This window comes from Natrix helvetica (genome assembly GCF_964273705.1).
Source record: "Natrix helvetica genome assembly, chromosome: 8".
NCBI lineage: Eukaryota > Metazoa > Chordata > Lepidosauria > Squamata > Natricidae > Natrix > Natrix helvetica.
Genome location: NC_138559.1, coordinates 2,490,917 through 2,735,399, shown reverse-complemented (window position 1 = coordinate 2,735,399; position 244,483 = coordinate 2,490,917). Strand labels below are relative to the sequence as shown.

The 244,483-nt window shown below is 45.2% G+C and overlaps 1 protein-coding gene across 5 annotated transcripts; it reads left to right on the top strand.

The window, feature by feature from the left end:
* The first annotated feature begins 102,182 nt into the window (after positions 1 to 102,182).
* On the top strand, positions 102,183 to 241,548 carry GPAT2 (glycerol-3-phosphate acyltransferase 2, mitochondrial). 5 transcript variants are annotated; one of them, XM_081960973.1, is made up of 22 exons: positions 176,650 to 177,058; positions 180,924 to 180,955; positions 189,503 to 189,616; positions 191,291 to 191,364; positions 194,750 to 194,860; positions 197,439 to 197,570; positions 199,289 to 199,388; positions 200,501 to 200,637; positions 209,047 to 209,140; positions 211,269 to 211,478; positions 212,162 to 212,272; positions 213,306 to 213,391; positions 215,088 to 215,209; positions 220,159 to 220,229; positions 222,315 to 222,576; positions 223,229 to 223,377; positions 230,082 to 230,159; positions 230,893 to 231,018; positions 234,527 to 234,647; positions 236,433 to 236,498; positions 240,096 to 240,151; positions 241,239 to 241,548. In XM_081960973.1, the coding sequence occupies exons 3-22, from the start codon at positions 189,518 to 189,520 to the stop codon at positions 241,350 to 241,352; spliced, it is 2,319 nt and encodes a 772-aa protein (XP_081817099.1). In that variant the 5' UTR covers positions 176,650 to 177,058; positions 180,924 to 180,955; positions 189,503 to 189,517; the 3' UTR covers positions 241,353 to 241,548. The 5 variants fall into 5 exon arrangements, with proteins under 5 accessions (XP_081817097.1, XP_081817100.1, XP_081817096.1 ...); XM_081960971.1 differs by lacking the exons at positions 176,650 to 177,058; positions 180,924 to 180,955 and adding an exon at positions 102,183 to 102,368 and having other exon boundaries at positions 230,893 to 230,979; XM_081960970.1 differs by lacking the exons at positions 176,650 to 177,058; positions 180,924 to 180,955 and adding an exon at positions 102,185 to 102,368.
* Positions 241,549 to 244,483: the final 2,935 nt, after the last annotated feature.

The following is a 244,483-nucleotide window of genomic DNA, read 5'->3' as shown; positions in this document are numbered from 1 at the left end:
ATTTCTGCTATTAGTTTTTTTTTCCAGCTTCCCACACACTTGGGTAAGGTTTCCAGTGTCTTCCTGTGCATGCTGTCTCTTGTCTCCCAGAGAAGATTCAGGTTCCCACAGATGTTTAAAGAGTCCCTTCTGCAGTTATCCGTTCCTTTACACCAACTACTCCTGCATCTGAAAGAGGCTACAGCCTCAAAGACTATTTACTAAACCAGAGGTTTGCTGGCTGGGGAATTCTTGGAGTTGAAGTCCTCCAGGCTTAAAGTGGCCAAGGTTGGAGACCCCTGGTCTAAGGTAAAGGTAAAGGTTCCCCTTGCACATCTGTGCTAGTCATTCCTGACTTTAGGGGGTGGTGCTGATCTCCTTTTCAAAGCCGAAGAGCCAGCGCTGTCCAAAGACGTGTCCGTGGTCATGTGGCCGGCATGACTCAATGCCAAAGGCGCACGCAACGCTATTACCTTCCCACCAAAGGTGGTCCCTATTATTCTACTTGCATTTTTTTACATGCCTTCGAACTGCTAGTTTGGCAGAAGCTGGAACAAGTCACGGGAGTTCACTCCGTTATGCGGCACTGGGGATTCGAACCATCGAACTGCCAATCTTTTGATTGTCTTAGCCAGTGAGCCAACCGTGGTCTAGACAACCATTGAACTGCACAACGAGGGCCTCTAATTCAAATGTGGCAATTTATCGTAAGTTCAGAGGCTTCTTCCGTTCACCAAGATATAACAACTCAAAATGTCCATTAATCTACTGCCACCCTTTGATTAAACCACCCACAGAAGCTGGGAAAATCCCAGGAAAATGTTAAAGGAAGGGTAGTCACTTCGAGACATGATTTCAAAATTGATTAGGGTGAAAAATCAGCCGTATCAGGAGTTTGCAAGTGTTTAATATCACATACATCACTCGAGTGTATGTTCTTGGGTAGGAGTTTTCAAAACAAGATTTCATGCACTAGCCTGCTTTCCATATAGCAGTGACAGTTAAACTTTTTGTTGTCACATGCCTAAAACATGCGCAACAGCAGGCACGCACCCATAGTGCAATGCCCATGCAACATTCCCTCACATGCCTCACCTGTGCCCCTCACACATGTGCATGAAACCCTCCGTGCTCACCCTCCCTCGCGCATGTGCAAGCAACCCCCCCCATCTCCTGGACATGCGCCGTATCTTCCACATGAGCTACGCACCTTGCACATGCATGGCAGAGACCCAAAAAAACAGCTGGCCGGCAGGCGGCACGTGCGCATGCACGGTGGTGCTGAGCTGGGGCAACGGCTGACATGTCCGCAGTGGGAGCTCTGCATGCCATAAGTTTGCCATCACAGCCACAAAGCAATAAACTTGAAATAGGCACTCACACACCCCATGTCTCCTCAAAATCACCAGAGGAATAGCTAGTGGCCAAAATCCACTAGCGTGGCTTCTTTTTTTTCACTCTGAGTAAAGGGACAGTTGGAAGACATGACCAGAACTTCTGGGCTGGGCAAAAGAGTCAAGATGGCACCCTTGCATGACCTGTTGAAGCTCCGCCCTCTTTGACACGCATCACCTACGCTTGGTGCAGATATTGACCTTTGAGACCCTCTCTCCATTTTTTGTGGTGCTGTGATGGCCAACCCAAGTTGAGTACAGATCGCTGCAGATATGAAGCTCAAGAGACCGATTCCACCACGCCTCTTCCCCTGGAAGGTGGCCACAAGTTTGAATGATGTTCTTTTATTGTGTGGTAAACACACTTTGTTGTGTTTGCTTCTGCTTAAAAGCAGGCCTAGCTTTCTGTCCCGCCCTGCTCACGGGACAATGCCACCACATCCTGAGGAACTCCAAGGTCCTCTTCTCAGTCAAGTGTTTTTCCAAAGCCTATAAATATCCGTGCCTCTCTTGTTTCTAGGAATAGCATTTGGAACATCTACTTGATGAACTTCAGGAAGTCTGAAGTGATTTGAGGGCTGTTGAGGGGCTGACATGAACAGCACAGCAAAGGAAACGGAACAGTTCAAATTTCCTCTGAACTCTCTTTTCTTGTTATCTCGACTCATTTTACCTCTGGAGTTTATTTGTTTCCACTTCTTGGCTGCCAGGAGACCTAACAACCTCACATGTGTACAACACACAGAGTTTTGGATGAGCTCCTGAACGTTAATGTTTTAATCAATGTGGACGTCTGCCAGTGACATGCATAAAACCATAGACTCACAGGGCTGGAAGGGACCTTGGAGATCTTCTAGTCCAGGGGTCCCCAAACTTGGGGGAGCTGGCTGGAGAATTCTGGTAGTCAAAGACTACAAGTCTTAAAGTTGCCAGGTTTGAAGACCTCTGATCTGATCCCTTCCTGTAGAGGAAGGAATTTCAAGAGAGTAAGTTATGCTGGCTGGGAGATTCTGGGAGTTGAGGTCCACCAGTCTTCAAGTGGCCAAGTTTAAAGACCTCTGATCTAAGTGGAGAGATCGCAGAGGGAGGGATTACAAGAGGGTAAATTATGCTGGCTGGGGAATTCTGGGAGTTGAAGTCCACAAGTCTTCAAGTTGCCAACTTTGAAGACCTCTGTTCTAGTCCAACCTCGTGCCCAGAGCAGGAGACCCCATACCATCCCAGACAAATGACTGCCCAACCTTTTCTTGAAAACCTCCAGTGATGGAGCACCCAGAACTCTAGGAGACAAGTTGTTCCATGGATTGTCGTCACTGTCAAGGAAGTTATCCTTAGTTCTAGATTGGATCTATCTTTAAGGAGTTTCCATCCATTGCTTCTTGTCTTGCCTTAGAGCAGGGGTCCCCAACCTTTCAGCCTCAAGGAGAAAGAAGAAACTCTCCAAATAATTTTGAAGGACAAGAATCTTTATGAACAGCGAGAATAATGACCCAAGTGGGAGGATTCCTCTCCTCAGCTCATTAATTTTTCCCACTTCTTTCCATTAAAAATAATAATAATCAAGGGAAGCTGGCAAGCTACACAGTGACAGCCTCACCTACGGTGTGGTTTTTTTTAAATTTCCAAAGAATCTCTATGATCCACTCACATCAGAGGCATCCATGGAAACGCAGCATGGCGGTTGATCTCATCCCGTGACTTTGCTTGGAAATGGGGATCTCCCTTCCCCCTCCCCTCCAATAAAGGAAATTTATCCACTTTACCAGGTGGGCTCTTGATAATTTTTTTATAAATCAGTGTCTGTCTGATTAAGGGACAATTAGGACTAGATTGTCTTGGAGTGGCCTCTCCCACCTTCCAGATCCATCCACCAAAGCTCTTGATTTACTGAGAGACTCAACGATCTTCAGGTCTCACTAGTAATTCAGCCCAAGATGACTCAGTTTACAGACAAGAGTGAGAAAGTTAGAAAGGAAGAGGAGGAGGAGGAGGAGGAGGAGGAGGAGGAGGAGGAGGAGGAGGAGGAGGAGTAAAAGGAGAAGGGAAAGGAGGAGGAGGGTGAGAAAGAGGAGGAGAAGGAAACAGAGAAGGAGGAGGAGAAAGAAGGGAAAGGGGAAGGAAAAGGAGGAGGAGAAGGAGAAAGGAGAAAGGAGGAGGGTGAGAAGGAGAAAGGTGGAGGAGGAGGGGAAGGAGAAGGAGGAGAAGGAGCGTGAGAAGGAGAAAAGAGAAAGGAGGAGGAGAAGGAAGAGAAAAGAGAAAGGAGAAGGGGAAGGAGGAGGCGGGTGAGAAAGAGGAGAAGGAGACAGAGAAGGAGAAAGGAGGAAAGGGAAGGAGGAAGAGGGTGAGAAGGAGAAAGGAAAAAGGAGAAAGGAGAAAGGAGGAGTAGGGAAAGAGGAAGGAGGAGAAGAAGAAGAAAGGAGAGAAAATAATTCATATCTTCATTGCATTAAAAATGTCATCAAGGACGTCTTGAAAAAAAAAGATGCTGGAGAAGAAACGTGAGCAGAATCTATATCTACTGCCTGGCTCCAGTGTCCATATTCATTGATATAATCTTCATCGCATTAATTATGAGTAGCCGCTGTGGCTTGTTTGAGAAAACTAATCTGCATCCCATGGAGACAGGGGCTCCCTTGATCTGCAGATAAGGACCTGTCCTGACCAGTTTAGGAGGAAGGGGGCTGTTGGGCCAACTCCTAGGATCAGTAGGATCTACTCCAGGAGATTTCTTCGGGCTCTCTGCTTCTTGCTGCAACTGTCTGCAGAAGCTGCTTGCTTCCTATTTTCCCTTGTATTCAGGAGCCCCTCTCTATAGCAGGCACGGCAAACCCAGCAGCAATTATGGGGGGAAATTTGCCACCAGTGTTGCATCTCCTGAAGACCACACAACTGCCATTTTTAAGGCAACTCCTTCTCTTTTAGGGGAAGAGAGTTGCTAAGACCGTGATCGCAAACCTGTGGCACATGGAGCCATATTTGCCCGCATGGAACCCTCTGCTCCGGTGCGCATGTCAGCTGATTTCCGGCCTTTCGGAGGGCTGGGGAGGCCGTTTTTGCCCTCCCTGGGCTTCAGGAAAGACTCCGGAGCCTGGGGAGGGCAAAAACTCCCCTCTCCATGTGAGAGGGGGCATGCGCATGTGCGAGGGGGTCGCATGTGCAGGTGGGTGGGCATGCATGCACGTGCGATAGCACACGCACACAGAGTTTCGGGACACTTTAGAAAAAAGTTAGCCATCACAGTGCTAAGAGCATCTGAAGCAGGGTTGACATTCAGCCGGTTCTGACAGGTTCTGGAGAACCGGTAGCAGAAATTTTTAGTAGTTCAGAGAACCGGCAAATGCCACCTCTAGCTGGCCCCAGAATGGGGTGGGAATGGGGATTTTGCAGTATCCTTCCCCTGCCAGGCCCACCAAGCCACGCCCACAAAACAGGTAGTAAAAAAAATTGAATTTCACCACTGATCTTGAAGGGAAGAAGTTCTACAACCATTTGCGTTTTAGTAGTTCCAGGCTGGGTTACCAGAAGAAGCAACTACCTCCTCTTAGATTCATTTTCCCACCTGGTCAGTTGGGAGAAAGTCCTCTCCCTCCAGGTCCTCACTTTATGACAATGCTATATGACATTCCAAGCAGGCATTTTCGGTTGCCATCCAATAAATTCCCTCCATAATCTTTTGGACTTCTCCAGAGCAGTGAAGATCTGCCTATTCCATCAAGACAAGGAGGAGGATAGTGAGGAGGTTGGGGAGGAGCATGGGCCAGTCCTGGATTCTGGGGAAGGCTCTGATGAGGGCTCTGTGTCGGAAGCAGAGAGGGGGCCAGAGCCGTCTGACAGTTATCAGCTGCCTTCAGAGCCGGATATCAGTGAGGCAGAAGACCGAGGCTTCCCAAGAGCCTGAAGCCACTCCTGGTCCCAACAAAAACCTTTTTATTAATTGACTGTGAATTCTGCTCATTCACACCCAGCAAAGTCTTTCAAGGGAGGATTTACAGTCACAGCCCTTCTCTGGCTTGGAGAGCTGCCAGGCCCATATCTGCAGAACTTGGCAAGGAGCCTGGGGGAGTCAAGAACCAATGAAGCGAAGTAATTGTCTCCTGCAAACTCCACTCCCCTTTCGCTCCTCTTTTATTTCCTCTGGGAGGGGCCATTCATCGTCCACCTGTGGCCTTACTCCCAAGTCGACCCCTGTTCTTTAGCTCTTCCCTTCGTCTGGCAACTCTGTGCATGCGCACACTGGGAACATGCTCCAGCTGTTCGTCTGCCTCACTGATGTCTGACTCTGAAGGCAGCTGAGAACTGTCAGATGGCCCTGGCCCGCTTTCTGCCTCTGACACAGAGTCCTCATCCGAGCCTTCGCAGACTCCAGGACTGGCCCAGTTTCCTCCCCAGCCTCCTCACTGTCCAAATCTGCTACCAGCTCCGCTGGCAGGCCACAAGAGGTCCCGGGAGAAGGGTGGGTGGACTAACTCATTCTCCTCTAGAATTCAAGAATTGCAAATCCCACCACCACTACCACCGTTGCAGTCCTCCTTTCTTCTATGAATTCCAATCTAAGGCTACCCACTTGTCAAAAGCAACACAGTCTGCCTCTTTCTCAGAGAGAAGGTTAAAATATCTCCAAATGGTTAAAATAACTCCCATGCAGCCGGTTCCCCCCCCCCCAAGTGCAGGAGGGGGGCAAGGCATTCCTCAGAGTTGGAATGGTTCCTTAAGCATTTGCAAGATTGGAGTTTGCAGCTTGTCCAGTGGCATCTGCGGGCAGGGGAGGCACACAAACAAAGCCCACAGCAGGGCAGACGGAGTGTCGACATGTGTCGAAGTGCGTTCCAAAGGGCAGGGCACGATTGCCAATTCTGAAGGCTCTACTCAAACTTTGGCCCTCACTACTTCTAGTGGTGGTGGAGGAGGAGGTTGTATGAATTGCACAGCACACAAGATGTTTTGCCTACGTGGTGTTAAGCACCTTCCCTATAGGTCCTTGCTATCTCCTTCGATGGCCCATCTCTGTTTTATATCAGATTAACAGAGTTGGAAGGGACCTTGAAGGTCATTTAGTCCAACCCACCAGCCCAAGCAGGAGACGCTACACCATTTCTGACAGATGGCAGTCCAGTCTCTTCTTGAAAGCTTCCAGGGATGAAGCTCCCACAACTTCCAAAGGCAACTTCCAAAGGCTGCTTTTTAATTTTTATTATTGTACGGCTTTATATTTAATCTGTTTTTAAGGGGTATTTAATATTGTCTATTGTGTATATGGTTTTTTTTAGCTGCTGTCTGTACACCGCCCCGAGTCCCTTCGGGGAGAGGGGGTGGTCTATAAATACAATTAATAATAATAATAATAATAATAATAATAATAATAATAATAATTATATATATATATATATTAATAATATATAATATTGGGGACCGACTAGTAATCAATGCCAAATCCAGCGAATCAACTGGCCGCTGTGATACAATCGTATAGTAGTAGTAGTAGTAATAATAATAATAATAACAAAATAATAAAATAATAACAAAAATTACAATATTAAAACAACAACAAACTGGTGGGAACATAAGCCTGAAAAAGTCACCGAAAATCAGATGGTCAAGATCCTGTGGGATTTTCGTATACAAACAGACAAAATACTAGCACATAACACACCAGACACCACACTGGTTGAGAAAAATAAGGTTACAATCATAGACATCGCAATACCAGGTGATAGCAGGGTCGAGGAGAAGGAACATGAAAAAGTTGCGAAATGCCAGGACTTAAAAATTGAAATCCAACGATTATGGCACAAACCAGCAGTGGTAATTCCAGTGGTAATCGGCACACTGGGTGCTATTCCAAAAGCACTGGAATTACATTTAAAACAGTTAAAACTTGACAAAATCACCATCAGTCAAATGCAAAAAGCTGCACTGCTTGGATCTGCACGTATATTACGAAAATACGTTACGACATCCTAGGCCCCTGGGTGGGGCCCGACTAGTAATCAATGCCAAATCCGGCGAAACAACTGGCCGCTGTGATACAATCGTATAATAATAATAATAATAACTGCTGTTCCATGGTGTGATTGTTCTCACTGTCAGAAAGTTCCTCCTTATTTCTAGGTTAAGTCTCTCTTTGATCTGTTTCCACCCATTATTCCTTGTCTGGCCTTTGGGTGCTTTGGACCCCTTACTCTCTGTGGCAGCCCCTCAAATATTGGAAGACTGCTATCCTGTCTCCCCTGGTCCTTCTATTCACTAGACTAGCCATGCCCAGTTCCTGTAACCATTCTTCATATGCTAACAGATAACAGAGTTGGAAGGGAACCTTGTAGGTCTTCTAGTCCAGCCCCCTGCCCAAGCAGGAGACCCATCACCATTTCTGACAGATGGCAGTCCAGTCTCCCCTTCAAAGCCTCCAGTGATGAAACTCCCACAACTTCCGGAGGCAACATCTGTTTCATGGGTTGATTGTTCTCACTGTCAGAAAATTCCTCCTTATTTCCAGGTTGAACCTCTCCTTGTCCAGTTCCCATCCATTATTGCTGGTCTGGCCTTCAGGGTTTGTTTGTTTGTTTCAAAATCTGCACAATCTTTGGTGTTTTCCCCCTTAGTCATTAAAAATGCAAGTTGCCTCTTGCAGCCGTCTTCCAGGCCAGATGACGGTTTCCCCTACTGTGACCCCAGGCCTGTGTTTCTTCACCCCTCCCCAAGGAATGTGCTTATGCAGTGCGGTCAGCGAACTTTGGAGAAATGGACTCCCTGTCCTGCTGCCCCGTGATTGCTTGGTGTCTCCTCCGAGGACTGTCTCAATCCGCCTGTCCTTTCTGGAGATGCCACAGGCAGAAGACTTCGACCTAGAACCCAGACCTTGGCACGGCTCCATTTTTGAAGAATATCTGTGCCATCGAGGGCATAGGCACCAATGTGCCCCATGACTGTTGCCCCCAAGGATTTGAACATTTCTTTTAAATTCCTAAACCTTTCGAATGTCAGGGCACATCATGTGCAAAAAAAGAAAGAACAAAAAGAAATAATAGCACATATACTAATAATGATAATAATAGTGTAACAGAATAGTTTTAACTAGGTTTCTCTTTATATTAGCTTATTTGTAAATCTGTTAATTACATTAGCATATTTATAATTATGGAATAGAATAAAATAGAATAACAGAGTCGGAAGGGACCTTGGAGGTCTTCTAGTCCAACCCCCTGCTTAGGCAGGAAACCCTACACCACTTGGACAAATGGTTATCCAACATCTTCTTAAAGACTTCCAGTGTTGGGGCATTCACAACTTCTGAAGGCAACTTCTGTTCCACTGATTAATTGTTCTAACTGTCAGGAAATTTCTCCTCAGTTCTAAGTTGCTCCACTCCTTGATTTGTTTCCATCCATTGCTTCTTGTTCTACCCTCAGGTGCCTTGGAGAATAGTTTGACTCCCTCTTCTTTGCGGCAACCCCTGAGATATTGGAAGGCTGCTATCATGTCTCCCTTAGTCCTTCTTTTCATTAAACTAGACAAAACCCAGTTCCTGCAACCGTTCTTCATATGTTTTAGCCTTCAGTCTCCTAATCGTCTTGGTTGTTTTTCTCTGCACTCAGAATAGAATAGAATAGAATAGAATAGAATAGAATAGAATAGAGCTGGAAGGGACCCTGGAGGCCTTCCAGTCCAGCCCCCTGCTCAAGCAGGAGAACCTATAATATTTCAGACAAGTGGCTGTCTAGTTTCTTCTTAAAAACCTCCCATGATGGAGCAACCACAACTTCTGGTGGCAAGCTGTTCCCCTGGTTCATTGTCCTCACTGTTTGGAAATTTCTCCTTAATTCCAAGTTGCTTCTCTCTTTGGTTAGTTTCCATCCATTGTTTCTTGTATTCCCCTCTAGTGCTTTGGAGATTAATTTGTCCCCCCCTAATTTGTGGCAGCTGCCAAGCATCTGAATTTTGATCATGTGATCACAGGGATGCTGCAACTATCATAAGCATGAAAAACTAATCTTGTCACTGTTTTCAATGCCATTGTAGCTTTGAACAATCATTCAATGAGCTGTTGTAGAAAGCAAATCATTGTAATGGATGGCTTAGCCCAGGGATGTCCAAACCTGGGATCTGTAAGACTTGTGGACTTTAAGACTTGTTGAAGTCCACAAGTCTTAAAGTTCCCAAGTTTGGACACCCCTGGCTTAGCCAGTTTACCCCTTCCCTTGGGATCTCCAGCTTTCAAAACTGGGCACTTCTTTTGTGTCAAGATCTCCGATAGCTTCCCAGAGGGTTACTGGTTTGTTTGCACAGACCGGCATGTGGCATTCCCTGGCACCTCGCATCATCGCAGAGTTAGCGGGATCCAATTCCCACCCACCCCCACCTCCCTCCAAGTCTTTTGCGAGCAGCTCATGTCCCTCACAATTCGGCACAGATGGCTCGCCGATGGAGTGTCATTTCCTTGATAACTTCACCATAGTGCAGGCGGTGTTTAGTGTGTCAAATGCTTGATAACAGTGAAGGTGAGCTTCGCTTTGATACATCTCAGTGAATTGTGACGGAGAAAAGATATCGGTCTCCTCTTGCACAAGACCCTTGAAATAACGTGATTATTTCCCCATTCTTCTCCTTCAAGATTCCTGCACAAGGGAAAAGGGGGAGGGGGGAATGTCCATAGTGCTTAACTCAGAAGAACATGGAGTCCCTTGCTTTGCACTGGGAAGCGGTCCAGGGTTACAGTGTCTATTGCAGAGGGCATGTGAAAAGGAAGCATGTGACCAGGAACGACACTGATGGGTGGGCTGATAGAAACCCTCCAGCGGGATGTGGGGGGAGAGAAGAACACCACAAACAGAGGTTTATCAAAGCAGCACAACCACAAAGTGGGTGTTGGCCTTGCTTCATAGAAAATTTGCTTGCAAGTTGTTTTCTAACTCATCCTGTTGGCAGCCAACAGAGAACTTGTGGACAGCTGCTGCTGTGTGCTTCGGACAACGTGAGCCAAGTCAGTCCAACTCGGTGGTCACTCACATCAGCTGAAAAAAGGTCTCTTGGGTTGCTGCCCTCAATGATGGCCAAGAGTTGCCGTTTTGGGCCCCAATAGGGCTGCCATTTACTGTAAGGCCTGATTTTGGGTGCTCTGGCGTTAAGATCAATTAAAGCAGAGGTCTCCAACCTTGGCAACTTTAAGACTTGTGGACTTCAACTCCCAGAGTTCCTCCACCAGCTGCTGGTTGGAGAATTCTGGGATTTGAAGTCCACAAGTCTTAAAGTGGCCAAGTTTGAAGACCTCTGATCTAAATGGAGAGATTGCAAAGAAAGGGATTACAAGAGAGCAAATTATGCTGGCTGGAAAATTATGGGAGTTGAAGTCCACAAGTCTTAAAGTGGCCAAGTTTGAAGACCTCTGATCTAAGTGGAGAGATTGCAGAGGAAGGGGTTACAAGAGAGCAAATTATGCTGGCTGGGGAATTCTGGGAGTTGGAGTCCACAACTCTTCAAGTTGCCAAGTTTGAAGACTTCTGTTCTAATCCAATCTCATGCCCAGAGCAGGAGACCCCATACCATCCCAGACAAATGACTGTACAATCTTTTCTTGAAAACCTCCAGTGATGGAGCACCCAGAACTCTAGGAGACAAGTCATTCCATGGATTGTCGTCACTGTTGATGAATTTCTCCTTCATTCTGAATTGGATCTTTCTTTAAGAAGTTTCCATCCATTGCTTCTTCTCCTCAGCTTTGCTGACTAAGGAATTCTGAATTTAAAGCATGTTATTTTCAGGACAGGGAAAGGGAGGTGTGTTTTTTTTTTCTTGCCCTATGAAACATCCTTCCTCCCAAGATTAGACAGTCTCCAACTTTGCTGTCTTTGCACAAACTCTAAAGACCTGAATATATTCCAGATGTGAGGGTCGAGGGTTAACTGAGCCCCTGTGATGTATTTTTAGTTTATTCAATTGGTTCCCCCCCCGCCCCCACTTGATGGCAACTATGGGCTGTATCATAGCTATTGGGTTTTGTTGTTATTTTGTATACTGTCTTGACCAGTGATTGGCCACCCAGAGTCGCTACAGCAAGAATTGGGCAGCAGTAAAAATCTATTCTATTCTATTCTACTCTATTCTACTCTTAATTCCAATATCTATTCTATTCTATTCTTCATTCCAATATATATATATTCTATTCTATTCTATTCTTCTTATTCCAATTATTTCATATTCTATTATTCCAATTATTTCCTATCCCATCCCATCCCATCCCCGTTCCCATTCTATTCTATGTACTGCCGTCTCAGGAATTTCTCATGGAAACCTAAATCAAAATAGCCCCAAAGGGGCAGAGGCCATAAGCTCCAGCCAAAACCACAAGAGGGACTCCAAGTTGTATAACTTTCTATAAGAAGGAGAGAGATAACCTAGAGACAGAGAGGAAACAAGGCGCTCGGGAGAGTTGGGCAATTCTAAGATGCATCAGGGAACCAAGGCCAAAGCAAGAACCGCCCCGAGGTTACCTGGAGGTGGATTAATAGGGCCTCATGAGAGACATCATCATCGCATTCATCACAACGTGGAGCCTAATCCGAAGCTACAAGTCAAAAAGCTTCCACCACACAGACTTCTTCGCTAAGGTCAATGGGAGATGCTATTTTTTATCAGAGAGGGTTTCCGTCTGAAGAATTGCCCGGAGTTGGCAGAGGAGACTGGCAGGCCTGAAGGCCCCATGTAAAAGATGGCTTCCAGCTCTAGAATGGGTTTCCCCAGTGGTGCATTAACCCTTGAGCAGACTAAGCACATGCTTAGGGCACCAGGCCCAAAGGGACCACCACTAAGTTGAGAAAGAAAGAAAGAAAGAAGCCCAATGAAGTATTTTGCCTTTAACCCCCTGTGTTACTCTCGTTACAGGACACAATCTCCTGATGAAGCGGGAGGGGGGGGGGGGCTGTCAGGCCTGTTACATTTAATGCTGTGGGAAAATGGGAAGATAATGACCTTGTTCCAAAGTTGAGCCTGACTTTCAGAATTCAAAGTGTCCAGAGAGGATAAGAGTGCCATTTGTCTCAACCTTGAAACAAAATCAGGGAGACCTTTGGCTCCGGATGGCTTCAGTTGTTTTGAGCTTCTCATCCCGTTTCAATATGCTGACAAAAAAAACCCCAAGCTATTTAATTCAGAAAGTGCTTTAGCTGTGAATAACAAATGTCTCTCTGGCCTTTTATCTCTCCTTCCTGGTTGTTTTGTTATTCACCAATAATTACTTTAAATGGTACATCTGTTGTCATGACAACAGATTAAAAACCCTTTGTGAAAGTTCTGAAAGTAAGAGGAATCTTCTCTTCCCTCCCTCCCAATACAGGTAGATACCTATCTACCCTCATTGTAATCTCATCAGGGGCTTCATCTTTAAGGTAAAGGTAAAGGTTCCCCTCGCACATATGTATTAGTTGTTCCCGCCTCTAGGGGGTGGTGCTCATCTCCGTTTCAAAGCCAAAGAGCCAGCACTGTCCGAAGACGTCTCCATGGTCATGTGGCTGGCATGACTCAACACCAAAGGCCACGGAACACAGTTACCTTCCCACCAAAGGTGGTTCCTATTTTTCTACTTGCATTTTTTACGTGCTTTCGAACTGCTAGGTTGGCAGAAGCTGGGACAAGGAACGGGAGCTCACTCAGTTATGCAGCGCTAGGGATTTGAACCGCCGAACTGCCAATCTTTCTGATCCACAAGCTCAACATCTTAGCCACTGCATCCCCATGCTTCATCTTTACCAAGAGATTAATATCCCCAATCATGGATTTTGAGTTTTATTACAGGAAGGAAGGAACAACATCTCAATCAGTTTGGACTTTCTAGGATCCTCATTTTTACAAATACCTTAAATTTATTTTCCCCTCAATTTCTCATCCTATCCCAAGTGAGATTCATGCTATAGTTTAGGAAACATTTTCCCAAACACATGCATTTTTACTTGTGATATTGCTGATAGCACTATATAATTTAGAAACCTAAAGTCTCTTAAACACTATGCATTTCTCTTCCATTTTTTCCTTTCCTTCTTCATCCCTCCCTTCCTTCCATGCCTTTCATACATGTTGGACTACAACTCCCACACCACGTGCAGGTTTAGAGTTCAACGGGTCTCGGGGATATCTGCCTGTGGAATGCGGAGTCCCTTCATATTCTCCATTCTCCTTTTTAATGAGAGGCAAGAGTTAAGAGAAAGTCATGGGGAAATGAAGCAGATGCTGTTTTCCTTCTGACAAAGGCTGGGCCGAGCTGCAAGAATGTGAAACTTCCAAGGCCAAGCAGAAGCAACCCTATAATTAGTGATGCCCGACATTCCAAATAATCTTGGGACAAAATCTTCCTCCTGAGGAAGAGTGGATGTTACCTTGTTCTCCGAATGGAGATGCCAGGGGTGTCCGAAAAGGGGTGTTTCTTACAACTTGGCTACTTCTGGGGAGAAGTTACACTTTAGATCATTAAGATTGATGTCTTTATTCATCCACTTAGGAGCACTTTCTTTGGAAGACAGTGAAACCTGCTAGCAAATAAGCAAATAATGCAGAACATAGACTGATGTTCATTCTTCATGGCCATTTTCACTCAACGGTGGTCTGAAGGCTTCCAAAATTCTTAAAAAGTATAGCTGGGAATTATGGAAACACAAGTCCCATGGGGTTGCTCCTTTGATAAGGAGCATCTTTAATAAGAAATAAACTTATGTCTTCATTAATGGAAGCCTTTTCTTGAGATGTTCAAGACACCAAGAATAACAGAGTAGGAAGGGACCTTGGGGTTCTTCTAGTCCCATCCTTTACTCCAACAGGAGAGCCTATATCATTCTGGACAAATGGTTGTCTAACCTCTTCTTAAAAACCTCCAATGTTGGAGCACCCACAACCTCTGGAGGGAAGGCACACCACTGATTTAACTGTCTGGAAAGTTAAGCTAAGTTCCTCAGTTCTAAGTTGCTTCTCTCCTTGATTAGTTTCCAGCCATTGCTTCTTGTCCTGCCTTCAGGTGCTTTGGAGAATAGGTTGATCCCCCCTCTTTTTTGTGGCAAACCCTCAAATATTGAAAAACTGCTATCATGTCACCCCTAGTCCTTCTCTTCATTAAACTAGACATGCCCAATTTCTGCAATCATTCTTAACAGAATAACAGAGTTGGAAGGGACCTTGGAGGTCTTCTAGTCCAACCCTAGGCAGGAAACACTACACAACTTCAGACAAATGGTTATCCAACATCTTCTTAAAAACTTCCAGTATGGAGCATTAACAACTTCTGGAGGCAGGTTGTTCCACTGATTGATTGTTTTAACTGTCAGGAAATTCCTCCTTAGTTCCAGGTTGCTTCTCTCCTTGATTGGTTTCCACCCATTGCTTCCTGTCCCACCCTTAGGGGCTTTGGAGAATAGCTTGACCCTCTCTGTATATAGGTTCTCCTGCTTGCGCAGGGGGCTGGACTAGAAGACCTCCAAGGTCCTTTCCAACTCTATTCTATTCTATCCTATTCTATCCTATCCTATTCTTCATTGTGGCAGCCCCTGAGATATTGGAAGACTGCTATCACGTCACCCTTAGTCCTTCTTTTCATTAAGCTAGACATTCTGATCCCTGTGAGGAAGTGAGACTAGGCTGCGTATTCTTGAGAGCCTGTTTTCCCCAAAGCAGTCTTATTTATTAGGATCCTTGGTGTTATAAAAGGACTCTGCGCAGGCCCAGAAGAATTGGGGATGGGTTCAGATTTCTAAATGAGAACGATGGACAGAGGCCAAGATTGCATGCTTAAGCACCAATAAAAAACATTTTGATTTGCCTGAAGAGTTTCCATCTGCTGAGATGCTTGCGGTTGGGTGAGCCACCCTCTTTCCCCAATCTAAATTTATGGACAAATGGTTTAGTCTGGTTTGTGCGTGTTTCTTTAACTTCCCACGGTGCTCTGAAAGGCCCCGCCCCCTTGCTAATTCTCCATTCTTGACCAGTAATTGGTTTAAAATAAATCAATAAATAACATGCCATTCTCTGCATAATTTTGCATTCCTGAGGCTACTGGAAGGAAGTTGTTGCAATGAACAGGATGGAAAGCAATTAAAGAGACATGCTTGCTGAGGTCTAAATTTAAATTCAGAAATTTAAAATTATGGGATCTCCAGTTTGAGCAGGGAGTGGAACTAGAAGACCTAGCAAGGTCCCTTCCAGCTCATTCTTGGGGATTGTTGGAGGCAATAGGCTAGCATCATAGACAATAGACTGGAGGATAAAACATAGGAAGAACGGTTGCAGGAACGGGCTATGTCTAGTTTAGTGAGAAGAAGGACCAGGGGAGACATGATAGCAGCGTTCCAATATCTCAGGGACTGCCCCAAAGAAGAGGGGGTCAAGCTATTCTCCAAAACACCTGAAGGCAGGAGAAGAAGCAATGGGTGGAAACTAATCAAGGAGAGAAGCAACTTAAAACTAAGGAGAAATTTCCTGACAGTGAGAACAATGAATCAGTGGAACAACTTGACTCCAGAAGTTATGAATGCTACAACACTTCTTAAAAGTTTTTAAGAAGATGTTGGATAGCCATTTGTCTGAAACGGTATAGGGTTTCCTGCCTAAGCAGGGGGTTGGACTAGAAGACCTCCAAAACCCCTTCCAACTCTGTTATTCTATTCTATTCTATTCTATTCTATTCTAATTCTATTTTCTTTTCTATTCTAATTTTTTTTCTTTTCTAATTCTTTTTTCTTTTCTTTTCTAATTCTTTTTTTTCTTTTCTTTTCTAATTCTTTTTTCTTTTCTTTTCTTTTCTATTCCATTCCATTCCATTCCCTGCCCCCCTTAGTTCTTTGGTGCACGGAGAAGCTATAATATTTGCTGCAGCAAAAGTGCTTGTATAGCTTGACAACGTCTCTAGTTTCCTGACTGAGGGAGGGGTGAGGGATTTGGGATGAATTGCAGAGGCAGTTATTACCTTAATAACCCTGGAGTGGACTAGAGTGGAGGACGACGAGGGAAAGCGATAAGGGCTTGTTGTAGGGACGTCCATTAGCAGCATTTAAAGAGAGGCAGGGAATGTCCCTTACAATCAGGGGAAATTATGAGTCTGAAAGCCTGTGCCGGGTCAGTGTGGTTTTGTGACAGGGATGTTGGCTGTGCAAAAGCTTTAGGCTGAAACTCACAGGGTGATTTTTATCTTTACTTATTTATTTTTATTTATTTCCTCAAGTATTTTATTAGATATCACATATAAGTATAGACATGATTATGAATACATGAAATGAATATGAATACAACGGAATATTAGGACAGGGATGGTAGAGCACTTATGCACCTCTTAGGAAAGGGGTGAGGTCGACAGTAGACAGCCTAAGGCAGGGGTCTCCAAACGTGGGCACTTGAAGACTTGTGGACTTCAGCTCCCAGAATTCTCCAGCCAGCGTAATTTACTCTCTTGTAATCCCTTCCTCTGCAATCTCTCCATTTAGATCAGAAGTCTTCAAACTTGGGAACTTTAAGACTTGTGGACTTCAATTCCCAGAATTCTCCAGCCAGCAGAGCTGGCTGGAGAATTCTGAGAGTTGAAGTCCACAAGTCTTAAAGTTCCCAAGTTTGGACACCCCTGGTCTAAGGTTAAAGTTTTGGGGGTTTGAGGAAGAAGTCACAGAGTCAGATAGAGCATTCCAGGCGTTCACTACTCTGTTGCTGAAGTTGTATTTTCTGCCATCGAGTTTAGAGCAGTTTACCTTGAGTTTGTATCTATTGTGTGCTCGTGTGTTGTTGCAGTTGAAGCTGAAGTAGTTGTTGACAGGTAGGACGTTGTAGTAGATAATTGTATGTGCTACGCTTAGGTCAGACCAAAGGCAGCAGAGTTCTAAATTGTCTAAGCCCAAAATTTTGAGCCTGGTGGCAGAAGGGATTCTCTTGTGAGTAGAGGAGTGGAGGACTTTTCTCGTGAAATACTTCTGGACTCTCGAAATTGTATTAATGTCAGAACCAGAAAATACCAGAGGTTCTTCGAACTACTCACAATTTCCACTACCGGTTCTCCAGAACCTGCTGAATTTCACCCCTGCGTTGAATTTTTATGTTTAATATTTTTTAACATTTTAAAAAAAGATTCCCAGTAAGAGGAATTGCATCTAGCTCTTATACTCCTTAAGGACTCCTGATTTGGGCAGGAGGCTGGACTAGAAGACCTCCATGGTCCCTACCAACTCTGTTATTCTCTTCTTCTGTTCTTTGAGTTAGGTTTAGATATCATCCTCCTTAACCACACTCAGTTGGTGATAAGGAAATCACCTAAGAGGCTCTTCTCTCCCAAGAACTGCCCACACTAAGGGGTCAGTCCAGCGAAACTATGGAGAGAAAGTTGAGTTGTTGAGTGAGGTTTTCTTAAAGTTGCCTTGTGCTCCAGTTGGGGAAAAATGAATTAATAATAATCAGTTGCCTTGCTCCCAAAGATATCCGGTCTCCCGCTCTGTGCAGAACGGTTACTATCTCAACTACGACATTCGGTGGTGACTGGGATTGTGACATTTCTGGAGTGGGGAGGTTGATGTGATTAAGGTCACAGCCTGAATACATTACTGCTTGCCCTGATTTAATTCTTTCCTACAGGTGCTAATTGTGTGCTTTAAAGCAGGGGTGTCAAACTCAATTTCATTGAGGGGCCACATCAGGCTTGTGTTTGACCTGGGGGGGACGGGGGTGGCATGGCTGGGGTGGGCGTGGCCAGCTCGACATCACCCGTGTTGGGGGCGGTGGTGGGTTACGGATCCCATCGATGTGGTACGCTGTGATGGGGCCGGGAGTCCACCACATGCGTGTGCGCTGCGCACGCATGCACACCCTCCGCCTGCCATGCTACAGCTGCTCAGCGGAGCATTGCACAGGTGCGGTACATTCTCTGTACATGCGCAAATGGCCCGGTTGGGTCAAATACAGGTAAGGAGGGAGGGCAGGTGGGCCTTCCGGAGCACCGTACCAGAACGGCACCTGGTGCTCCCAGCATACCGGGGCGTACCAGCCATAAGCCGCCATTGGTTGGGGCGTCTGTGGTGGCCCAAGCGCTCTACCAGCGAAGAGAGGCTCCCGAGCTCCGTTTTCAGCTGCCACGGCCTCCTGCAACCCTCTGCCAGCGAAAACGGAGCTCGGGAGGGATGCACGCAGCCTTCCCAAGCCCCACTTCCGCTGGCAGAAGCACAGCGGGCCAGTCCGCTGTTTCCAGGGCAGTTTCCAGGGAGCCACATCTAAGCAGCCCATGGGCCAGATCCAGCCCTCACAGCCCTGAGTTCCACATCCCTGCTTTAAAGTGTCCCCAAATTTCTGTCTTAAGTTAACCTTGAAGGAAGAATTGCAAATGGAAGATCTCAAAGTACTTTTCCTTCTTTTTGTTAATGCTTAAAAAGCAACACCAATAAATAAACATGATACAATAAAAACGGAAGCCAACAGAGATCAGTTTAAATTTAAAGTGTTAAAGCAAGTGAACAATGTGTAAAATATTTGGAACCGATTTAGATATTTTGGAACCAATGTCTCAGAAGGTTGCTACAACTTGGCAGCTCGGAGTCAGTGGTGGATTCCTACCGGTTTGAATTGGTTTGGATGAACTCTTAGTGGTTTGGTGGCGTCGGTCACTGGAACTGGCAGCGACCAAGACCTGCTACACCCCTGAACCTCTGGGCGGTGCCGGAGAATATTTATTAATATTCCTCTTTGGGGAATTGACTCTCTTTGTGTGTGTGTGTGTGTGTGTGTGAGAGAGAGAGAGAGAGAGAGAGAGAGAGAGAGAGAGAGAGAGAGGGAGAGAGAAAAGAGAAAAGACAGAGAGAGAAAAAGAGAGAGAGAATGAGGGAGAGGGAAAAGAGAAGAGAAAGAGAAAGAGAGAAAAGAGAGAGAGAGAGAAAGAGGCGGAGGGAAAAGAGAAGAGACAGAGAGAAAGAGAAAGAGAAAGAAAGAGGGAGAGAGAGAGAAAAAAGAGAAAGAGAGGGAGAAAGAAAAGGAGAGAGAATGAAAGAGAGAGAGAAAGAGAGAGAAAAAGAGAGAGAAAAGAGAAGAGACAGAGAGAAAGAGAGAGAGAAAGAAAGAGGGAAAGAGAAAAGAGAAGAGAAAGAGAGGGAGGGAGAAAGAAAAGGAGAGAGAAGGAAAGAGAGAGAGAAAGAGAGAACAATTTCTATTGCGATGTCTATGCACACACACTGTGCATCAAGCACATCCAGGCCCGAGCGAAACGGTGGTGGAAGTAACTGCCGGAACCCTCTCCTGCTCAAAGTGGGTTTGTAAATATTTAGAAGGTATGACCAGAGATTATTTTGATTTACATTTTTTATTATTCAGCTCTGACCTCCTTCTGGTGCAAAGGTCTCTTTTTTAAAAAGAAAAAAGAAAAGAAAAGAAAGAAATCGGCCCCTCTTCAAGAATTAACTATAATAATAATTCTTCCACTCCTGTAAAATGGCAACGCAATTCTTCCTTTCAATTTGTCCAGACAAATTCTCCCGCTTGCTAGCTACGCCCCGTTAATTCTTCACTCGGGTTGACAGGTTTGGAGGAAAATGGAAAAAAGTCAACAACTCCCTTGAATTATTCATGCCAAGGTAGCTTTAAATTCTTGTCCATTTTCCCATTAGGTAGGAAATGGTGCAAATCCCCCATCCCAAATCTGTTCTCTTTTGTTGTTAACAAGGAAGAAAATCTATGCGCCAATTACCAAAGGGCAACATTTGCAGCTGTTGCAACGAGCCCCCTAAAAACCTAGGTGGTAACCAAATAGGATCAGGCTTGAAGCAGGTCCCGCCCTTTGGGATATCGGAGGATTGTTTTCCTTGCCTATCGACCATTCTCTGTTGCCTTTTCACTCAGCCAGAGGTCACAATGTACCGTCCAGAGTTAAAGCTTTGAAGGAGGCAGCGGAGGAGGTAGAATGCGGGAACCTCGCTAGGCCCTTTATGGAAGTGCAAATCTGTCAGAAATGGCTCAATCGAAATTCTCACTCAACGCTGAACACGGTTTTGAATCGGGAGGCAGAAATGGTTCCCGATGAAGCTTCCCTCGAGTTTCACGACTTTTGACGCGTGGCCTAAATTAATATTCCTCCGTGTGTGTGAGAGAGAGAGAGAGAGAAAAAAAGAGAGAGAGAGAGAGAGAAAGAAAGAAAGAGAAAGAAAAAATAGAGAGAAGAGAAAAGAGAGAGAAAAGAGAGAAAGAGAAAGAAAGAGGGAGACAGAGAGAGAGAGAAAAGAGAAGAGAGAGAGAGAGAGAAAGAGACAGAAAGAAAAGGAAAGAGAAAGAAATAGGGAGAGAGAGAGAAAGAGAGAGAAAGAGAGAGAGAGAAGAAAGAGAGAGATAAGAGATAGAAAAAGAAAGAGAAAGGAAAGAGAAAGAGAGAGGGAAAGAGAGAGAGAAAAGAGAAGAGAGAGAGAGACAGAAAGAAAAGGAGAGAGAAAGAAAGAGGGAAAGAGAGAGAGAAAAGATAGAAAGAGAGAAGGGAGAAAGAAAGGAAGATAGAAAAAGAAAGGGAGAAGTGAGAAAAAAGAAAGAGAGAGGAGAGAGAGAGAAAGAGAGAAAGAAAGAGAGAAAGGAAAGAGAAAGAAAGAGGGAGAGAGAAAGAGAGAGAAAAAGAGAGAGAGAGAAAGAAAAGGAGAGAGAAAGAGGGAAAGAGGGAAAGAGAGAGAAAAGAGAGAAATAGAGAAGAGAGAGAGAGATCGCACTCTAAAAAAATGTTATTAAATTGTCTCAGGTCTCTTTTGCAGAGTTTCTTGGAAATTGTGTTGCAATGAATGCATTTGCTTCCCAGTCTTGTGTACCTTTGGGGTCTGGAGAGCAGAGCTTTCCATCTATTATTTCTTGTCCTGCCTTCAGATGCTTTGGAGAATAGGTTGACTCTTCTTTGTGGGCAACCCCTCAAACATTGGAAGACAGTTATTATGTACCCTAACCCTAATCCTTCTCTAGACATACCTAGTTCCCTCAACCGTTCATCATATGAATTAGTATGCAAAGTCTTTATAGCAACAAGATTGGCGGCAAACAAATGTAATCAATAAAATAATCTTTGGTGCTCTTCTCTGCACTCTTTCTAGGGTCTCCGCATCTGTTCTGTATCGTGACAACCAGAACTGGATAAAGTATTTTAGAGCTGGATAGAGCTCTAAAATAGAGCTGAAAGGGACCTTGGAGGTCTTCTAGTCCAACCCCCTGCTTAGGCAGGAAACCCTACACCACTTGGACAAATGGTTATCCAACATCTTCTTAAAGACTTCCAGTGTTGGGGCATTCACAACTTCTGGAGGCAAGCTGTTCCATGGATTAATTGTTCTAACAGTCAGGAAATTTCTCCTTAGTTCTAAGTTGCTTTTCTCCTTGATTAGTTTCCACCCATTGCTTTTTGTCCTGCCCTCAGGTGCTTTGGAGAATAGTTTGACTCCCTCTTCTTTGTCGCAACCCCTCAAATATTGCAACGCTGCTATCATGTCACCCCTCGTCCTTCTTTTCATTAAACTACATATACTAGTTTTAAGCATAAAGACTTGTCACCATGCTGCGCTTTAAGGCCTTCCCTTCAGCTTTCCTGGAAAGCAGGTAACAAAACATACCTTTGTCCCTAGCCCTGTCCTTCTACCTTTTCTCTGAGCCCGTCACTCACGTCGTGTGCAACCACTGTCCCTGTTGCTTTGCTACCTGTGTCACCCACCTTATGTCTGTTCGAACGAAAACAGCAGGAGAACCTGTTGCATTTTACATGCCTTTTCTTCTTACGAGATTACGAGAGGGCCGTTCTCCGGAAGGGAGCCAGAGACGCTGCGTGTCGATTGCTGTCAATTTAATTCTCCGTCAGGTGGGCGTTGGATCTATGGCTTGCTTGTGTTTTTTCCGATTGGTTGGTCCAATGAAACCAGACGCTGGCAAAACATTGGAAAAATAAAAGAACATTTTTCTTTCGATCAATAGAGTGCAGCTTCAGCTGAATTATGAAGACAGCAGCAAAGGCTATGAAGAGGCTTTAATTAAAGATGGCTTTATTTGTGTTTCATCTCTAACTTTATTTATGCCAACGATATAAGGTTTAAAAGATTAACTCTGCCTGTTCAGATGGGTTTTTCATTTTCTTTTTATATGTTTATTATTGGTTTTTTTCTTTGTATACAATATGTACTTAAAGAACAGTTTGGGTCATTTTGTTTACATCTTAAGCTCCTAATTTATATCTCTGTTGTCCGACCATTGATAAAACAAGCCCCAAGTCTGAAAGTATTCTTTTTTGTTGTTCAAATTTTTATTGGTTTTTTTAAAAAAATTTCAAGGAAAGGGTTACAGGGTTATAAAAACATTTTGGCAGCTACATCGTGCGGGGGGGAGAAGTCCCCCCAGGTCTTGCAACTTCTACAAACAATAATAAGGAAAAATATCAACAATTACCTAAATATTAGCAGTTTTAAATTTAACACAAAAATATCAGTATATTTCAATCATTTGTTTTGCATCACTTCCATGAAAGTACATTGTAGCAACAATTGCAATAGTGTTCCAAGTCACTTTTGTGATCTGAGTCTTCTAGCTGTTGCATCCTCTCTCCCATCCACCGGCTGGGCCTCAGCCCCTCCCTCCTTTGTTTCTTGTGTAACATCCCCCATTTCACCTAAAAGAGCACTGTGTTTTTTAGCAAAAGCCTCTGCTTCCACTAGTGTGTGAATTCTGATTCTGGTGCCCTCCCAAAAAATCAACATGCCTTCTGGAAATAGCCATTTAAACCAGACCGCATTATTATATAATTTTTTTGCTAAGAAGGAATATTTCCTTCTATTATCTCTTACTTTCTTTGGGATCTGTTTAAGAATGGTTATTTCTTTATCTTTATATTTTAATGGTCCTCCCCTTTGAGCTTCTAGAACCTCATCTCTTGTAGTTTTTCTAAGAAATTTAATATGAACTTCCCTTGGAACGTTATGTGTTCTTGCATAGGCTGAGTTAAACCTATAGATCAGATCAATGTCCCACCAGAGCTGTTGTTTATCTCTATTAATATATTCTGCTAGTAATGTGGTCATAATCTCTTTAAGATCTTTGTTCTCAACTTCTGGCAAGTTTTGGAACCTAAGAAAAAAAGACATCTTTTCAAATTCCATTTTTAACATCTGATTTCCAAATTCTGCATTCCCCCTTTGGATTGTCTGAAAGTCTGAAAGAAGTATTCTGTGTCATCTTTTTCCACGCACCAGCACTGGTCCGCGGCCTGCCAGAACCAGGGCACACAAACAAGCGAGGCCCCATCCATGGGATGCAGGCAGCATGCAAAACCACACCCCCTGCGGTCTGTGAAATACACCTTTCTCCACATAACCGATCCCTGGTGCCCAAAAGGTTGGGGGACACTGCTCTAGATATCCCTAATTTATAGTCTGCACACCTAGCTTTCAGCCTTCAATTAAGGTCACTTCTGTTGTTTCTTCTATTTATATTTTAACGTTCCTTTTTATGCACTTGGAATCCTGCATCCAGTTTTGGTCGCTGCAATATTAGAAAGATGTGGAGACTCTAGAAAGAGTGCAGAGAAGAGCAACAAAGATGATTAGGTGACTGGAGGCTAAAACATAGGGAGAACAGTTGCAGGAACTGAGCATGGCTAGTCATGCTCAGAAGAGAAGGATCACAGCTGACATGATAGCAGTCTTCCAGTATTTGAGAGGCTGCCACAAAGAAGAGGTGGTCAAATTATTCTCCAAAGCACCTGAAGGCAGGACAAGAAGCAACGGATGGAAACTAATCAAGGAGAGAAGCAATTTAGAACTAAGGAGAAACTTCCTAACTTCTTTAATCTATGGAACAGCTTGCCACCAGAAGTTGTGGATGCTCCAACACTGGGAGTTTTTAAGAAGAGATTGGACAGCCATTGGTCTGGAATGGTAAAAAGTCTTCTGCTTGAGCAAGGAGTTGGACTAGAAGACCTCCAGGGTCCTTCCAACTCTGTTATTCTGTTACATTGCAAAGCAACTCAAAAGAAGAGAGCAAGAGGAAAACAAAAGTCTTCATATATTTGGAATTTATGACCTTCAGTCTGAAAAACTTCCCATCCTTCAGCAGTGGCCCAGTGCAATCCATATACAGGATTTTTTTTTGCAGGCTGTTGAAGTCAAACGCCTACAGGATGAAAAGCTGAGAAAACAGTTATTGTCTTACTGGTGGAGGAAAAACATATATGACTCATACCGTTTTCTTTGCATTCGCAGTTTGGAAGATTGGAAATAAATTTGCTTCGCCAAATGTGGTGATGGCAGATATCACAGGGACCGTCTTGCCTTAATGGCTGACACGCCCAATTTCATCCAAGGCTTTTATTTTAATTTTATTATCTTTCTTCATTTGGCATTGGGGGGAGTAGAACTGATTTTAACTGTGTGGTACCCATTGTTTTCTCTGCAGATCTCAAAAATTTTATTTTCCTCTTTTGTAATTTAAAGGGGGGGGGGCAGTTTTCTGAATATTGCTGTCCTGAAGGTACTGTTCGTAATTGTCTGGGAAATCTGATTTTATACTAACCTCTACACTGGAGGTCATGGAGATATATTGATACATGCACATGCTGTCCAGATGGTCTTTGGGTTTCTAGTGCTCTGTTGCGCACACACCCGCACATGCTCATACATGGACCTGCATTCCAGTTTGGGCACTCGATACATCGCTATCCCTGATATATAGAATTGAAACATGGCTGGCTGGGAACATTCTGGGAGTTTAGGTTGTATAAAGTGAGCCCCCACCTCTTCTAGAAGAGTGAAATCTTTAACAAGCCAGAATGTTATATTTCCCTAAAGGAGAAACATGTTTTTAGAGATAGAAAGTAGCCCCACCCCCTAAGGCTCCTTAATAGTCCCAGCAGGACTGGGCCAGCCTATCTACAAGACAAAAGACCTTCAGCTCCAGGGTGACAGGGTTAAGACATGGCCCTCCAGGACTTAAGAAGACAATGTTGGCAAACCTTTTGGGCACCAAGTGGGAAACTGGAAGCTGCTCTTTACATGCGCATGCGTGCCAGAAACTGGAAGAACAAGCGGCCGGTGTGCTTGTGCATGCCGCCAAGTGGAAGATTATCTTCCTGGCATGTGCATGCCCACCATCCAGCTGCTCTTTATGTGCGCATGCTGGAAAGTGGAAGATCATCTTCCTGGCACGTGCATGCACACCGGGCGCCTGCTCTTCATGCGTGCATGCGTGCCAGAAACCGGAAGAAAAGTCGGCCAGTGCTCATCTGCATGCCCGGTGTGCATGCATGTGCCAGGAATATGACCTTCCGCTTTTCGGCATGCTCATGAGCACTGGCCGCCTGTTCTTCCGGTTTCTGGCATGCATGCGCACGTAAAGAGTAGCCGCCTGGTGTGCATGCACGTGCCAGGAAATGATCTTCTGCTTTCCGGCATGCACATGCACACCGCCTGCCTCTTCTTCCAGTTTCTGGCACGCATGCACACGTACAGAGCAGCTGGACGGTGCACATGCGCATGCCAGGAAGATGAACTTCTGCTTTCCGGCATACACATGTGCACCGGCCACCTCTTCTTCCAGTTTCTGGCATGCATGCACACATAAAGAGTAGCCACCCGGTGTGCATGCACATGCCAGGAAATGATCTTCTGCTTTCTGGCATGCACATGCACACCGCCTGCCTCTTCTTCCGGTTTCTGGCATGCATGCGCATGTAAAGAGCAGCCACCCGGTGTGCATGCATATGCCAGGAAAATGGTCTTCCGCTTTCCGGCATGAACATGCGCACCGGCCGCCTGTTCTTACGGTTTCTGGCACGCATGCGCACATAAAGAGCAGCTGGCCAGTGTGCATGCACACTGGAATATCATCTTCCCAGTGCATGCATGCAACCTGGAAGAGCAACAGGTGACAACTCGCATGCGTGGAGAAATGGCTCTGCGTGCCACTTCTGGCACACGTGCCATAGGTTCGCCATCACAGTTATAGTGTTTTCTAGCAGCAGGGCTCACTACATTGCACAATCTCCTAAGGATATTGCATCACCTCCAAACTTCAACCAAACTTGACTCAGACAAACATGACCCCTGCGTGACTCTATGGCAGTCTGACAACAGGCAATAGAATGCATGTTCTTGCACAGGAACAGGAAGCTCAAGTTCAAAGCCCAAGAGTAGGTATCCTCCATTTTTCCAGTCTTTCTCCTGGCTCAGAACTGAATCCAGGTGGATATTTTTCCAACCAAGTCCACGTGTCTTAAAGTTGCCAAGGTTGAGAAAAGCAATGGTTTAATCTCATGCACACAATTCATATTAAAACAAGGTAGCTGAAAATGCATGCCTTTGGAAGCGAGTTCCCTTGGGAACAGAGCAGCGTCCTTTCTTTCAGCTTTGTCACTCCTCCTCTTATAGGCTCCCTAGTTGGAGAAAAATAAATGCTGAGTTTTAGCCAAGCAGTGAACCTTACATGCTTATTACTTTGCCCTCCTCATCTATATACAAAGTGTGTAAGAGCGTCCATGTTCTAAACGAGGCTTCCCAAGACCATGAAGCAAACTCCCGGCAAAATCCCCTTTTATCAATTTCCTGTGAATTCTGCTCATTCACATCCAGCAAAGTCTTTCGAGGGAGGATTTAGTCACAGACCTTCTCTGGCTTGGAGAGCTGCCAGGCCGATACCTGCAAAACCTGGCAAGGAGCCTCTGAGAGTCATGAACCAATGAAGCGAAGTAATGGTATCCTGCAAACTCCACCCCCCTTTCGCTCCTCTTTTATTTCCTCTGGGAGGGGCCATTCATCGTCCCCTGTGGCCTTCCTCCCAAGTCGACCCCTGTTCTTTAGCTGTTCCCTTCGTTTGGCCACTCTGTGCATGCACATACTGGGAACAGGCTCCAGCTGTTCATCTGCCTCACTGATGTCTGACTCCGAAGGCAGCTGATAACTGTTGGACGGCCCTGGCCCCCTCTCTGCCTTATGCGTTCTCTCCTCTTTTATTTCCTATGGAAGGGGCCAATCACACTTCATGCTCTCGTGAAGCCTCTGTCTTCCACTTCACTGATGTCCGACTCCGAAGGCGACTGATAACTGGCATACGGCCCTGGCCCCCTCTCTGCCTCCGACACAGAGCCCACGTCAGAGCCTTCCCCAGACTCCAGGACTGACCCATGTTCCCCACCAACCTCCTCACTGTCCGAATCTGCTGCCAACTCCACTGGTCACTGGCGGGCCACAACAGTGTGTGGTGAAAATGAAGCCCTTTCTCACATTTATCTGAGCTACAGTTCATCACCTTGTGCTTTCTCTCCTCTTTTATTTCCTATGGGAGGGGCCAATCACCTTCCACCTGTGGCTTTACTCCCAAGTCTACCCTGATTTCTGAGTTCTTTTCTTCTGGCAGCTCTGTGCATGCGCACACTGGGAACAGGCTCCAGCTGTTCCTCTGCCTCACTGCTGTCTAGCTCTGTAGGCACCTGATCACTGCCAGATGGCCTTGGCCCCCTCTCTGCCTCCGATGCAGAACCCTCATCCGAGCCTTCCCCAGCCTCCAGGACCGGCCCATGCTCCTCCCCAACCTCCTCACTGTCCGACTCTGCTGCCAGCTCTGCTGGCCACTGGCGGGCCACAACAGGCTTGGGTTGCAAAACTGCACCCACCATCTTGCAAATGTCAACTCCCCCATGGAAGCTGAATGATGGTGAAGGGTGGGATTGCTACCCCAACATAACTAGGATGCATTGGGTTGGGAAAGTCTGAGAAGCAGCCAACCATCTGGGAGACCCTGACTTTTTAATGCGGTCTTCGGGTTTGGGGATGCATTATTCTTTTGTGAGCCCCCCCCCCCCCAAGGCTGTGGTCGTTCGTCATATGGCTGGCTAAATGCGTTTTTTAAATAGAAGAAACAAAGCCATTAGTAGATTCTGTGCAGATCTGTGGAAATACGTAGGCCTGAATTAATGCAGAATTTACCCAGGGATGTCCTCAGGGCATGATCCATAAAGTCAACAAGATACTTGCATCCTGGTGGGCCACCACTTAAGTAGGAACCAGATGTATGTTGCAGCTGCCAAAAAAGCCAAACTTTGCCCATCTGATCTGGAACCAACCAAATGCCAGTGGAAAAGCTTTGATCCATCAAAAGTCCTTGGCCGCTCTCCACGGTCATCTCCTGGGCAGGGCAATGGTCTCCATGGGGACAAGGTTCTTCAGAAGCTGCTTCAGGATGAGTTTCATCTGCACAGTCTTTGCTACTGGGGGTCTAACCAAAGTCACATCATTGATGCTTGCAGAGAAGAAAATAGCCTCAGAAGGTCATTTCCCAGGGAAGTTTCCCCTTAGGCAGACTTACTCACTCTCCTCTTCCCTCTTTCTCTTCTCCCTGATTGTGGCTGCCTGGCAATTGAATTATCCCCTTTTTCAGACTCTTCTTGACTGGGTCCTGCAGATTTCAGAGTGACTTCCTGCTGGCAGAGTCTTTCTGCTCGGATAATAACAAAGTAATATCTCCTTCAAATCAAATCCAGCTCCTTCCTTCCTGGACGCAGAGCCATGTCTTTTCTTGACAACCATTTGGAAAGTTTTCTTCTGGGAGGAGTTTTCTAGGTGTAGCCCGTAGTCTTGGTTGTCTCTTTCTTGATTGTCTCCCATCCAAAACATTGCCTGGGCCTGACCCTGCTTAGCTTCCAAAGCTAGGCTGATACCACCACCGGCTGATTGGACAGAGAATTAACTTATGAAATCAATAAATCAATATGATGCTGCACCTGTGCGTAGACTTTAAGAGAGGTCTATCCTGCCTTCAACTTTCCACAAGAATCATGCCGCTACGTCCCCTAGACCAGTGATGGCGAACCTTTTTTGGCTCACGTGCCACAAGTGGGGGGAGCGCGGGGGGGTCGTGTGCGGGCGTGCCGCACCCATAATGCAACGCGCGATCCCCAGTGCGCATGCGCGCACAACGCGCGATCCCCATTTTTGCATGCTTTTTTTGCCCTCCCCAGGCTCCAGAGGCTTTATAGGAACCTGGGGAGGGCGAAAAGAGCCTCCCCCGAGGCCCTCCGGAGGCTTCAGGGACCGTCCGGAGGCTTCCCTGAAGCCTTTGGAACGCTTAAAACCACCCTCCGAGCAAACCGGAAGTCCGGTTTGCTCGGAGGGTCGTTTTAAGTGCTCCGAAGGCTTCAGGGAAGCCTCCGGACGATCCCTGAAGCCTCCGGGGGGGCAGGGGAGGCTCTTTTCGCCCTCCCCAGGCTCCTATAAAGCCTCTGGAGCCTGGGGAGGGCAAAAAATAGCTTTTAAAAAGGTGCCTTGCGTGCCCTGACAAATGGCTCCGCGTCCCACTTGTGGCACGCGTGCCATAGGTTCGCCATCACTGCCCTAGACAATCACTGCCCTAGACAATCTGGCCTAGGCAATCTGGTTCGCCATCACTGCCCTAGACAATCTGGTCTAAAATGGAAATAGGAAAACTTCATGGTTTAGAATCAACGGAGTTAGACATGAAAATAGATAATGGTGAAATAATGCCAAATGATTTCTCCAAAAATTCTTAAAGGGAAACCGTCCAGTTCTAGGAGTTCTCCAAGTTAGGTGAGACTTTGACTGGAGGTTTGTTTGCTTTTTGAAAATTTGTTTTTCCATAACTACTCTTACATCATTAATCTTACAGTGTGTCATCTGAGTACAGTCTTTGTGTCATCCCATTTAACATCATTTTAAATCTATTTTTATATTGCATTTAAATTTACATTTCAATTGTTCTTTAATTCAACCCCTCCCCTATAATTCTACGTTGCTTCTCTCCTTGATTAGTTTCCACCCATTGCTTCTTGTTCTGCCCTCAGGTGCTTTGGAGAATAGTTTGACTCCCTCTTCTTTGTGGCAACCCCTGAGATATTGGAAGACTTCCATCATGTCTCCCCTAGTCCTTCTTTTCATTAAACTAGACATACCCAGTTCCTGCAACCATTCTTCATATGTTTTATCCTCCAGTCCCTAAATCATCTTTGTTGCTCTTCTCTGCACTCTTTCTAGAGTCTCCACATTTTTTCTACATCATGGTGTTATTCTTTATTTACTGGTTTCTTATACTTCATTAATTTAAAATAAAAACTCTGCTGTCTTCTTCTCAAGACCCAGTGAAGCCATCTGAACCATCGATGTTAGCAGCATCCGAGGTAAGCCGAAAACCTGCAGTTGTCCCCATCCTGGCCGTAAGTCCAGCAATCGGCATCCCTCCATCTTATATACGACGAGAGGGCTGCAAGGTGACAATTCTCTTCCTCCCCCCCTGCCAATCACCTTTGTTACTAGGACAATTAATATTCTCCTTCCTGTTGGGGGAATAGCAGCCAACCTGGACACCAATATTGATTCAGGGCAGATGAAAACTCGATTAACTTTTAAGGCTGTTTGCAATCGCGGTAAACATGGAGACGGGACCCGCTCGACGCAATACAATTAAGGGGAAATGCAATTCCTCTTAACAAGCCTGTGTGAAAGAGATCAAATTGGAGAGGAAACAGTGTCTGCTTCAATTATGGGCTTGATCTTTGAACGCCAGAGGCTGGATTTGCTCTGGGTGGGGAAGGTTAAACCTGCATATTATTTTCAGGGAGGGTTAACATGATTTCCCAAAGACCCCTCCGCTTCCTACTGTACCTTGAGGTCAGCGGGGGGATTCACATAAGTTTAACACTGGTTTGCAATGTGAGCGGGCATGTGTCAGTGGTAGGTTCCTACCTATTCGGTCCAGTTTGGCCGAATAGGTAGTAACTCCGGAGGACACGTGGCCGTACCGGTTCTCTCCTCGGCAGCGGCCAACTTGATTTTCTGTTTGGCGCATGCACAGAACAATCTTCATTGAAAAAAATGTTATTTTTATTCCTTTTTTAATGTGCTCATGTGCAGATCGTTTTAAGTGCAAATGTGCACGCATAAAATGCACGTGAATTTTTTTACTGCCAAACCGGTAGAAATGGCGGCCAGAATCCACCCCTGGAGTGCATCCACGCTTTCAACACATGCACACGCGTACTGTACATGAATGCGATCTTCCACGCATGCACATTGCTCATGCGCAGGGCATGCACACATGTGCGTGGCATCGAAAATGAGGCTACATAGGACGTTTTGGAGCCGGGGAGGGTGGGCAGGCCCCAGCTGCCGGTCGCCGCAACAGGTTTGGGCAAACCAGTCCGAACCAGCTGAATGACACCTTCATTCTAGAAGGCATGGGGGTAGATCAGGAGAAAGGAGCTCAGGAGCACCACATGCCCAGCAATTTCTCAAAAGCTGCTGGCAAACTGGACTTTGTCTTCCTAGTGTTTGAAGCCAGAAGAATTTTTCAGGGGGCAGGGAACACCCTATGATTCCTTTTGGTTTTTCTTTCTTTTTATTCTAAATGCTGTTTCCACTGCATTGTATGGGTGTTTAGAACTATGGAGCAGTCAGCCCAATATTATTATTTTTTAAATTCTTACTCAAATAAAGTTGCACACTTACAGACATGGAATGAACATCAGTTACAAGTCAGCTATGCAGTAACTACAGTTGTAACTGCAGGACTGATTTTTTTTTAAAAAAACTGATTTCTGTCATTTATTTTCTTTTATGTCCTTGAAAGTTACAATGCTCTATCTTGAAGGTGCTCCATGCTTTTAACTAAATGACAAAATTACAGAATGATAGAATGACAGAAAATCGGAAAATCAGAATAACAGAAAAACAAAATATCAGAAAAACAGAAAAACAGAATTATAGAAAAACAGAAAAATAAAAAACCGAATTACAGAATAGCAAAAAAACAGAATAACATCATAACAGAATGAATAACAGAATAATGAGATTGGAAGGACCTTGGAGGTCTTCTAGTCCAGCCCCCTGCTAGAGCAGGACACCCTATATCATTCTAGACAAGTGGCAGTCCAGTCTTTTCTTAAAAACCTCCCATGACCTCTTGAGGCAACTTCTGTTCCATTGATTAACTAATTATTCTTATTTCCAGGAAATTTCTCCTTAGTTCTCCTTAGTTGGATCTCTCTTTGATCACGTTAAACTCCCTGATAAGATTATAAACTCAAAGGAAGTCTCATAAGAGGAGCCAGCTAATAAAAAAAGATCTTAGGTCCAAGCAAAAGGCATCGGGATGAATTGACCACAATGTCAATGGTTAAAAGCAAATGGAGGATTTGACGACATTTCTTCCTTTTCCTAGCAAGCTTGGGGACAAATTTTATGACACCACAGCCTCCTCTGGGACTTCAAAAGTCCCCGATTTCCATACGGCTGAATCTTGTCTTTGCGCCAACCAATTAAGCCAATAGAGATACAACTTCCTGGTACGCACATTTTATTTTTTTTACTGAAGCCAACGAGGCAGGATTTGTGAAACGCAAAAGCATGTGTTGATTTTGTACCACTTCAGTTGACCTAACAGAGTTATTATCATCCCTATAAGTTTTAGAGAGAGAGAGAGAAACCTACAATGGACTTGGCTTAACTCTGACAGTGTTAGCTATAATGATCTCCCCACCAGTTATAATTAATTGGCCTAAGAGATGAAGTTTGAAGAGATATAAGAAACACGACTGTAATTTATGGCTGTAGAGAAATCCTGATATTGGTCCAGGGTGTGAAGCAGACTCCTGGTCCCGACAAAAACCCCTTTTATTAATTGACTGTAAATTCTGCTCATTCACATCCAGAAAAATCTTTCAAGGGAGGATTTACAGCCACAGACCTTCTCTGGCTTAGAGAGCTGCCAAGCCAAGATCTGCAGAACTTGGCAAGGAGCCTCGGAGAGTCACGAACCAATGAAGCGAACTAATTGTCTCCTGCAAACTCCACTCCCCTTTCGCCCCTCTTTTATTTCCTCTGGGAGGGGCAACTCATCGTCCACCTGTGGCCTTACTCCCAAGTCAACCCCTGTTGTTTAGCTCTTCCCTTCGTCTGCAACTCTGCACATGCGCACACTGGGAACAGGGTCCAGCTGTCGGTCTGCCCCACTGATGTCTGACTCTGAAGGCAGCTGATAACTGTCGGACGGCCCTGGCCCCCTTTCTGCCTCCGACACAGAGCCCTCCTCAGAGCCTTCCCCAGACTCCAGGACCGGCCCATCTTCCTCCCCAACCTCCTCACTGGCCGAATCGGCTGCCAGATCCCCTGGCCACTGACTGGCACAACACAGATTCATTAGTTAGTTTACTTTATTGTAATTGCACCTCGTACAACGAAATTAAATGCCACCTTCAGTGTACATTATAATTATAAAAATAAAACACAAGCACACATCCTTGTGTGTTTAGGATAAATTAGGACTAGACACTGAGGGTATTGTGTAAATAAACACCCCTCACTTTGTTCTTCTTGAGTGCCAGACAAATGGCCCAAATCTCTTTTCCCTGCTCTGCACATTTATTGTTAACTACAGAGGAGGCCTAAAATAGGCATTTGTCTTTCTCCATACATTGCTCCTTTCTTTCTCCCTCCCTCCCTCCCGTTCTCTCTTGCTCCTGCTCTCTTCCTTCCTCCCTCTCCCCCTCTCTCCCTCCCTCACTTTCTTTCTGTCCCTCCCTCCCTCTGTCCCTACTTCCCTCTCTCTCTCTTCCTCCCTCCCTCTCTCTCCCTCCCTCTCCCTCCCTCCTTCCTTCTGTCCCCCACACTCTCCCTCCTTCTCCCTTCCTCCCACTCCCTCCCTCCCACTCTCTTCCTCCCTCCCTCTCTTCCTCCCTCCCTCCCTCTCTCTCCCTCCCTCCTTCCGTCCCACACTCTCTCCCTCCCTCTCCCTCCCTTCCTCCCCTCTCTCTCGCCCCCCACCCAAATCACCAACAAAACCCTCGTTGCAACAGTGGCGGAATAAAACTATCATTCTGCTAATCTGCTCCTTCCCTTTTGTGTAATGAAAGAATTGGGATGAGGAAATAATTGCATTAACGGATTGGTTTTCAAGGTTATTTTCTTGGTACTTTTTTTTTGTCTCTGTCTTTTAGAGAGAGAGAGAGAGAGAGAGAGAGAGAGAGAGAGAGAGAGAGAGAGAGAGAGAGACAGACACCACACGGGGAATATTTGGTACTCCAACACAGGAAAAATGACTACAAATTAAGGCTGTGGGCTGTGCGTCAGGACAGGACTCCTGTTGTGATTAAAAGCATCGCAATTGTGTTGAAGAGATCCAATTTCTTTTCCTTCTTTTCTCAATTTCTTATTTGCTTTTCCGGTCCCTCCCACTGGAAATGGATTTCTTCGTGCATGGAGGTTTGTGTAGAAGTTCACAAAGGAAATTAAGTTCTTTGTCAGGCAAGGAACCAGAGGAGTTGATTAAAAAAAGTTTCTTCTTACCACAGACTAACACCACCAAGCAGAGGTTCTACAGGTTTCTAGTTAATTCACGATAAATACAGATACAGATAAATACACAACCATGGATTGTGCTTTCATCACTGCCTCTCAACATTAGCCAAATGAGCACCACCTTGCCACACACAGAATCATGGAACCACAGAAGCATGGACTCATGGGGCTAAAAGGCACCTTGGAGGTCTTCTAGTCCACCCCCGTGCCCAAGGCAGGAGTCCTTATTCAAATGTGGACAAATTGTTGTCCCATCGTTTCTTGAAAAAAGCAACTAGTTCCGTTTCTAAATCACTTTTGGATTTTGTGCTTGTGGTGGAAAAAACCCAAAACTTTGGTTTCGGTTTTGCCGATTAGATAGGTTTGCTGTTCTAGACGTGGCTTCTATGTACTACTGCATAAAATTAAAAAGTTGAGGCTGTAATATTATATTATATATATATAGTATATCTTCTACTGTGCTAAAAGGGTTGGAAGTCACTGCCTTTTTTCTTTTCTTTTACTCTTTCCACCCGGTACTCTTTCCTTTTCGTTTTCCTCCCTTAGTTTCCCATTATTTTCACTTTCTTTACATGTTATGTTTTGATCAATTAGTACAAATTCTAAACACAGAAAAGGAAAACATCAGCGATGAATCACCCACAACTTCTGGAGTCAAGTTGTTCCACTGCTTAATTGTTCTCCTTGTCAGGAAATTACTCCTTAGTGCTTCTCTCCTTGATCAGTTTCCACCCGTTACTCCTTGTCCTGCCCTCAGGTGCTTTGGAGAATAGGTTGACTCCTCTTTGTGGCAGCCCCTCAAATATTGGAAGGCTGCCATCATGTCACCCCGAGTCCTTCAGTTCTGGTTATAGTGCAGAGTTTAGGAAGTAATAGTGTCAAAGCTTTAACTCATGATGTTGGATTCCTAAAACTTAGAACATAGGATAACAGCGTTGACCTTGCATGCCACCCAATCCAATCTTGGAGGGACCTTTGAGGTCATCTAATCCAACCCCATGTTCAAGCAGGAGAGCATGTATCATTTTAGACAAATGTTGTCCAATCCCCTCTTTAAAACCTCCAATGATGGAGCACCCACAACTTCTTCTTTTTTTAAAAACAAAGTTTTATTGGTTTTTTTGAAAAATAACAAGGAAAAAGGTAGTGGAAAGGTTACAAATTTTGGCAGTTGCAATGTGCGGTAGGTGCCCCCTCCCTCCATACTCATAGTATACATTTACACAAAATTCATTACTAAATAGTGATATATAGTCAGTATATGAGTTCAATTAATAATTTCGATCAATTTATGTCAAGCAGATTTTCTTATTCATTTTTGTGATCTGAGTTTTCTCGGTATTGCCCCATCTCCCCCCGCCAGCAGAGCTCCGGCCCCTCCCGTGTCCTGTATGTCTGTTGTGGGGTCATCTGGTTTATCTAGGAGTGCTTTATTTTTTTCCATAAAGGCCTGCGTCTCTATGGGTGTATTAATTCTAACTCTTGTGTCCTCCCAGAATATTAGCATACCTTCAGGCATCAACCATCTGAACCACACCCCCTTCTGGTATAGTTTCTTTGCTAATTGCGAATAGCTTTTTCTTTTCTCCCTCACTTTCTTGGGGATCTATTTCAGAATGGTTATTTCCCTATCTTGGTATGTCAAAGCTTGCCCCCTTTGTGCACTCAGAATTTCATCTCTTGTAGCTTTTCTAAGGAATTTAATGTGAACCTCCCTGGGTACATTGTGTGTTCTAGCATATGCTGAGTTCACCCTATAAACCAAATCTAGTTCCCACCCCATCTGTTGTTTCTCTTTCTGGATGAATTCGGCCAAAATGTTTGTCATGGTGTCCCTTATGTCTTCATCATGATGAAGGTAAATGTCCTTTTACCTTAGATTACCTTTGAAATCTAAGGTAAAAGGACATTCTCTCAAATTCTATTTTCATCTGTTGGGCCTCAAGTTCTTTGTTCCCCTTCTGCACCCCTTCCATCCCCTCCCTCATCTCAGCCGTTCCCCCCTCCAAAAGATCCAGTCTCTGTGAGTTATTGTTAATTTGGGCCTGGTTCTCTTTAATTTCTTCTTTCATCTCTTTTAGTTGTCTTTTTATTTCCTCTTGTCCCTGTAGAAGTTGTTGAAACATTTGTTGAAATTCAGTCTCTGTGGTTCTAGGTTGCATCAAAGCTGTTATCGTTGATTGTGTACTGGGACTGGATGTTGTAGATGTCGGGGCAGAGGCAGTGAAGCCAGGCTTCCCAGGAGGTGGTTTTTTACGTGACATTGTTTGTAAAATAAAGAGTTCAGTCAATGCAGAGAATGATCAGTCAGAGAGGTAGAGCAGCCAGGAGAGTCCAGGAGATTAAAGGTCCAGGCAGAAGGTGATTTTTCTAGTTACACTGGCAGTAAGGTAAAGTTTTTCACACCAGGGAGTCCAAAAAAATAACAATCAACAAGAGATTTGTCTGAGTAGCACGGAGACAAAGACCGGAAGCCTGAAGTTTTAAAGGTGGAGTCTGTTTTCACAGTTCATAAAGACACCGGAAGTGTGCCATCTTGCCCTGCCAGCTTCGGGTTTAGAGGCATAACAAAGTTTTCAAAGTTTCCAAAGTTTCCAGATCCTCATTGCATTATAGGGTTAAATCCAAAATTTGCTTTTAGTAAGAGCGTGACATCATCAGTTGGCTCTCTCCCTCCTCCTCCCCCTAGGGCTGAGAGCAAAATTGTTTCCAGCCACCTGTCCGAGGGGGGGGGAAATCCCCCTCCCTCCAGCCGTGCTTATCCAAGCCAAGCAGAAAGAAAGTTTTAAACTGCTGGAAGTTTCTCCAAATTAGCAGAGGGAATGGAAGGGAGTTTTCACCTCACCGCACCGCAGCCGCATCCTTCTGCTCGTTTATTCGTCCAACAGCCTCGCAGCGAGGACGCCGGAGCGTCTCCCCATCATGCTCCCCGGTGCCTGGAGCGATGCGGGGGGCCCACCCAGCCGCCGCCGATCCAGGGGATCTCCCGCGGTGCCGCCCCTCCGGCAGGAGCCTCTACGGGGCATCCTGTGCCCCCCAAGGAGTGGGGAGCCCACCGGGAAAGCGCGGGGCGAGCAAAGCTTGCCCGTCGCTGTCAGCCGCCGGAACCGGAAGTCGGAGCACCCACAACTTCTGAAGAAAAGCCATTCCAGTGATTAATTGTTCTCACTATCAGAAAATTTCTCCTTCATTCGAGGTTCTTGTCCTACCCTGAGGGGCTTTGGAGAATAGCTTGACTCCCACTTCCTGATGGTGGAAGACGGCTATCATGTCTCCCCAGTCCTTCTTTTCATTAAACTAGACAAAACCCGGTTCCTGCAACCGTTCTTCATATGTTTTAGTCCCCAGTCCCATAATTCAGGCTCAAAGAATGAATGATATCAGTGTTCTGGTACTTAAAAGCTTGTCTTAAGGAACATGTTCAGAAGTATTTTTCATTGCCACAGCAACTAAGACCAGAAATAGCAGGTACAAGTTGCATCTGATGAATAGGGACATCGTATAACAGGAACTATTGACGGGGTGGCTTCTCCAACTCTGGAAATTTATTAAGATGAGGCTGGGAGCAACCTGAGATGGTTTAATTGATTCTTCTGCACGTTGTAGAAGATTGGAGAAGATGGTTCTTCTGATCTGTCTTCTAACAGATTAACAGAGTTGGAAGGGACCTTGTAGGTCATCTAGTCCAACCCCCCACCCAAGCAGGAGACCCTACCCCATTTCCGACAGACGGCAGTCCAGTCTCTTCTTGAAAGCCTCCAGGGATGAAGCTCCCACAACTTCTGAAAGCAGCTTCTCTTCCATTCATTGATTGCTCTCACTGTTAGGAAGTTCCTCCTTAATTCCAGAGTCGGGGTTCCAAATAGCATCCAAAAGAAAATCACAGTCCGAGGCAAAGGATTCCTCAAAGTTCCAATTTATTAAGGGAGCCATCTGGGAAAATCCGAATCTGAAAGCTTCCCTTTTTTCCTCACCCAGTTGAAAGTTCAGGATCTTCCCCCCAACCCCCACAAGTCCATCACATGGTCCAAACTTTCACTGCCACGCTGGCAGCTTCCACCCATCCAGTTCCAGCTATGTGCAGAGGTGCACAGACAAAGAAGTTCTAGTTCAATACACAATGGGACAGTCTACATTGGAGCAGACACTTGCAAAGATTTTAGAGGAATATGGCAATTGGAGATCACTGCCAGCCTCCTTTGGTGCTGGAGAAGACTCCTGCCAGTCCCTTGGACTGCAAGACGATCCAACCGGTCAGTCCTAGAGGAGATCAACCCTGACTGCTCTTTAGAAGGCCAGATCCTGAAGAAGAAACTCAAGTACTTTGGCCACTTAATGAGAAGGAAGGACTCCCTGGAGAAGATAATGAATGAGTGGGTGAATAGATAGATGGATAGACAGACAGATAGATAGATAAGAGCCTATGCTTGGAACGATGGAGGGGAAAAGAAGAAGGGGACGGCAGAGGAGGAGGTGGGTGGATGGAGTCACTGAAGCAGCCGGTGTGAGCTTGAATGGACTCTAGAGGATGGTAGAGGACAGGAAGGCCTGGAGGAACATTGTCCATGGGGTCACGATGGGTCGGACACAACTTCGCAACTAACAACAACAAGCAGTCTCCAAACTCAATGTATGCTACCATATTCCGATGGCAAGCTCTGGAGACAGTTTGTCAGTGTAAGGCAAAGCAGGGGGGAAAATTCAGGGGTGACTCAGGGAGCTGTGGAACATGTTCCTCCAATGCGTTTGATCAAAAGGCTTCATCCAAACACCTCTTCAAAGCGATGCTCCAGAGAGAGCGAAGTGGTTCCCACTGATTCCAGAGCGTGGGTGAGTCAGATTGGCTGTCCTGCTCTGATGCTTTATGGAGGCCGTGGCCCAGGGAAAGAACCCTTCCAGGAGCTGAAACCAATTGGCCTCCTGGCTGTCGTTTGGGAGCGTATCTCCCCTGAGGTCACCTCTTCAAGGCAGAAAAGACTCGGAAATCAAAATCACCCATGCTAATCTTAGTTTTATTGTTAGGTTATGGTAACAGAATCTTGAAAATCTGAATGTGCATCCCTTTCCTTCCTTCCTTCCTTCCTTCCTTCCTTCCTTCCTTCCTTCCTTCCTTCCTTCCTTCCTCCTCCTCCTTACTCTCCATTCTCTTCCCTTCCCCTCCCTTCCCTTCACATCCTCTCATAACCCTTTTCCTTTCCTCTCCTTTCCTTCACTTCACTTCGTTTTGCTTTTCTTTCATTCCCTTCCCTTTCTTCCTCTTCCTTCCCTTCCCCTTCTCCTTCCCTTTGCTTCCTCTCCTCTTTTCTCCCCATTTCCTTTCCTTCCCTTCTTTTCTTTTCCCTTCCTTTCCCTTCCCTTTGTTTTCTTTCCTCTTTTCCCTCTCTTTCCTCTCCTTCCCTTCTTTTCTTTTCCTTTCCTTTCCTTCTTCCCATCTTTCCTTTCTTTTCCCTTCCTTTTCCCTCCCTTTCTTTTCCTTTCCTTCTTCCCATCTTTCCTTTACTTTTCCCTTCCCTTCCCCCTTCAATTTGCTTCCTCCCCTCTTTTCCCCTTCCTTTCCTTTCCTTCTTTTCTTTTCCCTTCCTTTCCTTCTTCCCATCTTTCCTTTCTTTTCCCTTCCTTTCCCTTCCCTTTGCTTCCTCCCCTCTTTTCCCCTCCCTTCCCTTTCCTTTCCTTCTTTCCTCTCCTTCTTTCCTTTCCTTCCCTTCCCTTCTTTTCTTTTCTTTTCCCTTCCTTTCCCTTCCTCATTTCAAAGGTAAGGTTTGATTTCTGAACAAGCCCCATGTGAGGTTGCATCTTAGTTGACAAAGAAAAGAAACGAAAAGAAAAGCCGGTTATGATTCCCACCCAATCTCCAATGCCTGGGCCCAGAAGTCGACCGTGGAAGTGAAGGGCCATTAAAAGAAACAATGGGGACAGGATGATGTTCATTTATTTGGTGGGAACATGATACAAACAGAGACAGCTGCTGGACACCCTCGCCACCCAAAGGAAGGAAACGGAGGAAGTCGCAGGATTACAAAATTAAAATAAATCTGCCAGAGACGCCCCAAAGTAGCATTTAACTTAACGGAAAAAAGATCTCCCTTAGGAAGGATCCATGGGTAGCCAAAAAAAAAGTGTGTAATTTCAGCATCATCCACCGGGGTGAGAAATAGAAATAGTGAAGATGGCTGCCACTCCTACATCATCAAAGTCCCTGTTCCACTCTCTTTGTCTCTCGCTCTGTCTCTCTCTGTCTCTCTTCTCTCTTCTCTCTCTCTCTCTCGTTTTGTCTGTCTATCATCCATCCATCCATCCATCCATCCATCCATCCATCCATGTATCTATCTATCTATCTTTGTTGTTGTTGTTAGTTGTGAAGTTGTGTCCAACCCATCGCAACTCCATGGACCGTGTTCCTCCAGGCCTTCCTGTCCTCTCCCCTCCTCTGGAGTCCATTTAAGCTCACACCGACTGCTTTGGTGACTCCATCCAGCCCCCTCCTTCTCTGTTGTGCCCGTCTTCTTTTGCCCTCCATCATTCCCAGCATTAGGCTCTTATCTATCTGTCTGTCTGTCCGTCTGTCTGTCCACCCAACCACCCACCCACCTACCCAACCATCCATCCATTATCTGTCTGTCTGCCTGTCTATCCATCCATCCATCCATCCATCTTTGTTGTTTTTGTTGTTAGTTGAGAAGTCGTGTCCAACCCATCGCGACCCCATGGACAACATTCCTCCAGGCCTTCATGTCCTCTACCCCTGGAGTCCATATAAGCTCATGCCGGCTGCTTCGGTGATTCCATCCAGCTACCTCATTCTCTGTTGTCTCCTTCTTCTTTTTCCCTCCATCGTTCCCAGCATAGGCTCTTATCTATCTATCTGTCTGTCTATCCATCTATCTATTCACCCATCCACCTACCCATTCATTATCCATTTGTCTGTCTGTCTGTCTGTCTGTCTGTCTGTCCACCCACCTACCCATCCATCCATCCATTATCTGTCTTTCTGTCCATCCATCCATCCATCTATCTCTGTTGTTGTTGTTGTTGTTGCTGTTGTTGTTGTTAATTGTGAAGTCATGTCCGACCCATTGCGATCCCATGAACAATCTTCCTCCAGGCCTTCCTGTCCTCTATCATCTTCTGGAGTCCATCTAGTCACCTCATTCTCTGGTGTCCCCTTATTCTTTCGCCCTCAATCCTTCCCAGAATTCTCAGCTCTTCTCCATGGAGCCCTTCCTTCTCAAATGATTTTCTTTTACTAATTTGATATCACAAATTACTTCCCGCCCCCCCACAAAGCAGACAAGGAGGATGTACTCTCTCTTCTCCATGACACCGGATATCTCCACTATAATTTTAAACAACAGAATACTGTAAGAATGAAAAAAACAACCTTTATACAAGAGGTTTCCTGTCATAGCCCAGAAAAATGTGTCAAGTCTGTTGTTGATTTTTTAAAAATAATAATTGTATTTCCAAATTAGGAATCGCAAGGAAAGTTGGCTCAGAACTGTCATGATAGAGCAATCAACATATCTGAAATATCATGGATTTGCCTGTTTCCAAGAAACAAAAGAAACAGTCAAATCAAAGGCAGCTGTGCAGAACATTAGATTAAGCTAAAGTGGTCCAGCATGTCATGGAAAGCCACCCATGACATAAAGTCAGAGTAAGATTTCTAGTCTGGCCATGATGTGAGGCAGAGGGATTGTCTCCCATTAACCAAGGTTTAACCATTTAATCAGTGGAACAACTTGTCTCCAGAAGTTGTGAACTCTCCAACACTGGAAATTTTCAAGAAGATGTTGGACAACCATTGGCTAAATGGTGTAGGGTTTCCTGCCTAAGCAGGGGGTTGGACTAGAAGACCTCCAAGGTCCCTTCCAACTGTTATTCTAAATTCATTCTTTCTGCAACAAGGCACAGATATTTAAGAGCCGGTGAGCAGCTGTCCTGGTTTCTCCGGGATCACAAGGGTTGCCGCACACAATGGATCTTGCCTGAATATATCGATATCCTGGGTTGATCTGCGTGCAAGCCGGTAATTCCTTTCTCGGGTTGTGAACGGCCCTGGGCTGCCTTTCATTAGCCACGTTAATTGACTCAGTTTTGTTCTCCTGCTGCACTTGGCAAAGGTTTCCGGATGAGTAAACAACGGCAAGCTGGAAGTCTGATTATTTTGGCATTTTAAGCAGCCCGTGTCCCAGATATTGCCAGCCGGCAGCCATTCAGAAGGTGTGCTCGTCAAGAATTAGTGTCTCCAATCCCTGGGAGATTTTAAATTCCTGGAAGCCCATCTTCTCAATTAAGTTCAGGGCAAAGAGGAGGGACGCAGTGGCTCATTGGCTAAGACACTGAGCTTGTCGATCAGAAAGGTTGGCAGTTCGGCAGTTTGAATCCCTAGCGCCGCATAACAGAGTGAGTTCCTTGTCCCACCTTCTGCCAACCTAGCAGTTCGAAAGCACATAAAAATGCAAGTAGAAACATAGGAACCACCTTTGGTGGGAAGGTCACAGCGTTCCATGCGCCTTCAGCATTGAGTCATGCCGGCCACATGACCATAAAGACGTCTTCGGACAGTGCTGGCTCTTCGGCTTTGAAACAGGGATGAGCATCGCCCCCTAGAGTCAGGAATGACTAGCAAAGATGTGCGAGGGGAACTTTGGAGGTCTTCTAGTCCAACCCTCTGTTCAAGCAGGAGAACCTATACCATTTCAGACAAGGGACTGTCTATTTGTCTGTAGAGATTCTGTCATCCAGGTCCTGGTTGTCCCAAAGGTGCTTTTTCAAGAGGCAACTGGACTTTCTGGTTTTTTTTCTTTTGAAGACATTTCACTTCTCATCCAAGAAGCGTCTTCAGATCATGAAGAAACTTCTTGACAGTTCAAATCTCACCAGGCTCAAGGTTCACTCAGCCTTCCATCCTTCCGAGGTCAGCAAACTGAGGATCCAGATTGTTGAGGTCTGACTTTGTAAACTGCTTAGAGAGGGCTGCAAAGCACTGTGAAGCGGTATATAAGTCCTTCCTTCCTTCCTTCCTTCCTTCCTTCCTTCCTTCCTTCCTTCCTTCCTTCCTGTTAGAGTGCAGTACTGCAGGCTACTTCTGCTGACTGCCAACAGCCTGCAATTTAGCAGTTTGAATCCCACCAGGCTCAAGATTGGCTCAGCCTTGCATCCTTCCAAGATGGATCAAACGAGGACCCAGATTGTTGGGGGCAAGAGGCTGACTGTATAAACTGATTAGAAAGGGATGTGAAGCATTGTAAAGCGATACATAAGTCTAAGTGTTATTGCTATTATCACCCTGGGTTGGAACAGATGCAGCTCTGGAGATATCTCTTCTTCTAAAGCACATTGCAACGTCAAAGGAACTCTTCCACCCCAAGCCGTAGCAGGATGGGAGAGAAATGTTTTAGCCATCTTCCTTCTGGAGGCTTCTCCTGAAGGGATGGATGGGGAAACATCTTCCGGTTTTTGCCTCCAACAAGCTGAACACACACAGCTCCTCCTTATTTGGCATCAGCTGTTCTGCTGCCAAATTTTGGCAGCTGGTTTTTCAAGGCTGTTGAAGAGTGGAAGTGGCTGCCTTTTGTTCCTACCCATCTCTCTTTTACTGTGCAGAGTTCAGAGCAAACGTTAACGATGAGGAGCGTTTGAAGGAGCTGGGTGGGGTTGGCCTGCAGGAAAGGGGACCACGGAGAGATGGGAGAAGCCTCATTATGCAAGAAGAGGGATTGATTTTCCTTCTTTGCTACCGACTCCATGTTGCGCCCTGCCAGCTGTCAGGGGAGCTGGCGGCAGACCCGGATGAGGAGGAGGTTGGGGAGGAACCTGGGCCAGTTCTGGGGACTAGGGAAGGCTCTGGTGGCTGCTCTGTGTCAGACACAGCGATAGAGCCAGGGGCATCTGATATTTCACAACCACTGGAGAGGCAGCTGCCTTTGGAGGCTGATATGTGGGAGGTGGAAGAACAGCTGGGGCCTCTTCCAGATGCACATATGCACCAGTGGTGGGTTCCGGATCCCATCGCAACCGGTACGCTGCAACAGGGCCGGACGTCCACTTCATGCATGCATGCTCTGGGCGCATGCACATGCTGCCGCCCTGCGATGCTCCAGCTGCTCGGCAGAGGTCGCGCAGGTGCCATACACTGTGTATGCAAACAGCCCAGTTGCCTTAAAATCAGGTAAGGAACAAGAGCGGGTGGGTGGGCCCACCATAGCACTGTTCCAGTATGGTGGCCGCTGCTCAAAGCTGCCACTGGTATGCCTGTACCAGGGCCTACCGCCTGGAACCCACTACTGATATGCACAGAGCTGTTAGGAGAGGAGAACAATGGAGGACAAGGAGTCGATTCGGGAAGCAAAGCATACGTGGACGCTGAATGGCTCCTCCCTGGCTGGGGAATAAATAGAAGGAAAGGGGAGTAGTGGTTGTAGGAGACAACAGTTCCTATTTCTGAAGATTTTGCTCATTGTGTTTCGTGCAGCAAAGACTGCCTTGCCAGAAATTAATTTGCAGCCTTTCGGCTGGGAGCTCACAGCCTTGCCATTATTGTACTGAACTGATAAGGTCTGCTGCTGCAGTTAACTCCTTGCAGGACTCTTGCCTGGACTTTCGGTGGGTGAATGCAATTAATTCACAAGAGATAAATAAAGAGGGATTTTTGGTGACCGGAAAACTTTTTCTTGCTTCTGCTCAGGCTGGGTCAGAAACTCCAGCCCAGCCTGAAGGTTTTTTTTCCCTATAGATTTTGTTTCACCCAGTGATAATTACTGTGTCACATATCAGTTGCCCAAATTTTGCTATTTCACTTTTATAACATGGCAGGAGAAGGTGACCTCTGGGATATAAATATTACGGTCATTACGAGTACAACTTATTTGAATGATTGTATATCTTAATTTTTAGGAAGATAGGTTTATAGATGCTTTGATGTTTGCCTTTTTTGTTTCTGAGCAAGCTGGCCTCAGGCTATCATAAAATATAATTTAAATTCTCCCTGAATCATTCATCAGTTTGGAAAAAAACAATGGGTGAGGAAAAATGGAGATTTTGCTGCAATAAACTTCTGTGTGAAAGAGATGGGGGAGAGGGAGAAAGAGAGAGAGATTTGAATTTAAATTCATATCCCACTTTGGAAAATTCTGTCCAATCATTCAGATTTAAATATGCATGGGTTCCAGCAGGGGGTTGGACTAGAAGACCTCCAAGGTCCCTTCCAACTCTATCCTGATAATGAATGAACGAATGAATGCGTGAACAAGTGAACGAATGATCTCACTACAGCTTACAACTGTTTCCATATCTCAGGGGCTGCCACAACAAAGAGGGAGTCAATCTATTCTCCAAAGCACCTGAGGGCAGGACAAGAAGCAATGGGTGGAAACTAATCAAGGAGAGAAGCAACTTAGAACTAAGGAGGAATTTCCTGACTGTTAGAACAATTAATCAGTGGAACAACTTCCCTCCAGAAGTTGTGAATGTTCCAACACTGGAAGTTTTAAAGAAGAGACTGGACATCCATTTGTCTGAAGTGGTGTAGGGTTTCCTAGAAAGCAGGGGACTAGAAGACCTCCAAGATCCCTTCCAACTCTGTTATTCTATTCTATTCAATTAAGTAAATGTTGCTGCTCAAGCAAAGATTAACTGGAAAACCATAGCCTTTCCCCTGTGGTTTGCTATAGGGACGCATGTGGAGAACCGCAGATGGTCCCCTCCTGTCTGAATGGAAGCTTGGTGGTCTTGGACTTTGCCATAATTTAATGGTGTTGTGTGTTGCCTTCTTCCTACCTCATACATCCCTGCGACCAATTCGCTCCCACAGGGAGGGACTCCTCCGGGTGCCGTCCACTAAGCAATGCCAACAGGCGGCGCCCAGGAGTAGAGCCTTCTCTGTGATGGGCCCAACCCTCTGGAATGACCTCCCCCCCCCCCCCCCCCGATATCAGAACTACTACCGATCTCCGCTCCTTCCGACAGAAACTCAAGACCCACCTGTTCCAATTAGCTGGTCTGGCCCATTTATAGTCCCATTGTATACCTCCTGGCAAACATTTTATCCCGGGATAGTTTTTAGGGGTAGTTTTAATGCATTTTTAAATTTTAAAATTTTTAAATTTTAAATTTGAACTTTAACTATTATTGTACAGTAAATTATATGTTACCTCCTCCAGCCATACCTAAATCTATTTTATATTTATATCTATGTATATTACTGTGTTTTAAATATGACTGTACACCGCCCCGAGTCCCTTCTGGGAGAGGGCGCGGTTTAGAAATCAAATAAAAGTTAAAGTTCAAGTTCTTGCTCTTCTCATGTTGTAGCAGAGAAGCTGGGATGTTCTCCCCTAGCCTAGTACAAGTAGAAGCCTGGATCCGCAAAATAATCAGGTGGACCTAAACCACCACAGGGCTCATTTCAAAGATGTTGAAATATGCGAAGTTATGCACGCCATTCTCAAACAGCCCATGAGCTGGATTAGAAAATCCAAAATTATCTAGATGCATCTCTGCCTCTAGTTTGATGACTAGGATGTCCTCTGAACTTCCATGAGGCAGGATATCAACTGCTACTCCATATTTAATTTCAGGGCCTTTTTAAAAAATAAGAAGAAGAATTTGCAAAACACAAGGGGTATTGTGCTGTTACTAAGCAACCTCCTTGGTTTAAACTTTGCTAAACACTTGGGTCTTGGCATGGAATGGCTTTGTGGACGCCAACCATGCACCGGGATGGACCAGCCTGCTCCCAGAAGTGTCCTTCATCCTTCCATCTTCTTCTCTTTCTTTGCATGATTAGCTTCATTTCATAAGCCACAAACAGACCGTAACAAGGACGATATGGAACCTGATTCCCCTGCGGTTTAAATTTAAGCTGCAGCAGCAACACTGACCACCATGGTGATGGAGGAAGGAGCGAGGATGCCAATTGCATAATTATTTCACCCCAGTGAGCTGGCATTAGCAAGGAAGCAATTTGAACCTGCATTTGCACAAGTACTGTGTTTCCCTGAAAATAAGACAGGGTCTTATTTTTTTTGACACCCCCCCCCCAAATTAAGCACATGGCCTTATTTTCGGGGAGCTCTTATTTTTGAGATGCAGGAGGCAGCGAGCGTGGTCACCTCGTGGCTGCTGCTGTATTGCAATATTTTGGGGGGAGGGCTTATTTTAATGCATGCGCTCAAAACCCCGATTGGGCTTATTATCCATCCAGCCACCTCATTCTCTGTTGTCCCCTTCTTCTTTTGCCCAACATCGTTCCCAGTATTAGGCTTCTATCTATCTATCTATCTATCTATCTATCTATCTATCTATCTATCTATCTATCCATCCATCCATCTATCTATCTATCCACTCAACCACCCACCCATCCATCTATTCTGTATCTTGTCTGAAATGGTATAGGGTTTCCTGCCTAGGCAGGGGGTTGGACTAGAAGACCTCCAAGGTCCCTTCCAATTCTGCTATTGTATTGTATCTTCCATCCATCCATCCATCCATCCATCCATCCATCCATCCATCCATCTATCTATCTATCTATCTATCTATCTATCTATCTTTGTTGTTGTTGTTAGTTGTGAAGTTGTGTCCGACCCATTGCGACCCCATGGACAATGTTCCTCCAGGCCTTCCTGTCCGCTATCATCCTCTGGAGTCCATTTAAGCTCACACCGACTGCTTTGGTGACTCCATCCAGCCACCTCATTCTCTGCCGTCCCCTTCTTCTTTTGCCCTCCATCGTTCCCAGCATCAGGCTCTTCTCCAGGGAGTCTTTTTTTCTCATTTGGTGGCCAAAAGATTTGCTCCTCAGGATGTGGCCTTCTAAAGAGCAGTCAGGGTTGATTTTCTCTAGGACTGACCGGTTGGATGGCCTTGCAGTGGAAAGGACTCGCAGGAGTCTTCTATAGCACCAGAGTTCAAAGGCCTCCATTCTTTGGCGCTCAGCCTCCCTTATGGTCCATCCTTCACAGCCATCCCTTGCAACTGGGAAAACCAGAGCCTGTGGTTCTATATATCCCATCCTTTAATCCTGTTTGGTTAGTTTAACAGGTGATGCATACTTCTTTAAAAGTTTTCTGGTTGTTCTGAGGACAGGAACTAGGATGAATGCCCATATTTCGAGAGGGATGGGCAGAATCGTTTTTTTTCTTTTAAAAGTTTTTTATTTTTCATTTTCATACAAATAACCACATGTATACCATTACATACAACATTATTATGTCAATTTGTCTTGCCACCAACCGCCAAAAACTATCATTGGCTCTTCTGCTCTCCATACACCATATTTATATCCTATTGTTGAAAGAAATGTCCTTCTGAAGAAATGTCCTTCTGGGTTTGGCTCCAAGTGGGGAAAAAGACACTGGAGACATGGAGGCTGCTTGGAAAGATGGCTTTAATGGTGGACAGGACCACATGGCTTGAGTCCTGAAGAGAAAAGGTGATCACATGCTTCAATGTTGGGGAGAAGAAGAGAAGGAAGGACTGAGATGCTGAGTCCCTGGTTTTATGCCCTCTCTGGCCTTTGATCTTGAGCTTGTCTTCTGATTGGTTGTCAGACTCCCATGAGGCCATGCAGGGGCAACCCTCTAGGCTGCGTTTTGAATCCAGGTTTGGTTGAGTTCTCAGATGCCATGTGGGGAGTTGGGTAAAGGGCCAATATTATCATGCCTTAATCCCATCCCCCTGGAGCTGAAGGGGAGAACTCTTGATTATGTAAAGGGACTGGCTTGGCCACCTTAATGGCCCATTGACAAAGTGGGTGGGGGTAGGAAGCTACAGGGAGCTATTCTCTCTTTAAACATGTTCTTGGGTTCCGCTCCAAGTGGGGGAAAAGACACTGGAGATGTGGAGGCTGCTTGGAAAGATGGTTTTAATGGTGGACAGGACCACATGGCTTGAGCTCCTGAACAGAAAAGGTGATCAAATGCTTCAATGTTGGGGAGAAGAAGAGAAGGAAGGGGAAGGGGCTTGCTAGGCTTTTTATAACCTGTTCAGTCCCACCTATCTGTTTCCTGTTCCCGTGTAAGAAATGTATTCTGATTGGTTGTCAGACTCACATGGGCCCATGCAGGGGAAACTCTCTAGGCTGAGTCCAGGTTTGGTTGAATTCTCAGAGTTCTCAGATGCCATGTGGTCAGTTGAGTAAAGGCTTATATTATCATGCCTTCATTCCCATCCCCCTGAAGCTGAAGGGGAGAACTCTTTTATTATGTAAAGGGACTGGCTCAGGCTTTAATGGCTCATGGACAAAAGGTGGGGGCAGGAAGCTGCAGGGAGAGTTACCTTGTCTTTTTGAAACGTGTTTCTTTTCACATCCAGAGAAATATTCTGCCTTTTCAATATTTCCTAGGATATTTCATTTTTCTGGGGGAGGGCTGGGTGATAACTTCCTACATAATAAAATGTAGATTGGTTCTACTCAACTTGGAAATACTAGAATGAAAGGCCCTTCTCTCTCTGAGAATCCCGTAAGAACTATTCAGAAGAAACCTTGAAAGCAATCTCAAGTTTTATATCTCTTGACCACAATAATTGAGGGGCATTTCTACGGAAACACTAAATGGACGAGGCAGTAGGAAATTTAGTGGAATTTGCAGAGAATGTGGAGGAGAAAAAAAATGATTGTAAAATGGCCAAGACATTCATCTAAGGTTTTTTTCCTTTTCTTTTCAGTCCCTGGTCTTTTAAGGTTCTTTTATGGGACAATTGCCTTGCCAGATAGAAGAATATTGAATCAGGCAAGTGATCTAATAGAAATTAAAGCATTTTCCAATAAACCGTGAATCCAGAAGCTCTAACAAACATCAAGAAGTAACACCATTGTTCCCTGAAGCTCGCTGACATTTTTTAACAAATGCCTTTTGTGCCTTAGTCTGAATTGCAGATGAAAGGGTAGATCGCATACAAAGTAAAGTGCTTTTAAAATTTATCCTTGGAAGGAATAAAAACCAACAGTCTTCTTTGAAGGAAGCTGAGCACTTGGAATACCACATTGAATTCTGGTTACCACAATCCAAAACAGATGTTGAGGCCCTAGAAAGAGTGCAGAGAAGAGCAACCAGGATGATGAGGGGACTGGAGGCTTAAAAATACAATGAACGGTTGCAGGAACTGGACATAGTGAAGAGAAGGACCAGGGGAGACAGGAGAGCAGTCTTCCAATACTTGAGGGGCTTCCCCAGAGAGGAAGAGGTCAAGCTATTCTCCAAAGCACCCGAAGGCCAGACAAGAAACAATGGATGGAAACTGGTCAAGGAGATATTCAACCTGCAAATAAGGAGAAATTTTCTGACAGTGATGTGGAAAGTTATCACCCAGCCCTCTCCCAGAAAAATGAAATATCCTAGGAAATATTGAAAAGGCAGAATATCATATTTCCCTGGATATGAAAAGGAAGAAACATGTTTAAAGAGAGAATAGCTCCTTGTAGCTTCCTGCCTCCACCCACTTTGTCAATGGGCCATTAAGGTGGCCAAGCCAGTCCCTTTGCATAATAAAGAGTTCTCCCCTTCAGCTCCAAGGGGATGGGATTAAGGCATGATAATATTGGCCCTTTACCCAACTCACTACATGGAATCTGAGAACTCAACCAAACCTGGATTCAAAACGCAGCCTAGAGAGTTGCCCCTGCATGGCCTCATGGGAGTCTGACAACCAATCAGAATACAAGCTCAAGATCAAAGGCCAGAGAGGGGGGGGAGTAGCGATATTCCAGAAGAGGGTCTTTTCATTCCAATGGTCGTGGGGAGGGGCAGGTGCGAGGGTAGACAGAGATCGCATCACCGGTTGGGAGACCATGGTCGTTGGGTTCGGCCGGTCATATATCCCAACCCCCGCAATCTAGGTGGTCAGGCCCTACAGAGCCAGGGCCTGAGGCTGATGCTATGCAATGCCAGGTCCGTTGTCAACAAAGCCCCCCTCATTAATGACCTGGTGTCAGAGGGGGAGCCGGACCTGGCAGGAATTACGGAGACCTGGCTGGGCCACGAGGGAGGCCTCCCTCTCGTGGAAATGTGCCCGCCAGGTTACCGCGCATTTCATCAGCCACGGGCACTAGGCAGGGGTGGTGGGGTAGCGGTCATTGTGAGGGAAGGTCTTGAGCCGAGACAGACCACTGTGCCACAGATAACCAGTTGTGAGTCCCTGTGTGTGAAGTGGGGCCCAGGGAAGCAGTTGGGCTTGCTAATTGTATACCTGGCTCATCGCTATGCATCAGCAGCCCTGCCCGAGCTCCTTGGGGTGATCGCCGAGATGGCAGTTGAAACGCCTAGACTGTTGGTCATGGGTGACTTCAACTTGCCATCGGTAGGGGAGGCATCCGAAGCAGCTCGGGAGTTCATGGCTTCCATGACAGCCATGGACCTGACCCAAATAATTCAGGGCCCCACACATGAGGGAGGACACACACTGGATTTTATTTTTGTCTCTGGCCAATGGAGGAGTGATCTGGGAGTAGGGGATTTAGCTATCACTCCCCTGTCATGGTCTGATCACTCACTGCTCTGGCTCGACTTTCCAGCCGCTACTCCCCACCGCGGGGAGGCGGAACCAGATTGCCCAAGATGGTTCCGCCCCAGGCGCCTGATGGAACCTGACAGGTTCCAGACGGAGCTCAGGCCATTTCCTGTAGCCCTGACCCACACCCGATCGGAGGACCTAGTGGCTGCATGGAACAGTGCGGCCGCCGGGGCCTTGGACCGGGTGGCACCTTTGCGGGCTCTCTTGCGGCAGCGAACCACCCAGGCCCCTTGGTTCACCGAGGGGCTGAGGGTGATGAAGCGCCACAAGAGACACCTAGAGAGCAGATGGAGATCATCACGCTCTGAATCTGACTGAACTCAGGTGAGAGCCCATTTACAGACTTACCTTGTGGCGTTAAGAGTGGCCAAGCGTCAGTATTGTGCCACTCTTATTGCGTCCGCAGATAACCGCCCTGCCGCCCTGTTTGGGGTGACCCGCTCCCTCCTCCAACAGAGGCAGCGGGAAGCTCCTTTGCAGGGCAGAGCAGAGGAATTTGGGGAGTATCTGCAGTACAAAATCGCTCAGATTCGAAGCGAGTTGGTCCCTACTAGTGGTCTGGAAGGGACGTCGGAGGCGGGTCCTGAGGTCCCATTCTGGGAGGAGTTTGACTCTGTTACTTCCGAAGATATGGACAGGTTGCGTAGGCGACTGCGAGCCACCACATGTTTATTGGACCCGTGTCCCTCCTGGCTTGTACTGGCATCCTGGGAGGTCACACGAGGCTGGCTCCAGGAGTTAGTCAATGCTTCCTTGAGTGAGGGGTTTCTGCCGGCCGCCCTGAAAGAGGCAGTGGTGAGGCCCCTCCTCAAGAAGCCTTCCCTGGACCCAGCTCTGTTAGCCAACTACCGTCCCGTCTCCAACCTCTGCTTTCTGACGAAGGTTGTAGAGAGTGTGGTGGCACAACAGTTTCCGTGCCACTTGGAGGAAAATGATTATCTGGACCCGTGCCAGTCCGGTTTCCGGCCCGGCCACAGCACGGAGACGGCATTGGTCGCGTTGGTGGATGATCTCTGGAGGGCCAGAGATGGGGGTTGTTCCTCCATCCTGGTCCTATTAGACCTCTCGGCGGCTTTCAATACCATCGACCATGGTATCCTATTGCATCGATTGGAGGGGTTGGGGGTGAGGGGCACCGTTTTGCAGTGGTTCTCCTCCTACCTCTCTGGACGAGTGCAATTTGTATTGGCAGGGGGGCAGAGGTCGACCTCGAGGCCGCTCTCTTGTGGGGTGCCACAGGGGTCGGTCCTCTCGCCTCTCCTGTTCAATACATATATGAAGCCGCTGGCCGAGATCATTCGTGGGTTTGGGGTAGATTACCATCTGTACACGGATGATACCCAGCTGTACATCTCTACCCCAAACCACCCCAATGATGCTATCAAAGTGATGTCCCGGTGTCTGGAAGCCGTACGGATCTGGATGGGAAGTAACAGACTCAAGCTCAACCCGTCCAAGACTGAGTGGCTGTGGCTACCGGCGCCCCGGTTCAACCAGCTTACTCCATCACTGGCCATTGGGGGTGAACGTCTGGCCCCCGTGGATCGGGTACGCAATTTGGGCGTCCTTCTGGATACCCGGCTGTCCATGGATGACCATGTGACAGCCGTGGCCAGGGGGGCGTTCCACCAGGTTCGCCTGATGCGCCAATTGCGTCCCCTATTGGACCGGAGCACCCTTCGCACAGTCACTCATGCGCTTGTGACGTCCCGGCTAGACTACTGTAACGCTCTCTACATGGGGCTCCCCTTGAGATGCACCCGAAGGCTGCAGCTGGTTCAGAATGCGGCCGCGCGGGCAGTCTCAGGAGTCTCTGGCTACTCCCACGTAACACCTCTCCTGCGCGGGCTACACTGGCTGCCTGTGGCTTTTCGGGTGCTTTTCAAGGTGTTAACCATCATTTTTAAGGCGCTCCGTGGCACAGGACCTAGTTATTTGCGGGATCGTATCCTGCCCCATACATCCCTTCGGCCGATTCACTCACACAGAGAGGGACTCCTCCGGGTGCCGTCCACTAGGCTGTGCCAGCGGGCGACGCCTAGGGGAAGGGCCTTCTCTGTGATGGGCCCGACCCTCTGGAATGACCTTCCCCCCGACATTAGAATGACTACGGATCTCCGCTCCTTCCGTCAGAAACTTAAAACCCACCTATTCCAGCTAGCCGGCTTGGCCTAATTCCATCTTTCCCACCTCAGTTTTATTTCTAAATTTTTAGGATTGGTTTTAGGGTCTGTTTTTAATGTTTTTAATTTTTATAAATTCGTACAGGGGTTGTTTAATTTGATTTTTAGCTATGTATGTTTTTTAATTTATTCCTGTACACCGCCCCGAGTCCCTCCGGGGAGAGGGGGCGGTCTAGAAATTTAATAAATTAAATTAATTAATTAATAAAACCAGGGACTCAGCATCTCAGTTTTTCCTTCTCTTCTTCTCCATCAACATTGAAGCATGTGATCACCTTTTCTCTTCAGGACTCAAGCCATGTGGTCCTGTACACCATTAAAGCCATCTTTCCAAGCAGCCTCCATGTCTCCAGTGTCTTTTTCCCCACTTGGAGCCAAACCCAGAAGGACATTTCTTCCAACAATGAGAACCATCTACCCATGGAACAGAAGTTGCCTTTGGAAGTTGTGGGAGCTTCATTCCTGGAGGCTTTCAAGAAGAGACTGGACTGCCATCTGTCAGAAGTCATAGATGCGTTTCTAGATGCAAGATCTAGAAGAATCTGCTCATTCCTGGAGTTTAAGGAAAGGGCCATAAGCATAAATCATCCTCTAAGCCTATTCATTTTGGTGATATTTTTCTCCTTTTCAGTTCAATGAAGATGTACACAGAATAATTAAGTTATTTGCATGGAATAATGGAGAGGACCTCAAATTCCGATTCCACATGCTGTTATTTGTTTCTCTCTGCTAGAATAGAATAGACTCACACCTGTGGTTTAAAAAAGAGAATTCAAAGTTCTTTTTTTTCCCCTCCTAAGTGGGGGGGGGGGGGTTGTCCCATACCTTTTTGTCATGATCCAAGATAATCAGATAAAGCCAACCCCCCCCCCATCTGTTCCCAGAGGGAAACTAATCATATGAAACACAAGAAGGTATTGTCACCAAATTGCCTGAAATCTTTTCAAAGAGAAGATGGGGCCAGTCTTTGGTGAAGCTGGGTTGAGTTAGTACACTGATTCCCTCCCCCCTACAAGTATTTTCAGTGCCTTTGACAGAATGCTTGTGCCTCTAATGAAATTGAAATTCAAGGTAGAAAAAGTCAGGACTTACATTTAGTTGGGAAAAAATACACATATAGAACTCAGTAGACTTACTTCCTCATTTAAATGGACAACCATTTCAATATGAGCCAGCAGTGTGCAGCAGTTGCCAAAAAAGCCAACACAGTTCTGCATCAACAGAGGGATAGAATCAAGATCATGTGAAGTGTTACTACCACTTTATAATGCCTTGGTAAGGCCACACTTGGAATACGACATTCAGTTTTGGTTGCCACGATATAGAAAAGATGTGAAGATTCTAGAAAGAGTGCAGAGAAGAGCAACAAAGATCACTAGGTGACTGGAGGCTAAAACATATGAAGAACAGTTGCAGGAACTGGGTATGGCTAGTTTGATGAAAAGAAGGACCAGGGGAGACATGATAGCAGTGCTCCGATATCTCAGGGGCTGCCCCAAAGAAGAGGGAGTCAAGCTATTCTCCAAAGCGCCCGAGGGCAGGAGAAGAAGCAATGGGTGGAAACTAATCAAGGAGAGAAGCAACTTAGAACTGAGGAGGAGATTTCCTGACAGTGAGAACAATTAACCAGTGGAACAGCTTGCCTCCAGAAGTTGTGAATGCTCCAACACTGGAAGTTTTTAAGAAGATGTTGGATAACCATTTGTCTAAAGTGTGTAGGTGTCAGTGTTCCAAATATCATGCAGAATTAACTCAGAGTCCAAGGGTTTCCTGCCTAGGCAGGGGATTGGACTAGACCTCCAAGGTCCCTTCCCACTCTGTTATTCTATTCTATTCTATTCTATTCTATTCTATTCATTAACCCAATGAAGAAGTTGGCATATACTTCCTCTGTACAATTTCCTATGTTATGTTACAGTAACAAAAAGGAAAGAATGAACTTTTGTGTTGTTAAGCACAGTCACACGTGAGCACATACAATTGCCTAACCTTGTCTTTCCCTGAACCAAAGTGTCAGACCTGGAAGCCACATTGGGGCTTCAGGCTGCCACATTTTCTACTGTGGGAAAATGGGAGGGGGATTATACAGAGTGTGGATGATATGTAACCATAATCATGTTCTTTCTCACAAAGTCAAGGTCATCTTGCCCCGCAGCTGCATTGAAGTGACCGGGAGAGCATCTCCAGTTTTGGACGGTGACTGATTGGGCGATGTGATGGACATGTGGGTGCTGGACAGGGACTTGAACTTTCTTTTGGGTGGGGAAAACCTGGAAACTTTCAGATTCGGATTTTCCCAGATGTGCTAATATGACATCTCTAATAAAACGAAACTTTGAGAAAACTCAAGCCTTGGAGTCTTCTTTCATTGCTGGTGTTACTTGGAACCCTGACTAACCCAAATCTGAAAGTTTCCGCAGCCCCTTCCGGAGGTTTCAGGATCTCCCAGAGGTCACTTCTCATAGTGAGACCATCCAGGATGTTGTGTGCCTTCTGGTCAATGTGCTCTTTTTGATGGCATCCATCATGGAAGTCATGTTGTAAATATCCATGGACCCCACGACAGTCCTTTAGCATCCTCAGCAAGTATGTGCTTAACGGCTCAGGAAGGTTGCCAATCATCATGACAGACAGGGGGCTAAACATTCTTGTTCTCAGCTCTTGGATCCAATGACAAGTCTGAGCCCTGTTCAATTTTTTTTTTCTGAATCCTTCCTGGCCCATTTGCCAAAGGTGTGCTGGAAGTGTCCCTGATTAAAGAGCTGCAAATAAATGTGGATTCCATGTTTGTTTTGGGAAACTATCAAGGAGGTGAAATATATATGACTAGCTGATAACTCAGCGTTGCCCGGGTATTTATAGGCATCGGAGCGTTTGTCTGACAGGGAGCCAAGAGGGGCCTTTCTTCCCTCTACTCCCATGCCCATCATCCCTGCCCTCTCCCTTGCACTCCTCTTTCCCACCCTGTCTGCGATCCTGGCACCCCAAAATCATCAGGCACTTTCCCATTGGTCCACTGGAGGGCGAACGTCGTGGCTGGCTTTCCAGACAAAGCTGCGAAGGAACTGACATCACAAATAATTGCCGCTTTAGGAGCAGCACTCACTCTCTTTAATGGCCCAGGCTCTCCCTTCTCCCTCCCATGACATCACAAACCATTGCCACTCTAGGACACCACACTCGCTCTCCTTAACAAGCCAGGCATTCCAGAGTTATGCTGGAACACACATACAGAGAGAGACATGCACACACACCAGTGACGTGCGGTGAGGTTTATAGCTAGTGAGGCAGCAATTTTTTTAGACTTGTGGACTTCAACTCCCAGAATTCCACAGTCAGGCATGCTCAGTTGCGACCTGCCGCCCTCCGCCCTGGGATTTGGCCACGGCACCGCCTGCCAGAGCTGCGCAGAATCCGGGGCGCGCTTGTCGAGCGAGGGCAGTGCAGATGGGGAGAGGACGGAGCGGAGGAAGCCTCTCCCCCCCACCCCTCGAGTCTAGGGCAGCGAGTCATTCGATAGGAAACTTGCCTCTTGGAAGGAATGACTCGGCTTGGCTCCTGCTTTGTCTCTCCTGCCTCTTCGCTTCTCCGTTCGGTCGTTGGACGGCAGATCGAAAGCGGGAGCCAAGCTGGGTCATTCCTCCCAAAAGGCAAGTTTCCCATCGAATGACTCGCTGCCCTGATGATGAGAGGTTAGGCTGTGCCTCACTTGCCTCACCTGACTGCACGTCACTGACACACACACACACACACACCAGGAGTGTCTTACCCTCTCAGTATTTGTTTCCAGAGGGTAAATCATCTGTGTACCAATTTTCGTTGAAATTGCTCGAGGCGCTGCAGAGTTATGCTGGAACATACATATATACATCCATATATACTGTATAAACATAAATAACAAAATATGTTTTTAAACATCTTTGCTAATCTTGCTGGTGTTAGGTGCCACCTACAAAACATTTTATGGAGGTTTCCCTTATAATGTGTCCTGTTCTCCTGCTCCCACCAAGGGCCATTCTTAAGGCCTTGGCAGATCCTGGGGTGCTGTGTGTCTCATTAATCTGAGTGTCGTTGGCAGCTGTTTTTTTCAGTTGCATACACAGGAAATTTCTTTGCTGGACAACTCTGTTTTGAGAGCCAATTAGTGCTAGCCAGCAGCTGTTCAGCCACACCAGTAGCTTGTCTTAGAACTGTTGCTTCCCCAGTGACATTTCCTGACAATTAATTACAATTAGTAGTAGGGATGATGTAGCATCGTTGCCGGCGGCCTCTGCCTCGGTTGATGCGATGAATTTTGCATTCTCATAAAGCTCTTTGATGTTCCTGAGGAAGTCATTTTAAACAAGTGTTTTGGATCTTCTCTGTTTATACATTCATCCCAGTCATTTATTGTTTCTCTCTGTTGCCCTTTCCGGCACTCAAAACCACTCAAATTCCAGTTCAAGAAGAAGAATCGCTAAAAATTAATGCTAAGACTGGATTTGGTTCTTTTCATTTTGCTTATTATGCATCTGCATCAAAAGGTTTGTGTCCTCCTCAAGTGTTAATTCTCTTTTTTAAAAAAGAAAATGAAATCACTTAGAATATTCTTTCTCCGGTCATGCATTTCCTAAATTTTATTCTTCTGTCACGTCATCGCAATTGGAAAGCAGGTTTGAGAAAACTCTGGAGACAAAAGCCAGAAGATTCTGAAGGGCTCAGATGTCTATTTATGTATATATTAAAAATAACAGAGTGGGAAGGGACCTTGGAGGTCTTCTAGTCCAACCCCCTGCTTAGGCAGGAAACCCTACACCACCCCAGACAAATGGTTTTCCAACATCTTCTTTAAAACTTCCAATGTTGGAGCACTCACAGCTTCAGGAGGCAACTTCTGTTCCACTGATTAATTGTTCTCACTGTCAGGAAATTTCTCCTCAGTTCTAAGTTGCTTCTCTCCTTGATTAGTTTCCACTCATTGCTTCTTTCCTGCCTTCAGGTGCTTTGGAGAACAGCTTGACTCCCTCTTCTTTGGGGCAACCCCTGAGATATCAGAACACTGCTACCATGTCTCCCCTAGTCCTTCTTTCTCTTAAGCTAAACATACCCAGTTCCTGCAACCGTTCTTCATATGTTTTAGTCTCCAGTCCCCTAATCATCTTTGTTGCTCTTCTCTGCACTCTTTTCTAGTGTCTCCACATCTTTTTTACATCATGGCAACCAAAACTGAATGCAAATATTCCAAGTGTGGCCTTACTAAGGCCTTATAAAGTGGTATTAACACTTCACGTGATCTTGATTCTATCCCTCTGTTGATGCAGCCTAGAACTGTGTACACTCTACTTTTCAATGAGCTTTTTCCTGAGTTAACTGGTTAAATAGACTGGGATATTTAATTCTTTTATATTCCTTTTTCTTCTATTAACCCTGGTTTCAGAAACATACAAAGTTTAACAATCTTGACACCAATTCACTCTGAGGCTCTAGAATTCTTTTTCTTCATTTTCCAAACCGCCCAGCAGTATAAAATGAGATTTTATGACACATTAGTGAGGCGCAAGGCATTTTCTGCCTGCCAAATGTTCACATGTCCCAATTGCCAATTTCACATCCGCTGGGCGTGTGTGCGAAGAGGAAGGCAGAGAGGAAGGCGAAGGAGAGCAATATTGCGTATGTGAGCTGCCTTGGATTCAGAGACAATTGCAAATAAACAACGTGGCTGTTTTGTGCAGAAGGAAACAAGCAAGGCTGCAACCTGAAAGGGGGGGGGAGTGCACTTTTGTGTGTGTGTCTTTTAAGTAGAAACACTGTTCTCCAGAAACACTGATGTGTGTGTGTGTGTGTGTGAGAGAGAGAGAGAGAGAGAGAGAGAGAGAACTAGAGATAGATAGATAGACAGACAGACAGACAGACAGATAGATTGATAGATAAAACTAGAGAGAGAGATGAGAGAGATAGCTATAACTAGAGAAAAATAGAGAGAGATGATAGAGAGAGATGAGAGAGAGATAGATGAGAGAGAGAGAAAACTAGAGATAGATGATAGATAGATTGATTTAGATTGAGAGAGATGAGAGAGAGGGAGATGAGAGAGATAGCTATAACTAGAGAAAAATAGATAGATAGATAGATAGATAGATAGATAGATAGATGGATGGATGGATGGATGGATGGATGGATGGATGGATGGATGGATGGATAGATAGATAGATAGATAGATAGATAGATAGATAGATAGATAGATAGATAGATAGATAGAGATGGAGAGGGGGGTCAGGAAGAGGAAGAAATGATACAGAGAAAGATGATAGAGAGACAGAGAGAGAGATGGGTGATAGATCTGTTGGTGTTTCTAGATAATGGATTCTGGAATGTTGAATCAAGTATAGACACAACTATCTGTTTTTCTAGCCAGTTTCTTTCCCCCTCCTTTTCTCTCTCTTAATATTTATAGCAATAGTGAAGACTTTACTATAAAGTATTAAAGGCTGAAATCTTTCTCATGTTGTAAAATCATTCAATGCATTTTGCAGCTATTTGTCTATGTCACATGTGGCATCTAATTATCCAGTTTAAGTAACTTTATGGTCTCTACATTTTGCAGATCGTATTCAACATCATCTTGAAAAGTTGAATTCATCGAAATCATCACCACATTAACCATTTCCAATTCCTACGGTATCAATGCCACTGTGCTGGGTTATTACCTTTATTCCATAATGTATTATTCACATTTTATAATGCAATAAAATAATTGAAAAGAAAATGAAAATTTGATGGAAGACAAATAGACATTGGCTATTGGATTTTACATGCCCTCATCACCACTTCCCTTGAGCAGTTAACACCAAAGATGATCAATTTGCAGCCAAAAGGGTAAATCGATCTGAGCTATGGAAGAAGATGCGGACTGTAGTCCCAAACTTCTAGAAGGCCCCAGCATGGCGAAGAATAAAAAGGGACTTCTCCTAATTGCTTTATTTTGCTTTTAATGTCTCGTAGTCTCTGTGGATCAAATTGGTTTTAGCTTAAATTTAATTGTCCAGTGGTGGATGTTGCTTAAAAACCTTTTATGTGAATCTGCCCCAGGGTTTTTTTTTTAAATTAAGGCAGGCATTCCTATAATAAATAAATAATCTCAGAACAAAGTTCTGGCTTTAGAACAGAATTCAAATAACAATGAAACATTTAGATGATGAAAACATGCATGCAAGGATCTCTGCAGGTGGATCGATAAGTCAGTTTTGTTTACGCTAAAAGGACCCCCTAAGGTAACACATTCACATACGTGCGACTGGCTTCCAGGTAATCCTTGGTTTACAGCCATAACAGGTTCTCTGCCTGGTTGCTGGGTGGGCATAGTGGGTATGGTCTAGTCAGCCTTCTGCACCACCAGGGGGGGATGTTTTTGCCCTCCCCAAGATCTGGAGACTTTCTGGCTGTGAAGGAACTGATATCACAAACAATTGCCACTCTAGGACGCCGCACTCTCTCTCCTTAACAAGCCAGGCATTCCAGAGTTATGCTGTAACACACATACAGAGAGAGACATGCAGACACACACACACACACACACACACACACACCACAGGAGTGTCTTACCCTCCCAGTATTTGTTTCCAGAGGATAAGTCATCTGTGTATCAATTTTGGTTGAAATTGCTTGAGGCGCTGCAGAGTTATGCTGGAACATACATACATACATTCTCATATATGTGTAAATAAATATAAATAACAAAATATTACGTTTCCAGCATTTGGCGGACATGTTTTTAAACATCTTTGCTAATCTGTTTATGTTAAAAGGATCCCCCAAGGCAACACATTCACATGCATGCAACTGGCTTCCAGGTAGTCCTCGGTTTATGGTGTGGAAAGTTATCACCCAGCCCTCTCCCAGAAAAATGAAATATCCTAGGAAATATTGAAAAGGCAGAATATTACATTTCCCTGGATGTGAAAAGGAAGAATTGAGAATAGCTCCCTGTAGCTTCCTGCCCCCAACCACTTTGTCAATGGGCCATTAAGGTGGCCAAGCCAGTCCCTTTACATAATAAAGAGTTCTCCCCTTCAGCTCCAGGGGGATGGGATTAAGGCACGATAATATTGGCCCTTTACCCAACTCCCCACATGGCATCTGAGAACTCAACCAAACCTGGATTCAAAACGCAGCCTAGAGAGTTGCCCCTGCATGGCGCCATGGGAGTCTGACAACCAATCAGAATACAAGGTCAAGATCAAAGGCCAGAGAGGGCATAAAACCAGGGACCAGCATCTGAGTCCACCCTTCTCTTCTTCTCTACCAACATTGAAGCATGTGCTCACCTTTTCTGTTTAGGACTCAAGCCACGTGGTCCTGTCTACCATTAAAACAATCTTTCCAAGCAGCCTCCATGTCTCCAGTGTCTTTTTTCCCCACTTGGAGCCAAACCCAGAAGAACATTTCTTTCATCAATTGGCGACCCAGATGGGACTCCAAGCTAGCCTAACCAATGGATATGGCACAGGTAAGCCTCCCATGACGGCACAGACCCCATTGAGTCTGTGGGTGGACTTTATCTTGGCCTTAACCATTTGGAGGTAGGTTTTAAAGGGGTTTTTGAGTTTGAGCTCAAAGGCTGCCTGGAAAGAAGGTGAGTACCTCTAAATTTAATTCTCTAAAATTTAATTTTAAAGCATGGCAAAACGTGGAAATGTGTGTATGCCTGCATGTGTGTGAGTGATGAAATCTTTCTCCCAATCACAGCTGGATCCTGGTTCCTCTGTGTGTTTTACCAAGAGAGCCTGGAAAATGTGAGGGTCAGGCCAGAGCACAGGACCTTTTGTTAGGGAAAGGAGAGTGTGTGTGAAAATGGATGGAAAAGTGAATGTTGTTGTTGCTTTTGTCCTGTGAAAGCAAAAAAGCAAAGGCCCAAAAGAGTAGAAAAGAGTGGAAAACAGTAGAGGTGCTTGATACTAACTGCAGAGGGGCAGAGGTCCTCAAGGATTACTTTTTTGATCCTCAAAACCCAGGTGATTCCCTGAGAGGAGGGGCCGAATACTTCATGGGGGAATACAAGTCCTTCCCAGAATCTTTTTTTTTCTGAAACTTACGATGGGTGGCACCTGGCTAGGCCAAAGTGAGCCCTGCATGTAAAGGGTCATGGGAAGCGTTAGCTCGTGGGTAGCCAGAAGTGCCCGCAGAGATTTCCTTAGATACCAAGATTTTGGCTGACATAAGTAAAAAGAGAGCAAGGAAATTGTGTGAGAAATGGGCTTTGCTGAAAGATGATACAGGAAAAGGAATTTGGCTACATAAAGGTACTTAAAAGAAAAAGGGAAATGTTGGGGTTTCTTTTTTTCTCTTATCTGTTTGTCTCGTTCTCTGCCTTCTATGCAACCACGTGGTTTGTTAAGATTTGTGCCTTCCCTAATTTAACAGATTTGTGCTGGGAATGACTAGGATGTGTAAACCTGAGAGTTCTCTTTTTCCCCCTCTTATTTTCTCCTTGTCCTTGTGTAAATGTGTGTCTAAGTCTTTGTGCACCCTCAAGGTAATTGTAACTAAGATGTCTCCAATCCAAAAAACAATAATTTTAAATTGTTCAATGAAAGAAAAGAGTAAACTGGCAGAAATTGCCTTCGCTCAATTTGTTGGGCCCAGAAAACTAAGTGAAGGTGGGGGGGGATCTTTACTTTGTGTCTGTTTGGCCAGCAGAAACAGAGTAAAGATAAGGTTTTTTTTTTCTTTCCTTCCTTCTCTATACCTTAAAGTAACAACCCAGGAAATGTTTTAAGTTTATTTGCAAGAAAAGTTTCATCCTTGCACTTATTGTGCGTTTAAATGATTTTACCTGTTTATTTCGTTCCTGAAGCATGTGAATCCAGACCCCATTTTTCATCTGTGATATCCCCATAATGTTACCAGTTTATCTGTTTAGTAACTGATAGTTTTATTTTTCAAACTCTGCCTGCAAGCTATCTATCCCCCCACGCCCCTCCCTTACCTCTAATCCTCCAACAATGCCTTTTCTGTGGGGGAGGGAACCTTGTTCTCATGTCTTTCAGCCCTGGAAGATTGTACTCTTCGAGGTGAGTATAGATTTTCCCCCTTTTGGGGGGAAGAGGAGAGTGTTGCCTTGTGTGTGCATGTATGAGATGAAGGAAATTCCTACTAAAGGTTTGCCTTCAACCTGAGTAAAAACCCTCTGCACATTTATCTGGCCAACCTATTCTATTGGTCCTAAAGTAGAAACCTGGCCTCCAGAAGGCAGTTTTGATTTAGATTTTGTCAGCAAAATTGCTGGTTTCTGGCCACCATCAGATGAATCAAGAGCCCCACCCAGATGCAAACGATGTGTTAATGAAAGTCTCCATACAGCTGGATCTTTAAAAATATGCCAGCGTGTGCTGGGAGGTCCAACCTAGAACGCTGGCCGAATGCAAACAATGTGTGGACAAACATCTCTATACATTGTCTCTATACATCTTGATCTTTAAAAATATGCCCCCACTCGCTGGGAGATCAAGATGGAAGAGTTTGGATCTTTAAAAATTAGCCAGCATCCTCTGGCAGATCCAAATTAGAAACGGAACACCCCAGGGCAGAAACACGTATTAACAATCTAGTGCTTAAGGAGATAGAACAACGGGCATAACTTCTAGCAAAAGTAAGAAATTTAGCAGGTAATAAAAAGGTAAAGCCTGTTTGAATGGGAAGACTTAGGTGATTGGACTTGATTAATTTGTTGTAATATCTGTTAAAATTCTTATGTGTGCATCTATACTAATTAACTTTAACTTTTATTTAATTTATAGACCGCGCCCTCTCCCAGAAGGGACTCGGGGCGGTGTACAGTCATATTAAAAACACAATAAATATACATAAATATAGATATAGATATAAATATAGATGTGGCTGGAGGAGGTAACATATAATTTACTGTACAATAATAGTTAAAGTTCAAATTTAAAAAATTTAAAAATTTAAAAATGCATTAAAAACTACCCCTAAAAAACTATCCCAGAATAAAATGTTTGCCAGGAGGTATAAAATGGGACTATAAATGGGCCAGGCCAGCTAATTGGAACAGGTGGGTCTTGAGTTTCTGTCAGAAGGAGCGGAGGTCGGTAGTAGTTCTGATATCGGGGGGGGGGGAGGTCATTCCAGAGGGTTGGGCCCATCACAGAGAAGGCTCTACTCCTGGGCGCCGCCCGTTGGCATTGCTTAGTGGACGGCATCCGGAGGAGTTCCTCCCTGTGGGAGCGAATTGGTCGCAGGGATGTATGGGGTAGGATGCGATCCTGCAGGTAACTAGGTCCTGTAATAACATATAGAATTGAATGGCACTGAATTGATTGTGATATGTTTGACCAGCTGGCAAAATAATGGCACTGAATTGATTGTGATATGTTTGACCAGCTGGCACCTATTTCAATCAGCTGGCCTGGCACTTTCTTAGTTTTACCTCCCGGGGATTTATTCATTTTAATTGGGTTTGGGGTTTTAATAAGCTTTTAATGTACTATATTTATTATTCTATATACAGTCTTGCAACCTCCTCCACCTACGTATTTAATTATTTAATTGTTTTATGTATGTATTTTATAACGCATTTTAGTGACTGTACACCGCCCCGAGTCCCTTTCGGGAGAAGGGGCGGTCTATAAATACGAATAATAAATAAATAAAATAAATAAATAAATAAATAAGCTTGGGCTTGAAGCTGTGGGGAAGGGGAGAGTAGTTAGGATTTAAACTGCTCTCTGAGCTTTCCCATGCTTGGAGAATGAGCCACATAAATTGAAGATTTAAAGGGACAGGACCTCCCCCAGGCCTGAAAGTGTTGTTCCATGGTATGTGTGTGTGTGTGTGTGTGTGTGTGATCATTTCCAGACCTGGAGGGAAGTTGAGATCCTTTAATAATAGAAAATGGAGCTCATTGGCTTATGTACAGCTCCCTGAAATAATTGAAATAATTGATTTGCATGAAGAAGGAATGAAATGGGATTTTTGTATGTGAAATTAATATACACAAGCAGTCAATTGCAGTGCAAATGTGAGTATGTTGATGGTAAAAGTTGGTGTGAATGTACTTTGATTCCCTTTCATATAAAGAAACAGTAAGTTTCAAGGTTGTTTAATGATATGTGTGTGTGTGTATGTGTGTTATCATTTTCAAACCTGAAGGGAGGATGAGAGCCTCTAATAAAAGAAAATGAAGCTTGGTGGCTTGTGAAAAAAAAGCTTCCTGAAATACTTATTATGATTGGTTGGCATGAGCAAGCCAAGATCTGATTGCAGTATGAATGTGAATATGTGTCCCCGATGCCCCAGGGAGTGATAATTGAAGGGATCCAGACACCTGTGATTGCCTGCGTGAATTTCCCCTCCTCTTCCTTCTGGGTCATTCTTTGGAGGGAAGCAGGAAAGGCAGGGAGAGTGAGTGTCCGCTCATTTTTACCATGAGTGTGTGTATGAAATGCCCCCGGTGATACCTGTGAATGCCTCTGTGCATTCCTCCCCCTTCTTTCTCTTCTTCCTTTTGGGTCATTAAAGGGGGGTGAAGTTTTTCTGCTCACTTTAACCACTTTTTTCTCTCTCTTCTGAGAAATTTGGAGTAAATGGGTGACCTGCTCCTGCACCATTACCTTTCACTGTTGTGATCTTTTTGTTAGATCTGGGCAACGAGAGAACAGACTGCGGACACGAAGTGACTTAACAGCTCTCTATTAGTAGTAGTAGTGATCCAGCTTGCTCTGTGGCCGGAGGGTTCCCCTTTTATAGGAATCGGGTACGCCTCTCGACCAATCAGAATGATACCTGTTTCCCGCCGTAGCGGCGGACCAGAGAGGAGACTTGCTACGATATATGTTAATATCTAACACCCCTCCCCTCTTAGACAGCACATTGCGGTTAGTTACATAGTCTCTAAGGTATGTTGGTGCTTGCCTTACTTGGGTGGAACGTTGCAGTTCGGGTCGATCGGAAGTAGTTGCAGGATCGGTTGCTTTCTCTGTTTCGCGTTTGGGAGTCTGCAGGCTTTCGTTGCTTTGGCGTTCGGGGATCTGCTGGCTTTCGTTGCTTTGGCGTTGTTCCGTTTCGCATTCGACCTCTTGTTCTGTCCTGGGCTCGCAGGTGTCGTAGTTCTCTGTGTTGGGGCTCTCGAGTGGCTGACTCTGTATTGGCAGGTAGCTCTCGTTCTCGGTTCGTAGGTCTGAGTGTGCCAGGCGACCTCGTAGTTGATCGATGTGCCTTTTCCAGTTCCGCCCATCTTCCAGTTCTAGCAGATACGATCGTGGACCCGTGATGCCAATGACCGTTGCCAGCATCCACAATGTCCCCCCTGCATAGTTGTGGGCATATACCGAATCCCCTATGCTAAAACTCCGAATTTTGCTTGTGGAGTCTGGGGGTGCTGTGGCAGAGTAATTTGGGTGAAGACGGTCCAGGTGAGACCGTAGACGGCGGCCCATGAGTAGCTCAGCGGGGCTGCTACCCGTCGTTGCGCTGGGGGTAATGTGTTGAATTAATAGGTAATGGTCAATGCGTGTTTGCCAATCACCTGGACCCATCCTAGCGAGGGCCTCTTTTGCGGATCGCACCATTCTCTCCGCCTGTCCGTTTGATGCCGGATGGAATGGCGCGACGAGGGCATGCCGAATTCCCTGACCTGCTAAGTACGTTTCGAATTGCATGGCCGTGAACTGGGGCCCGTTATCGGAGACCAGGAGGTCGGGCAGGCCATGAGTGGCGAAAAGTCGCCGTAGAACCTTAATGACTGCCTCTGCCGTGGTTGAAGTCATTAGGACTACTTCTAGCCATTTGGAGTATGCATCCACAACTATAAGGAAAGTCTGACCTTGAACTGGCCCTGCAAAGTTGATGTGTATTCTCGACCAGGGTGCTTTAGGCTTTTCCCATTCTGTGGCGGGCGCTTCCGGGGGTGCTGGTCTCGATTCTTGGCATGGATCGCAAGTGGCCACCCATTCCTCTATCTCTTTGTCCATGTTTGGCCACCAAACGTAACTTCTTGCTAACGCCTTCATCCTAACAATCCCCGGATGACCTACATGTAATGCATCTAACACATTTCTACGTAATGCATAAGGAATAACAACTCGATCCCCCCACAATAAACAACCTTGTAACACTGAGAGTTCATCCCGTTTTGACCAAAACATTTTGAATTCCGGGCCCACGTTTCCCTTCGGCCACCCCCTCCAAACCCAAGTTTGAACTTGCTTTATTATATTGTCTTTAGAAGAGAACCTTGCAACGTCGCAGGAAGAAACCGGTCCTGAGTCCAAACAGTCAATGAGCAGCACCGGTACTTCGGGGGTGGGGTCTGGCAAAAGGTCCGGTAGTGGGCAACGGCTGAGTGCGTCTGCGTGTCCTAGAGTGGAGCTCGGTCGATGAATTAACTTGTATGAGTACGCGGCCAGGAAAACAGTCCACCTGGTCATGCGTGGAGAGAGAGAGACTGGTGTGGGGCGGTTTCCCGCCAAAAGTCCCAACAGTGGTTTGTGATCTGTAATCAGTTCAAAATCGCGGCCGTAGAGGTATTCGTGGAAACGTTTTACTCCAGCTACAGCAGCTAACGCTTCCCTGTCCATCTGGCTGTAGTTCCTCTTGGCCGATGAAAGAGTCCTGGAGTAGAAGGCAATGGGTGCTTCGTTCCCGTTTGGCATTCTGTGGCTGAGGACTGCGCCGACGCCGAATGGGGATGCATCGCAGGTCAATACCAGTGGGAGCGTCTGGCTGTATTGAACTAGTAGCGAGTCGGTTGTGAGTAGGCGCTTTACTGCGTTGAAAGCTGCTGCTTCGGATCGTCCCCATCTCCATGTTGTGTTTCTCTGGAGTAGTCGATGTAATGGTTCAGCAACGGTTCGCCTTCTGTCTCAGAAAAACGCTGTAGAAGTTAAGTAGTCCGAGGAAGGCCTGCAACTCGGTCTGATTTTGTGGTGTGGGGGCGTCCTGGATCGCCTTAATTTTCTTTGAAGTGGGGTGTATTCCCTGACCATCGATTCTATATCCCAGGAATTCTACGCTAGGCACGTTAATTTGGCATTTCTCCTTTTTGAGGCGGAGGCCCTTTTCTCTGATTCTGGCCAAAACAGTTCTGACTCTTTTTAATAGTTGCTCTTCGTTTGCAGCGGACACCAAGATGTCGTCGAAATAGGGGATGACTCCCTGTATCCCTTGCAAAAGCCGTTCCATGACGCTCTGGAACAGACCTGGAGCAATACTCACACCGAATTGTAGCCAGTTGCATTTGAATGCTCCTCTATGCGTCACTATAGTTTGGGCCTCCGCTGTGGCGCTATCCACGGGCAACTGCTGGTAAGCTTGTGCCATGTCTAATTTAGCAAATATCTTTCCTGGCCCCAACGAGTGCAATAAGTGTTGTACTACTGGCACAGGATATGCGCTTTGTTGTAGCGCGACATTAATTGTGCATTTATAGTCCGCGCAGATGCGGACTGACCCGTCTGGCTTGACTGGGGTCACAATGGGAGTTTCCCAGCGTGCATGATCCACCGGCTCAAGGATTCCTTGCTCTACTAACTTATCTATCTCCTTATCTATTTTTGGGCGGAGTGCAAAAGGCACTCGTCTCGGTTTAAGTCGGATTGGCGCCACTTTGGGGTCTAAATTGAATGAGATTGGTTTACCCACATACTTACCAAGACCGGGGCTGAACACATCCTCGAACTCCTTAAAAATCTGCTCAGCGCTGCTGTTCTCCACGGCGTTGATTCCGGTGACTTCTAGCCCCAAGGCTTCAAACCAATCCAGTCCTAGAAGGTTCTGTAATGGTGCGCTGGCGATGGTCACGGGCAGCTGGGCTACGATGTCCTTGAAACGGATCTGGAACGTGCCTTGGCCCACGATGGGGACTCGGTTCCCCTGGTAGTCTCGTAGCAGGATGTCTGGAGCGCGTAGTTGGCTCTTTTTGAGGCTAGGGATAGCCTGTTTCATGGATGCCCATGAAATGATCGTCAGTGACGATCCTGTGTCAACTTCCAGCTCGCAAGGTGAGCCCTCCAGGAGGACTGTGACTTTCAGCTTTTTAGGCCGCTTGGTGCGGACCTGACTTATTGTGGTGAGATACGTTCGCAATTCCTCTCTCTGGGTCAACTCTATCTCAGCATCTGTATCCTGAAAATACTCTCGTTGAGCGTCTTGATAGAACGCTCTCTCAGCTCTTTGTGTATGATCTCTCTGGGAATACGCTCGCTCAGCTCTTTGGGGATTTTTTCTCTGGGTAAACACTTGTGGATTTCTCTCTGGGCGCCCTTTTTGATTTCGCCAAGCCCCTGGGTTGGGCTTCTGTTGGCGGTATGTAGGTGGCTGCCGTGAGGCAGGGACTTCGCTCCGGCACACTCGTGCGATGTGCCCAAGTTTGTTGCAGTGTGAACAAACAACGTTCCTGAACCGACAGGTAGACCGGGGGTGATTCCCTCCGCAGCTTGCGCAGGGCGGCAAACGGAATCCGGGTCTCCCCCCAGGCCTCATGTGACTGCTCCTCATCAGGTGACTGTCCTCGAACTCGGGATCCTCGTAGTCGGGGTTGGTGTCCTCGTAGTGGACTCTGGTTTGTCTGGGTGCTGGCTGGCTTATGTTGAATCCGCGTTGTATGCTTTCCGATGATCTTTCCGCTGACTCGGATGCCCTTGCTTCGTTTAGCGCTATTTGTAGGGTTAAATTTGGGTTTGCCAACAGCCTTTTTTGTAGCGAAATGTCCCTTAACCCACAAACAAATTGTGCCAGGATATGCTCGTCCAGATCCCTGAACTCGCAGTTAGTTGATGCTTTACGTAGGGCTGCAACGTATTGGTTGATTGATTCTCCCACCTTCTGGTTCCGCGTGTTGAATTCCTGGCGGCAAACGTGGCGGGAAGGTTTTGGCGCATAATGAGTCTGTAGGGTCTGTTGCAACGCCGTCCATGATACCGCTTGTATCGGAGTAGGCGCGGTGAGGTCTCTGGCCATGTTGAAGACTTCTTTTCCACAGTAGCCGAGGAAGATGTTTTTCTTTCGGGCGTCGGTTATCCCCGTGTATTCGTTCGCTTCGAGAAAACACTCGAAACGAATCATGAATGCCTCCCATTCGTCGTTTGCTGGGTCGAATGGAGCGGGGGGAGTGTGCATCGCCTCTCGACCAATCAGAACGATACCTGTTTCCCGCCATAGCGGCGGACCAGAGAGGAGACTTGCTACGATATATGTTAATATCTAACACTTTTCATCTGCATATAAAAGTTATGCAGTTACAGTTCCTTTTCTGCTCTGAATACAATTTTGATTTTTTTCTTCTGGAAATTTTTGAAGTTTAAAATGCTTAATTAAACCTACAGAAAGAAATGATTTTGAGATATTTTGCTTACATTTGTAAATGTTTTAACATAATGAAAATTTCCTTCCATCTGAAAGGAACCTGATATTTTGGAGTGTTGACTCAACGTACCTCTTTTTTCTTAATTGCAATTTTTTTAAAGCTGTTCTTCTTCCCTCCCTCTTTTACGCCTGAGTGCATTTGTAAATGCTTATGAGTCAAGGTGCTCTACCCTATGATATTTTATTTGTTTGTTTGTTTGCAACACAAGTTGTTGTCCCTCTTGGAAATTTACTCATCATTGTAAAAATGTTTCAATCATAAAGGTAGTGGGAATGTCATGCTCCATGAAATTTACATCATCCACCTTCTGAAATAATGTTTGGATTTCCACACTTGGACAGAAAACTGCTGAAAACGGGCCCATTTCTGGCTTTCCGGAACTTCCCCCTCCCCCAGCCTCCGCGTGCGCCCTGCACTTACCTCGCATCCAAAACGGGCCGCGTGGAGACTCCTGAGAAGGACAGGGTTGTGTGGGAGGGGGTGGCCAGGGCCAGCCGGGGGTGGGATTTGGAGGTTCTCCGAACCCGCCATAACGTTAGCTATGGGTTACCCCGAACCTGGGCAAACTCGTACAGCCCACCCTTAGCTACAATGATGCCCCACATTTCTGTTGCTAAGTGAGACAGTGGTGAAGTGAGTTTTCTCGCCTTTCTTGCCACCATTGTTAAGTTAGGAACAGAGTTGTGAAGTGAATCCAGGTTGCCCACTCTCTTTGCTTGTCAGACTTACGACAGTTGCAGTGTCCCGGGGTCGTACGAGCCCCCTTGTGTAACTGTCTTACAAGCGAAGTGAATGAGGAAGCCAGATTCACTTAACAACTGTATTACTAACTTAAGAACTGCAGTGATTTAGCAACCGTGGCAGGAATGGCCATAAAATGGGGCAAAACTCAGTTAACAACTGCTTAGCGACTGAAATTTTGGACTCAACTGTGGTCGTAAGTTGTGGACTACCTGTAAAGGCAAAAAATTATAACCAAGATTCTCCAAAGCACCTGAGGGCAGAACAAAAAGCAATGGGTGGAAACTAATCAAGGAGAGAAGAAGCTTAGAACTGAGGAAACATTTCCTGACTGTTAGAACAATTAATCCATGGAACAGCTTGCCTCCAGAAGTTGTGAATGTTCCAACACTGGAAGTCTTTAAGAAGATGTTGGATAGCCATTTGTCTGAAACGGTGTAGGGTTTCCTGCCTAAACTGGGGGTTAGACTAAAAGACCTCCACGGTCCCCTTGCAACTCTGTCAATCTTTTTTGTTCTGCTCTGCTCTGCTCTATTCTATTCATTCTATTCTATTCCATTCTTCATTCTAATATTTATTCTATTCTATTCTATTCTGCTCTGCTCTGCTGTTCTCTTCTTCTCTTTTCCTCTACTCTACTCTGCTCTGCTCCCTCAATTCAATCTGCTTTCATGGCTGACTCCTGGGTGAGAAAGAGCCAAAATATAGAGGATTATATGGATCTGTGCACCAGGAAATTAATTTTAGGTGATACACCCGATGAAGAAAAATAGTTAAGCTAGAACTGGGTAATATTAGCAAGCACTGGAGAACAGGAAACCTCACAAAGAAATGCCAATTTGCAGGTTATGAAAACTTGCCCTACCCAGCATGCACAACTGGTCTTACTGTTAGGATGCTGGAGCTACAAACTTCAGAAGATCAAGACAGAATTTAGAGGTGTTTATTAGTTTTGAAAGGTAATTCATCTTTTGCTGTGCACATTATAACTCCACAATTCCAGTCTTGCTGGGGTTTGAAAATCAGGCAGTTGTGATTTTCCTTTCAGCTGTCATATTTTTTTCCCCAGTAGACGTACAATGGGACTTTTCCAAAATATTGTAAAGTGGCAATAATGGTCCCTTGGAAAAGCTTCCTTTGTGATTTTTTTAAATTTTAATTTCACTTTGCCTTCAATGTCAATGAAGACTGAGGCTCAAAATAACTTGGTTGTTATTCAATAAACCCCCTCAATCATGGGCTGAAAGGGACCTTGGAGGTCTTCTAGTCCAACCCTCTGCCTGTGGCAGGAGATTTTTTTCTCTCTCGTTTTTTCAACCAGAGTGATTTACTCATCCATTGTGGCAAAAAAGGTCATAAAATGGGAAAAAGCTCACTTAATGAATGTCTCACTTAGCAAGAGATTGGTTTGGTTTGGTTTGGTTTATTTGGATTTATATGCCGCCCTTCTCCAAAAGGACTCTGGGCTTAATTGTGGTTGTAAATCGAGGGCTACCTGTAACTTTTCCTTTCTTTTTTCTTTCCTTCATTTTTCCTTTCTTTTCCTTTTTTCTATCCTTTCCTTTCTTTTTCCTTTCCTTTTCTTTTTTCTTTCCTTTTTCTTTCCTTTCCCTTTTTTCTTTCCTTTCCCTTTTTTCTCTTCCCCATTTGTTTCTTGGCACTTTTAAAATCCTTTGTTAGGGTCCTTTGCTTCCCCCCCCCCCCGTTTATTTCTTTCAAAATTGGTATTGTGTTTATTCTTTTAGAAATTTCTTTCATTGTGCGCATTTCTGACAGTCTCTGTGTGTGTGTGTGTGAGTGTGTGTGTGAGTGAGTGAGTGTGCATGTAAGGAATGCAACAACCATTTAACAGATGAAAAGGGACCGCAAATCTCACCCTGGAAAAATCAGGAGTGAAAGAAAGAGATTTAAATAACCCCGCCTTGACTCGGCATAGCATAAAAGGGACAGAGAGAAACATAGTCAAGTTTAGAGATTCTGTTATTATATCCTACAACAATGAAATAGCATCCTAGTTTTGCCTTAGCTTTGTTTGCTTTCTGACTGGGTCAAGCTTGAAAGGCTGACATTTTGTGAGTCACAGACTCATGTCTTCAGATGCATGGAAGGGTCTGACCTTATGCCATTTATCTTTTAATAAAAATAGGATAGACAGAGTTGGAAGGGACCTTGGAGGTCTTCTAATCCAACCCTCTGCTTAGGCAGGAAACCCTACACCACTTCAGACCAATGGTTATCCAATATCTTCTTTAAAACTTCCAGTGTTGGAGCATTCACACATCTGGAGGGAAGTTGTTCCACTGATTAATTGTCCTCACATCAGGAAATTTCTCCTCAGTTCCACGCTTCTCTCCTTGATTAGTTTCCACCCATTGCTTCTTGTTCTACCCACAGGTGCCTTGGAGAATAGTTTGACTCCCTCTTCTTTGTGGCAACCCCTGAGATATTGGAAGACTGCTATCATGTCTCCCCTAGTCCTTCTTTTCATCAAACTAGACATAACTGAATTGGCACTGACACTGTTCTTCATATGTTTTAGTCATTTTAGACAAAAATGTATTTGTCTAAAAAGATGCAACCAAACTCCATTGGATATTCCTTCCATTCCTCACCCATCTCTCATGTTATATACCTCTAGCTGCATCTGCATCTATCAATCAAACAAGCAAACAAACAATCGAAATACAACTGAAAGGGACCTTGGAGGTCCAGCCCCTGCTCAAACAGGAGACCCTCAATCATAGAGCTAAGGTGGCATAGTGGTTAGAGTGCAGTACTGCAGGCTACTTCTGCTGACTGCTGGCTGCCTGCAATTTGGCAGTTCAAATCCCACCATCAAGGCTGACTCAGCCTTCCATCTTTCCGAGGTGGTTCAAATGAGGACCCAGATTGTTGGAGGGAAAAGGGCTCACTCTGTAAACCACTTAGAGAGGGCTGGAAAGCGGTATATAAGTCTATGTGCTATTAATATTGCTATTGCTATTCCAGACAAGTGGCTGTCCAATCTCTTCTTAAAACTTCTGGAGGCAAGTTGCTCACTGTTAAGAAATAAAAACACCACAACATTTCTAGGAATGCAGCTTCCTTGTGATAGACTATTGGACAAAAGAAATCTTGACAGCCTGCCTGTCTGTCTTATCTTTAGCAAACTCTAAACTCCTTATACAAATATTCATGTCTTTGGGTTTCTGAAATATTTGATGCTAGCTTGTAATTATGAGGCTTGCTTAACAAAGTCTGGCGCTTTCGCACTCCGAGAGAAAACATCTGTTAGGAGAGAAGCATCTGTCTGCAAAGGATGGGGGGAGATTTAAAAAGAAGGGAGTCCATATTTTCATTTGCTCAAAACTAGTCTTCTTCTTCCTCCTCCTCCTCCTCCTCCTCCTCCTCCTCCTCCTCCTCCTCCTCCTCCTCCTCCTCCTCCTCTTCTTCCTTTTGTCTCTGTCTGTCTATCTTTCTATCTATATCATTTATATCTCTCTATCTCTCTATGTATCTCTATCTATCTATCTCATTATCTCTCTATCTCTCTATATCTGTCTGTCTGTATTAGCTATTAAGCTATTTATCTATCTATATCATTATCTATCACTATCTCTGTCTGTCTGTCCATCTATCTAGCTATCTATTTCATTATCTCTCTCTCTCTCTCTCTCTCTCTCTCTCTCTCTCTCTGTGTGTGTGTGTGTGTGTGTGTGTGTGTGTTTGTGTGTGTCTGTCTGCCTGCCTGCCTGTCTGTCTGTCTGTCTATTTCTATATTGGGATATATTGGAATGGCACTGAAAAAGTGACATGACCATTTTTCACCCTTTCCCACTGTGGCTGCATCCCCAGGGCCCTCTGGTCACAATAAGCTTCCCTGATATAAAGCCTTTACTTTATAGCCCTTCAGCCATGAAGGAGGTTTAGAAACACGATGGCTGTGGGGTCACCAACTCTTTGTTGCCGCACAGCTGGAAAAGAGTGCCGATTGCTAACTTTGACTATTCAGGAAACCTTCACTCAAGGATAAAGAAGTCATCTAGCTCCCAAGTGAAAGCTTTTTTCCTGCTTTTGGTGGAAAAAGTTCAGAGAAGAACAACTAAGATGATCAAAGACCTGGAAGACAAAAACACATGAAGAACGGCTGCAGGTTTTGGGTCTGGCTAGTCTAAGGAAAAGAAGAATTAGGGGTGACATGATAGCAGTCTTCCAGTATTTGAGGGCCTGCCACAAAGAGGAGGGGGGTCAAATTATTCTCCAAAGCACCAGAAGGTTAGATAAGAAACAACAGATGGAAACTAATCAAGGAGAGAAGCAACCTGGAATTAAGGAGAAACTTCCTGAGGACAATGAGGACAATGAACCAGTGGAACCGCTTGCCACCAGAAGGTGTGGGTGCTCCATCAATGGAGGTTTTAAAGAAGAGACTGTCTGAGATGGCATAGGTTCTCCTGCTTGAGCAAGGAGTTGGACTAGAAGACCTCCAAGGTCCCTTCCAGATTCTATTCTGATTGATTGGTAAGATTGGCTACCAGGGAAGGTGAGTGGTCAAGAGAAGGACTGAGTGCTTTCTTTCCTCCCTGGTTTAGCTCTCAACGGTCATTGCTGATGTCCTCCTTGCCTCCTGCGGTGGTGATCTCATTCTGATCTCAGAATGTCCAGAGTTACCACGGGAACAGGAATAAAGGATCCAGGTTTACTCTTTACTGAATGCTCAAGTAATCAACACCATAGATAGATAGAACGATGGAGGGCAAAAGAAGAAGAAGGGGACGACAGAGAAGGAGGTGGCTGGATGGAGTCACTGAAGCAGTCGGCTTGAGCTTAAATGGACTCCAGAGGATGGTAGAGGACAGGAAGGCCTGTAGGGACGTTGTCCATGGGGTCACGATAGGTCAGACACGACTTTAAAACTAACAACAACATAGATAGATAGATAGATAGATAGATAGATAGATAGATAGATAGATAGATAGATAGATAGATAGATGATAGATAGATATAGATAGATGGATGATATAGATGATAGATAGAGATAGAGGTAGATATAGCAATAGCGATAGAGATACAGTACAGATACATACATACATACATACATACATACATACATACATACATACATACATACATATAGAGAGAGAGAAATATAGAAATAGAGGTAGAAATGAGAGAGAGAGAGAGATTATCATGACAGTTATGGAATCCATGATGGAAAGTAAGTCAAAGTAAGTCAAAAGGAAAGCAATGAGGTGATCCAGCTCTTAACCCAATTTTGGGAATTTTTTTAAAAACAATTTTTATTTGTTTTTGAACAAGGACAAACAAACATAAAATAAAATTTTTAAAAAACATCTTCCATTACAAATTATAGAAAGTGTGTCAGTTGGTTATAGTATTTCTATGCATCTCTTCCATAGTCACCACCTGCTTTTCATATCAAATTGCATATTTTAAATTCACCTATATTCATGTATGTCACAATTATTATATCTCAACCTTAATTTGACTATAATTGTTTTTACGTCCTTTTATATATAATATTCAAAATCTAGAATAGGATTATATGATAACATTCCATTAAATCATCCTAAAATCATCCAATCACAGTACATCTTTATACGTAATCTAGATAAAACTTTTAAACCTCCTCTCATAATCTCCATATATTGTTTATATAAAATTTCATACTATCAAACTGATATATCTATAGGTATTGTTATCATTATTAATCATTATTTAACTATAGCTATTGTCGCTTCATTTTATACATACTACTAGTAGACTAAATTTAGCTTAATTTTTATTATACATTTTCATTGCATCAACCTATATCCCTCCAGCAGTAGTATGGTCTTATATCTCTTGCCATTTGTAGCATTAATGTTCTAGTTATTTTCTTAATAAATCTTGTATAAACCTCCCTTGGCAACATGCTGTTCCTTTCGTATCTCACAAAAGCTTGAAACCCAACATCTGCTCTTTCCATCAACTTATTTTTGGTTATCGCTAGTGCTTCTATCAAGATTTCTCTCCTTATCTCCATCAATTTTTCTCTCTTTTCTTCTTCTTTGCTTTGAAGTCTGGGGTAGAGTTCCAATCCATCCATCTCCCCTTTCCATATTCCACTCTTGCCATTACCAACCATGCTCACTTTGTCATCAGTATCCACAGTTTTCTTATCTCTTTGCTCTTTTTTTCTTCTATCTTTTGAACTCTGTCCTCTAGTTTCTTCATTTGGTAAATACATCCTCAGTTTCTCCATCAGATTTTTCTGTTTTGTATTCCATATTCTCCAATCTCTTTTCAATTCTCTCAGTCACAACTAATAGATTTTGAATTTCAAACATAATCATTTGCAATGTTACAGTTTCTTTTTCCTGCTGAGCCATTCTTTCAATTTTGAAGACACTGCCACTATAGGGTTCAAGGCTATTTTAATAAAATGTTGTCTTCCCTCAATAGCTAGTGATAGGACTTCCAAAAGGCACCTGTATAAACAACTTGTGGTCTTCCTACTATCATTGTCAGTAAACAAGCTGAAAGAACCTTGAATCTCAAGTGATCAAAGAGAAAGAAGAAAAAACAATGTATTCAGCCTCCAGCCTCTAAGTGGCAGTGTAACTGCTTTTCCTCCTGTTGTTACAACCCTCTTTATAATCCTTCTTATTTTCTTCTTTATATTCCAATATTTTTTTTAATTAAAAGTTTTAATAAATTTTACAAATATTGCTGAGTGGTCCTTCAAGTATGCTGTAATTTTGGCCATCTCTGCTAGATTTATTACTTTTAGCGTCCATTCTTGAATAGTAGGCAATTCTTCCCTCTTCCAGTATTGCGCCACCAACAATCTTGCTGCCGTCGTTAACTTCAAAATCAAATTAGTCTCTATAACTGTACAGTCTGTAATTATGCCTAACAAAAACAGCTGGGGGGTGAACTTTATCCTTTTTTTAAGTATATTTTGAATAACCCACCATATTTTTATCCAAAATGCTTTGACTTTTTTGCAAGTCCACCATATATGGTAATACGTAGCATCAGCACAATCACATCTCCAACATTTAGGTTGTAAATTCGGATTCATACAAGATAATTTTTTGGGATCTAAATGCCATCTATACATCATCTTATAAAAATTCTCTCTCAAATTCTGAGCTTGCGTAAATTTTACATTTGTTACCCAAATCTTTTCCTATGTTTCCATCATTATTGGCTCTTCGAAATTTTGTGCCCATACAGTCTTTAACTAACTCTGTTTCAGAATCTATTTCTATCAGTGTATTATACAACCTTTTTATGTGCACTTGACTCTGGTCCCTAATTTGTTTTACCAGACTATCCTCATTTTGCGTGATACCAATTGTCTGGTCTTTTTTCCATCTAGTTTGTAACTGTCCATACTGGAACCAGGTTTGAATTACCCCTTCATCTCTTAGTACATTCAGAGGCTTTAACTGTAGTACACCTCTCTCTATATTAAGAAGTTCTCTGTATGTCTTTATATTCCAATCTTAAGAAAGGAAAAAAAAAACTTAAATGGAGGTCAAAACAATCCAATCAATCAAATCAAGCATTATAAAAAAAAGGAGAATTTTAATCCATAGGTATAAGAAAAAGTGAAAATAGAAGAAGAATTAATCCATTCAGTTTAAAAAATAGGGAGCCTCTGCAAAAGTTGCATCTGTGAAAAAAAAGAAATTAGAAACTGGATAACACACTAAGTTCAATGCAGATCAATCTCACCGCCTACAGCAGCGGTTCTCAAATAGTGGAGGCTCCTTAAAGGGGGGCGCGAAGGCTCCCTTTCCATCTGGGTGCAACTGCGGCGAAGGCGTGGGCGAGGCATAATATATCCCGCCTGGAAGTGGCAGCACTTCGGACTGTGGATTTTCATTGGAGCCGCGGGCTGGAGCTGTGCAAGAAGCCTGCTCGGGCGGGGGTGGGAGGGAGGGAAGCATGGGACCGCCCGTCTTCGCCACCGCGTAGCTCGCCTCCCCGCCAGCAGCTCCACCGCCAGCATTCCGTCTGGAAGCGGAAGCGCAACAGCCGCTGTTGGGGAAGGGACAAAGGGGCGGCGGTCGCCCGATCTTGCCACCGCCACCCCTTCGCCCCTGGTAACGGCGACGGTTGTGCTGCTGCTTCCAGCTGGGATGCTGGAGGAGCTGCTGGCAGGGAGGGAGGGAAGAAGGGGAGGAGGGAGTAAGGATAGACAAGCAAGAGGGAAAGAAAGCAGGAGGGCAGAAGGAAGGTGGAAGGAAGGAAAGAAAAGCAGACACGCCGGAGGGAAAGAGGAAAGAAGGCAAGCAGGCAGGAAGGAGGCAGAAGGAAGGAGGGAAGAATGGAACTGGAAGGGAGGCAGGGAAGGAGGGAGGGAGAAAGGAAGGATAGGAGGATAGGGAAAGAGGAAAGAAGGCAGGCAGGCAGAAGGGAGGGAGGTGCAAGGAAGGAAGGAAGCATAGATAAGCAGGAGGGAAAGAAGGCAGGCAGGCAGGGGGAAAGAGGAAGAAGGGAACTGGAAGGGAGGCAGGAAGGAAGGGAAGGAGGAAGGGAGGGTGGAAGGAAGGATAGACAAGTAAGAGGGAAAGAGGAAAGAAAGCATGTGACTACGGTGGGAGACGAGGAAAGACCGGTGTGCTATGTTATGCAGAGGTGTACTTATAACAATTTTATAGACAAATGATACTATTTACAGTCGCACGGGGGGGGGGGGCGTGAAATGTTTTCTTCTTCCTAGGGAGGGCATGACAGAAAATAATTGAGAAGCACTGGCCTACAGTCTTCTGTCTTCAATCTTAACTTAACTTAAAAAAATTTCTTGGGTAGTCTCTTCCTCTAATAATAAAATTTCCTCACCAATTCGACACACTTTCTCTTTCCATTTTCTTCCTGTTCCAGAGCTGTCCCAACTTCAGAAGCTTCATTAGCTGCGTTTCTGTCACCGGAAAAAAAGGCTATTCCTGGGTCTTTCAGGGACTTTGCCGTGTCCCTGGGATCAGCAGGAGGTGCCCTTCTCAATCACCATCTCTGCGGGATGGTTTAGGTCCAAATGGACCGTCCAGCAGCAGAAATTTGACTGCGATCTCAGAGCACAAAGATCGCACGTTGTGCCATCGCAACGTCAGCTCTCTTCTGACTGAAATTCTTGACTCCTTTTCATTGGATGTCTTCATGTGTTTGATACTTTGTCCACTGGAGTTTTATATCTGCTAACAATATGTATTTTTCAAAGTATGTTTCTTTATAGAACTAGATGTGTAATTCCATTTCTTCATCACACCTAAAGTTTAGCAGGAGCAGTGATGAAAGAAAGGGGTGAAAAGAAATTATGAATGGCAAAGCAGGAAAACAAACATCCTGCTGAATTGTTTATTTCTCTCTGGCCGAGGAAGAGAATCTAGAGTACTTTAAAGGTTTTAGGGAGAATGTTAACTCCTTGGGGGTCCCTACTTTTGACAGCCCAAATATTTTTATTTGGAAGAAGCCCCCAATCAATAGGGAGTAGGCAAGGGTAGATTTTTCAAACTTCTTATGGAGTGACCAAACAATATGATACCCTCAAGTTGTAAAAATATGGAAAAACTGCTTTCTTACCAACCAAATGTTTCCCTCTTCCATTCTGGAGCATGTGTGCTGGGGAGAAGGACTTTGTGCCTGGGAGAATAATAGGGCTTTAGCCCCGCCCTGGACATTTCATGAAGAGGAGCTAATTACAATAAAGTACCGTATTTGTTTATTTAAATCCCTTCATCCAGAGATATGCGACCAAATGCTAAAGGTTTACCACGGAAGAGGGGCAAAGCTTTTTAAACAAATAGAATTGGATAGAATAGAATAGAATAGAATAGAATAGAATAGAATAGAATAGAGTACAATACAATACAATACAACACAATACAATACAATACAATAGCAGAATTGGAAGAGACCTTGGAGGTCTTCTAGTCCAACCCCCTGCCTAGGCAGGAAACTCTATACTGTTCCAGACAAATGGCTATCCAACATCTTCTTAAAGACTTCCAGTGTTGGGGCATTCACAACTTCTGGAGGCAACTTCTGTTCCACTGATTAATTGTTCTAACTGTCAGGAAATTTCTCCTCAGTTCTAGGTTGCTTCTCTCCTTGATTAGTTTCCACCCATTGCTTCTTGTTCTACCCTCAGGTGCCTTGGAGAATAGTTTGACTCCCTCTTCTTTGTGCCAACCCCTGAGATATCGGAAGACTGCTATCATGTCTCCCCTAGTCCTTCTTTTCATTAAACTAGACATACCCGGTTCCTGCAACCGTTCTTCATATGTTTTAGTCTCCCAATCCCCTAATCATCTTTGTAAGTAGATAATAACTAGATAAGTATGAGGGCATCTCAGGGGATGAAGGACTAATGCCCTTGCTCCTTTTCTTGTGTCTCTTACAGATGTAGACAACTTGTGTGTCTGCTAGCTGGGTGGCAGTCATACTCCTTTAGAAAAACCCTAGATAAAAACATTATTAGGGCTGTTCCAGAGATGATGGACTAATGGACTTGCTTTCTATTGCCTTACAGATGACCTCAGTTACTCATGCCATCAGCTGGCCCAGTGGCACCCATTCAAAAACTGAGCAGTCAACCTTTTTGGCAAAGCGTTTCCAGGCCATAATAACTATACAGAGGACATAAACAAACTGTCCACTCAGCTGGCAGGATGGCACCCCTTTAATGAGGAGCATGACCCATTTTGGTAAGGGTAGATCTCCCAAACCTTTTATGGAGTGACCGAGGGCTAAACTCCATGGTACCCTCAGCACCCTGATCTACTTCAAAGGACATTGTAAAAAGAAAGAAAATGTTCCTTTTAACTCTGTTCTGTTCTGTTCTACAGGACCCCGACTTGTGGGGCTTGAAACCATCTTTCATTATGAAATCTGTCTTTTCAGAGCAGCCCTTCAGCCTCATAAGGAAAAGGCCGTCATTTCCTGGTCAGTATATCTTGGCAATCCCCTCACCCAAATAAAATCCAAATCATGGGCAGGGTTCAACACAATCAGCTCCCACTTTACTCACTTTGAGGCTGAATGTTACAGAACTACAGCCTGTCAGAGTTGGAAGGGACCTTGGAGATCTTCTAGTCCAACCTCCAGTCTCATGCTGGAGACTCTGTCCCATTCCAGACAAGTGGCTGCTCAGTCTCTTCTTAAAAACCTCCAGTGATGAAGCACCCACAACCTCTGGTGGCAAGCCGTTCCACTGGGTAATTGTCCTCACTGTCAGGAAGTTTCTCCTTAGTTCTAAGTTGCTTCTCTCCTTGATTAGTTTCCACCCATTGCTTCTTCTCCTGCCTTCAGAATCAGAACCAGAACAGAGTTGGAAGGGACCTTGGAGGTCTTCTAGTCCAGCCTCCTGCTGAAGCCATTTCAGTGACTGTCTAGTCTCTTCTTTAAAACCTCCAGTGATGAAGCTCCCATAACCTCTGGAGGCAACTTCTGTTCCACTGATTAATTGTCCTCACTGTCAGGAAGTTTCTCCTTAGTTGTAAGATGCTTCTCTCCTTGATTAGTTTCCATCCGTTGCTTCTTGTCCTGCCTTCAGGGGCTTTGGGGAATAGGTTGACCGCCCTCTTCCTTGTGACATCCCCTCAAATGTTGGAAGACTGCTATAACGCCTCCCCAGTCCTTGCTTTCAGCTATGGCATGCTCCCAAAATCTGTGCCATCTGTTGCTCTCCTGGCTTGTGGCAATAGGGAGGGCTTATTCCCCTGAGAAATAACACCCACCTGGCAGAAAGTGTGAGTTGCTGCGCTCATTTTTAGCACTGCAGATGTCAACCACGGCAGCTTATCTCGGATTGAAAGGAGTTTCTTTTCACTTCCCGGAAAATTGGCCTGATATCCTGGCCCACATCTGTTGCCAACAGCACAGAAGGAATCGGTCCGTTAAAAAAATATGAGAGTGACGGATTCCTTTTCCTGTAAAGCTTGTGAGGTGAAAATAAGAGAGAAGAGAAAATTTTGGAGGTGCAAAGTTTACAATTTCCCCCCTCCCCAATTGCTTTTGTTTTGTTTTGTTTTTTTATTTTGTTTTACTATTTTATTTTAATCTTATTTTTTTATTTTATTTTAAATAAAACAGCTCCAGCTATTCTTCTGTCCCACTGATGTCTGACTCCGAAGGCAGCTGATAACTGTCAGACGGCCCTGGCCCCCTCTCTGCCTCCGACACAGAGCCCTCGTCAGAGCCTTCCCCAGACTCCAGGACTGGCCCCTGTTCCTCCCCAACCTCCCCACTGTCTGAGTCTGCCACCATCTGAGGCGGGCCAAAACACCACCAAGTACCCCACATTTCAACCCTGAGCTACAGATTATTCTCCTTTATCGATAGCTTGGGTGCAATGGTGGATTTCAATTTTTTTCAGAACCTCTTCTGTAGGTGTGGCCTGCTTTGTGGGAGTGGCTTGCCAGTCATGTGACTGGGTGGGTGTGACCAACTTGTAAAATGTGATGAAACTCACTTAACAACACTCTTGCTTAGCAACCAAAATGTTGGCTCAGAAGCTCTGGCATTGAAGTATGCAAGTCTTAAAGCTGTCAAGTTACAAGACCCTTGCACCCCTAACCCTTTAGAAAAAAAACCCCAGGGGTGTTCAAACCTGACAGCTTTAAGACTTGTGGACTTCAACTCCCAGAATCCCTCCTCTCTCTCTTCATCTTGATGATGTCCAGACGGGGGGGGGGGGAGGGAGCTGGAACCGGTTCTAAACAGCACGGTAGATTTGTGGAACCTCTTCTATAGAAGAGGTTAGAAGTGGCAGGAACCCAGCCCTGCCCGTGTGGCTCTGGCATGTCTCAATGATTTGGCCCATCCAGCAGCCTACCTGTTCCTTTAGCCCACTCTTCAGACATGGGCATGAATAATTCAGTTTGAAGTTTTTTCTTTGGAAGAACTTTGTCATTAGAGGGTCCCTCTGCACTTAAGTGTTTTACAAAACATAAAAATCCAGATATCAGGAATGACAGATTAAAGCCGACACCTTTATGGCTTTCTGTCTGTTTAAAGTGGTTACCCGACAAGTTGTGAAGTTGTGTTTGGAGAAGAGCTTCGCTTATTGTGTTATCAGTTTAACGTCCCACTGGTGACTGTGAGTTCCTAGCGAGGTAGAAGATGGATGTGGGGAAGAGGAGTTAGATATCACACTAACTTCGTACAAAAACCCATGGCCACAATTGAGCTCAACATTTCCATTAAGTGAATTTTTCCCCAATGTACGACCCTCCTTGCCAGAGTTGTTAAGCAAATCGCTGCAGTTGTCAAGTTAATAACTCAGTTGTTAAGTGAATCTGGCTTTCCCTTTGAGGGAGATCCCCTTGCTTGTGAGAAGGTTGCCGAAGGGATCATGTGACCTATACTGCAACTGTCATAAATGTGAGTCGGTTCAAAATGCCTGAATTTTGACCACGTGTCCGCAGGCATGCTGTAACGGCCATAAGTGTAAAAAATGAACGCAAGCCACTCTTTCCAGCACAGTTGTAATTGTGAACAGTTACTAAATGAACGGTTGAACGTCGAACATGCCTGTACTCCTTGCCAGACCTTGCCCACACATGGGCCGAACCGAAAGAGAGAGAAAATTGCTTCTCTAAATTCTTTCTGTGGTGCCAGTGATTTCGGAGAATAATGTGGATATAAAACAAAGACAATCGGTCAAGGTGATTTATGGAAAGCAAATACCTTGAGCCGTGCATTATGAAACACGGAAGGCAACTGTCTCCTAAAATATGAATTGGTAATAAACTTTGGGAACCTGGTGCACAGTTGCATTACTGGGAATTTCTCAAGAAACCAGAGCTGTGTTCTGCTTGATGGGACTTACGCCCCGGTAGATATCCCTCAGGTGGCAGCCTTAGAGTGTGGTGGCCTGCCAGTGGGCAGCGGAGCTGGCAGCAGGGTCGGACAGTGAGGAGGTTGGGGAGGAACCTGGGTCGGTCCTGGGGGCCGAGGAAAGCTCAGACGGGGAAAGCTCTGCGTCGGAGGCAGAGAGGGAGCTAGACAGCAGTGAGGCAGAGGAACAGCTGGAGCCTGTTCCCAGAGCTGCCAGAAGAGAAGAACAACTAAGAAAGCAGGGTCGACTTGGGAGTAAAGCCACAGTTGGACGGTGATTGGCCCCTCCCAGAGGAGACAAAAGAGGAGCGAAAGGGGAGTGGGCTTTTGTAGGAAACAATTTGTTCCTTCGGTTGTTTCAAGATTGAAAGTTCTTTTTGTGATTATAAGAGACTGTGTGCCAAGTGTGAGAGAGGAAGAAGACTTCCAAGGTCCCTTCCGGAAGGAAGGAAGGAAGGAAGGAAGGAAGGAAGGAAGGAAGGAAGGAAGGAAGGAAGGAAGGAAGGAAGGAAGGATAGAAAGAAAGAAAGAAAGAAAGAAAGAAAGAAAGAAAGAAAGAAAGATGAGAGAGGGGGGGAGAAATCTTCTGCCTTGGGCAGGGGTTTGGACTAGAAGACCTTCCAAATCCCTTCCAGTCTTCCTGCCATAAAGAACTGTTTCTCAGCTAATTGTATGGGCTTCAATGCTCAGAATGTTATGCAGGAAAGAAGACAATAAGAAGTGATGTTAATAGAAGGCAAAACGTTAAAGCAACACTTAACACTTGCCGAGTGCAGACAGCGCAAGGCAAAGAGGAAGATAAATTGAGCAAACTTACAACAAAACGTTTTTCTGTTTGGATAATGCCTTTTTCCCACGACCCAGATTTAAAAAGCTATCAAACTTACTTTTGTTTAATGCTCCTGTTCCTTGCCTCTTTGGGAGAATGCAACACTTTATTTTATTTTTTTGTTTTCTGCAGAAGCAGATGAAATGGCTTTTCATTTTGTTATTCTCTTTTATTTGAGTGGTTCCATTTCTTGCTTAAAGAACTCCCAAAGAGAACAAGGGCCATCTCTATGGAGAGAATTCCCTGCAATAAAGGAGTGAAAATTTACCTCCCAGGCGCATGCTGTAAATGGCTAACGTAGTACATCTTATTCTCTCCCCCCCCCCATCTTCCCTTCGCTCAAATGAGTTGAACCCCCGGGAGTGTCAGGAAGAAGCCCATTGATACAGCTGGAGATCCCCACATTGGGAAAAGAATTAGCCCGCCAAACTCAGTAATATAAGTATCAATCATCTCCCAATTACAAAAAAGCCATTCACCACATTCTTTAAAAAGCCATCAGCAGATTTTCCTTCTCTGTTTATTCATTTTTATTTTATTTTATTTATTTAGTTTCGTTTACTGTCACTGCACATGGTAAATTAAATGCTGTCTTCAGTGTACATTATAACTATAAACATAAAAACACAAATATACATCCTTTACTTTCTATGTAATTGAAATTGAAAACCCGATATTGCATTAGTATTGCACTGTACAGTAGAATTCAGTATACCATATTTTTTGGACTATAACACAAGTATAAGACGCACCAAGATTTTGAAGAGGCACATTTTTAAAAAAGGTTTTTGCACTCTGCAGGACTCCCAAACCCTCCGCACGCCTTGTTTTTTGTGAAAAATGGGGCATGCAGAGATTTTGAGAGGCCTGCAAAGTGCTCCTGGTGACGGGGGGGGGGGGGGGGGGATGTGCAAAGATTTCCATGAAAACAGGCCCATTTTTTGCAAAAAACAAAAATAGGGCATGCATAGGCTTTGGGAGGCCTGTAGAGCGCTCCTGTGGCTGGGGGAGGGCAAAAAATGGCCCATTTTTCGCTATCATGTCATGCCTAGTCCTTCTTTTCATTAAACGAGACAAACTCAAATCCAGCAACCGTTCTTTATATGAAATATAAAGATTGAGTTCCCTCAATCATTCATCGTAGAGCCATGATGGTGCAGTGGTTACTGCAGGCTACTTCTGCTGCCTGACGGCTGCCTGCAATTTGGCAGTTCGAATCCCACCACACTCAAGATTGACTCAGCCTTCCAATCTTCTGAGGTCAGTAAAATAAGGACCCAGATGGTTGGGGGCAAAAGGCTGATTCTTTAAATCACTTAGAGAGGGCCATAAAGCACTGTAAAGTGGTATATAAGTCTTAAGTGCTATTGTTATCGTAGGATTTAACTTCCAGACCCTCATAATCTTTGTTGCTCTTCTCTGCTTGCCACTTGCTGATCTTCCTACTGCAAGTCACTGGTCATTGAACAGAATAACAGAATTGGAAGGGACCTTGGAGGTCTTCTAGTCCAACCCCCTGCTTAGGCAGGAAACCCTACAGCGCTTCAGACAAATGGTTATCCAACATCTTCTTAAAGACTTCCAGTGTTGGAGCATTTCACAACTTCTGGAGGCAAGTTGTTCCACTGGTTAATTGTTCTCACTGTCAGGAAATTTCTCCTCAGTTCTAAGTTACTTCTCTCCTTGATTAGTTTCCACCCATTGCTTCTTGTTCTACCCTCAGGTGCTTTGGATAATAGCTTGACTCCCTCTTTTGGGGGGCAGCCCCTGAGATACTATAATAATGCTATCAAGTCTCCCCTAGTCCTTCTCTTCACTAGACTAGCCATGCCCAGTTCCTGCAACCATTCTTCATGTGTTTTAGCCTCCAGTCCCCTAATCATCCTGGTTGCTCTTCTCTGCACTCTTTCTAGAGTCTCAACATCCTTTTTACATCGTGGTGACCAAAACTGGATGCAGGATTCCAAGTGTCTTATAAAGTGGTATTAACACTTCACATGATCTTGATTCTACCCCTCTGTTGCTGCAGCCTAGAACTGTGTTTGCTTTTTTGGCAGCTGCTGCACATTTGAGCAAGATTGCTGGCCCTTGGCCCGTGGGGTCTTTTCTTCAAAAAGGTGGAGGAACACTGTTGTAAGGGGTGAGCTTGAGGGGGTCAATATGTACAGGCCTGGTTTTAAGCCTCAGGAATCCAATGCAGGAAATCAGTTCAGTGCTTCTCCCAAGCATCTTGTTCTCACCCCCGCAGGATGGGTGGGAAGTTAAAAAGCAACGTTGAGTTACGTTTCTTCCACACAAGACAGCTATTAACAAACTTCCTTACAGGACTAAAAAACATTTTCCCGTCTCGTCCTGCAAGACAGTTTTTAATATGTCTGTGAGATGGGTGGTAAATTGCTGTTTTATTTTGATGGCAGCACATTCTGGAATTTGAATCATTGCATTTAAAGAAGAAGAAGAAGAAAAACAACGGAACACAACAACTTTCTACTGTTCCAGTTCTGCTTTTTAGACTCCTTCTAAACTAGCTTTTAAGGGACATGGTAGCCCAGGGGCTAAGACACTGAGCTTGTCAATCGGAAAGGTTGGCAGTTTCGAATCCCTAGCACCACGTAACGGAGTGAGCTCCCGTTACTTGTCCCAGCTTCTGCCAACCTAGCAGTTCGAAAGCATGTAAAAATGCAAGTAGAAAAATAGGAACCACCTTTGGTGGGAAGGGAACACTGTGCGCCTTCGGCATTGAGTCATGCCAGTTACATGACCACGGAGACATCTTTGGACAGCGTTGGCTCTTCGGCTTTGAAATGGAGATGAGCACCGCCCTCTAGAGTCGGGAACGACTAACACATATGTGCGAGGGGAACCTTTACCTAAACTTGCTTTGCTTTTTAGATTCCCAGACTTACACACACACATACAGAGAGAGACAGAGACAGATATATATATATATTGCTGCGATTCCTGGTCAGTTCACCTTATTTTCTTCATCCTCTCATTAACCCATTGTATTTGGAGGAAATGGATCTGATTGGTCTCATTTGACCTTCTTGTGTGCAGCATGCCAGATAGCTAGTGGTCTTGATGTGTCATTTTGGATTTAAAATTTACCTGTCAGTCTCAATCCCATCATTGGTAAGGGAAGAAGCCGGCTGGAGAGTTTTATGATGTTTAAATGTTTAATATATTATAATATTATGTTTAGAGGAATAATGTTAATATGAATGGGAAAGATGTGGGAAATGAGGAACGATGTGGCACAGAGGTGTTTGCACCCAGATAACAGACTGCATGAGGAAAGATGGAATGTTTATTTTTGTAATTGAAAAATAAAAAAGAATGACTAGGGGGACATGATAGCAGTATTCCAATATTTGAGGCATTGTCACAAGGAAGAGGGGGGGTCAACTTATTCTCCAAAGCACCAGAAGGCAAGAGAAGAAACAATGGACAGAAACTAATCAAGGAGAGAAGCAACCTGGAATTAAGGAGGAACTTCCTAACAGTGAGGACAATTAACCAGTGGAACAGCTTGCCACCAGAAGGTGTGGGCGATCCATCACTGGAGGCTTTCAAGAAGAGATTGGACAGCTATTTGTCTGTAATGGTACAGGATCTCCTGCTTGAGCAGGGGGTTGGACTAGAAAACCTCCAAGGTCCCTTCCAGCTCTAATCTGATTGACGCTTTGGCTGAGATAATTGTGACTAGATTCTAGATTGCTCTAGGCAACGAGGGAATAGATTAGCAAATTAAGATATCAGACACCGAGGAACTCTGACAGGGAAGATGGCGTGAGTGATGGCCAGTTATGCAAACCAGAGCTGATGCTACGGCAAGGAGATACATTTACAACTTTTGGTAAAATGTTTTTTTTTTTTAAGATTTAAGGAAAATGAGAAATTTCTCACCTGCCAAAGCTGCTGAAAAGATAGCGGGTACTAGATGAGTTGTGCCGAAGAACAAATGGGAAAGAAACAAGCGTGTCTATGCTAAAATGCTATATAAACAGGCTGTATCTGCTGAATAAATAAAACATGCATTCCATTTGTTATAGGGAAGTGAGAACTGGGAATGTCAGCAGAAACGTAGAAGTTATTCGAACACCAGCAAGATTGACGCGTATTTTGAGGGTGTCAGGGCAGCCTCCATCAGTAACCGAGAAAGAAACCACTCAACTCCATTTTTCAGAATTAAGAGTACTTTTACTGGTTATGAGTAGATAGCAGCTAAGCAAAGCAAGATCTGAGGCAAAAGCACATGAAATCATAGATATCAATATGTGACCCAACTCCCTCCCCCTGGTAACCCCATCCCCCAGTCCAATCCGCACACCACATAGGTGTCATGTGGGTTGCATCTTCAAAAAGCATCATCAGGTTGGTATGCCGGATGGTTGGCCTTGGCGGCAATTCCACTATCTGCAGCATGCACAGTAGATGGTGAGAAAAACACTCCCTTCTTCATTCACTCCTGTGCTGAAAACATCCCCTCCCAAATACCATGTCACACACCCCTCCCTGTTTCAATGGCAGCCGAAAGCAAGCAGCAAAGCAGAGGCTGACAGAGGGTGACAAAATAGCAAGAAAGAAAAGTGCTGAGAACATAAATGTTAATATCTATGGCATGCATCCCCATCCAGCAAAATTGTCCTCTAGTGATGCAGAACAGAAAGGGATCACTTGGTGTCCTCCTTTCCATCTCTGTTCTAGATGGCTCAGGAATTCTGGGAGTTGAGGTCCACGGTCATAAAGGGGCCATAATTGCCCATCCCTAACTTAGAAAAAAGGGTTAAAGTCAGAACAGACAAAGGAAATTCTTCTCGGGAATTCTGCTGGTCATTTGCATCCTTTTAGAGGGACATTGAGGCCACTTGGAGGTTTATCTGTGTCCTTGGGGTCACCTGAGTGATGCAAACGGTTCCTGTAGTCTGCAATTTTTTCCCCTGGAAATCCATTCCTACTCCCACTTCATTCAAAGGGTGTCCATCCCAAATTGTATAACTAAAACCTCCAAGTGGCCTCAATCACCCTCTAAAAGGATGCAAATGACCAGCTGCCTGCAAGGCGTGTCAATCCTTCCATTCCACACGATCCAGCCAGAGCTGAAGAATAAATAGAATAATAAAAATAAATTTAATTTGTTAGCCGCTCCCTCTCCAAAAGGACTCGGGGCGGCGTACAATAAAAACCCATACATATATACATATACATACAATACATATACACATACATACATACATACAAACACATACATGTATCCGGAGGAGGTAACACTCGCTAAAAGCATACAATAGTAATAATAGAATTAAAATTAACAATTAAAATACCCTCAGTTAAAATACAAATTTAAAAAGATTGTCAGGAGCAATGGGATAAAACTATGGTTGAGCCAGGCCAGCTAATTGGAAAAGGTGGGTCTTGAGCTTTACACGGAAGGAGCGGAGATCGGAGGTAATCCTGATGTCAGGGGGGAGGTCATTCCACAGGGCTGGGCCCATCACAGAGAAGGCTCTGCTCCTAGGTGTCGCCCCCCGACACTGTTTAGTGGACGGCACCTGGAGAAGTCCCTCTCTGTGCGAGCGGATTGGTCGCAGGGATGTATGGGGCAGAATACGATCCCGCAGGTAACTAGGTTCTGTGCCATGGAGCGCTTTAAAGATCGTAATCAAAACCTTGAAACGCACCCGATAGACCACAGGAAGCCAGTGCAGCTCGCGCAGGAGAGGTGTTACATGGGAGTATCTGGTACTCCCCATAATCACCCGCGCGGCCGCATTCTGGACCAACTGCAGTCTCCGAGTGCATCTCAAGGGAAGCCCCATGTAGAGAGCATTGCAGTAGTCTAGGCGAGACGTCACCAGCGCATGAGTGACTGTGCGTAAGGCATCCCGGTCCAATAAGAAGTGAAACGCCTTCAAAGAAAAAATAAGAAAGTCCAGTGGCCTCTTGAAAAAAAGCACTTTTGGGACTACCAACTATAGAAGAGTTGATACAGCAGTTAACACGAAGCTGATGTTGCATTATCCAAGAATGTAAAAGTCATGCAAAGCTGACTTTTATAGCTGCCCTATTGCAGTTAAGTGTGCAGCCCTTGCTAACTAAATCTGTTTCTTTCCATCGGCACTGAACTGCCTCCAGCGACACCAATTAAATAGCTGCCTTTTGAGCTAAAGATCCATTTTTCTCAAGCTTCTACATTTCCTGAGTCGTTATCTGCCACTTCCTGGGGACCATTTGGCTGTGTGCCTTAGATCCGGAGATCCAATTATAGCCACACCTCAAAATGGCACCATTTACACCCTGTTTCCCCGAAAATAAGATCTGCCTGGATAATAAGCCCAGCCGGGCTTTTGAGCGCATGCACTAAAATAAGCCCTCCCCGAAAATATTTGTCATCTGCAAATTTGTTGAGTTCCCCATCTGTCCCCTCGTCCAAGTCATTGATGAAGAGTAGTCCTGGATATTCTTCAACTTGTAGTTGTCCCCTTTATTAAGTTCTTAATTAGAATTAAGATGCATGAGGAGATCCGGTAAAGTACTAGTTTTTTATTTCAGACTCAACTAAGTAAAACCATAACAAGAACAGTGAACTCCGGTTTGACAGCTATTTATATAGCAGCTGTCAAACCGGCAACCAATCAGATGAATGTTAGCTCCCTCTGGTGACGCCTACAGGTATTGACCAATCCAGACATTTGGTGGGTGTTGATTGACACATTATGTTTGCTAGCCTTAGACACAACACCCTTCATCTAGTCTAACCCTCCACCCAAGCTGTTTTTCCCTGCAGAGATGTTGTTACCTAGGCAAAACAACCATCACCATCCAGGCAGGATACAGTGAAATTGGCTAAATAACCTTAACTGGGTTTATTCCTACAGGTCTGTTCATGGTTGATTTAACAGATGCCAGAAATTGTAGAAATTCTTGGATTTGGCTGGGTGGAAATCCTCCCAGTTTCCCAGCTGAATTTCTGGTTCAATGTGTCTGTGTGTTGTGGAATGAAACCCTGTTTATTATAGCCTCTGACTGCCAAATCTGCTAATCTTCTGCCTGTTGTCGCATTGTGTTGTATAAATAATTTCTGTTCTGTCTCCTTTGGAGGGGCTTAAAATGCTTTGAAGAGGCAATTGCCATGCTTAGCAGCCGAAGGAATTTGCTGGTGGTTTCTAGGAATTTTTGATGCCTGGGAAAAATTATTCTTTGCGTGGATTAGGGTTTGTGGTGTTCCAGTTGGCTGTACGGAAGGCACTTTTGAAAAACGTACCATTGGCAAGAAGGAAACCAAACCCCCAAAATAGAAGACTCCAACATTCCAATCTTGAACTAACCCTATTCCCTTTATTGCTGCTCTTTGTTTTAATTAGTTTATAATATAAAGTACAAAAGAAAAATACAAATGAAAACAGTGGGAAAGTAAGGAAGGGAAAAGGTGAAAAGATAGAAAAAACAAAGTTGATTTTCAACTCCCTCTGGTGTAGTAGAATAATAAGATAATAGCATCAAAATTCAACTTTTTATTTTTATAGAGTAATTTAAAGTACCCATTTTTATAACAACGAACCTATTAATCGGTAACACCCAAAATCAAAATGTCTACGGAGATTCTCCATCATTCAGGTCATGAATGCAAAGGTGCTTTTTTCAAGAGGCAACTGGATTTTCTGTTTTTTCTTTGAAGATGTTTCATTTCACATCCAAGAAGCTTCTTCAGCTCATGAAATGATCTAGGTTTTTTTACATCCAGTAGGAGCTGAAGAAGCTTCTTGGATAAGAAGCAAAACATCTTCAAAGAAAAAGCAGAAAGTCCACTAGCCTCTTGAAAAAAGCACCTTTGGGACAACCAGGACTGAGCATCTCTATAGACAATAAAATAGAATAGAGCTGGAAGGGATCTTAGAGGTCTTCTAGTCCAGCCCCCTGCTCAAGCAGGAGATCCTATACTATCTCAGACAAATGACTGTCCATCTCTTCTTAAAAACCTCCAGTGATGAAGCACCCATGATTATTGAAGGCAATTTCTGTTTCACTGGTTAATTGTCCTTTAATTTGACCTTAATAGATTTAAGTCTCAGAACCTGGTTGCCAATCTCTTTATGAAAAAAAAAAACACCACATGTTGTACAAATTAAGGGGGTCTCTGTTTGTTTGTGTTTGTCTGTTGGGGGGGGGGTCAATCCTGACCATTGTGTTTCAGGACACATTAGTGTCCATTTCATGTGTGTTTTGTGTTTATTCTTGGTTTTAATTGAAGACTCTTTAAAGACAACTCACTTTTCTCCTTAAAGGGAAATGTTGCAAACAAAACCCAACAGCTAAGATGCTATTGACAATTTAAAAGGCCTCTGAGCAAAGTTGCTATTTATTCCAAGGTTTTTCAGAAGGGGAATTTTTATCTTTCAAACGTTTGCTGGGTGACGTTGATTGACTGTAGAGTTTGATATAACATTTGCTCAAGTCGATATAGCTTCTGTTGACATCAAAAGGAAATGGGTCTGGGATGCTAATCTTCGTGTCCTCCATTCCTGGAGTTATTGATTATTGCAGAATTAGCTCCTTGGCCAACCCCCTTGGCCTAATACATATGAAGAACTGTTGCTGGAACTGCGTATGCCTAGTTTGATGAAAAGAAGTAGTAAGAGGGACAGGATAGCAGTGTTCTCAGGGACTGCCACAATGAGGAGAGGGTCAAATTATTCTCCAAAGCACCTGAAGGCAGGACAAGAAGCAACAGGTGGCAATGCTCCAACACTGGAAGTTTTAAAGAAGAGATTGGATAATCAATTGTCTGAAATGGTATAGGGTTTCCTGCCTAAGCAGGGGGTTGGACTAGAAGACCTCCAAGGTCCCTTACAACTCTGTTATTCTATTCTAGGCAAGAAAAAACAAAATGCACAGGTACAGTATATGTGGTACCTGGCTCAATAGTAGTCACTGTGAGAGGGATCTTGGCGTCCTAGTGGACAACCATTGAAATAGGAGCCAGCCGTGTGCAGCAGCTGCCAAAAAAAGCCAATGCAATCCTATGTTGCCTAAACAGAGGGATGGAATCAAGATCACGTGAAGTGTTAATACCACATTATAAGGACTTGGTAAGGCCACACTTAGAATATTGCATTCAGTTTTGGTTGCCATGATGTAAAAAAAGATGTGGAGACACCAGAAAGAGTGCAGAGAAGATCAACAAAGAGGATTAGGGAACTGGAGGCTAAAAATATGAAGAATGGTTGCAGGAATTGGGAGTAGCTAGTTTGATGAAAAGAAGGACTAGGGAAGACATGAAAGCAGTGTTCTGATATCTCAAATGTTGCCACAAAGAAGAGGGAGTCAAACTACTCCCAAAGCACCTCAGGGCAGGACAAGAAACAATGGGTGGAAACTAGAGAGAAGCAACCTGGAATTAAAGAGAAACTTCCTGACACTGAGAACAATTCATCAGTAAAACAATTTGCCTCCAGAAGTTGTGAATTCTACAATACTGGAAGTTTTTAAGAAGATGTTGCCTAACCATTTGTCTGAAGTGGTGTAGGGTTTCCTGCCTAAGCAGGGGGTTGGACTAGAAGACCTCCAAGGTCCCTTCCAACTCTGCTATTCTATTCTATTCTATTCTAGGAGCTCCCTAAGGAGCTCGGGTGAGGAAGTGAGGAGTGGCTGTGAGGGGAGGGGCAAGTAGGGTAGGATAGGATAAGATAGGACAGGACAGGACAGAATATAATATAATATTGGAATGAAGAATAGAATAGGATTCAGAATAGAACAGAACAGAACAGAATGTTGGAATGAAGAAAGAATGGAATGGAATGGAATGAAAAAGAATAGAATAGAATATTGGAATGAAGGATAGGATAGGATAGGATAGCACAGGACAGAACAGAATAGAATATCGGAATGAAGAATAGAATAGAACAGAACAGAACAGAATAGAATAGAATATTGGAATGAAGAATAGAGTAGAATAGAATAGAATAGAATAGAATAGAATAGAATAGAATAGAATAGAATAGAATAGAATTCTTTAAGTGTGATTGGACACACAAGGAATTTGTTTCTGGTGCATATCCTCTCAGTGTAAAAGGGGAACAAAGAAAAAAGAGAGGAAAGAAGTACATTCATCAGGAATCATAAGGTGCAACACTTAGAGAGAGTCATAGGTTACTAATAAGCAAACAAATCATACTAGGAAACAAACAGAACAATATAAATCGTAGAGATACAAGCAACAAGGTTATAGTCATAAGTGGGAAGAGATAGATAACAGGAACGATGAGAAGATTAATAGTAATACAGCCTATGTGAATAGTTTGAGAGTGTTGTGGGAATTATTTGTTTAGCAGAGTGATGGTGTTTTGGGAAAAACTGTTCTTGGGTCTAGTTGTCTTGGTGTGTAGTGCCCTATAGCGTCGTTTTGAGGGTAGCAGTTGAAACAATTAATGTCCAGGATGTGAGGGGTCTGTAGATATTTTCACAACCCTCTTTATTTTATTTTTATGTTTATTCTGTAATAAATAACTGCAAAATAAATTGAATGATTGGTTCAGTGATGGGTTTCAAAAAATTTTAGAACCTCTTCTGTAGGTGTGGCCTGCTTTGTGGGAGTGGATTGCCAGCCATGTGATCGAGTGGGAGTGGCTTGGTAGTCATGTGACTGAGTGGGCATGGCCAACTTGTAAGTATGCAAGTCTTAAAGCTGTCAAGTTACAAGACCCTTGCACCCCTAACCCTTTAGGGAAAAAAAACCCAGGGGTGTTCAAACTTGACAGCTTTAAGACTTGTGGACTTCAACTCCCAGAATTCCTCCTCCAGTCATGTTGGCTCAGGAACTCTGGCATTGAAGTGTACAAGTCTTAAAGCTGTCAAGTTACAAGACCCTTGCACCCCTAACTCTTTAGAAAAAAAAACACCAAGGATGTTCAAACTTGTCAGCTTTAAGACTTGCGGACTTCAACTCCCAGAATTCCTCCTCTCGCTCTTCATCTTGATGATGTGCGGATGGGCAGGGGGAGGGAGCTGGAACCGGTTCTAAACAGCACGGTAGATTTCTGGAACCTCTTCTATAGAAGAGGTTAGAAGTGGAAGGAACCCACCCCTGGATTGGTTTCATAACAAAGGTTTCTCCCTTACGCTGTATGCAAAATGTTAAGGTCTCTACTTCTTATTAAAGCTTTGTGCATGTTAAAACAAAAACAGCAAAATAAAGGGCAGCGAGAGACAGAAAAAAAGACTTTAAAAAAATCCTACTGCATTTAGTTTCTAACTTTCCCCTTTTTTCTGCCTCTGCCAATTTGCAGTGTTTATTAGCATTTCAATCCCCTGAGAAGGATGGCTACATAATAAGGGTTTGTATTACATCTTGGCAAACACGGTTTGCAAATATATTGAAAACAATTCAGGGATTATTAAATTTACGCAAGGATTTGACAAGAACAAATACGGCAGAAATCTGTGGTGGCAGGCAATGTACATTGCAAGGCGCAAATGGCTGGTGAAGATGACAGGATTAGCAGAGATATCAAAATTGGCATCTCTGATTAGAAAAAGATCAGCAAAATCATTCCATTCTTTTGGATTTTTATTTTATTTTGTTTTTTGCTGAAAAAAAGAAAAAAATGAAGTTGTGATTTGGGGTATCTTATGGAAGAAGGAAATTATGATGTAACCTTAGAAAGAGAATGTCTATGGCAGGGGTGTCCAAACTTGGCAACTTTAAGACTTGTGGACTTCAACTCCCAGAATTCCTGGGGAATTCTGGGAGTTGAAGTCCACAAGTCTTAAAGTTGCCAAGTTTGGACACCCCTGGTCTATGGAGATTCTCCATCATCCAGGCCCTGGTTGTCCCAAAGTTGCTGTTTTTTTCAAGAGGCAACTGGACTTCCTGGTTTTTCTTTTGAAGATGTTTTGCTTCTCCTCCAAGAAGCTTCTTCAGCTCTGACTGGATGGTAGGAAATGGAAGGATTTATACTCCTTGCAGACAGCTGGTCATTTGCATCCTTTTAGAGGGTCCTTGAAGCACTTCTAGCTATCCAATGTGAGATGGACACCCTTGGAATGGTGTGGGAATGGATTTCCAGAGGAAAAAATTGCAGACTACAGGAACCATTTGCATTACTTGGAGGTCTGTCTGTGAGGACACAGTAGCCTCAACGATTCTATAAAAGGATGCAAATGACCAGGAGCATCAATCCTTCCATTCCCCACCATCCAGTCAGAGCTGAAGAAGCTTCTGGGATGAGAAGCAAAATGTCTTCAAACAAAAACCCGAAAGTCCAGTTGCCTCCTGAGAAAGCAGTTTTGGGACAACTGAGGACACAGAGAAACCTCCAAGTGGCCTCAATGGACTCTCTCAAAGGATGCAAATGACCAGCTGTCTGCAAGGAATATCAGTCCTTCCATTCCCCACCATCCAGTCAGAACTGAAGAAGCTTCTTGCATGAGAAGCGAGACGTCTTCAAAGAAAAACCAGAAAGTCCAGTTGCCTCCTGAAAAAAAAGCACCTTTGGGACTTAGAAAGAGAAGTCAAAGAAAAATGCATTTGTAACTGCTGCCAAACAGATGTGAATCCATTTATTTATATTCTTTTCTTCAAACCTTTTCTATTTTTATGGCTATGGCAGCTTCACAGCAAGGATCGTATATAAAAATAGTCTTCTGTGGCTCTTTTCTAATTATATGTACATTCATCCTAATAAGAAAAGTTCTGGTTTCAGTTGAATCTTAGTTTTTAATATTCTTTGTATCAGTATATGTATGAGTTATATAGTCCTCGATGTACAACAGTTTGGCTGTTCGCAGTTATAATGTCACTGAAAAAAGTGACTTATTGCAGCAACCCCACGTGATCGAAATTCAGACACTTGGCAGCTGATTCATATTTATGACGGCTGCCGTGTCCCTGGGTCATGTGATTTTTGCGACCTTTTGCCAAGCAAAGTCAATGGGGAAGCCAGATTCACTTAACAACCGTGTCACTAAGCTTAACGCCTGCAACGACTCACTTAACGTATGTCCTAAACTGGGACAAAATTCACCGAACAAATTTTTCACTTAGTAACGTAAATGGTGGACCTAACTGTGGTCGTAAGTCAAGGACTGGCTGCCTGTACTTCACTGTTTCTAATTCACCATGAGAATTTCTTCATCGTTTCTCAAAAACCAAGTTCCTTTAGTCTCTCCCATTAAACTCTCTGGAGATTAAAATGGACTCAAGGCTCATCGGTTACAATTGGCATCAAAACCCACAAGGAGTTCCAATTTTCAATGCTTTCTTTCCTTGGTGCTCTTTTTGCTTGGCGATTTTCTTTTAAACGTTTCATTACCCAACTAGGTAGCATCACCAGTGCTCTGTCGTCTCCTCCTCCTCCTCCTCCTCCTCCTCCTCCTCCTCCTCCTCCTCCTCCTCCTCCTCCCAGCAAACCTAACTCCCTTCTAGCACTGATGATGTTACCTAGTTGGGTAATGAAATGTCTGCAAGAAAACAACCAAGTTCAGAGAGCACCAAGGACCTACACTACTACTACTACTCCATCTCCACCACCACCACCTCCTCCTCCTCCTCCCAGCAAACCTAACTCCCTTCTAGCACTGATAAAGTTACCTAGTTGGGTAATGAAACGTCTGCAAGAAAACAACCAAGCTCAGAGAGCACAAGGACCTTCTCCTGCCTTCCTCCTCCTCCTCCATCTCCACTACCACCTCCTCCTCTTCCTCCTCCCTCTCTCCGCAAACCGCACTCCGTTCTGGCCTGATGATGTTAGCTAGCATGAAGATGATTGTTTGAGGAGAAGGAGGAAGAAGAGGAGGAGGAAGGCAGGAGAAGGAATGAAGGGGAAGAAAGAGAAGGAGAAATAGAAGAAGAACTGTGGGGCCTTTTCTCTTCTCTGAAGTTAGTTGTTTTCTTGCAGACGTTTCATTATCCAGCTAGATAACTTCATCAGAGTTCTGATGACCCTACCTAGTTTGGTCATGAAACATTTAAAAGAAAATCAGTAGAAAAGAGAAAAGAAAACCTAATTTGGGTAACACAACCCCACAGTCCTTCTCTTCCTCCTCCTCCTCCTTCCCCTTCATTCCTTCTCCTGCCTTCCTCCTCCTCCTCCTCTTCTTCCTCTCCCTCCTCCACTCCTCAAACCACACTCCCTTCTAGCCCTGATGATGTTACCTAGTTTGGGAAAGGAAAGAAAGCCACCAAGCTCAGAAAGCACCAAAGACTCATCCTTTCAACCCTAAGCTACAAATATTCTCCTTTCTCAAGGTGCTGATTATCATCTCCAAAGCGCTCCATGGCACAGGACCCAGCTATTTGCGGGATCGTATCCTGCCCCACACATCCCTTCGGCCGATCCGCTCACACAGAGAGGGACTCCTCCAGGTGCCGTCCACTAGGCTGTGACAGCGGGCGGCGCCCAGGGGAAGGGCCTTCTCTGTGATGGGCTGACCCTCTGGAATGACCTTCCCCCTGATATTAGAACAACCACGGACCTCCACTCCTTCCGTAAGAAGCTCAAAACCCACCTATTTAATCTAGCCGGCCTGGCCTAATTTCAGCTCTCCCACCTCAGTCTGTATTTTTAAATTCCATGGGTTGGTCTTAAGGCTAAGGTTTAATTTTTATAAATTTGTATAGGGGTTTAAAGTTTAATCCGATTTTAATTCTATTTATTACTATTTGTAGGGTTTTTAATTTGGTACCTGTACACCGCCCCGAGTCCCTTTGGGGAGAGGGGGCGGTCTAGAAATCAAATCAAATAAATAAAATAAATAAATAAATTTCTCGCCTCCCTTCCGAGTCTGACTACACAGTTAAAACTTCATCAGAATATAAGCAAACTATAATAAAATAAATAAATAAACCGATGCAGATGTCTTAGATCAACTGTGGCACAATTCCAGCGATCGTGTTGTGTACGGTTAACACAGACGTTTGCTTGGCTCCCTCGTGAAAAACAAACTAGAAAAAGGAATTTCCATGATCTTAAAATCAATACCCGAATGTGCTTTTAATAGACTTGTGCTAAGGAGACTATCAAATATACAGAGGTTACATTTTTAGAATTACATCTCAATGCCAACCCCTAAAGTTAAAAGGAAGAAAAAAAGAAAGAAAATTGAAGGCATTATTATTATTGTGGGCTTATTCAGAAATCCCAGCTGAAAATCAAACGGATGAAAACGTATTTAATGCCGTATGTCATTTCCTTTGGGGCAAGAAAATGAATGCAAGCCTTAGGACCCTCACAGTCGATAGGAATCGATCCTGCAAAAGTATGTATGGCGGTAGAACCCATAAATGCTAGGAGGGTTAATCAATATTTGCACAGGAGCCCCGAATATTTATTAGGAACGAGGCTGCAAATAAAAAAGAGAAGGCGTATGTTCACTTAGGTGTGTCAGCTGGCAAGTGTTGTGTTCCCAAATGTTGTGGTTGGCTGTTCTTTGGGGAAAGTATGAATAGCTAAGAAGGCACGGGAGGATCAATGGTGGTTGGTGTATCTGGGGGCAGGATGGGAAAGGTTGCTCTACGCCACCTCAGAGGGGATTAAAACATGCTAGCTGCTAGCTGTGGCAGCTGCAAGCGTTTTACAAGGGATCTTCATTCATTAGTGCCGCTGTCTTTTTTCTTTCTGCGTTTCGTTTCCGCTTTTAAAAATCAACCTCCGTTGAGGATATGCTAAAGCTCACCTGTGCAATTCAGTCCAAGAAACTTTTATGCTGTATTATTTTCTTTGGAATTTTTATCCTTTTCTTCTTCTTCTTCTTCTTCTTCTTTTCTTCTTCTTCTTCTTCTCCTCCTCCTCCTCCTCCTTCCTCCTCCTCCCTCCTCCCCACCTACTAACCCCAGTCCCTTCTTGCACTGATGATGTTACATAGTTTGGATAGTGAAACATTTGCAAAAAAACAACCAAACTCAAAGAGCACCAAAGACTCCTCAGAGGTCGTCCTCCTCCTCCTCCTCCTCCTCCTCCTCCTCCTCCTCCTCCTCCTCCTCCTCGCCTTCAAGTCAGTGTTGACGTCTGGCAAGTACTTGGACAAGCCCTCCAAATAAGAGGTTCAGCTAGAAGTCCTCCACATTCCCTTCCAGCCCTATGATTCTATGGTTGAAGGGCACCCAGCCAGCTTTGTGCCCAAAGTGGGACTAGAACTCCCAGTCTCCTGGTTCCTGGGCTGCATCTCTCATCAATCAGGCCCTCTGGGGTAGCAGAGGAGTGAATGGCGTCGATCTCAAGTTGAGTTTCACCCAATGACACGTCCACATTCCTAGGGTTGATTGGCCACGAGAAACCCTAGGAATGGCTTGTCTTTTCATTTGGAGATATTTCTTCCCACTTCCTCTGGTCACCTCCTGTCCCGAGATGATCTGGCGGTCTCCTATCCCAATGCTCAGGCTTCCCTATTGACTTTGCTGGTAGGAATTGAGCTGGAAGGAACCTTGGAGGTCTTCTAGTCCAGCCCCCTGCTCGAGCAGGAGATCCTGTTTGAAGATCCTGTCAGAAGGTCACCAAAGCAGATTGCATCACCCCAGGACACTGTGACCGTCATAAGTCCACGCCAGTTGCGAAGAGTTTGAATGTTGATCACGTGGCCACGGGGAGGGGATGCTACAAGGGCTGTGAAGTGTGAAAAAAAGTCCCAGCTCACTCTTTTCAGTGCCTTTGTAACTTCAGTCACTAAACGAATGGTCGTTAAATCAAGTACTCTCTGCATTTAACCAATGGTGGTTAAGGTACAAGTTTGGCCTGTAGAAAAAGCCAAAGTTCTTGAACCCTTGTTCTTTACCGCCCCCTAGTGGCCACTTTGATTATTGCAGTACCCAGTCTTTCGTATTGGGGTTACTTTCATATTAGGAGGGGCTGGGAAGGAGGGAAAATGGAGGAAGTGAAGCTGATTTGAACGAGACCCTGGCCAGTCCCATAGGGCCCCCGGCCCCAACACCCATCCTGAAAGAGAGGGAGGAATGGAAGGGAAGGAAAGGAAAACTGATAGAAAACAAGGAAGGAGAGAGAAAGTAAAGAGAAGGAGAGGAGAAGAAAAGTTTGCAAAGGCCTCCGAGGAAAGAAAGAGAGAGGGGGGGGAAGGAACAAGGGAAGGAAAAAGTGATAAAAGAGAGGGGAGGAAGGAGAAAGACAAGGAGAGAAAGAGAAAAGTTTGCAAAGGCAGGGGGAGAAGGAGGAAGAAGGGAAGGAAAAAGAGATAGAAAAGAGGGAAGGAGAAAGAAAAGGAGAGAAAGAGAAAACTTTGCAAAGGGAGCGCGGCCCTCAGAGAAAAGAAAGAGGGAAAGAGGGAGGAAGAAGGGAAGGAAAAAGGGATAGAAAAGAGAGAAGGGGAAAGAAAAGGAGAGAAAGAGAAAACTTTGCAAAGGGAGCGCGGCCCTCAGAGGAAAGAAAGAGGGAAAGAGGGAGGAAGAAGGGAAGGAAAAAGGGATAGAAAAGAGGGAAGGAGAAAGAAAAGGAGAGAAAGAGAAAAGTTTGCAAAGAGAGCGTGGCCCTCAGAGGAAAGAAAGAGGGAGAGAGGGAGGAAGAAGGGAAGGAAAAAGGGATAGAAAAGAGACAAGGAGAAAGAAAAGGAAAGAAAGAGAAAACTGCAAAGGAAGTGTGGCCCTCAGAGGAAAGAAAGAGGGAGAGAGGGAGGAAGAAGGGAAGGAAAAAGGGATAGAAAAGAGAGAAGGGGAAAGAAAAGGAGAGAAAGAGAAAACTTTGCAAAGAGAGCGTGGCCCTCAGAGGAAAGAAAGAGGGAGAGAGGGAGGAAGAAGGGAAGGAAAAAGGGATAGAAAAGAGAGAAGGGGAAAAAAAGGAGAGAAAGAGAAAACTTTGCAAAGGGAGTGTGGCCCTCAGAGGAAAGAAAGGGGAAAAGAGGGAGGAAGAAGGGAAGGAAAAAGGGATAGAAAAGAGAGAAGGAGAAAGAAAAGAGAGAAAGAGAAAAGTTTGCAAAGGGAGCGTGGGCCTCAGAGAAAAGAAAGAGGGAGAGAGGGAGGAAGAAGGGAAGGAAAAAGGGATAGAAAAGAGAGAAGGGGAAAGAAAAGGAGAGAAAGAGAAAACTTTGCAAAGGGAGCGTGGCCCTCAGAGGAAAGAAAGAGGGAGAGAGGGAGGAAGAAGGGAAGGAAAAAGGGATAGAAAAGAGAGAAAGGGAAAGAAAAGGAGAGAAAGAGAAAACTTTGCAAAGGGAGCGTGGCCCTCAGAGGAAAGAAAGAGGGAAAGAGGGAGGAAGAAGGGAAGGAAAAAGGGATAGAAAAGAGAGAAGGGGAAAGAAAAGGAAAGAAAGAGAAAACTGCAAAGGGAGTGTGGCCCTCAGAGGAAAGAAAGAGGGAGAGAGGGAGGAAGAAGGGAAGGAAAAAGGGATAGAAAAGAGAGAAGGGGAAAGAAAAGGGGAGAAAGAGAAAACTTTGCAAAGAGAGCGTGGCCCTCAGAGGAAAGAAAGAGGGAAAGAGGGAGGAAGAAGGGAAGGAAAAAGGGATAGAAAAGAGAGAAGGGGAAAGAAAAGGAGAGAAAGAGAAAACTTTGCAAAGAGAGCGTGGCCCTCAGAGGAAAGAAAGAGGGAAAGAGGGAGGAAGAAGGGAAGGAAAAAGGGATAGAAAAGAGAGAAGGGGAAAGAAAAGGAGAGAAAGAGAAAACTTTGCAAAGGGAGTGTGGCCCTCAGAGGAAAGAAAGGGGGAAAGAGGGAGGAAGAAGGGAAGGAAAAAGGGATAGAAAAGAGAGGAGAAAGAAAAGAGAGAAAGAGAAAACTTTGCAAAGGGAGCGTGGCCCTCAGAGGAAAAAAAGAGGGAGAGAGGGAGGAAGAAGGGAAGGAAAAAGGGATAGAAAAGAGAGAAGGAGAAAGAAAAGGAGAGAAAGAGAAAAGTTTGCAAAGGGAGCGCGGGCCTCAGAGGAAAGAAAGAGGGAGAGAGGGAGGAAGAAGGGAAGGAAAAAGGGATAGAAAAGAGAGAAGGGGAAAAAAAAGGAGAGAAAGAGAAAACTTTGCAAAGGGAGTGTGGCCCTCAGAGGAAAGAAAGGGGAAAAGAGGGAGGAAGAAGGGAAGGAAAAAGGGATAGAAAAGAGAGAAGGAGAAAGAAAAGAGAGAAAGAGAAAAGTTTGCAAAGGGAGCGTGGGCCTCAGAGAAAAGAAAGAGGGAGAGAGGGAGGAAGAAGGGAAGGAAAAAGGGATAGAAAAGAGAGAAGGGGAAAGAAAAGGAGAGAAAGAGAAAACTTTGCAAAGGGAGTGTGGCCCTCAGAGGAAAGAAAGGGGGAAAGAGGGAGGAAGAAGGGAAGGAAAAAGGGATAGAAAAGAGAGAAGGAGAAAGAAAAGAGAGAAAGAGAAAACTTTGCAAAGGGAGCGTGGCCCTCAGAGGAAAGAAAGAGGGAGAGAGGGAGGAAGAAGGGAAGGAAAAAGGGATAGAAAAGAGAGAAGGAGAAAGAAAAGGAGAGAAAGAGAAAAGTTTGCAAAGGGAGCGCGGGCCTCAGAGGAAAGAAAGAAGGAGAGAGGGAGGAAGAAGGGAAGGAAAAAGGGATAGAAAAGAGAGAAGGGGAAAGAAAAGGAGAGAAAGAGAAAACTTTGCAAAGGGAGCGTGGCCCTCAGAGGAAAGAAAGAGGGAGAGAGGGAGGAAGAAGGGAAGGAAAAAGGGATAGAAAAGAGAGAAGGGGAAAGAAAAAGAGAGAAAGAGAAAACTTTGCAAAGGGAGCGTGGCCCTCAGAGGAAAGAAAGAGGGAAAGAGGGAGGAAGAAGGGAAGGAAAAAGGGATAGAAAAGAGAGAAGGAGAAAGAAAAGGAGAGAAAGAGAAAACTTTGCAAAGGGAGCGTGGCCCTCAGAGGAAAGAAAGAGGGAAAGAGAGAGGAAGAAAGGAAGGAAAAAGGAATAGAAAAGAGTGGAGGAGAAAGAAAAGGAGAGAAAAAGAAAACTTTGCAAAGGGAGCGTGGCCCTCAGAGGAAAGAAAGAGGGAGAGAGGGAGGAAGAAGGGAAGGAAAAAGGGATAGAAAAGAGAGAAGGAGAAAGAAAAGGAGAGAAAAAGAAAACTTTGCAAAGGGAGCGTGGCCCTCAGAGGAAAGAAAGAGGGAGAGAGGGAGGAAGAAGGGAAGGAAAAAGGGATAGAAAAGAGAGAAGGGGAAAGAAAAGGAGAGAAAGAGAAAACTGCAAAGGGAGCGTGGCCCTCAGAGGAAAGAAAGAGGGAGAGAGGGAGGAAGAAGGGAAGGAAAAAGGGATAGAAAAGAGAAGGAGAAAGAAAAGAAGATAAAGAGAAAGGTTTGCAAAGACAGGGGGAGAAGGAGGAAGAAGGGAAGGAAAAAGAGATAGAAAAGAGGGAAGGAGAAAGAAAAGGAGAGAAAGAGAAAACTTTGCAAAGGGAGCGTGGCCCTCAGAGGAAAGAAAGAGGGAAAGAGGGAGGAAGAAGGGAAGGAAAAAGGGATAGAAAAGAGGGAAGGAGAAAGAAAAGGAGAGAAAGAGAAAACTTTGCAAAGGGAGCGCGGCCCTCAGAGGAAAGAAAGAGGGAGAGAGGGAGGAAGAAGGGAAGGGAAAAGGGATAGAAAAGAGAGAAGGAGAAAGAAAAGGAGAGAAAGAGAAAAGTTTGCAAAGAGAGCGTGGCCCTCAGAGGAAAGAAAGAGGGAGAGAGGGAGGAAGAAGGGAAGGAAAAAGGGATAGAAAAGAGACAAGGAGAAAGAAAAGGAAAGAAAGAGAAAACTGCAAAGGAAGTGTGGCCCTCAGAGGAAAGAAAGAGGGAGAGAGGGAGGAAGAAGGGAAGGAAAAAGGGATAGAAAAGAGAGAAGGGGAAAGAAAAGGAGAGAAAGAGAAAACTTTGCAAAGAGAGCGTGGCCCTCAGAGGAAAGAAAGAGGGAGAGAGGGAGGAAGAAGGGAAGGAAAAAGGGATAGAAAAGAGAGAAGGGGAAAAAAAAGGAGAGAAAGAGAAAACTTTGCAAAGGGAGTGTGGCCCTCAGAGGAAAGAAAGGGGAAAAGAGGGAGGAAGAAGGGAAGGAAAAAGGGATAGAAAAGAGAGAAGGAGAAAGAAAAGAGAGAAAGAGAAAAGTTTGCAAAGGGAGCGTGGGCCTCAGAGAAAAGAAAGAGGGAGAGAGGGAGGAAGAAGGGAAGGAAAAAGGGATAGAAAAGAGAGAAGGGGAAAGAAAAGGAGAGAAAGAGAAAACTTTGCAAAGGGAGCGTGGCCCTCAGAGGAAAGAAAGAGGGAGAGAGGGAGGAAGAAGGGAAGGAAAAAGGGATAGAAAAGAGAGAAAGGGAAAGAAAAGGAGAGAAAGAGAAAACTTTGCAAAGGGAGCGTGGCCCTCAGAGGAAAGAAAGAGGGAAAGAGGGAGGAAGAAGGGAAGGAAAAAGGGATAGAAAAGAGAGAAGGGGAAAGAAAAGGAAAGAAAGAGAAAACTGCAAAGGGAGTGTGGCCCTCAGAGGAAAGAAAGAGGGAGAGAGGGAGGAAGAAGGGAAGGAAAAAGGGATAGAAAAGAGAGAAGGGGAAAGAAAAGGGGAGAAAGAGAAAACTTTGCAAAGAGAGCGTGGCCCTCAGAGGAAAGAAAGAGGGAAAGAGGGAGGAAGAAGGGAAGGAAAAAGGGATAGAAAAGAGAGAAGGGGAAAGAAAAGGAGAGAAAGAGAAAACTTTGCAAAGAGAGCGTGGCCCTCAGAGGAAAGAAAGAGGGAAAGAGGGAGGAAGAAGGGAAGGAAAAAGGGATAGAAAAGAGAGAAGGGGAAAGAAAAGGAGAGAAAGAGAAAACTTTGCAAAGGGAGTGTGGCCCTCAGAGGAAAGAAAGGGGGAAAGAGGGAGGAAGAAGGGAAGGAAAAAGGGATAGAAAAGAGAGGAGAAAGAAAAGAGAGAAAGAGAAAACTTTGCAAAGGGAGCGTGGCCCTCAGAGGAAAAAAAGAGGGAGAGAGGGAGGAAGAAGGGAAGGAAAAAGGGATAGAAAAGAGAGAAGGAGAAAGAAAAGGAGAGAAAGAGAAAAGTTTGCAAAGGGAGCGCGGGCCTCAGAGGAAAGAAAGAGGGAGAGAGGGAGGAAGAAGGGAAGGAAAAAGGGATAGAAAAGAGAGAAGGGGAAAGAAAAGGAGAGAAAGAGAAAACTTTGCAAAGGGAGCGTGGCCCTCAGAGGAAAGAAAGAGGGAGAGAGGGAGGAAGAAGGGAAGGAAAAAGGGATAGAAAAGAGAGAAGGGGAAAGAAAAGGAGAGAAAGAGAAAACTTTGCAAAGGGAGCGTGGCCCTCAGAGGAAAGAAAGAGGGAGAGAGGGAGGAAGAAGGGAAGGAAAAAGGGATAGAAAAGAGAGAAGGGGAAAGAAAAGGAGAGAAAGAGAAAACTTTGCAAAGGGAGCGTGGCCCTCAGAGGAAAGAAAGAGGGAAAGAGGGAGGAAGAAGGGAAGGAAAAAGGGATAGAAAAGAGAGAAGGAGAAAGAAAAGGAGAGAAAGAGAAAACTTTGCAAAGGGAGCGTGGCCCTCAGAGGAAAGAAAGAGGGAAAGAGAGAGGAAGAAAGGAAGGAAAAAGGAATAGAAAAGAGTGGAGGAGAAAGAAAAGGAGAGAAAAAGAAAACTTTGCAAAGGGAGCGTGGCCCTCAGAGGAAAGAAAGAGGGAGAGAGGGAGGAAGAAGGGAAGGAAAAAGGGATAGAAAAGAGAGAAGGAGAAAGAAAAGGAAAGAAAGAGAAAACTGCAAAGGGAGCGTGGCCCTCAGAGGAAAGAAAGAGGGAGAGAGGGAGGAAGAAGGGAAGGAAAAAGGGATAGAAAAGAGAGAAGGGGAAAGAAAAGGGGAGAAAGAGAAAACTTTGCAAAGAGAGCGTGGCCCTCAGAGGAAAGAAAGAGGGAGAGAGGGAGGAAGAAGGGAAGGAAAAAGGGATAGAAAAGAGAGAAGGGGAAAGAAAAGGAGAGAAAGAGAAAACTTTGCAAAGGGAGTGTGGCCCTCAGAGGAAAGAAAGGGGGAAAGAGGGAGGAAGAAGGGAAGGAAAAAGGGATAGAAAAGAGAGAAGGAGAAAGAAAAGAGAGAAAGAGAAAACTTTGCAAAGGGAGCGTGGCCCTCAGAGGAAAGAAAGAGGGAGAGAGGGAGGAAGAAGGGAAGGAAAAAGGGATAGAAAAGAGAGAAGGAGAAAGAAAAGGAGAGAAAGAGAAAAGTTTGCAAAGGGAGCGCGGGCCTCAGAGGAAAGAAAGAAGGAGAGAGGGAGGAAGAAGGGAAGGAAAAAGGGATAGAAAAGAGAGAAGGGGAAAGAAAAGGAGAGAAAGAGAAAACTTTGCAAAGGGAGCGTGGCCCTCAGAGGAAAGAAAGAGGGAGAGAGGGAGGAAGAAGGGAAGGAAAAAGGGATAGAAAAGAGAGAAGGGGAAAGAAAAGGAGAGAAAGAGAAAACTTTGCAAAGGGAGCGTGGCCCTCAGAGGAAAGAAAGAGGGAAAGAGGGAGGAAGAAGGGAAGGAAAAAGGGATAGAAAAGAGAGAAGGAGAAAGAAAAGGAGAGAAAGAGAAAACTTTGCAAAGGGAGCGTGGCCCTCAGAGGAAAGAAAGAGGGAAAGAGAGAGGAAGAAAGGAAGGAAAAAGGAATAGAAAAGAGTGGAGGAGAAAGAAAAGGAGAGAAAAAGAAAACTTTGCAAAGGGAGCATGGCCCTCAGAGGAAAGAAAGAGGGAGAGAGGGAGGAAGAAGGGAAGGAAAAAGGGATAGAAAAGAGAGAAGGAGAAAGAAAAGGAGAGAAAGAGAAAACTTTGCAAAGGGAGCGTGGCCCTCAGAGGAAAGAAAGAGGGAGAGAGGGAGGAAGAAGGGAAGGAAAAAGGGATAGAAAAGAGAGAAGGGGAAAGAAAAGGAGAGAAAGAGAAAACTGCAAAGGGAGCGTGGCCCTCAGAGGAAAGAAAGAGGGAGAGAGGGAGGAAGAAGGGAAGGAAAAAGGGATAGAAAAGAGAAGGAGAAAGAAAAGAAGATAAAGAGAAAGGTTTGCAAAGACAGGGGGAGAAGGAGGAAGAAGGGAAGGAAAAAGAGATAGAAAAGAGGGAAGGAGAAAGAAAAGGAGAGAAAGAGAAAACTTTGCAAAGGGAGCGTGGCCCTCAGAGGAAAGAAAGAGGGAAAGAGGGAGGAAGAAGGGAAGGAAAAAGGGATAGAAAAGAGGGAAGGAGAAAGAAAAGGAGAGAAAGAGAAAACTTTGCAAAGGGAGCGCGGCCCTCAGAGGAAAGAAAGAGGGAGAGAGGGAGGAAGAAGGGAAGGGAAAAGGGATAGAAAAGAGAGAAGGAGAAAGAAAAGGAGAGAAAGAGAAAAGTTTGCAAAGGGAGCGTGGCCCTCAGAGGAAAGAAAGAGGGAGAGAGGGAGGAAGAAGGGAAGGAAAAAGGGATAGAAAAGAGAGAAGGGGAAAGAAAAGGAGAGAAAGAGAAAACTTTGCAAAGGGAGCGTGGCCCTCAGAGGAAAGAAAGAGGGAGAGAGGGAGGAAGAAGGGAAGGAAAAAGGGATAGAAAAGAGAGAAGGAGAAAGAAAAGGAGAGAAAGAGAAAACTGCAAAAGGAGCGTGGCCCTCAGAGGAAAGAAAGACGGAGAGAGGGAGGAAGAAGGGAAGGAAAAAGGGATAGAAAAGAGAGAAGGAGAAAGAAAAGGAGATTAAGAGAAAACTTTGCAAAGGGAGCGTAGCCCTCAGAGGAAAGAAAGAGGGAGAGAGGGAGGAAGAAGGGAAAGAAAAAGGGATAGAAAAGAGAGAAGGGGAAAGAAAAGGAGAGAAAGAGAAAACTGCAAAGGGAGCGTGGCCCTCAGAGGAAAGAAAGAGGGAGAGAGGGAGGAAGAAGGGAAGGAAAAAGGGATAGAAAAGAGAAGGAGAAAGAAAAGAAGATAAAGAGAAAGGTTTACAAAGGCAGGGGGAGAAGGAGGAAGAAGGGAAGGAAAAAGAGATAGAAAAGAGGGAAGGAGAAACAAAAGGAGAGAAAGAGAAAACTTTGCAAAGGGAGCGCGGCCCTCAGAGGAAAGAAAGAGGGAAAGAGGGAGGAAGAAGGGAAGGAAAAAGGGATAGAAAAGAGGGAAGGAGAAAGAAAAGGAGAGAAAGAGAAAACTTTGCAAAGGGAGCGCGGCCCTCAGAGGAAAGAAAGAGGGAGAGAGGGAGGAAGAAGGGAAGGGAAAAGGGATAGAAAAGAGAGAAGGAGAAAGAAAAGGAGAGAAAGAGAAAAGTTTGCAAAGGGAGCGTGGCCCTCAAAGGAAAGAAAGAGGGAGAGAGGGAGGAAGAAGGGAAGGAAAAAGGGATAGAAAAGAGAGAAGGGGAAAGAAAAGGAGAGAAAGAGAAAACTTTGCAAAGGGAGCGTGGCCCTCAGAGGAAAGAAAGAGGGAGAGAGGGAGGAAGAAGGGAAGGAAAAAGGGATAGAAAAGAGAGAAGGAGAAAGAAAAGGAGAGAAAGAGAAAACTGCAAAAGGAGCGTGGCCCTCAGAGGAAAGAAAGACGGAGAGAGGGAGGAAGAAGGGAAGGAAAAAGGGATAGAAAAGAGAGAAGGAGAAAGAAAAGGAGATTAAGAGAAAACTTTCCAAATGGAGCGTAGCCCTCAGAGGAAAGAAAGAGGGAGAGAGGGAGGAAGAAGGGAAAGAAAAAGGGATAGAAAAGAGAGAAGGGGAAAGAAAAGGAGAGAAAGAGAAAACTGCAAAGGGAGCGTGGCCCTCAGAGGAAAGAAAGAGGGAGAGAGGGAGGAAGAAGGGAAGGAAAAAGGGATAGAAAAGAGAAGGAGAAAGAAAAGAAGATAAAGAGAAAGGTTTACAAAGGCAGGGGGAGAAGGAGGAAGAAGGGAAGGAAAAAGAGATAGAAAAGAAGGAAGGAGAAACAAAAGGAGAGAAAGAGAAAACTTTGCAAAGGGAGCGCGGCCCTCAGAGGAAAGAAAGAGGGAAAGAGGGAGGAAGAAGGGAAGGAAAAAGGGATAGAAAAGAGGGAAGGAGAAAGAAAAGTAGAGAAAGAGAAAACTTTGCAAAGGGAGCGCGGCCCTCAGAGGAAAGAAACAGGGAGAGAGGGAGGAAGAAGGGAAGGAAAAAGGGATAGAAAAGGGAGAAGGAGAAAGAAAAGGAGAGAAAGAGAAAAGTTTGCAAAGGGAGCGTGGCCCTCAGAGGAAAGAAAGAGGGAGAGAGGGAGGAAGAAGGGAAGGAAAAAGGGATAGAAAAGAGAGAAGGGGAAAGAAAAGGAGAGAAAGAGAAAAGTTTGCAAAGAGAGCGTGGCCCTCAGAGGAAAGAAAGAGGGAGAGAGGGAGGAAGAAGGGAAGGAAAAAGGGATAGAAAAGAGAGAAGGAGAAAGAAAAGGAAAGAAAGAGAAAACTGCAAAGGGAGTGTGGCCCTCAGAGGAAAGAAAGAGGGAGAGAGGGAGGAAGAAGGGAAGGAAAAAGGGATAGAAAAGAGAGGAGAAAGAAAAGAGAGAAAGAGAAAACTTTGCAAAGGGAGCGTGGCCCTCAGAGGAAAGAAAGAGGGAGAGAGGGAGGAAGAAGGGAAGGAAAAAGGGATAGAAAAGAGAGAAGGGGAAAGAAAAGGAGAGAAAGAGAAAACTTTGCAAAGGGAGCGTGGCCCTCAGAGGAAAGAAAGAGGGAAAGAGCGAGGAAGAAGGGAAGGAAAAAGGGATAGAAAAGAGAGAAGGAGAAAGAAAAGGAGAGAAAGAGAAACCTTTGCAAAGGGAGCGTGGCCCTCAGAGGAAAGAAAGAGGGAGAGAGGGAGGAAGAAGGGAAGGAAAAAGGGATAGAAAAGAGAGAAGGAGAAAGAAAAGGAGAGAAAGAGAAAACTGCAAAGGGAACGTGGCCCTCAGAGGAAAGAAAGAGGGAGAGAGGGAGGAAGAAGGGAAGGAAAAAGGGATAGAAAAGAGAGAAGGGGAAAGAAAAGGAGAGAAAGAGAAAACTTTGCAAAGGGAGCGTGGCTCTCAGAGGAAAGAAAGAGGGAGAGAGGGAGGAAGAAGGGAAGGAAAAATCGATAGAAAAGAGAGAAGGAGAAAGAAAAGGAGAGAAAGAGAAAAGTTTGCAAAGGGAGCGTGGCCCTCAGAGGAAAGAAAGAGGGAAAGAGGGAGGAAGAAAGGAAGGAAAAAGGAATAGAAAAGAGAGAAGGAGAAAGAAAAGGAGAGAAAGAGAAAACTTTGCAAAGGGAGCGTGGCCCTCAGAGGAAAGAAAGAGGGAGAGAGGGAGGAAGAAGGGAAGGAAAAAGGGATAGAAAAGAGAGAAGGAGAAAGAAAAGGAGAGAAAGAGAAAACTTTGCAAAGGGAGCGTGGCCCTCAGAGGAAAGAAAGAGGGAGAGAGGGAGGAAGAAGGGAAGGAAAAAGGGATAGAAAAGAGAGAAGGGGAAAGAAAAGGAGAGAAAGAGAAAACTGCAAAGGGAGCGTGGCCCTCAGAGGAAAGAAAGAGGGAGAGAGGGAGGAAGAAGGGAAGGAAAAAGGGATAGAAAAGAGAAGGAGAAAGAAAAGAAGATAAAGAGAAAGGTTTGCAAAGGCAGGGGGAGAAGGAGGAAGAAGGGAAGGAAAAAGAGATAGAAAAGAGGGAAGGAGAAACAAAAGGAGAGAAAGAGAAAACTTTGCAAAGGGAGCGCGGCCCTCAGAGGAAAGAAAGAGGGAAAGAGGGAGGAAGAAAGGAAGGAAAAAGGAATAGAAAAGAGAGAAGGAGAAAGAAAAGGAGAGAAAGAGAAAACTTTGCAAAGGGAGCGTGGCCCTCAGAGGAAAGAAAGAGGGAGAGAGGGAGGAAGAAGGGAAGGAAAAAGGGATAGAAAAGAGAGAAGGAGAAAGAAAAGGAGAGAAAGAGAAAACTTTGCAAAGGGAGCGTGGCCCTCAGAGGAAAGAAAGAGGGAGAGAGGGAGGAAGAAGGGAAGGAAAAAGGGATAGAAAAGAGAGAAGGGGAAAGAAAAGGAGAGAAAGAGAAAACTGCAAAGGGAGCGTGGCCCTCAGAGGAAAGAAAGAGGGAGAGAGGGAGGAAGAAGGGAAGGAAAAAGGGATAGAAAAGAGAAGGAGAAAGAAAAGAAGATAAAGAGAAAGGTTTACAAAGGCAGGGGGAGAAGGAGGAAGAAGGGAAGGAAAAAGAGATAGAAAAGAGGGAAGGAGAAACAAAAGGAGAGAAAGAGAAAACTTTGCAAAGGGAGCGCGGCCCTCAGAGGAAAGAAAGAGGGAAAGAGGGAGGAAGAAGGGAAGGAAAAAGGGATAGAAAAGAGGGAAGGAGAAAGAAAAGTAGAGAAAGAGAAAACTTTGCAAAGGGAGCGCGGCCCTCAGAGGAAAGAAACAGGGAGAGAGGGAGGAAGAAGGGAAGGAAAAAGGGATAGAAAAGGGAGAAGGAGAAAGAAAAGGAGAGAAAGAGAAAAGTTTGCAAAGGGAGCGTGGCCCTCAGAGGAAAGAAAGAGGGAGAGAGGGAGGAAGAAGGGAAGGAAAAAGGGATAGAAAAGAGAGAAGGAGAAAGAAAAGGAGAGAAAGAGAAAACTTTGCAAAGGGAGCGTGGCCCTCAGAGGAAAGAAAGAGGGAAAGAGAGAGGAAGAAAGGAAGGAAAAAGGAATAGAAAAGAGTGGAGGAGAAAGAAAAGGAGAGAAAAAGAAAACTTTGCAAAGGGAGCGTGGCCCTCAGAGGAAAGAAAGAGGGAGAGAGGGAGGAAGAAGGGAAGGAAAAAGGGATAGAAAAGAGAGAAGGAGAAAGAAAAGGAGAGAAAGAGAAAACTTTGCAAAGGGAGCGTGGCCCTCAGAGGAAAGAAAGAGGGAGAGAGGGAGGAAGAAGGGAAGGAAAAAGGGATAGAAAAGAGAGAAGGGGAAAGAAAAGGAGAGAAAGAGAAAACTGCAAAGGGAGCGTGGCCCTCAGAGGAAAGAAAGAGGGAGAGAGGGAGGAAGAAGGGAAGGAAAAAGGGATAGAAAAGAGAAGGAGAAAGAAAAGAAGATAAAGAGAAAGGTTTGCAAAGACAGGGGGAGAAGGAGGAAGAAGGGAAGGAAAAAGAGATAGAAAAGAGGGAAGGAGAAAGAAAAGGAGAGAAAGAGAAAACTTTGCAAAGGGAGCGTGGCCCTCAGAGGAAAGAAAGAGGGAAAGAGGGAGGAAGAAGGGAAGGAAAAAGGGATAGAAAAGAGGGAAGGAGAAAGAAAAGGAGAGAAAGAGAAAACTTTGCAAAGGGAGCGCGGCCCTCAGAGGAAAGAAAGAGGGAGAGAGGGAGGAAGAAGGGAAGGGAAAAGGGATAGAAAAGAGAGAAGGAGAAAGAAAAGGAGAGAAAGAGAAAAGTTTGCAAAGGGAGCGTGGCCCTCAGAGGAAAGAAAGAGGGAGAGAGGGAGGAAGAAGGGAAGGAAAAAGGGATAGAAAAGAGAGAAGGGGAAAGAAAAGGAGAGAAAGAGAAAACTTTGCAAAGGGAGCGTGGCCCTCAGAGGAAAGAAAGAGGGAGAGAGGGAGGAAGAAGGGAAGGAAAAAGGGATAGAAAAGAGAGAAGGAGAAAGAAAAGGAGAGAAAGAGAAAACTGCAAAAGGAGCGTGGCCCTCAGAGGAAAGAAAGACGGAGAGAGGGAGGAAGAAGGGAAGGAAAAAGGGATAGAAAAGAGAGAAGGAGAAAGAAAAGGAGATTAAGAGAAAACTTTGCAAAGGGAGCGTAGCCCTCAGAGGAAAGAAAGAGGGAGAGAGGGAGGAAGAAGGGAAAGAAAAAGGGATAGAAAAGAGAGAAGGGGAAAGAAAAGGAGAGAAAGAGAAAACTGCAACGGGAGCGTGGCCCTCAGAGGAAAGAAAGAGGGAGAGAGGGAGGAAGAAGGGAAGGAAAAAGGGATAGAAAAGAGAAGGAGAAAGAAAAGAAGATAAAGAGAAAGGTTTACAAAGGCAGGGGGAGAAGGAGGAAGAAGGGAAGGAAAAAGAGATAGAAAAGAGGGAAGGAGAAACAAAAGGAGAGAAAGAGAAAACTTTGCAAAGGGAGCGCGGCCCTCAGAGGAAAGAAAGAGGGAAAGAGGGAGGAAGAAGGGAAGGAAAAAGGGATAGAAAAGAGGGAAGGAGAAAGAAAAGTAGAGAAAGAGAAAACTTTGCAAAGGGAGCGCGGCCCTCAGAGGAAAGAAACAGGGAGAGAGGGAGGAAGAAGGGAAGGAAAAAGGGATAGAAAAGGGAGAAGGAGAAAGAAAAGGAGAGAAAGAGAAAAGTTTGCAAAGGGAGCGTGGCCCTCAGAGGAAAGAAAGAGGGAGAGAGGGAGGAAGAAGGGAAGGAAAAAGGGATAGAAAAGAGAGAAGGGGAAAGAAAAGGAGAGAAAGAGAAAACTGCAAAGGGAGTGTGGCCCTCAGAGGAAAGAAAGAGGGAGAGAGGGAGGAAGAAGGGAAGGAAAAAGGGATAGAAAAGAGAGGAGAAAGAAAAGAGAGAAAGAGAAAACTTTGCAAAGGGAGCGTGGCCCTCAGAGGAAAGAAAGAGGGAGAGAGGGAGGAAGAAGGGAAGGAAAAAGGGATAGAAAAGAGAGAAGGAGAAAGAAAAGGAGAGAAAGAGAAAACTTTGCAAAGGGAGCGTGGCCCTCAGAGGAAAGAAAGAGGGAGAGAGGGAGGAAGAAGGGAAGGAAAAAGGGATAGAAAAGAGAGAAGGGGAAAGAAAAGGAGAGAAAGAGAAAACTGCAAAGGGAGCGTGGCCCTCAGAGGAAAGAAAGAGGGAGAGAGGGAGGAAGAAGGGAAGGAAAAAGGGATAGAAAAGAGAAGGAGAAAGAAAAGAAGATAAAGAGAAAGGTTTGCAAAGACAGGGGGAGAAGGAGGAAGAAGGGAAGGAAAAAGAGATAGAAAAGAGGGAAGGAGAAAGAAAAGGAGAGAAAGAGAAAACTTTGCAAAGGGAGCGTGGCCCTCAGAGGAAAGAAAGAGGGAAAGAGGGAGGAAGAAGGGAAGGAAAAAGGGATAGAAAAGAGGGAAGGAGAAAGAAAAGGAGAGAAAGAGAAAACTTTGCAAAGGGAGCGCGGCCCTCAGAGGAAAGAAAGAGGGAGAGAGGGAGGAAGAAGGGAAGGGAAAAGGGATAGAAAAGAGAGAAGGAGAAAGAAAAGGAGAGAAAGAGAAAACTTTGCAAAGGGAGCGTGGCCCTCAGAGGAAAGAAAGAGGGAGAGAGGGAGGAAGAAGGGAAGGAAAAAGGGATAGAAAAGAGAGAAGGGGAAAGAAAAGGAGAGAAAGAGAAAACTTTGCAAAGGGAGCGTGGCCCTCAGAGGAAAGAAAGAGGGAGAGAGGGAGGAAGAAGGGAAGGAAAAAGGGATAGAAAAGAGAGAAGGAGAAAGAAAAGGAGAGAAAGAGAAAACTGCAAAAGGAGCGTGGCCCTCAGAGGAAAGAAAGACGGAGAGAGGGAGGAAGAAGGGAAGGAAAAAGGGATAGAAAAGAGAGAAGGAGAAAGAAAAGGAGATTAAGAGAAAACTTTGCAAAGGGAGCGTAGCCCTCAGAGGAAAGAAAGAGGGAGAGAGGGAGGAAGAAGGGAAAGAAAAAGGGATAGAAAAGAGAGAAGGGGAAAGAAAAGGAGAGAAAGAGAAAACTGCAACGGGAGCGTGGCCCTCAGAGGAAAGAAAGAGGGAGAGAGGGAGGAAGAAGGGAAGGAAAAAGGGATAGAAAAGAGAAGGAGAAAGAAAAGAAGATAAAGAGAAAGGTTTACAAAGGCAGGGGGAGAAGGAGGAAGAAGGGAAGGAAAAAGAGATAGAAAAGAGGGAAGGAGAAACAAAAGGAGAGAAAGAGAAAACTTTGCAAAGGGAGCGCGGCCCTCAGAGGAAAGAAAGAGGGAAAGAGGGAGGAAGAAGGGAAGGAAAAAGGGATAGAAAAGAGGGAAGGAGAAAGAAAAGTAGAGAAAGAGAAAACTTTGCAAAGGGAGCGCGGCCCTCAGAGGAAAGAAACAGGGAGAGAGGGAGGAAGAAGGGAAGGAAAAAGGGATAGAAAAGGGAGAAGGAGAAAGAAAAGGAGAGAAAGAGAAAAGTTTGCAAAGGGAGCGTGGCCCTCAGAGGAAAGAAAGAGGGAGAGAGGGAGGAAGAAGGGAAGGAAAAAGGGATAGAAAAGAGAGAAGGGGAAAGAAAAGGAGAGAAAGAGAAAACTGCAAAGGGAGTGTGGCCCTCAGAGGAAAGAAAGAGGGAAAGAGCGAGGAAGAAGGGAAGGAAAAAGGGATAGAAAAGAGAGAAGGAGAAAGAAAAGGAGAGAAAGAGAAACCTTTGCAAAGGGAGCGTGGCCCTCAGAGGAAAGAAAGAGGGAGAGAGGGAGGAAGAAGGGAAGGAAAAAGGGATAGAAAAGAGAGAAGGAGAAAGAAAAGGAGAGAAAGAGAAAACTGCAAAGGGAACGTGGCCCTCAGAGGAAAGAAAGAGGGAGAGAGGGAGGAAGAAGGGAAGGAAAAAGGGATAGAAAAGAGAGAAGGGGAAAGAAAAGGAGAGAAAGAGAAAACTTTGCAAAGGGAGCGTGGCTCTCAGAGGAAAGAAAGAGGGAGAGAGGGAGGAAGAAGGGAAGGAAAAATCGATAGAAAAGAGAGAAGGAGAAAGAAAAGGAGAGAAAGAGAAAAGTTTGCAAAGGGAGCATGGCCCTCAGAGGAAAGAAAGAGGGAAAGAGGGAGGAAGAAAGGAAGGAAAAAGGAATAGAAAAGAGAGAAGGAGAAAGAAAAGGAGAGAAAGAGAAAACTTTGCAAAGGGAGCGTGGCCCTCAGAGGAAAGAAAGAGGGAGAGAGGGAGGAAGAAGGGAAGGAAAAAGGGATAGAAAAGAGAGAAGGAGAAAGAAAAGGAGAGAAAGAGAAAACTTTGCAAAGGGAGCGTGGCCCTCAGAGGAAAGAAAGAGGGAGAGAGGGAGGAAGAAGGGAAGGAAAAAGGGATAGAAAAGAGAGAAGGGGAAAGAAAAGGAGAGAAAGAGAAAACTGCAAAGGGAGCGTGGCCCTCAGAGGAAAGAAAGAGGGAGAGAGGGAGGAAGAAGGGAAGGAAAAAGGGATAGAAAAGAGAAGGAGAAAGAAAAGAAGATAAAGAGAAAGGTTTGCAAAGGCAGGGGGAGAAGGAGGAAGAAGGGAAGGAAAAAGAGATAGAAAAGAGGGAAGGAGAAACAAAAGGAGAGAAAGAGAAAACTTTGCAAAGGGAGCGCGGCCCTCAGAGGAAAGAAAGAGGGAAAGAGGGAGGAAGAAGGGAAGGAAAAAGGGATAGAAAAGAGGGAAGGAGAAAGAAAAGGAGAGAAAGAGAAAACTTTGCAAAGGGAGCGCGGCCCTCAGAGGAAAGAAAGAGGGAGAGAGGGAGGAAGAAGGGAAGGAAAAAGGGATAGAAAAGAGAGAAGGAGAAAGAAAAGGAGAGAAAGAGAAAAGTTTGCAAAGGGAGCGTGGCCCTCAGAGGAAAGAAAGAGGGAGAGAGGGAGGAAGAAGGGAAGGAAAAAGGGATAGAAAAGAGAGAAGGGGAAAGAAAAGGAGAGAAAGAGAAAAGTTTGCAAAGAGAGCGTGGCCCTCAGAGGAAAGAAAGAGGGAGAGAGGGAGGAAGAAGGGAAGGAAAAAGGGATAGAAAAGAGAGAAGGAGAAAGAAAAGGAAAGAAAGAGAAAACTGCAAAGGGAGTGTGGCCCTCAGAGGAAAGAAAGAGGGAGAGAGGGAGGAAGAAGGGAAGGAAAAAGGGATAGAAAAGAGAGAAGGGGAAAGAAAAGGAGAGAAAGAGAAAAGTTTGCAAAGAGAGCGTGGCCCTCAGAGGAAAGAAAGAGGGAGAGAGGGAGGAAGAAGGGAAGGAAAAAGGGATAGAAAAGAGAGAAGGAGAAAGAAAAGGAAAGAAAGAGAAAACTGCAAAGGGAGTGTGGCCCTCAGAGGAAAGAAAGAGGGAGAGAGGGAGGAAGAAGGGAAGGAAAAAGGGATAGAAAAGAGAGAAGGGGAAAGAAAAGGAGAGAAAGAGAAAACTTTGCAAAGGGAGCGTGGCCCTCAGAGGAAAGAAAGAGGGAGAGAGGGAGGAAGAAGGGAAGGAAAAAGGGATAGAAAAGAGAGAAGGAGAAAGAAAAGGAGAGAAAGAGAAAACTGCAAAGGGAACGTGGCCCTCAGAGGAAAGAAAGAGGGAGAGAGGGAGGAAGAAGGGAAGGAAAAAGGGATAGAAAAGAGAGAAGGGGAAAGAAAAGGAGAGAAAGAGAAAACTTTGCAAAGGGAGCGTGGCCCTCAGAGGAAAGAAAGAGGGAGAGAGGGAGGAAGAAGGGAAGGAAAAATCGATAGAAAAGAGAGAAGGAGAAAGAAAAGAAGAGAAAGAGAAAAGTTTGCAAAGGGAGCGTGGCCCTCAGAGGAAAGAAAGAGGGAAAGAGGGAGGAAGAAAGGAAGGAAAAAGGAATAGAAAAGAGAGAAGGAGAAAGAAAAGGAGAGAAAGAGAAAACTTTGCAAAGGGAGCGTGGCCCTCAGAGGAAAGAAAGAGGGAGAGAGGGAGGAAGAAGGGAAGGAAAAAGGGATAGAAAAGAGAGAAGGAGAAAGAAAAGGAGAGAAAGTGAAAACTTTGCAAAGGGAGCGTGGCCCTCAGAGGAAAGAAAGAGGGAGAGAGGGAGGAAGAAGGGAAGGAAAAAGGGATAGAAAAGAGAGAAGGGGAAAGAAAAGGAGAGAAAGAGAAAACTGCAAAGGGAGCGTGGCCCTCAGAGGAAAGAAAGAGGGAGAGAGGGGGGAAGAAGGGAAGGAAAAAGGGATAGAAAAGAGAAGGAGAAAGAAAAGAAGATAAAGAGAAAGGTTTGCAAAGGCAGGGGGAGAAGGAGGAAGAAGGGAAGGAAAAAGAGATAGAAAAGAGGGAAGGAGAAACAAAAGGAGAGAAAGAGAAAACTTTGCAAAGGGAGCGCGGCCCTCAGAGGAAAGAAAGAGGGAAAGAGGGAGGAAGAAGGGAAGGAAAAAGGGATAGAAAAGAGGGAAGGAGAAAGAAAAGGAGAGAAAGAGAAAACTTTGCAAAGGGAGCGCGGCCCTCAGAGGAAAGAAAGAGGGAGAGAGGGAGGAAGAAGGGAAGGAAAAAGGGATAGAAAAGAGAGAAGGAGAAAGAAAAGGAGAGAAAGAGAAAAGTTTGCAAAGGGAGCGTGGCCCTCAGAGGAAAGAAAGAGGGAGAGAGGGAGGAAGAAGGGAAGGAAAAAGGGATAGAAAAGAGAGAAGGGGAAAGAAAAGGAGAGAAAGAGAAAAGTTTGCAAAGAGAGCGTGGCCCTCAGAGGAAAGAAAGAGGGAGAGAGGGAGGAAGAAGGGAAGGAAAAAGGGATAGAAAAGAGAGAAGGAGAAAGAAAAGGAAAGAAAGAGAAAACTGCAAAGGGAGTGTGGCCCTCAGAGGAAAGAAAGAGGGAGAGAGGGAGGAAGAAGGGAAGGAAAAAGGGATAGAAAAGAGAGAAGGGGAAAGAAAAGGAGAGAAAGAGAAAACTTTGCAAAGGGAGCGTGGCCCTCAGAGGAAAGAAAGAGGGAGAGAGGGAGGAAGAAGGGAAGGAAAAAGGGATAGAAAAGAGAGAAGGAGAAAGAAAAGGAGAGAAAGAGAAAACTGCAAAGGGAACGTGGCCCTCAGAGGAAAGAAAGAGGGAGAGAGTGAGGAAGAAGGGAAGGAAAAAGGAATAGAAAAGAGAGAAGGAGAAAGAAAAGGAGAGAAAGAGAAAACTTTGCAAAGGGAGCGTGGCCCTCAGAGGAAAGAAAGAGGGAGAGAGGGAGGAAGAAGGGAAGGAAAAAGGGATAGAAAAGAGAGAAGGAGAAAGAAAAGGAGAGAAAGAGAAAACTTTGCAAAGGGAGCGTGGCCCTCAGAGGAAAGAAAGAGGGAGAGAGGGAGGAAGAAGGGAAGGAAAAAGGGATAGAAAAGAGAGAAGGGGAAAGAAAAGGAGAGAAAGAGAAAACTGCAAAGGGAGCGTGGCCCTCAGAGGAAAGAAAGAGGGAGAGAGGGAGGAAGAAGGGAAGGAAAAAGGGATAGAAAAGAGAAGGAGAAAGAAAAGAAGATAAAGAGAAAGGTTTGCAAAGGCAGGGGGAGAAGGAGGAAGAAGGGAAGGAAAAAGAGATAGAAAAGAGGGAAGGAGAAAGAAAAGGAGAGAAAGAGAAAACTTTGCAAAGGGAGCGCGGCCCTCAGAGGAAAGAAAGAGGGAAAGAGGGAGGAAGAAGGAAAGGAAAAAGGGATAGAAAAGAGGGAAGGAGAAAGAAAAGGAGAGAAAGAGAAAACTTTGCAAAGGGAGCGCGGCCCTCAGAGGAAAGAAAGAGGGAGAGAGGGAGGAAGAAGGGAAGGAAAAAGGGATAGAAAAGAGAGAAGGAGAAAGAAAAGGAAAGAAAGAGAAAACTGCAAAGGGAGTGTGGCCCTCAGAGGAAAGAAAGAGGGAGAGAGGGAGGAAGAAGGGAAGGAAAAAGGGATAGAAAAGAGAGGAGAAAGAAAAGAGAGAAAGAGAAAACTTTGCAAAGGGAGCGTGGCCCTCAGAGGAAAGAAAGAGGGAGAGAGGGAGGAAGAAGGGAAGGAAAAAGGGATAGAAAAGAGAGAAGGGGAAAGAAAAGGAGAGAAAGAGAAAACTTTGCAAAGGGAGCGTGGCCCTCAGAGGAAAGAAAGAGGGAAAGAGCGAGGAAGAAGGGAAGGAAAAAGGGATAGAAAAGAGAGAAGGAGAAAGAAAAGGAGAGAAAGAGAAACCTTTGCAAAGGGAGCGTGGCCCTCAGAGGAAAGAAAGAGGGAGAGAGGGAGGAAGAAGGGAAGGAAAAAGGGATAGAAAAGAGAGAAGGAGAAAGAAAAGGAGAGAAAGAGAAAACTGCAAAGGGAACGTGGCCCTCAGAGGAAAGAAAGAGGGAGAGAGGGAGGAAGAAGGGAAGGAAAAAGGGATAGAAAAGAGAGAAGGGGAAAGAAAAGGAGAGAAAGAGAAAACTTTGCAAAGGGAGCGTGGCCCTCAGAGGAAAGAAAGAGGGAGAGAGGGAGGAAGAAGGGAAGGAAAAAGGGATAGAAAAGAGAGAAGGAGAAAGAAAAGGAGAGAAAGAGAAAACTTTGCAAAGGGAGCGTGGCCCTCAGAGGAAAGAAAGAGGGAGAGAGGGAGGAAGAAGGGAAGGAAAAAGGGATAGAAAAGAGAGAAGGGGAAAGAAAAGGAGAGAAAGAGAAAACTGCAAAGGGAGCGTGGCCCTCAGAGGAAAGAAAGAGGGAGAGAGGGAGGAAGAAGGGAAGGAAAAAGGGATAGAAAAGAGAAGGAGAAAGAAAAGAAGATAAAGAGAAAGGTTTGCAAAGGCAGGGGGAGAAGGAGGAAGAAGGGAAGGAAAAAGAGATAGAAAAGAGGGAAGGAGAAACAAAAGGAGAGAAAGAGAAAACTTTGCAAAAGGAGCGCGGCCCTCAGAGGAAAGAAAGAGGGAAAGAGGGAGGAAGAAGGGAAGGAAAAAGGGATAGAAAAGAGGGAAGGAGAAAGAAAAGGAGAGAAAGAGAAAACTTTGCAAAGGGAGCGCGGCCCTCAGAGGAAAGAAAGAGGGAGAGAGGGAGGAAGAAGGGAAGGAAAAAGGGATAGAAAAGAGAGAAGGAGAAAGAAAAGGAGAGAAAGAGAAAAGTTTGCAAAGGGAGCGTGGCCCTCAGAGGAAAGAAAGAGGGAGAGAGGGAGGAAGAAGGGAAGGAAAAAGGGATAGAAAAGAGAGAAGGGGAAAGAAAAGGAGAGAAAGAGAAAAGTTTGCAAAGAGAGCGTGGCCCTCAGAGGAAAGAAAGAGGGAGAGAGGGAGGAAGAAGGGAAGGAAAAAGGGATAGAAAAGAGAGAAGGAGAAAGAAAAGGAAAGAAAGAGAAAACTGCAAAGGGAGTGTGGCCCTCAGAGGAAAGAAAGAGGGAGAGAGGGAGGAAGAAGGGAAGGAAAAAGGGATAGAAAAGAGATAAGGGGAAAGAAAAGGAGAGAAAGAGAAAACTTTGCAAAGGGAGCGTGGCCCTCAGAGGAAAGAAAGAGGGAGAGAGGGAGGAAGAAGGGAAGGAAAAAGGGATAGAAAAGAGAGAAGGAGAAAGAAAAGGAGAGAAAGAGAAAACTGCAAAGGGAACGTGGCCCTCAGAGGAAAGAAAGAGGGAGAGAGGTAGGAAGAAGGGAAGGAAAAAGGGATAGAAAAGAGAGAAGGGGAAAGAAAAGGAGAGAAAGAGAAAACTTTGCAAAGGGAGCGTGGCCCTCAGAGGAAAGAAAGAGGGAGAGAGGGAGGAAGAAGGGAAGGAAAAATCGATAGAAAAGAGAGAAGGAGAAAGAAAAGGAGAGAAAGAGAAAAGTTTGCAAAGGGAGCGTGGCCCTCAGAGGAAAGAAAGAGGGAAAGAGGGAGGAAGAAAGGAAGGAAAAAGGAATAGAAAAGAGAGAAGGAGAAAGAAAAGGAGAGAAAGAGAAAACTTTGCAAAGGGAGCGTGGCCCTCAGAGGAAAGAAAGAGGGAGAGAGGGAGGAAGAAGGGAAGGAAAAAGGGATAGAAAAGAGAGAAGGAGAAAGAAAAGGAGAGAAAGAGAAAACTTTGCAAAGGGAGCGTGGCCCTCAGAGGAAAGAAAGAGGGAGAGAGGGAGGAAGAAGGGAAGGAAAAAGGGATAGAAAAGAGAGAAGGGGAAAGAAAAGGAGAGAAAGAGAAAACTGCAAAGGGAGCGTGGCCCTCAGAGGAAAGAAAGAGGGAGAGAGGGAGGAAGAAGGGAAGGAAAAAGGGATAGAAAATAGAAGGAGAAAGAAAAGAAGATAAAGAGAAAGGTTTGCAAAGGCAGGGGGAGAAGGAGGAAGAAGGGAAGGAAAAAGAGATAGAAAAGAGGGAAGGAGAAACAAAAGGAGAGAAAGAGAAAACTTTGCAAAGGGAGCGCGGCCCTCAGAGGAAAGAAAGAGGGAAAGAGGGAGGAAGAAGGGAAGGAAAAAGGGATAGAAAAGAGGGAAGGAGAAAGAAAAGGAGAGAAAGAGAAAACTTTGCAAAGGGAGCGCGGCCCTCAGAGGAAAGAAAGAGGGAGAGAGGGAGGAAGAAGGGAAGGAAAAAGGGGTAGAAAAGAGAGAAGGAGAAAGAAAAGGAGAGAAAGAGAAAAGTTTGCAAAGGGAGCGTGGCCCTCAGAGGAAAGAAAGAGGGAGAGAGGGAGGAAGAAGGGAAGGAAAAAGGGATAGAAAAGAGAGAAGGGGAAAGAAAAGGAGAGAAAGAGAAAAGTTTGTAAAGAGAGCGTGGCCCTCAGAGGAAAGAAAGAGGGAGAGAGGGAGGAAGAAGGGAAGGAAAAAGGGATAGAAAAGAGAGAAGGAGAAAGAAAAGGAAAGAAAGAGAAAACTGCAAAGGGAGTGTGGCCCTCAGAGGAAAGAAAGAGGGAGAGAGGGAGGAAGAAGGGAAGGAAAAAGGGATAGAAAAGAGAGAAGGGGAAAGAAAAGGAGAGAAAGAGAAAACTTTGCAAAGGGAGCGTGGCCCTCAGAGGAAAGAAAGAGGGAAAGAGCGAGGAAGAAGGGAAGGAAAAAGGGATAGAAAAGAGAGAAGGAGAAAGAAAAGGAGAGAAAGAGAAAACTTTGCAAAGGGATCGTGGCCCTCAGAGGAAAGAAAGAGGGAGAGAGGGAGGAAGAAGGGAAGGAAAAAGGGATAGAAAAGAGAGAAGGAGAAAGAAAAGGAGAGAAAGAGAAAACTGCAAAGGGAACGTGGCCCTCAGAGGAAAGAAAGAGGGAGAGAGGGAGGAAGAAGGGAAGGAAAAAGGGATAGAAAAGAGAGAAGGGGAAAGAAAAGGAGAGAAAGAGAAAACTTTGCAAAGGGAGCGTGGCCCTCAGAGGAAAGAAAGAGGGAGAGAGGGAGGAAGAAGGGAAGGAAAAATCGATAGAAAAGAGAGGAGAAAGAAAAGGAGAGAAAGAGAAAAGTTTGCAAAGGGAGCGTGGCCCTCAGAGGAAAGAAAGAGGGAAAGAGGGAGGAAGAAAGGAAGGAAAAAGGAATAGAAAAGAGAGAAGGAGAAAGAAAAGGAGAGAAAGAGAAAACTTTGCAAAGGGAGCGTGGCCCTCAGAGGAAAGAAAGAGGGAGAGAGGGAGGAAGAAGGGAAGGAAAAAGGGATAGAAAAGAGAAGGAGAAAGAAAAGAAGATAAAGAGAAAGGTTTGCAAAGGCAGGGGGAGAAGGAGGAAGAAGGGAAGGAAAAAGAGATAGAAAAGAGGGAAGGAGAAAGAAAAGGAGAGAAAGAGAAAACTTTGCAAAGGGAGCGTGGCCCTCAGAGGAAAGAAAGGGAAAGAGTGAGGAAGAAGGGAAGGAAAAAGGGATAGAAAAGAGGGAAGGAGAAAGAAAAGGAGAGAAAGAGAAAACTTTGCAAAGGGAGCGCGGCCCTCAGAGGAAAGAAAGAGGGAGAGAGGGAGGAAGAAGGGAAGGAAAAAGGGGTAGAAAAGAGAGAAGGAGAAAGAAAAGGAGAGAAAGAGAAAAGTTTGCAAAGGGAGCGTGGCCCTCAGAGGAAAGAAAGAGGGAGAGAGGGAGGAAGAAGGGAAGGAAAAAGGGATAGAAAAGAGATAAGGGGAAAGAAAAGGAGAGAAAGAGAAAACTTTGCAAAGGGAGCGTGGCCCTCAGAGGAAAGAAAGAGGGAGAGAGGGAGGAAGAAGGGAAGGAAAAAGGGATAGAAAAGAGAGAAGGAGAAAGAAAAGGAAAGAAAGAGAAAACTGCAAAGGGAGTGTGGCCCTCAGAGGAAAGAAAGAGGGAGAGAGGGAGGAAGAAGGGAAGGAAAAAGGGATAGAAAAGAGAGAAGGGGAAAGAAAAGGAGAGAAAGAGAAAACTTTGCAAAGGGAGCGTGGCCCTCAGAGGAAAGAAAGAGGGAAAGAGCGAGGAAGAAGGGAAGGAAAAAGGGATAGAAAAGAGAGAAGGAGAAAGAAAAGGAGAGAAAGAGAAAACTTTGCAAAGGGATCGTGGCCCTCAGAGGAAAGAAAGAGGGAGAGAGGGAGGAAGAAGGGAAGGAAAAAGGGATAGAAAAGAGAGAAGGAGAAAGAAAAGGAGAGAAAGAGAAAACTGCAAAGGGAACGTGGCCCTCAGAGGAAAGAAAGAGGGAGAGAGGGAGGAAGAAGGGAAGGAAAAAGGGATAGAAAAGAGAGAAGGGGAAAGAAAAGGAGAGAAAGAGAAAACTTTGCAAAGGGAGCGTGGCCCTCAGAGGAAAGAAAGAGGGAGAGAGGGAGGAAGAAGGGAAGGAAAAATCGATAGAAAAGAGAGGAGAAAGAAAAGGAGAGAAAGAGAAAAGTTTGCAAAGGGAGCGTGGCCCTCAGAGGAAAGAAAGAGGGAAAGAGGGAGGAAGAAAGGAAGGAAAAAGGAATAGAAAAGAGAGAAGGAGAAAGAAAAGGAGAGAAAGAGAAAACTTTGCAAAGGGAGCGTGGCCCTCAGAGGAAAGAAAGAGGGAGAGAGGGAGGAAGAAGGGAAGGAAAAAGGGATAGAAAAGAGAAGGAGAAAGAAAAGAAGATAAAGAGAAAGGTTTGCAAAGGCAGGGGGAGAAGGAGGAAGAAGGGAAGGAAAAAGAGATAGAAAAGAGGGAAGGAGAAAGAAAAGGAGAGAAAGAGAAAACTTTGCAAAGGGAGCGCGGCCCTCAGAGGAAAGAAAGAGGGAAAGAGGGAGGAAGAAGGAAAGGAAAAAGGGATAGAAAACAGGGAAGGAGAAAGAAAAGGAGAGAAAGAGAAAACTTTGCAAAGGGAGCGCGGCCCTCAGAGGAAAGAAAGAGGGAGAGAGGGAGGAAGAAGGGAAGGAAAAAGGGATAGAAAAGAGAGAAGGAGAAAGAAAAGGAGAGAAAGAGAAAAGTTTGCAAAGGGAGCGTGGCCCTCAGAGGAAAGAAAGAGGGAGAGAGGGAGGAAGAAGGGAAGGAAAAAGGGATAGAAAAGAGAGAAGGAGAAAGAAAAGGAGAGAAAGAGAAAACTGCAAAGGGAACGTGGCCCTCAGAGGAAAGAAAGAGGGAGAGAGGGAGGAAGAAGGGAAGGAAAAAGGGATAGAAAAGAGAGAAGGGGAAAGAAAAGGAGAGAAAGAGAAAACTGCAAAGGGAGCGTGGCCCTCAGAGGAAAGAAAGAGGGAGAGAGGGAGGAAGAAGGGAAGGAAAAAGGGATAGAAAAGAGAGAAGGAGAAAGAAAAGGAGAGAAAGAGAAAACTTTGCAAAGGGAGCGTGGCCCTCAGAGGAAAGAAAGAGGGAGAGAGGGAGGAAGAAGGGAAGGAAAAAGGGATAGAAAAGAGAGAAGGGGAAAGAAAAGGAGAGAATGAGAAAACTGCAAAGGGAGCGTGGCCCTCAGAGGAAAGAAAGAGGGAGAGAGGGAGGAAGAAGGGAAGGAAAAAGGGATAGAAAAGAGAAGGAGAAAGAAAAGAAGATAAAGAGAAAGGTTTGCAAAGGCAGGGGGAGAAGGAGGAAGAAGGGAAGGAAAAAGAGATAGAAAAGAGGGAAGGAGAAACAAAAGGAGAGAAAGAGAAAACTTTGCAAAGGGAGCGCGGCCCTCAGAGGAAAGAAAGAGGGAAAGAGGGAGGAAGAAGGGAAGGAAAAAGGGATAGAAAAGAGGGAAGGAGAAAGAAAAGGAGAGAAAGAGAAAACTTTGCAAAGGGAGCGCGGCCCTCAGAGGAAAGAAAGAGGGAGAGAGGGAGGAAGAAGGGAAGGAAAAAGGGGTAGAAAAGAGAGAAGGAGAAAGAAAAGGAGAGAAAGAGAAAAGTTTGCAAAGGGAGCGTGGCCCTCAGAGGAAAGAAAGAGGGAGAGAGGGAGGAAGAAGGGAAGGAAAAAGGGATAGAAAAGAGAGAAGGGGAAAGAAAAGGAGAGAAAGAGAAAAGTTTGCAAAGAGAGCGTGGCCCTCAGAGGAAAGAAAGCGGGAGAGAGGGAGGAAGAAGGGAAGGAAAAAGGGATAGAAAAGAGAGAAGGAGAAAGAAAAGGAAAGAAAGAGAAAACTGCAAAGGGAGTGTGGCCCTCAGAGGAAAGAAAGAGGGAGAGAGGGAGGAAGAAGGGAAGGAAAAAGGGATAGAAAAGAGAGAAGGGGAAAGAAAAGGAGAGAAAGAGAAAACTTTGCAAAGGGAGCGTGGCCCTCAGAGGAAAGAAAGAGGGAAAGAGCGAGGAAGAAGGGAAGGAAAAAGGGATAGAAAAGAGAGAAGGAGAAAGAAAAGGAGAGAAAGAGAAAACTTTGCAAAGGGAGCGTGGCCCTAAGAGGAAAGAAAGAGGGAGAGAGGGAGGAAGAAGGGAAGGAAAAAGGGATAGAAAAGAGAGAAGGAGAAAGAAAAGGAGAGAAAGAGAAAACTGCAAAGGGAACGTGGCCCTCAGAGGAAAGAAAGAGGGAGAGAGGGAGGAAGAAGGGAAGGAAAAAGGGATAGAAAAGAGAGAAGGGGAAAGAAAAGGAGAGAAAGAGAAAACTTTGCAAAGGGAGCGTGGCCCTCAGAGGAAAGAAAGAGGGAGAGAGGGAGGAAGAAGGGAAGGAAAAATCGATAGAAAAGAGAGGAGAAAGAAAAGGAGAGAAAGAGAAAAGTTTGCAAAGGGAGCGTGGCCCTCAGAGGAAAGAAAGAGGGAAAGAGGGAGGAAGAAAGGAAGGAAAAAGGAATAGAAAAGAGAGAAGGAGAAAGAAAAGGAGAGAAAGAGAAAACTTTGCAAAGGGAGCGTGGCCCTCAGAGGAAAGAAAGAGGGAGAGAGGGAGGAAGAAGGGAAGGAAAAAGGGATAGAAAAGAGAAGGAGAAAGAAAAGAAGATAAAGAGAAAGGTTTGCAAAGGCAGGGGGAGAAGGAGGAAGAAGGGAAGGAAAAAGAGATAGAAAAGAGGGAAGGAGAAAGAAAAGGAGAGAAAGAGAAAACTTTGCAAAGGGAGCGCGGCCCTCAGAGGAAAGAAAGAGGGAAAGAGGGAGGAAGAAGGAAAGGAAAAAGGGATAGAAAACAGGGAAGGAGAAAGAAAAGGAGAGAAAGAGAAAACTTTGCAAAGGGAGCGCGGCCCTCAGAGGAAAGAAAGAGGGAGAGAGGGAGGAAGAAGGGAAGGAAAAAGGGATAGAAAAGAGAGAAGGAGAAAGAAAAGGAGAGAAAGAGAAAAGTTTGCAAAGGGAGCGTGGCCCTCAGAGGAAAGAAAGAGGGAGAGAGGGAGGAAGAAGGGAAGGAAAAAGGGATAGAAAAGAGAGAAGGAGAAAGAAAAGGAGAGAAAGAGAAAACTGCAAAGGGAACGTGGCCCTCAGAGGAAAGAAAGAGGGAGAGAGGGAGGAAGAAGGGAAGGAAAAAGGGATTGAAAAGAGAGAAGGGGAAAGAAAAGGAGAGAAAGAGAAAACTTTGCAAAGGGAGCGTGGCCCTCAGAGGAAAGAAAGAGGGAGAGAGGGAGGAAGAAGGGAAGGAAAAAGGGATAGAAAAGAGAGAAGGAGAAAGAAAAGGAGAGAAAGAGAAAAGTTTGCAAAGGGAGCGTGGCCCTCAGAGGAAAGAAAGAGGGAGAGAGGGAGGAAGAAGGGAAGGAATAAGGGATAGAAAAGAGAGAACGGGAAAGAAAAGGAGAGAAAGAGAAAACTGCAAAGGGAGCCTGGCCCTCAGAGGAAAGAAAGAGGGAGAGAGGGAGGAAGAAGGGAAGGAAAAAGGGATAGAAAAGAGAGAAGGGGAAAGAAAAGGAGAGAAAGAGAAAACTGCAAAGGGAGCGTGGCCCTCAGAGGAAAGAATGAGGGAGAGAGGGAGGAAGAAGGGAAGGAAAAAGGGATAGAAAAGAGAGAAGGAAAAAGAAAAGGAGAGAAAGAGAAAACTGCAAAGGGAGCGTGGCCCTCAGAGGAAAGAAAGAGGGAGAGAGGGAGGAAGAAGGGAAGGAAAAAGGGATAGAAAAGAGAGAAGGAAAAAGAAAAGGAGAGAAAGAGAAAACTGCAAAGGGAGCGTGGCCCTCAGAGGAAAGAAAGAGGGAAAGAGGGAGGAAGAAGGGAAGGAAAAAGGGATAGAAAAGAGAGAAGGAGAAAGAAAAGGAGAGAAAGAGAAAACTTTGCAAAGGGAGCGTGGCCCTCAGAGGAAAGAAAGAGGGAAAGAGGGAGGAAGAAGGGAAGGAAAAAGGGATAGAAAAGAGAGAAGGAGAAAGAAAAGGAGAGAAAGAGAAAACTTTGCAAAGGGAGCGTGGCCCTCAGAGGAAAGAAAGAGGGAAAGAGGGAGGAAGAAGGGAAGGAAAAAGAGATAGAAAAGAGAGAAGGAGAAAGAAAAGGAGAGAAAGAGAAAACTTTGCAAAGGGAGTGGCCCTCCGAGGAAAGAAAGAGGGAGAGAGGGAGGAAGAAGGGAAGGAAAAAGGGATAGAAAAGAGAGGAGAAAGAAAAGGAGAGAAAGAGAAAACTTTACAAAGGGAGCGTGGCCCTCAGAGGAAAGAAAGAGGGAAAGAGGGAGGAAGAAGGGAAGGAAAAAGGGATAGAAAAGAGAGAAGGAGAAAGAAAAGGAGAGAAAGAGAAAACTTTGCAAAGGGAGTGGCCCTCCGAGGAAAGAAAGAGGGAGAGAGGGAGGAAGAAGGGAAGGAAAAAGGGATAGAAAAGAGAGAAGGAGAAAGAAAAGGAGAGAAAGAGAAAACTGCAAAGGGAGCGTGGCCCTCAGAGGAAAGAAAGAGGGAAAGAGGGAGGAAGAAGGGAAGGAAAAACGGATAGAAAAGAGAGAAGGAGAAAGAAAAGGAGAGAAAGAGAAAACTGCAAAGGGAGCGTGGCCCTCAGAGGAAAGAAAGAGGGAAAGAGGGAGGAAGAAGGGAAGGAAAAAGGGATAGAAAAGAAAGAAGGAGAAAGAAAAGGAGAGAAAGAGAAAAGTTTGCAAAGGGAGCGTGGCCCTCAGAAGAAAGAAAGAGGGAAAGAGGGAGGAAGAAGGGAAGGAAAAAGGGTTAGAAAAGAGAGAAGGAGAAAGAAAAGGAGAGAAAGAGAAAACTGCAAAGGGAGCGTGGCCCTCAGAGGAAAGAAAGAGGGAGAGAGGGAGGAAGAAGGGAAGGAAAAAGGGATAGAAAAGAGAGGAGAAAGAAAAGGAGAGAAAGAGAAAACTTTGCAAAGGGAGCGTGGCCCTCAGAGGAAAGAAAGAGGGAGAGAGGGAGGAAGAAGGGAAGGAAAAAGGGATAGAAAAGAGAGAAGGGGAAAGAAAAGGAGAGAAAGAAAAAACTGCAAAGGGAGCGTGGCCCTCAGAGGAAAGAAAGAGGGAGAGAGGGAGGAAGAAGGGAAGGAAAAAGGGATAGAAAAGAGAGAAGGAGAAAGAAAAGGAGAGAAAGAGAAAACTGCAAAGGGAGCGTGGCCCTCAGAGGAAAGAAAGAGGGAGAGAGGGAGGAAGAAGGGAAGGAAAAAGGGATAGAAAAGAGAGAAGGGGAAAGAAAAGGAGAGAAAGAGAAAACTTTGCAAAGGGAGCGTGGCCCAAAGAGGAAAGAAAGAGGGAGAGAGGGAGGAAGAAGGGAAGGAAAAAGGGATAGAAAAGAGAGAAGGAGAAAGAAAAGGAGAGAAAGAGAAAACTTTGCAAAGGGAGTGGCCCTCCGAGGAAAGAAAGAGGGAGAGAGGGAGGAAGAAGAGAAGGAAAAAGGGATAGAAAAGAGAGAAGGGGAAAGAAAAGGAGAGAAAGAGAAAACTTTGCAAAGGGAGCGTGGCCCTCAGAGGAAAGAAAGAGGGAAAGAGGGAGGGAGAAGGGAAGGAAAAAGGGATAGAAAAGAGAGAAGGAGAAAGAAAAGGAGAGAAAGAGAAAACTTTGCAAAGGGAGTGGACCTCCGAGGAAAGAAAGAGGGAGAGAGGGAGGAAGAAGGGAAGGAAAAAGGGATAGAAAAGAGAGAAGGGGAAAGAAAAGGAGAGAAAGAGAAAACTGCAAAGGGAGCGTGGCCCTCAGAGGAAAGAAAGAGGGAAAGAGGGAGGAAGAAGGGAAGGAAAAAGGGATAGAAAGGAGAGAAGGAGAAAGAAAAGGAGAGAAAGAGAAAACTTTGCAAAGGGAGCGTGGACCTCAGAGGAAAGAAAGAGGGAGAGAGGGAGGAAGAAGGGAAGGAAAAAGGGATAGAAAAGAGAGAAGGGGAAAGAAAAGGAGAGAAAGAGAAAACTTTGCAAAGGGAGCGTGGCCCTCAGAGGAAAGAAAGAGGGAAAGAGGGAGGAAGAAGGGAAGGAAAAAGAGATAGAAAAGAGAGAAGGAGAAAGAAAAGTAGAGAAAGAGAAAAGTTTGCAAAGGGAGTGGCCCTCCGAGGAAAGAAAGAGGGAGAGAGGGAGGAAGAAGGGAAGGAAAAAGGGATAGAAAAGAGAGAAGGAGAAAGAAAAGGAGAGAAAGAGAAAACTGCAAAGGGAACGTGGCCCTCAGAGGAAAGAAAGAGGGAGAGAGGGAGGAAGAAGGGAAGGAAAAAGGGATAGAAAAGAGAGAAGGGGAAAGAAAAGGAGAGAAAGAGAAAACTTTGCAAAGGGAGCGTGGCCCTCAGAGGAAAGAAAGAAGGAAAGAGGGAGGAAGAAGGGAAGGAAAAGGGGATAGAAAACAGAGAAGGGGAAAGAAAAGGAGAGAAAGAGAAAACTTTGCAAAGGGAGCGTGGCCCTCAGAGGAAAGAAAGAGGGAGAGAGGGAGGAAGAAGGGAAGGAAAAACGGATAGAAAAGAGAGGAGAAAGAAAAGGAGAGAAAGAGAAAACTTTGCAAAGGGAGCGTGGCCCTCAGAGGAAAGAAAGAGGGAGAGAGGGAGGAAGAAGGGAAGGAAAAAGGGATAGGAAAGAGAAGGAGAAAGAAAAGAAGATAAAGAGAAAGGTTTGCAAAGGCAGGGGGAGAAGGAGGAAGAAGGGAAGGAAAAAGAGATAGAAAAGAGGGAAGGAGAAAGAAAAGGAGAGAAAGAGAAAACTTTGCAAAGGGAGCGCGGCCCTCAGAGGAAAGATAGAGGGAGAGAGGGAGGAAGAAGGGAAGGAAAAAGGGATAGAAAAGAGAGAAGGAGAAAGAAAAGGAGAGAAAGAGAAAACTGCAAAGGGAGCGTGGCCCTCAGAGGAAAGAAAGAGGGAGAGAGGGAGGAAGAAGGGAAGGAAAAAGGGATAGAAAAGAGAGAAGGGGAAAGAAAAGGAGAGAAAGAGAAAACTTTGCAAAGGGAGCGTGGCCCTCAGAGGAAAGAAAGAGGGAAAGAGGGAGGGAGAAGGGAAGGAAAAAGGGATAGAAAAGAGAGAAGGAGAAAGAAAAGGAGAGAAAGAGAAAACTTTGCAAAGGGAGTGGACCTCCGAGGAAAGAAAGAGGGAGAGAGGGAGGAAGAAGGGAAGGAAAAAGGGATAGAAAAGAGAGAAGGGGAAAGAAAAGGAGAGAAAGAGAAAACTGCAAAGGGAGCGTGGCCCTCAGAGGAAAGAAAGAGGGAAAGAGGGAGGAAGAAGGGAAGGAAAAAGGGATAGAAAGGAGAGAAGGAGAAAGAAAAGGAGAGAAAGAGAAAACTTTGCAAAGGGAGCGTGGACCTCAGAGGAAAGAAAGAGGGAGAGAGGGAGGAAGAAGGGAAGGAAAAAGGGATAGAAAAGAGAGAAGGGGAAAGAAAAGGAGAGAAAGAGAAAACTTTGCAAAGGGAGCGTGGCCCTCAGAGGAAAGAAAGAGGGAAAGAGGGAGGAAGAAGGGAAGGAAAAAGAGATAGAAAAGAGAGAAGGAGAAAGAAAAGTAGAGAAAGAGAAAAGTTTGCAAAGGGAGTGGCCCTCCGAGGAAAGAAAGAGGGAGAGAGGGAGGAAGAAGGGAAGGAAAAAGGGATAGAAAAGAGAGAAGGAGAAAGAAAAGGAGAGAAAGAGAAAACTGCAAAGGGAACGTGGCCCTCAGAGGAAAGAAAGAGGGAGAGAGGGAGGAAGAAGGGAAGGAAAAAGGGATAGAAAAGAGAGAAGGGGAAAGAAAAGGAGAGAAAGAAAACTTTGCAAAGGGAGCGTGGCCCTCAGAGGAAAGAAAGAGGGAAAGAGGGAGGAAGAAGGGAAGGAAAAGGGGATAGAAAAGAGAGAAGGGGAAAGAAAAGGAGAGAAAGAGAAAACTTTGCAAAGGGAGCGTGGCCCTCAGAGGAAAGAAAGAGGGAGAGAGGGAGGAAGAAGGGAAGGAAAAACGGATAGAAAAGAGAGGAGAAAGAAAAGGAGAGAAAGAGAAAACTTTGCAAAGGGAGCGTGGCCCTCAGAGGAAAGAAAGAGGGAGAGAGGGAGGAAGAAGGGAAGGAAAAAGGGATAGAAAAGAGAGAAGGAGAAAGAAAAGGAGAGAAAGAGAAAACTTTGCAAAGGGAGCGTGGCCCTCCGAGGAAAGAAAGAGGGAGAGAGGGAGGAAGAAGGGAAGGAAAAACAGATAGAAAAGAGAGGAGAAAGAAAAGGAGAGAAAGAGAAAACTTTGCAAAGGGAGCGTGGCCCTCAGAGGAAAGAAAGAGGGAGAGAGGGAGGAAGAAGGGAAGGAAAAAGGGATAGAAAAGAGAGAAGGAGAAAGAAAAGGAGAGAAAGAGAAAACTTTGCAAAGGGAGCGTGGCCCTCCGAGGAAAGAAAGAGGGAGAGAGGGAGGAAGAAGGGAAGGAAAAAGGGATAGAAATGAGAGAAGGGGAAAGAAAAGGAGAGAAAGAGAAAACTTTGCAAAGGGAGCGTGGCCCTCAGAGGAAAGAAAGAGGGAAAGAGGGAGGGAGAAGGGAAGGAAAAAGGGATAGAAAAGAGAGAAGGAGAAAGAAAAGGAGAGAAAGAGAAAACTTTGCAAAGGGAGTGGACCTCCGAGGAAAGAAAGAGGGAGAGAGGGAGGAAGAAGGGAAGGAAAAAGGGATAGAAAAGAGAGAAGGGGAAAGAAAAGGAGAGAAAGAGAAAACTGCAAAGGGAGCGTGGCCCTCAGAGGAAAGAAAGAGGGAAAGAGGGAGGAAGAAGGGAAGGAAAAAGGGATAGAAAGGAGAGAAGGAGAAAGAAAAGGAGAGAAAGAGAAAACTTTGCAAAGGGAGCGTGGACCTCAGAGGAAAGAAAGAGGGAGAGAGGGAGGAAGAAGGGAAGGAAAAAGGGATAGAAAAGAGAGAAGGGGAAAGAAAAGGAGAGAAAGAGAAAACTTTGCAAAGGGAGCGTGGCCCTCAGAGGAAAGAAAGAGGGAAAGAGGGAGGAAGAAGGGAAGGAAAAAGAGATAGAAAAGAGAGAAGGAGAAAGAAAAGTAGAGAAAGAGAAAAGTTTGCAAAGGGAGTGGCCCTCCGAGGAAAGAAAGAGGGAGAGAGGGAGGAAGAAGGGAAGGAAAAAGGGATAGAAAAGAGAGAAGGAGAAAGAAAAGGAGAGAAAGAGAAAACTGCAAAGGGAACGTGGCCCTCAGAGGAAAGAAAGAGGGAGAGAGGGAGGAAGAAGGGAAGGAAAAAGGGATAGAAAAGAGAGAAGGGGAAAGAAAAGGAGAGAAAGAAAACTTTGCAAAGGGAGCGTGGCCCTCAGAGGAAAGAAAGAGGGAAAGAGGGAGGAAGAAGGGAAGGAAAAGGGGATAGAAAAGAGAGAAGGGGAAAGAAAAGGAGAGAAAGAGAAAACTTTGCAAAGGGAGCGTGGCCCTCAGAGGAAAGAAAGAGGGAGAGAGGGAGGAAGAAGGGAAGGAAAAACGGATAGAAAAGAGAGGAGAAAGAAAAGGAGAGAAAGAGAAAACTTTGCAAAGGGAGCGTGGCCCTCAGAGGAAAGAAAGAGGGAGAGAGGGAGGAAGAAGGGAAGGAAAAAGGGATAGAAAAGAGAGAAGGAGAAAGAAAAGGAGAGAAAGAGAAAACTTTGCAAAGGGAGCGTGGCCCTCCGAGGAAAGAAAGAGGGAGAGAGGGAGGAAGAAGGGAAGGAAAAACAGATAGAAAAGAGAGGAGAAAGAAAAGGAGAGAAAGAGAAAACTTTGCAAAGGGAGCGTGGCCCTCAGAGGAAAGAAAGAGGGAGAGAGGGAGGAAGAAGGGAAGGAAAAAGGGATAGAAAAGAGAGAAGGAGAAAGAAAAGGAGAGAAAGAGAAAACTTTGCAAAGGGAGCGTGGCCCTCCGAGGAAAGAAAGAGGGAGAGAGGGAGGAAGAAGGGAAGGAAAAAGGGATAGAAATGAGAGAAGGAGAAAGAAAAGGAGAGAAAGAGAAAACTTTGCAAAGGGAGCGTGGCCCTCAGAGGAAAGAAAGAGGGAGAGAGGGAGGAAGAAGGGAAGGAAAAAGGGATAGAAAAGAGAGAAGGAGAAAGAAAAGGAGAGAAAGAGAAAACTTTGCAAAGGGAGCGTGGCCCTCAGAGGAAAGAAAGAGGGAAAGAGGGAGGAAGAAGGGAAGGAAAAAGAGATAGAAAAGAGAGAAGGAGAAAGAAAAGTAGAGAAAGAGAAAAGTTTGCAAAGGGAGTGGCCCTCCGAGGAAAGAAAGAGGGAGAGAGGGAGGAAGAAGGGAAGGAAAAAGGGATAGAAAAGAGAGAAGGAGAAAGAAAAGGAGAGAAAGAGAAAACTGCAAAGGGAACGTGGCCCTCAGAGGAAAGAAAGAGGGAGAGAGGGAGGAAGAAGGGAAGGAAAAAGGGATAGAAAAGAGAGAAGGGGAAAGAAAAGGAGAGAAAGAGAAAACTTTGCAAAGGGAGCGTGGCCCTCAGAGGAAAGAAAGAGGGAAAGAGGGAGGAAGAAGGGAAGGAAAAGGGGATAGAAAAGAGAGAAGGGGAAAGAAAAGGAGAGAAAGAGAAAACTGCAAAGGGAGTGTGGCCCTCAGAGGAAAGAAAGAGGGAGAGAGGGAGGAAGAAGGGAAGGAAAAAGGGATAGGAAAGAGAAGGAGAAAGAAAAGAAGATAAAGAGAAAGGTTTGCAAAGGCAGGGGGAGAAGGAGGAAGAAGGGAAGGAAAAAGAGATAGAAAAGAGGGAAGGAGAAAGAAAAGGAGAGAAAGAGAAAACTTTGCAAAGGGAGCGCGGCCCTCAGAGGAAAGATAGAGGGAGAGAGGGAGGAAGAAGGGAAGGAAAAAGGGATAGAAAAGAGAGAAGGAGAAAGAAAAGGAGAGAAAGAGAAAACTGCAAAGGGAGCGTGGCCCTCAGAGGAAAGAAAGAGGGAGAGAGGGAGGAAGAAGGGAAGGAAAAAGGGATAGAAAAGAGAGAAGGGGAAAGAAAAGGAGAGAAAGAGAAAACTTTGCAAAGGGAGCGTGGCCCAAAGAGGAAAGAAAGAGGGAGAGAGGGAGGAAGAAGGGAAGGAAAAAGGGATAGAAAAGAGAGAAGGAGAAAGAAAAGGAGAGAAAGAGAAAACTTTGCAAAGGGAGTGGCCCTCCGAGGAAAGAAAGAGGGAGAGAGGGAGGAAGAAGAGAAGGAAAAAGGGATAGAAAAGAGAGAAGGGGAAAGAAAAGGAGAGAAAGAGAAAACTTTGCAAAGGGAGCGTGGCCCTCAGAGGAAAGAAAGAGGGAAAGAGGGAGGGAGAAGGGAAGGAAAAAGGGATAGAAAAGAGAGAAGGAGAAAGAAAAGGAGAGAAAGAGAAAACTTTGCAAAGGGAGTGGACCTCCGAGGAAAGAAAGAGGGAGAGAGGGAGGAAGAAGGGAAGGAAAAAGGGATAGAAAAGAGAGAAGGGGAAAGAAAAGGAGAGAAAGAGAAAACAGCAAAGGGAGCGTGGCCCTCAGAGGAAAGAAAGAGGGAAAGAGGGAGGAAGAAGGGAAGGAAAAAGGGATAGAAAGGAGAGAAGGAGAAAGAAAAGGAGAGAAAGAGAAAACTTTGCAAAGGGAGCGTGGACCTCAGAGGAAAGAAAGAGGGAGAGAAGGAGGAAGAAGGGAAGGAAAAAGGGATAGAAAAGAGAGAAGGGGAAAGAAAAGGAGAGAAAGAGAAAACTTTGCAAAGGGAGCGTGGCCCTCAGAGGAAAGAAAGAGGGAAAGAGGGAGGAAGAAGGGAAGGAAAAAGGGATAGAAAAGAGAGAAGGAGAAAGAAAAGTAGAGAAAGAGAAAACTGCAAAGGGAACGTGGCCCTCAGAGGAAAGAAAGAGGGAGAGAGGGAGGAAGAAGGGAAGGAAAAAGGGATAGAAAAGAGAGAAGGGGAAAGAAAAGGAGAGAAAGAAAACTTTGCAAAGGGAGCGTGGCCCTCAGAGGAAAGAAAGAGGGAAAGAGGGAGGAAGAAGGGAAGGAAAAGGGGATAGAAAAGAGAGAAGGGGAAAGAAAAGGAGAGAAAGAGAAAACTTTGCAAAGGGAGCGTGGCCCTCAGAGGAAAGAAAGAGGGAGAGAGGGAGGAAGAAGGGAAGGAAAAACGGATAGAAAAGAGAGGAGAAAGAAAAGGAGAGAAAGAGAAAACTTTGCAAAGGGAGCGTGGACCTCAGAGGAAAGAAAGAGGGAGAGAGGGAGGAAGAAGGGAAGGAAAAAGGGATAGAAAAGAGAGAAGGGGAAAGAAAAGGAGAGAAAGAGAAAACTTTGCAAAGGGAGCGTGGCCCTCAGAGGAAAGAAAGAGGGAAAGAGGGAGGAAGAAGGGAAGGAAAAAGGGATAGAAAAGAGAGAAGGAGAAAGAAAAGTAGAGAAAGAGAAAACTGCAAAGGGAACGTGGCCCTCAGAGGAAAGAAAGAGGGAGAGAGGGAGGAAGAAGGGAAGGAAAAAGGGATAGAAAAGAGAGAAGGGGAAAGAAAAGGAGAGAAAGAAAACTTTGCAAAGGGAGCGTGGCCCTCAGAGGAAAGAAAGAGGGAAAGAGGGAGGAAGAAGGGAAGGAAAAGGGGATAGAAAAGAGAGAAGGGGAAAGAAAAGGAGAGAAAGAGAAAACTTTGCAAAGGGAGCGTGGCCCTCAGAGGAAAGAAAGAGGGAGAGAGGGAGGAAGAAGGGAAGGAAAAACGGATAGAAAAGAGAGGAGAAAGAAAAGGAGAGAAAGAGAAAACTTTGCAAAGGGAGCGTGGCCCTCAGAGGAAAGAAAGAGGGAGAGAGGGAGGAAGAAGGGAAGGAAAAAGGGATAGAAAAGAGAGAAGGAGAAAGAAAAGGAGAGAAAGAGAAAACTTTGCAAAGGGAGCGTGGCCCTCCGAGGAAAGAAAGAGGGAGAGAGGGAGGAAGAAGGGAAGGAAAAACGGATAGAAAAGAGAGGAGAAAGAAAAGGAGAGAAAGAGAAAACTTTGCAAAGGGAGCGTGGCCCTCAGAGGAAAGAAAGAGGGAGAGAGGGAGGAAGAAGGGAAGGAAAAAGGGATAGAAAAGAGAGAAGGAGAAAGAAAAGGAGAGAAAGAGAAAACTTTGCAAAGGGAGCGTGGCCCTCCGAGGAAAGAAAGAGGGAGAGAGGGAGGAAGAAGGGAAGGAAAAAGGGATAGAAATGAGAGAAGGAGAAAGAAAAGGAGAGAAAGAGAAAACTTTGCAAAGGGAGCGTGGCCCTCAGAGGAAAGAAAGAGGGAGAGAGGGAGGAAGAAGGGAAGGAAAAAGGGATAGAAAAGAGAGGAGAAAGAAAAGGAGAGAAAGAGAAAACTTTGCAAAGGGAGCGTGGCCCTCAGAGGAAAGAAAGAGGGAAAGAGGGAGGAAGAAGGGAAGGAAAAAGAGATAGAAAAGAGAGAAGGAGAAAGAAAAGTAGAGAAAGAGAAAAGTTTGCAAAGGGAGTGGCCCTCCGAGGAAAGAAAGAGGGAGAGAGGGAGGAAGAAGGGAAGGAAAAAGGGATAGAAAAGAGAGAAGGAGAAAGAAAAGGAGAGAAAGAGAAAACTGCAAAGGGAACGTGGCCCTCAGAGGAAAGAAAGAGGGAGAGAGAGAGGAAGAAGGGAAGGAAAAAGGGATAGAAAAGAGAGAAGGAGAAAGAAAAGGAGAGAAAGAGAAAACTTTGCAAAGGGAGCGTGGCCCTCAGAGGAAAGAAAGAGGGAGAGAGGGAGGAAGAAGGGAAGGAAAAAGGGATAGAAAAGAGTGGAGAAAGAAAAGGAGAGAAAGAGAAAACTGCAAAGGGAGCGTGGCCCTCAGAGGAAAGAAAGAGGGAGAGAGGGAGGAAGAAGGGAAGGAAAAAGGGATAGAAAAGAGAGAAGGGGAAAGAAAAGGAGAGAAAGAGAAAACTTTGCAAAGGGAGCGTGGCCCAAAGAGGAAAGAAAGAGGGAGAGAGGGAGGAAGAAGGGAAGGAAAAAGGGATAGAAAAGGGAGAAGGAGAAAGAAAAGGAGAGAAAGAGAAAACTTTGCAAAGGGAGTGGCCCTCCGAGGAAAGAAAGAGGGAGAGAGGGAGGAAGAAGGGAAGGAAAAAGGGATAGAAAAGAGAGAAGGAGAAAGAAAAGGAGAGAAAGAGAAAACTTTGCAAAGGGAGCGTGGCTCACAGAGGAAAGAAAGAGGGAGAGAGGGAGGAAGAAGGGAAGGAAAAAGGGATAGAAAAGAGAGGAGAAAGAAAAGGAGAGAAAGAGAAAACTGCAAAGGGAGCGTGGCCCTCAGAGGAAAGAAAGAGGGAGAGAGAGAGGAAGAAGGGAAGGAAAAAGGGATAGAAAAGAGAGAAGGAGAAAGAAAAGGAGAGAAAGAGAAAACTTTGCAAAGGGAGCGTGGCCCTCAGAGGAAAGAAAGAGGGAGAGAGGGAGGAAGAAGAGAAAGGAAAAAGGGATAGAAAAGAGAGAAGGGGAAAGAAAAGGAGAGAAAGAGAAAAGTTTGCAAAGGGAGTGCGGGCCTCAGAGGAAAGAAAGAGGGAGAGAGGGAGGAAGAAGGGAAGGAAAAAGGGATAGAAAAGAGAGAAGGGGAAAGAAAAGGAGAGAAAGAGAAAACTTTGCAAAGGGAGTGTGGCCCTCAGAGGAAAGAAAATGGGAGAGAGGGAGGAAGAAGGGAAGGAAAAAGGGATAGAAAAGAGAGGAGAAAGAAAAGGAGAGAAAGAGAAAACTGCAAAGGGAGCGTGGCCCTCAGAGGAAAGAAAGAGGGAAAGAGGGAGGAAGAAGGGAAGGAAAAAGGGATGGAAAAGAGAGAAGGGGAAAGAAAAGGAGAGAAAGAGAAAACTTTGCAAATGGAGCGTGGCCCTCCGAGGAAAGAAAGAGGGAGAGAGGGAGGAAGAATGGAAGGAAAAAGGGATAGAAAAGAGAGAAGGAGAAAGAAAAGGAGAGAAAGAGAAAACTTTGCAAAGGGAGTGTGGCCCTCAGAGGAAAGAAAGAGGGAGAGAGAGAGGAAGAAGGGAAGGAAAAAGAGATAGAAAAGAGAGGAGGAGAAAGAAAAGGAGAGAAAGAGAAAACTTTGCAAAGGGAGTGGCCATCCGAGGAAAGAAAGAGGGAGAGAGGGAGGAAGAAGGGAAGGAAAAAGGGATAGAAAAGAGAGAAGGAGAAAGAAAAGGAGAGAAAGAGAAAACTTTGCAAAGGGAGCGTGGCTCACAGAGGAAAGAAAGAGGGAGAGAGGGAGGAAGAAGGGAAGGAAAAAGGGATAGAAAAGAGAGAAGGAGAAAGAAAAGGAGAGAAAGAGAAAACTGCAAAGGGAGCGTGGCCCTCAGAGGAAAGAAAGAGGGAGAGAGAGAGGAAGAAGGGAAGGAAAAAGGGATAGAAAAGAGAGAAGGAGAAAGAAAAGGAGAGAAAGAGAAAACTTTGCAAAGGGAGCGTGGCCCTCAGAGGAAAGAAAGAGGGAGAGAGGGAGGAAGAAGAGAAAGGAAAAAGGGATAGAAAAGAGAGAAGGGGAAAGAAAAGGAGAGAAAGAGAAAAGTTTGCAAAGGGAGTGCGGGCCTCAGAGGAAAGAAAGAGGGAGAGAGGGAGGAAGAAGGGAAGGAAAAAGGGATAGAAAAGAGAGAAGGGGAAAGAAAAGGAGAGAAAGAGAAAACTTTGCAAAGGGAGTGTGGCCCTCAGAGGAAAGAAAATGGGAGAGAGGGAGGAAGAAGGGAAGGAAAAAGGGATAGAAAAGAGAGGAGAAAGAAAAGGAGAGAAAGAGAAAACTGCAAAGGGAGCGTGGCCCTCAGAGGAAAGAAAGAGGGAAAGAGGGAGGAAGAAGGGAAGGAAAAAGGGATGGAAAAGAGAGAAGGGGAAAGAAAAGGAGAGAAAGAGAAAACTTTGCAAATGGAGCGTGGCCCTCCGAGGAAAGAAAGAGGGAGAGAGGGAGGAAGAATGGAAGGAAAAAGGGATAGAAAAGAGAGAAGGAGAAAGAAAAGGAGAGAAAGAGAAAACTTTGCAAAGGGAGTGTGGCCCTCAGAGGAAAGAAAGAGGGAGAGAGAGAGGAAGAAGGGAAGGAAAAAGAGATAGAAAAGAGAGGAGGAGAAAGAAAAGGAGAGAAAGAGAAAACTTTGCAAAGGGAGTGGCCATCCGAGGAAAGAAAGAGGGAGAGAGGGAGGAAGAAGGGAAGGAAAAAGGGATAGAAAAGAGAGAAGGAGAAAGAAAAGGAGAGAAAGAGAAAACTGCAAAGGGAACGTGGCCCTCAGAGGAAAGAAAGAGGGAGAGAGGGAGGAAGAAGGGAAGGAAAAATGGATAGAAAAGAGAGAAGGGGAAAGAAAAGGAGAGAAAGAGAAAACTTTGCAAAGGGAGCGTGGCCCTCAGAGGAAAGAAAGAGGGAAAGAGGGAGGAAGAAGGGAAGGAAAAGGGGATAGAAAAGAGAGAAGGGGAAAGAAAAGGAGAGAAAGAGAAAACTTTGCAAAGGGAGCGTGGCCCTCAGAGGAAAGAAAGAGGGAGAGAGGGAGGAAGAAGGGAAGGAAAAAGGGATAGAAAAGAGAGGAGGAGAAAGAAAAGGAGAGAAAGAGAAAACTTTGCAAAGGGAGCGTGGCCCTCAGAGGAAAGAAAGAGGGAGAGAGGGAGGAAGAAGGGAAGGAAAAAGGGATAGAAAAGAGAGAAGGAGAAAGAAAAGGAGAGAAAGAGAAAACTTTGCAAAAAGAGCGTGGCCCTCCGAGGAAAGAAAGAGGGAGAGAGGGAGGAAGAAGGGAAGGAAAAAGGGATAGAAATGAGAGAAGGAGAAAGAAAAGGAGAGAAAGAGAAAACTTTGCAAAGGGAGCGTGGCCCTCAGAGGAAGGAAAGAGGGAGAGAGGGAGGAAGAAGGGAAGGAAAAAGGGATAGAAAAGAGAGAAGGAGAAAGAAAAGGAGAGAAAGAGAAAACTGCAAAGGGAGCGTGGCCCTCAGAGGAAAGAAAGAGGGAGAGGGGGAGGAAGAAGGGAAGGAAAAAGGGATAGAAAAGAGAGAAGGAGAAAGAAAAGGAGAGAAAGAGAAAACTTTGCAAAGGGAGCGTGGCCCTCAGAGGAAAGAAAGAGGGAGAGAGGGAGGAAGAAGGGAAGGAAAAAGGGATAGAAAAGAGAGGAGAAAGAAAAGGAGAGAAAGAGAAAACTGCAAAGGGAGCGTGGCCCTCAGAGGAAAGAAAGAGGGAAAGAGGGAGGAAGAAGGGAAGGAAAAAGGGATGGAAAAGAGAGAAGGGGAAAGAAAAGGAGAGAAAGAGAAAACTTTGCAAAGGGAGCGTGGCCCTCCGAGGAAAGAAAGAGGGAGAGAGGGAGGAAGAATGGAAGGAAAAAGGGATAGAAAAGAGAGAAGGAGAAAGAAAAGGAGAGAAAGAGAAAACTTTGCAAAGGGAGTGTGGCCCTCAGAGGAAAGAAAGAGGGAGAGAGAGAGGAAGAAGGGAAGGAAAAAGAGATAGAAAAGAGAGGAGGAGAAAGAAAAGGAGAGAAAGAGAAAACTTTGCAAAGGGAGTGGCCATCCGAGGAAAGAAAGAGGGAGAGAGGGAGGAAGAAGGGAAGGAAAAAGGGATAGAAAAGAGAGAAGGAGAAAGAAAAGGAGAGAAAGAGAAAACTGCAAAGGGAACGTGGCCCTCAGAGGAAAGAAAGAGGGAGAGAGGGAGGAAGAAGGGAAGGAAAAAGGGATAGAAAAGAGAGAAGGGGAAAGAAAAGGAGAGAAAGAGAAAACTTTGCAAAGGGAGCGTGGCCCTCAGAGGAAAGAAAGAGGGAAAGAGGGAGGAAGAAGGGAAGGAAAAGGGGATAGAAAAGAGAGAAGGGGAAAGAAAAGGAGAGAAAGAGAAAACTTTGCAAAGGGAGCGTGGCCCTCAGAGGAAAGAAAGAGGGAGAGAGGGAGGAAGAAGGGAAGGAAAAAGGGATAGAAAAGAGAGGAGAAAGAAAAGGAGAGAAAGAGAAAACTGCAAAGGGAGCGTGGCCCTCAGAGGAAAGAAAGAGGGAAAGAGGGAGGAAGAAGGGAAGGAAAAAGGGATGGAAAAGAGAGAAGGGGAAAGAAAAGGAGAGAAAGAGAAAACTTTGCAAAGGGAGTGTGGCCCTCAGAGGAAAGAAAATGGGAGAGAGGGAGGAAGAAGGGAAGGAAAAAGGGATAGAAAAGAGAGGAGAAAGAAAAGGAGAGAAAGAGAAAACTGCAAAGGGAGCGTGGCCCTCAGAGGAAAGAAAGAGGGAAAGAGGGAGGAAGAAGGGAAGGAAAAAGGGATGGAAAAGAGAGAAGGGGAAAGAAAAGGAGAGAAAGAGAAAACTTTGCAAAGGGAGCGTGGCCCTCCGAGGAAAGAAAGAGGGAGAGAGGGAGGAAGAATGGAAGGAAAAAGGGATAGAAAAGAGAGAAGGAGAAAGAAAAGGAGAGAAAGAGAAAACTTTGCAAAGGGAGTGTGGCCCTCAGAGGAAAGAAAGAGGGAGAGAGAGAGGAAGAAGGGAAGGAAAAAGAGATAGAAAAGAGAGGAGGAGAAAGAAAAGGAGAGAAAGAGAAAACTTTGCAAAGGGAGTGGCCATCCGAGGAAAGAAAGAGGGAGAGAGGGAGGAAGAAGGGAAGGAAAAAGGGATAGAAAAGAGAGAAGGAGAAAGAAAAGGAGAGAAAGAGAAAACTGCAAAGGGAACGTGGCCCTCAGAGGAAAGAAAGAGGGAGAGAGGGAGGAAGAAGGGAAGGAAAAAGGGATAGAAAAGAGAGAAGGGGAAAGAAAAGGAGAGAAAGAGAAAACTTTGCAAAGGGAGCGTGGCCCTCAGAGGAAAGAAAGAGGGAAAGAGGGAGGAAGAAGGGAAGGAAAAGGGGATAGAAAAGAGAGAAGGGGAAAGAAAAGGAGAGAAAGAGAAAACTTTGCAAAGGGAGCGTGGCCCTCAGAGGAAAGAAAGAGGGAGAGAGGGAGGAAGAAGGGAAGGAAAAACGGATAGAAAAGAGAGAAGGAGAAAGAAAAGGAGAGAAAGAGAAAACTTTGCAAAGGGAGCGTGGCCCTCAGAGGAAAGAAAGAGGGAGAGAGGGAGGAAGAAGGGAAGGAAAAAGGGATAGAAAAGAGAGAAGGAGAAAGAAAAGGAGAGAAAGAGAAAACTTTGCAAAGGGAGCGTGGCCCTCCGAGGAAAGAAAGAGGGAGAGAGGGAGGAAGAAGGGAAGGAAAAACGGATAGAAAAGAGAGGAGAAAGAAAAGGAGAGAAAGAGAAAACTTTGCAAATGGAGCGTGGCCCTCAGAGGAAAGAAAGAGGGAGAGAGGGAGGAAGAAGGGAAGGAAAAAGGGATAGAAAAGAGAGAAGGAGAAAGAAAAGGAGAGAAAGAGAAAACTTTGCAAAGGGAGCGTGGCCCTCCAAGGAAAGAAAGAGGGAGAGAGGGAGGAAGAAGGGAAGGAAAAAGGGATAGAAATGAGAGAAGGAGAAAGAAAAGGAGAGAAAGAGAAAACTTTGCAAAGGGAGCGTGGCCCTCCGAGGAAAGAAAGAGGGAGAGAGGGAGGAAGAAGGGAAGGAAAAAGGGATAGAAAAGAGAGAAGGAGAAAGAAAAGGAGAGAAAGAGAAAACTTTGCAAAGGGAGTGTGGCCCTCAGAGGAAAGAAAATGGGAGAGAGGGAGGAAGAAGGGAAGGAAAAAGGGATAGAAAAGAGAGGAGAAAGAAAAGGAGAGAAAGAGAAAACTGCAAAGGGAGCGTGGCCCTCAGAGGAAAGAAAGAGGGAAAGAGGGAGGAAGAAGGGAAGGAAAAAGGGATGGAAAAGAGAGAAGGGGAAAGAAAAGGAGAGAAAGAGAAAACTTTGCAAAGGGAGCGTGGCCCTCCGAGGAAAGAAAGAGGGAGAGAGGGAGGAAGAATGGAAGGAAAAAGGGATAGAAAAGAGAGAAGGAGAAAGAAAAGGAGAGAAAGAGAAAACTTTGCAAAGGGAGTGTGGCCCTCAGAGGAAAGAAAGAGGGAGAGAGAGAGGAAGAAGGGAAGGAAAAAGAGATAGAAAAGAGAGGAGGAGAAAGAAAAGGAGAGAAAGAGAAAACTTTGCAAAGGGAGTGGCCATCCGAGGAAAGAAAGAGGGAGAGAGGGAGGAAGAAGGGAAGGAAAAAGGGATAGAAAAGAGAGAAGGAGAAAGAAAAGGAGAGAAAGAGAAAACTGCAAAGGGAACGTGGCCCTCAGAGGAAAGAAAGAGGGAGAGAGGGAGGAAGAAGGGAAGGAAAAAGGGATAGAAAAGAGAGAAGGGGAAAGAAAAGGAGAGAAAGAGAAAACTTTGCAAAGGGAGCGTGGCCCTCAGAGGAAAGAAAGAGGGAAAGAGGAAGGAAGAAGGGAAGGAAAAGGGGATAGAAAAGAGAGAAGGGGAAAGAAAAGGAGAGAAAGAGAAAACTTTGCAAAGGGAGCGTGGCCCTCAGAGGAAAGAAAGAGGGAAAGAGGGAGGAAGAAGGGAAGGAAAAGGGGATAGAAAAGAGAGAAGGGGAAAGAAAAGGAGAGAAAGAGAAAACTTTGCAAAGGGAGCGTGGCCCTCAGAGGAAAGAAAGAGGGAGAGAGGGAGGAAGAAGGGAAGGAAAAACGGATAGAAAAGAGAGAAGGAGAAAGAAAAGGAGAGAAAGAGAAAACTTTGCAAAGGGAGCGTGGCCCTCAGAGGAAAGAAAGAGGGAGAGAGGGAGGAAGAAGGGAAGGAAAAAGGGATAGAAAAGAGAGAAGGAGAAAGAAAAGGAGAGAAAGAGAAAACTTTGCAAAGGGAGCGTGGCCCTCCGAGGAAAGAAAGAGGGAGAGAGGGAGGAAGAAGGGAAGGAAAAACGGATAGAAAAGAGAGGAGAAAGAAAAGGAGAGAAAGAGAAAACTTTGCAAATGGAGCGTGGCCCTCAGAGGAAAGAAAGAGGGAGAGAGGGAGGAAGAAGGGAAGGAAAAAGGGATAGAAAAGAGAGAAGGAGAAAGAAAAGGAGAGAAAGAGAAAACTTTGCAAAGGGAGCGTGGCCCTCCGAGGAAAGAAAGAGGGAGAGAGGGAGGAAGAAGGGAAGGAAAAAGGGATAGAAATGAGAGAAGGAGAAAGAAAAGGAGAGAAAGAGAAAACTTTGCAAAGGGAGCGTGGCCCTCAGAGGAAAGAAAGAGGGAGAGAGGGAGGAAGAAGGGAAGGAAAAAGGGATAGAAAAGAGAGAAGGAGAAAGAAAAGGAGAGAAAGAGAAAACTTTGCAAAGGGAGCGTGGCCCTCAGAGGAAAGAAAGAGGGAAAGAGTGAGGAAGAAGGGAAGGAAAAGGGGATAGAAAAGAGAGAAGGGGAAAGAAAAGGAGAGAAAGAGAAAACTTTGCAAAGGGAGCGTGGCCCTCAGAGGAAAGAAAGAGGGAGAGAGGGAGGAAGAAGGGAAGGAAAAACGGATAGAAAAGAGAGGAGAAAGAAAAGGAGAGAAAGAGAAAACTTTGCAAAGGGAGCGTGGCCCTCAGAGGAAAGAAAGAGGGAGAGAGGGAGGAAGAAGGGAAGGAAAAAGGGATAGAAAAGAGAGAAGGAGAAAGAAAAGGAGAGAAAGAGAAAACTTTGCAAAGGGAGCGTGGCCCTCCGAGGAAAGAAAGAGGGAGAGAGGGAGGAAGAAGGGAAGGAAAAACAGATAGAAAAGAGAGGAGAAAGAAAAGGAGAGAAAGAGAAAACTTTGCAAAGGGAGCGTGGCCCTCAGAGGAAAGAAAGAGGGAGAGAGGGAGGAAGAAGGGAAGGAAAAAGGGATAGAAAAGAGAGAAGGAGAAAGAAAAGGAGAGAAAGAGAAAACTTTGCAAAGGGAGCGTGGCCCTCCGAGGAAAGAAAGAGGGAGAGAGGGAGGAAGAAGGGAAGGAAAAAGGGATAGAAATGAGAGAAGGAGAAAGAAAAGGAGAGAAAGAGAAAACTTTGCAAAGGGAGCGTGGCCCTCAGAGGAAAGAAAGAGGGAGAGAGGGAGGAAGAAGGGAAGGAAAAAGGGATAGAAAAGAGAGAAGGAGAAAGAAAAGGAGAGAAAGAGAAAACTTTGCAAAGGGAGCGTGGCCCTCAGAGGAAAGAAAGAGGGAAAGAGGGAGGAAGAAGGGAAGGAAAAAGAGATAGAAAAGAGAGAAGGAGAAAGAAAAGTAGAGAAAGAGAAAAGTTTGCAAAGGGAGTGGCCCTCCGAGGAAAGAAAGAGGGAGAGAGGGAGGAAGAAGGGAAGGAAAAAGGGATAGAAAAGAGAGAAGGAGAAAGAAAAGGAGAGAAAGAGAAAACTGCAAAGGGAACGTGGCCCTCAGAGGAAAGAAAGAGGGAGAGAGGGAGGAAGAAGGGAAGGAAAAAGGGATAGAAAAGAGAGAAGGGGAAAGAAAAGGAGAGAAAGAGAAAACTTTGCAAAGGGAGCGTGGCCCTCAGAGGAAAGAAAGAGGGAAAGAGGGAGGAAGAAGGGAAGGAAAAGGGGATAGAAAAGAGAGAAGGGGAAAGAAACGGAGAGAAAGAGAAAACTGCAAAGGGAGTGTGGCCCTCAGAGGAAAGAAAGAGGGAGAGAGGGAGGAAGAAGGGAAGGAAAAAGGGATAGGAAAGAGAAGGAGAAAGAAAAGAAGATAAAGAGAAAGGTTTGCAAAGGCAGGGGGAGAAGGAGGAAGAAGGGAAGGAAAAAGAGATAGAAAAGAGGGAAGGAGAAAGAAAAGGAGAGAAAGAGAAAACTTTGCAAAGGGAGCGCGGCCCTCAGAGGAAAGATAGAGGGAGAGAGGGAGGAAGAAGGGAAGGAAAAAGGGATAGAAAAGAGAGAAGGAGAAAGAAAAGGAGAGAAAGAGAAAACTGCAAAGGGAGCGTGGCCCTCAGAGGAAAGAAAGAGGGAGAGAGGGAGGAAGAAGGGAAGGAAAAAGGGATAGAAAAGAGAGAAGGGGAAAGAAAAGGAGAGAAAGAGAAAACTTTGCAAAGGGAGCGTGGCCCAAAGAGGAAAGAAAGAGGGAGAGAGGGAGGAAGAAGGGAAGGAAAAAGGGATAGAAAAGAGAGAAGGAGAAAGAAAAGGAGAGAAAGAGAAAACTTTGCAAAGGGAGTGGCCCTCCGAGGAAAGAAAGAGGGAGAGAGGGAGGAAGAAGAGAAGGAAAAAGGGATAGAAAAGAGAGAAGGGGAAAGAAAAGGAGAGAAAGAGAAAACTTTGCAAAGGGAGCGTGGCCCTCAGAGGAAAGAAAGAGGGAAAGAGGGAGGGAGAAGGGAAGGAAAAAGGGATAGAAAAGAGAGAAGGAGAAAGAAAAGGAGAGAAAGAGAAAACTTTGCAAAGGGAGTGGACCTCCGAGGAAAGAAAGAGGGAGAGAGGGAGGAAGAAGGGAAGGAAAAAGGGATAGAAAAGAGAGAAGGGGAAAGAAAAGGAGAGAAAGAGAAAACAGCAAAGGGAGCGTGGCCCTCAGAGGAAAGAAAGAGGGAAAGAGGGAGGAAGAAGGGAAGGAAAAAGGGATAGAAAGGAGAGAAGGAGAAAGAAAAGGAGAGAAAGAGAAAACTTTGCAAAGGGAGCGTGGACCTCAGAGGAAAGAAAGAGGGAGAGAAGGAGGAAGAAGGGAAGGAAAAAGGGATAGAAAAGAGAGAAGGGGAAAGAAAAGGAGAGAAAGAGAAAACTTTGCAAAGGGAGCGTGGCCCTCAGAGGAAAGAAAGAGGGAAAGAGGGAGGAAGAAGGGAAGGAAAAAGGGATAGAAAAGAGAGAAGGAGAAAGAAAAGTAGAGAAAGAGAAAACTGCAAAGGGAACGTGGCCCTCAGAGGAAAGAAAGAGGGAGAGAGGGAGGAAGAAGGGAAGGAAAAAGGGATAGAAAAGAGAGAAGGGGAAAGAAAAGGAGAGAAAGAAAACTTTGCAAAGGGAGCGTGGCCCTCAGAGGAAAGAAAGAGGGAAAGAGGGAGGAAGAAGGGAAGGAAAAGGGGATAGAAAAGAGAGAAGGGGAAAGAAAAGGAGAGAAAGAGAAAACTTTGCAAAGGGAGCGTGGCCCTCAGAGGAAAGAAAGAGGGAGAGAGGGAGGAAGAAGGGAAGGAAAAACGGATAGAAAAGAGAGGAGAAAGAAAAGGAGAGAAAGAGAAAACTTTGCAAAGGGAGCGTGGACCTCAGAGGAAAGAAAGAGGGAGAGAGGGAGGAAGAAGGGAAGGAAAAAGGGATAGAAAAGAGAGAAGGGGAAAGAAAAGGAGAGAAAGAGAAAACTTTGCAAAGGGAGCGTGGCCCTCAGAGGAAAGAAAGAGGGAAAGAGGGAGGAAGAAGGGAAGGAAAAAGGGATAGAAAAGAGAGAAGGAGAAAGAAAAGTAGAGAAAGAGAAAACTGCAAAGGGAACGTGGCCCTCAGAGGAAAGAAAGAGGGAGAGAGGGAGGAAGAAGGGAAGGAAAAAGGGATAGAAAAGAGAGAAGGGGAAAGAAAAGGAGAGAAAGAAAACTTTGCAAAGGGAGCGTGGCCCTCAGAGGAAAGAAAGAGGGAAAGAGGGAGGAAGAAGGGAAGGAAAAGGGGATAGAAAAGAGAGAAGGGGAAAGAAAAGGAGAGAAAGAGAAAACTTTGCAAAGGGAGCGTGGCCCTCAGAGGAAAGAAAGAGGGAGAGAGGGAGGAAGAAGGGAAGGAAAAACGGATAGAAAAGAGAGGAGAAAGAAAAGGAGAGAAAGAGAAAACTTTGCAAAGGGAGCGTGGCCCTCAGAGGAAAGAAAGAGGGAGAGAGGGAGGAAGAAGGGAAGGAAAAAGGGATAGAAAAGAGAGAAGGAGAAAGAAAAGGAGAGAAAGAGAAAACTTTGCAAAGGGAGCGTGGCCCTCCGAGGAAAGAAAGAGGGAGAGAGGGAGGAAGAAGGGAAGGAAAAACGGATAGAAAAGAGAGGAGAAAGAAAAGGAGAGAAAGAGAAAACTTTGCAAAGGGAGCGTGGCCCTCAGAGGAAAGAAAGAGGGAGAGAGGGAGGAAGAAGGGAAGGAAAAAGGGATAGAAAAGAGAGAAGGAGAAAGAAAAGGAGAGAAAGAGAAAACTTTGCAAAGGGAGCGTGGCCCTCCGAGGAAAGAAAGAGGGAGAGAGGGAGGAAGAAGGGAAGGAAAAAGGGATAGAAATGAGAGAAGGAGAAAGAAAAGGAGAGAAAGAGAAAACTTTGCAAAGGGAGCGTGGCCCTCAGAGGAAAGAAAGAGGGAGAGAGGGAGGAAGAAGGGAAGGAAAAAGGGATAGAAAAGAGAGGAGAAAGAAAAGGAGAGAAAGAGAAAACTTTGCAAAGGGAGCGTGGCCCTCAGAGGAAAGAAAGAGGGAAAGAGGGAGGAAGAAGGGAAGGAAAAAGAGATAGAAAAGAGAGAAGGAGAAAGAAAAGTAGAGAAAGAGAAAAGTTTGCAAAGGGAGTGGCCCTCCGAGGAAAGAAAGAGGGAGAGAGGGAGGAAGAAGGGAAGGAAAAAGGGATAGAAAAGAGAGAAGGAGAAAGAAAAGGAGAGAAAGAGAAAACTGCAAAGGGAACGTGGCCCTCAGAGGAAAGAAAGAGGGAGAGAGAGAGGAAGAAGGGAAGGAAAAAGGGATAGAAAAGAGAGAAGGAGAAAGAAAAGGAGAGAAAGAGAAAACTTTGCAAAGGGAGCGTGGCCCTCAGAGGAAAGAAAGAGGGAGAGAGGGAGGAAGAAGGGAAGGAAAAAGGGATAGAAAAGAGTGGAGAAAGAAAAGGAGAGAAAGAGAAAACTGCAAAGGGAGCGTGGCCCTCAGAGGAAAGAAAGAGGGAGAGAGGGAGGAAGAAGGGAAGGAAAAAGGGATAGAAAAGAGAGAAGGGGAAAGAAAAGGAGAGAAAGAGAAAACTTTGCAAAGGGAGCGTGGCCCAAAGAGGAAAGAAAGAGGGAGAGAGGGAGGAAGAAGGGAAGGAAAAAGGGATAGAAAAGAGAGAAGGAGAAAGAAAAGGAGAGAAAGAGAAAACTTTGCAAAGGGAGTGGCCCTCCGAGGAAAGAAAGAGGGAGAGAGGGAGGAAGAAGGGAAGGAAAAAGGGATAGAAAAGAGAGAAGGAGAAAGAAAAGGAGAGAAAGAGAAAACTTTGCAAAGGGAGCGTGGCTCACAGAGGAAAGAAAGAGGGAGAGAGGGAGGAAGAAGGGAAGGAAAAAGGGATAGAAAAGAGAGGAGAAAGAAAAGGAGAGAAAGAGAAAACTGCAAAGGGAGCGTGGCCCTCAGAGGAAAGAAAGAGGGAGAGAGAGAGGAAGAAGGGAAGGAAAAAGGGATAGAAAAGAGAGAAGGAGAAAGAAAAGGAGAGAAAGAGAAAACTTTGCAAAGGGAGCGTGGCCCTCAGAGGAAAGAAAGAGGGAGAGAGGGAGGAAGAAGAGAAAGGAAAAAGGGATAGAAAAGAGAGAAGGGGAAAGAAAAGGAGAGAAAGAGAAAAGTTTGCAAAGGGAGTGCGGGCCTCAGAGGAAAGAAAGAGGGAGAGAGGGAGGAAGAAGGGAAGGAAAAAGGGATAGAAAAGAGAGAAGAGGAAAGAAAAGGAGAGAAAGAGAAAACTTTGCAAAGGGAGTGTGGCCCTCAGAGGAAAGAAAATGGGAGAGAGGGAGGAAGAAGGGAAGGAAAAAGGGATAGAAAAGAGAGGAGAAAGAAAAGGAGAGAAAGAGAAAACTGCAAAGGGAGCGTGGCCCTCAGAGGAAAGAAAGAGGGAAAGAGGGAGGAAGAAGGGAAGGAAAAAGGGATGGAAAAGAGAGAAGGGGAAAGAAAAGGAGAGAAAGAGAAAACTTTGCAAATGGAGCGTGGCCCTCCGAGGAAAGAAAGAGGGAGAGAGGGAGGAAGAATGGAAGGAAAAAGGGATAGAAAAGAGAGAAGGAGAAAGAAAAGGAGAGAAAGAGAAAACTTTGCAAAGGGAGTGTGGCCCTCAGAGGAAAGAAAGAGGGAGAGAGAGAGGAAGAAGGGAAGGAAAAAGAGATAGAAAAGAGAGGAGGAGAAAGAAAAGGAGAGAAAGAGAAAACTTTGCAAAGGGAGTGGCCATCCGAGGAAAGAAAGAGGGAGAGAGGGAGGAAGAAGGGAAGGAAAAAGGGATAGAAAAGAGAGAAGGAGAAAGAAAAGGAGAGAAAGAGAAAACTGCAAAGGGAACGTGGCCCTCAGAGGAAAGAAAGAGGGAGAGAGGGAGGAAGAAGGGAAGGAAAAATGGATAGAAAAGAGAGAAGGGGAAAGAAAAGGAGAGAAAGAGAAAACTTTGCAAAGGGAGCGTGGCCCTCAGAGGAAAGAAAGAGGGAAAGAGGGAGGAAGAAGGGAAGGAAAAAGGGATAGAAAAGAGAGAAGGAGAAAGAAAAGTAGAGAAAGAGAAAACTGCAAAGGGAACGTGGCCCTCAGAGGAAAGAAAGAGGGAGAGAGGGAGGAAGAAGGGAAGGAAAAAGGGATAGAAAAGAGAGAAGGGGAAAGAAAAGGAGAGAAAGAAAACTTTGCAAAGGGAGCGTGGCCCTCAGAGGAAAGAAAGAGGGAAAGAGGGAGGAAGAAGGGAAGGAAAAGGGGATAGAAAAGAGAGAAGGGGAAAGAAAAGGAGAGAAAGAGAAAACTTTGCAAAGGGAGCGTGGCCCTCAGAGGAAAGAAAGAGGGAGAGAGGGAGGAAGAAGGGAAGGAAAAACGGATAGAAAAGAGAGGAGAAAGAAAAGGAGAGAAAGAGAAAACTTTGCAAAGGGAGCGTGGACCTCAGAGGAAAGAAAGAGGGAGAGAGGGAGGAAGAAGGGAAGGAAAAAGGGATAGAAAAGAGAGAAGGGGAAAGAAAAGGAGAGAAAGAGAAAACTTTGCAAAGGGAGCGTGGCCCTCAGAGGAAAGAAAGAGGGAAAGAGGGAGGAAGAAGGGAAGGAAAAAGGGATAGAAAAGAGAGAAGGAGAAAGAAAAGTAGAGAAAGAGAAAACTGCAAAGGGAACGTGGCCCTCAGAGGAAAGAAAGAGGGAGAGAGGGAGGAAGAAGGGAAGGAAAAAGGGATAGAAAAGAGAGAAGGGGAAAGAAAAGGAGAGAAAGAAAACTTTGCAAAGGGAGCGTGGCCCTCAGAGGAAAGAAAGAGGGAAAGAGGGAGGAAGAAGGGAAGGAAAAGGGGATAGAAAAGAGAGAAGGGGAAAGAAAAGGAGAGAAAGAGAAAACTTTGCAAAGGGAGCGTGGCCCTCAGAGGAAAGAAAGAGGGAGAGAGGGAGGAAGAAGGGAAGGAAAAACGGATAGAAAAGAGAGGAGAAAGAAAAGGAGAGAAAGAGAAAACTTTGCAAAGGGAGCGTGGCCCTCAGAGGAAAGAAAGAGGGAGAGAGGGAGGAAGAAGGGAAGGAAAAAGGGATAGAAAAGAGAGAAGGAGAAAGAAAAGGAGAGAAAGAGAAAACTTTGCAAAGGGAGCGTGGCCCTCCGAGGAAAGAAAGAGGGAGAGAGGGAGGAAGAAGGGAAGGAAAAACGGATAGAAAAGAGAGGAGAAAGAAAAGGAGAGAAAGAGAAAACTTTGCAAAGGGAGCGTGGCCCTCAGAGGAAAGAAAGAGGGAGAGAGGGAGGAAGAAGGGAAGGAAAAAGGGATAGAAAAGAGAGAAGGAGAAAGAAAAGGAGAGAAAGAGAAAACTTTGCAAAGGGAGCGTGGCCCTCCGAGGAAAGAAAGAGGGAGAGAGGGAGGAAGAAGGGAAGGAAAAAGGGATAGAAATGAGAGAAGGAGAAAGAAAAGGAGAGAAAGAGAAAACTTTGCAAAGGGAGCGTGGCCCTCAGAGGAAAGAAAGAGGGAGAGAGGGAGGAAGAAGGGAAGGAAAAAGGGATAGAAAAGAGAGGAGAAAGAAAAGGAGAGAAAGAGAAAACTTTGCAAAGGGAGCGTGGCCCTCAGAGGAAAGAAAGAGGGAAAGAGGGAGGAAGAAGGGAAGGAAAAAGAGATAGAAAAGAGAGAAGGAGAAAGAAAAGTAGAGAAAGAGAAAAGTTTGCAAAGGGAGTGGCCCTCCGAGGAAAGAAAGAGGGAGAGAGGGAGGAAGAAGGGAAGGAAAAAGGGATAGAAAAGAGAGAAGGAGAAAGAAAAGGAGAGAAAGAGAAAACTGCAAAGGGAACGTGGCCCTCAGAGGAAAGAAAGAGGGAGAGAGAGAGGAAGAAGGGAAGGAAAAAGGGATAGAAAAGAGAGAAGGAGAAAGAAAAGGAGAGAAAGAGAAAACTTTGCAAAGGGAGCGTGGCCCTCAGAGGAAAGAAAGAGGGAGAGAGGGAGGAAGAAGGGAAGGAAAAAGGGATAGAAAAGAGTGGAGAAAGAAAAGGAGAGAAAGAGAAAACTGCAAAGGGAGCGTGGCCCTCAGAGGAAAGAAAGAGGGAGAGAGGGAGGAAGAAGGGAAGGAAAAAGGGATAGAAAAGAGAGAAGGGGAAAGAAAAGGAGAGAAAGAGAAAACTTTGCAAAGGGAGCGTGGCCCAAAGAGGAAAGAAAGAGGGAGAGAGGGAGGAAGAAGGGAAGGAAAAAGGGATAGAAAAGAGAGAAGGAGAAAGAAAAGGAGAGAAAGAGAAAACTTTGCAAAGGGAGTGGCCCTCCGAGGAAAGAAAGAGGGAGAGAGGGAGGAAGAAGGGAAGGAAAAAGGGATAGAAAAGAGAGAAGGAGAAAGAAAAGGAGAGAAAGAGAAAACTTTGCAAAGGGAGCGTGGCTCACAGAGGAAAGAAAGAGGGAGAGAGGGAGGAAGAAGGGAAGGAAAAAGGGATAGAAAAGAGAGGAGAAAGAAAAGGAGAGAAAGAGAAAACTGCAAAGGGAGCGTGGCCCTCAGAGGAAAGAAAGAGGGAGAGAGAGAGGAAGAAGGGAAGGAAAAAGGGATAGAAAAGAGAGAAGGAGAAAGAAAAGGAGAGAAAGAGAAAACTTTGCAAAGGGAGCGTGGCCCTCAGAGGAAAGAAAGAGGGAGAGAGGGAGGAAGAAGAGAAAGGAAAAAGGGATAGAAAAGAGAGAAGGGGAAAGAAAAGGAGAGAAAGAGAAAAGTTTGCAAAGGGAGTGCGGGCCTCAGAGGAAAGAAAGAGGGAGAGAGGGAGGAAGAAGGGAAGGAAAAAGGGATAGAAAAGAGAGAAGAGGAAAGAAAAGGAGAGAAAGAGAAAACTTTGCAAAGGGAGTGTGGCCCTCAGAGGAAAGAAAATGGGAGAGAGGGAGGAAGAAGGGAAGGAAAAAGGGATAGAAAAGAGAGGAGAAAGAAAAGGAGAGAAAGAGAAAACTGCAAAGGGAGCGTGGCCCTCAGAGGAAAGAAAGAGGGAAAGAGGGAGGAAGAAGGGAAGGAAAAAGGGATGGAAAAGAGAGAAGGGGAAAGAAAAGGAGAGAAAGAGAAAACTTTGCAAATGGAGCGTGGCCCTCCGAGGAAAGAAAGAGGGAGAGAGGGAGGAAGAATGGAAGGAAAAAGGGATAGAAAAGAGAGAAGGAGAAAGAAAAGGAGAGAAAGAGAAAACTTTGCAAAGGGAGTGTGGCCCTCAGAGGAAAGAAAGAGGGAGAGAGAGAGGAAGAAGGGAAGGAAAAAGAGATAGAAAAGAGAGGAGGAGAAAGAAAAGGAGAGAAAGAGAAAACTTTGCAAAGGGAGTGGCCATCCGAGGAAAGAAAGAGGGAGAGAGGGAGGAAGAAGGGAAGGAAAAAGGGATAGAAAAGAGAGAAGGAGAAAGAAAAGGAGAGAAAGAGAAAACTGCAAAGGGAACGTGGCCCTCAGAGGAAAGAAAGAGGGAGAGAGGGAGGAAGAAGGGAAGGAAAAATGGATAGAAAAGAGAGAAGGGGAAAGAAAAGGAGAGAAAGAGAAAACTTTGCAAAGGGAGCGTGGCCCTCAGAGGAAAGAAAGAGGGAAAGAGGGAGGAAGAAGGGAAGGAAAAGGGGATAGAAAAGAGAGAAGGGGAAAGAAAAGGAGAGAAAGAGAAAACTTTGCAAAGGGAGCGTGGCCCTCAGAGGAAAGAAAGAGGGAGAGAGGGAGGAAGAAGGGAAGGAAAAAGGGATAGAAAAGAGAGGAGGAGAAAGAAAAGGAGAGAAAGAGAAAACTTTGCAAAGGGAGCGTGGCCCTCAGAGGAAAGAAAGAGGGAGAGAGGGAGGAAGAAGGGAAGGAAAAAGGGATAGAAAAGAGAGAAGGAGAAAGAAAAGGAGAGAAAGAGAAAACTTTGCAAAAAGAGCGTGGCCCTCCGAGGAAAGAAAGAGGGAGAGAGGGAGGAAGAAGGGAAGGAAAAAGGGATAGAAATGAGAGAAGGAGAAAGAAAAGGAGAGAAAGAGAAAACTTTGCAAAGGGAGCGTGGCCCTCAGAGGAAGGAAAGAGGGAGAGAGGGAGGAAGAAGGGAAGGAAAAAGGGATAGAAAAGAGAGAAGGAGAAAGAAAAGGAGAGAAAGAGAAAACTGCAAAGGGAGCGTGGCCCTCAGAGGAAAGAAAGAGGGAGAGGGGGAGGAAGAAGGGAAGGAAAAAGGGATAGAAAAGAGAGAAGGAGAAAGAAAAGGAGAGAAAGAGAAAACTTTGCAAAGGGAGCGTGGCCCTCAGAGGAAAGAAAGAGGGAGAGAGGGAGGAAGAAGGGAAGGAAAAAGGGATAGAAAAGAGAGGAGAAAGAAAAGGAGAGAAAGAGAAAACTGCAAAGGGAGCGTGGCCCTCAGAGGAAAGAAAGAGGGAAAGAGGGAGGAAGAAGGGAAGGAAAAAGGGATGGAAAAGAGAGAAGGGGAAAGAAAAGGAGAGAAAGAGAAAACTTTGCAAAGGGAGCGTGGCCCTCCGAGGAAAGAAAGAGGGAGAGAGGGAGGAAGAATGGAAGGAAAAAGGGATAGAAAAGAGAGAAGGAGAAAGAAAAGGAGAGAAAGAGAAAACTTTGCAAAGGGAGTGTGGCCCTCAGAGGAAAGAAAGAGGGAGAGAGAGAGGAAGAAGGGAAGGAAAAAGAGATAGAAAAGAGAGGAGGAGAAAGAAAAGGAGAGAAAGAGAAAACTTTGCAAAGGGAGTGGCCATCCGAGGAAAGAAAGAGGGAGAGAGGGAGGAAGAAGGGAAGGAAAAAGGGATAGAAAAGAGAGAAGGAGAAAGAAAAGGAGAGAAAGAGAAAACTGCAAAGGGAACGTGGCCCTCAGAGGAAAGAAAGAGGGAGAGAGGGAGGAAGAAGGGAAGGAAAAAGGGATAGAAAAGAGAGAAGGGGAAAGAAAAGGAGAGAAAGAGAAAACTTTGCAAAGGGAGCGTGGCCCTCAGAGGAAAGAAAGAGGGAAAGAGGGAGGAAGAAGGGAAGGAAAAGGGGATAGAAAAGAGAGAAGGGGAAAGAAAAGGAGAGAAAGAGAAAACTTTGCAAAGGGAGCGTGGCCCTCAGAGGAAAGAAAGAGGGAGAGAGGGAGGAAGAAGGGAAGGAAAAAGGGATAGAAAAGAGAGGAGAAAGAAAAGGAGAGAAAGAGAAAACTGCAAAGGGAGCGTGGCCCTCAGAGGAAAGAAAGAGGGAAAGAGGGAGGAAGAAGGGAAGGAAAAAGGGATGGAAAAGAGAGAAGGGGAAAGAAAAGGAGAGAAAGAGAAAACTTTGCAAAGGGAGTGTGGCCCTCAGAGGAAAGAAAATGGGAGAGAGGGAGGAAGAAGGGAAGGAAAAAGGGATAGAAAAGAGAGGAGAAAGAAAAGGAGAGAAAGAGAAAACTGCAAAGGGAGCGTGGCCCTCAGAGGAAAGAAAGAGGGAAAGAGGGAGGAAGAAGGGAAGGAAAAAGGGATGGAAAAGAGAGAAGGGGAAAGAAAAGGAGAGAAAGAGAAAACTTTGCAAAGGGAGCGTGGCCCTCCGAGGAAAGAAAGAGGGAGAGAGGGAGGAAGAATGGAAGGAAAAAGGGATAGAAAAGAGAGAAGGAGAAAGAAAAGGAGAGAAAGAGAAAACTTTGCAAAGGGAGTGTGGCCCTCAGAGGAAAGAAAGAGGGAGAGAGAGAGGAAGAAGGGAAGGAAAAAGAGATAGAAAAGAGAGGAGGAGAAAGAAAAGGAGAGAAAGAGAAAACTTTGCAAAGGGAGTGGCCATCCGAGGAAAGAAAGAGGGAGAGAGGGAGGAAGAAGGGAAGGAAAAAGGGATAGAAAAGAGAGAAGGAGAAAGAAAAGGAGAGAAAGAGAAAACTGCAAAGGGAACGTGGCCCTCAGAGGAAAGAAAGAGGGAGAGAGGGAGGAAGAAGGGAAGGAAAAAGGGATAGAAAAGAGAGAAGGGGAAAGAAAAGGAGAGAAAGAGAAAACTTTGCAAAGGGAGCGTGGCCCTCAGAGGAAAGAAAGAGGGAAAGAGGGAGGAAGAAGGGAAGGAAAAGGGGATAGAAAAGAGAGAAGGGGAAAGAAAAGGAGAGAAAGAGAAAACTTTGCAAAGGGAGCGTGGCCCTCAGAGGAAAGAAAGAGGGAGAGAGGGAGGAAGAAGGGAAGGAAAAAGGGATAGAAAAGAGAGGAGAAAGAAAAGGAGAGAAAGAGAAAACTGCAAAGGGAGCGTGGCCCTCAGAGGAAAGAAAGAGGGAAAGAGGGAGGAAGAAGGGAAGGAAAAAGGGATGGAAAAGAGAGAAGGGGAAAGAAAAGGAGAGAAAGAGAAAACTTTGCAAAGGGAGTGTGGCCCTCAGAGGAAAGAAAATGGGAGAGAGGGAGGAAGAAGGGAAGGAAAAAGGGATAGAAAAGAGAGGAGAAAGAAAAGGAGAGAAAGAGAAAACTGCAAAGGGAGCGTGGCCCTCAGAGGAAAGAAAGAGGGAAAGAGGGAGGAAGAAGGGAAGGAAAAAGGGATGGAAAAGAGAGAAGGGGAAAGAAAAGGAGAGAAAGAGAAAACTTTGCAAAGGGAGCGTGGCCCTCCGAGGAAAGAAAGAGGGAGAGAGGGAGGAAGAATGGAAGGAAAAAGGGATAGAAAAGAGAGAAGGAGAAAGAAAAGGAGAGAAAGAGAAAACTTTGCAAAGGGAGTGTGGCCCTCAGAGGAAAGAAAGAGGGAGAGAGAGAGGAAGAAGGGAAGGAAAAAGAGATAGAAAAGAGAGAAGGAGAAAGAAAAGTAGAGAAAGAGAAAAGTTTGCAAAGGGAGTGGCCCTCCGAGGAAAGAAAGAGGGAGAGAGGGAGGAAGAAGGGAAGGAAAAAGGGATAGAAAAGAGAGAAGGAGAAAGAAAAGGAGAGAAAGAGAAAACTGCAAAGGGAACGTGGCCCTCAGAGGAAAGAAAGAGGGAGAGAGAGAGGAAGAAGGGAAGGAAAAAGGGATAGAAAAGAGAGAAGGAGAAAGAAAAGGAGAGAAAGAGAAAACTTTGCAAAGGGAGCGTGGCCCTCAGAGGAAAGAAAGAGGGAGAGAGGGAGGAAGAAGGGAAGGAAAAAGGGATAGAAAAGAGTGGAGAAAGAAAAGGAGAGAAAGAGAAAACTGCAAAGGGAGCGTGGCCCTCAGAGGAAAGAAAGAGGGAGAGAGGGAGGAAGAAGGGAAGGAAAAAGGGATAGAAAAGAGAGAAGGGGAAAGAAAAGGAGAGAAAGAGAAAACTTTGCAAAGGGAGCGTGGCCCAAAGAGGAAAGAAAGAGGGAGAGAGGGAGGAAGAAGGGAAGGAAAAAGGGATAGAAAAGAGAGAAGGAGAAAGAAAAGGAGAGAAAGAGAAAACTTTGCAAAGGGAGTGGCCCTCCGAGGAAAGAAAGAGGGAGAGAGGGAGGAAGAAGGGAAGGAAAAAGGGATAGAAAAGAGAGAAGGAGAAAGAAAAGGAGAGAAAGAGAAAACTTTGCAAAGGGAGCGTGGCTCACAGAGGAAAGAAAGAGGGAGAGAGGGAGGAAGAAGGGAAGGAAAAAGGGATAGAAAAGAGAGGAGAAAGAAAAGGAGAGAAAGAGAAAACTGCAAAGGGAGCGTGGCCCTCAGAGGAAAGAAAGAGGGAGAGAGAGAGGAAGAAGGGAAGGAAAAAGGGATAGAAAAGAGAGAAGGAGAAAGAAAAGGAGAGAAAGAGAAAACTTTGCAAAGGGAGCGTGGCCCTCAGAGGAAAGAAAGAGGGAGAGAGGGAGGAAGAAGAGAAAGGAAAAAGGGATAGAAAAGAGAGAAGGGGAAAGAAAAGGAGAGAAAGAGAAAAGTTTGCAAAGGGAGTGCGGGCCTCAGAGGAAAGAAAGAGGGAGAGAGGGAGGAAGAAGGGAAGGAAAAAGGGATAGAAAAGAGAGAAGGGGAAAGAAAAGGAGAGAAAGAGAAAACTTTGCAAAGGGAGTGTGGCCCTCAGAGGAAAGAAAATGGGAGAGAGGGAGGAAGAAGGGAAGGAAAAAGGGATAGAAAAGAGAGGAGAAAGAAAAGGAGAGAAAGAGAAAACTGCAAAGGGAGCGTGGCCCTCAGAGGAAAGAAAGAGGGAAAGAGGGAGGAAGAAGGGAAGGAAAAAGGGATGGAAAAGAGAGAAGGGGAAAGAAAAGGAGAGAAAGAGAAAACTTTGCAAATGGAGCGTGGCCCTCCGAGGAAAGAAAGAGGGAGAGAGGGAGGAAGAATGGAAGGAAAAAGGGATAGAAAAGAGAGAAGGAGAAAGAAAAGGAGAGAAAGAGAAAACTTTGCAAAGGGAGTGTGGCCCTCAGAGGAAAGAAAGAGGGAGAGAGAGAGGAAGAAGGGAAGGAAAAAGAGATAGAAAAGAGAGGAGGAGAAAGAAAAGGAGAGAAAGAGAAAACTTTGCAAAGGGAGTGGCCATCCGAGGAAAGAAAGAGGGAGAGAGGGAGGAAGAAGGGAAGGAAAAAGGGATAGAAAAGAGAGAAGGAGAAAGAAAAGGAGAGAAAGAGAAAACTGCAAAGGGAACGTGGCCCTCAGAGGAAAGAAAGAGGGAGAGAGGGAGGAAGAAGGGAAGGAAAAATGGATAGAAAAGAGAGAAGGGGAAAGAAAAGGAGAGAAAGAGAAAACTTTGCAAAGGGAGCGTGGCCCTCAGAGGAAAGAAAGAGGGAAAGAGGGAGGAAGAAGGGAAGGAAAAGGGGATAGAAAAGAGAGAAGGGGAAAGAAAAGGAGAGAAAGAGAAAACTTTGCAAAGGGAGCGTGGCCCTCAGAGGAAAGAAAGAGGGAGAGAGGGAGGAAGAAGGGAAGGAAAAAGGGATAGAAAAGAGAGGAGGAGAAAGAAAAGGAGAGAAAGAGAAAACTTTGCAAAGGGAGCGTGGCCCTCAGAGGAAAGAAAGAGGGAGAGAGGGAGGAAGAAGGGAAGGAAAAAGGGATAGAAAAGAGAGAAGGAGAAAGAAAAGGAGAGAAAGAGAAAACTTTGCAAAAAGAGCGTGGCCCTCCGAGGAAAGAAAGAGGGAGAGAGGGAGGAAGAAGGGAAGGAAAAAGGGATAGAAATGAGAGAAGGAGAAAGAAAAGGAGAGAAAGAGAAAACTTTGCAAAGGGAGCGTGGCCCTCAGAGGAAGGAAAGAGGGAGAGAGGGAGGAAGAAGGGAAGGAAAAAGGGATAGAAAAGAGAGAAGGAGAAAGAAAAGGAGAGAAAGAGAAAACTGCAAAGGGAGCGTGGCCCTCAGAGGAAAGAAAGAGGGAGAGGGGGAGGAAGAAGGGAAGGAAAAAGGGATAGAAAAGAGAGAAGGAGAAAGAAAAGGAGAGAAAGAGAAAACTTTGCAAAGGGAGCGTGGCCCTCAGAGGAAAGAAAGAGGGAGAGAGGGAGGAAGAAGGGAAGGAAAAAGGGATAGAAAAGAGAGGAGAAAGAAAAGGAGAGAAAGAGAAAACTGCAAAGGGAGCGTGGCCCTCAGAGGAAAGAAAGAGGGAAAGAGGGAGGAAGAAGGGAAGGAAAAAGGGATGGAAAAGAGAGAAGGGGAAAGAAAAGGAGAGAAAGAGAAAACTTTGCAAAGGGAGCGTGGCCCTCCGAGGAAAGAAAGAGGGAGAGAGGGAGGAAGAATGGAAGGAAAAAGGGATAGAAAAGAGAGAAGGAGAAAGAAAAGGAGAGAAAGAGAAAACTTTGCAAAGGGAGTGTGGCCCTCAGAGGAAAGAAAGAGGGAGAGAGAGAGGAAGAAGGGAAGGAAAAAGAGATAGAAAAGAGAGGAGGAGAAAGAAAAGGAGAGAAAGAGAAAACTTTGCAAAGGGAGTGGCCATCCGAGGAAAGAAAGAGGGAGAGAGGGAGGAAGAAGGGAAGGAAAAAGGGATAGAAAAGAGAGAAGGAGAAAGAAAAGGAGAGAAAGAGAAAACTGCAAAGGGAACGTGGCCCTCAGAGGAAAGAAAGAGGGAGAGAGGGAGGAAGAAGGGAAGGAAAAAGGGATAGAAAAGAGAGAAGGGGAAAGAAAAGGAGAGAAAGAGAAAACTTTGCAAAGGGAGCGTGGCCCTCAGAGGAAAGAAAGAGGGAAAGAGGGAGGAAGAAGGGAAGGAAAAGGGGATAGAAAAGAGAGAAGGGGAAAGAAAAGGAGAGAAAGAGAAAACTTTGCAAAGGGAGCGTGGCCCTCAGAGGAAAGAAAGAGGGAGAGAGGGAGGAAGAAGGGAAGGAAAAAGGGATAGAAAAGAGAGGAGAAAGAAAAGGAGAGAAAGAGAAAACTGCAAAGGGAGCGTGGCCCTCAGAGGAAAGAAAGAGGGAAAGAGGGAGGAAGAAGGGAAGGAAAAAGGGATGGAAAAGAGAGAAGGGGAAAGAAAAGGAGAGAAAGAGAAAACTTTGCAAAGGGAGTGTGGCCCTCAGAGGAAAGAAAATGGGAGAGAGGGAGGAAGAAGGGAAGGAAAAAGGGATAGAAAAGAGAGGAGAAAGAAAAGGAGAGAAAGAGAAAACTGCAAAGGGAGCGTGGCCCTCAGAGGAAAGAAAGAGGGAAAGAGGGAGGAAGAAAGGAAGGAAAAAGGGATGGAAAAGAGAGAAGGGGAAAGAAAAGGAGAGAAAGAGAAAACTTTGCAAAGGGAGCGTGGCCCTCCGAGGAAAGAAAGAGGGAGAGAGGGAGGAAGAATGGAAGGAAAAAGGGATAGAAAAGAGAGAAGGAGAAAGAAAAGGAGAGAAAGAGAAAACTTTGCAAAGGGAGTGTGGCCCTCAGAGGAAAGAAAGAGGGAGAGAGAGAGGAAGAAGGGAAGGAAAAAGAGATAGAAAAGAGAGGAGGAGAAAGAAAAGGAGAGAAAGAGAAAACTTTGCAAAGGGAGTGGCCATCCGAGGAAAGAAAGAGGGAGAGAGGGAGGAAGAAGGGAAGGAAAAAGGGATAGAAAAGAGAGAAGGAGAAAGAAAAGGAGAGAAAGAGAAAACTGCAAAGGGAACGTGGCCCTCAGAGGAAAGAAAGAGGGAGAGAGGGAGGAAGAAGGGAAGGAAAAAGGGATAGAAAAGAGAGAAGGGGAAAGAAAAGGAGAGAAAGAGAAAACTTTGCAAAGGGAGCGTGGCCCTCAGAGGAAAGAAAGAGGGAAAGAGGGAGGAAGAAGGGAAGGAAAAGGGGATAGAAAAGAGAGAAGGGGAAAGAAAAGGAGAGAAAGAGAAAACTTTGCAAAGGGAGCGTGGCCCTCAGAGGAAAGAAAGAGGGAGAGAGGGAGGAAGAAGGGAAGGAAAAACGGATAGAAAAGAGAGAAGGAGAAAGAAAAGGAGAGAAAGAGAAAACTTTGCAAAGGGAGCGTGGCCCTCAGAGGAAAGAAAGAGGGAGAGAGGGAGGAAGAAGGGAAGGAAAAAGGGATAGAAAAGAGAGAAGGAGAAAGAAAAGGAGAGAAAGAGAAAACTTTGCAAAGGGAGCGTGGCCCTCCGAGGAAAGAAAGAGGGAGAGAGGGAGGAAGAAGGGAAGGAAAAACGGATAGAAAAGAGAGGAGAAAGAAAAGGAGAGAAAGAGAAAACTTTGCAAATGGAGCGTGGCCCTCAGAGGAAAGAAAGAGGGAGAGAGGGAGGAAGAAGGGAAGGAAAAAGGGATAGAAAAGAGAGAAGGAGAAAGAAAAGGAGAGAAAGAGAAAACTTTGCAAAGGGAGCGTGGCCCTCCAAGGAAAGAAAGAGGGAGAGAGGGAGGAAGAAGGGAAGGAAAAAGGGATAGAAATGAGAGAAGGAGAAAGAAAAGGAGAGAAAGAGAAAACTTTGCAAAGGGAGCGTGGCCCTCCGAGGAAAGAAAGAGGGAGAGAGGGAGGAAGAAGGGAAGGAAAAAGGGATAGAAAAGAGAGAAGGAGAAAGAAAAGGAGAGAAAGAGAAAACTTTGCAAAGGGAGTGTGGCCCTCAGAGGAAAGAAAATGGGAGAGAGGGAGGAAGAAGGGAAGGAAAAAGGGATAGAAAAGAGAGGAGAAAGAAAAGGAGAGAAAGAGAAAACTGCAAAGGGAGCGTGGCCCTCAGAGGAAAGAAAGAGGGAAAGAGGGAGGAAGAAGGGAAGGAAAAAGGGATGGAAAAGAGAGAAGGGGAAAGAAAAGGAGAGAAAGAGAAAACTTTGCAAAGGGAGCGTGGCCCTCCGAGGAAAGAAAGAGGGAGAGAGGGAGGAAGAATGGAAGGAAAAAGGGATAGAAAAGAGAGAAGGAGAAAGAAAAGGAGAGAAAGAGAAAACTTTGCAAAGGGAGTGTGGCCCTCAGAGGAAAGAAAGAGGGAGAGAGAGAGGAAGAAGGGAAGGAAAAAGAGATAGAAAAGAGAGGAGGAGAAAGAAAAGGAGAGAAAGAGAAAACTTTGCAAAGGGAGTGGCCATCCGAGGAAAGAAAGAGGGAGAGAGGGAGGAAGAAGGGAAGGAAAAAGGGATAGAAAAGAGAGAAGGAGAAAGAAAAGGAGAGAAAGAGAAAACTGCAAAGGGAACGTGGCCCTCAGAGGAAAGAAAGAGGGAGAGAGGGAGGAAGAAGGGAAGGAAAAAGGGATAGAAAAGAGAGAAGGGGAAAGAAAAGGAGAGAAAGAGAAAACTTTGCAAAGGGAGCGTGGCCCTCAGAGGAAAGAAAGAGGGAAAGAGGAAGGAAGAAGGGAAGGAAAAGGGGATAGAAAAGAGAGAAGGGGAAAGAAAAGGAGAGAAAGAGAAAACTTTGCAAAGGGAGCGTGGCCCTCAGAGGAAAGAAAGAGGGAAAGAGGGAGGAAGAAGGGAAGGAAAAGGGGATAGAAAAGAGAGAAGGGGAAAGAAAAGGAGAGAAAGAGAAAACTTTGCAAAGGGAGCGTGGCCCTCAGAGGAAAGAAAGAGGGAGAGAGGGAGGAAGAAGGGAAGGAAAAACGGATAGAAAAGAGAGAAGGAGAAAGAAAAGGAGAGAAAGAGAAAACTTTGCAAAGGGAGCGTGGCCCTCAGAGGAAAGAAAGAGGGAGAGAGGGAGGAAGAAGGGAAGGAAAAAGGGATAGAAAAGAGAGAAGGAGAAAGAAAAGGAGAGAAAGAGAAAACTTTGCAAAGGGAGCGTGGCCCTCCGAGGAAAGAAAGAGGGAGAGAGGGAGGAAGAAGGGAAGGAAAAACGGATAGAAAAGAGAGGAGAAAGAAAAGGAGAGAAAGAGAAAACTTTGCAAATGGAGCGTGGCCCTCAGAGGAAAGAAAGAGGGAGAGAGGGAGGAAGAAGGGAAGGAAAAAGGGATAGAAAAGAGAGAAGGAGAAAGAAAAGGAGAGAAAGAGAAAACTTTGCAAAGGGAGCGTGGCCCTCCGAGGAAAGAAAGAGGGAGAGAGGGAGGAAGAAGGGAAGGAAAAAGGGATAGAAATGAGAGAAGGAGAAAGAAAAGGAGAGAAAGAGAAAACTTTGCAAAGGGAGCGTGGCCCTCAGAGGAAAGAAAGAGGGAGAGAGGGAGGAAGAAGGGAAGGAAAAAGGGATAGAAAAGAGAGAAGGAGAAAGAAAAGGAGAGAAAGAGAAAACTTTGCAAAGGGAGCGTGGCCCTCAGAGGAAAGAAAGAGGGAAAGAGTGAGGAAGAAGGGAAGGAAAAGGGGATAGAAAAGAGAGAAGGGGAAAGAAAAGGAGAGAAAGAGAAAACTTTGCAAAGGGAGCGTGGCCCTCAGAGGAAAGAAAGAGGGAGAGAGGGAGGAAGAAGGGAAGGAAAAACGGATAGAAAAGAGAGGAGAAAGAAAAGGAGAGAAAGAGAAAACTTTGCAAAGGGAGCGTGGCCCTCAGAGGAAAGAAAGAGGGAGAGAGGGAGGAAGAAGGGAAGGAAAAAGGGATAGAAAAGAGAGAAGGAGAAAGAAAAGGAGAGAAAGAGAAAACTTTGCAAAGGGAGCGTGGCCCTCCGAGGAAAGAAAGAGGGAGAGAGGGAGGAAGAAGGGAAGGAAAAAGGGATAGAAATGAGAGAAGGAGAAAGAAAAGGAGAGAAAGAGAAAACTTTGCAAAGGGAGCGTGGCCCTCAGAGGAAAGAAAGAGGGAGAGAGGGAGGAAGAAGGGAAGGAAAAAGGGATAGAAAAGAGAGAAGGAGAAAGAAAAGGAGAGAAAGAGAAAACTGCAAAGGGAGCGTGGCCCTCAGAGGAAAGAAAGAGGGAGAGAGAGAGGAAGAAGGGAAGGAAAAAGGGATAGAAAAGAGAGAAGGAGAAAGAAAAGGAGAGAAAGAGAAAACTTTGCAAAGGGAGCGTGGCCCTCAGAGGAAAGAAAGAGGGAGAGAGGGAGGAAGAAGGGAAGGAAAAAGGGATAGAAAAGAGAGGAGAAAGAAAAGGAGAGAAAGAGAAAACTGCAAAGGGAGCGTGGCCCTCAGAGGAAAGAAAGAGGGAGAGAGGGAGGAAGAAGGGAAGGAAAAAGGGATAGAAAAGAGAGAAGGGGAAAGAAAAGGAGAGAAAGAGAAAACTTTGCAAAGGGAGCGTGGCCCAAAGAGGAAAGAAAGAGGGAGAGAGGGAGGAAGAAGGGAAGGAAAAAGGGATAGAAAAGAGAGAAGGAGAAAGAAAAGGAGAGAAAGAGAAAACTTTGCAAAGGGAGTGGCCCTCCGAGGAAAGAAAGAGGGAAAGAGGGAGGAAGAAGGGAAGGAAAAGGGGATAGAAAAGAGAGAAGGGGAAAGAAAAGGAGAGAAAGAGAAAACTTTGCAAAGGGAGCGTGGCCCTCAGAGGAAAGAAAGAGGGAGAGAGGGAGGAAGAAGGGAAGGAAAAAGGGATAGAAAAGAGAGGAGGAGAAAGAAAAGGAGAGAAAGAGAAAACTTTGCAAAGGGAGCGTGGCCCTCAGAGGAAAGAAAGAGGGAGAGAGGGAGGAAGAAGGGAAGGAAAAAGGGATAGAAAAGAGAGAAGGAGAAAGAAAAGGAGAGAAAGAGAAAACTTTGCAAAAAGAGCGTGGCCCTCCGAGGAAAGAAAGAGGGAGAGAGGGAGGAAGAAGGGAAGGAAAAAGGGATAGAAATGAGAGAAGGAGAAAGAAAAGGAGAGAAAGAGAAAACTTTGCAAAGGGAGCGTGGCCCTCAGAGGAAGGAAAGAGGGAGAGAGGGAGGAAGAAGGGAAGGAAAAAGGGATAGAAAAGAGAGAAGGAGAAAGAAAAGGAGAGAAAGAGAAAACTGCAAAGGGAGCGTGGCCCTCAGAGGAAAGAAAGAGGGAGAGAGGGAGGAAGAAGGGAAGGAAAAAGGGATAGAAAAGAGAGAAGGAGAAAGAAAAGGAGAGAAAGAGAAAACTTTGCAAAGGGAGCGTGGCCCTCAGAGGAAAGAAAGAGGGAGAGAGGGAGGAAGAAGGGAAGGAAAAAGGGATAGAAAAGAGAGGAGAAAGAAAAGGAGAGAAAGAGAAAACTGCAAAGGGAGCGTGGCCCTCAGAGGAAAGAAAGAGGGAAAGAGGGAGGAAGAAGGGAAGGAAAAAGGGATGGAAAAGAGAGAAGGGGAAAGAAAAGGAGAGAAAGAGAAAACTTTGCAAAGGGAGCGTGGCCCTCCGAGGAAAGAAAGAGGGAGAGAGGGAGGAAGAAGGGAAGGAAAAAGGGATAGAAAAGAGAGAAGGAGAAAGAAAAGGAGAGAAAGAGAAAACTTTGCAAAGGGAGTGTGGCCCTCAGAGGAAAGAAAATGGGAGAGAGGGAGGAAGAAGGGAAGGAAAAAGGGATAGAAAAGAGAGGAGAAAGAAAAGGAGAGAAAGAGAAAACTGCAAAGGGAGCGTGGCCCTCAGAGGAAAGAAAGAGGGAAAGAGGGAGGAAGAAGGGAAGGAAAAAGGGATGGAAAAGAGAGAAGGGGAAAGAAAAGGAGAGAAAGAGAAAACTTTGCAAAGGGAGCGTGGCCCTCCGAGGAAAGAAAGAGGGAGAGAGGGAGGAAGAATGGAAGGAAAAAGGGATAGAAAAGAGAGAAGGAGAAAGAAAAGGAGAGAAAGAGAAAACTTTGCAAAGGGAGTGTGGCCCTCAGAGGAAAGAAAGAGGGAGAGAGAGAGGAAGAAGGGAAGGAAAAAGAGATAGAAAAGAGAGGAGGAGAAAGAAAAGGAGAGAAAGAGAAAACTTTGCAAAGGGAGTGGCCATCCGAGGAAAGAAAGAGGGAGAGAGGGAGGAAGAAGGGAAGGAAAAAGGGATAGAAAAGAGAGAAGGAGAAAGAAAAGGAGAGAAAGAGAAAACTGCAAAGGGAACGTGGCCCTCAGAGGAAAGAAAGAGGGAGAGAGGGAGGAAGAAGGGAAGGAAAAAGGGATAGAAAAGAGAGAAGGGGAAAGAAAAGGAGAGAAAGAGAAAACTTTGCAAAGGGAGCGTGGCCCTCAGAGGAAAGAAAGAGGGAAAGAGGGAGGAAGAAGGGAAGGAAAAGGGGATAGAAAAGAGAGAAGGGGAAAGAAAAGGAGAGAAAGAGAAAACTTTGCAAAGGGAGCGTGGCCCTCAGAGGAAAGAAAGAGGGAGAGAGAGAGGAAGAAGGGAAGGAAAAAGGGATAGAAAAGAGAGGAGAAAGAAAAGGAGAGAAAGAGAAAACTGCAAAGGGAGCGTGGCCCTCAGAGGAAAGAAAGAGGGAAAGAGGGAGGAAGAAGGGAAGGAAAAAGGGATGGAAAAGAGAGAAGGGGAAAGAAAAGGAGAGAAAGAGAAAACTTTGCAAAGGGAGCGTGGCCCTCCGAGGAAAGAAAGAGGGAGAGAGGGAGGAAGAAGGGAAGGAAAAAGGGATAGAAAAGAGAGAAGGAGAAAGAAAAGGAGAGAAAGAGAAAACTTTGCAAAGGGAGTGTGGCCCTCAGAGGAAAGAAAATGGGAGAGAGGGAGGAAGAAGGGAAGGAAAAAGGGATAGAAAAGAGAGGAGAAAGAAAAGGAGAGAAAGAGAAAACTGCAAAGGGAGCGTGGCCCTCAGAGGAAAGAAAGAGGGAGAGAGGGAGGAAGAAGGGAAGGAAAAAGGGATAGAAAAGAGAGGAGAAAGAAAAGGAGAGAAAGAGAAAACTGCAAAGGGAGCGTGGCCCTCAGAGGAAAGAAAGAGGGAGAGAGGGAGGAAGAAGGGAAGGAAAAAGGGATAGAAAAGAGAGAAGGGGAAAGAAAAGGAGAGAAAGAGAAAACTTTGCAAAGGGAGCGTGGCCCAAAGAGGAAAGAAAGAGGGAGAGAGGGAGGAAGAAGGGAAGGAAAAAGGGATAGAAAAGAGAGAAGGAGAAAGAAAAGGAGAGAAAGAGAAAACTTTGCAAAGGGAGTGGCCCTCCGAGGAAAGAAAGAGGGAAAGAGGGAGGAAGAAGGGAAGGAAAAGGGGATAGAAAAGAGAGAAGGGGAAAGAAAAGGAGAGAAAGAGAAAACTTTGCAAAGGGAGCGTGGCCCTCAGAGGAAAGAAAGAGGGAGAGAGGGAGGAAGAAGGGAAGGAAAAAGGGATAGAAAAGAGAGGAGGAGAAAGAAAAGGAGAGAAAGAGAAAACTTTGCAAAGGGAGCGTGGCCCTCAGAGGAAAGAAAGAGGGAGAGAGGGAGGAAGAAGGGAAGGAAAAAGGGATAGAAAAGAGAGAAGGAGAAAGAAAAGGAGAGAAAGAGAAAACTTTGCAAAAAGAGCGTGGCCCTCCGAGGAAAGAAAGAGGGAGAGAGGGAGGAAGAAGGGAAGGAAAAAGGGATAGAAATGAGAGAAGGAGAAAGAAAAGGAGAGAAAGAGAAAACTTTGCAAAGGGAGCGTGGCCCTCAGAGGAAGGAAAGAGGGAGAGAGGGAGGAAGAAGGGAAGGAAAAAGGGATAGAAAAGAGAGAAGGAGAAAGAAAAGGAGAGAAAGAGAAAACTGCAAAGGGAGCGTGGCCCTCAGAGGAAAGAAAGAGGGAGAGAGGGAGGAAGAAGGGAAGGAAAAAGGGATAGAAAAGAGAGAAGGAGAAAGAAAAGGAGAGAAAGAGAAAACTTTGCAAAGGGAGCGTGGCCCTCAGAGGAAAGAAAGAGGGAGAGAGGGAGGAAGAAGGGAAGGAAAAAGGGATAGAAAAGAGAGGAGAAAGAAAAGGAGAGAAAGAGAAAACTGCAAAGGGAGCGTGGCCCTCAGAGGAAAGAAAGAGGGAAAGAGGGAGGAAGAAGGGAAGGAAAAAGGGATGGAAAAGAGAGAAGGGGAAAGAAAAGGAGAGAAAGAGAAAACTTTGCAAAGGGAGCGTGGCCCTCCGAGGAAAGAAAGAGGGAGAGAGGGAGGAAGAAGGGAAGGAAAAAGGGATAGAAAAGAGAGAAGGAGAAAGAAAAGGAGAGAAAGAGAAAACTTTGCAAAGGGAGTGTGGCCCTCAGAGGAAAGAAAATGGGAGAGAGGGAGGAAGAAGGGAAGGAAAAAGGGATAGAAAAGAGAGGAGAAAGAAAAGGAGAGAAAGAGAAAACTGCAAAGGGAGCGTGGCCCTCAGAGGAAAGAAAGAGGGAAAGAGGGAGGAAGAAGGGAAGGAAAAAGGGATGGAAAAGAGAGAAGGGGAAAGAAAAGGAGAGAAAGAGAAAACTTTGCAAAGGGAGCGTGGCCCTCCGAGGAAAGAAAGAGGGAGAGAGGGAGGAAGAATGGAAGGAAAAAGGGATAGAAAAGAGAGAAGGAGAAAGAAAAGGAGAGAAAGAGAAAACTTTGCAAAGGGAGTGTGGCCCTCAGAGGAAAGAAAGAGGGAGAGAGAGAGGAAGAAGGGAAGGAAAAAGAGATAGAAAAGAGAGGAGGAGAAAGAAAAGGAGAGAAAGAGAAAACTTTGCAAAGGGAGTGGCCATCCGAGGAAAGAAAGAGGGAGAGAGGGAGGAAGAAGGGAAGGAAAAAGGGATAGAAAAGAGAGAAGGAGAAAGAAAAGGAGAGAAAGAGAAAACTGCAAAGGGAACGTGGCCCTCAGAGGAAAGAAAGAGGGAGAGAGGGAGGAAGAAGGGAAGGAAAAAGGGATAGAAAAGAGAGAAGGGGAAAGAAAAGGAGAGAAAGAGAAAACTTTGCAAAGGGAGCGTGGCCCTCAGAGGAAAGAAAGAGGGAAAGAGGGAGGAAGAAGGGAAGGAAAAGGGGATAGAAAAGAGAGAAGGGGAAAGAAAAGGAGAGAAAGAGAAAACTTTGCAAAGGGAGCGTGGCCCTCAGAGGAAAGAAAGAGGGAGAGAGAGAGGAAGAAGGGAAGGAAAAAGGGATAGAAAAGAGAGGAGAAAGAAAAGGAGAGAAAGAGAAAACTGCAAAGGGAGCGTGGCCCTCAGAGGAAAGAAAGAGGGAAAGAGGGAGGAAGAAGGGAAGGAAAAAGGGATGGAAAAGAGAGAAGGGGAAAGAAAAGGAGAGAAAGAGAAAACTTTGCAAAGGGAGCGTGGCCCTCCGAGGAAAGAAAGAGGGAGAGAGGGAGGAAGAAGGGAAGGAAAAAGGGATAGAAAAGAAAGAAGGAGAAAGAAAAGGAGAGAAAGAGAAAACTTTGCAAAGGGAGTGTGGCCCTCAGAGGAAAGAAAATGGGAGAGAGGGAGGAAGAAGGGAAGGAAAAAGGGATAGAAAAGAGAGGAGAAAGAAAAGGAGAGAAAGAGAAAACTGCAAAGGGAGCGTGGCCCTCAGAGGAAAGAAAGAGGGAAAGAGGGAGGAAGAAGGGAAGGAAAAAGGGATGGAAAAGAGAGAAGGGGAAAGAAAAGGAGAGAAAGAGAAAACTTTGCAAAGGGAGCGTGGCCCTCCGAGGAAAGAAAGAGGGAGAGAGGGAGGAAGAATGGAAGGAAAAAGGGATAGAAAAGAGAGAAGGAGAAAGAAAAGGAGAGAAAGAGAAAACTTTGCAAAGGGAGTGTGGCCCTCAGAGGAAAGAAAGAGGGAGAGAGAGAGGAAGAAGGGAAGGAAAAAGAGATAGAAAAGAGAGGAGGAGAAAGAAAAGGAGAGAAAGAGAAAACTTTGCAAAGGGAGTGGCCATCCGAGGAAAGAAAGAGGGAGAGAGGGAGGAAGAAGGGAAGGAAAAAGGGATAGAAAAGAGAGAAGGAGAAAGAAAAGGAGAGAAAGAGAAAACTGCAAAGGGAACGTGGCCCTCAGAGGAAAGAAAGAGGGAGAGAGGGAGGAAGAAGGGAAGGAAAAAGGGATAGTAAAGAGAGAAGGGGAAAGAAAAGGAGAGAAAGAGAAAACTTTGCAAAGGGAGCGTGGCCCTCAGAGGAAAGAAAGAGGGAAAGAGGGAGGAAGAAGGGAAGGAAAAGGGGATAGAAAAGAGAGAAGGGGAAAGAAAAGGAGAGAAAGAGAAAACTTTGCAAAGGGAGCGTGGCCCTCAGAGGAAAGAAAGAGGGAGAGAGGGAGGAAGAAGGGAAGGAAAAAGGGATAGAAAAGAGGAGGAGAAAGAAAAGGAGAGAAAGAGAAAACTTTGCAAAGGGAGCGTGGCCCTCAGAGGAAAGAAAGAGGGAGAGAGGGAGGAAGAAGGGAAGGAAAAAGGGATAGAAAAGAGAGAAGGAGAAAGAAAAGGAGAGAAAGAGAAAACTTTGCAAAAAGAGCGTGGCCCTCCGAGGAAAGAAAGAGGGAGAGAGGGAGGAAGAAGGGAAGGAAAAAGGGATAGAAATGAGAGAAGGAGAAAGAAAAGGAGAGAAAGAGAAAACTTTGCAAAGGGAGCGTGGCCCTCAGAGGAAGGAAAGAGGGAGAGAGGGAGGAAGAAGGGAAGGAAAAAGGGATAGAAAAGAGAGAAGGAGAAAGAAAAGGAGAGAAAGAGAAAACTGCAAAGGGAGCGTGGCCCTCAGAGGAAAGAAAGAGGGAGAGAGGGAGGAAGAAGGGAAGGAAAAAGGGATAGAAAAGAGAGAAGGAGAAAGAAAAGGAGAGAAAGAGAAAACTTTGCAAAGGGAGCGTGGCCCTCAGAGGAAAGAAAGAGGGAGAGAGGGAGGAAGAAGGGAAGGAAAAAGGGATAGAAAAGAGAGGAGAAAGAAAAGGAGAGAAAGAGAAAACTGCAAAGGGAGCGTGGCCCTCAGAGGAAAGAAAGAGGGAGAGAGGGAGGAAGAAGGGAAGGAAAAAGGGATAGAAAAGAGAGAAGGGGAAAGAAAAGGAGAGAAAGAGAAAACTTTGCAAAGGGAGCGTGGCCCAAAGAGGAAAGAAAGAGGGAGAGAGGGAGGAAGAAGGGAAGGAAAAAGGGATAGAAAAGAGAGAAGGAGAAAGAAAAGGAGAGAAAGAGAAAACTTTGCAAAGGGAGTGGCCCTCCGAGGAAAGAAAGAGGGAGAGAGGGAGGAAGAAGGGAAGGAAAAAGGGATAGAAAAGAGAGGAGAAAGAAAAGGAGAGAAAGAGAAAACTTTGCAAAGGGAGCGTGGCCCACAGAGGAAAGAAAGAGGGAGAGAGGGAGGAAGAAGGGAAGGAAAAAGGGATAGAAAAGAGAGAAGGAGAAAGAAAAGGAGAGAAAGAGAAAACTGCAAAGGAAGCGTGGCCCTCAGAGGAAAGAAAGAGGGAGAGAGAGAGGAAGAAGGGAAGGAAAAAGGGATAGAAAAGAGAGAAGGAGAAAGAAAAGGAGAGAAAGAGAAAACTTTGCAAAGGGAGCGTGGCCCTCAGAGGAAAGAAAGAGGGAGAGAGGGAGGAAGAAGGGAAGGAAAAAGGGATAGAAAAGAGAGAAGGGGAAAGAAAAGGAGCGAAAGAGAAAAGTTTGCAAAGGGAGTGCGGGCCTCAGAGGAAAGAAAGAGGGAGAGAGGGAGGAAGAAGGGAAGGAGAAAGGGATAGAAAAGACAGAAGGGGAAAGAAAAGGAGAGAAAGAGAAAACTTTGCAAAGGGAGCGTGGCCCTCAGAGGAAAGAAAGAGGGAAAGAGGGAGGAAGAAGGGAAGGAAAAAGGGATAGAAAAGAGAGGAGAAAGAAAAGGAGAGAAAGAGAAAACTGCAAAGGGAGCGTGGCCCTCCGAGGAAAGAAAGAGGGAGAGAGGGAGGAAGAAGGGAAGGAAAAAGGGATAGAAAAGAGAGGAGAAAGAAAAGGAGAGAAAGAGAAAACTTTGCAAAGGGAGTGGCCCTCCGAGGAAAGAAAGAGGGAGAGAGGGAGGAAGAAGGGAAGGAAAAAGGGATAGAAAAGAGAGGAGAAAGAAAAGGAGAGAAAGAGAAAACTGCAAAGGGAGCGTGGCCCTCAGAGGAAAGAAAGAGGGAAAGAGGGAGGAAGAAGGGAAGGAAAAAGGGATAGAAAAGAGAGAAGGGGAAAGAAAAGGAGAGAAAGAGAAAACTTTGCAAAGGGAGCGTGGCCCTCAGAGGAAAGAAAGAGGGAAAGAGGGAGGAAGAAGGGAAGGAAAAAGGGATAGAAAAGAGAGAAGGAGAAAGAAAAGGAGAGAAAGAGAAAACTTTGCAAAGGGAGTGGCCCTCCGAGGAAAGAAAGAGGGAGAGAGGGAGGAAGAAGGGAAGGAAAAAGGGATAGAAAAGAGAGAAGGAGAAAGAAAAGGAGAGAAAGAGAAAACTGCAAAGGGAACGTGGCCCTCAGAGGAAAGAAAGAGGGAGAGAGGGAGGAAGAAGGGAAGGAAAAAGGGATTGAAAACAGGGAAGGAGAGAAAGAGAGTCCCCGCCCTTCAGATAGGCTTAAGGGGCCTCCACACCTGAGGGTGTATTGTGTGTGTGTGTTTGTGTGTTTTGTGTCGTTGCAAAGGCCGCGCGCGAAGGCTTCTCTCCCTCCTGGCCGCCGAGGGACGCGCCTGGGAAGCCGCCCCGCCGCCCTTGGAAAGCTCGCCGGGCAGTGGGGCGTCTTCGGCGCGGGGGAGCTTCAGACGCCGCTGCCGCCGCCGCCGCCGCCGCCCCGAGGCTCCCTGGGGAGACGAAGCAAGCGGAGAGCCCGCAGAACGACCGTCGCCCCCCTAAGTTTCCCCGCCCGCCTCGGCCTGGCTGGGCCGCAGGGCCGCCTCTTCCTTCGGCTGAGACACAAGTAAGAAGTCTCTTCCTTCCTTCCTTCCTTCCTTCCTTCCTTCCTTCCTTCCTTCCTTCCTTCCTTCCTTTCTCTCCTCCCTCCCTCCCCTTTGTCTCTTTCTCTCTTTCCTTCCTTCATTCTTTCCTTCCTTCATCTCTTTCTTTTCTTCTTTCTTTCTATCCTCACCGTCCTTCCTCTTCCCTCTTATTTCTTTCTTTCTTTCTTTCTTTCCTTCTTTCTTCTTTTCTTTCTTTCTTTCTTTCTTTTCTTCCTCTCCCTTCTTTCTTTCTTTCTTTCTTTCTTTCTTTCTTCCTTCTTTCTTTCCTTTTTCCTTCCTTCATTACTTCCTGTCTCTCTTTCTCTCTATTCTCTTTCCTTCTTTCTTTCTTTCCTTTTTCCTTCCTTCATTACTTCCTGTCTCTCTCTCTCTTTCTCTTTCTTTCTTTCTTTCTTTCCTTCCCTCCTTCCTCTCGCTCATTTCTTTCTTCCTTCCTCCCTTCTTTCCCTCCTTCCTTCTTCCTTCCTTCGTTACTTTCTCTCTCTCCTTCCTTCCTTCCTTCCTTCTTTCTTTCTTGTATTGAATTATGTATTATAAAATAACCAAATATTATTATAATATACCATATATGATGTGATACGATACAATACAATATTCAATAGAGAATATTTGGTTGGAGTGGAAATTGGATTTTGTCCAGGAGGTTCAGCTCATTTGGCCTTGATACGCTTTTTGAAATTTTGGAAGTAGATTTTCTCTCCTTCAGTTTTTAAACCATCTTTTTATCTCTTCCTATAACTTCTCTGTTTCCCTTTTGCAGTAATTTAAGGATGAGGGTATTCCTCCATTTATGACCCTAATTGAGCCTGCAATCCCTGTTTTAAATTTTGATAGTTGTTAAGCAGTTCACCATATACCAACACCTGATTTTACTACCTTTCCGTGGTGGCCATTAAACAAGCCTGACGGTCGTAAAGCAAGCACTGCAGTTGTGAAGCAACACATTGCTTGCTGTGGGTCTTCTTTGCCCTCACGTGATTGTGGGGCGCTGTAGACAGCTGTAAACGCAGGGCAGTTGCTGGGCCCCCAAAACAGCCTCAGGAGGGGCCCATCCATCACAATTACTAACCAGTGGCATCACAATTAACCACAACTAGCTGATGGAACAAATTCATTAACCACAATTAACCCAGTGGAACAGTTTGCCTTCGGGAATTGTGGGTGCTCCAACGCTGGAGCCTTTTTAAGAGCAGACTGGACAGCCATCGATCAGGAAGGGCATAGCTCCCCTACAAGAGCAGGGGGTTGGACTAGATGACCTCCAAGGTCCCTTCCAACTCTTGTCACTGTTACTTAGAACCTTGAATCCGGATTGTAAGTAGCTTTTTGGGGGAGGTCTGTTCATAAAGTTTGAATAAAGTTTTGGGAATGTAGAAGTGACATCTTTATGTATCGTTAATTTACTCCGTTGGTAGCCTTGCATATTTATTTTCAGTGACTCTTAAAATGTTAAAATACGCTAGGTTGTTGGCCAGGCTATATGTTAGTGGATTTTATTTTATTTTTTTGTGCCTGATGGATGGCAGAAAAACTCTTTACCTTGCGATATCAACCCTATTATAATTGGTTCCTGTGGGAGTGTAAACTTTAACGGGTAACTAAAACCCTTTTGAGAAGGAATAGTCCTTCCGTGGTTCAAAGCAAGATGCCTCTGAAATGTTAATGTGCATTGAACAGGAAGTTTTTAAAATCCCCGGAGAGATATTCCAAATAATATAGATTTTCAGTGTGGGAAAAGCTGGACTGCTTAATGAGGAAGATCAACTTGGTAATAACGAGAAGTCTTTACATTTCACATGATGGCAGGGACTCTTTGAAGTCACTGGATCTATTCAAAGGATCAATTCTTCAATCAATCCGTCAGAATAGAGCTAGAAGGGACCTTGGAGGTCTTCTAGTCCAGCCCACCTGCTCAAGCAGGAGAACCTATATTATTTCAGACAAATGACTGTCCAGTCTCTTCTTAAAAACCTCCAGTGATGGGGCGCCCACAACTTCTGGTGGCAAAGTGTTCCACTGGTTAATTGTCCTCACTATTAGGGAGTTAATTCCAGGTTGCTTCTCTTGGAAACAATGTCCTTCTGGGTTCAGCTCCAAGTGGAGAAACAGACACTGGAAACACGGAGGCTGCTTGGAAAGATGGTTTAGTGGTGGACAGGACCACATGGCTTGAGGTCCTGGGGAAAAAGGCAAACATGCTTCAAGATGTTGGGTGAAGAAGAAAGTCTCTGGTTTTATGCCCTCTCTGGCCTTTGATCTTGATCTTATATTCTGGTTACTTCCATCTAACGCAAAGGGCTGTCCAGTGTTTTTTTAAACTCTAGGGATGGAGCACGCAAAACATTTTTCTAGCAAGCAGAGACTGCTGCACTTATGACTTGGTGCAAGGATCCCTTCCAATTTTTTTTTATCCTTCCGGAGATTGTTGATGTCTTTACAAGGTTTAAAATTCTGCACAGAATACAATAGCAGACTTCTAGAAATAATTGCAGCGAAGTAACTTATTCCCTTTTTGGCTTGTTGTGCCAAAAAATCAGAGAGCAAAATCCATTTTGTTGTATTGGTTTTAAAAAAAAAATCCTGTATGTGACCTTTTCCTTGTAATAATTCAAATCACTCCTAGGCATGCAAAGAGGAGGAGTTATCCTATGTTCGTTTTGTCCCTGCTCTCCAAGGAGCATTTGCAACTTGCAAAAGGCAATAAATAAATCCGTTTATTTGAACTCGGTTCCCCTCAAACCCATCTAACCTCCTTAGCTAATTCTCCCAATTGGAAGGGGGGGAAAAGGGGAGAAAATGAAAACTGTTTTTGGGGCAGAAAGGCAGTGCATAAATTTAATTCGCATGATTAGAAATAAAGAAGGGAGAAGACAGATGCCTAACACCTGAAGTGGAAGACTCTCTGCACCAGCACAAACGTTCATTGCACGTATGGGGCCCAGGGGTTGTAGTTTGAGGCCCCACTGATTTAGTGCAATATAAAAAAATGCAAATAATTTTTCTGCGGACCACCAACATTTTTTTGCGGCCCATCAGTGGTCCACGGTCCATCAGTTGGTGACCGCTGGTCTAGATGGCCTCCAAGGTCCCTTCCAACTCTTATTCTGTTTTTTTCTGTCTTGGTTATGAGAGTCCGTATTGGACAGAAGGCAGCTTGTCTTTGCAGAACGGTTTCTGCAGATTTCAGATAGGCCAAGTTATATGCCAAATTATAAAGAATGTCTTTTATTTTGTTAGGTGATGGCGAGCATGTGGCATGCATGCCAAAAATGTCATGCAGAGCCCTCTCTGTGGGCATGGGCACGCACCGTCACTAACTGGTCTTCATGGGCACCGGAGCGCCAGAAAATGGCCAAAAAACCTCCCCAAAACAGGCTTTTTTTCCAGGCCATTTCCAGGCTGTTTTCTTGGCCCGTTTTTCTGGCCAGTTTTTGAGCTGCTTTTTGAGCCGTTTTTGGCCCTAAAAATGGCCAAAACAGCCTGAAAATGTCCTGAAAAATGACCCAAAACCACACCGTTTGTTGGGCTGTTTGCAGGCTGTTTTTGGACTGTTTTTCTAGCCAAAAAGTGTCCGAAAAATGTCCCGAAAACGGCCTGAAAACAGCATGAAAAATGGCCAAAAACCAGGCAGTTGTGCGCTTACCAGCAGGTGTTTGGGTTTTCGGCACTCTGGCGTGTGCACATGAATGAGCATGCACAGATGTTCTGGTTTGGGCACTCGGTGCCAAAAAGGTTGAGCATCACTCTGTTAGGTCATAAAATAACTTTGTTCCCTGTGTTGTTGTTTTTTAAGTACAGCTTTTTGTTTGTTTGTTTTTCTTGCAGTATTGACTCTCTATGCCTATCCTCATCCCCAGGTAGGGTATTTGTGAAAACTTTATTTTTCTAAGCCTGCCTTACATTTTTTTTCTCCCCCTCCATGTTAAATAATCCATCATTACTCTAGGCACTGACTGGATTCGTTTGCGATGCAAAGTCCGGTTTGGGGAATATTATTATTGATATGTATAATTATCCTCCATCAGTTGAAAGAAGTCGACAGCGTTGCAACTTGAGAGATAACGGTGGAGAAAATAATGTATTTTTATTCCTCTTTATGGCCTTGAAGGCGATGCCGAATATAGTGGTTGCTGCAGTTGTTAGTTAAAGTTGCCAAGATTGGACAACTCCTGCGATAAAAGCATCCCCTCAGCTACCAAAGTCTCCCCAGGGATGGAGGGCTGGTCAAAGGGTAGGTGGGGATGGCCTTGAGAGGCTGACCCAAAGAGGCCACCAAGGAAACAGTCAGGTAGGAGACAGATGAGTCTGTAGAAGGACTGGGGGTGTGGTCGATGTCTCAGAAGAGATTCTCCTCCCCTCCCCTAATTTTGGGTGTAAAGAAAGTGGGAGGACAATTGTACTTTCACACTTGGAAAGATTCAGTTGTTACAACCTTACCATAAAGTAGAATGAGCTCATCTGGTCGTCTGGAAATTGAGTCATGGCAACTGAAGAAGCTACAGAACAGAACAGAACAGAAGAGAGAAAAAGAATAGAGCAGGGGAATGGAATGGAACGGAGAGGAGAGGGAATGGAATGGAATAGAATAGAATAGAACAGAGAAAAGAATAGAATAGAGAAAAAGAATAGAATAGGGGAATGGAATAGAATGGAGAGGAGAGGAGAGGACATGGAATGGAATGGAATAGAATAGAACAGAAGAGAGAAAAAGAATAGAACAGGGGAATGGAATGGAATGGAGAGGAGACGAAATGGAATGGAATAGAATAGAATAGAATAGAATAGAATAGAATAGAGAAAAAGAATAGAATAGGGGAATGGAATGGAGAGGAGAGGAAATGGAATGGAATAGAATAGAATAGCATAGAACAGAATAGAATAGAGAAAAGAATAGAATAGAATAGGGGAATGGAATGGAGAGGAGAGGAAATGGAATAGAATAGAATAGAATAGATATTGGAATGAAGAATGGAATGGAGGAAGTGGAGTGGAGTGGAATGGAATGGAGTAGAGTGTAGAGTACTATAGAATAGAATAGAATAGAATAGAATAGAATAGAATAGATATTGGAATGAAGAAGAGAAGAGAAGAGGGGAATGGAGAGGAAACAAGAGAAGAGAATAGGAAATAGAATAGAGTAGAATAGATTGGATTGGAACTGAATACTTTTATTGTACACTAATCGCAATACATGAAATTGACATTTCGTTGCCTACAGCTCTCCAAGGGTCACCACCTCCTATTTGGGTAACCAGTGAAAGTTTTAAAAGAAAGGAAGGAAGGAAGAGGGGGGACGAAAGAAAGAAAGAGAAAGAAAGAGGAGACAGGAAGGAAGGAAAAAAGAAACAGAGAGAAAGAAAGAAAGAAAATAAATAAATAAGAAAGAAAGAAAGAAAGAAAGAAAGAAAGAAAGAAAGAAAGAAAGAAAAAGAAAGAAAAGAGGCCCGGTTTCCCTGACTCAACTTCCAGCCAACTCCACCTGGATGACTTGAGCGTCTCCACGTTTCCTGCCTGGTCTTACCTGGTGAGGTTGACAGTGGGTGGCTTCCTTGAAAGGTGGGGCCTCTGTGCCCCTTTGACGACCCTCGTGGATCCAGTGGCGGGTTCCTTTAAGGGACCAAGGCCAGACTTCCTTCTCTTCGCCGTGGAGGACGTGGGAGGGAGCGGCAGCCCCAGGGATATCCAGGACATTGCAAGGATCATCTTTTCCTCTCTGCTTCCCCACCCCCAGCCTCTCCTTGGACTTTGGCTGCCCCCGTCCCTGGGGGCTTCTCTCTCGCTTCTCCTTTCCTGATCCTGCAAAGGTCCCTGGAGACCCTGGGCTTCAGCCTTCAGTCTCTCCTCTTAAAGCTCCTCCAGTCCCTTCTCTCCAGGGAGGTTCCTGCCAAAAAGATCTTGCTACCAAACGGAGCCTTGGTTTCAAGGAAACAATTGCATTCTTTCCTTGTTTTTCCTTTTCCTTTATCCTGTTCTTCTTTTTCAAGAAAAGGTTGGACACCCGTTTTATTCTATGATAGACAATATTCATTTATTGGATTCCTTTTCTTAGTTTTATTGTTTTAAAAGTGGTTTTACTGTCTGTGAGCCCCCTTGAGTTGCCGTGGGTGAATAGGCGGTGATATAAATTCAATAAATAAATAAACTTGGGCAGGGGGTTGGACTAGAAGACCTCCAAGGTACCTTTCAGCCCCATGAGAAGGAAGGAAGGAGAGAAATAGGAAGGAAGGAAGGAAGGAAGGAAGGAAGGAAGGAAGGAAGGAAGGAAGGAAGGAGGGGAAGGAAGGAGAGAAAGAGGAAGGAAGGAAGGACAGTCCCTTGACTAGAAGACCTTCAAGGCCTATCAATCTGACCTCTCCTTCTGATATCATTTGGGCTTCATTCGCTTCTGAATGAGCCTCTGTAAATCCAAGGTCAGGAAGAGGATATTTCATTTCTGCTTAGCTTGGCCAGGTGGGAGATTATCCTGGGAGCCTGAAAGGTGTGTAGGCAGCTGCATTCAGCAAACACCTTCTTGAGGCTGTTGGGAACAAATAGTTCCTCCTCCCCCTCCCCCTTTCCCTTGCATTATATGATAATAACGGGGTCTCCTCTCTTCTCTTGCCAACCTGCACAACACAGGGGAATCCAGGAGTGGGAAGAAAAATAGACAAAAGGAAAAGTTTTGGAAGAGGAAGTGGGACAGGGGCCTTTTTCTGGGCTCATCACGATGGGAATAAAGGTGGATTTTTAATGAATCGCTGGCCGGTTAGGACAGTTTATAGGTTAGGTTTGACCTGATCCCACCAAGTATTGTTGTGCTAAACTTACAGTCTATAACACAACCTTCATTGTGCTGCTGCCTTCGTCGTCATTTTAATAGAGAGCAGAAGCTAAATGGTATGGTGGGGTTTTTTCTCTCTAAAGAATAATAGATCAACCCTCCCTGTTGTGCAGCTGTATGCGTTTGTTTCTATACCACTTTTATTGTGTGAACACATAAAGGTAATTTTCTGAACAAAACCCCCTCACTTTTTATTCTTCTAGACCCCCCCGATAACTGTAGGAATGTTGGCAGTGCATAAACGGTGTGCAGTCACAACATAAAACATTACCCTGGGTTAAAACTCAAAAGAAAGGAAGGAAGGAAGGAAAGAAAGAAAGAAGAAAGAAAAAGAAAGAAAGAGACGGGGGAGGGAGGGATGGTGGGGAGAGAGAGAGAGAAAGAGAGAAAGAAAGGAAAAAGGAAGAAAAGAAAGAGGAAGGAAAGGAAAAGGGAAAAAACAAAAAGGAAAGAAAAAGAAAAGAAAAAAGAAAAAGGAGAGGGAGGGAGGGAGGAAGGAGAGAGGGAAAGAAAGAGAGAAAGAACAAGAAATAGAGAAAGAAAGGAGAAAAAAAGAAAAAAAGGAAGGAAGGAAAGAGAAGGGAAGAAACAGAAAGGAAAGAAAGAAAGAAAAAGAAAGGGAGGGTGGGAGAGAAAGAGAAAGAGAGAAAGAAAAAGAGAAATAGAAAAAGAATGAGGAAGGAAAGAGAAGGAAAGGAAAAAGGAAGAAACAGAAAGGAAGGAAACAGAAGAAAGAAAAGACAAAGGGAGGAAGGAAAGAAAGAAAGAGAAAGAAAGAAAGAAAGAAAGAAAGAAAGAAAGAAAGAAAAGGAAGAAAAGGAAGAAAAAGGAAGGGAGAGTGGGTGGGTGGGTAGAAGAGAAAGAGAATGAAAAAGAGAGAGAAATACAGAAAGGAAAGGAAAAGGGAAGAAACAAAAAAGAAGGAAGGAAAGAGAAGGAAGGAAGGAAGGAAGAAAGAAAGAAAGAAAGAAAGAAAGAAAGAAAGAAAGAAAGAAAGAAAGGGATGTAGAACAGTTCTTGGGTGTTTCCCCCAAAAAAACCCACAGGTGGGACATGCAGGAGAATGTTTTTCATCATTGTGAAAGCCCCCTACCTGGGGCTCTCCCTTTGTACCCCATCGACCGAGTGGGTGTCTGGGAGTGCCTATGACCATTTTTCACACTTGTGACCATTGCAGCATCCTCAGGACCACGTGATCAAAATTCAGATGCTTGGCAACTGACTCATACTTATGACCGTTGTAGTGTCCCGGGGGTGTCATGTGCACAACCTTTGCGACCTTCCGACAAGCAAAGTCAATGAGGAAGCCAGATTCACTTAACAACGGGGTTACCAATTTAGCAATGGTGGTGATTCATTTAACACCGGTGGCAAGAAAAGTCGTAAAATGGGTCAAAGCTCGTAACGAATATCTCATTTAGCAACCTAAAGTTTGGGCTCAATTGGGGTCGTAAGTCAAGATCTACCTGTCTACCTGTAAGGTGTGGAAAAAAATCCCTTGAAGAAAGATAGAAAGAAAAATAAAATTCCCTTTTCATCTCGTATAAGCATATTGCTGTTATGAATTTATCACTGACTCGTGAAGCACAAACAGACTGCTTGATGCATCTTCATTCCGTACATCACTCTAATTTTTGTAAACTCATCTCTATATCTTTAGCGCTCCTTAAAAATATTCAGCTCTCCTTCATAACCAACAAAGGTCCAGTAAAAATTAACATAAATACCTAACAAGGTATTATAAGTATATAATCCCCCTCTGCATTTAATCTAACTTCCCCCCCTCTAAAAGAATGAAACACTGCAATGAAAAAGAAAACAAATCAGAAATAATCTTATTTACATATTTTAAAAAATAGAAATGTAAATATTATAAACTAATCCACTCCACCTTTAAAACAATTTCCAAGACAAACAATCCAGTCCAAATAACCCTCAAGCATTACCCCAGATAGCAACCCATTGTTTAACCACAATCAAATCAACCAATTTTGTATTTTTTTCCTTCTTTCTTCCCACCATCCTTAAATCTTACAGATAATGCCTGTTTTCTTCTAATATTTTCCCTCTTCTTCTGAAGTTTTTAATCATCTTTATCTAAGCCCTTTGGTAACTTCCATGAAACAGCCCCGTTAAATCTCTTCTATTCCAATTTGAGAAGGTATCTATCTTTGGAAACATTATATGTATGATCAACCAATTTCACTTGTAAACCACCTCTCTCTTTCATAGGTTATAATTTTTAAATCCACCATAAAGCCCATTTATTAAAGTTCCTGTGGAGGAAAGCAATGGCAAATCTAGGCAGCATCCTAAAAAGCAGAGACATCCCACTGCCAACAAAAGTGCGTATAGTCAAGGCTGTGGTTTTCCCAGTTGCAATGGATGGCTGTGAAGGTTGGACCATAAGGAAGGATGAACGCCAAAGAATGGAGGCCTTTGAACTCTGGTGCTGGAGAAGACTCCTGCATTGAGTCCCTTGGACTGCAAAGTGATCCAACTGGTCAGTGCTAGAGGAGATCAACCCTGACTGCTCTTTAGAAGGCCAGATCCTGAAGAGGAAACTCAAAGACTTTGGCCACCTAATGAGAAGGAAGAAGGACTCCCTGGAGAAGAGCCTCATGCTGGGAAAGATGGAGGGCAAAAGAAGAAGGGGACGACAGAGAAGGAGGTGGCTGGATGGAGTCACTGAAGCAGTTGGCATGAGTTTCAATGGACTCCAGAGGATGGTAGAGGACAGGAAGGCCTATAGGGACGTTGTCCATGGGGTCACGATAGGTCAGACACGACTTTAAAACTAACAACAACAAAGATAGATAGAGATGGATGGATAGATGTGTCAGCCTCTGTTTTGGTTACTTGCTTACTACTTCACAGCTGCTTTGCTACGTTTGCTTACTATTGGCTGCCATAGAAATGGGGGGGGGAGTTGGTATTGGGGAAGGGAATAATATTGTACTGGAGGAGTCTTGTTCTCACTATCTTCTGTGCATGCTGGTGGCTGATGTTTGGACTTGGTCAAGGCCAACCGTCTCACATACCAACTTGATGAGGCTGTTTGAAGATGCACCCCACATGACACCTTAGGGAGTTGCAGATGGGACACTGGGTTGGGGAATTGGGGGGAGGGTGCTGGGTAAACGTTTGATATGAATATGTTCCCGCCTTTCTGGCTCAGATCTTGCTTTCCTTTTTGCTGCTTTCATTTCATATCTAGTAAAAGTACTTTATCTCTATTCAAATGGAGTTGAGGTTTTTCTTTCTTGGATATTGAAGGAGGCATGCCTGACAAGATGATGGATAGGTGGATGGATGGATAGGTAGGTAGGTAGGTAGGTGGGTGGGTGGGTGGGTGGGTGGGTAGGTAGGTAGGTAGGTAGGTACATAGATAGATGATAGATAGATAGATAGATAGATAGATAGATAGATAGATAGATAGATGATAGATAGATAGATAGATAGATAGATAGATAGATAGATGATAGATAGATAGATGAATAGGAAGGAGCCTAATACTGGGAAAGATGGAGGACAAAAGAAGAAGGGGACGACAGAGAAAGAGGTGGCTCGATGGAGTCATTGAAGCAGTCGGCTTGAGCTTAAACGGACTCCGGAGGATGGTAGAGGACACAAAGGCCTGGAGGAACGTTGTCCATGGGGTCACAATGGGTCGGACACAACTTTGCAATGAACAACAGCAATACATCTTTGGGAACATTATTTGTATGCTCATTCAATTCCACTTCTAAATCATTCTTGCCATCTCTTTCTTAGGTTATAATTTTTAAGTCCACCATAAAGCCCATTTTGGTTGTTTTCAAAAGGGTTGGTTCATCTTCCATAGCAACAGTTCTAGGAAAGAGTTAAAATCTCTTCACCAACCCCCAGATTAAATGTTTGGTGTAAAGTGGCTATCCTGGGCTTTAATAACCTGTTTTCAAAGTATGTTTGGTTTGGGGTTTTTTTGCATTTCAAATTGTAGACAAAACAGATTTTTTTCCCCACACCAAAGGATTTTTCTGATTTTCAAAGTCTTTCTTTAAATCGGTTTCACAAAGCCTTAACTTTTCAATTCTTAAAAAAAAAAGCTTTCAAGTCTTTCCTTTTTGCACACACACACACAAAATAAGAAATGTCCCAAAGAAGCCGAAAAGAAAGACACAGTGTCCTTTTCCTTTCAAAACCGATTGAAGGAAAACTCACTCCTCAACTTGTATTCTTGCAATTTCACTTTTTTAAAAAAGTAAAGTAAATTCCGCAGCGAATTGTGATCGTGTGGCTGCAGGGATGTTTTGATGGCTGAAACTCCCAGGACTGGCCGTAAGTCACTTTTATAAGGTCAAATGGTTGCTAATTAAGCAAAAACTGCATGTACCTTTTCTTCTTTTAAAAAACAAAAACAAAATTGGTTTTCCTTCATCCTTTGTGAGGTTGCTGTCAGAGTTCCAAGTAATAGATCCATTGCAAGCAAGAACTGTGAGGCAGGCCAATAAAGAATTCTATTCTATTCTATCCTATCCTATCCTGAATCCTATTCTATTCTATTCTATTCTACTCTACACTATTCTAAATCCTAGTCTATTATGAATCCCATTCTATTCTATTCTATTCTATTCTAAAGTAAAAGTTTTTCTCCCTAGTGCCAAACAATCAGTCACATGGCCCAATCAAGACAGCATCCTCTGGTCTGGTGACATCACTCCTCCTTCTTCCAGCCAGGTGTGAGAACGTCCTTGGTTCCTAAGAGAAAGTACTTTGTTTTGACTACACAGCCCCAGCTATCTCTAAATCCCTCAGCTCCAGTGTGGCGGCTGCAGCCAGGCTAGCTTCAGGGTTGACACAGTTGCTTTGCCAAAGAGGTAGGGGAGGGAATGCTGAAATTATCGGTTCCATACGTTTATGCTAGAAAGCCAAGAGATTGCTTTAAAGATTTTGTATTTTTGTAATTTCCAACAGATAAGACAACGCAGAAAAATGTCTGTCCACCTGTCCCTGTCTCTGTCTTTCTCTCTGTCTCTCATCTCTGTCTGTCTGTCTGTCTCTTTCTCTCTCTCTCTCTTTCACACACACACACAGACACACACACAGACGGGTAAGGAGGAAGACACCAGGTGAGGTGCCTCCTGGAAAGGAGCAGATGGCAACAGGGACTTATCCAGACTGCTGACTCCTGGAGTTGGGGATCAGGATGAGAAAACACAGAATTCTGGGAGAGAAAGTTTGTGGGTACCAAAGTTCGTTGGTGGGTAAGCGGGGCTGGACTAGATGACCTATAAGCTCCCTTCCAACTCAGATTTACAGTCTGTATAGTAAAGATCTCCTACCATGGGCAGGGGGTTGGACTAGAAGACCCCCAAGGTCCCTTCCAACTCTGTTATTCTCTGTTCTATATTCCATCTTCCATACTTTTTTTTTTCCCAAAAAGTACACGTAAGGGTTAAAAACAACACAAACTACTTGATGGATTTTTGTTCTGCTGCAGGCAATCTACTGCAGCGAAACATTCTTTGCCTATTGTTAAAAAACAATTGTCAATCTTGTTGTTTCCATGTGACTCATTAAAAGTTATTGGATTCTCCCTCAGGTGGAGACCTGGGCCATGGACCTGGGGCTGAACCTGGATATCGTCCGGCCCTTTTTGGGCAAATACCGTTCCTTTGTTGGGCGCTGCTGCCAAAAATGCACTTCGAAGAGCTGGGTAAGGAATTGATAGAAAAGGACGGATAAAGGAAGCTTTTGCTCGATTCGATCAAATCTATGTTTTTTGCTCGGCGTTTTTATTGGGTTCCCACACTGCTGACGAGCCAATTTGGAAAGTACTCAATTTTCTTGAATTCCTGTTGCTTCCTTTTATATATATATATATATATATATATATATATATATATATATATATATATGTGTGTGTGTGTGTGTGTGTGTGTGTGTGTGTGTGTGTGTGTGTGTGTGTGTGTGTGTGTGTGTGTGTGTATATATATATATATATATATGTGTGTGTGTGTGTGTATATATATATATATATATATATATATATATATATATGTGTGTGTGTGTGTGTGTGTGTGTGTGTGTGTGTATGTATATGTATATGTATGTATATGTATATGTATGTATTTGTGTTACAACCCCTGGTATGCCTAAATATGGGAGGAAGGTCACTACTTCCTCTTTCTAAATATATACAGAAAGAGGGAGTAGTGACCTTCCTCCCATATTTAGGCATACCAGGGGTTGTAACACAAATACATACCTATTTCCCTGGCTCAACTGATAAGGAGGTGAGTCTGTGGCTTAGTGGCTAAGACTCCTGCCTAAGATATAATACAGCCCAGGTTCAAATCCCAGTAAGGGTATGGCTAGCTGATGAGAGCTAATTAGCTCAAAATAGATCTATACTACTTTATTTATTTATCAGTACAAATACAACACACACACACACATATATATATATATATATATATACACATACATACATACATACATACATACATGTGTCGGGAGGGTTAACACAAGCCAAAAGTGGTCTTTTTTTTAGGGTGCCTCTATATTTAAAGTTGGAACCCCTGTTTTAGACCATCTGGCGTATCACTTGTAGCAATAGCAATACCACTTAAACTGATATATCACTTTGTGTTGTACAGCCCAGCCCTCTCTTGTTTGGGGGCCAGAGTCAGCCTATGGCCCGCAAACAATTTGGGTCCTCATTTTACCCACCTCAGAAGGACGGAAGGCTGAGTCAACCCTGAGCCTGGTGGAATTTGAACTGCCAAATTGCCAGCAGTCAACAGAAGTAGCCTGCAGTTCTGCACTCTAACCACTGTGCCACTGTGGCGCAATGGAGAAAGCGTATGGAGAGAGAAAGCTCAGCTCCCTTGTTCTGGGTTAGGTAAAAATAAGGATTCCCCTCGCACATAGGTGCTACTTGTTCCCGACTCTAGGAGGCGATGCTCATCTTCGTTTCAAAGCCAAAGAGCCAGCGCTGTCCGAAGATGTCTCTGTGGTCATGTGGCTGTCATGACTAAGAGCCGAAGGTGCACAGAATGCTGTTACCTTCCCGCCAAAGGTGGTTCCTATTTTCCTACTTGCATTTTTACGTGCTTTCAAACGCTAGATTGGCAGAAGCTGGGACAAGTCACGGGAGCTCACACCATTACGCAGCACTAGGGATTCGAACCACCGAACTGCCAACCTTTCTGATCGACAAGCTCAGCGTCTTTAGCCACTGAGCCACTGCTTCCTACTGTTCTGGGTTCAGAAGGTCTTCATGAAGACGAGGTCACGATCATCTGTACTTGTGATGTGTTGTTTTTCTCTCTTGCAACTGGGACGAGAGAAGCTGCTGTCTTTAAATTGTGTCTTTTTTGATCTTCAGGGATTTTTCTTTCACAAGCACCTGGCCTCCATGGGGTTTTCCAATGTGATCAAGATAACAGAAAAAAACACCAGGTGAGTTGAGGAGAGGAGAGGTGGTGAACCCAACACATTCGATGCGTACTCATGATTAAGCTTGCCAAGTGGTCTGGCTTCCACCTTGGTGTATACTTCTCCTACCCTGCTCGGAGAACTTTGTCTCCTGCGATCTCCGTAGGAACTTTATAATCAATGTAGGAGTAGGAGTTTGAGGGTACTACATCAGTGGTGGGGAACCATGGGCCTTTTGGGACTCGTGGACTTCACCTCCCAGAATTCCTGAAGCCAACTCTCCTCTATCCCATCCCTTTTCCATTTGAGCACTGGTCTTAAGTCACTTATTTTAGCATGTGACTTTAAACAATGGTAAATGAATGATTGTAAGTCAAAGATTACCATATTTTTGGGAGTATAAGACGGTCTGAAATATAAGATGCACCTAGTTTTTGGGAAGGAAAACAAGGGAGAAAAAAAATCTGCCTGTGCCTCCCAGCAATTTGCCTCCTTGCAGCACACAGCAAACAGCCTGTTTTAGTTTCAGTTTCAGCACAGCCTGGTTACCACAAGCAGCTGATTGTCGGTTGGATCGGCCTCCTGTCGATCAGCTGTTTCAGGCTGCATCCCGTTTTCATCCTCCACACGCCCCATTTTCCGCCCTGGGTGGCAGGGATCGGGATGGGAGGAAAATGAGGCGTACTTCCAGGAGGCCGAAAATCAGCTAGCCGTCGGGAGTTGATCTAGGGCAATGGCTCATGTGCCTGAAGAGATGGCTCTGCATGACACCAGTGGCACGCATGCCATAGGTTCGCCATCATGTTCCTAAGAGGACATTCTAATGAGAGAGATGTTCCCTGAGGAGTCCAAAAGTTCAGAAAATGAAAGCTCTCGTTCTGGTGACCGACCCAGATTGGATCCTGCAACAATATAGCTTGCAATTAAGGGACCTTCTTGATGTACGCAAACCATTCTGCCTACCCTGCTTATTATATCAGTGGGGTGCCTAGGATTAAGTCCTGTTTATTAATCTGCTGTTTATGAGAATACTTGGGGGGTTTATTCTTTGTAAGACAGCTGTGTTTGACTTACATTGCCAAGACTCTGTGGCTTTTGATTTTTCTTGTTTCCTCCCCCCCCCTTCTCCTACTCCTGTCTCCCATCTCTTCTGAATTAATACAGTGTGTAGATAACAAAGCTTTCTCTCTCGTAGGAAATGGGCGAGGATTAAAGACTTTATTCTCATTAGCCTGATTCCTAATTACTTCAATTGCACTTCACGAGGTTCTTTGAAAACTGAAATCCCTAAATTGCTCGTGTTGTTAACCGCAGAGATGGGAGAAAAGATTTGATGGATACCAAAGCAAAGATTTGGAGGTTTTCCCCCCTTTTCTTTCTCAATACCGTGTTTCCCCGAAAATAAGACAGGGTCTTATTTTCCTTTGACCCCCTTCCCCCCGAAATAAGTGCTTGGCCTTATTTTCGAGGAGGTCTTATTATTTTTGAGGTGCAGGAGACCCCTTAACCTCGGATCAGCTGATCCAGAGAGGGCCGGAAGTTCTCCCTCTGTTTCTGTTTCTGGCACACTCTTGCCAGCCCTAGCATCACTGGGCCTGCCACTCTTTTTGCGGCCGCCACTAAGAGAAGGGGCAGGGTAGCTAGGGTTTGTGGGAGTGGCCTCCATGAGGCCGTTGCGCATGGATGACAGGTGCATTTGGGGCGCATGGGGCATTTCTCCCCCCCTTTCCCCCCCCAGGAAATTTCAGGGACCGGCTGCGTATGCGGTTAAACGTTTTAAGAGAGGGCTTATTTTAGGGCATGCGCTCAACAGCCTGATTGGTCTTATTATCTGGGGAGGTGTTAGGGGGATCCCAGCCTTTTCTTTGCATCAGCCAGATTAAAGAAGGTTAGATCTGGGGAAGGTTAGATCCGAATAATGTTCTCCCATAGCATCACAGCGTATCGGCTTTCTGAGAGATATCTGAAACAAGGCAGCGTGAATTTTGTGGCAAGGAAAAGCAGTAATTTACTGCGTTCTGCATTTTAAAGATAGATTATGCAAATGGATTTCCTCTCATAATTAACAAAAGGAATGTGTCAGGCCTGCAGCCATCTTTTCTTTTGGACCTTTGGCCTGCCACACTTTCTATTATTCTAATATGCATTCTCTATGGTGGGAAAATGGGAGGGGGGATTAGATGCGATGTAGCCATAACAACATTCTTTCTAGAAAGCCAAGGTCATCCTTTGTCTTTGCACCTGACCGGAACTGGATGGTTGGAAGCTGCCAACATGGTAGTAGGAGATTGGACCATGGGATGGACTTGTGGGTGTGGGGGGCAAAATCTTGAACTTTCAACTGGGTGGGGGAAACCGGGAAGCTTTCAGATTTGGGTTTTCCCAGATGTGCCAATACTTTGCCTCAGGCTCTGATTTACTTTTGTATGCTATTTGGAACCCTGACAAAACTTACAGTTCAGTGTTAAGATACTTCTGACTTTCCATGATCTGTCCCATCACGTGGTATAAAAAGATGATGATTTTATCCCCATGCTGAGCGGAGATGTAGAACGCTACCATTCCGATTCACAAAAGCATTTAAACTGCCCGGCTATAAACTTTGCATGTGGGCAAGATGCCCCAGTGGCCAATCATAAACAGAGATGTGATCACATGTCATGGAACTACATTTCCCATAAGGCAGTCTCTGCCTACATTTCCCATGAGGTAGTTTCTTAAAGGAGACAGTTCTTAATTCCTATACTGGCTATATACTGCTGGGGCAGCACACCTCCCCAAAAATAAGGCCAAGCGCTTATTTTCGGGGAAACATGGTATTTATAATCATTGTCTGCTTTTAATGACCCCATAATCTCTTGCGGGGTGGAGTCAGGGCAACTGATGTGTCCCCGTCAGAGCGCCAAAAACCCAAAGACCAACTGGCTGGTGCGCATCTGCCTGGTTTTTTTTGGGGGGGGGGGCATTTTCAGGCCATTTTTACCCTGAAAAACAGCCCAAAAACATCCTGAAAAGAGCTCAACAAATGGCGTGGTTTTGGGTCATTTTTCAGGCCAGTTTCAGGCTGTTTTCAGGTCAGTTTCAGGGCCAAAACATGGCTCAAAACCAGCCCAAAAACCAGTCAGAAAATGTCCTAAATACAGCCTGAAAACGGCCCAGAAAACAGCCTGGTTTTCAGGTGGTTTTTTTGGCCGTTTTCATGCCATTTTCTGGCGCTCCAGCGGCCGCAAAGACCTGTTGGCGATGATGCCCGTGCCCACAGAGAGGGCTCTGCGTGCCACCTCTGGCACCTGTACCATAGGTTTGCCATCTCTGATCTAGGTTTTCTTGACAATCACCCTGGTGGATAATCTCTGACCTGTCTGTGGCATGGATGACTTCTCTAACTAATGTGGTTCTTCGGTTGCAGGTACAGAGGCTGGCTTGTAAGGAGGCTGTGTCACTTCCTGACTGTCTGTGACGGGAGGCTTCTTGCTGAAATGCCACCCAATCTCCAGGAAAGGCTCCTTCGCACCCAAAGGTACCGCTGTGAGATGGAGGCTTCATTTGGGGTGTAACCAGGGGTGAAATCCAGCAGGTTCTGACAAGTTCTGAAGAACCGGTAGAGGAAATTTTGAGTAGTTCAGACAACCAGCAAATGCCACCTCTGGCTGGCCCCAGAGTAGGGTGGGAGTAGGGATTTTGCAGTATCCTTCCCCTGCCCCGCCCACCAAGCCACGCCCACAGAACTGGTAGTAAAAAAAAAAGAATTTTACCACTGGGTGTAGCCCACAAATGTTGGACGCCTGTGGAGTGATCCATTTATTTGATTTACTTCGGTCGATACTCCAGGCCTAAAAAGATTCGGGTGGCTTGTAGAACACATTAACCCCAATACGATTACAGTTAGCCAAAAGCATAAGTCACCGTCCAGCCACCCTAATGCCACCAGGCTTTGGGATTGCGAGATCTTCCCAAAATGCTTTCCTGGAAAGCCACCTTCCAAAAATGTAATCAGAATAACAGGGCTGGAAGGGACCTTGGAGATCTTCTAGTCCAACCCACTGTCCAGGCAAGAGACCCTACATCATTTCAGACAAATGGCTATCCAACATCTTCTTAAAGACTTGCAATGTTGGGGCATTCACAACTTCTGGAGGCAAGCTGTTCCACTGATTAATTGTTTTCACCGTCAGAAAATTTCACCTTAGTTCTAAGTTGCTTCTCTCTTTGATTAGTTTCCCCCCATTGCTTCTTGTTCTACTCTCAGGTGCGTTTGGAGAATAGCTTCACACACATACACACAAGATACAACACTTCAAGATAGTCAAAGATTACGAATAAGCAATCAAATCATACTAGGAAACAAATTAAGCAATATAAATTGTAAAGATGCAAGCAATATGGTTATAGTGATAAGTGGGAAGAGATGAATACTAGGAAGGATGAGAAGAATAATAGTAACACAATCTTAGTAGGTAATTTGACAGTGCTGTGGGAATTAGTTGTTTAGCAGAGTGATGGCATTCGGGGGAAAACCCTCCTTGTGTCTAGTTGTTCTGGTGTGAAGTGCCCTATAGCTCTATATTGAGGGTAGAAGTTTATGTCTAAGATATGAGGGGTCTGTAGTTATTTTCACAGCCCTCTTTTGGACTCGTGCAGCGTACAGGTCCTCAATGGAAGGCAGGTTGGTAGCCATTGTTTTTTCTGCAGTTCTGATTTATCCTCTGACGTCTCTGTCTGTCTTGTTGGGTTGCAGAGCCAAACCAGACAGTTATGGAGGTGCAGATGAGAGACTCAATGATTCCTCTGTAGAACTGAATCAGCAACTCCTTGGGCAGTTTGAGCTTCCTGAGTTGGCACAGAAAGAACATACTTTGCTGTGGATTTTGATGACATTTTTGTTGTTAAAATGTGGATTTCCCAGCATGATTAGAGCAGATCCCCTCCAGTTGCTAAGCCAATCCCCAGGGCCCTTAAGGGAGATATGTGACTACACCGGGCGTCCTTCCTGCCAACTTCCTCACTGGTTAAGTGCGGTTTTACCAAAGCAGTGTAAAGTGGTACTAACACTTCACATATCTTTTGAGCTATTTTCAGATCTCGCTTTGTGGCTGTGTTGTTTCATCTAATATCCTATTAGATGACTTTCTAGAGACTCTAGAAAGAGTACAGAGAAGAGCAACAAAGATGATTAGGGGACTGGAGGCTAAAAGGTACCAAGAACAGTTGCAGGAACTGGGTATGTCTAGTTTAATGAAAAGAAGGACTAGGGGTGACATGATAGCAGCGTTCCAATATTTGAGGGGCTGCCACAAAGAAGAGGGAGTTAAAGTATTCTCCAAAGCACCTGAGGGCAGAACAAGAAGCAATGGATGGAAACTACCGTGTTTCCCCGAAAATACGACAGGGTCTTATTTTCTTTTTACTTACAAAATATGGCCTTGGGCTTATTATAGAGGAGGGCTTATTGTTTTGGGGTTGCCGGGCAGCTGCTCCCTTGCGAACTGGCTCCCAAAGAGGCGGGCACAGCCTCAGGGGCGAAGCAGCCATGAGGTGACCAAGCTCACGAGCAACCGCCCGGCAACCCCCCTCTCCAGCCGGGCAGAGCGCCATTCACTGACCTAGGGGATATCCCTAAGGCGCCATGCCACGTGGCGCTCTGCCTGCTCCCCAGCTCCCGCAGCTTGGCACATTAGGGATACCTCCTAGGTCAGTGCATGGAAAAGGGGGTTGCGCGAGCGCCTGTTCCGCCTCCAGCAGGCATGCCTCCTAGCCTCAACATGTCCGGGCCCAGCTCTCCCTGCAGCCGCTGCCGCCACCGCCGTGCTCCGAGCATAACGTCTTCTCCGGTTTCAAACTCCAAAACTTGGCTGCCGAGTCTTCCAGCAGTGGCCGCTCTAGGAGTGTGCTCTATGGTTGTGGGCTGGCTGCTGGAACCGGAGAGTCTTCCTAGAGTCAGGAACGACTAGCATGTCATGTGCAAGGGGACCTTTACCTTTAACCTGTCAAAGCATGAATGTTGGCTGAATTTGTTCCTGGGATGTTCCTGAGTGCTTTGCAAAGATGCTTTCATTCCCCACCGCCCCATTTTTTCTCTTTTTCCTTCTTCCGAGCAGGGTGCAAGAGGTGGTGTCCCCAGAAGGCTCCGGGGAAGCTCCAGGGAGCAGCATCTCTGCCGAAGAGTGGATGAAGGAGATCCAGAGGATCCTCTGCCAGATACAAGGCCGCCTCTCCCCTTTCCTCCTGAGGTGATTGTGTAGGATGCTACAATGTAATTTAATGTTTTAATTTATTTATTTCAGATTATCTGGCGTGTCTTTGAAAGTTACAGATCTAAACAAATAATAAAAATATAATAACTTAAGAAATGAGTTTGTATACCATTCCAGTTCTATTTTCTACATCTCAGACTGCTACTTATTTAAATAAAAGTGCAAAATAAGATATTAATATAAATATTATTCTGTCAGTCCCCCTGCATGAATGGAGCGGTGGGGAGATTCGAACCTGGGGTCTGAAAGAGAAAGAGGGGATCGCTGGGCTTCTCCTCACTTTTGGCACAGACGAGCTGGCTTCATTCCCATGCCTATGGGGCACTTTTTGAGGCAATCTAGAGGAGACACACACACACACACACACCCTGTGGAAAAGGGGTCTTTTATCCAGGTTCTCCCAGAAGGGGTCCAGAACCAGCCTGGATTCTGATTCTGATCTGCGTTGCAGTTCAACTCTGGAGTATATTTAAGCACAGTGTCTTTCTTTCTTTCTCTTCCGTTTTTCTTTCTTTCTCTTCCTTCCTTCCTTTCCTTTTCTTCTTTCTTTCTTTTCCTTCCTTTTTCTTTCTTTCTTTTTTTCTTTCCTTCCTTTTTTCTTTTCTTTCTTTCCTTTCTTTAATTTTCTTCTTTCTTTTTCTTCTTTTTTCATTTTTCTTCTTTCTTTCTTTCCTTCCTTCTCTTTCTTTCTTTTTCTTTCTTCTTTTTCTTCCTTCTTCTTTTATTCATGTTTTTCTTCTTTTCCTCCTTTTTCTTCTTTCTTTCCTTCTTCCTTTCTTTTTCTTCCTTTTTCTCTTTATTTCTTTTTCTTTCTTTTTCTTTCCTTCTTTCTTTCCTTCCTTTCTTCTTCCTTTCTTTTTCTTCTTTCTTTCTTTATTTTTCCTCTTTGCCTCCTTTTTCTTTCTTCTTTCTTTCCTTCTTCCTTTTTTTCTTTTTCCTCCATCCTTCCTTTTTTTCTTTATTTCTTTTTCTTCATTCTTTTTCTTTCCTTCTTTCTTTATTTCTTTTTCTTCCTTCCTTTCTTTTTCTTCTTTCTTTGTTCCTTCCTTTATTTATTTATTTTTCTTCTTTACTTCCTCTTTCTTTCTTTCTTTCTTTCTCTTTCCTTCCTTCCTTCCTTCCTTCCTTCCTTCCTTCCTTCCTTCCTTCCTTCCACAATCAGAAGATCCAGCCCTGCCCTAAATCTCATTGGACTATTTTTATGGCCTCCTTTCCAGGTTCAGCTTCTGCAGGTTTTGTGAGTGGGGAAAATGGGGGAAGCTCCTACAGGGGTCTTCCCCGTTAGGTGAAGGATGGCCAAGAATTTCCCAGGTTGTGCATTGCAGGACTTCGTCAGCAGTGCTCGGAGGCTTTTAAATAGAATTTATTCTTGCCTTGTAGCGAGACGGGTGGCTTTTTTGTTTAAGGGAATGAAAATAAACAAATAAATGACGTTTATCTGCAATCACTGGTCTGCAGGCAAACTTTTAGGAAGGATGTGCAATCTTGGCCCTGGATTGACTAGGCTACTACAGGTGTTATGAAAATTATATTGGGGGTGGCTTGAACTGCGTTTGCAATAATTGGTGAAAAACAGAGGCGATGGTCAAATGTTCATGGAGCCTGTGGCTCAAGCCCTCTTTAGAAGCTGCTAATAAGCTTGCCCAGACTTGCTGAGCTTCTTCTCTGACCCTTAACACCTTCTCTTCCTTTAGGTTCTGCCACTGGGTTCTGCTAAAATTCCTGACCCGGATATTCCTCAGAGTGATAGTCCACAAAGGGCAGTTGGAGATGGTGCACAAAGCAGGAGAGATGGTAAGGGAGGAAGCCTTCCTGAGGTCTTTATAAAACTTTAGTAAGGCCACACCTGGACTATTGCATGGGATGACCCCGGACACTGCACAGAGATAACACAAATAGCTGCTCGCTCTCTCTCTCTCTCTCTCTCTCTCTCTCTCTCTCTCTCTCTCTCACACACACACACACACACACACACCCCTCAAGCTGCACAGCAATAAATCCAGCAGGGCAAATCAAGGAGTTCAGGAAGCAAAGGATCCAGGTAATTAGTCCAGAAAGCCAGAAAGAATGCAGGGATTCTTGGCAAGTTCAAACGTCTGGCACTCAACACTTCAGGGTTTGTTCCCGACAAATGCCCCTCCCAACAGCATCTCCTTAAGTCTCATTCCCCAGGTGAAGACAGGCGGGGCGCTCTCCTGCCAAGTAGTTGGGTCAGTCTGCTCTGTTCTCGCCTTCTCTCCACTCTCCATGCTCTTGGATCAGGAGGGGGTGGTCCTTGCTCCTCGCCTGAGCTTTGCCTCTTATGTTCATCCTGCCCTTGTTCCTCCCTGTCTACAAGCTGTCCTAATCCTGGCCTGACTGGCCCTGCTCTTCCCCATTTTCCTCCGAAGCCAACAAAGCCACCCCCTCAATCTCTGTCGGCTCAGGTTCCAGCTCATCTTCCCCTGCAGACTCAGGCTTGGGGCATGTCACTACATCCAGTTTTGGTCCTCACATTGCAAAAAAGATGTTGAGACTTTGGGAAAAGTGCAAAGAAGAACAACTAAGATGATTAAAGGCCTGGAAAGAGTTCGGCTAGAGTTGGATCTCAGATTACCGCAGCAGACTTGGGAGGGGTGCACCTCATTGGGGAATGTGATTTATGATGCAGACTGAGGGGAGGGAAGGAACGGGGGCAAAGTTCAGCCATAATTCACATGAGGCTAAGATCGGACTACAAAAATAAAGATTTTGCCAAAATAAATGCTCCTAAGAAATGACTAATTTTCTTTTGAAATTTGGCTCGAGACTCAATAAATCAATTAGGGCATTTTTTGGAAACCTGACAGTGCTCATATGATGTGTTAATATCCCAGCAATTTTCTCTTGCTAGAACTTAAATCTCTCTATTTTTCCCCTACAACCAGGCTGATACTCCCGTGATTTTCCTTTCTACACACAAGTCTCACCTGGATGGTCTGTGGCTTCCGTTCCTTTTGGTCTCCCAGGGCATAGCTATGCCACGCGTGGCTTGGGAGAACAAAACCTTCACTCCCACCTACAGGTAGAGTCAATGTTCTGGAAAAGTTTTTTTGGGGGGGTTGCGTTTAACAGTTTTATTGAATTATAAAGCATTATAAAATACAAAAGTAAATAGAAAAGCAGTGAGGGGGAACAGAAGTGAGAAAAGATAAGAAAAAGAAGCATCGACTTCCAACTCTCTCTGTTGCAGTAGAATAAGACATTAACATCAAATCACAATTTTTTGCTTTTTCATAATCATATGAACATGCCATTTCTATAAAGATCTATCAATCTAATCGGTAAAACCCCAAATCAGAGTTTCAACAGCCTGGAAAAGATTTTAATCTTTTTAAAAAAATCAATTTATTGCTTTAGTATAAATCCTAAGTGATATATTGTCTCACTGATGTCTGACTGAAGGCAGCTGATAACTGGCATATGGCCCTGGTCCCATCTCTGCCTCCGACACAGAGCCCTCATCCGAGCCTTCCCCAGACTCCAGGACTGGCCCCTGCTCCTCCCCAACCTCCTCACTGTCCGAATCTGCTGCCAACAGGAGTAACGTCGAACTGGCCGCGCCCATCCTAGGCACGCCCCCCCCCCCTGAGGTCAGACACAACCTTGATACGTCCCTCAATAAAATCGAGTTTGACACCTCTGATCTACTCCAAACCCCTGCCCATGACACGAGATCTTATTCTCCAGTGTGCTGCTTGGGGAATCCAAGCATGGGTTAACTTTGTCCATTAGCCTAGAGACTGAGTTACTTTCTTTTTTGTTGCTTTTTATTGGATTTATATGCCGCCCTTCTCCAAAAGGACTCAGGGCGGCGTACAACATTAAAAGACACACATCCCAAAAGTTACAAAGAAATTAAATACATATCCAACCCCCCCCCCCCGAATTTATAAGACAATACATTTAAAAATTGTTGACCACGCCTTCTTTGACTGGGATAGTTCAGTTTTTAACTCAGTCCAGCCTAAAGAGACGTAAAAAATTTTCTTCTAGGACATTAGACAAATTGCTCATTATTATTATTTATTTGTTTGTTTATTTAGTTATTATTTCTGGATTTATTTACTTCTGGATTTATTTCATGCATTTGGACTGAATATTGTGGTTCAAGACAGCGTAAGCTGCATTGCCTGCTCGTTCCGACGGGCAGTAATTACGCTGGGCTAGATTCGCTCCCGTGGGTACTTCAGTGACTTCCCTTGAGGCTCTTGCGGCCGGGGGAACCAGCGCATTGAAAGGATTGCAGCAGCTAGCTGCCGTGGATGTGAGTCGGTTCGCCGTTCTTCAGTCCCACAGGTGCCGTGGTGAGAGTAGGTTTGCCTCTCGCGCGTCGGTTTGGGTGGCCACAATCCGCTTAGAGAGCGCGATTGGCCCAACATGATTTAGTCGCCTCACAGTTGCGGCGCTGCCTTTCCCTTTGTTGTTGGCTTCTGCCCGTGCAGAGCTTCCTGTAGGCGAGCGGCCGCCATTTTGAGACATTGAATTTTGCACCGTTTCCCTGTGCCGCGGTGGCCATTTTGAAGCTGCTTTTCTGGGCGGCAAGGTACAGCCAGAAGGGGCGCCCTTAGTGTTTTGTGCCCAAACAGCACCTACATCACTAACGGCTTGTTCTGGGAGCTGAGGAGGTCGGTTCGCCATCTCTTAGCTCTAGCGCATGCGGTTGCCTTGCAAAGTATTCAGAGTCGTTCCGCTTCGGCCTTTCCGGCAATCACCTCTGATATTGAGACGTTAGCTGAGCCTTTCAACTCCCTATTATTAATTATGGCTGATCATTCCATCTCCGGAGGCAGCGCTGGGGCGTCTACCTCTTCCCTGTTGCACTCCGAGGCCGCTGGGGCCAGTACTAGGGTGGGGAGAGCCACCACTAAGGCCGCTCGCCACAGGGCTCGTGCTTCATCTGCAGCTCCGTTAGGGCTGCCAAGCGCAAAGACAAGGGTAAATCAAAAGCCCCCGTGGCTACCAACAGGTCACCTGTGGCTTTAGTGGCTGAAGGCCACTCATCCAACTCTCCCCTTCATTTGACTGGGATACAGGGTTGGTCTCCGGACCCCCTGGAACTAACAACTGAGGAGGGGGTATTGGGGCTCCAATCTTCCCCTGATCCTTCTGAGGCCAGTACAGCCTCAGCTCCAGCGCCTACGCGTTCAGAACCTACAGCCACGTTTACTCCCACAGCTGCTGGGCTGAGACGTGAGGAAGGTTCTGAGTTTAACCTGCACTACAAAACATGATCTCAGCAGCCATTGCACAGGGCGTGGATGCGGGATTGCATCGCAGGGCCCAAAGGTCTAGGGTTGCAACCTCACCTAGGGAAACTCCTAATTCCCAGGCTGACACCCCCCCCATCACCACTCCCCTCAGTCTACAGTGAGGGATCGGTGTTAGGTGAAGAGGAAGGGGTGGCAGACCTAGAACACTCTGATGACGAGGGCGTAGTGCAGGACAGGTCCGCCTTTTCCGGCTTGTTCCGGCCTGCTTTATTTAAAAAACTTCTATACAAGGCCAAAGCAACTACCAATATGGGCGGCACTTCCACCCAGGCTAGTCCTGCGGTAGGACTTGGTCCCACGGAGTTTTTGTTTGCTGAACAGGTACAGGAACAGAATGCCATTCCCTTTCCAAAACTGTTTTTGGACGTTGTTCAAAACAATGTGCACAACCAACCACGGTTCCCCCACCCCAGCAACGGGGACAGGAAGCTCTACACCTCCACTCCTGAACTGGATGGAATTCTCCAATTCCCCACGGTGGACCCACCAGTTGAGGCCTTAGCCTCTCCAGCCTTGATCCCATCTGAAATTTTGGAGGGCCTCAAGGCTGAGGACTGTAAGGCCGAGCTGGTCATTCGCTGTCTGGGCGTTGCAGGCTGCCACATCAGCCTCATTCTTCAATAGGACTTCGCTAGTTTGGCTCAAGCAATTACAGGCCAGGCTTGCTCCTGATGATATGTGTCTCCACCAAGACATCAACAAACTGGTGGTAGCGCTAGAGTTTTCCTTTGATGCTACCCACAACGTGGCCAAATTCGTGTCTGGAGCGGTAGTATCCAATGTTGCTTCCTGTCGCCCTCTGGCTCCGCCATTGGCAGACGGACCTACGTTCCAAATGGCGCCTAGCCTCCACCCCATTCAAAGTTGGTGCTGCGTTAGACCCTATCTTAATTGAGACGAGGGACAAACATAAAGCCCTTCCGTCAACCACTAGACGTACAGACAGGAAACAACAGCCCTACAACAGAAGGCAGCCATTTCGGGCTGGGGATTCGGGGTACACTACCGCCCCGTATAACTCCCAGTACAACAGGTCTTATACACAACCACAGGATAGGGCTCAGGACCGTACCGGGACCAGAGATAGAGGCTGGCAGCAGAACCAGCAATGGCCTCAGGCGCGGCGGCCATTTCCTGGTGCCAACAACCGGTCCTTTCGTAGATACCGGTGACTCACACAGGGTGGGGCCCATTGGGGGATGTCTAACAGCCTTCATCCACCAGTGGGCAGAAACCATCTTGGACGCCTGGGCCATTCAGACTATGAGGTAGGGCCTTACTCTAGAATTTCTCACCATCCACCCCAAGCGTTTCATCAGGTGCCCCATACCCAGGTGTCAGATAAAACAGCGTCTAATGGACACCGAGATCCAACATCTGTTGTCAATCAATGCCATAGAAAAGGTTCCACAAGGGCAAGAACGACTAGGCTTCTATTCGATAATATTCCTAGTTCTGAAAAACTCAGGAGGATGGCGGGCTATCCTAGTCTTGAAACGGCTCAACTTATACCTCAAATATCAGAGGTTCAAGATGCAATCTCTAAAAAGCATCCTGCCCTGCATTCGCCAAGGCGATCTGATGACCTCCGTCGACATCAAGGAGGCATACGTCCACGTGCCGATACATCCGGCACATCGAAGGTTCTTAAGATTCCAATTTGCCGGGCGCCACTTCCAGTACCGGGCACTGCCATTCGGCTTTCTTCGGCCCCGCAAACCTTCACAAAGTTGCTGGTGGTAATAGCCGCATCTTTTCGATCAACGCCCATAAGAGTCAATTGCTATTTAGATGACATCTTGATCCTGTCATCATCCCGGGACCAGACAAACCAGGGCCTACAAGCTACAATCGACACTCTGCAGTGCCATGGCTTCGTCCTGAACTTTCCGAAAAGCCACCTGCATCCGATCAGGTCCTTATTGCACTCTCATCAACTTGGAGTTGTGCAAGATATCATTATCGCAGGAGAGACATCAAAGCCTGCAGACCCTGGTGAGTCAAGTGCTCCGACAGAGGTCGTTACCGCTAGCAGTTCTTTCCCAATTTCTCGGGAAAATGGTATCATGCATAGACATAGTTCCCTGGGCACAATTCCATGTGCGGCCGCTCCAATGGTTCTTACTCCCCTTCCAGTGGGCCCACACCGGTCACTCGCAGACCAGGGTTGCATTACCACCCAAGGTGCTTCAATCGCTCCGATGGTGAACATCCTCCAAACTACTCAAGGGATGTCCCTTCAAGGAGCCAGACCACATCGTACTAACAAGAAGCAATGGGTGGAAACTAATCAAGGAGAGAAGCAACTTAGAACTGAGGAGAAATTTCCTGACAGTTAGAACAATTAATCAGTGGAACAGCTTGCCTCCAGAAGTTGTGAATGCCTCAACACTGGAAGTTTTTAAGAAGATGTTGGATAGCCATTTGTCTGAAAAGGGATAGGGTTTCCTGCCTAGGCAGGGGGTTGGACTAGAAGACCTCCAAGGTCTCTTCCAACTCTACTATTGTATTGTATTGTATTGTAATGACGGATGCGAGTCTATTCGGCTGGGGAGCTCACGCCTTGGACCAGGGACGCTGGACTGCCCAAGAACTCCGGAACAGCATCAACTGGCTGGAGCTTCGGGTCATTCAGCTAGCTCTCCACGAGTTTCGGGACCTGGTGATGGCCGACCATGTGTTAGTCCTCACTGACAACGTGGCCTCCAAGGCTCATGTCAACCTCCAAGGAGGCACGTGGTCCAAATCCTTGATGATGGAAGCGGAGAGACTTCACCATTGGGCAGAGAACCACCTACTATCAATTTGAGCGGAGCACACATCGGGCACAGCCAACACACAGGCAGATTGGCTGAGCAGGGCCACAGTGGACCAGGTGGAGTGGCATCTCCATCCGGCCCTGTTCCAGGAACTGTCTCACAGGTTCAGCCGATCCGAAGTGGACCTCTTTGCGCAGCCTCACAACTCACAACTGCCGAGGTTTTACACCAGGTACCAAGCACCAAGGGCGGAGGGCACCGACGTGCTTCACAGCCCGTGGCCGGAGGGCCTCCTTTACACCTTTATGCCTCTACCAATCATTCCACTTGTTATTCGGAAAATCCTAGCGGAACAGGCGGACATGATGTGGTCACGTCGCCCTTGGTACACCGACCTCGTCCATCTGTCCATCTCATGCCCCTGGAGAATCCCAGACGATCGGATACACCTCTCCCAGGGGGCTCTCATTCATCCGAACACCCAACTGTTACAGTTAGCCGTGTGGCACGTGAGCGGGCTATCTTGACTTGACAGCACTTTTCTGACAAAGTCATCGACACAATCCAGGCAGCTCGACGCCCGTCCACAACTCACATCTACGAGGCCACCTGGCAGGCTTTCTGCAGATGGTGTTGGACAGCCGGCGATGACCCGATCAAGACATCCGTACCACAGGTATTGGACTTCTTGCAAATGGCCATGGACAAGGGACTAACGCCCAACACCCTCCGCTGCCAAATTGCGGCTCTATCAACTGGGGTTGGCAATGGGCAGGGCCGTTCTCTGGCACAACACTTCAGGGTCCGATCATTCCTGAAGGGCACATCGAACCTCAGGCCGCCGGTAGTACATTGCTACCCTACCTGGGACTTGTTCCTGGTACTTAGGGCCCTCACAGCTGCACCATTTGAGCCCATTCGCACGATCAGTCTCCAATTGTTGACCCTTAAAATTGTCTTCTTGGTAGCAATTACATAGGCTAGGAGGGTGTCGGAGTTGGCGGCGCTGTCAGTCCGCGAGGACCTCTGTATCTTCCATCTGAACAGAGTCGTTCTCCGGTTGGACCCGGCATTCCTTCTGAAAATTAACTCTTGGTTCCACAGAGCGCAATAATTCATTCTTCCAGACTTCTGCCCGCAGCCTTCATATCCACAGGAGCGGCGGTGGCATCACCTTGACGTTCGCAGGGCGCTCCGTCACTATGTGAAATGCACTGCATCATTCAGAAGGTCAGAGGCACTGTTCGTGTTTTTTCAGCCATCATCCATGGGGCAAAAGGTGCCCTCAAATACCATCGGAAGCTAGTTGAAAGCATGTATTGCCCTTGCCTACCGCAGTCAATCCCGACTGGTTCCCAGACGCAGCACTCCCCATTCCACCAGGAGTGCTGCTACCACGGCGGCCTGGGCGACGCAGGCCTCAGTGGAGGACATCTGCAGGGCGGTGATTTGGTCATCACCTTCGCCCTTTGTCAGACATTATAAAGTGGGCATATATGCCTCAGCAGAGGCTTCCTTTGGGCGGCGAGTCTTGCAGAGGGTTCTTTCACCACGTAGGGCCTCTGACCAGCCTAGCTCCCGCCCTTGACACTCATTGCTTTGGCATGTCCCATGCTTGGATTCCCCAAGCAGCGCACAGGAGAACGACCGTTGACTTACCTGAACGGTCCTTCTATGTGCGCTGCGAGGGGAATCCAAACCCGCCCTTGGCTTCGACTCGTCCAGACATTTGACTTTCGCCTAGACTTTCACTCGTATGGTTTAATTACCTCATTGACTATTTGCTTTCCGTGACAATTGTTCCATCTCTTGGATTGGCTGAACCTTCGTACAAAACTGAACTATCCCAATCAGAGGAGGTGTGGTCAACAATTACGTAACTCAGTCTCTAGGCCAGCGATGGCGAACCTTTTTTGGCTCGTGTGCCATAAATGGGGGGAGCTCAGGGGGGTAGTGTGCGGGTGTGCCGCACCCATAATGCAATGTGCGCCCCCCCAGTGCGCATGCATGCACTACAGGCGCTCCCCCCCCTTTTTTTGCATGCTTTTTTTGCCCTCCCCAGGCTCCAGAGGTTTTATATGAGCCCGGGGAGGGCGAAAACAGCCTCCCCTGCCCCCCGGAAGCCCTCCAGAGGCTTGAGGGACCTTCAGGACGCTTCCCTGAAGCCTCCGGAGCAGTCAAAACAAACCTCCGAGCAAACAGGAAGTGACTTCCGGTTTGCTCGGAGGGTCGTTTTGAGCACTCCGAAGGCTTGAGGGACCTTCAGGGTGCTTCCCTGAAGCCTCGGAAGCAGTCAAAATGACCCTCCAAGCAAATTTTCGGTTTGCCCGTAGGGCCGTTATTTTGCACTCCGGAGGCTTCAGGGAAGCTCATGAAGTCTCTGGAGGGCCTCCAGGGAGGAAGTGGAGGCTCTTTTCGCCCTCCCCGGGCTCCTATAAAGGCTCTGGAGCCTGGGGAGGGCGAAAAATGGCTTTAAGAAAGGGTGAACTCAGCTGGCCAGCACGCGCATGCGCACTGGCCAGCTGACAGGGCAGCGCCTCGCATGCCCTGACAAATGGCTCCGTGTGCCAACTGTGGCACGCGTGCCATTGGTTCTCCATCACTGCTCTAAGCTAATGGACAAAGTTAACCCATGCTTGGATTCCCCTCGCAGTGCACCTAGAAGGACCGTTCAGGTAAGTCAACGGTCGTTCCATCCCAAACAAATGGCCATCCAATCTTTTCTTGAAGACTTCCTGTTTTTTCTATGGAGCTTTTCTTTCTTTCCCTTCCTTGTACTTTTCTTCTTTTCTTTTCTTTTTTTTCTTTTTTGAAATGTGTGTGGGAGGCTCTTTCTTGGAAAAAAGCTTTTTACCCGTTTGTTTCTAATAAACCCATTTCCGTGAGTCTCTTTCAATGCAATAACGGTGTTTTAACAATTTGCAGGATGCCTTCTGCCCACAACCAACCAACCAACGGAATTTCGCTTTTCTATCTGCACAGCTGTGCCCAAATGAAGAATGCAGAACCAAGCTATTTTTTTTTCTTTAATTCCCCCCATTTAACCAAAGCCTGCAGACTAACTTTAAGTGTACTCTTAAAATGCATGTTTGTCTTTATTTTGAGCCTTTCCATTTTCCGTGACTTTTGAGTCCCTGAACTGGAGCCGTAGTTGCATTTCTCTCCCGCGCAAGCAACTCATCCATGACTTTCATGTTTCAAGTGGTATTTCTCCATATTTGGAAAAAAAAATGGCTTTTCTACTTCAGCACTCCAAAGGCAGCAAATATTTGCCCGAGGTAGACTGCTCTACTATATAGCAAATTTCTCCTGGTGTGTCTGAATATTTCCCCCCCCCCCAAAATATGTCATCCACAGATTTTCTCAGGGTGAACTAACAGGTTCCTTATCTTCTTGGTCCAGGGCCCTGCTGGCTTCTCTAGGAGGGCTGTTCCTGCCCCAGGGAATGGGGCAGAGATGGGACATTGGCGCCCTCTCCAGAGCTGTGGTGGCCTCCGTAAGTGGCATGCTTGATGTTTGGGGCAGGGAAATGCTGGACTCTTTGGGGCTGGGGGCGTTTGGGGAGGCTGAAGGAAGGGCTCTACAAGAGCATTCCAAAGGAGAAGGACTGCCTAGGGAGACTGAAGGGACTTTGAAAGTTTGGCTGGAGGCTCTTGAACGTAACTTCTTCTTTGTTAATCCTTGGATTAAGTTGGGTATTCTGGTTTGTGCTTTTTCATGTCGGAAAAGGACAGGTTGAACAGAGAATTGGAAAGAGAGAGAGATTAGAGGCAGAGAAAGACAGAGAGAGTAGAGACAGAAAGACAGAGAGGGAGACAGAGAGAGTGGGAGGGAGAAAGAAAGAAAGAGAGAGTAGAGACAGAGAGGGAGAGAGAAAGACAGAGAGACAAAGAATAGAGACAGAGAAAGAGAGGGGGGGAGACAGAGGCAGAGAGAGAGAGACAGAAAGACAGAGAGGGAGAGAGAAAGAGAGTAGTGACAGAGAAAGACAGAGAGAGGGGGACAGAGTGGGAGAGAGAAAGAGAGACAGAAAGACACAGAGAGGAGAGACAAAGACAGAAAGAGAGACAGAGAGGGAGGCAGAGGCAGAAAGAGAGAGAGAGGAGACAGAGAGAGTAGAGACAGAGAAAGAGACAGAGAAAGATAGATACAGAAAGCGAAAGAGAGAGGGGGAGGGAGACAGAGGGAGAGGGGGAGAGAGTCACAGAGACAGACAGAGAAGCAGAGATGGACACAGAGAGAGCGAACTACCAAATGACTACAAGGAATATAAATCGTTCCATTTCCCCACCCACCCTCCAATCCCCCATTCAGAACTGGAAAAGCTTCTTGCTTGAAAAGCAAAATGTCTTCAAGGAAAAAAATAAAGAAAAGTCCAGTTGCCTTTTGGGGAAAATAAAGCCCCTTCTGGGACAGTCCGCAATGCAATTTTCAAGTTTTCATGGCCGTGGGGAAGAACAAAGAACCGTCCCAGAGAGCCTTGCGCAGTCTCTGGAAACTGTTGTTCAAGCACACACACACACCCCTTGTCATCTTACCTTCAAAGCTGTTTTTTTAAGTAAAGAAAGGAAGAAAGAATGTTAAAAGAGCAGCTGAGACCTTCCTTCCTTGCAGAGCTTAATTGAGGCTGCTGTTTCTGCTCTTCCAAAGGAGAGGCGCAAAGGGAGATGTTGTCATTTGTAGCTGTTGTGAATGGCCCCTTGTGGTTCGGTCAGCATAGAAGTGATAGAAATCCTTTGAACGTTTTGCATTGGACTGTCTGTGGGGACTCCCCCCCCCCCCCGATCCTCTTTGATGGGCCTGTGGGCAGTTTCATCTAATCTGCCTGTAATAATCAGATCGGATAAAGTGGACCTGTAGATTTATTATAGTGGCGGTTTCTTTGGATGGTCTATTATCTATTCCTTTTGTATCTTATGACTCACTGAGCCTTGAATATTCTGGCTTATGAAGATTGTAACTATGATTTATGATCTATGACCTCTCACAATACATTGTTTGTGCACTGGAGATAAATTCCTTGTGTGTCTAATCACACTTGGCCAATAAAGAATTCTATCCTATCCTATCCCTTGTTCTGTTCTGTTCTGTATTCTATTGTATTCTATTCATTTTATCCTATTTCTCTGTTCTATTATAATCTATTCTATTATAATTTATTCTATTATTTTCTATTCTATTCTATTCATTTTATCATGTTTCTCTGTTCTATTCTAATCTATTCTAATGCAATCTATTCTAGTCATTTTATCCCATTTCTCTATTCTATTCTATTCTGTATTCAATTCGATTCTATTCTAATTTCATCCTGTTTCTCAATTCAATTCTATTCTATTCTGTATTCTATTCTAATCTGTTCAATTCTATTTTAACATCGCACAACGCTGAGCATAAAGTGCTTAAAAGCAGGAGCAACTTTAAGACTTGTGGACTTCAACTCCCAGACAACTATGGGCTTATTTTTGTGCAGCCCTGCTGGCTGAGGAATTCTGGGAACCGAAGTCCACGAGTCTTTAAAGTTGCCAAGTTGGAAGACTCCTGTTAGGAAGGTTGGAGCCAATGAATCTGTTGATGCAAGAATGGATGGTTTTTGTCGTTCATGGACTTCCTCTCTTCTCTCACAGTACGTCGAAGAACTACTCCTGAGCAAGCAACCCCTGCTGATCTTCTTGGAAGAGGTCTTCTCGGGGTCTCAGCAGCTCTCCCCCTCCGGTAGAGCTTGGCTGAACTTGGTGCTCAGTGCTTATTACACTGGGGCCGTCCCAGATGTCACAATTGTGCCCATTGGCATCTCCTATGAGAGAACCCCTGACTTCGTTCACAGGGGGAAAGAGGTAAGAACATCTGATGCCAAAAGGCCCTGAAACACAAGCTGCCGTATTTTTCGGAGTATAAGACGCACCAGAGTACCAACGTTTTGAACAGGCATTTTTTTAAAAAAAATGTTTTTGCACTCTGCAAACCTCCCCAAAATGGATCGTTTTTCATGAAAATGGGCCCATTTCCCCCCCAAAAAAGGGCATAAATACCCTTTAGGAAGCCTGTTGAGTGCTCCTGGGGGAGTGGGGGCCCAAAATGGTCACTTTTTGTCAGAAAGCATGAATAGCCTTTAGGAAGTTTATAGCGTGCTCCTGGGGGCTGGGTGGGTGTTAAAATTGAGCAAAAAAACTGGCTGTTTTTTGCTCATTTCTGCCCTTCCCAGCCCCCAGGAGCACTCTGGAAGCCTCCTAAAGGCTGTGCATGGCCATTTTGGTGAAGGGGGCGGGGTTTCTGGAGGCAAAAAAATGCTGTATTCATTGTATAAGACGCATCCAGATTTTCAGCTTCTTTTTTGAGGGAAAAAGGGGGGTCTTATACTCTGAAAAATACGGTAAGCAACCTGGAATTAAGGATAAACTTCCTAACAGTGAGGACAGCTAACCAGTGGAACAATCAGGGGTGTCCACCAGAAAATGGATCTAAAGAAGGTCCTAATATTGACACAACTGACGTATGCGCTGCTTGTTCTGTTTTCCAGTGCCCCACCCGGATTCTTAGTCTCTGGGCCACGGTGTGGACTCTCTGCAAAGCAGCTTGTCGTGGACAGAGCTGCGTTCGTATCGACCTTGCACAGCCCTTCTCTTTGCAGGTATTGCGTTTCCCCCCTACCCCCCCCCCAGAAAGCCCTAGCCTGATTCAAGCATGTGCCTAATACAAGCCCTCCCCCCCCCCAAAATAAGCCCTAGTGGAATTAAAAACCTAAGGGACAAATATGGGAGGAAAACTAAAAGGAAAATAAGATTAAAGGTTTGGATGTGGGTAAGGGATGAAGGATAAGGGAAAATAGAGTAAAAGAATATTTTAATGAATATATTTCAATAATGTGCATTAATACCAGAACTATATAGGTTGGATTATTATTTTAGCAGTGTGATAGATATCAGAATAATATTGTCATATAAATGGATATGAAGAATGGGAAAAATAGTTTTTTGAATGACTCAACTACTAAAGATGTATAAAAATATGAACAACAGTGGAAGGTTAGAACTTAACAATGGGCGATTAGGGAAATATATATAAACTTATATTAATCTAAACATGTGTATTAATAGTAGAATTATATGGATCAAAGAACTGGAAATAATGTGAATAGAAATACCCTAAATGTATAAATGATCGTGATTGATACTAAAACTGTATAAGGAGATATTGAAAAATGGAAGAATGAAGGATGGAACTTTGATTTAACTAAGGTAATATGAACCGCAAAATAGGTGGAAAACACATCTTTGAATATTATAGCGATTTGAAAGGGGGGGGAAGTTAAAATAGGGACAGAAAATAGAGGGAGAAAATAATAATTATACAGTAATATGTTAAGATATACAAAAGGACAGAAAGGTGGTTCAGAAATGGAAGTGTGATAACAAAAGACATGTATAAATAATATGAAACAATGGAAATGAAATGTAATATTTAGGAATAATAAGACTATGTTTATGTGTACTGAAATGTACGTTACCCAGTTACCACCCCATTCACGTGGTGATATGTATAAAGAATATAAAAAATAAAAATTTGATTGAAAAAAAAATCCCTAGTGAAGGGGTTGGGCGTGGCCAGCACAGGAGGCGGCGACTGTTGAGGTTCCCCATCGGACTCTCTTGCTTCCTTCCCAGGAGTTTGTGACAAACAGATGTTTCAGGCAGAACAACTTTAGGAAGCCCTTGAGGGACCTGCTCTCACCCGAAATTCTCGGCAGCTGGTAAGTCTGTGTCAGAGTTGGGGAAATGCAAACGTGGCAATGGCTGGCTGGCCCACCCACCCTTCCACCAGACTTGGAGGATGCAAAAGTCCCAGCTGCAGTTGGAAAGATCCAACAACTGGCTGGATCCTATGAAGACAGCCAGAAAGGAGCTCAAATGGTTCCGTTAGACAGAGGACTCTTCTACATGAGTTGGTGGAAGTTGCAAGGCTAAACGAAGAGAAGAGGGAATAGAATAGAATAGAATAGAATAGAATAGAATAGAATAGAATAGAATATAGAGAGAAAAAAGAATGGAATGGAATAGAATAGAATAGAATAGAATAGAATATAGAGAGAAAGTGGAATGGAATAGGAATAGGAATAGAATAGAATAGAATAGAATATAGAGAGAAAATAGAATGGAATGGAATAGAATAGAATAGAATAGAATATAGAGAGAAAGTGGAATAGAATAGAAATAGAATAGAATAGAATAGAATAGAATATAGAGAGAAAATAGAATGGAATGGAACGGAACAGGGAATGGAATGGAATAGGGAATGGAATAGAATTGGAATGGAATAGAATAGAATGGAATTGGAATTGGAATGGAATGGACTAGAATAGAATCTGGGTAGGTTCTTGGAGAACTTCTAGTCCAGCCTCCTGCTCAAGCAGGAGAACCTATACTATTTCAGACAAGTGACTGTCTAGACTCTTGCTAAAAACTCCCACGATTCCTGAAGGCCAGCTGTTACACTGGTTTTGTCCTCACTCTTAGAAAGTTTCTCCTTAATTCCAGGTTGCTTCTCTCCTTGGTTACTTTCCATCCATTGTTTCTTTTCCTGCCCTCTGGTCCTTTGAAAGTAATGTGACTCCCTCTTCTTTGTGGCAGCCCCACCAATACTGAAATTCTGCTATCATGTCACCCCTAATTCTTCTCTAGACTAGCCAAACCCAAATCCTGCTGCAGTTATTCATATGGTTTAGTCTCCAGGCCTTTGATCATCTTAGTTGCTCTTCTCTGCACTTTTTCACAAAGCCTCAACATCTTTTTTGTAGTATGGTGACCAAAATTCCTTGCAATATTCCAGGTGTGGCCTCATTAAGGTTTTATAAAGTGATACTATTTCATTTGATCTTTTTGTAAATTTTCAGCCTTTACTGAAAACTTTATCTAAGGGTGCAATGTTTAAATGGCATCTTTAGGGAGATAATGGCTACTCCAAATATTTGGAGGGAGTCCCAGTTGACTTTCTAGCAATTCATGCATTATACTAAATTGTTCGATTTGCTCAGTTTCGCCTTCATGGGTTGAGTGAATTTGGGTATTGCGGCTTATAAACTACTACAGATAGTGCTTGAATTATGACCACCATTGAGCCTCAATTTTTTGATGCTGAGCGAGACATTTGTTAAGTGAATTTGCTCCGTTTTACAACCTTTCTTGCCACAGTTGTTAAGTGAATCACCACAACTGAAAAGTTAGTAACCTGGTTGCTAAGTGAATCCGGCTTCCCTTTGAGTTTGTTTGCCAGAAGGCCACGAAAGGGAAGACCCCAGGACACTGGAAAGGTCATAAATGTGAGTCAGTTGCCAAGCATCTGAATTTGCATCATGGGAGGGAGGGAGGGAGGGAGGGATGGTCGCAGGGACAGGCAGTATTGATCCAAATAGCTGCTGTTCACCACATCCCCATTCTCTGGTTTAACAGCCCCAGCATTCTGGATTGTGAGAAAGTGGAATGTTGGCCTTCGCACTCTCAAGATGTGGTGCCGCTGCCTGGCGTAGAAGAACAGGTTTTGCTGGACAATTTGAGCCTGCACACTTTGAGTGGTAAGTAGTTGCCCTCTCTCACCTGCTGGCTGGAAGAGATGCCCAGAGCTGTGGCTTTTCATGTTGGTGCTGAAGTTGTCTAGGCCCCAGGTCTGGAGGTGGTTGGGGAGGAAGAAGAGGAACAGCTGGGTCCAGTGCAGGGATGAAATCCTCCCGCTTCGGGCCAGTTCAGCCAAACCAGTAGGGATGGTTGTTGTTGGTTCTGTGAACCAGTGGTAAAAAAAAAAAGCTTCCGAGGATCGCACGGGTCAGCTGTGAGCCCCGTGATCGTCTGAAGCTTTTTTCCCGCTTTTTAACGCAATTTTTTTTCCTGCCGGTTTGGGGGAATAGGCAGGGGAAAAAATGATTTAAAAGGTGAAAAAAAAAAGCTTCCAACGATTACGCAGATCATCTGTGAGCCACGCGATCATCAGAAGCTTCCCCCCCACACACTTTTTAAAGTATTTTTTTTCTACCTATTCGCCTGAACCGGCAGGGGAAAAATGCTTTAAAAAGTGAAAAAAGTTGGCCACGCTCAGCCAGTCACATGACTCCGCCCCCACCAAGCCACACCCACAGAACTGGTGGCAAAAAAAATTTACATTTGACCACTGGTCCAGTGCCTGACTCTCGGATGCGCAGAAGGCAAAGGAGAGGAGAGCAGTGGAAATCTATGGGCAGGTCCTTGGGACAGAATAGCCACCGCTGCTAGTGAAGCCCCTTCCTAGCTCTGGAGATCAAAGGCAGGGGGTGGAGATGACTAGTTGTTGCGGACAACTATTCATCTCCCTGCCAGACTGACTTGTTAGTCTCTAAGAGAAACTTTTTGCCGAGGCTGCCGGCGCTCATAATAAAGGAATCTTTTTGTCAGGGTTCCAAATCAAAAGTAAATCAGAGTCCAAGGCAAAGTATTGCTCAAAGTTCCACTTTATTAAGAGAACCATGTTGGCACATCTGGGAAAACTCGAATCTGAAAGCTTCCCGGTTTTCCCCACCCAGTTGAAAATTCAAGATCTTGCATCCCCACACCCACAAGTCCATCCCATGGTCCAGTCTCCCACTGCCATGCTGGCAGCTTCCACCCATCCAGTTCCAGCCAGGTGCAGAGGTACAGAGACAAAGGATGACCTTGGCTTTCTAGAAAGAATGTTGTTACGGCTACATCGCATCTAACACCGTACAATCCCCTTTCCCCTTTTTCTACAATAGAAAATGCATAGTAGAATAATAGAAAGTGTGGCTGGCCAAAGATCCACAAGAAAAGTTGGCTGCAGGCCTGACACTTTTGAGTTCACATCAGAGGGTTTGTGGTGTTTGGGGAGCTGGGTCAGAACAAAACAGAAGCACTCGGAATAACCCACTCAGGCGCTTAAGAGCCTTCGTTACATAAAAGATGGATCTCACGTGTCAAGGGGTGTTTTTGAGTTTATTGCTATTCTCTGAGTGTGGCTGTAACTTCCCAATTATCAGTTATTTTAGTATAATAACTTCAGCTGCTCTCTCTGTGCTAATGCACCACCTGCGTGACTTGGGATAATGGTTTATGAGCGCGCGTTTGCCGTTTCTCCTAATACGTGTTGCCGGGGGGGGGGCGCTATCTTACCGAGATAAATCCTTTCCTCTTTAAAAACATTTTTTAAAAAATAAAACAAAATAAAAGCAAAGGGCTCATCCTGACCTACTACAGTCCATTTATCCAGCAGGAGAAACCATTTGAGTGCTCCCTGGGTATGTTCTTGCAAAGCAGTTCCATTTCTGCTGATTTATTGTTTGCTACCAAGGATGTAAGGGTGCATTTTTTTGTTCAGTTGAGATCACTTTGACACACACACACACACACACCTGCTGTGAAGTTTCCAAAAGATGACCTAATTAATTTACGAGCCTCGAGACAAAGTTCAAAAGAAATCCATTCATTTATTAGGATCAATATTTTGGCATGTTCTTCTGCGGAGCCGAAACTGATATCCACTTTATGGCATCTGAACTTTACCCCTGTATCCCCTCCCTTCTCTGTGTCATAAATCACATCCACCAACAAGGTGTTGCGGCAGGCTATGAACGTGCGCACACGCTAGCTGTAGAAATATGAGACCTGACTCTGGCCAAAGGTATGCATGGCATTCTTTCCCCCTTTCCTCTCTTTTTTATGTCAACTTGATAATAGTCATGGAAGTTGACACCTGCCTGGTTGGTAGCATTTGGCCAGGGCAGGGTTTCTTAACCTTGATAATTTTAAAACATGTGGACTTTAACTCCCAGAATTCCCCAGCCAGAGAAGGATCTAGGTGCCCACTAGGGCAGGGGTCTCCAACCTTGGCCACTTTAAGCCTGGAGTCCTTACTTCTCATTAGGTGGCCAAAGGATTTGAGTTTCATCTTCAGGATCTGGCCTTCTAAAGAGCAGGAGAAGATGGAAAAATATCAGAAGAAAACAGGCATTATCTATAAGATTTAAGGATGGTGGGAAGAAAGAAGGAAAAAAATACAAAATTGGTTGATTTGATTGTGGTTAAACAATGGGTTGCTATCTGGGGTAATGCTTGAGGGTTATTTGAACTGGATTGTTTCTCTTGGAAATTGTTTTAACGGTGGAGTGGATTAGTTTATAATATTTACATTTCTATTTTTTAAAATATGTAAATAAGGAGTTATTATTTCTGATTTGTTTTCTTTTTCATTGCAGTGTTTCATTCTTCAGAGGGGGGGAAGTTAGATTAAATGCAAAGGGGGATTATATACTTACAATACCTTGTTAGGTATTCAAAGGCCTCCATTCTTTGGGGCTCATCATTTCTTATGGTCCAACTTTCACAGCCATACACAAAATGCTAATCATGAAGACTAAAATTTCTGAGGCAAAACTAGAACTCCCAGTCTCCCAGCTCTCGCAGAACCAAACTGGCTTTCCAGATAATAATTAGCCAAGTGCACCACGTTTTCAGTTTGAATCCTCCAGAGAGAAAACAGTTCAGATGGATTTTGCACACCGCTTTAATAATTTTCTGTAAAAAGGTATCTCAGTCAAGAGCATAGTATTGAATTTGCAGTGTCTTAGGGTTTTTTCCCAATATATATATTTTAATAGGGGAAAAAATGTTTAACAAGATGAAATCGATGCCAACTATTAAAAAAGAAAGAAAATAGGAGTAATAAATAAGGAAGGAAAACAATAAAAAAAATTTAAAAGACAATAAAGACTTATAAAGAAGCAGCTCCCAATCTTTCTGAAATTCGTTATAAATGCATTTATCTCTTACCCTCTCCAAGGTTACGTTATAATTTCCTTCTTTTTATAAGCTGCCCTTTCTAATCTCCAAACCCATAAATCATGAGCTCAGTTTTCCCTTTTTTTCCAGCAAAAAGCTCATAAAAAAGGTTTCCAATAACTGATAAACATAATTCTCGACCTCCCTCTAATCAAACCAAATGATTCTATCATCTCTGCTAGTTGTGTCATCTTTAACAACCATTCCCCCATTGGGGGTGCTTCAGAATCTTTCCATTTTTGTTCATCTCATATTCTCTCAGCAGTAATATATGACAATAATCACCCAAGGCTCCTTTTCCAATGGACTGTCCATTCATCCCAGCAAGAAAAGTTATGGTTTCAGTTGAATATTGGCCTTTAAAATTCTTTTTATCGTTTTCGGCATTTGAACCCAGAAATTTCTGGCCCACAAGCAGGATCAAAGGACTCTCTATGTGCTGCACATTTGCAGCATAAATTTGAATTGACACTGTCAATTCCAAGTCGGTATACTCCGAATTCTCTGAAGGGTTTTACCAATACCGATTTATACTGCAAATAGTGAGGTCACACTTGGAATACGGTGCTCAGTTCTGGTCACCAATGTACAAAAAAAAATGCTGAGACCCTGGAAAGAGTGCAGAGAAGAGCAACAAAGATGATCACGGGGCTGGAAGCTAAAGTATAGAGGTAGTGTTCTTACTCAGCTCCCCAAACACAACAAACCTTCTGAAGTGAACGCAAAGATTTCTTTCATTAGCAGCCCCAGCAAAAAGTTTCTCTCTCACTGCAGGTTAACAAGGCCATCTGCCCGAGAGATGAATAGTTGTCTGCCACATCTATTCATCTCCTGCCTTTTATCCCCAGAGCTAGGGTGGGGCTTTGCTAGCAGCGGTGGTTCTTCCGTCCCAAGGTCTGGCTCATAGATTTCCACTGCTCTCCTCTCCTTTACCTTCTGCGCATCTGCACCAGTGGTAGGATTCACACATTTTACTCCCGGTTCTCTGGGCGTGGCTTGGTGGGCATGGCATGGCATGGCTTGGTGGGCATGGCAGGAGAAGGATACTGTAAATTCTCCATCCTCCCCCCCCCCCCCATTTCACAGGAAGGTTACTTCAAAATTCCCATTTCCACCCCATTCCAGGGGAAGGATGCTGCAAAATCTCCATCACTCCAGGGGAAGATACTGCATAGATACTGCAAAATCTCCATTCCGATCAGCTGGGACTCGGGAGGCAGAGAATAGATGGGGGCGGGGCCAGCCAGAGGTGGTATTTACCGGTTCTCCGAACTACTCAAAATTTCCGCTACCGGTTCTCCAGAACTGGCCAGAACCTGCTGAATCCCACCTCTGATCCGTGCGTCAGGCACTGGGCCCAGCTGTTCCTCCTCTTCCTCATCAGTCACCTCCAGACCTGGGGGCTGTTGACTCTCCATCTGAGGGCTGACAAACGGCCCAGGCTCCGCCTCTGTCTCTCTCTCTCTCTCTCTCTCTCTCTGCCAGCTCCACTCCCTCTTCCCCCTCGGAGTTCTCAGGTTGCCTTGATGCTGATCCTTACTCCCACGCCTCCTCCTCCACCTCCTCTGATTCAGCTGCTGGAGGGGCTGGCAGCCGACAGGCCACAATAAGTAGTCCTTGATGTACAACAGTTCATTTAGTGACTATTCAAAGTTACAACAACGCTGAAAAATGTAACTCTGTCCACTCTCACCCTTCCTAGCTGGTGTATCGTGTTCGGCCATCATGGCAGTCCACATCCTCTCTGCACTTCTGCTACACAAGCACCAAGAGGTAAGAATAGGTTGGGGGGGGGGGGTAGCAGGGATTTCCCACTTTCTCCCAGGAAACTATTTAGGGTTTGGGACCTTGAAAATGAAAGGAAATGGCTTGCTCTGTAGGACCTCGGAAGACGTGCTGCATCTCCTGAGCTTCTTCATCATCTCCTCCTCCCAAGAGTAAACATACACCATGTCGTCAGCTCTCCCCATAGGACAGTGGATGCTTTCATTTCTCTGGCATCCTTGAACCATCCTTCAAAATGTGATGTCCCAAACTGGACCGGTCCCTGAAAGAAATCTGGCCAGCGCAAACTATAGAGTGAACATGGAGACCTGGTGGTGCAGTGGTTAAGAATGTAGTATTGCAGGCTGACTCTGCCCACTGCTAGGAGTTCGATCCTGACCAGCTCAAGGTTGACTCAGCCTTCCATCCTTCTGAGTTCAGTAAAATGAGGACCCAAATTGTTGGGAGTAAAATGCTGACTCTGTAAGCCGCTTAGAGAGGACTGGAAAGCACTGTGAAGCGGTATGTAAGTTCTTCCACTGTTCCTTCCTTCCTTTCCTTCCTAAATGCCTTTGGTAGCTGCGACAAGGGCGACCACATCTACTCAAAACTTAGTTGCTTCACATTAAGGACTCCGGGGGCAATCCACGGGGAAGATATAAGGTGGAGCCATAAAGGAGTGTTTACCACATCTTATACATCACATTGATAATCATGGTTTCATTGTGTTCTAATCTTCCCACTTTTATCAATAATTCATCTATATAATCCTTTGTCTTTTCCCATCAATTCATTTAGTCTTCAATATCATTGCTAAACATCTTTTTTTTTGGTCTTCAACTAATTATTGTTAATTCATCTTAACAAATTAATCATTTATCACAATATCTTTGCTATTCCCACTTTAACATTATTCTCTTTATACAATTCTTCATCATTTCTTATTCAATTTTTACACATAGTTAACCTCACTGTATGCCTTGTATTTCTTCTTTTTTCCCCAGTTATTCCAGTTGTTTACCCTATTTCTTCTTCCCAAAAAAATCTCACAAATTCCCCTTCCCCAATCGTTAACATTTTAAATTCCCAACCTTAGATTATATTCAAAATTAATAATATTATTGAATTGCCTACTTTCACATTGCCATCTACTGATCTACCTCATTATATATATTTACTAAACTTGAACATAGGGCACTATCTAACAAAATGAAATTCAATGGTGAAAAAAGGAAGGTTCTACATTTAGGCAAGAAAAACCAAATGCACAGGTACAGGATAGGTGGTACCTTGATCAATAGTAGTAACTGCTATTAAATATGAGCCAGCCGTGTGCAGCAACTGCCAAAAAAGCCAACACAGTTCTAGGCTGCATCAACAGAGGGATAGAATCAAGATCACATGAAGTGTTAATATCACTTTATAAGGCCTTGGTAAGGCCACACTTGGAATACGGCGTCCAGTTTTGGTCACCACGATGTAGAAAAGATGTGGAGACTCTAGAAAGAGTGCAGAGAAGAGCAACAAAGATGATTAGGGGACTGGAGGCTGAAACATATGAAGAACGGTTGCAGGAACTGGGTATGTCTAGTTTAATAGAAATAAGGACTAGGGGAGACATGATAACAGTCTTCCGAAATTTCAGGGGCTGCCACAAAGAAGAGGGAGTCAAAGTATTCTCCAAAGCACCTGAGCGTAGAACAAGAAGCAATGGGTGGAAACTAATCAAGGAGAGAAGCAACTGGAATTAAGGAGGAATTTCCTGACAGTGAGAACAATCAATCAGTGGAACAACCTGCTTCCAGAGGTTGTGAATGCCCCAACACTGGAAGTCTTTAAGAAGATGTTGGATAGCCATTTGTCTGAAATGGTATAGGGTTTCCTGCCTAGGCAGGGGGTTGGACTAGAAGACCTCCAAGGTCCCTTCCAACTCTGCTATTGTATTGTATTGTAATATTTACCCTATTATTATGCCTCTCTTCTGTTGACCTTTTCCTGATTATCCAGAAATAATTCCAAGTTAAGTGGGGAAATTGCTGGACATCCATAAATTTACTTATTTTCCTGGCTTTCTTTCTTCTTGACATCCACCAGGGAGTTTTACTTTCTCGGCTGATGCAAGACTTTGTATGGCTCACCGATGAGATCCTGATGCGTAACTATGACGTGGGGTTTTCCGGCCGGGTCCGTGACGTGTTGTGCCATGGCCTCTCCCTGCTCCGGAGTTGCGTTACCCTCTACAGCCTCTCGTTGGGTGATGTCTTTGTGGTGGCCAAGAAAACCGAGGTGGCCATCAGGGAGCTGAGCCACCACAGCACGTCCCTCTTGCCCGTCTTCATCCAGGAAGCCATTGGAGGTAAGTATCCAGGTTCTCAAAGCCTACTTAGATATCTGCAGCTGCCTTGCGAAAAAAAAGGGGGGAAAGGAAATACTCTGGCTCAGACACAAACATCGGACACACAAACACCTGAGCCAGAGGGTGTGTTTGTGTATTTGATGCTCTGGGAGACAAGGAAGACCTTCTCTTTCATTCCTCCTAAACTTTGGTGGCACCTATGTGGTGATGTGTTAGGGACACAGTGGCTCAGCGGCTAAAATGCTGAACTTGTTGAGCGAAAGGTCAGCAGTTTGGCGGTTCAAATCCCTAGCGCCGCATAACGGAGTGAGCTCCCGTTACTTGTCCCAGCTTCTGCCAACCTAGCAGTTCAAAAGCAGGTAAAAAATGCAAGTAGAAAAAATAGGAACCACCTTTGGTGGGAAAATAACAGTGCTCCATGCGCCTTCAGCATTGAGTCATGCCAGCCACATGACCACGGAGACGTCTTTGGACAGTGCTGGCTCTTCGGCTTTGACACGGAGATGAGCAACGCCCCCTAGAGTCAGGAAGGACTACCATGCATGTGCAAGGGGAATCTTTACGTTTTTATGTGTTGTGTTGCTAAGTACATAAACATGGGGGTGTAAAGAGGGGTTCAGGTTTACCCACCCATCCTCAACCTTTTTGGCAGCCTGCTCCATCAATGCCCTACTGATGGAGGTGCTGCCGTTTTTGGGGAGCCCCGAGCAGCTCGGGAACTTCGTCCTGGGCCACGAAGAACTTCACAACAAGTCTGTCTTGCTGGTTCAGCTGCTCCCCAAAGATTTCCTTCTACGTCAGGTAAGAGATGGTTGTCTTGTTAGGCCAAAGTTCTTCTGGGGGATTTCTTGTGTTCTTTTCTTTTTGGTTTGAAACTTTTCGCTGCTTATCTGAAGTAGGTTTATTTTTTTTCTTTTTCTTTTTGTTACAAATTTTAAAATCTTTTTACAAGCCAAGTGTTGTCTGGGTTTTCTCCCCTTTTACATTCTCTCTTATTACATAATTTGTTTCCCATCACATTACCATTTTCAATTTCAGCCCCATTATTTTCTTCCCATATTTCCATCTTAAACTTACTTTTTTCTTAACACCTAAACAATAGCATTTTTCGCCCTTTCAGAAAATGTACCAAATTTATCATTTCATTTTCCATTTGTTATTCTAATTTCTATATGTAGCATACTGTATATCCTCAAATTCAATTTTAATATAACATGCATTTTACTTAATTGGTTATCCACAATTAACAATGTTATTTAACTATATATCATTAGCAGTATTAACATATTTCGTTTTCTACTAATAATCTCTTCTTTCCCTTCCTCCTTTCCTAACCATTTTCTTTTAACTCATCTCTTGCTCTCTTTGATGTTCTATTTTTTATCAATTTTCTGTTTCTCCTTCTATCCCCTACTCTTGAATTCCTTTTTTATTTTTGAACAGCGGAAGGGTCATTGACTCCTTAATGGGCTGCATTCGCAGGACAACTTAAACCACGGAGTAACCAGGTTTCATAAAACAGGCTAATAAGTTTCCTTGTGGGGAATGATGGCTTTTGATGCAAATCCCCATGAAGTCGATGAAACTTCTCCTCATCTACTGTATTTTTCGGAGTATAAAATGCACCTTTTCCCCCCCTAAAAGAGGGTGAAAATTTGGGTGCGTCTTATTCACTGAATGTAGCCCCATCCACCCACCGGCTCCAACTCTTTGGCCTCTGCCTCCCAGCAATTTACCACTTTGCAGCAAACGGGGACTTGCGGAGGCTTCAATTAAGCTATAGCAATCCCTGCAGCCTCAAACAGCTGATGATCGGAGAAATTGAAAGTGAAACTTGCTGTTTGCTTCATGAGGCAAATTGCTGGGAGGCAGATTTTTGTTGTTGTTGTGCTAATCAGGCTGTTTGCTGCAAGGAGGTAAGCCCCGTGCTCTTGTACCTTCTTTTAAATAGCAGAGAATAATTATACTTCCAGAAAGCACATCAATTGTAACAGCATCTGTACAAGTGTATTCTGAAATATAACACTACAAACCGTGTATATTGTCTGTACTGTTTGTGCCAGGAGGCAAATTGCTGGGAGGCAGAAGCAGATATTTTTCCCTTGTTTTCCTCCCTCAAAATCTAGGTGCATCTTATACTTCGGAGCGTCTTATACTCCGAAAAATACAGTAAGTTGAGTCATGGCACTTGGAACTTCTTCCCCTTTTTATTTGAAATGTTTCACTGCTTATTTAAAAAAAAGCTTCTTCAATGCACATACAATGCTAAAAGGTATTAAAGAACCAGAAAAATCATTGAAATATATAGAACAGGAAGTAGAAGAGGAACTGACAAAGAGAAACACAAATGACATTAACATGGGTGGGGGAAAAAAAGCTGAAAATAAAAACCAGTTAGATAATTCTACTGAGAGCTATAGAGACACAAAAAGAGGAGAGAGGGAAAAAAGGAAAATGCTATCCAAAAAAAAAAAAAGAACAACTCAAAAATAAAGAGAGAAACAGTGGGAAGCAAAAAAGAGAAATCCTAGGGAGGGTTACTCAAATAATGCATAGGAGAATGATAGGGCAAATCCAGAAGAAAAGATCTAATACATATGAAAGGGGGAGAAATTGCAATTCAAAGGATGGACAACATGGATTATTTTTTGGCAGAGATTCTCTGATATCTCGCCATAGCTTGCAAGCATTCAAAAGTTGTGGGATGCGATGCTCCATCACTGGAGGTTTTTTTAAAGAAAGAAATGGACAGCCACTTGTCTGGAATGGTAGAAGGTCTCCTGCTTCATCAGGGGGTTGGACTAGAGGACCCCAAGGGCCCTTTCAGCACTTTGAGTTGAAGATTCTATGATTCCAGATTGATCTCAGAATTTAATCACATCCCCAAGCTTAATGTTGATCTCCATTCTTGGGAAATTAATCGAGGAGGGAAGCAACCTGGAATTAAGGAGAAACTTCCTAACAGTGAGGAGAATCATCCAGTGGAACAGAAGTTGTCCTCAATAGTTGCAGGTGCTCCATCACTGGAGGTTTTTTTAAAGAAAAGATTGGACAGCCACTTGTCTGGAATGGTAGAAGGTCTCCTGCTTGAGCAGAGAAGTTGGACTAGAAGACCTCCAAAGTCCCTTCCAGCTCTGTGATTCTGTAATTTCTGTAATAATCTTATAGTAGTAAATTCATTGATTGATAAATATAAAACCAGGGGGATGTGCATTGATTGTATGAAAACCAGCTATGAGACACTTTTTTAAAGTACCATTTAACTTTGAATGGTCACTGAACAAACAGTTATAAGTTGAGGACTTAACTTGAGAGTTACATTCATTTTGCAGTGGCCGATGGATAATCCTAATGCAGATTTTTTTAAAAGGCCAAAACGCCTGCAACTGTGTATTTGTTCCTTTTCATCTCTCCCAACATATACTGATGGACTCTTATTCCTAGTCATAGTCATCTGCTTCCATCTGCAGTTTTAAAAAGAGAAATACAGTCCCGCAGGGAAGGGGTCTCCAAATTTGGCGGCTTCACGACTTGTGGATTTCAATTCCCAAAACTTCTGGCAGGGAGGCTGGGCCGGCTGCCCTTTTTCCTGCGGATGAATTCTGGGAGTTGGAAGTCCACACGTTATAAAGTTGCCAAGGTTGGAAACCCTTTGATTAGAGTAAGAGGGACTAGTGGAACTGGGAAAGTATAACAGTAACCAGATCCCGAAGAGGAAAATCAAATCCTTTGGCCACCTGATGAGAAGGAAGGACTCCCTGCAGAAGAGCCTCATGCTGGGAAATAATTGAGGGCAAAAGAAGAAGGGAACGACAGAGAAGGAGGGGGCTGGATGGAGCCACCGAAGCAGCAGGCATGAGGATGGTAGAGGACAGGAAGGCCTGGAGGAACGTTGTCCATGGGGTCACGATGGGTCGGACACGACTTCGCAAATAACAACAAGCAATAATCTCGTTTTACTGTTCTGTGAGTTGTTGTTTTTTAAAAGAATTTTGGGAAGTGTTTTGTATTTGCATCCTTCCTAAAGAACTCGGAAAACATTTTGCCTTTTTAAAGTATGGAGAGATTTAGATTTGCCCCAGAGCCCCTGCTAAATATGAGTAGGCAACTTAGGGGAAGTAAGAGAAAGGGGTGTCCAAGACCTACGACCTCTTGGGGAAGATGCCTGCTCTGAGTCATTGGGCTGCCCCTCCAAAGGGGTGTGAATTACCAGCTGTGGCTCTTAAGCTGCCTGTGAATATGTATCTTCACTTGCAAGTAGATTATTCATTACTTACAATGCATTTTCTAGTGCATAATCAGTAACAGTCATTGCAATCAATGTCTGTAGAAATCCTCAGTCCTCCACGTCCTGGTTGTCCCAAAGCTGCTTTTTCTGGACTTTTCTTTGAAAAAGTTTTTTATTTTTTATTCTCTTCCATACAATTATAGGTCTACATTCACACAGTTATTCTTCTTCTTTACATTTATCATTCTTGTGTATTTATTATTCCATTTAAAGAGTTATAATATACAGTTTGGGTTGCTTTATTTACCATCCCATCTGCCTGTTATAATGCAACTTTTCCCTTTCTTTTCTCCCTCCCCCCTTCTCTACTTTTTTTCCTTCCTCTTCTCCTTTCCCTTCCTTCTTCCCTTACCTCTCCCCTCTTCCTCTTCCTCTTCCCTTTTCTACCCTCTTCTCCTTCTCTTTCTCTCCCTCCCATCCTCCTCTCTTTACCTCTTCCTTCCTTCCTTCCCCTTCCTCTCAACTTCTTTCCTCCTCTCTTCCTTTCTTTTTCTGCTGTTGTGGGTGTCTCTTTCAGCTCTCAGTTTCTGTTCTCTCAGGATGGTATTTCCACAAACCCAAATATGATTTAATTTCATTTCTTATTCCCTTTCTTTCGCTAGTATATTCCAACTATTCTTTTTTTCTTTTGAAGACGTTTTGCTTCTCATCCCAGAAGCTTCTTCAGCTCTGACTGGATGGTGGGGGATGGAAGGATTGATACTCCTTGCAGGCAGCTGTTCATTTGCATCCTTTGAGAGGGTCGTTGAGGCCACTTGGAGGTTTATCTGTGTCCTCAGGGGCACCTGAGTGGTGCAAATGGTTCCTGTAGTCAGCCATTTTTCCCTCTGGAAATCCATCCCCTCTCCCACACACTTCCAAGGGTCTTCGTCCCAGATTGCATAGCTAAATGTCTGTAGAGATACAATACAATACAATACAATACAATACAATAGTAGAGTTGGAAGGGACCTTGGAGGTCTTCTAGTCCAACCCCCTGCCTAGGCAGGAAACCCTATACCGTTTCAGACAGATGGCTATCCAACATCTTCTTAACGATTTCCAGTGTTGGGGCATTCACAACTTCTGGAGGCAAGATGTTCCACTGATTAATTGTTCTCACTGTCAGGAAGTTTCTCCTCAGTTCTAAGTTGCTTCTCTCCTTGATTAGTTTCCACCCATTGCTTCTTGTTCTACCCTCAGGTGCCTTGGAGAATAGTTTGACTCCCTCTTCTTTGTGGCAACCCCTGAGATATTGGAACAATGCTATCATGTCTCCCCTAGTCCTTCTTTCTCTTAAGCTAAACATACCCAGTTCCTGCAACCGTTCTTCATATGTTTTAGTCTCCAGTCCCCTAATCATCTTTGTTGCTCTTCTCGGGCACTCTTTTCTAGAGTCTCCACATCTTTTTTACATCATGGCAACCAAAACTGAATGCAAATATTCCAAGTGTGGCCTTACCAAGGCATTATAAAGTGGTATTAACACTTCACATGATCTTGATTCTATCCCTCTTTTGATGCAGCCTAGAACTGTGTTGGCTTTGTTTGGCACAGGGCTGGCTCCTATTTCATTGGTTGTCCACTAGGACTCCAAGATCCCTCTCACAGTTACTAATATTGAGCCAGGTGCCACATATACTGTACCTGTGCATTTGTTTTTCTTGCCTAAATGTAATATACCTTACTTTTTTGATAGCGCCCAATGTTCAAGTCTGTCCATATCCTTCTGCATCTTCTGGAGTGTTGGCTATTCCTGCCAGCTTGGTGTCATCTGCAGATTTGATGAGTTCCCCATTTATTCCCTCATCCAAATCATTGATGAAGATGTTGAAGAGTCCTGGGCCTAAAACAGAGCCTTGGGGTCCCCCACTGCATACTTCCCTCCATGTAGATGCAATTCCATTGAGAACTACACGTTGAGTGCGGTTGGTCAGCCAGTTACCAATCCATCTGGTGGTGATGCTGTCTAACCCACATTCTTCTACTTTATCTAGTAGTAGGTTATGGCCTACCTTATCAAAAGCCTTACTGAAGTCCAAGTAAACTATATCAACGGCATTCCTCTGGTCCACTAATTTTGTCACTTTGTAAAAGAAGATTAGTCTTTTGCAATAAGATTAGTCTGGCAATAAGATTAGTCTGGCATGATCTATTTTTGACAAACCCATGTTGGCTTTTGGCTATTGTTTACTTCTAGGTGTTTGCTAATTCGTTGCTTGATTATCTTTTCCAGAATCTTTCCTGGTATTGAGGTCAGGCTGATAGATCTGTAGTCTCCTGTTTTTTCCCCCCTTTTTTGAAGATGGGAACCACATCAGCTTTTTTCCAGTCCTCTGGTAGTTCCCTGGTGCTCCAGGATCTCTGAAAGATATAGTTCAGTGGTTCTGAGATCTCGTCTGCCAGTTCCTTCAGAACCCTGGGGTGTAATCCATCCGGTCCTGGTGATTTGAACTTGTCTAGGGTAGACAGGTGCTCACTTACCATTTTCTTCCCTATTTCAATTTGTGTTCCTAATCTGATTTTTGTGGTGCTGCTTTTGATAGGTTGGACTATTTTATCCCTTTGTGTAAAGACAGATGCAAAACATGAGTTAAATAGTTCTGCTTTCTCCCTGTTGCTTGTCACTTTCTTGCCACTTTCTCCCAGCAATGGACCAATTGTTTCCTTAAACTTTTTCTTGTTTTTAACATATTGGAAGAAGCCTTTTTTGTTATTTTTTACTTTTGTGGCAAGCCTTTCTTCATTGTGAGCCTTAGCTTTCCTCACTTCATCTTTACAGGCTCAGGCTATTTGCTGATATTCTGCCTTAGTTATGTCCCCCTCTTTCCACTTTTTATACTTAACTTTTTTGTCTTTCAATTTGTCAGAGAGTTCTTTATGCAGCCATGCTGGTTTCTTTTGGGAGCTGTTATTTTTCTTCTTCGTTGGTATTCTCATATAAACCTACAAGTGCTTCAACAAACAGTAGTTCTATTACCTCCCACATATATTTTATTTCCTCTTAGACAGTCACACTTCTGTAGTTTGGGGGAGGCATGTTAGGGGCATCTTTCTGACTCCTCTTAATTGTATACAGTAGCCTTTTTTTAGTTAACACTAACGGATGGCAAACATTGCAATAAATCAGTTGAGGATCACAGAGATGCCCAAGATTTTTGAATCGTTTATTCTCTGCCAAGGGTGGGACATTGGCCAGCTCAGGTTGGCATTGACGCCTTTCCCTGCTTCCTACCAGCCTTGCCAGTCTGTGCATTACTATTGTCAGCATGCTGTGGACAAGCTGGTGGAGTCTGGACTGTTGGTGGCCGAGGAGGTAAGGAACTCTCTTCTCTCTATCACCTAAAAAAGGGTGGCAAACCTTTTTTTCCTCAGGTGCCAAAAGCACGCATGCCCACACCCATAATGCCCCCCCGCAGGCTCCACCCCTGTGCATGCTCCTGTGACCCACATTTTGGTGCTAGCTGCCTCCTAGACAGTCACAGACCTTATCCAGCTTGGAGAGCTGCCAGGCCGATCTCTGCAGAACTTGGCAAGGAGCCTCGAAGAGTCACAAACCAATGAAGCCAACTAATGGTCTCCTGCAAACTCCACTCCCCTTTCGCTCCTCTTTTATTTCCTCTGGGAGGGGCCATTCACCATCCACCTGTGGCCTTACTCCCAAGTCGACCCCCGTTGTTTAGCTGTTCCCTTCGTCTGGCAATTCTGCGCATGCACACACTGGGAACAGGCTCCACCTGTTCTTCTGCCCCACTGATGTCTGACTCTGAAAGCAGCTGATAACTGTCGGACGGCCCTGGCCCCTCTCTGCCTCCGACACAGAGCCTTCCCCAGAATCCAGGATTGGACCATGTTCCTCCCCAACATCCTCATTGTCCGAATCTGCTGCCAGCTCCACTGGCCGCTTGCAGGCCACAACAGATGACCTCTCTTGTTGGGGTACTTGGGGCTCAGAATGGTTCAGTTGGACCCATGATTTTCCTCCAGGGCTCCCCTCCCTTCCCGTTGCCTGGAGCTGATGGGTGCCCCTCTTCCTTTCCCTCCTGTAGGTGCCCAGCGATCGCTTCGTGTGTGACACAACCCAGAAAGGCTTCGCCGAGAAGTTTCTGTGGAAGACAGCGGAAGATTTTGTCGAGGTTGAGGGCCGCGAGGAAGCTGAGGAGCAGTGCTTCAAAGTACAGATGTTCTGTGCTCAGCGGTTGGGGAAGGGGGGGGATTGATCTTTCTTCTCTGTGCTCACCTACCCACCTCACTTGGAGGTTCTTGATAGATCTTTGCATTGGTAGGATAGAGAGCAAGGCATGGACCCAGGCGGCCTCGATAAGAGTCTTGCATACCCGCTGGCAGACTCTGCGGGAAGCCTGAAAAATATTACGAGCCTAAGAGAGATATTTTCAGGGGTTCACTGCTGGGGGTTCGCCGGGGTTCGGGAGACCCTCTAGCTAAGATTTGTGCAGTTTGGAGGACCCCCAAATCCCACCCCTGGCTGGCCCCGCCCATCCCTCCTCTCCCAGGAGTCCCCACGCAGCCCATTTTGGATGCAGGTAAGTGCAGGGCATGCATGGAGACTCGGGGAGGGTGGGAAACGGGCCTACCAGAAGCTTCTGAAGGCTGGAAATGCCCCAGGGGACCTTGGGAGCCTGGGGAGGCCGTTTCCACCCTCCTGGAGGCTCAAGGAAATCTTCCAGAGCCCAGGAAGGGCAAAAAAACCCTGTGGTGCAGGAGGCTACCCAAGCCATGCCCACCATGGTCACGCCCACTCAGCAACCAGACAGAGAACCCCTTGCTAAAATGTTTGAAGCCCACCCTGGGATGTTACCCTTTCAGAACAGCATGGATGAATGGAATCCATGCTGACGGAGATGGAAAGAATGAAGGGAGGAGGGTATGCAGAGGGGAAAGCAGGAGGAAGCGTGCTGTCAGACCTGCCCCAGTCTGAACCCCTTGACTCCCATTTGGTTGACGGGATAAAAGCAGAGGTGGGTTGCTAATTTTTTTTACTACTGGTTTGGGTGCATGTGCAACACGTCTGAGCCTCCCGCAGCCGCTACTAATGGTTCGCAACCCACCTCTGCATAAAAAGATGCTGGCTGCGGTAGGGTGAGGCTTAGGGGTGAATTCCGGCTTCTGTTGCTGCCGGTTCATTCAGGGGTGCACTATGTCCATGTGTACTTTACGCGCATGCTTGATGTGCACTTTGCGTGCATGCGCAGTAGTAAATGATTGCTTCTGCGCATGCACAGAAGCAAAAAACAAGATAGAACTGGTTCGGGGGCGTGGCCGGCTGCGTTACTACCTACTCGGCCGAACCAGTAGAGACCCCCTCTGAGCAGGCTAGAAGTGAGTTTTCCGTGCAAAGAAGATAACACAAGATCCCCCCTGATCCCAGCCCTCCCCTTTTCCAGTCCGTCTTCAGCCAATGAATACGTTGCCCAGAATAGTGTTTTGAGAGCACTGAGATGTTTGGGTTAGGCTGCAAACTTTCTCATACATTTGCTGAGAACGGAAGAAGCTTCCAAGAAGGGAAATGTTTTCAAGAACAAAGCCAAGAAGGCAGGGGTGGGCTGCTGGGAGATTCACACGCGTTCGGGTGATCCTCCAGCTAAGATTCTGCCCAGTTCAGCAAATCCCCAAATGCCACCCCTGGCTGGCCACGCCCACCCCTCTCCTCCCGGGAGACTCCATGTAGCCCATTCATCAGGCCAGATAAGTGCAGGCCTCATGTGGAGGCTCGAGGGGGGGAGGGTAAACGGGCCTCCAGGAGGTTCTGGAAGTACAGATATGGGCCTGTTTCCAGCCTCCGAAGCCCGGAGGAAGCCTTTTTCGCCCTCCCGGAGGCTCGAGGAAAGCCTTCGGAGCTGGGGTGGGTTCCGGCAGTCACTACTGCTGCTTCGCTCGTGAGTGCGCCATGCGCGTGTGCATGCACACTGCAATAAAAAATGTTCTGCGCGTGCACAGAAGCAAAAATCAAGATGGCAGTACCTACAGTGCCATCCGGAGATCCAATTCGGGAGCGTGGCAGGCCAGTTCCAGTGACCCAGGCCTCAAAACTGCCACTAGTTTGGCTGAACCGGTCCAAACCGGTAGGAACCCACCACTGCTCCAGAGCCTGGGGAAGACGAAGACGTCCCATTCCCCCCCCCCTCCGCCCCGATGTAGTGCAGGAGGCCAACTAGGCCACACCCACCGTGGACCCGCCCACCCAGCAACAGGGCAGCGAGCCCATTGCTGCAACTTTTGAATCCCACCCCCCCTGTAAGAAAAGCACCATTGAGACATTTTCTCTGCGGATCCATGCAACCAGAGGATAGGCCTTTTGCGGGCCTTTTCTCTCCTGTTGGAAAGAGCGGTGCCCAACATCCCTCTTGGACGTGCGTGCCAAGGACACGCAGCTGTCACACTTCCAGCTCTTGCAAGTCTCTTTCTCAGTTGTGGGAAGGAAGAAGGAAAACTCACCCTCCCCTGTTTCCTTGAAGGCTTCTTCCTCATCCCCATTGTAAAAAGAACATCAAATTATCGTATCAGTTCCCCTTCCTTTTGTTCCTGGGCGCACGCATGAGGCTTCCTGAGCTGGCAACCTGTCTCTTTAAATGCCAGCCGTGTGGGCCGCTGCTTTGAAACCTCCTCCCCTCTTTTCACAAGGGAGCAAAGCTCTCTGTAATTAAGGGGCTGGGGCTGAACCAGGGGGAGCTGCCAAGCTTCCCTGCCCCAGCATCTGCCTTTCCTGGCGCACCCAGCAGCTTCCCAAGATTCTGAGTCGACAGTGCCACCTTCTGGGAAGCAAAAGGCAAGAGAGGCATCCCTTAAGGGAAGCACAGAACGTCCACAGCTCATTGTTGCAGCTTTCTTGAAACCTAGAGTAGAGTAGAACAGAACAGAATAGATATTGGAATGAAGAATAGAGTAGAGTAGAATAGAATAGAACAAAACAGAATAGAATAGATATTGGAATGAAGAATAGGATAGGACAGGACAGGACAGAATAGAATAACACAGTTGGAAGGGACCTTGGAGGTCTTCTAGTCCAACCCCCTGCCTAGGCAGGAAGCCCTATACCGTTTCAGACAAATGGCTATCCAACATCTTAAAAACCTCCAGTGTTGGAGCACCTACAACGTCTGGAGGCAAGTTCTTCCACTGATTAATTGTTCTGTCAGGAAATTTCTCCTTAATTCTAAGTTGTTTCTCTCCTTGATTAGTTTCCACCCATTGCTTCTTGTCCTGCCTTCAGGGGCTTTGGAGAATAGCTTGACTCCTTCTTCTTTGGGGCAGCCCCTGAGATATTGGAAGGCTGCTATCTTGTCTCCCCTAGTCCTTCTTTTCATTAAACTAGACCTACCCAGTTCCTGCAACCGTTCTTCATCTGTTTTAGCCTCCAGTCCCCTGTCGTAGAACCATGAGGCTGGAAGAGACCTTGGAGGTCATTTAATCCACCCTCTGCTGAAAGCAGGAGACCTTATTCCATCCTGGAAAAAAATGATTACCAGTCTCTTCTTAAAACCATCCAGTGATGAAGCATCTACTACTTCTGGTGGCAAGCCATTCCACTGGTTAATTGTCCTCAGTCAGAAATTCCTCCTTAATTTCAGATTGGCTCTCCCTCTGATAAAGTTTCCATCCTTTGCTTCTGGACCAGACAAATATCTGCAGATCAGAGATCAAATTTTTTCCCCCCTCCCTTAGGTGAGTCAGTTGGAAAGTTGCTCCAACCTCTTTGTGTTCCTCTGCGGCCTCCTCGGCCCTCCTCTGAAGACTCTGGAGAGGGCCATCGTCTTCCTCCAAGAGCAGGATTTCCCTCAGCCAGGTGGGCCTCACACCTTGGGGTCCCCTGCTTTGGGGGGAGGGTGGAAGCCATACTTTTCACCAGGAAGGGGGCTGGGAGGGGTGGGGGGTGAGGGGCGGCCTTTGGGGAAGGTTTTAACACTTGGGTGTGGAGTTGACTTCTGAAGCTTTGAGTAGCTGTCTGTGTACCTGAAGGACAGGTGGGCATTGCCGGCTATGGAAGGCCTTTTCCGTAAGAGGACGTCGGGGGTTTCCACTGGCCCAACGTCTTGTTTGCCTCTGATCCAGAGCCAGCCCTTTGGGAGGGGGGGGGAGGCAAGTAAAACAGTTCCAGATTGGGGGAAACACCAGCAAAGTTCCATTAGAACGAGAGGGTCTAACTCGCAAGATTCGTTTTTCTCACCATGTACATAATACATCCAAAATAGATGTTTCTCAGTGTCATATAATATAGCAATAGCCCTTAGACTTATATACCACTTTACAATGGTTACAGCCCTCTCTAAGCGGTTTACAGAGTCAGCCTCTTGCCCCCCAACAATCTGGGTCCTCATTTCACCAACTTCAGGAAGGACAGAAGGCTGAGTCAACCCTGAGCCAGATAGGATCGAACTGCTGGCAGTGGGCAGTGTCAACCTTCCATACTGCCTTTTAACCACTGAGAGAGGGGTGGAGGGAGGGAAGGAAAGAAGGAAGGAAAATAGCAATAGACCTATATACCGTTTCACAGTGTTTTGCAGCCCTAAGCAGTTTACAGAGCCAGCAATCTGGGTCCTTGTTTTACCGACTCAGAAGGATGGAAGGCTGAGTTAACCTTGAGCCGTCAGGATCGAACTGCTGGCTATGTGCAGTTAGCCTTCAATACTGCCTTCTAAGCACAGGGAGGGAGGGAGGGAGGGAATAGCAATAGCACAGACTTATACCGCTTCAGAGTGCTTTTACAGCCTTCTTTACTTTACTTTACTTTTACTTTATTTTGGATTTATAAACCGCCCCCTCTCCCAAAAGGGACTCGGGGCGGTGTACAGTCAATGAAACACAGATAAAATACATAAATAACAATATAAACAATATATAAACAATTAATATTAAAAATCCCCTTAACTTCCGTCTCCTGCAGCCTTCTCTAAGCAGTTTTACAGAGTCAGCCCTTTGCCCCCAACAATCTGGCTCCTCGTTTGACCCACCTCGGAAGGATGGAAAGCTGAGCCAACCTTGAGCTTGGTGGGATTCGAAGTGCCAAATTGCAGGCAGCCGGCAGTCAGCAAAAGTAGCTTGCAGTACAGCACTCTAACCACTGCACCACCACAGCTAATATATGTGGGTATATACATATTCATTCATTCTTTCATGTTTATGTAGTGTACATTGGAGGTGGTTAGCCTTTGAGAGCTGTATGCAATCGTGATTTCATTTTAATGCATACCAATTAGTGTACATTCAAAGTGACAATAAAGTTTCTATTCTATTCTACCTCTCCTCTCCTCTCCTCTATTTTCTCCTCTCCTCTCTATTCTGTTCTCTCCTTTCCTCTATCTCTCCTCTCCTCTATCCTCTATCTATTCTATTACTTCCTATTCTATTCTCTATTCTATTCTATTCCATTACTTATTCTATTCTATTCCTTATTCTATTCCTATTCTATTCTCTATTTTATTCCATTCCATTCTATTCCTATTCTATTCTCTATTCTGTTCTATTCTATGGTGTTGTCTTTCAAAAACTCTCCTTGACTTCTCTTCCTTTGTTGTTGAAACCTCGGAGAATTATGAATGAATTCCTCCTGCAGTTCTTTTTTTCTCTCTAGAATCTCGGTTCATGGAGGAGCTGCAGAGGGACTTGGTCAGGTTGGCACGAGAGGACGGTTCTTTTGGTGAGTCTGGAAGCCCAGATCCTCCAGCTTGGCGTTGGGAGCGTAAAATCGATGTGAGACACTTGAGGCCTGGATTAAGAAGGGCACAATCCCAGCAAGAAATGCTTGTCGCTCTTAGTGTGTCACTTCTAACCCAGAACTGGGCAACCCTGGAATCTTTTCTGAAGACTTCAGCTCCCAGAATTCCTTGACTACAAGTAGCCCTCAACTTCCTAGCATAATTGAGCCTGGAATGACAGTCGGTGGTCGTGCCAGTCATTAAGTGGGTCATCACGGGACTGCCCCTGATTTTACCATCTTCCTTGTGGTCGTAAAGCAGGGGTGTCCAAACTTGGCAACTTTAAGACTTGTGGACTTCAACTCCCAGCAGAGCTGGCTGGGGAATTCTGGGAGTTGAAGTCCACAAGTCTTAAAGTTGCCAAGTTTGGACACCCCTGTCATAAAGCAAATGTCACTGTTGTTAAGCAAACCTGTGGACTACATTGGATTTTTTTTTTTCAAGAAACCGAAAATAAATTCCATTCTATAAAGCCTTAGTAAGACCACACCTGGAATAACTGCATCCAGCTTTGGTCACCAGACAATAAAAAAGATGTGGAGACTCTTTAGAAAGAGGGCAGAGAAGAGCAACCAGGATGATGAGGGGACTGGAGGCTAAAACATACGATGAACCATTGCAGGAACTGGGCATGCCTAGTCTAGGGAAGAGAAGGACCAGGGGAGACAGGAGAGCATCTTCCAATACTTGAGGGGCTGCCACAGAGAGGAGGGGGTCAAGGTATTTTCCAAAGCACCCAAAGACCAGAGAAGGAATAATGGGTGAAAACTGAGCAAGGAGAGATTCAACCTGGAATTTCCCCACAGTGAAAACAATGAACCAATGAAACAGAAGTTGCCTTCGGAAGTTGTGAGAGCTTCATCACTAGAGGCTTTCAAGAAGAGACTGGACTGCCATCGGTCAGAAATGGTGTAGGGTCTCCTGCTTGGGTGAGGAGGTTGGACTAGATGACCTACATTGTCCCTTCCAACTCTGTTAATCTGCTACTGACTAGTATAAATGCTGGTTCTATTGAATGCTGCAAATGGTTGTAAATGGTGACCAGTTGGCAAGCAGCCAACATGCAATCATGAAACCGAAGGGGGAAACCACCACTGGAACTTTGAATCTGGGTTCTAAGCATCTGTTTTGGGGCCTTTGGCAACTTCTCATGGTCTTAAGTCATGCATTGTAGGTAGACCTTGACTTCAAACCATTTGTTTAGTGACCGAAGGTTACATCTGCACTGAAAAAAAGTGACTTATGACCGCTTTTCACACTTATGACCGTTCCAGCATCCCCGGGGTAGGGTGTCACGTGATCAAAATTGGGCTTGGCAACTGGTACGTATTTATGACGGTTGCGGTATCCCGTGGTCACCATTTGTGACCTTCCAATAAGCAAAGTCAAATTTGGTTAATGACCAGATGGTTCACTTAACAGCTGTGGCAAAAAAAGGTCATAGAATGGAGCAAAACTCGCTTAACAACTGCCTTGCTTAGCAACAGACATTATGGGCTCAAAGTTGTGGTCATAAATGGAGAACTGCTTGTTCCTCTAGGTATTTTTTATTTGACAATCGGCCTTGTCATCATACAGCTGGACACACAGTCACCAGTGACGTCCTTTCATTTTTAATGGTCCTTCGTAAACATTGTAAACTCCCTGCCCAGTTCATAAAAATCAGCCTTTGCTACAGGAAGAAGGTCAGAGATGGCTCTAACAGAGAGATGAACAGGTTAACCTTGAGAATAAAGGATAAAGAGGAATCGGTGTACTTCTAGACATAGGGAAGATTTTATGATTGGTGAGAGAAAGAAATCTAGAAAAGAAAGCAAGAGAGAGAGAGAGAGAGATAGAACCCGGTCAAGACACTGTTGAATGGAAAAGGGGAGGGGGAAGAAGGGGAAAAATAGAAAATAAAGTATTAATATATAAGTATATGTTCAAGAATGAGATATAGAGAAAAAAATAATTAGGATATGATAAATGAAGAAAAGGGAAAAGCGAAGGATAAGCATAAAATTATAACAGGGTTTGCGGGAATACCATCCTGAAAATACACCGGTTCAGAGTTGAAAAGAAATAACCACAATAACAGGAAAGGAAAGGAAGAGAGGAGGAAAGGAGAGGGAAGGAAGAAAGAGGAAAGAAGAGGAAGGCTGGAAGGGATAGAAAGAAGGAGGGTATGAGGGGGAAGAGGAAGAGAGGAATGGGGGAGAGATAAGGGAAGTAGGAAAAGGAAAGGAGAAGAGGAAGAAAGTAGAGAAGGAAGGGAGGGTGAAAAGAAAAAAAGAGGGTGGTAAAAATACAAAATAGGTGTATGAGATGGCAAGCAAAGCAACCCAGAATGTGTATTTTAACTTTTTATATGGAAAAATAAGGAAAAGGGATTAAGATAAATAAGAACAAAAACATTGTGGCCCAGCAGTGGCCGGCTGAGCTGTTGGTGGAATCTGACAGCGATGAACAATAGGGGTCTGCCCCGGAGGCTGAGGAAGACTCTGGGGGGGTGTTTGTAGTCAGAGCAGGGACTAGAGAGGCTTGTTGGCCACCAGGTGGCGTCTGAGTCGGGGAGCAGTGAGGAAGAACAGAGGGAGGCTGTCCCTGACCTACGTATGCGTAGGGCTGAGAGGAGGCGGCAGCAGCTTTGGAAAAAGGCTCACAGAAGGAAATAGGAACAGGTGGCCCCTCTCGGAGAGCTTATAGGTGGGGTGACGGGAGGGGAATTTTGCAGGAAACAACAGTTTACTAATCCAGGCGTAGTGAAAGATTGGAAGAATTTCGTGAGTTCAAGCCTTGTTTTCATAGAGATGATTTTCTGGGCTCCTAGCCAAGGGGTTGCTTATCTCCCTCCTTAGTTGTGACAGACAGCAAAGTCTGCGTCAGTATATATTAGAGCAGTGGTTCTCAACCTGTGGGTCGGGACCCCTTTGGGGGGTCGAACGACCCTTTCACAGGGGTCGCCTAAGACCATTGGAAAACACATATTTTCGATGGTCTTAGGAACCGAGACACCAATTTTATGGTTGGGGGTCACCACAACATGAGGAACTGTATTGAAGGGTCGCGGCATTGGGAAGGTTGAGAACCACTGTATTAGAGGCTTGGGACAGAACAAAGAACTATGTGAATGTAACTATACGTAACGGAATAAAGAAACTTTTTACAAAAAAAGGGATGGCTCAGGGTCAAAGTGGAAGGGCAGTTAAGAAGGCTGCTGAACTGACCAATGAACTTTTGGGCCTGCTGGTTCTGAATTTAACCTTATCAAGGTGACAGCCATGCATTGTTTTCTTTGACCTCGTCATAAAATAGGAAAGGGAGTAACTTTTGACCGGGGTACGCTAGCTTGGTTAGAAATAGGGTCAATGCTGGGGATCAGCAGGAATTTTAAGAGCAAGAGTAGAAATATCTCATGACGGTTGACTCCCTTTGGGTGGACGGTCTCCCTTATCCGAGATCTGGATGGAGTTCAGAAAAAAGATCTTTTAATTCTGAGAATTAAAGATGCCTCCAAATCATGTTCTGCAATTTTTTTTCCTTTGCTTCCTTTTCAGAATGTGCCAACAGGAGCTTGGCCAACACTGCCGTTCGCATCTGCAAAGAATTAGGGGTAAGAACCTCACCCTCTTAACGTCCTCCAGATTGCCCCCCCCCAAAAAAAAACCCTTTACAGTTAAGGTTCAGAAGTCCAACATGGAGCTTTTCAGAAACTAAATGGTTTTTTTTTCCTCTTAAAAGTACTAGCACTGGGAGGACAGATTAGGTTTCAGGATGAGGCATACATAAAGGGGAGGGCTCTTTAAACCCACCCACCCCCAATCCACTGATATTTCATCACCAAGGACATGAAGATGACTCAGCTTCCATCCTTCCAAAGTGGGTCAAATGAGGACCCAGATTGTTGGGGGCAAGAGGCTGACTCTGTAAACTGCTTAGAGAGGACTGGGAAGCGGTATATAAGTCTAAGTGCTATTGCTATTCCTTCCTTCCTCCCTCCCTTCCTTTCTTCCTTCCTATTAGAATGTAGTATTGCATTCTGCCAACTGCAAATAGTTCAATTCTGACTGGCTCAAGGTTGACTCAGCCTTCCGTCCTTCCAAGTGGGTAAAATGAGGACCCAGATTGTTGTGGGCAACATGCTGACTCTGTAAACTGCTTAGAGAGGGCTGTAAAGCACTGTGAAGTGGTGTATAAGTCTAAGTGCTTTTGCTATTCCTTCCTTCCTTCCTTCTTTCCCTGCTAATACTGCTAAGGGGGCACTGTCCTGGATTTTAGCTGCTTTTTTTTTTAGTCCACCCAGTCGCCCTGACTCTACTCTGAATTAACGGGTTAGAGAATTGTAAAAAGGGAGTTTTAAAGCCATAATTTGGAAATAATGCTAGGGAGAAGACCCAGCCTTTGGGAGACAGGAAAACACCACACCTGTATCATCTCCATCCTGGTGCAAAATGTGGCTGAACCTTTCAGGTTAGGCCAGGGCAAGAATTAGACACCACACTGGAACTCTGTGAGAGGGATCTTGGAGTCCTGGTGGATGATCACTTAAATATAAACCAACCATGTGCAGCAGCAGCTGCCAAAACAGCCAGTGCAATCCTAGGCTGCATTAACAGAGGGATAGGATCAAGATGATGTGAAGTGTTAAGTGTTGATCTGCTCTCTGGGGAAAAAGGATTCTCACTTGATTTCTCTTTCAGGTGTTCAAGGAAGTAATGGAAGACAAGGAAGCTCTTCTCCATCTGTCCGAAACTTTCGCTGCCCGAGAAAACCAAAAGAAACTGGAGAAATTCATCCATCAGTTTATCTACTAGATCCTTTTTTGATCGGTCTTCCTTTAACAGGCAGAACTTCTGATTCAGGGATCTGGCTAAGAATTCTCCCCCACCAGTCCGTTTGGACTCTTTGTTTTGTTTGCGGTTCTACTTTTGAAATGTTGTTTTCCAGGAAGGGGAGATTTTGAGCAAGGCAACGAGGCCGGTTAGGTTAATAAAAGCAATTAACACCGAAGCGTGATGTGGTTTGTAGCATCTTTGTATGATGGACCGTTTACCCAAAAGATTCCATTTATGAAACAAGAAGCAATCAGCAGGAAGGAAGGCATTCCTTTAAAAAAAAGGTTGCAAGACAGGGATGAAATCCAGGAGGTTCTCACAGGTTCTGGAGAACTGATAGCGGAAAGTTTGAATAGTTCGGAGAACTGGCAAATGCCACTTCTGACTGGCCCCCGAGGGGGGAGGGAATTTAGATTTTGCAATATCCTTGCCCTGCCACACCCAGAGAACTGGTAGGGGAAAAAAACTGAATTTCACCACTGTTGCAAGGTGTGGAGTCGAGGTTTTAAGAGTTTCCATATACTGGTTTACTCAGCAAGCTGGTTATGCAAATGAATAAACAGAACTGCAGCTGAAAAACTTCCATTTGTGATGGGAAAGCTACTTTGGAACATACGTAGTGCAGGTAGTCCTCGACATACATTTTGCTAAGTGAGAAATTTGTTAAATGGGTTTTGCCCCATTTTACGATTTTTCTCGCCCCATTCATTAAATGAACTTCTGCAGCTGTTAGGTTAGTAATGGGGTTGTTAAATAAAACCGGCCTCCCCATGGCTTGTCAGAAGGTTGTAAAAGGGGATCAGGGGCAGAGGTAGGATTCAGACGGTTCTGACTGGTTCTGGAGAACCGGTAGCGGAAAATTTGAGTAGTTGGGAGAACCAGCAAATAACACCTCTGGCTGGCCCTGCCCCCATCTATTCTCTGCCTCCCGAGTCCCAGCTGATCGGGAGGGAATGGGGGTTTTGCAGTATCCTTCCCCTGCCATGCCCACCAAGCCACACCACGGCCACCAAGCGACGGCAAAGAACCAGTAGTAAAAAAAATTGAATCCCACCGCTGGATTATATATACACTCTGGTTTGGAGCGTCACCAGAAGTAGGAACCTACAGATTCAGGGGACGCAGGCAGAGGTATCTTGTCCTGAAAAGACATTTGGATTAGAGGTTGTAGCCTGCCTGGCCCAGCATCAACCTGGTGGCCCAAACTATGCCCCAGTTGAGTGGCAGTGACCCTTTAGGGACTGCCATAAACAGAACCGGTAAAAACTAAAGCTAGTAAATCCTCTCGGTTTCTCCTCGGCACAGTATAAATTAAAAAAGAGGCACTGAATGTTCATTGAAGTGTACCAAACACATCTGTTGGAGAAAAAATAGTTTAATTTAGTTTCTAGGTTGAGCCAACAGCACAAAACATAGCATTATTTCTATTTAAAGGTATCTCAGGATGCTTTTGTGAATATGCTTTCCCTTCTTTTTACACAGTTTAGATAAGTAACACCACGGTACTTTTTTTAAAAACAAAAATCTAGCACTGAGTCTATGCAGTCACCCATTTTCTTTGTTAAAACCTGAGCGCTAAAAATCTTGTCAGGAGCCGTGGCATAAAAATTACACAGCACAAGTATTCCTTTGATGGATCATCCTGCGTACATTGGCTTCCTCAAAGGGCAAAAAGAGCCCCCGAGTACATTACTTCTTCATTGTTATTTTAGAAAGAGAGTCAGAAATTTTTATTTGTCACTGGGACCTTCTCTGAGTCAAGAGCCAGAGGGACTTGATGGAATGCGTTTACGTTTTTGGGTGAAAAACAGATCACCTTGGGCTTCGGATGTCTAAGGGAAGCCAGCTGTCATGTCTAAGGGAAGACTAGAACTCACCATCTCCTGCTCATTGACCCAAAATCAAGCAGCCAGCTGCCATGTATAAGACAAGAGGAGAATTCACCGTCTCCTGGTAATTGGCCCAAAATCACACATCCAACTGTCATGTCTAAGGCAAGACTAGAATTCACAGTCTCCTGGTGATTGGCCCAAAGTCATCCAGCCAGCTGTCATGTCTAAGGCAAGACTAGAATTCACAGTCTCCTGGTGATTGGCCCAAAGTCACACATCCAGCTGTCATGTCTAAGGCAAACTAGAACTCACCCTATCTTGGTGATTGGCCCAAAGTCACCCAGCCAGCTGCCATGTATAAGACAAGATTAGAATTCACAGTCTCCTGGTGATTGGCCCAAAGTCATCTTGCCAGCTGTCTTATCTAAGGCAAGACTGGAAATTACTGTCTCCTGGTAATTGGCCCAAAGTCACCCATCCAGCTGTCATGTCTAAGGTAAGACTAGAACTCACAGTCTCCTGCTGATTGGCCCAAAGACACCCAGCCTGTTGTATTCTCGGAGCGTCCACCAGCAGGTGGCGCTAGAGGAGGCCTGTCCACGCGCGCCCAGGATTGGTCGTTTTAAACAGGTTCCAGGGCGGCACGAGCATCAAGCCCCTATTGGCTACCGGCTTGACAGCTGGAGAATATAAATAGCGTCAACCGGCTTTCAGTTCAGTTCAGTTACTAAGTTGAATAAATCAGTTACTGTTACTGGTTGTCTGTCAGTTATTACTGATACATAATACTGGCGACGAGGACGGGCGGATCCAACCCAGCAAAACAAGTTACAATGACAACTTCATCGATGTTCGCCCCATTTCGTGTGGAGGCAGAAACCTGGGAGGCGTTTGTGGAAAGGTTTGAATGTTTCCTCCTGGCACACGACTTAACAAGCCTTTCCCTGGAGAGGAAAAGAGGCATATTTTTAAACTACTGTGGACCAGAAATGTTCGCAACTGCCAGAGCTCTCTCAGCTCCCACCCCTGTACACACGGTGCCTTGGGAAACATTAATGGCAAAATTAAAAACACATTATGAACCGGCACCTTCACGTTTTGCAAGGCGACAAGATTTTCGCCACTGCATTCAAGGAGAGGGGCAATCCATAAGCCACTACGTGGCTGCGCTCCGTGCGGCTGCTATTCCTTGTGAATTTGCTGATTTGGACGAAGCCCTGTTGGAACAATTTATTTATGGTCTGAAAGACGTTAAATTACATCGCCGAATTCTATCCC

What these genes read in the sequence shown, in the direction of transcription:
- GPAT2 (XM_081960970.1), top strand. Translation starts at nt 102,321, where the DNA reads ATGCAAGCCTTAGGACCCTCACAGTCGATAGGAATCGATCCTGCAAAA. An exon ending in CCAGAGCTGTGGTGGCCTCC is followed by an intron (nt 209,141 to 211,268) that starts GTAAGTGGCATG and finishes CTTCTCTCACAG; the next exon opens with TACGTCGAAGAACTACTCCT. An exon ending in GCATCTGCAAAGAATTAGGG is followed by an intron (nt 240,152 to 241,238) that starts GTAAGAACCTCA and finishes TTTCTCTTTCAG; the next exon opens with GTGTTCAAGGAAGTAATGGA.